The sequence below is a fragment of the Macaca nemestrina genome, chromosome 9 (assembly GCF_043159975.1).
Source record: "Macaca nemestrina isolate mMacNem1 chromosome 9, mMacNem.hap1, whole genome shotgun sequence".
NCBI lineage: Eukaryota > Metazoa > Chordata > Mammalia > Primates > Cercopithecidae > Macaca > Macaca nemestrina.
In genome coordinates, this window is record NC_092133.1 from 61,681,790 (window position 1) to 61,970,147 (window position 288,358).

Here is a 288,358-nt window from a genome sequence, read left to right on the forward strand (position 1 = left end):
AATAGCTCTAGTATTATTTGAAGTCAGTTAATGTAATTCCTTCAGTTTTGTTCTTTTTACTCAGTTTAGCTTTGGCTATTGTGGGTCTTTTGTGAATCTATATAAATTTTAGCATTGTTTTCTATTTCTGTGGAGAATATCATTGGTATTTTAAAATAGATTACATTGGATATGTAGATTGCTCTAGGTAGTATAGACATTTTAACAATGTTGATACTTACAATCCATGACCACGAAATATCTTGTGTGTGTGTGTGTGTGTGTGTGTGTGTCCTCTTCAATTTCTTTCAATGGTATACGGCTTTCATTGTAGAGATCTTTCCTTCTTTGGTAAGTTAATTTCTAGTTATTTAATTATATTCATAGCTATAATTTTAAAGTTTGTGAATGGTGTTACTTTCTTAATTTGTCTTTTACACTGTTTGGCATTGGTGTATAGAAATGTTACTCATTTTTTTATGCTGATTTTTCTTATCTTGCAACATTACTGAATTTATTCATGAATTCTAATAGTTTTTTGGTGATATCATTAGGTTTTTCCAAATTTAAGATTGTATAATCTGCAAACAAGGATAATTTGACTTCATCCTTTCTAATTTAGATGCCTTTATTTCTTTCTCTTGTCTGATTGCTCTAGCAAAGACTTTCAGTTCTTTGTTCAAAAACAGTGGTGAAAGTGGGCATCATTGTTGGGTTCCAGAGCTTAAAGGAAAGGCTTTCAGTTTTTGCCCATTCACTATGGTACTACTCGTCATATACAGCTTTTACTGTGTTGAGGTATCTTCCTTCCATACACAGTGTTTGGAGGGTTTTTATTATGAAAAGATGTTGAACTTTATCAAATGGGGTTTCAGCACCAATTGAAATGATCATATGGTTTTTGTCCATTATTTTGTTGATATGATGTATCACAGTGATTGATCTGTACATGTTGAACATCCTCGCATCCCTGTGATAAATCCCACGTGGTCATGATGAACAATCTTTTTAATGTGCTGTTGCGCTCAGTTTGCCAGTATTTTCTTGAGGATTTTTGCATCAGTGTTCATCAGGAATACTGTCTTGTTATTTTCTCTTTTGATGTGTCTTTGTCTAGTATTGGTAACAGGGAAATATTAGCCTTGTGGAAATAGTTTGGAACTATTCCCTCCTCATCTATTTTTGGAATAGTTTAAATAGGATTGGTACTAGTTCTTTAAATGTTTGGTAATTTAGGTCCTGAGCTTTTCTTTGCTATGAGTTTTTTTTTGTTTGTTTTGTTTTTTTAATTACAACTTCAATTTTGTTACTTGTTATTGGTATATTTGGGCATTGGATTTTTTTATGGTTCAATCTTGGTAGGTTGTATGTTTCTAGGAATTTATTCATTTCTTCTTGGTTATCCAATATATTGGCATATACTTGCTCATAGTAGCCTCTAATGAGCCTTTGAATTTCTGCAGTATTGATTGCAGTGTTTCCTGTTACATCTCCTACTTTATTTTTGGAGTCTTTTCTCCTGTTTTCTTAGTCTAGTTTACTTTAAAATTTTTACTTTAAAAAAACCCAACTTTTCATTTCATTGATTTTTATATTGTTTTATTTCTTTTCATTTCATTTATTTATTCACTAATCTTTAGTATTTCTTTATTCCTACTAATGCTGGGTTTGAATTGCTCTTGCTTTTCTAGTTATTTATGATGCATTCTTAAGTTATTTGAACTTTTTCTACTTTGTTGACATAGGCACTTATAGCTACAAACTTCTCTTTTAGCACTATTTTGTTGTATCCCATGGGTTTTTGTATGTTGTGTTTCCATTACCATTTGTTTCAAAGAAACTTTATTGTCTAATTTCTTCATTGACCCACTGATCATTCAGGAAATTAAAGTTGTTTAATTTACATGTCTGTACACTTTCCAAATTCCTCTTGTTACTGATTTCTAGTTTTATTCCATTGTGGTCAGAGGAGATACTTAATATAATTTCAATTTTTTGAATGTTGTAAGACTTGTTTTGTGGCCTAACATATGATCTATCCTTGAGACTGATCCATGTGCTTAGGAAAAGAATGTGTATTCTGCAGCAATTGGATGAAATGTTCTATAAATATCTACTAGGTCCTTTTGGTCTATAGTGCATATTAAGTACAACGTTTCTTTTTTAAGTTTCTGTCTGGATGATCTGTCCAATGCTGAAAGTGTGATGTTGAACTCTCCAGCTATTATTGTATTAAGGTCTGCATCCCTCTTTGGCTGTAATAATATTTGCTTTATATATGGCTGCCCCAATGTCAGGCGCATATATATTTACTATTGTTTTATCATGTTGCTGAATTGACCCCTTTGTCATTACCTAATGACCTTCTTTGTTTCTTTTTATACTGTATGTCTTGAAATCTATTTTATCTGACATAAGGATAGCTACTTCTGCTCTTTTTTGGTTTCCATTGGCATGGAATATCTTTTTCCATCCTTTTATTTTCAATCTATGTGTGTCTTTATACTCATCACATTAGTAGTGAACATACCACAATTACAATATTATAATTTTCTGTGTTTCTCTGTGCATTTATTATTACCAATTAGTTTTGTACCTTCAGATGATTTCTTATTGCTCATTAATGTTGTTTTGTTTCAGATTGATGAACTCCCTTTAGCATTTCTTGTAGGACAGGTCTGGTGTTGATGAAATCCCTCAGCTTTTGTTTGTTTGAGAAAGTCTTTATTTCTCCTTCTTGTTTGAAAGATATTTTTGCCAGATACATTATTCCAGGGTGAAAGCTTTTTTTTTCCCTTTAGCACTTTAAATATGTCATGCCACTCTCTCCTGTCCTGTAATGTTTCCACTGAGAAATCTGTTGTCAGATGTATTGAAACTCCACTATACATTACTTGTTTCTTTTTTTTGTTGTTTTTAGTATCCTTTCTTTATCCTTGACTTTTGGAATTTTTATTATTAAATGTCTTGAGGTTGTCTTATTTGAGTTCAATCTGCTTGGTGTTCTATAACCTTATATTTGAATATTCATATATTTCTCTAGGTTTGGGAGGTTCTCTTTTATTATCCCTTTGAATTAAACTTTTTAACTTATCTCTCTCTGTCTCCTCTTTAAAGCTAATAACTCTAGGATTTTCCCTTTTGAGGCTTTTTCCTAGATATCGTAAGTGTGCTTCATTCTTTTTCAGTCTTTTGAATTTTATCTCCACTGACTGTGTATTTTCAAGTAGTCCGTCTTCAAGCTCACTCATTCTTTCTTAGGCCCAGTCAATTCTGCTATAAAGAGACTGATGAATTCTTTGGTATGTCAATTGCATTTGTCAATTCTAGAAATTCTGTTCGATTCTTTCTAATCGAATTTCAATTTCTTTGTTAAATTTATCTGATAGGATACTGAATTTCTTCTCTGTGTTATCTTAAATTTCTTTGAGTTTCCCTAAACCAGCTACTTTACATTCTCTGCCTGAAAGGTCACATATCTCTGTCTCTCTGTGATTGGTCACTGGTGCCTTATTTATTTTATTTTGTGATGTCTTGTTTTCCTAAATGATCTTGGTGGTTGTGGATGTTAGTCAGTGTCTGGGCATTGAGGAATTAGGTATTTATTGAAGTCTTTGAAGTCTGGGCTTATTTGTATTCATCCTTTTTGAGAAAATTTTCCAGGTAGTATTCAAAGGGACTTAGGTTTTACGATCTAAGTATCTATTCACTGCAGTCATATCTGCCTTAGGGGGTCACCCAAAGTCCAGTAATGCCATGGTTCTTATAGACTTGTAGAGGCACAACCTTGGTGGTCTTGTATAAAATCTGGAAGATTTCTCTAGATCATTAGACATACTCTTGTTTTCTTCCTCACTTTCTCCCAAATAAATGGATTCTCTCTATGCTGAGGTAACTGGAGCTGGGGAAGGGGTGACACAAGCACCCCTGTGGCCAATACAACTCAAACTGCACTGGGTCAGTCCTGAAGCCAGCACAGCACTGGATCTCACTCAGAGCTTGTGGTAACCACTGCGTATGTTTGCTCAAGGCCCTAGGGCTCTACAACCAATAGCTGGCAAAGCCAGCTTGGCTTGTGCCTTTTCCTTCAGGGCAGTGATTTCTCCCTGGTCCTAAATGAGTCCATAGCTGCCATCTGTGAGCCAGGGCCTGGAGTCAGGTACCTTAGGAGAGTCTACCTGGTGCTCTATTCCACTGCAGCTGAGCTGACACCCAAATCACAAGGCAAAGTCCTCCCACTCTTCCTTCCCATTTACACAAGCAGAAGAGTCACTTCCCACGGACACCACCACCCCAGGCCTGCAGTGAGTACTGTCTGGCTACTACTGATGCTCATTCAAGGCTCAAGAGCTCTTCAATCAGCTTGTGGTGAATGTTACCAGGCCTGAAACTCTCCTTGCAGGGCGTCAGGCTCTTCTTTGGCTCAGAGCAGATCCAAAAATGCTGTCCAAGAACCAAGACTTGGAATCAGGGACCCCAAGAGCACACGTGGTACTCTACCCCACTGTGGTCAAGCTGGTAACTAAGCTGCAAGACAAAGTCCCCTTTATTCTTTCGTATCTTTTTCCCAAACAGAGGAATCCTTCACTTTAGCCATCACAGCTAAGAATGTGCTGGGTCACACCCGAAAGCCAGCACAGCTCTGAGTCTCATTCAAGGCCCATGGCAAGTACTGCCTGGGTAATGCTGCTGATTATTCAGGGCCCAAGGACTCTTTAGCTAGCTCGTGATGAATCCTGTCAGGACTGGGTCCTTCCTGTCAAGGCAGCAGTTTCCCTTCCAGTTCGGGGTGTGTTTAGAAATGTAATATGGAAGCTAGGGCCTGGAATGGAAACCCCTGCCTGGTGCTCTATCTTACTCTGACTGAGCTAATGTCCAAGTTGCATGTCAAGGTCCTCTTTTCTCTTCCCTCTCCTTTTCTCAAGTGAAAGTAAGGAGTCTCTCCTGGAGCTGCAAGCTGTGCTGCCTGGGGTTGTGGGAGGGGTGGCACAAGTACCCCTGGTGTCTCACTGGTTTGTGTGTCTCTCAGGTCACTGGCTCTGACCCTAGAACAACACAAGGACTTGCCCCAAAATTGCAGTCCTTGCAGCCTAGACTGACTTCCAAGTTTGTTTAGGACTTCAGAGTACTTTGGCCCCATGGTGGCAAGACTTGTTGGAGCTCAGGTTCCAACTACTGTGAAAGATAATTCCTCTCTGGCAAGGGTTCATCTAGTTGCTCCCTCTGTGAACATTGGCTGAGTTTTGCCTGGTGTTGCTTTCTGCTATGATAGTGCACCACTGAGTCCCAATGCAGTGCCCCACAATCACTGCTTTCTCCCTCCCCCAAGTGCACAGATTCTGTCTGTATGATATGTGGCTGCTGCCAGGGAATTAAGGGAGTGATGGCATCAGCAATTCAATATTGTCTTTCTTCCTCTCCTCAGTGCCTCTTTTGTTAATATGAAGTTAAAACCAGATACTGTGAGCACTCTTCTGATTTTCTGGTTCTTATGAATATATATATATATATATATATATTCATGCCAGTTAGATATATTATATAACTGGCAACCTCCAGTTCTCATTTTTGAGAAACTAAATAGTAGAAAACTACTTCATCTGGAATCTTACAGAGGTAGTCAACCACTAGTTGGGAAATGGACTCTATGAAATTTAAAATCTATATGTCCCCTTATGTTTTGCATCTAAATGAATTACCATAAATTAATTATTTAGCACTGTATTGCATTTCACAAAATAGGTATTTATTATTAGCATCACTCTAATACAGGGGAATTTGAGGAAAATATAATACAAACTCCCTTTATTCAGTATTTAATATCAGCATTCTCTGTGTGTGGAAAACAAATGAAGAAGAGAACAATGTGTCTTCAAGACAGGAGCAACCATAGACAGAATAACAGGCTTGAATGAACTTTGATCTACAGCAGGAGCCTCCTGCAGCTACCGACTTCACAGAGGCAGGGAGGTAATGAGATTCCTGGAGAGGAACACTGCAGAGTAGGTAGATTCATTGAGCCCAACACAGTTGCTGTGCATTAATTTTCAGATAATGGAGCATAACTAAAATCAGTACAGGCTGAGGGCTGCAATCTAGACAGCTTCAAGTTTAGAAGCCGTCAGTGTAACATGAAGAAGAGTAGACGATGCTCAGTGCCAGAGAGTTAAAAAAAATCCTAGGCAGCAGTAATCAATATCAGATGTGTTGCTATAGTAAACTTATTAACTGTGTTTTAGAGTGATAAAATTGTATAATGAATTTAAAGATATTGATTCTAAATATAAACACTATTTTTGTGTAGTGTCTTACATTTTTCTAATGGAAATTTCATAGGATAGTTGTTTATTTATTCAATGAATATAAATACAACTCAGTATTTGCTATGTGTCAAGAGCTAAGCATGGAAACATAAACAAAATCACGTCCCTTCCCTCTAGGAGCTCAGTCTACTTGGTGAAATAAAACATCAGTGATTCCAGAAGAACACGAAGGGTACTGCACGAGATGTTAGGGATATGGAGAAGATGGCCTTACACGGATTAGACTGGGAAAGGGGTTTCAAGAAAATATTTTATTCATGAAACTATCCTTGGTCTCAATGTTTCTCTCAGGAGGTAAACTACTTTTTTGTTGATTGCACTGCCAAAATCTGAAGGAGACCTATATTTCTAAACAAAGCTTCTGTGTTTTTTTCAGGGCAATACAGTTGTGTTTTGTGGTAGACTCAAAATTATCATTGAGAGATTCAGATACTCCATGAAAGATTTATATAGATATACATATTTTCCTGTGGCAGTCTTAAGAATTAATAAAAATGACTCTAACTGGACTATATCAATTATTCCATATGCCAATTATGCCCAAATTGTGAACCACAGGGAGGTATTGTGTAATGCATGTTTATGTATAATAATGTACATTTTTTATGTGTGTATACACACAGGATACTGAAATGAAAGTGGATCTGAATATTTTCCAGGCCAGATGTAGGGTAGTCTTGTTGGGAATGAGTATGCAATGATGACAAGTCTTAAACCCCTTTCTTCTTGAAGATGGATTAAACAAAAGATTTATTTCCAATGAATCAAGTTTAGAAAGAAAAGTAGCATTACAATAGAGAAATAGAGAAACCTGGCAAAAACTAACACTAATCAGTAATGTCATGTGGATATCATGCCCATCCTGATATAATATAATGAGAAGAGTGCTTCAGCTGTTTGGTACTTTTTTTCTACAAACCTATAACCCCAGACTAATCGTGAGAAAACTATTAGACAAATCTAGAATGATGGACGTTCTTCAGGATACTTGGACAGCACTACTTAAGATTGTTAGTGTCCTGAAAAACAAGGAAAAACAGCAACTGTCACAGACCAGGGTAGCCTGGGAAGACATGCTTCCTAAATGCAATGTGGTAACCTCAGTTGGATCATGGAACAGAAAGAGGATATTAATGGAAAGGCCAGTGAAATATAAATAAAGTATGGAGTATAGTTAAATAATCATTACCAACATTGGTTATTAGCTTTGACAAAACTTAGTTTATATCACATTAGCGTAATTTGCAAATAATGGGGAAAACTGAATGAAGGATGTACAGGAATGCTGAACCATTTTTGAAATTTTTCTGTAAGTCTAAAATTATTTCCTTCCCTTTCAAAAATTTCCTTGTGGGGAGATACCAAATCTACCTCGTGATTTGCCTTCTCGCTAATCCCTGGAAATCAACAGAATACAGTGGACTTTAGAACTTTTACCAAGTGTGATGTGAGCTTGAAATCCTAGAATTGCGGCTCCTTTTATTCATGGCAAAATTCAGAAACATTTTTCTGGTTCTCTGAGCTCCACTTATGCATTGGGGATAAAAATTGATAAATTGATAAATCATATTTTATCCTTAACATGTTTTAGGAAGATTACACGAGAGTAAAAATATACAGTAGAGATACATGGTGGATTTTTAATAAATAGTAATTCTTTCTTTATATATTCTGTCAGTAGTACCCTCGGAATATCAAGGTAAACCATTAAAAACATTACAGGACCTAATTGGAGACCTTTTTTTTAGCAATTAATTAATGAACTCCTATGTGTCTGGCACTATGTGTGTTCTGATGATAAATGATTAATAAGCAAACTTACTATTTAATCAGAAAGCCCAGCAGAAAATGAGTCAATAAAAACATGAAATTAAAATGCAATAAATGCAAAGGCTTTGAATAAGAAAATGTGTGAAAAATAATAGAAGAATAATGATGTCGCTCACAGAGTCTACGACTCAGTAGAAGGCGGCAAAGAGGCACGCCTCTCTTCTATCTATTTCTCTTCCCTTTCTTCCTCTCTCTCTCTCTCTCTCTCTCTCTCTCACACACACACACACACCCCTCTGTCTTCCCAAACCAATATCTGATTCCATTCTGCAGCTTCTGAGTTGATTAATTTTGACAAAGAAAGTCAAAACACGTGGCCAATTACTTCAACTATAATAAATTATGGTTTAACCTTACTGGTATTTATAAACCCTAAATTTAAGGTCGCATAAGAAAGAAAGAAGTTTTCAGCAACTCAAAATATATTTTCATATTCAACCAATATGTGCTAGCAGGTTGATTTATTTCAATCACACTTCTGACTTTAGAGAGGCTGTTTTGAAGAAAGGGGTTGACAATTGCTTCTCATAGATGAAGAGAAGAAGAATGCATCAGGAAAGCAAGTAGAGGCCAGGAAACGAGATTCTGGATATGCCAGAGGGAAAGGTGTGGGCAGTGTGATCACTCATAATAACCAGCCCCTTCTTTCTGGCTTTAATTATTTTCTGCTAAGTTCTCCTTCACCCGCCTTTTGCTCATTTTACTTTAGTGTGTGCTTGGTGTTCCTAAGGAAATACTATTTTAAAAGCTTGCTTGCCCATCATTTCCAACAGCTAAATTTGTTTCTTCCCATGGGCCCTCCGTAAACTTCCTATCTTCTCTAAATTCCCATACTGATTTATCATTCTGCTTCTCATGTTCCTTAAAGCTTTTAACCTTGAACTGTCATCGCTCAGATATATGTACCATTTCCTCTATGAGACTTTACCTCTTTAAGATCAGTGATCATATTTTATATGTCCACATCTTTCGAGATGTTTATCAAATTGCCTTGTATAAGGTATACATTTTAAAAAGGCTTGAATTAATAAATTTGACATAATAAATGTTTATCCATAGATATTTTTGATTATCACTAAAGGAACTTATTTCTACAGCTATAATCGGAGTGTTTTTCACATCAAAAATCATTAAGTTTTCTCTAATAAATATGTTTTATTCAGGCTGTGCTTCCAAATTGGACTAAATAATGTTTAAGATCACAAATATGGCTACCTTAAAGTTAATAAAACTTCTAAGAAAGTTAAGATTTAAACAAAAGATTTAATCCCTAAAGGACTGTAAAAATGTACAAGATTCTTTAACTGACAATTATTTTATAGCAGAGCTCTGTCTATTGGTTTCATCAATGAATCTAGAAGCAGTAGAGATATGATTAAACATTGAAAAATTGCAAATGAAAGTTACTTTAATAAATACAATCATATTGTTATTTAATATGCAACATTGGAATGTTAGCAATATGCATTTTACTTATTAATACCTACGTGAATCTCTCAAACTAGTTGTGGTGTTTTTAAATTTTAGATTCAGGGGGTACATGTGTTTGTTTATTACATGGTCATTATACGTGTAACAGTGGGGGGTGGGCTTCTAGTGTACCCATCACCCAAATTGAACATTGTATGCAGTAGGTAATTTTTCAACCTTCATCCCCCACCACCACCCTTCCCCTTTTTGGAATCTCCATAGTCTATTCTTCCCTCTTTATGTCCATGTGTACCTGTTGTGCTCCCACTTATAAGTGAGAGCACCTGATATTGGATTTCCTGTTTCTGAGTTAGCTCATTTAGGATAATGACCTCCAGATCCATCCATGTTGCCTCAAAGAACATGATTTCAGAGGAATAAAATTAGACTCCTATCTCTCACCATATATAAAAATTAAATCAAAGTATTTAAAAACCCAAATGTAAAACCCCAAGCTATAAAAATCCTAGATGAACAACTAGGATTAACTGAGGAATTAACTTACTTCTGATAGAAGCCTAATCCTCAGAAAACTTGTCATTCAAAATAATCAATACATACCTGTCTAAACAGTGGTCCTCTGGTTGCTTACTATATAAAGAGACAGAAACAAACCACTACGTCTAGGGTACCTACCTCTCTCCTTTCCTCTTTCCTTCTTTTTTGACCTATTTTTGTTTCCTACTTTTATCCCTTTATATCTCTCAAACATGTTGTCAGTATGTACAGTGGATACATTAATATTTTGAAGTAAATTGATGATGGGATTTCATTCTGGATGTTATCATTTGAGAAGGTACTTGGCAGTATTCTGATCCACAGAGAAGAAGAATGATTGATAAGGCTCATTTATTTTCTCTGATCCCTCCTGAAAAGTGCTGAGACAACTTTTCCAACACCCTTGCTATCCTCATGGCCCATACCCAATATACTTCATCTGAACATTGCTGAAAAATAGGCATTATTTTTTCTTCTGCCATCACTTTGTTCTGAATAGTATAAAAATTTTTTGGTCCATGAGTCTAGATAAAGAATTCTTCCAGTTTATCCTAGCGGAAAAAATTGGCAGAGAATTCACACTCTACTTTTACCCTCCTAATTTGATATGAGGCTGCTAATAGAAACATTTATGTAAATGATACATATTAGCAACTGACCTTGAAAAATAACAACATTTCCCACCTACAAACAAGTCTCCACTTGGCACTTTACTAGTGATAATGATCCAGAACAGGTGTTAATTCTCAATTTGCAGGTTCATTATGAATCTGTTAAAGTTTAGAAGTTGAACATGTCTCTCATGTGATTCCAAATTTCGCCATTTTCATCTATATAGTGGGTTTATGTTCTCTTACTTACAAAGAACATATGCTCTGCAATGGTAATGTGGTCCATAACATATTCAGTATTACGTAAACATTCTTTCTCTTGAAGCATTTACCTACAAATGTGATGTATTCTCAGCTCCCCTCCTCATTTTAAAAGTTCGTTTAGATGACAAACTGTGGATTTCTTTAAAACGTTTTCACTTTTTCCCATGTACTTTTATAAAAGTTTGCACATCTTTTTTGTGGTGTACTCCGAAGAGCGTTTGTTTCTAACAGCATAGATAAATAAATTGCTGCCCACCTCAATCATTTGTTTTGTTTTCTATGGGGCAGATTAATCTGAAAACAAATTAGTATTAGTTATGAAAGCTTTCTCAAAAATCAAAGTGTTATGTATTCATAAATGCACTGTCCCTTTGAAATGGACAGCAGTAGGCACTGATAATATTTAAATACAGTGATTAAATTTTTCTTCTTAAAAAAATAGGTTTTCTTCAGGATAAGTCAGAGAAAACATAATAAAGTTACCTGGTGAATCTTCAAAATGTTGGAAACCAGAAATCTTACTGGAGCTAGTGAGAGAAGTATTTGAGCTTACACTGAAGTATAAGAATGTAAGTGTACTAGAAATATCATTTTCAACATGGAACATAAATAGAAATGGGCAGAACATATGAGAAAGCCAAGAATATTAACGTAGATACCAAGACTAGAATTCCTGTAAGTAAAAAACATAAATGAAACAATTTGAGGAAGTAAAAGTAAACAATTTAAATATGATTACTTTTACAGGAAAGTATTTGGAAACTTGAAATAGTCTCATATATTTTGTTATTTAAAATCCATTTTAAATATGTTGAAATCAAATTAGAGTTTACCAATTAGTTACAGGTATCTGAGAAACTATCGCTGGAATGCCAGAGAAAAGAAACAAGAAACAGAGCCATCATGTATTAAATGTCTATGGTGTGCCAGATACGCCTTTTAAAACTTCTGCATGATTTTTCCCAGTTAACCCTCACAAATAGCCTAACAAGTTAAAATGTTGTTATTTTTCAGATAAAATAATTGAAAATTTGAAAAATTTGATTCATGTACCTATACCAACACAAGCACTAAGTAGTGAAGCTAGAATTTAACTCATCCCTTTCATACTCTTATCATTTCATATGTTTCTCAGAGGAACCTCAGTGACATCCAGTTGTGCAGAAATATATGTGCCTGCTTGTAGGAAGGATTTGAGCCTGCAGTAAGGAGCAATCTAAAGTTATTTCAGTTGGAGTGGCCATGAGGCAGAGACATTAGATTTTTTCATGGTTATTAATTGCAATGGGAGGAAGAGCTGCTACGTTAGAGGAGATTTAGTTTAGTAAGAGCTGTTTATGGCAGAGAAAGCAAGAATGGTGTAGTAAAGAGTCTGCAGAGACACTAAGTACTTTTTCTCAAACACATTTAACTCCCAGATAAGAGTGCTAACTAAAATGATAAAGTATAGTGTCCAGGCAAAGCTTACTGCTTGAGAAGATGCAGTTTAAACATGTTCTCTCAAGTAAAACTTGGAAAGACCATATTTTGAAAATGTTTGTTTGCTTTCTTGTTCTAATTGAATATAGCAAGTGTAAAAATGCCTTGAATTTCAAGGCCCTAAGAAAGTCAAAATAGCCTGAAGACTTTTGTTAATACAAAAGCTGATGATGTTTGAAAGAAATACAAACTCATGGCCCTCATAAAATAAGTTTGAGGCCAGAACCTTGAACTTATTATATGAGAGCCATAAGGTTCTATTAGTTTTTTCCAGAGAAACAGAACCAATAAGATGTGTATATAGGCACTGAGAGCAAGAGATTTATTATGAGAATTGCTTTGTGTGATTATGGAGGCCAAGAAGTCCAACAATATGCCATCTGCAAACTGGAGAACCAGGGAAGCCAGGGGTGGAGGGTGGGGGTAGTGGGGAGCTGGTATAAATCCTGGAGGCTAGGAACCAAGATCTCTGATGTTCAAATGTCCAAGGGCAGGAGAAGATGGATGTTTCAGCTTAAGGAGAGACAGGAAATGTATCCTTCCTCCACCTTTTTGTTCTATTTAGGCAGTAAAGAACTGGGTAAGGAACTATATAGGTGAAGGTGGATTTTCTTTACTCAATCTAGTAAATCAAATGTTAGTCTCCTCCAGAAACACCTTTACAGACACACCAAAAATAATGTTGTACCAGCTATCTAGGTATACTTTAATCCAATCAAGATGACACATAAAATTAACAGTCACAGAAGTAAATAGAGAAAAGAATGTTCAATAATAAGTGTGAATATTAGAAGATTGATTATGAAATAATAAAACTCTTCCAAACGTGGCTTACAGATGTCCTGCCTCAGGAACTAGAAGGAGGGTAATGCCATTAATAGAGCTCATGTGACAAAGCCATTTTCTAACTCTTGTGCAGTTGGCATCTAATGTAATGAAAGGTAACTCTTCCATCCAACTACAAAGTTCATGGATAGGTAAGACATTATTTGGACAACAGGTTTTAAAATTTGATTATGTGTGGAATCTCCATTTTGAGAACTTTGGAATTCTCTAGTAATGTTGAAACACCCACCTTCTATGAACCAACATTTCCACTCTTAGTTATCTACACTACAGAGAAACTCATACACATATGCAAGAAAAAAATTTCTGATTGTAGAAAATTGAAAAAAACTTGTGTTCATCATATACACACACACGCACATTATATATACTATATACATAGCTATATAGTGTGTATATATAGTTTAGTGTGTATATATAGAGAGAAAGAGCGTGTGGATATGCAGTGTGTATACACATATAGTGTGTTTATAGTGTGTGTATATATAGTTCACACACTATATACACAATATATGTATATATATTACACACACACATGCTGAGAGAGACATTACCAATTTCCTCCAGGAATGAATTTACCTCTAGATGAGGCATATACAGGATTAAGGTAAAATACAAAGGGATTTTATAAATGTTCAATTATACAGATGTTCTGGGGGAGGCACAGGTTGAGTCTTTGGGAAGCAAACATTGATTCAGAATTTAGTGTGCAGGATATTTATTAAAGAGTGTCCTTGAGATAGACAGCTGTTGAAGGGAAGGGAAGGAAGCGGAGGAGTGCAAAGGGAAAAGTTAAAATGCAATGCAAGCCCAAAGGCAGTCTCAGCTGACCTTATGGGAGGATCTCTGTTGCTAACAAGGTCCATCAGGTTGGCTATTTATAGCCCAACCTGAAGTAGTCATTGGATACTGGCTATTCCAGAAGGGCCTTCCTTGCAGAGAATGGGTAACTAGAAGCTGAGGCAATTCATGAAGGGGCTGACAGCTGAAAACTCTCTCAGTGGACAACTTCTGGTAACAGCTGGCTCAATAAATTCTTCCTTTGAAAGAGAACTACGCTCAATTCAATAAACCAAGTCAAAGACAAATGAATAATAAAACTAGGAATAAATATTTGCAAAGAATATGGCTCACTAAGGGCACATTTCCTTAGTACATAAAGATCTCTTACCGCTCATGAGAAAAAAAAATAAATCAAATGATCTAATAAATACAAAAATGAGCAGAGAACATAAACAGGCTACTCACTGCCACAATAAACACACATGGACATGTGCAAAAATAGGTAAATGACCATTAACAAAATGATATAATGATAAATCTCTGAAGGAAAAAGGACAACTTAAAACTATAATTAATTAAAAATCTTTGTTTAACAATTAAAAAGATATACTCTGTTAGCAAAAATATGGGAAGTATCACAGTTGTATATTGACATATATTGTTTAAAATGTATGAAGAACAATTTAGCACTACATACCATTTTATTAAGTTTATATTCTTGACCAAGAAATTTTCCTTCTAAAAATATATCCAGCAAATATAGTCACATGTATGCATAGGAAATATTCATCTGATCAAATTTCATAGTGTAAAACAGAAAACAAATAACAAAAATATCTAATAATATGGAACCTATTAAATAAATTACCCTAGAGCCACACAGTGGAACAACATGCAATCATTTAAAAATAATATATCTCTTTTAAAAGTATAAAAAATTAGAAGAGACACTTTTAGTGAAGAAAGAATAATAGTAAACACTGTATATAATGAACCATTTTTGTAAGAAAAAGTTGTCTCTATGTAAATACTCATTCCTCTCTCTCTCTCACACACACACACACACACACACACATACATGGACACTTTATACTTGTTTCTTCACAGAATCTCAAACCTCATTGGAAGAATACATCATAGAGAGGTAATGCTGATTTGAGGATAAGGATTAAGAACTCAAGGTAAGAAATAATCAATTTACTTTCAAAATTTGATGTCTAATTATTTTCCCTCTGAAAAATTAAAATCTAATTATTTTTCCTCTGAATTTTAAAATAATTTTAAATTATTCTTAGGTTTTCCAGTGATAACAAATAAAACTGTGTGAAAGACATATACCAAAATCCAAATGCCTTCCTTAATATGTTAGTGAGATTTTTAGTTGCCTTTTTTTTTTTGCAATGAATATGTTATTTCGATAAACAAGAATACAGTTATAAAAATAAATGATCATATTTTCCAAATTTAAATTATTAGAAATTATACAGTTTGAGGTATTAAGGAAGTAATATGGAAGTTTTGCCTGTGTTTCATGTTTCTTCAAATTTTACTTCAAAGCACATTTTCTATATTTGATTTGACAATTTTCTTCATGAAAATTAATAGAAATTTTATAAACTACAGATGCCTAAAAAGAAGAAAAATTCAAAGCTTTTATAATACCCGCCAATAGGAAATGACCAAAGCAATCATATTTTTCTTGGTAGTATCTTTTGATGTGCATTTGCATGGGTGTGTTTTTTATAAACAAAACAGGGTTATATTCATTTTAAAGTTTCTTTATTGCAAGTAATCCATCATAAATATTTTAATGTTTTAATATTTTATAATCTGTTCAAAATATAACCTACATTTATGTTTCTATTTTGTTAAAATGATATTTTTGTTTAATTTGGTTTATTTTTGAAAAATCAAATATTTTGTCTTTTGTATTAAGCTGTTCATATTTAAGGGGATGTTAATTATTTTACATGCTTCAAAAGAATGTACTTCGACTATTTAATGACAATTTCTTGCAAAGAGAATCTTAAGGAATAAGATACGATAGTTACATCTCAAGTAATGGCCTAGCAAATTCAGTTCAACCTTAGCAATCACACACGAAAAAAAACACAATATGAAAGTGCAAGAAGGTAAACAACTCTTCTATGGAATCTACAATGAAAACTACTAGGTAACAAACCCTTGTAATATTTGAAGGTAGACCAACAAAAGCACTTCAAAACAGTTTGAACTCATATTCAGTAAAATGATTTCATCTCTGAAAATGAGCAGGCATACAGAAGAGTTTGGGGACTTGGTTTGCATTGCATGGGATGTGCTGATCCACTGCCATGAAAAGCTTTTGGGCATGTATTCTAGACATTAAATTATGGTAATTGAAATGGGAAAATGTCTGTAGCCTTTCTCAATGTGTTTGGGTTAGTTGCACATGAACATCTGCTTTCCCTTTATAACCCGAGACTGGAGAATAGCATCAATTTGCAGGCATTAACAACTTCTGCTCACAAAACAGCAGACAACTCTCTGTTGGAACACCACACCATATAGTCTGCTCAGGGAACAGTCTCTAAGCACTTACACCAGTATCAAGTCAATAAATGTACTTGCTAAAAAGAAAAGACATCAGTGTTCAGCCATTTTGTGTGAATAATTCTTTCTTCCTCTTTTCCCTTCTCCCATCCTTCAGTAGATGGAAAAGTTCATGTTTGTGCCATTTTAAATCACGATTGATAAGTTATTAAAACTATAATGTTTACACTATATTGATATGACTCAGAGTTCTCACAACCTATTCACTCTACTCCCTAGAGAAAACCATGGTATTGTTTCAGATCCTTTCTCTGTATAAATTATAAAGTATTATTTCTGTAACTAGCTTTTCCCATTCATATTATTGATATAGGTGTGATAAATGCAAGCATAGTAAGTATATCATGTCAAAAATCCATATGATTTCATTTAGGTATATAAAGTAATTATGTAATTGTTCTTCTGTAGAAAACTTTTTGCTAATGTAAATGATATTCCAAATATTAAGGACAAAATAATTTCAGTTTTATAAAAAATATTTGAAGAGAAGAAAGAGAGGGAACTCTTTCCACCTTATGTTAGGAAGTCAGAATAAACATGACAATGATATCAAAAGATGAAAATGTAAAGGCCAATCTTTGTCAAAAACACATAAGCAAAAATCCATAACATCATCACTTTTTTTCAACATTGTACCAAATTGGGCAATAGAATAAATAAAGAGAAAGAAATAAAAGAATAAAAATTGGTAAAGTTAACTCTTGTGCTAATGTCCAAATGAATCTGCAAGAAACTCTTAGAATCATGAGTGGATTTGGCAAATTCACTGGAAAAACAATTATTATGCAAAAATCAATTTTACTTCGATACACCAGCAACATAAAATTTGAATAACCATTTTTAGTTTTATCAAAAATACACAGGTTTTAGGAATAAATCCAGTGGATGATGTGAAAACTACAAAACACTGTTGAAGAAAATGAAGAGTCCAAATAAATGTAGAGACATATGCTGTTAATGAATGAGAACTTCATATTTTAAATGTCACTTCACTCTAAATTTATTTTTTGATTCAATATATCCCCAACAAAATTGTAGCAGTTCTTTTTTTAATTGTTAAATGGTGAGTTGATTCTAAAATATATAGAAAAAGAATGGGCAACAAATAGTAAAAAAATACATTTTCCTCCATTCCTCTTGAAGTTCACAGGGCACTATCCTGTGTCTGATCAATTCTTGCCTTGGTCTAAGCAGGAGAAGTCAGAAGTGGAGGCAGGTCCACCCCAGCCTCTTCATGCTCTCAGTACCTATGCTTGGCTTGCATCCAGAGGGGCACCTTCTTTTTCTCACTAGTTTTCCTGAAAATATTGTGTGCTCTGGTTTCTTCTTCCATCAGATCTCATAGCACAATACCTTTGAAAGAGTACTTGTAGTTATTCTTCTAATTTTAAGTATTCAAGGTTATAGATTTGTTAGACAAAAGATAATTTTCTCTTTGTTTAGAGATACAGGATCAAAAGGGCCAGCTGTAATGTGTAGCTTGAATTTTGATCCAATTCTCCTTTGTTGTAGTTTTCTTTTTAGAAACTCTTCACAATGAAAATATGATGGATGTAGTATATGTACAATCTTAACAAATAATATCCTAAAACAAGAGGGTTGTTGGGTATTCAAATTAGTGAAATCTTAAACTTTTTGTTTGTCAAAGGAAATCTAAGGACACAAACAACATGTTATTGGGTATGTTTGAAGTGATGCATATCAACAATTTCATGAGTTGTCTTCAGCTTCAATTCTACATTTATCAATGCTGTTGACTTCTTTAGAAGTCCCTCTAGACTCACCAAGAAACTGGCAGAATCTCCAGCTAATTTGGAATAGAAATGCTATGTGATGAATTAATCTAGGTATTCAGCTTCTGATATGAGGACTCACAGCTCAGTTAAAATATTTTTCCTGAGTCCCATAAATCAGAAATCCATTTGCAAAGAAGTGGCTTGCAGTTCCCATTAATAATTTTCTGAGGGTATCAAAATATACAGTTTTTCTTCATCAGTTTATCAACCACTTTATTTTGCAGGCATCATTTTTATACACGTATTACTTATGAATCCAATAGCTCTTTTTCTTTAAAATATCCTGACTAATAATAGAATTAAAATTATGAAGTGCATAGTGGCAGGGATATATTTATCTGTGAAGAGTGATGTTCTTAGAGACTTAGATACAGTGCTTAAATTGGAGAATATTACCAATATGTCTCCTATAGAAAAGATAACTCAGAATAACATATTAAAGGGTATTGGAAGTCCTAGCCAGAGCAATTAGGCAAGAGAAATAAATAATGGGTATCCAAATAGGAAGAAAAGAAGTCAAATTAGTTTTACAGATGACATCATCCTATAGCTAGAAAACTCCATAGTCTTGACCTCAAAGCTCCTTAAGCTGATAAACAACTTTAGCAAAATCTCAGAATACAAAATTAATAGCATTCCTATACACCAACAATAGTCAAGTGACAGCCAAATCAGGAACATAATCCCATTCACAATTGCCACAAAAGAAATAAAATACCTAGGAATACAACTAACCAGGGAGGTGAAAGACTTCTACATAGAGAACTACAAAACACTGCTCAAAAGAATCAGAGATGACACAAACAAATGGAAAAGCATTCTATTATCATGAATAGGAAGAATCAATATTGCTAAAATGACTATACTGCCCAAAGCAATTTGTAGATTCAATGCTATTCCTATCAAACTACCAATGGTACTTATCGCAGAACTAGAAAATAAAACTATTTTAAAATTCATGTTGAACCAAAAGAGACCTCAAATACCCAAGGCAGTCATAAGCAAAACCAACAGAGCTGGAGGTATCATGCTACCCTACATCAAACTATACTACAGGACTATAGTAACCAAAACAACATGGTACTGCTACAGAAACAGACACATAGACCAATGAAAGATAATAGGAAGCCAAGAAATAAAACCACACATCTACAACTATCTGATCTTTGACAAAACTGACAAAAAAAAAATAGCAATAAAGAAAGGAAACTCATTTCAATAAACGGTGCTGGGATAAGTGGCCAGCCATATACAGAAGATTGAAACCGAACCACTTCCTGACACCATATACAAAAATTAACTCAAGATGGATTAAAGAGTTAAATGTAAAACTCAAAACTATGAAAACCCTGGAAGACAACCTAGTAGAAATGGGAAAAGATTTCATGACAAAGACACCAAAAGCAATCACAACAAAAGCAAAAATTAACAAATTAAACAGCTTCTGCACAGCAAAAGAAACTATCAACAGAGTAAGCAGACAACCTACAGAATGGGTGATAATTTTTGCACACTATGCATCTGACAAAGGTCTAGTATCCAGAATCTATAAGAAACTTAAACAAATTTACAAGAAAAAAACAAATAATCCCATTAAAAAGTGAACAAAGGATCCTTTGCAAAAGAAGACATACATGTGGCCAACAATCATATGAAAAAAAGCTCAACATCACTGATCATTAAAGAAATACAAATCAAAACTACGAGATACCATCTCACATTAGTAAGAATGGTTGTTATTAAAAAGTCAAGGCCAGGTGCAGTGACTCACACCTGTAATCCCAGCACTTCAGGAGGCTGAGGCGGGTGGATCATGAGGTCAGGATATCGAGACTATCCTGGCTAACACGGTGAAACCCTGTCTCTACTAAAAATCTCGAAAATTTAGCCAGGTGTGGCAGGCACCTGCAGTCCCAGCTACTCGGGAGGCTGAGGCAGGAGAACGGCCTGAACCCAGGAGGCAGAGCTTGCACTGAGCCAAGATCACGCCATTGCACTCCAGCCTGGGTGACAGAGTGAGATTGTGTCTCAAAAAAAAAAAAAAAGGCAAAAATAACAGATGCTAGTGAGGTTGTTGAGAGAAAGGAATCCTTATTCACTGTTGGTGGGAGTGCAAATTAGTTTAACCATTGTGGAAGGAAGTGTGGCAATTCCTCAAAGACCTAGATACAGAACTACTATTTGACCCAGCAAGCCCATTATTGGGTATCTACCTAAAGGAATATAAATCATTCTAACATAAAGACACATGCACATGTATGATCACTGCAGCACTATTCACAATGGCAAAGACGGGGATTAAACCAAAATGCTAGTCAATGGTAGACTGGATAAAGAAAATGTGGTACACATACATGATGGAATACTCTGCATCCAAAAAAAGAATGAGATCATGTCCTTTGCAGGGACATGGGTCTAGTTGGAGGCCATTATCCTTAGTAAACTAACACAGGAACAGAAAACCAAATGCTGCATGTTCTCACTTATGAATGGAAGCTAAAGGATGAGTACACATGGCCATAGAGGGAAACAATAGATACTGGGGCCTATCGGAGGGTACAGGGTGGGAGGAGGGAGAAAATCAGGAAAAATAACTAATGAGTGCTAGGCCTAATACCTGGGTGATTAAATAATCTGTGCAACAAACCCCCATGACACAAATTTACCTATGTAACAAACCTGCACATGTACCCCTGAACTTAAAATAAAAATTGGGCTGGGCACAGTGGCTCAGGTCTGTAATCCCAGCACTTTGGGAGGTCGAGGTTTGTGGATCACTTGAGGTCAGGAGTTGGAGAGACTAGCCTGGCCAACATAACTGTCTCTACTAAAAACACAAAAATTAGCCAACCATGGTGGCAGGTGCCTGTAGTCACAGCTACTTGGGAGGCTGACTCAGGACAATCGCTTGAACCCGGAAGGCAGAGGTTGCAGTCAGTTGAGATTGTGCCACTGCACACTCCAGCCTGGGCAACAGAGCAAGGCCCTGTCCAAAAAAAAAAAAGAGAAGAAAACAAAAGAATAAAGAAACATATATATACATGAGTTTAATATATAACATATATGTGTTATATATGTTTAATATATATTAAACATATATAAATATATATTAAACATATATAATGTATGTTGTATATTATATATTATAAAATATGATAAACATATCTATATGTTTAACTGTATATGTTAAAAATAAAGAAAAATGAGGAAAAAAGACAAAAATAAGTACAACAAAAAAGAGGAGTGTTCTGACTAGACAGTAAAAATTTTGAAAGGAAAAGACAAAAGGAAAATATTTTCAAAATAACGTTTTAAATGTATGAAGGCATAAAAGAATTGAAGAAAATATCTCATTGTTCTACATGACTAAATATAATTTACTTTCACTTTCATGATCAAATTTATGATCACTTTTCTAAACAATTGTTTGTTTCACTTCATATCTGATTGACAAGTGTTTTCCCTTTTGCTAAATTAAAACAAACATGCATTTCTGCCTCATTTGATGGGTTTGGGAGAAAGAGAGACTTTTTATTAGTTTCACTTTTTATTTGTTTTTTTAAATCACAGAGGTGTTGGGATTTTAGCTTATGCTGAATAGCATGCTATTTAATGCTATCTTACAGTCATGAATGGATTTACAATGATTTTTCTGATAATGCCAATTTTGCAGACATGTTATGACCCAGAATTAAAGTTTATCTCTTTTGTTTTCAAATTTACTTTCCTTTTAAATAAAAAAAAACATGATTATCAACAGGTTTTATGTATTATTAATGGCTTAAAAATAGGGAATATTTTGGTCTTATAATGCATCCATTATTCATCCTACATTATTTCACTTACTCTTGAGCAAAGAAGGATGTGACCTTAAATTTTAAAGTAACAGCTGACTTGTTTGTCTAAAGCAAGTATCAAAGTCAACTGTCATTCCTTAGCTATAAGTTTAAAAGTTACTAACTTGTTTTTACGTTTAGAAAAGTCCCCAAAGTTTTTTATTTTCAACTTTGTATACTTAACAGATTTTGTCAGAAGAGTAAGTGCAGTTTACGATAGAAAGGTAACATGACAAATCCAAGAACTTTTGATGTACATTACTAACTGTAAATGTATATAACATGACTGACAATCTTGGTTAAGTTAATGTGAAATAGCTTTACAATTTCAATTTGCATTAGCCTAGTGATGATTTAGAATTTAACACCATTCACATAGTGTTTACTAAATACATACATGCAACATACACAGATTAAAAATATTACACAATATTTTAAGTTTTCAAATGTCCTCAAATAGTAAATATTATATAAAACTTAAGTTTCTTATAAAACTTTAAGAAGTTTGTATAGACACAAATATAGTTGATAGCATTATGAAGTTGGTATAAGACATTTACTGTTAGTAAGACATTTACTCTTTTGGACATCAGTGAACTTGTATAAAATTGTACATTTCAGGGATGCTTCAGTGACTCAGTTTGGTGACAGTCTCTCCCTCAACTTCTGTTCTCTCACTCTCAGAGTAAAGGTGTCTCTTGTTAGGTTGACACCTCTCTCTCCCCTGTGTTTGTGCTTATATATAATATTCTCTAACATCAATGGATCGTTGTTTCTTCAGATTTTCCTTTTTTTCTCTGCATTCTAACCAGTCCTCTGCAACTTGGCTCTTTCTGTAAAGATTACGACTATGCTAAAATGCAAACTTCTTTCATATTATACTTATAATTATTTTACTGCCTTGAATATGATTCCTCCAAAGCTATGCACCTGTCTCTCCTCTTTCTTTCTGTTGATAATTGCCATTTATTTCTTAATCTTAAGTTTGAAGAATCTACCCCTGAATGCTCATTATATGAATTGCAGCTATCAAATGTAATGAATACTTTAGTTCTAATGTTGCTTCACCACATCCCCCCACAAAACATACCTAATCAGGTCCCAACTCCAATCCTACCTCTATAAAACCATGTCATATCAATTTTTGTTGATGTCTTTGTATTGCGCCTACATGGCTAGGATGAACTGTGTTTCTCAGAATTCCCATTGTTGTATATTCCTTCCAATGGATCACAGGAGAGATTTTAGAGATTAGAAGGCAAAAGTGAACCACAACCTTTTATTTTTCTAATGCTAAGAAAGGTCTAATACTAGGAAACAACAGAAGGTGTTGTAGCTCATGTATATTTTCATTTACCTGCTGGCTTGGGACACTAGATAACCTACTTTCTTCCAGATCTTTCTTCAACTTCTCCAAGTCCTGGGTAAGGACTTACTTAGATTCATGAGAAAAAGCACCAGTTTCTCTTGACACCATCATTGAAGTTAGAAGCAGTAAGACACTTAAACAAGTTCCAGTCTGTCCTCGTGGGTTCAAGCCCACATTCATAAGTTCTAGTTTCTACTCATTCTCTCCTATTTCATATCCATCTTCCTTTCTGTCTGACCTCAGATGTCAAGCTCCAGGATCAGATGAGAAGACAGCAGCCTTTCACCAACTCTTTAGCCAATGTCCACAGTTGTACCAGGACAGATCCTTTTAATAAATTATGTAAGTATATCTATCTGTGTCTCATCAATTTTTATCTATCTATCATACACCTATCTTTTTACCTATCTATCTTTTATAATCGTTTTCTTTGATGATCTTGCCTGGACTGATAGAGTCCCCTAATCTTTCCTTTTTTTTCTTTTCTGACTTTGATCATTACAATCTCCTGACTGGTGTTTCTGCCTCCAGTCTTGCACCTCTCCAAGCATTTCCCCCAGCTATAAAAGTTAATTTAACGTTATCAAATTTATTTGTGTTATTTTCCAAAGTAAAACCCTGTTGTGGCTCTCAGTCACTTTCACTGCACACCACAAAACACAGATATGATCTCCAAGGCATTATGAGTTCTGGAATTTTAAAAAATCTCTCCACTGTTATTTTTCACTACAACCCCATCACCTATGAGCATTAGGTACACACTTTAGTTCAGCTATGCCTACATACTTTAAATTCTTTAGACCTCCTTTGCTTTCATTCAAGCTCCTTCCTTACTTATGTATTCACGATGAATATGTAACCATCTTCATGACTTATGTCAAGAAATATCCCTCCTGGTGATCCTTTCAGGTGAATAAAAGCTACTCCTGTATCAGTCATTTAATCCTGAATGATTATTGTTTATGTAAAGTCTTCCAATGATAAAAGTATAATTTACCAACTTTACTGATCCTTTACCTTTGTGCTGTGGCCCCTTAATGCACTAATAGTATTGGGGAGAGTGTGGTGGGGATTTAATTTTGGATCAACTTGGATGGTAACCTTAGTCAGCCAATGCAGTATGAAAAATATGTTGAACTCCACTCTGGGTCTCTTTATGCCTGATAAACTTGTCACAAGGATCTTTTGCTCTCCTGTGCATTTCAGTGCCTGTGGACAGCCTTTCTGACTCTTAATATTTAGTATATATAGACTGCTTTATCCACTTTTTAGCTTCCTCTTCCTATTCTGGCAAATATATGACAAACCCTCTTTAGTGATTTCAAAGTGTATTTTGTTTTTTGTTTGGTTTTGTTTCGTTTTCATTTACTTTCTTGACCCTTACTCTGGATTTGTGTCTCTCAGGTGTCATTCTGTATACTCGGCAGAGCTCTACTAAATTTGATTACGTCAAACATGCAAAAAGAACCAATGATAACTGATGCCTCTGTTCTACAACTCCTCAGAACATGGGACCTAATAATCTCAGATGATATTAGATTATATCACATTATAATTATAATTATAATCACAAACTAGCCCCACATAAAGCTGTGGGAGTCTAATATTGCATAACAGAGCTGATGTTTGGGATAAATGGAATTCTCTTCTCATCAGAGGCATCAACTATGACGGGAGCAGTGAAGGTGAAGAAGGATCGATTTAATGAGGACCGTTAGAATTCTAGCCCTAATTAACATTAGAATTAGCAACTTTTTCTCACACTACACCATGCACAATTTCAAATAGAAAAGTAGTGCCTAGTGAAACAGTGGAGCCTCGTGTTAAAACATGAGGGTCTGAGCCAGAGGGTCTGAGCCAGAGGGTCTGCTTTTGATTTCTGCCTTAACTACTTACCAGCTGTGTGACTTTGGGCAAGTGTCTCTCTTCCCTCAGTTTAAAATTCTGCTGCTATTTCTCATAGGGTTGTAGTGAGAAATTCAATGAGTTTAATGGCAACCTTAGAATTCTTCAGGCAATGAAATATTAGCAATGGGAAGAATGAAAAGCCCCTGACATGGAGATCCCTTGATTTGTCATTTGAAAACAGGGAGTCTAACAGATGATTTCACATCTTTCCTTTGTTTCTTTCTTTCTTTACTCCTCCCTCTCCCTCCTTTTCATTCTTAATCAGACATTGCTCTGCTTTTCATGCTCAGAAATGTTACAAAGAATAATCCATTATTGCAGACTCTTATATGGAACCCTGAAAATGGGGCAAACCAAGTATTTATTTATTGCAGTAGGTTCACTTTGACACATCCACAATGGAGAGATGTAAGAGAGCTGCTTGTTTGAGAATTGTTTTGTTTTCTCTCGTTTCTTGTGGTCCTTTATCTTTTGACATTTCCACCTTCCCCACATTGTTCTTCTTCCTCATAGCCCTGATCCATGTGCAGGCATTTCGTTCTAAACAGCTTCCCTTTAAACTTTTTTTGCAGGTATTGAGGTATGAAGAGCTTCTCAGAGAGAAAAATGAGTGTAATGAATGCAGGAAAGGTGGTCTCCGTCGACTAGGAATAACCTACTGCAAAAGGAAGCATTCCTAATGTTGAGACTTCTTAGCACAGTCTTTTAGCTCTATTTGTCATTATGCCAAAAAAGTTTCCATTTTCTGTGTGTTTCCAAAAGCCTTTATTGTGATTTTATTTGGCTCAGAGTTTCAGAGTATAAAACTTCCTTCACATTGGAGATAATAGTTATCCTGCCCCATCAGGTTTTATTTTTAATTTTTTTGATTTCAGTTTCTAGATTTTTGTTTTTTGTTTTGTTTTGGTTTTGCCTTTGTGGCAAAGGAAGAAAAGAGAAAGAAATTTTTATTCTCTCTAGGAAGGAATTTTGTTCACAGTAGACATGACAATGAGGGTTCAAAGGCAGGGAATTCCCACACTCTGTCAATATGAGGGGCACCTGTGACTCCTAGAGCTTAGAACAGGACTTTGAACAAAGTAAGTGTTAAATAAGTAATCATTTGACAGCTGAATGGAGTGTGTGTTCATGAGACACTACTGATGGTGGCAGCAAAGTCAGAACAAAGACACTGAAAGCAACAATCTAGGCAGCACTGATGGCTCCTTCCTGGGTCACTTACAGCTACAGAAGAGTCCAGAGCAACGACTGTGACTGTGGCCCGACCAAGATGGACTTAGAGTTCCTTCCAACTTGACTATGCTTTAGACAAGTTTTTTCATGACTCCAGGCCGCTGGCCTCCCTTTTCTTGAAGCATTTACTTTACAAAACTTGAGATTGTAAATCCTGCCTCTGCCCCTTTTTACAATGCAAAAATGACTTTCTTAAGGTCCTGAGAACCATTTCTTTGAAAATGTGGTGCCTATACACCATGGAATATTACACAGCCATAAAAAAGAATGAAATAATATCCTTTGCAGCAACATGGATGCAGCTGGAGGCCATTATCCTAAGCAAATTAATGCAGGAACAGACAACAAAATATTTCATGTTCTCACTTAGAAGTGAGAGCTAAATACTAAGTACACATGGTCACAAAGAAGGGAACAATAAATACTGAAGATGACTTGAGGGTGGAGAGTAGGAAGAGGGTGAAGGTTGGAAAACTACATATTGGGTACTATGCTCACTACCTGGGTGATGAAATCATTTGTATACCAAACCCCAAAGACACGTAATTCACCCACATAACAAACCTGCACATGTCCCCTCTGAACTTAAAATGAAAGTTGAAAAAGGAAAAGCAATGTAAAATATAAACAGCAAGGAAGATAGTGCCCCTATCTCCCAGTTCCAGTGGGAGCGTAGGGGTCTTTCCACTTGAACAAAAGGGGCTTGCTATGTTCCAAGTCATAAAACCAACTCCTATTATGAAAAACAAGAACGTGGCTGGGCGTGGTGGCTCACGCCTGTAATCCCAGCACTTTGGGAGGCCGAGGTGGGTAGATCACGACGTCAAAAGAGCGAGAGCATCCTGGGCAAGATGGTGAAACCGCATCTCTACTAAAAATACAAAAATTAGCTGGCCATGGTGGTGGGAGCCTGTAGTCCCAGCTACTTGGGAGGCTGAGGCAGAAGAATCCCTTAAACCTGGGAGGTGGAAGTTGCAGTGAGCCAAGATCGCACCACTGCACTCCAGTCTGGCAACAGAGTGAGACTCCATATCAAAAAAAAAAAAAGAGAGAGAGAGAGAGAGGAAAGAAAATAAAGTTTACTTTTCCTTTGGGGAAGGCCAAACTGGCAAACCCAGATGGCCTAGATTCCCCCATGTCCAGCTTTTAATAACTCCTCAGCTTTTATATCTGAGGAGCAGGGTATCTACACCTGCTCCATGCTAGCAACAGTATTAGAATAAAATTGTCTTCTGTCTGCTCATCGTGTCACCATGTCTGGTGCAATTTTGTCTTTAATAAGAGCAACCAGCAGAGTGTGGAATGTAAAACCGGTCACTTAAGGATTTGTCTTTAGGAACAAATCACCTGGAATAGCTTCAGCTACAGGTACCATAGAGCAGAGAGTTACTCAGACACTATTTATAACTGCCAGAGTAAGACATATGGGTAAAAAGAATTTGTTCAGTAACACCATATGTGGGGTAAAAAGAATCAGGTCTCCTGACAGTGCCATACACATACATTTATGAAAGCATGATTTACTTGAGGCTGGCTACTTAGGAGAGACTCTCCTCCTGGCTGTGTATGCTCTGAATGACTGAATAATTTGGAGCTTTTTATGGAAAATAGATTGGGCAGCACTTTATTAATAATTTTGGCTTTCCTTTAACTAAAGAGGAAATCTCCATCTTTATTTATTAAGACTTCATGGAGGAACAAATCAAAGTCTAGCAAGACATTCTGGCCCGCCTCCTCCGACCCACTCTTTGAGTGAGGGTCCAGCATTTTTCTCTTGTGTTCTGAGGCTTCAATGCAGAAACTTTACTTTTCCTTTTCTAACAGTCACCTCCCTCCCTCACTCACTTCTCGGTCTTTGGTTATTCCTTTTCCAATAAAAACAGCCTCTGCAGGATTTTCTTTTGTGACTGTAGTTTCTGTGACAACTATAGAATTAACTGACTTGAAGACACAAAACTGGGGAGATAAAAGAAAAGAGAGAGAGAAAGATTAGGTGTGAGGCTATAGTTATAAACTGATCAAAGTTTCAGCTTATGACAGAAGGAGGTAAGTTAGTTGGAGAGAGAGATATACACAGAGCAGTATAGCACTTAGAGTGAGAAGTTATGAATATGGGACTGAGCCTGCTTTCTGTTTACAAAGCTATTTCTGGAACTTTCATGAACTTCTCTGTAAAATCACTACCTTACCCATCAAACAATTTTGATAGGAACAAGTGAGATAACACAAAATTATGTGCTATAAACTATAAAGTACTATAAGAATTGTCAGTATTCATTTAAAAGATATTCAAAAGATGCTTACTCTAATAAACCTTAAGAGTTATTTTTATGATTTTTTTCTTCATTATAATTATAAATTTTTAATCCTGATGAGAGTTGGCAATAAAAGCAATTAAAGAGATAAGGCACTGTATTCATAAAGGGCCTGGACACATTTTTATTAACCAAAGGAAGAAATCTATCGTGGGAATTTATCAGCATGCCTCATGAAGCACAGGAAACCACTTTTAAACCTGTTTTTTTCACCCTTAGTCCCAAATCTATAATACAGCAACACAAACAGGCAAAATATGTTCCTCGGGGCTTCCTCTGTCCTAAGGGAGAAAATAAATTTATTCTGGTTTGTTTGTACTTTCCAGGAAATCAGCGTTTAGTAAATATTTAATAGTTTACTAACGGACTCCAAAAATCTGCTACCATAGCAGTGTCGGTAAATTAAATTTTGCTTGCTTCTCATTTCATGTATGTAATATAATTGGAATCTACTTTATTTTTAAAGAATGGACTTTATGTGTCATCTACAAGTCTTTAACATAAAATAAAGAATAACATTTATTCAATGTGTTGTGCGCAGTCATGTTCCTGTTATAGACAGCATAGTCTGTAAGACTACACATATTAAAATTGTTCACACATAGCTCCTATGTGGCATTTGATATCATAGCTCAGTGGTCTAAAAACTCGGTAATTCTCAGAAGACGACATGTTTCTCATATGCAGTCTTGCCATCTGCAGTATCCTGGTCAGACTCTATATATCCAATTACTGCAGTAAAAATAGGAACTACAATAACATAAACAGATGCTACACACTTGCTATGGTTGGAATGTGCCCCCTCGAACATTTATGTTGAAACTTAACCCCTATTGCAGTGGTATTAAGAGATGGGTCCTTTGGGGAAGTGATTAAATCATGAAGGTTCCCAAAACTATAAAAACCCTAAAACAAACCCAAGGCAATACATCCTAAACATAGAAATAGGCAAAGCTTTTTTTAACAAAAACATCAAAAGCAATCACATCGAAAGCAAAAATTGACAAATGAGATCTAATTAAACTGAAGAGCTTCTGCACAGCAAAAGAAACTATCTACAGGTTAAAGAGACTTGTAGACTATCCACAGGTTAAAGAATCTACAGAATGGGAGAAGTTTTTTGCAAGCTATATATCTGACAAAGTTCTAATATCCAGCATCTATAAGGAACATAAACATATTTGCAAGAAAAAAAAAAACCCCTGTTAAAAAGTGGGAAAAGAATACAAATAGACACTTTTCAAAAGAAGACATACATGTGGCCAAAAAGCATGTGAAAAAAATGCTGCACATCCTAACAATTATAGAAATGCAAATCAAAACCACAATGAGATACCACATCATGTCAGAATGACTATTAATAAAAAGTCAAAAAATAACAGATGCTGGTGAGGTTGTGGAGAAACAGCAACACTTATACACTGTTGGGGGAGTGTAAATTAGTTCAACCACTGTGGAAAGCAGTGTGGTGATCCTCAAAGAGCTGAATGCAGAACTAACATTTGACCCATCAATCTCTTTACCAGGTTTATTTACCCAGAGGAATATAAATCATTCTAACATAAAGACACATGCCCATGAATATTCATTGTGGTGCTATTCACAATAACAAAGACATGGAATCAATCTAAGGGCCCATCAATAACAAACTGGATAAAGAAAATGTGGTACATATACACCATGGAATATTATGCAACCCCAAAACGAACAAGATTATGTCTTTTGCAAGAACATGGGTGGAGCTGGAGGCTGCTAACCCTAGAAAACTAACACAGGAAGAGAAAACTAACTACTGCATGTTCTCGCTTATAAGTGGGAGCTAAGCGATGAGAACTCAGGAACACAAACAAGGGAGCAGTGGACACTGGGGTCTACTTGAGGGTGTAAGGTAGGAGAAAAGAGAGGGACAAAAAAAACTATAGGATACTAGGCTGAATACCTGGGTGATGAAATAATCTGTACTACAAGCCCCCATGCCATGAGTTCATCTATATAACAAACTTTCACATATACTCCTGAACCTAAAATAAAAGCTTTTAAAAAAAAAAATCAGGAAGGTTCCACCTTTTTGAATGGATTAATCACCTGCAAAAGGGCTGGAGCGAACCAGCTTAGGCTCTTTTTCACTCTTTCACACTTCCACAATGTGAGGACATGAAAAACAGCTCTCAGCAGACACCAGATACAGGCACCTCGATCTTGGACTTTCCAGATCTGTAAAAACTTCAAAACACACATTTTTATTATTTAAGAAGTACTCAGTCTCTTTATTTTGAGGTTTTCCTTAAAACAGCAACAGAGACTAAAAGAACATTTTCTTTTATTTATCTGATAATAGACACATTTTATGAAGATTTCTAGTTTCTTGGATATCAATAAAATATTTTGTAACGTGACATTAGCTATTATCAAATAACGTATGGCAATGATTTTAAATATCAAAGTCTTATCGACTTAATTAACAAACAGCAGTCTCCTGCTCCTTTCCCTCCCCTGCCCTCCCTGTTCCTGGATTCCTACTCCACAGCAGTAATCATCCTCAGCTACTTTAACTCTAATTTAGTGCTAATTTGTTTGTTCTATTTGTCCATGTTCTTATAGAATACATTTGTACTATATTTGGAGGATTTTGAAATTCAGACATAGATATCCACTACTACCCTTACATTATATTCAGATATCAATATTATCTACTAATCTTGCACTGTATGTTGTAGGTACAATAATCCGTTATTTAGGTTTTTATTTCAAAATATCTAAATTTTCTTTCCTATATATGTCACTGGATATGATACTTGAATATTGGAGATTGCTCTTATTCAGAACTGGCTCTGTTGGTTGTAAGTTCCTCGTTTTTGTTTGTTGAGGCCTTCGTCTTTCATACCACATCGTAATTACCCAGTAATCCTTGGTTGTCTACTCTATTACAAATAAAGCACTAAAAAGCTGATTGGAAGCCCTAAGTATATGAAAGAGATTTTTCACTAGCAGGTGGCACATTAACTTGAAAAACTTTCCATAAAATTATTGGAGGATTTCTGATTTTCAGAATCTATGGGTTATTTTCCTTCTTTGGGAAGGTAAATTCCCCTGAGAGAATTCTCCAGTCTTAGGGGAGAACATCTTGACAGCAAATGTCCTGAGAGCAAAATCAGGACAGGGGCATGAGCCCCATGGATTGCAACATAGTCCATCAATTAATCCCTCTGTTTCTGTTTTGCCTCCAGACCCTAGTAATATCTGTTGTTCCCGGATTCGGAGTTTCTCAGATTCGATCTATACAAAGAGTATGCTGCCAATCTTCTACTGGATTGGGGAAAAGTTCTTCTTTGCTGTGTGGGCGGATGAGAAGGCAGCTGGTAGGCTAAGCGCTTTCAAGTCCCCTGGCACTTGGAGGGCTATTAAGTGTTCATGCTTGTTGAGTTATTCTTGGTTTTGCAGACGAGTAACTTGTGACTGGGTGTTGCTCCACTCTCAGCTTTGGTTGCGGATTCTGCTAAGTAAGCTGTCACTTTTCTATTGTCCTATCACCTCCTAAAATACTGCTGTTGTTGCCTCTCCTTTTCTTTTTACTTGGCGTGTATTCCCTTTGAAAACTTCTTCATTGTTAATTTAAAAGGATTTAGAATGCAACAGAGATAAACGTGTGTTTAACGTATCATGTTTAAAAAGAAGTTCACCATGTCTTTCTTTTATAGGATCTAAGCATGATCCTTCAGACGTAACATAGAGGAAATAAATTTCAAAAATTTTTAAAGTTACTTGGCAGAACTTTTGACAGCTATTTTCTGTTTAAAACATCAAGTCAGTATTCATATCTTTTTTTTTTCTTTTACTCTCTGTTACGGCTTGGATACTTGATACCTCAAAACCTCATTTTGAAATTTGACCTCAGTGTTAGAGGTGGAGCCTCATGGAAAGTGTCTGGGTCATGGGGGCAGATCCCTCATGAATAGATAAATGCTTTGCCTCAAAGGGAGTAATGGTAAGTGAGTTTTTGCTCTATAAGTTCCCAAGAGAGCTGGTTTTTTAAAAGAGTCTTGTATCTCCTCGTCTCTCTTGCTTCCTCCTTGCCATATGATCTCTGTACATGCTGGCTCCCCGTCACCTTTCGCCATGAGTAAAAGTAGTTAGAAGTAGTCATCAGATGTAGATGCTGGCACCATGCTTCTTGTACACCCTGCAGAAGCATGAGCCAAATAAAACTCTTTTCTTTATGAATTACCCAACCTCAGGTATTCCTTTGTAAAACACTAAATGGACTAAGATAGTATGCAAGTCCTAATATTTTCAAGAAAATTGTAGCCATATTACCAACAACCGATGAGTCATTACTTCTCACTCTTTCTTCATTTTTAATACATGCTGCTCTTTCTAGCCACACCACTAGAATCTTTTATATAATCTAGGACATGATACTAATTATCAAATTATTTTCTATCTATTTAGGGTGTCCTTTGTTTGGCTACTTTGAGGTTTTACTTAAGGGGTTACCATTGCCCCATAGTAAATTCTTTACTTGTGTTCTGAGTGTGTTCACCTTTCCTAGACTGTAAAGCATAAAACTTGAGTTCATTCATTATTGAATGAGAAAATGCAGACTGCAAATACTTGTCTGTTAAGTTCGAAAACAGTGATTAATCTAACAGGTAGATTCAAATAAAACATTTTAAAGAGTATTTTCCTGTTCCCATGCTACATGAAAGATGCTTAAGTTAAAGAAAAAAAAAATAAGATGTAGAAAGGAAAGAAAGAGAAAGAGAGAATGTCAGGTGAAAGAAGAAAGTTTGATATCAGCAAGCCCCACAGAGTCCCAAGATGTCCAAGATGTCCAGAAGTCCTGTCATCACCTTCCTCTCTCCTTGCTGCTGCCTGGTGAGAATTGCCATGGAATGCAGCCAGAAAGTCACCAACCACCAGTGATGTTGATCTGTGCGGCATAAAGAGCCCCATGTAAGTGGCTTAGGACACTCATGAGACTCTTGGAATTGAAGTTGGGACATGAATCAAAGTTCTGGAAATGAATTATTCTAGTAAAGTCTCAATTAAGAATTAAATTATTATTTTTCCAGCTTTCTGAGGGTAAGGTAAAAAACTATATCTTGTCTACTTTCTTCAGTAACAGATTCCCAAGGTATAGTTTGTGGATTTCTACATTAGAATCACCTGGTGTAATTGTTAAAATAATATGACGCATGGCCCTACCACACTATCTTGGGAGAATTCCTGGAGTGGAGCCCAGGAATATGCTTTTTTGTTTGTTTGTTTGTTTGTTTGTTTGTTTGTTTGTTTTTTGAGATGGAGTCTCACTCTGTTGCACAGGCTGGAGTTCATTGGCGTGATCTCGGCTAAGTGCAACCTCTGTCTCCCAGGTTCAAGTAATTCTCCTGCTTCGGCCTCCCGAGTACCTGGGACCACAGGTGCCTGCCACCACGCCTGGCTAATTTTTGTATTTTTAGTATAGACGAGGTTTCACCATGTTGACCAGGCTTGTCTCGAACTCCTAACCTCAGGCAATCCACCTGCCTCAGCCTCCCAAAGTGCTGGAATTACAGGGGTGAGCCTCCACGCCCAGCCCCAGGAATGTGCATTTTAAAGAAACATCCTAGATTGGTGGTATGCACACTAAAGTTTCTCTACTATGATTATTATCTCTACTTTGAATAATCTCCAGCAGGGAGAAAATTGTTTATACTAATTAATAAAGAAATTTAAAAGTTTCTGTTTTTTGTTTGGTAGATTTTCTCCTACATTGGTATGAAGAACCTTCATTACCTGTCTAAACTTTAATCCTCTACACATGACTTCTTAAAATATTATTCTTAACTATAAATCTGCTTATTTGTTCATCCATCTATCCATCTCTTGTTCATTTGTTCATTCATGCATTTAACCAATGTTTATTGACTAGAATTATGTATTAAGCATTTTGATAGGCAGTGACCTAAAAATGTAACTTTAAGTAAAAGAATTATAGAAGAAAGGGTGAGGGCTTGAGGAATATATATCTGAGTATGGATCCTACATACGTTATTCATAAACTATATGAACTCAGGCAAGTTAGTTAATCTTTACACATTTACATCCTTAACTTTGATAGGTAAATAATGATTTCTACATTGCAGGATAACTGTGGACAGTAAGTCATATAATTGTTACCAATTATACCATGCAATTTGTGGCACATAATGCTAAGACTTCTTGCTATATTATTACAACAATCATTGTGATTATTATCCTTGTATACCTTGTACAATCTCCCACTACTGAATTACACAGGCTGAGGATTTGAGACTCTGTGTCTTGAAAGTGTAGCCTAACAGGGATTTCCTCCAGATGTGAAATGTACAGCTTGGAAATAATATCAAAAATGAACATACGGGTTGGGTGCGGTAGCTCACGCCTATAATCCCAGCACTTTGGGAGGCCCAGACAGGTGATCACTTGAGGTCAGGAGTTCGAGACCAGCCTGGCCAACATTATGAAACCTGTTTCTACTAAAAATACAAAGAAATTGTGGGGCATGGTGATGTGCACCTGTAATTCTAGCTACTTGGGAGACTGAGGCAGGGTAATCGCTTGGACCCAGGAGGCAGAGGTTGCAGTAAGCCGAGATGGCACTACTGCACTCCAGCCTGAGTGACAGAGTGAGACTCTATCTCAGGAAGAAAAAAAAGAAATGAACATATTATTATGTTTTTACATCAGTAATAAAGTGGACATTCAAGAATCAACTTAAGACTCTAATTAGAGTAAAATACAGGCAAAGTAATGTGTGAAGCTAAGAGCACTGAAAACTGAGAAAACTGTTAAATAAAGAGATTCAGGAAGGTAAAAACTGAAGAAATTCTCTGAGTCTAAGTTTTATGTTGTGTGTAATCTTTATGTGGTATAATCATTGTAGGTAGAGAAGGGACTAGCAATGAAAAGAATGCTTTCTCTCCTTTAACTGTTAGCGAGGTAAAGGAAAAACCCATGAAGATGAATAATTAATATGCCAAATGGAAATGTGATAAAAGAAGTATATATGAAGTATTCAAACCACAGAAAAGAAGAAAATAGTTAAACATAGATATAGCATATAAAATACCTATTGAAAAAATGTTAAAAAAACACAAGCCACTCAGCTCTCTTTAGAGCAGCAATCACAAACCCAAATGCTTACTAGGGACAGATATACAAATGAATGAAGCAGATTCTGGGTGAGAGCATTATGAACACAGTGAGTAATTGGTGAAAACTGGCAAAATGAAGAGTATTCACATTGTCTGGTGAGAACAGCTGCTACTCAGGTGCAGGCAATTATTGCCATTTGAAAATAAGGCCCAATGTTGTCATCTAAAGATTTATGAGGAGCTGAATATCTACAATTTCAGGTGAAGTCTCTTACTAAAAGTGTGGCCAGGAATTTACAAAGGAAAAATCATACTCTATTGGAAAGAATAAAAGTCTGGTTGCAGACTATCAGTTTGAGAAATCTATTTAGATTTTAAGAAAATCTGAGCTGGCAAATCAAACTCTAACCCTATCAGGAAATCTCTGAGCACTGGCCTAATAAAAGTTCAACAATGTTAAAAGTTATTAAACTCTTTTATGTCCCCCCTCTCCACTGGTTTCTATATAGACAGGATTTTCTTAAGCATATTTCTGGCCTCTAACTATATCATTACTTACTTTGTCCCAAAGGGTAGTGAAGGGTAGTGAAGTGATACTTGGTTAGTGAGTATGGGAGCAAGAACTTAGTATGCCTAGCCCTGCTCTTCCTTTCTTCCTCTTGAAGTAAACTGCTCCTCAAGCAAAGGGACCTGCCACTGTTCTGTCAGGTACTTTACTACTTAGAAAATTGCTGCCCCAGACTTGAGTGGCTTGGTTTCAGTGATTGAATAGTTTGCCCAATTTAGGGACTGTGTTTGAGTGAGCAGACAGGCTCAGTGTATGCAGAATAACATTCTGCAGCCTGAACGTTCTATGAGTTATAATTTAGCTTCCATATGTTACCCATTCTATTTTACAAATGAAGTCTTATGGGAAAGAGGGTTGCTGTTTATCAGTTGCCTCTGAAGAACTTTAACAAATATGTAATCATTTTATTTTACCTTCAACTAGTGTTCTGTTTTAAAGTCTGCTAAAATATCATAAAGTTTATTTTGAAAATATTGATCTTGTCTAATTTTTATTCATACAAACAAAACCTAGGAGTCAATGTCACTGATTTACATAAGGTTACCCAGAAGTTACTGTCAAGACTATGGTAAAAAGTAAGATGGATTTCTTGTTTTGGGACTTGGAAGTTCTCACTCTCATTATCACAACAAGAAAATAATGGAACAATTTGAAAAAGAACAACTCTTCTTAAATCTATCTAATAATTGCTGTCACAGGGCAAGCTGCCAACATAGAAACTGGAGAGAAGGGCAATCAACTTACGATTTTACAACTTCACAACGTTGCAAAACCATCACAATTTGACATACTTCGAATTTTGAATTCTGATCTTTGCCTGGCCTAGGACTATGTGGTACATAAGATATTTGACACTTTTTTTTCTTTTATATATATAGATATAAAATTGCTTTGTATTAGGTGATTTTACCTAACCATAGACTAGTGTGAGTGTTCTGAGTACATTTAAGGTGAACAAGGCTAAGTTCTGTAGGTCTGGTGTATTAAATACATTTTCAATTTACAAGATTTATGATGGGTTTATCAGGATGTAACCCCATTGTATGTCAAGGAAAATTTGTACTGAGAATCACAATACTTTCAGAAGTCTTACCTTCAGGAGTCTAAATAGATTATTACGGAGATGAAAAAAAAATATCCCTTCCTGTTTCCAGCAGAGGGAAGGGAAAAGTAGCCATTTTGAAATGCACTCAGAGCTTTCTGTCCTCCTTAACAAAAGCCTGTCCTCAAGGGAAGCTCTTCTGTCACACCTTAATTGACTTTATTTTTACTAGAACAAGGTCATTTAATTCATAAATGGAACTGAAACAAATACACATCCAATGAAATTTTTTAAAAAAGGAATCTAGATAGTTTTTACAAAAAATAACAAGATATAGACTTAAATGTAAAATGAAAAACCATAAAAATCTAGAAGATAGCATAGGAGAAAATCTGTGTTGGGTGTAGAGTCTTAAACTTAAGACCAAAGCAACATGGAATTTAAAAAAAAAAAAAAAAAAAAAGGCATAGCTCAAAGATAGTGCAGGTTTGGTTCCACACTGCCACAATAAAGTAAACATTACAATAAAGTGAGCCATACAAGCTTTTCGCTTTCCCAGTGCATATTAAAGTTATGTTAACACTATGCTGTAACCTATTAAGTATGTAACAGCCTTATGTTTTAAAAAGTACAAACCTTCATTAGAAAATAATTTGTTGCCAAAAATAATTGCTGATAATTACCTGAGCCTTCAGCAAATCATAATCTTTTTACTGGTGAAGGATCATGCCTCCATGTTGATGCCTGCTGACTGATCAGGGTAGAGGTTGCTGAAGGCTGGGTGGTTGTGAAAATTTCTTAACATAAGCCAGCAGTGGAGTTTGGCATATCACTTGACTCTTCCTTTAACAAAAGATTTACCTGTAGCATGCAATGCTGTTTGGTAGTGTTTTACCCGTAGTGTAGCTGCCCAACAGGTTCACCTTGCCTGCTGCCTAGACAGAGTCAATTTATCAAAGCAGGAGAATTGCAACAAAGAGAAAATAATTCATGCAGAGCCAGCTGTAAGGAAAAGTAGAGTTTTATTATTACTCAAATCAACCTCCCTGAAAATTCTGGAATTAGAGTCTTTAAAGATAATTTCGTGGGTAGGAGGCCAGTGAATCTGAAGTGCTGATTGGTTGGGTTGAAGATGAAATCACAGGGAGTCAAAACTGTCCTCTTGTGCTGAGTCAGTTTCTCTATGGGGGCCAAAACTCCAGATGAACAAGTATATCGATCTGAGTAGTGCCAGCTGATCCATCAAGTGCAGAGTCTGCAAAATATCTTAAACACTCATCTTAGGTTTTACAATAGTGATGTTATCTGTAGGAGCAATTTCAGGAGGGTCAGAATCTTGTGGTCTCCAGCTGCATGACTCCTAAACCATAATTTCTAATCTTGTGGCTAATTTGATAGTCCTGCAAAGCCAGTCCAGTCCCCAGGGCAGGAAGTGGGTTTGTTTTGGAACAGGGCTGTTACCAACTTTGTTTCAAAGCTAAACTATAAACTAAGTTCCTCTCGAAGTTAGTTTGGCCTACACCCATGAATGAATAAGGATGGCTTGACTGTTGGAAGCAAGATGGATTCAATCAGGTCAGATCCCTTTCACTGTAAATAACTTTCTCAGTTATGATTTTGCAATGGCAGTTTCAATAATAGAACTTGCTATACTAGAGTCAATCTTTTCAAGCCCTACCACTGCTTTATCAACTAGGCTTAGAAAATATTCTAAATTCTTTGTTGTCATTTCAGCAATGTTCACAGTATCTTAACCAGGTATAGATCCCATTTCAGAAACAACTTGCTTTGCTAATCCTTAAGAAGCAACTGTTCATGCATTCAACTTTGATCATGAGATTGTAGCAATTCGGTCGTATCTTCAGGCTCCATCTACAATTCTGCAGTTACTTTCTTCACTGAAGTCTTGAAGTCCTGAAAATTACCCATGAGGTTTTAAATCAACTTCTTCTAAACTGCTGTCAAAGTTAATATTTTGACCTTCTCCCATGAATCACAAGTGTTCTTAATGGTGTTTAGAGTGGTGAATCCCTTTCAAAAGATTTTCAATTTATTTTGCCCGAATCCATCAGAGGAATCACTATCTATAGCAGCTATAGTCTATAAACCAAAAATGAAATTCTAAGCACCCCCCAACCACCTCAGTGGACCCCTCCTCTTGGCTAAGGGTATTCTGAAATTTGTCTGAAAATCTAGTTCAGGCTATGATGGAGTAGGAGGTTGGACATACCTCATTATACTCCTCAAGAGTTAATATCAATGCAGAACTTAAGTCTAATCAGAAACATTTTCAATGTATTCTCTCTGAAGCCTGCTACCTGGAGGCTTCATCTGCATAATAAAACCTTGGTCTCCCTAACCTCTTATCATTTTTTTTTTTTTTTTTTTTTTTTTTTTTTTTTTTTGTGATGGAGTCTTGCTCTGTTGCCCAAGCTGGAGTGCAGTGGCATGATCTCAGCTCACTGCAACCTCCACCTCCCAGGTTCTAGCGATTCTCCTGCCTCTGTCTCCCAAGCAGCTGGGATTACAGGTGCCTGCCACCACATCTGGCTAATTTTTGTATTTTTAGTAGAGACGAGGTTTCACCATGTTGGTCAGGCTCATCTCAAACTTCTAACCTCAGGCAATCTGCCTGCCTCAGCCTCCCAAAGTGCTGAGATTACAGGCATGAGCCACCATGCCCAGCCCCAACCCCTTATCTTAACCCTTTTTACCGATAGACATTCCTTTTTACCGATAATAACTCTTTCAACCAATTACCAATCAGAAAATTTTTAAATTTACCTATGACCCAGAAACCTCACACCTTAGCCCTTCCAGGTCCAACCACTGTAGATCTTATATGTATTGATTGATGTAATATGTCTTTCTAAAATGTAGAAAAGAAAGCTGTACCCATGGGCACATGTCATCAGGATGCACTAAGGCTGTGTCACAGGTGCATCCTTAACCTTGGCAAAGTAAGCTTTCTAAATTGATTGAGACCTGTCTCGGATGTTTTGGGTTCACAAGCCCTACAAAAGGTATTTATTAAATACAAATACTTGAAAGTCTAAATGACTCCTTGATCCATGGGCTGCAGAATAGATGTTGTATTAGGAGGCATACAAACAAAAAAAACAACATTAATCCTCTTGTTTATCTCCATTAGGCCTCTTGCATGACCAGGTGTATTGTCAATGAGCAGTAATATTTTGAAAGGATTTTTTTTAGTAGTAACTCTCAAAAGTGGGCTTAAAATCTTTAGTAAACCATACTGTCAACAGATGTGTTGTGACCTAGGATTTGTTTTTCCATTTATAGAGCACAGGCAGAGTAGACTTGTCATAATTCTTGATGGTCCTAGGATTTCCAGAATGGAAAATTAGCATTGGCTTCAACTTAAGTCCCCAGCTTTTTTAGCCCTTAACAGGAGAGTCAGCCTATCTGTTGAAGCTTTGAAAACAGGCATTGACTTCTCCTCTCTAGCTATGAATGTCCTAGATGGCATCTTCTTCCAATAGAAGGCTATTTCATCTATATTGAAAATCTGTTGTTTAGTTGTTTATCTTAGCTACTCAGGTCTTCTGGATAACTTCCTATAACTTCTACATCAGTACTTGCTCCTTTACATTGTGCTTTTATGTTATGTACATGACCACTTTCCTTGAAACTTAAGAACCAACCTCTGCTAGCTTCAAACTTTTCTTCTGCAGCTTCCTCACCATTCAGCCTTCATAGAATTGGAGAGAGTTAGGGCCTTGCTCTGGGTTGGGCTTTGGCCTAATAAGGGAATGCTGTGATTGGTTTGATCTTCTATTCAGACTACTAAAATTTTCTCCATATCAGCAGTAAAGCTGTTTCTCTTTCTTATCATTCCTGTGTTCACTGAAGTAGCACTTTTAATTTCCTTCAAGGACTTTTCTTTTGCATTCATAACTTGGCTATTTGGCACACAAGGCCTATCTTTCAGCCTATCTCAGCTTTTCACATGTTTTTCTCACTAAACTTAATCACTTCTAGATTCTGATTTAAAGTGAGAGACGTGTGACTCTCCCTTTAACTTGAACATTTAGAGACCACTGTAGGGTTATTAATTGACAGAATTTTAATATTATTGTGTCTTGGTTAATAGGGAAGTCCAAGCAGGGGGTGAGACAGCCAGTCAGTAAAGCAGTCTGAAGGTACAGAACATTTATTATTCGTTTGCTGTTTTATATAAGTGCAGTTCATGGTACCCCAGAAGAATTACAATAGTAACATTAATAAACACTGATCACACATCACTATAACACATATAGTAACAATGAAAATGTTTGACATATTGTGAAAATTGCCAAAATGTCACACAGAGACACAAAGTGAGCACACGCTGTTGAGAAGATAGCACTGATAGATTTGCTCAGTGCAGGGTTGCCACAAACTTTCATTTTCTAAAAAGCTGATATGTGAAGGGCAATAAAGCAAAGCCCAACTAAATGAGGCAGGTCTGTTTTGATAAATTGAACTTCATTAAAATTAAAAACTTCTGCTCTGAAAAGACATTTTTAGGAAAATGTACAGACAAGCTATGTGTTTTGCAAAAATCAAAATATTTGCAAAAACACATATCACAATATATAAAGAACTCTTAAGACCCAACAATAAAAAACAGAACCCAATTCAAAAAGCGAGCCAAAAATCTAAAAAGACACCTCACCGAAGAAAACATACAGAGGCACAAGCAAGCTTATGAAAAAGTTTTCTACGTTATATGTCATTAGGAAACTGCAAATTCCCTAATTTCCACTATTTCATTTAATAACCTCTATGACATACCCATGAAACAGTGACAGTTGTTTGGTTTGCTTTTTTATGCTGGGGGGTAAGAGACATATAGCCATAGCTCTCAATTAATTGGGCTACTCCCTTCCTTCATGATTTAATTATTCTAGAATGCTTGAAAAGGTTACACTGCAGAACCCTGTCACAGCTCTCCACAGACTAGAATCCTGAATAATAGTATAGTTTATTAACATAGTTAGCTTACAGTGTGTATCTACCATACATGATTCAACAAATCAGTGTCAGCTCTGAGATACACTTAAAATACATTATGCGACCATATATACCTCCTCTAATGACCCAATGAAGTAAATAATGAGACATTATCACAACATAAAAGCAAAACCTTCACAAATAAATGTTTGAAAACACTCAAAAATATTTACCAATACTTATCTTAAAATACAGTTGGAATTTGCATTTCTATGTGAATATTAAATTGAGATAGATAAAATCTGAATTTCAAATTCTTAGAGTCATTCAGGCATTTCCAGTTCTTAATATCTCATTGACAGAGTGAATAGGATTATATTTTCATATATCTGTTATTGAAAGAGCCTGTTGCACAGAAATACAGATTTTTCAGTTTGGGAAAATTACTAATTTTTTTGGTATCTTCCTTTTTTTTTTTTTTTTTTTTACTATTTCTTCTTTTTCATAAATCCAATATTGAATATATAGAGATATTGGTATTTTACTTGTGGGCACAAGGAAATTGCAAAATAAAAATTCTACTTAGACAATTTTCTATAACAACATCACCTTTCAAATTATAAGAATAAATAAAGCAACATATAATAAGAATTCTTAGCATCTTTTGTTTATATGAAGAAAGCTGCCTATTTTGGACTCCTATATGAATGTGCACATTCACAAGCCTATGTTTGTATATGTGCTGGGTTAGATTAGGATCAGGGAGATTTGGAATGCAAAGGAGACTAGCATTAATATGAACATATGAAATTACTAAAATTTCAGTGATACCACCATCTATTTACACAAAGGCAAATGTATAGTTTTGGTTGGTTTAATATTAATAATACAAAATAAAAATAAATATTGAAATGTCAGTGCTTGAAGTTTAAATTACTAAGGTCTTTTGGAGAGAGTTTAGTAGTGTTTTAAAATACACACACACCACACACACAAATACACACATATACACACCTAAATTGTGTTAGAAAATATTGTATATTAAAATGTAAATAGTGGACACTCTTCTATTGTAGTATACATACTACAATATGTATGTATACTTCTACATCTAATGTATACATACATGGTATATTCATTTTATACTCAATTTACTAAACTAAGTAGAGTATACAAATTCATTATGTTTTAATTAGTGTATCTTTTATGGTACATAGTTCAGTGAAAGCCACAAAATAAAGAGAAGTTTCAAAGTTCTTTGATTCCAGAAGTAAATAGTTAAAAACCATGGGAATTTACTAAATAGCATTGAGCCATGATAGTTCCTGATGAGCAGACACATATAATCAAGAACGACCATTAAAGGTACGGATACCTTTAAAGCTAAACCCTGGGGAATCTATGCCTTCATAACTTACCAATATGCTCCATTGTTAACTGCGATATACTTAAGGACCTATGGCTGGCACTTACCGATACAGAGAAATAGAAAAATAAAACTGAAAGGTTTATGAACTATATACTTTTGCCATGTAAAGAATTAAAGTCTATTTCATAGTTTAAACAGCCATTAACTAATTCTAGTGTTACTCTGATTAAATTCAGCAAATAATACTTAAGCAGACCATGGTAATCTCTGTGAAGAGATGAAAACTAGTGACTCTTGCCTTTGAGAAGTTTTCACTGTAAAGAAGGATGAGTTATTCTTCATGCTTTCTTTGGCTATAATGGCAAAATCATACTACTTACCAGCCATGAATGAATCTAGTATGGTATATGTAGATAGTTATATACATGTTTAGAGGTATATTTTGTATGGCTTAGTATTATTTTTGAAAGAGAAAAATATGACATTATAGGTAGGTTAATAAAGCAGATAGAATGACAATAAAGCAATATTTTATGAATTTTGGAGAAATAAATAAGAAAAAGAATGAATGACATAAAGTTTCTAGTTTACTGTCTTCATGAAGAGATTAAATATCTGTAGGAAGTGTCTTGAACACAATTGATAAGTAATGTACTCCAAGAATACAATGAGAATGTACAAAAATAATCTGTAAAGCATTAAGACCGGTTGAGCAAGATTGTCATTTGAGTCCTGTGGAAAGAAACTCAGACTGATATTTTTTTTTTCTAAATGCTTTTCAGAATGACAATGGAAAAAGCAATAAAAACTCCATACCTTGCTCAATGTTGCATTATGCAGATAGAACAGGATACTCTCAATCTTCTTGAATTTATGCACAAAACAGTTTATCTTTACATAGAAAACAATGACTTGTCTGCAATTTTCCTTGCCTGATATTCTAAAACATGAATATTCTTTATTAATTAAAAAGGTGTGCATGGTTGCAAATGAGTTCTCTTTAAAATATCTCTTGCTAACCAGTAACCAAGAAAACAGAATGCTTCATATGATTTTGAACATGAACGTATCTCAGCAATCCTATTACAAAATCCACTTATGCTTGTCTCTGCCTTTCTGTTCCTTTTGAATGTTTTTAACGTCCTTTTTCATCTCCACCTCAGGCAGTCAGGGCTCCTTTTCATTTCGCCTTCCTCAAAAACTTCTATGCTTGAACCTCACAAATCCTGGCATTTCAAAAACTAAAAGGTATTTCCCAATTAATTCATTAACAGAACATGTTGAATATACAACTACTTTTGCTTACTCTGAACAGAATGGAGGAGTTAGTACATTTCTTCCATCTGAAAAGAAATTGTAAAGATCTAAACTCTTTCTTTGAATATCTACTTGCTCTCAAATAATTTGGTCAGTTGTCTTAATTTAACTTGAAAACTATATTCTTAAAAAACATACATACACAATTCCAAAAAAATGTTTTAGTCTCAGTTAGAAAAGTCATATGTAAATAGAGATAAAACTAATTATTCATGTCTTCTCTTTCTAAAAAATGTTTATGTATATATAACTTCACCTGTTCTAAAAATAATTAGGCAAAGCGATCATGTTAGAAGACACTTCGCTCTGATAAACTGTTGAGATGTTAAAATCAGGAGAAATTGGTAGAATTACAGAAACTACAGTTTGGAAGTGACCTCAGAGGGCATCTCATTTAACTGGCTGCCTCATGGATTGATGCCTTCAGAGAGGTTTAGGAGTAGTGACTGTGCGGTTTCTGCTTGAATACCTCCAGAGAAAGAACACTCACTCTTAATACAACCAGGTTTCAGTTTCTGGAGAGCACAGTTAGAAATCTCTTTCTATTCTTCAGATCAGGGTCTACTTTATAACTCAAACAATAGAACTCCCATATATTTTTGTAAATAGCTTTACATTTCATAGCTTAAAGTTGAAATAAAAATGTGCATCCGTGGCCCTAACTAGGAGAAAGTAATATTCAAAACCAAGAGTGGCATCTGACATTGTCCACTTTGAGACTGAGTTTTGTTTTTGTATTTTTAAATCAGGCAAGATGGTAATCTGTTAGCCTAAGAATATCTATACTTATATGTTCAAACTGTGGAATAATTATTTCTTACAATGACTGTCTAGCAGACTAGAACAACTAGGGGGCACTGTGGAAAGTTAAGAAAAATCGTATTAGTCGAGGAATATGTGGCTATTAGTGTGTGTGTTTGTGTGTGTGTCTATATAAGTGCTTGTAACTGTGTGGATGTGTCTATGCAGATTTTATGTTGTGTGTGTAGATGTGTCTGTGTGCATGATGAGTAAGAAAGGAGAGAAAATAAAGATTTATTGTTAGCTCTGACTTCTTCCTTGCATATCATTTAAACATAACGACAAATAACACTGGAGAGAACACATTTCACTGTTATACCTCATAGTTGAATCATCTGTGTTTTTACTTGAATATTGGACAGGTAGAAATTTATAAACAGCTTTAGATGAATTGTATATTATGTTGACTATTACATAAAATCCAAAGATTTTTCTGGTGTCATGTTGTGTGTGTGTTTGTTGGAATGTGTGGAGTTTTTGTGTGGGGGTGGATAATAATCATTTCTGTTAGGGAGCCATGCAACTTGACCACATGTAGCCAAGTTAAAGATTGGGACTCCCAGCCCAAATTAAAGATTATGTTTTTTTTTTTTTTGTATAGAAGTAAAAGATTTCACCTCCAAAATGTGAAGAGAAAATGAGTAGATTTTGCAAGCACATACTAATACCTTCTGAATATCATATTTTGAATATTTTAAAACTTTGGGATTGCATTTAAATACCATTTATACATTTGAAATCTATGTTTTCTAGATATCTAGAAAGTAACACCAAAGGATTCATAAAAATATATTGGCAATTTTACTAATTAGAAGTTCTATACACAAATAAGTGAAACCAAAGATATGAGGTTATAAGAGCATAGATTTGGTTGTCTTTGTTCTATTTTCTGTGCTAAAATTACCAGCCATCTTGAATATGGCATCTATTATATAATTTTTGAATATGCCAAATAGTAAATGATCAATTTTATTTTATAAAAATAAAGCAGTTGTTGAATTTTATATTTTCCATTGTCTGAACATATGCTATTGTTTGCCCTGTAAGTTTAAAAATGTTAAAAAGACAGTTATAAAAAGTTAAATCTTTAAATAATTACAGGCTTTGGAGAGTTTTTTTCCTTTGTGTTCTTTTCTATAGCTTTTAAAGTTACTTGGATAGAGGACCCCCTATTTACTTCTCTTGGCTCTGATATTTTTTGGACTCATTGCAGTTATAGCATACTCTCTGATATATTGTGGTTTACTTTTAAAAAATTCCAACTATCACTGTATGCTCTGCAAAGTTTTGGTTGTGAAATAAATCCTCTATTTTGTTTTACATCCTGAGGCCATAGCTTGTAACTCTGGTGGCAAGGATTTGTTTAGCAATCCTGCCTTAGGGGAGGAGCCTTCTCTGATTCAGTATTTGCATGTCCCGTGTCTCTTAAAGGGCTTCACTCCCGTCTATAATCCCAACACTTTGGGAGGCATGTCTCGTGTCTCTTAAAGGGCTTTCACTCACGCCTATAATCCCAACACTATGTGAGGCCAAGGTGGGTGCATCACCTGAGGTCAGGAGCTCGAGATCAGCCTGGCCAACATGGTGAAACCCCGTCTCCACTAAAAATACCAAAATTAGCCGGGCGTAGTGGCATACACCTATAGTCCCAGCTACTCAGGAGGCTGAGGCAGCAGAATAGTTTGAAGCTGGGAGGCGGAGTGAGCCGAGTCGGCGCCACTGCACTTCAGCCTGGGCGACAGAGCAAGACTATGTCTCAAAAAAAGAAAGAAAGAAAAGATTATTGGCAAAATGAAGGTTAGATGCAAGGTTTGCTAAGTGTTTTGAGGTTACAAACTGCTTTTTGGGTTTTGAGAACTATTTGACTTGCTGGCTTCACAGTTGATGAGGCCTGAGGACATGTGGAACTAACCACGCCCCTAACTAAGAAGGCACGCCTTGGCTGCAGTTAGCACACGATTAAAGCAACTTTCCAAGTTTTACCTTAAAGTTCAAAATTGCTAGGAGTTGGAACTACTCGAAATATATTTACATGCAAGGTGAGTAAGAACAGTAAAATGTGTTTTTTAATAAAATGTTATAAGAAGGCATGGAAATGTAAACTTCTGTTTGGGATTAAAGGATTGTTTTGAGTTAAATTAGGAAAAAGCTGAAGGTTCAAAGAAGTGCTGGGAGAATTGTGGAAATTAATCTTGCAGAAGAGGTTCTCTGTGTGAACATACTGACTAGATTCAGAAAAGGGTATTATTTGGTTTTTCTGTAAATTGAAATAAAAGCATAACAAGATTTTCCTCAGGTGCTAATCTGCTCTTTGGCACATTTGTAAAGGGTTATAACAGGCTTTTGCTTCTTTAAAATTTCTGAGTCATGATTTTGGCAAAATAAATAACTTATGGTAATCTGGAATTCTATTTCATTGTATCAAGTTATTTAAACCTCAAACATTTAGCAGCCTTCCCAAAATCAAACCTCAGTTTCAAAATTGTCTTCCCTGGCACCTGGCTTTTCAATATGTCAGAGGTCTCCTGAAAAGAGAGGTAAACAGGAATATTTGACACGCTTAGGTCCATGGGATAGCAAAAATTATGCTCAATCTTCTTTAGGTTATATCTTGGTGAATAATCCTAATATATGTTTCAAAATTGTATGAGATTTCTAGAATTCCAATGGCTGACTATATGCTATCAATCATAATTAAGGTTGTTATGTTAAGTTATTGTAATCCACGGAGATAACAAAACTTCAATCGTGTTTCTAACTGTAACTACCCTGGACATTTTGGTGTTCACAGACAATTGTTGTCTTGTTTTAATCCTTTTCAAAGATGATTTATAACAGGCTATAGAACTTTAACAGGTGCTCTCAAACACAGGCTTCTGATAACTTTGGAAATTGTAACATTAGAATAAAGGAAAATGTACAGGACTCACAAGGAGCTGAAATGCTCACGAATATCAAACAAAACTAGAGTTAACTAAATGGACTGAACTCAAGAAACTGAAATCAGGCTGGAAGCAATGGCTCACACTTGTAATCCTAGCACTTTGGGAGGCCAAGGCAGGTGGATCACCTGAGGTCAGGAGTTCAAGATCAGCCTGACCAACATGGCAAAACCTTGTTTCTACTAAATGCAAAAAAAAAGAAAAAGAAAAAATAGCCGGGCATGCTGGCGCATGCCTATAATCCCAGCTACTTGGGAGGTTGAGGCAGGAAAATCACTTGAACCCAGGCAGTAGAGATTACAGTGAGCTAAGATCAAACCATTGTACTCCAGTCTGGGTGATAAGAGTGAAACCCCGCCTCAAAAAAAAAAAAAAAAAAAAAAAAAAAAAAAAACCTGAACAAATCTTTTTAACCTTTGCTTGGAATATTGCTGATCCATGTTTTGTTTTTCAGAGTCAAAGAAACTTTGAACTATTTATGGTCTTTAATAATTAAGTAAGGTAGGCGGGGCACGGTGACTTACACCTGTAATCCCAGCACTTTGGGAGGCTGAGGTGGGTGGATCATGAGGTCAGGAGATCGAGACCATCCTGGCTAATGCAGTGAAACCCCATCTCTACTAGAAATACAAAAAAATTAGCCAGGCGTGGTGGTGGGCACCTGTAGTCCCAGCTACTCGGGAGGTTGAGGTAGGAGAATGATGTGAACCCAGGAGGTGGAGCTTGCAGTGAGCTGAGATCATGCCATTGCACTCCGGCCTGGGCAACAGAGCGAGACTCCATCTCAAAATAATAATAATAATAATAATAATAATAATAATTAAGTAAGGTATACTCCTGTGATCAAGACTTGGAGCATGTTTGTTTTTCCCTGCCTGGCTGCTCTAGAAACTGGAAACTATCAGTGAGTTTTCTTATGGCAATATAGTTGTTTGCATAAGTGCAATAAGAGTCCATTTTCAATGGCAGAATTCTTTTCTCGCTCTTTTCATTGTTTAATAATTATTATAGCAATAATAATAAATATCAATTATTACATGAACTTTCTGCATTTCTATGTTCTTACTGTGTTTTCTTATAGGAACACAAGACATATTGGATTATGACCCACCCTAATCTTATTTTACCTTTTTAAATATCCTATCTCCAAATACAGTCATATTCTGAAGTACTGGGAGTTAGGATTTCAACAAAGGATTTTGAAGGGTCACAGTTCAGTCTGTAACAGTGGTTAAAAACCCAAGCTCAAAAACCAAATTTTCTTTGCACAAATCTCAGTTATGCAGATTAGGAGATATGAGACCTTGGCAAACTTGCCAAGACCTTGGTGACACTCTATATGTCTTCTTGTTCTCATCTTTAAAATAAGAGGTAAAAGATGATTAAAAATTATTACATAAAAACAAAAGACTTAGGATGATGATGACACACTGAGAACTCAATATATGTTAGATATTAGTATTTTTTATCTCAATAAATTCAATTGCCATAACTCTAAGTCCTCATCTTGCTACTGTGAAATTGCCCTTCTCTTCCCTCAGGGTCACCCATCAAAGGGTAGATAGTCTCATTACAATACTTACTTCTATATTTCCTTTCCGATTTATCAGTTCAACCTCTTTATTGACGCTGGGATTTATATGCATTGACTTAAGAATGGAGAAACTACAACAGCATTAGAGGCGTTTTTAAATTAATGAGTCTTTCCACTTACACAATCAAACTGAAGATTAGTTGTTGATTTATGAGATACCCTCAGCTTGTATCTTGTGCCACATCCAAATCATTGCCAATTTATTTCCAGAAGGAGGATCAGTACCATTATCTGCTCAGTATCTCTCGTTTCAAGCACCTCTCAGAGAGAGAACTGAAACATCTTTATCATTACCAGAAGTAAAGCTAAAGCAAAAAGCTATTCTCTGAAGTCTGCTGGGGGGATGAAACTTCTCAAAAAAATATATCTCTGGGAGATGGGAGAGAACCTTTTTCACACCTTCCCTGAGAGAAGCAAAAGGGATGTGGGAAAGGGAGCATTCTCTTCTGCTAGGATAACATACTCCTCCTATAGTAATCCCACGCCACTGAGGGCCTAAGTTCTCAATGCTTCCGCTCTTTATTTCATCTAGACAGCCATTATTCTTTTTTTTTCTTTTGAAACAGAGTTTCGCTTTTGTTATCCAGGCTAGAGTGCAATGGCGCGAACTCTGCTTACTGCAACCTCCATCTCCCAGGTTCAAGCGATTCTCCTGCCTCAGACTCCTGAGTACCTGGGATGACAGGTGCCTGCCACCATGCCTGGATAATTTTTTGTATTTTTAGTAGAGATGGAGTTTCACCATGCTGGTCAGGCTGGTCTCGAACTCCTGACCTCAAGTCATCCACCTGCCTTGGCCTCCCAAAGTCCTGGGATTACAGGCATGAGTCACCGTGCCTCCGTGCCTGGCCAACAGCCATTATTCTTATACACACCCACAGACCTAGAGAAGTTAGGTTGAAGTTTCTGTACCATAGGCTACACTTGAGACCAGCCCCATTGCTCCACTTTCCCCATGGTAGGAATGTCGAGTTTTATCCAAGCCTTCACTCCAAACTCATTCTCTGATGCCTAATTAGTTCTTCCTTGTAGAGCCCTGTTTTCCTTTTTTTTTTTTTTTTACCAAGAAACTCCTTTCCTTTCTTGAACAAGTTAGAATCTGGTCCCATTCATCAGAGCTATTCTGATACTATTGAGTCTATATAGGGAAAGGGTTAAAGCTTGTATTCTTTAATTACCCAGGAAAGGTTGCATGCACTATCACCAGCAGCTGTCAGGTACAATACAGCTTCTGGCATGCGTTGGGAGGTGGAGGGTAGGGGGAATTATTGAAGCCTTTGTCAAAACAAAAACTTACATTTTACTGAAGATGCAAATTTAGTCAGTAAAGGAAGGGATACCAAATTCTCTCCCCATCTGCTCTTGGTTGATATGTTACTAAGCTTGGAAAAATTAGATGATTTTTTTTTTATATATATATTTTTGAGACGGAGTCTCGCTCTATCGCCCAGGCTGGAGTGCAGTGGCCGGATCTCAGCTCACTGCAAGCTCCGCCTACCGGGTTTACGCCATTCTCCTGCCTCAGCCTCCTGAATAGCTGGGACTACAGGCGCCCGCCACCTCGCCCGGCTAGTTTTTTGTATTTTTTAGTAGAGACGGGGTTTCACCGTGTTAGCCAGGATGGTCTCGATCTCCTGAGCTCGTGATCCACCCGTCTCGGCCTCCCAAAGTGCTGGGATTACAGGCTTGAGCCACCGCGCCCGGCCTTAGATGAATTTTTTAACCAGTGGTCTTCCCCCGTTTTGTAATCATCTGTCTTATAAACCAATAGTTTTATAGGGACATATTTTTAACTGCATGGAAATAAGAATATGTATATACATATATATGTATATAATTATTTCGTTTTGTATGCAAAGTTTAACAGAAATAATATTAAGAAATACAAAAGATTTGGAAAGAATCTAAATTAAGAAGAGAAAATAAATAATAAGAAGTGAAACTATAGGATAGCAAAAAGAAATAAATATGTGGTACTTGAGACTTCAGGATTAATTAATTCATTTTCAATACTTTTTAACAAAATAATTGTTTTATCTACCATTGATTTAGAATTTACTAGGATCCGGGCATTTCTCTAAATTTGTTTATATTATTATAAATCTTTATAAGTATAATATAAAAATTACTATGTTTATTTTACTATATTTTAAATAATTTATTTATAAATTCACTACATTTATTTTAAAGATAATGAAAGTGAGGAAGTCACAGAGAGATTAACTTTATCACACACAGCTAGTTAGTTGTAGAGCCATGGTATGAATCCAAATCTACAAATTCCAATTCTCTAAATTTTTTCTAAGTTGTTTTATGTTTAAGCTGTAGTTCTTAGTAATATATTTATATTTAGTGTTAATTTTTAACACAGCAATATACTATTTTTTGTGTGTTGTTGTTAATAAAATTATATGGTCTTCAAAAATGTTTAAATATTTTTCAAAGCTTTTTTAAATATACACTTATAATCATTAAATTTACTTGTGATTTATGTGGCACAAAGACAGGAAAGCATGTATATGACAACAGGTAAAATAATAACAAATCTAAAAATATAATAATGGCAAGAAATTAAACGAATTCAGAGGATATCATTTTATATTTAAAAAATCAAGAATTAAAATTTTGCAATATAGGAAAAGAAAGACATATAATACAAAGGCTAATGAAGAGGAAGATGGTTGATAGAAAAATAAAAATGATGTTGAAAAATAAAAATGATGTCAGAAATAAAAAACCATTGTAAATTAACAATTAGAGCAACACCAGTATTATCTTAACACACTGAAATTATAGAGAAAAAAATTATAGTACCCAGTTTCAACAAAGGGAGAGGAGAGCAAACTCGTTAACATTCACAAAAGTATAGGAGGAAACAATAAATACATAAAAATGGTTATATTAATGAATGATCATAGAGAGAAGATATCAGAAAGCCAACAAAGATATGATTGGTGTCCTTGATACAGGAATCAGAAAAGGAGAAAAAGAAGCAACATTCATTCTTATTTCTTTCAGCCTTAGGAACAAGTTAATTTGAAAATGTAAAGATAATTATATAAAAAGATAAAGAAATATCAAAGTCATTATAATACTAAGTAGGTCCACACTGATATATATATTGGCAATTTCAAGCAGAAAAAGAAAATGAAAAACCTATGTAAGAAAAATGAGGACAGATTCAGATGTATTCTACCACATAAAATGCCAGAACAAAATGAAATAATCTCTTATTTCATTAAGAGAATTAAGGAGGAAACGATTGTGACAAAAGATACATTAGCCAGCAAAGATTTTTCACTTGTAAAGATAAAAAGCACATCAAAACAAGTATCTTTTCATGTTTAAAGCAATAATGCATGTATGAAGCAAAAACGAGTGATCATAAAAACACATAACATTTAAATAGTCTTTTAAGAAACAACAATGTGCAATGAGATGCACATCAAGATAAAGAATTCCAAAACAAGAAAGCCAAACACAGAAGGTGTCACTGCGACTATTGAAACATAAAATAAAACTACTTTTTGCAAGAGCAGCTATAAAATGCAACATATTACTATTAATGAAGAATATGTAACGTAAAAGGTAAAACAAAATTAAGAAGTGTCTAAAATCCTAGACTATTCCCAAAAAAAAATGGTAAAGATGCTAAAGTTTCGTATTTGAGATGAACTAATTTATTCATAATATACATGTACATAAACATGTATATGGAAGTCAGTATATACTATTTCATGCCTTGAGCTGGTCAAATAGGTAAAATATATCATTGCTATTTTTGTTTTTAATAAAAATTTAACAAATAGAATAATTAGAAAGAGGATGCATAGCTTAACAAAGAGTAGTGAAACAAACCAAAATTACAAAAACTCTAAAAAATGGGGGAGGGAGACAGATTTCATCAAATAAAAGACAGGGAAAGAAAAAAACCGAAAGAAAACAAAATATAGAAAAAAAAGGATTACAGTTCTGAACTGCTAAGTTCTGCATTAAGAGAAAGTGATCCTCAAATTTAATGAAAACCAAATATATTTATTTGAATTCTGTAAGAAGTGCAATCAAAACCACATTATAAAATGGACACAAACATTGTATTATGATTTATTTGTTAAAAACAATAGTGTCAAAATATAAAATAAAATTTTTTCATCTTTTTTTACATGAAAGATGTAAAAAAAGACATCTATATCTAATTCTTGATCATTAAGTAATCAAAAATAATAAGTATTCTGAAACCAAATAGTATCATTATAATGTTGTATTGATTTAATTAAGATGTATCTAAATCCATAATAGGAAAATAAAAATCTTAATTTTTACCCTCAAAAGTTATACCATATGTAGTATTACTGGGTCATTTATTAGGACAAAACTTTCTTGTATATAAAGTTTCTTGTATATAAACTTTCTTGTATATTATTATCAGTTATTCTGTGGTATTAGAAATATACACATCTAGCTATTTAACCAAAATTTTAAACAATAAAGGAATTATTGAATAATTAACCTTTAAGCTATTTATTCTAAATAAATTGAATTTTTGAGCAAAGATATATGTAAAAAGAGTACCACTATATTATTTTTAGTATAGAAACATGACATGACCTATGCTGTGAAACTGTTTAATAATAATCTACTATAGGTAGAAGAATTGCCATGGAATATCTATACCTTATTATCTTGTACATGTTATATACACATTTAAATATAAATGTTTTCTAAAGTAAGATTATATTTAAGTTTACTAAGTATAAATATTTGTTTACTTTGGAGATACGTAAGGTTTCAATTGATTATTTTAACTGCCTTTTGGGGGCTTGTAACATTCCATCATTCTTAAAGAAAAGTTATTTCTGATGGCAATCTCTAAGGTAATATAATATAAATAAAAAATATTTGTAGAATGCAACAACAGAAACATTTCTTGAAGTGTTTTCTTAAATACTAGACCTCATTTTGGTTATATAATCTGCATAACTTCTCCAGAACTTTCAGATCTCAAGTAAATTAAATGCTGAAGTCAAATAAAACTGGCTCCATAATGATAACACTGAGATATCAGGTACAGATTGCCTGCCCCCTGAAATCTGTGTTTTACATATTTAACTATAAATTTGAAATTGTTATCATCAAAAAGGTTTATTTTAATAGCTATCTCTGCCTATTTGTATATTCTCTATATACATATCTTTATTTTTAATTGATAAAATTTATATATATTTATGGAGTACAATGTATACCTTAATAGATGTATATGTTGTGAAATGGCTAAATCAAGCTATTTAATATATACATTATCTCATATACTTATCTTTTTTTGTGGTATGAACACTTGACATCTACACTTTTCAGCAATTTCCAAGAATGCAATATATTGTTATTAACGACAGTCACCATGAAGTACAGTAGATCACTTGAACTTGTTCCTCCTGACTAACTGAAATGTGTCCTCTAAGCAACATCTCCCCAATTCTTCCAGCCCACAGCCATTGGTAACAACCATTTTACTCTCTGTTTCTATGAGTTTTATGTTTTTAGATACCACGTAAATCTCTTCCATGAAAGAGATCATATAGTATTTGGCTTTCTGTGCCTAACTTATATGTTTAAAAAATATCTTGAGTTTTTTTACTTTGATTTAAATAAGTACTAAACATACTCCCAACATTCTGGTAATTCCTTCACCTTCTTTTAAAGTTGAATTTTCATGCTGTGGAATAGTTACTTTGTGACTATTCCCACTCTTTTCTCTCTAGTTTTATACATCTTTTCCTATGTTATCTATGACCTACTTAAGAAAACAAATGATTCCATTGTACTACTAGGTTTGTAAAGTGTTTTATTCATTTAAGGAAGCTTTTAGTGAATACCTACTATATGTCACATATACTGAGGGTGCAAAAATAGGTCAAACATGGATTTGCTCTTAAGGAAATCACATATATGTCATCATTTATATCTAACATTCCTGTTTTAAATTGCAAATCTTTGCCATTAGGTCTATAAGAGAAGTCCATCATTGAGCTGTGGTAGCATAGAAATGGAGGAATTAATAACTCCTTTGGACAAAATCATCAAACAATTCAGGTAAAGCTGCACTAAGAAAACATCTAATAGCAATTTTAAAGAACATTTTAGATCTAACAAATGGGCATGTGGAAAGATAAAAGTGTACAGAAAAGAGGGAGAGAAGAGAGAACTAATATTTATTTAAGGCCTGTGATGTGTAAGACATTATGCTAAGTGCTTTACATGGGTTATTATATGACAATATGTAAGTAGTTTGACTTTTATTGTTGTAAGCAGGGGAGTGATATTACCCAATACGCATTTTATAAGGATTAGTCTTGATGTTGTAATGTAGAGGGTAAGTATGTAACCAGGAAAACCAATTACAGGTTATCATATTTCAGGGGAGAGATGATGGCAGCCTGAACAAGGTTGGCAATAATGGAGACAGAGAGAAAAGGACAGATGTGGTATGTGTGCAAATATTATATTTGCATATTTAATGTAAAGTAGAGAGAACTTGGTGATGGATTTATTGTAGTAAGAATTAGGAAAAGACATAAATCAAGGCTGCATCTTAGTATTTGTTTTTGCAACTGTGGGTATAATATTACTAATTACCAAGAGGAGAAGCACAAAGGAATTAAACAATCTGGGGGGATACCATGGACACGGGAGAATGAGAAGACAGGAAAAATTAATAGCTCTATTTGGACATGTTTAGTTTGAGATGACTATTTGGGCATTCACGTAAGACGAGAAGGAAGCTGTAGATGAGTAAAGAACTTAGAATACCTTGAGACAGAATTTAGAACTAGCAAGAGATAGCATAGAAGAAGGCAAAAGTTGGGCCAGGTGCAGTGGCTCATACTTATAATCCCAGCACTTTGGGAGGCCAAGGCAGGAGGATTGCTTGAGCCCAGGAGTTTGTGACCAGCCTGAGCAACCTAGCAAGACCCCCATTGCTACATTTTTGTTTTAAATTGGCCAGGTGGGGTGCTGCATGCCTTTGGTTCAGTTGAGTGGGAGGCTGAGGAGGTAGAATTGCTTGAGCCCAGGAGGTTGAGGCTGTGGTGAGCCATTGTTGTGACATTGCACTCCAGCCTGGGCAGCAGCTAGATCCTGCCTCAAAAAATAATAATAATAATAATAATAAAAGAAGACAAAAATCAAAAGAATGATATATCAAAAGAGGAGAGTGTTTGAAGAGAAAATGATCAAGAATTTTGTTTACTGCTGAGTGAATGAACACAACATAATAGGAGCCATAAATATTCCTGTGCAAATCTGTTCCATCTTAGGGTGGTTTCCTGATTTCAGTCTTTGATACGTGATGCAGAATCAAGGCAACAAGTACTCCAGACAGCTGTGCCTTTTCCACACTTAATCACTATACCTTTGCAGCATTTTATTCTGGGCTTTGAAAATGTTAGATTTTTCTGGACTTTGAAAATGTTGGACTTTTGGTGTTGAGATGAAATATTAAATGTGCTTGTATTATCTAAACTTATTGCCAGAAAGCAATTTGCTCAGGTGAACATTCCACATTATCACAGTATACATGAATAGGTGAATGAATAAAAGAATGAAGGAATGGATAAATAAATGAATTTTGAATAAAATTCAAAAGGCTTAAATGTTTCATATGTAAAATCAATAGCAGCAGGAAGCAGACAAATCCTAGGCAGACAGGGGCAGGTCCCCAGTGAAACCCAACCTTCAAGCTGAAGACAATTTGAAACCTGGCTACAAGTCCCAGATAAATCCACAGACTAGGTTGAGAACCTCTCTTCCCATTTGGTGCACTTTCCTCTGATTGATCTCCACCCTTCACCTATTTTACAAATTCCCACTCTTCTCTAATTGATTTTTTATACTGTCATGCCCACCTTTAGATGTGCCTTTGTTTTAACCTTTTTTGGCATACTCACAAACTATTCAGCATGCACTGCCCCATTCTGAGTCCATAAAAGCCCTGGACTCAGCCACATGTTGGGAATACCTGCATTTGGGTGGTGGGAGGACTACCTGCTTTTGGGTGATGGACCACCCCACTTCGAGTCCACTCTCTGCTGAGAGCTGTTATGTCCCTCAATAAAACTCCTCTCTCTCCTTCTCACCCTTCAGTTGTCAGCATAACCTCATTCTTCTTGGACATAGGACAAGAATTCAGGATGCACCAAATGCAGATATAAGAAAGGCTGTAACACTGTGGCCCTTAGCCCTCCACTAGTGCTGGGCAGCCACCCCACACAATGAGAAGCAACAGTGGGGCTGGGTCAGCCATGGGCCTGAGCAGGGGAGCAGGACTGAACAATCTGTAACACAGCTGTGCAAGGGCTCACCTGGCCCAGCTACAGGCTGAGCACGGGATTTGGCTGGGGTGCATGCCAAGTGCAATCCGCATGATTGAGTGGGCCAGGTACCTCCACCTAGGAGCCCAGGACCAAGCGGAGCCCAGGTGGGGGTGTTGCTAGCAGTGGAAGTCTCTGGCTGGCAAAGCAGCACTGAAAGTTCACAGCTTAAAATACTAATATAGTACCAGAAGAAAAAATCCTATGTCAAAATAATTTAATATTTAAACTGTTACTATGATATTTTTAGTTTTTGTGTAAAGAAAAATGGAATATAGAAGGCTAGAGGTTCACCTTCATAGAAATAGTAAGCTGAAGAAGCAGAATTTAAGCTCAGATATTCTAACTTGAAATGTTGTAATACACTGTAACTATCTCAACAGTAGCAAAGAAAGACACAAATGTATGAAAATTCTACTGCTATTTCAATAAGTTTAAAAATAAATGTTTCGACAATTTAAAAATAAATTAAGTTGAAGCTATTGTTAAGTAAAACATACATGGTAGACACAGTTTCACATTTAAAGAAAGAAACAACAATATTTGTAAACTGAAGCAAGGTAAAACCTACATAAAAAGATGCTTACAAAATTTCCACAAGAGGCTTACTGGCATTGTGGAGATAGATATAAATTTCTGAATAAAATTGTTTACAGTTATTTTATTAACCCTTCTACTGGTAATATTTCTAATAAATAATTTGTTAATTAATATTTAGTGAAAAAAGTTTTGTGGAAAGATATACCTGAGAAAATGCTTCAAAGGGAGGAAGTGTTTATGAACTGGTACTTCAAGGATCTAATTAAAAAATGGAGAAAAGATTGGGAACTTCAGTGAACATGTCAGCAGTATCTTTGAATATTTCACAGTACAGTTCAGCTTCATCAGAGTTTATGGAAAAAGAAAAAAAATGCAAAAGTCAAGTCATGAAAAATAATGTTTCGCTGTCTCCACAATACTCCCCTAAAAGTTGCAGACTTGTTTAGAATCAGGTGATTATAAAGGACAGATATCAACTTGGCATGCAGAATTTTAGGATATTTTACTGACCACTAAATATTTACCAGTACCATGGAATTAGTAAAGATAGTGAGATAACACAGATCCAAAGAAAGGAATAGTCCATGCCTAAAAATAACATAAATTTAGCATTATAATGTATTCATTGATTCCTTTCAAATTCTGTTTCTTCCTAGTACAATAACAACCATATCCCATAATAATCCCATAATAATTATTGCAATTATTTTATTAACCCTTCTATTGGTAACATTTCTAATAAATAAATAATAATATTATCCCATCAGAACCATTAGTCAGAGAGAAAAAAAGTATGCTTGTCTTCAGTGGCCATCAGGGGCATGTATCTTCCTCTTGAAAACTCTTTATACATCCGGAAATGTGGCCGTTGCTTCTGTAAAACAACTCTGAGTGCTTCAACTGCTTTGCTCACCTTGGAGTCAAGGATACAACTTAAGCCTACTCATAATTCCCAATGTCAAGAATCTACATGCTATGTTCAGTCAACATAGCTATATATAACCTAAGCTGCTCTATTAGTCTCTGATTTTCTTGGTTGTAGCCTATACCCAAAATGATAATGCTCTGATATTAAACTGAATCTTTCACAATTTTAAACACACACACACACACACACGTGCATGCACATCTCAATCTTGTGCTTCATTCATTGGTACTGAACTAAATATTATTTGCCATATCACAGCATTTTACTTTTATTTTGTTTCAAACACATTTTCTTTTTTGCAACTCAAAAGTAAAACAAATTTATTGACAAATTTTACACATATTTGTTTAGTGATCACCTTTTGGAGATTTGAAAACATACTGAGATTTTACCTTCTATCTTATTCTTTTAAAATAAATAGTGCTTACTCTAAGAAAATGTGAAAACTACATTTTTATTCACAAAAATATATGCTTATTCTTGTATATGTAGTCTTGGATAGTTTGAAATCAATGCTTCTATTACAAAAATAGGAAATGAAACAGAGAAGAGTTGTAGGTAACAGATTAATTATGTCTTATGGATATGCTAAAAAATAAGTATATACAAGGGATATAAAGTAAATGTTGTCTTATTGGTGGTTACAGATATAGGGCTGGAAATTGGGAGATATTTAAAGGCTCTTGGTAGACAAGTGAGTTACAAACATGTATGTAGTAGCTGAAATGAGTTTACTGAGAAAACATGAGCCATTGATAATATATTGGAGACTTTTTATTTTTGTAGAATGAAAGTATATAAACATCTAGGGAAATAAACAGGAAGGTTTTGAGATTTTGAAAACAAACTAAGACACTAAAGGACAAATAATAAGAAATAGCAAGTAGTCTACAGCTTAAAATACTAATACAGTACAAGAGGAAATTACTTATTATTCATGAGTAGAATTTATTGTGGCCTTGTATGATGCATATGCTGTTCTAGCCTCTGGGAGTATGATAATGTTTAATTTTTGGCCATTTGCCTTCATGAATTTAAAGATTAAGAGAAAAAAACAGACCCTATACCATAACTATAATGTGATTTGCTGAGAGTTAAAATAGAAGGTGCTTTAGAGGTGCCTTTAGAGAAGCACTGTGACAGAGACTGGCCTTTCTTTTTCCAGGAACAAATACAAGCTCCATTTCCCAATCCCTTTGCAATCTGCATTGAACCATGAGTCAAGTTCTTGATAAAGGAGTGAAAATGATAAGTCTAAAGCAACGAAAAGCTGCTCTATTGACTGCACATGCCTTCATTTCTTCTACCCTGCTTCCTTCATGCCTGCTCATCTGAATAACACCAGGATGACATTTAAGGCACACCTGAAGATGGGGCCAACCACAGCACAGAATGAGGCTGGGCCCTTGAATCAATAAATCGAGGAGAACTACTCAAGAGAACATAACCACCAGCAATATCCACCTGTATTTGTCTTTTCATAAGTGAGTAAAAAAGTATTCACATATCATTGGGATTCAAGATTTCAGTTGTTATGCCAGCATAGCCTATCCTAGATGAGATTTTCATGTTGGAAACAGGTTACTGGATCTGGAAAGTAGTGGATCAGAAAACATTGAGTGAATAGTTCTCATAGGTAGAAAAATTTAGATTTTAAAGAATATATTTGTTTAGATTGTTCAATATATGCATTTCTATAAATGTGTATTAGGGATGTCAATGTGGTTAAAGTAGAAAAATATTTTTACAATCCTGCTGTGAAACAAAGAAGGGAGATAACTTGGAAACTTGGTAGGGAGCAGGGAAATTCAAAAGGAAAGGCAGAAGCATGGGCATACAGGGATGTAATGTGGTCGTTGTTATAGTTGAGGGGAAAGCAGTATCATATAGCAGATGTTCTATGGCTCTTTGATGAACATATGAAAATAAGTAAAATCAATAAAAGGAAATGGATTTATATCAAGTACTATGATCCAAGTGGTGAAATCAATTTAGATGAAAGAGTAAACTATGATTGAAAACACAACAATAAACAAGATGAGGAATGGCAATGAATTGCCTAAAAAGATTGTGAGAGAACTTTTCTAGGAAAAATGACAGAAAGGAAGTTGTTAGTACATGTTTGCAGAATAAAAGTCTGGACTAGAAGCAACAGTAAAAAAGCAAAGAGCATGTTGGTCCTCTGTTTTATTCCTGCGAACAGTAAAGAAAAGTAAAAAAATAAAAATAAATATATAAACTTTTTCTGGGTTGATCCCAAGAAAAAATAATGTTATCAAGATATGATGAATGATATGGTTTGGCTGTGTCTTCACCCAAATGTCATCTTGAACTGTAAGTCTTCTAATTCCCATGTGTCACGGGAGGGACTCAGTGAGAGGTAATGGAATCATGGGGCAGGTCTTTCCTGTGGTCTTCTTGCAACAGTGAATACGTCTGGAGAGACCTGTTGGTTTTATAAAGGAGAGATCCCCTTCACGCGCTCTCTTGCCTTCCGCCATTAAGATGTGACTTTCTCCTCATTCACCTACTGCCATGATTGCGATGACTCCCCAGTCATGTGGAACTGTGAGTTAATAAATCCCCTTCCTTTATAAATTACCCAGTCTCTTGTATGTCTTTATTAAAGGCGTGAGAACAGACTAATACAGTCAATGTTGACACATGTGAAAAGATAAAAAGAGTTTTTATGTATTAAAATGAAATATCGTAGAATGATGGGTTTATGGTGGAATTTGCAAAGAGCATGGTGGCAGTTGTCAAACTGCACTGAGTTTGATGGGGATAGTGATATAAGAAAGTATGGCATATGATTTTTTTAAAAAATAATTTTTTTTCTTGCTCTTCTTTCTTCACTGGTTCCATTCCTTTCTGTCACTCTGTCCACTGCTGTTTGACAAACTATTGATTCAAATGCATGGCTAAGATACAAATCACATGCAACAGATAACAGGCAAGGCAGAATGTGGGTAACAGAAATGAAGGCAGCGAGAGGAGAGGAGCTAAGTTATATAGGAATATGTTTCGACCTCTGGGGCTTTTTTATGATGTTTCAGTTTTACTAAATTAAGCTTGGAACTTTGAAGCAGTATATGAACACCAGGCACTGTTTATAATGTTAAGACAGCTACATTTATCTGCTTTACTTTGGCACAGTGAAAAATCTAAATTACTGTGGGAAGAAGAAAAACAGGAAAAGACGTGTTAATCCTGTTTTTTTTTTTTTTTTTGGTTTTTTTTTTTAACACATTATTTGGCATTATCTTTGAGAAGATGTTTGGTCTCTTTTGCTTAGTTTCTTGATTTAGAAGCTTATTACTTTACTGATTGTCACCTAGCAATATTGTAATTTGAACTTGCTGAATTTTTTGAACTAAAGTTCCAGTGTCAAAAGAGAACATATAGTGGAAGATTTATTTTGAAAATTAGACCATTTTCTGCACCAAACATGGATTCAAGCAATCTAAATAACACAATCTATAAATCTGGTAAAGAAAAAAAAATTGTACAGCTCTTTTTAAAGTATGAAAAAAAAAGAAACAAAAACTGCTCCTATGGCAGCTTCTGCCAGTACACATGGACGTAACTATGACTGCCACACAGGTGCAGGTGCACGCCAGGAGTGAGGGGGAGAGGCCAAGTTCTCATATCTGTTGAACTTACCACCCCCCTTAGACTTTCTGAGAGAGCTTTTCTGGGGAAAATGACAAAATGGAGCTGCTAAAGGATAAAGTTGATTTTTTCACAAAGTAATCTACTAAAGGAGACTAAAGCCCGGGGTTACTGACCCCATGTGTAGGGCACAACAGGGAAAATGAAATCTAATATTGGAAATCTAAGACATAATTTACAAACCTGAAATCAATCTCTAAGGTCAAAATCAGTGCTCTTCCCTAAAAACATTCATGAATATTTGTTATTCTTCTAAGTTATTGATGTTTGATAAGGAGTAACAATGGGTAGTTTTAAACTCAATTTATCTTTCTAGAGTTAGTTTCAAAGGAAGACACAGAATCTACTAGGGAAGAGAAGCTGAGCAAGTAGTAATTTAAAAACTGTAGAATTCCTTCTCCATGGATAATTAACATTGTTTTGCTCTTGTGACCTTAGAAAATACTACATAATAAAAATATTAGGGATTAAAATGTATATACTATATTACCTTAGCCAGGTGATCAAGATTAACATCAATAGTCATAAGTCTTGTTAAAAGTGTGTGCCCTTGGTATGATGTGATGAAAATGTCACCTACCTCTGTGGTCTTCCTCCCAATAACTTATAACCTCCATCTAATCATGACAAATGCACCAAGCAAAATCTAACTGATTGTCATTCTGCAAAACGCCAGACAAGTATTACTCAAAAATGTCAAGATCATCAAAAACAAGGACAGACAGAGAAAATTTCACAGCTAGGAGAAACCTAATAATAATTACTATTGCAATGTGATATCCTAGATGGGATCTTAGAACAGAAAATGGATGTTAGGTAAAAATTAAGGATTTCTGAATAAAATATGAACTTTAGTTAATGATAATATATTAATATTAGTTCATTAATTTAAAAAAATGTACCATAGTAAACTAAGATATTTATAATGAAGAAACCAGGTATGGGGTATGTGGATTCTCTATACTGTTTCCTCAATTTTTCAGTAAATCTGAAACTGTTCTAATAAAGTATCTTTTTAAAGCATTATACTTAATTTATAGGTAGAGTTTAATGAGTAAGAATAAAATTAACACCATATGCCATTGTCTAACTTAACACAGAAATGTAACTATTAACCTTGGAGTCTCCTTTGTGTACTTCTCTACTAATTTTTCTCTAAGTATTCCATTTTTTAAAAATTTTCTTTATGATTTAAAACAAGTTATCTAAAAAAACATATACTTTATTGTTTTATTTTAAAAATGTTAAAGCCTGGTGCAGTGGCCCAAACCTGTAATCCCAGCAATTTGGGAGGTGGAGGCAGGAGAATCACTTGAGTCCAGAAGTTGGAGACCAGCCTGGGCATCACAGCGAAACCCCGCTCTACTAAAAATACAAAAATTAGCTGGGCATGGCAGCATACCTATAGTCCCAGCTACCTGGGAGGCTAAGGTGGGAGGATTACTTGAGCCCAGCAAGTCAAGGCTGTGGTGAGCTGTGATCGCACAACTGCACTCCAGCCTGGGTGAGGGGAGTGAAATACTGTCTCAAAAACAACACAAAAAAATTCCATCAAATTATATATTTGCTCTTTTTTTTTGTTCGATATTGTACTTTTAAGGTATTTGTGTTGATTTAACTAGCTATAGCTTAACATTTTTACAAATAAAATTGTTAATTTTAACCCTATTTCTTTCTGGTTTGTACGTTTCTGTCATTTTTTTTTTAAAGTATGTTTCTTTCCATGGAAGAGAAAATACTTTATATTTTTCACTATAAGTGTGTGTGTATACATATATATATAGTGTGTGTATATACATAGGTATATATGTGTATATGTATATATACAAACATATATGCATACCTATATATACACCTATATATATGTATAGGTATGCATATATGTGTATATGTATAGGTATGCACATTGGTATGCATATATGTGTATATACCTATATATGTATATATGTTTGTATATATGTATGTATATATAGATATGTATATATGTGTGTATATATTTACACACACACACATATATACTTAACTTTTTTATCTAAAATCTTTTATTTTCGTTTTCTTGTTTGTTTATTTGTTTATTTAATTGTTTTTTGAGATGGAATCTCACTCTGCCACCCAGGCTGGAGTGCAATGGCATGTCTCAGCTCACTGCAACCTCCACCTCCCGGGTTCAAGAGATTCTCCTGCCTCGGCCTGCAGAGTAACTGAGATTGCAAGTGTGTACCACCAGGCCTGGCTAATTCTTGTATTTTTAGTAGAGATGGAGTTTCACCATATTGGCCAGGTTGGTGTCGAACTCCTGACCTCAAGTGATCTGCCCACCTGGGACTCCAAAGTGCTAGGATTACAGAGATGAGCCACTGCTCCCAGTCTCTTTTGATTTTTAATTAAAAAATTTTTTTCTGTATAACATGTGGACCCAATTTTATTAAGAGTTATAGAAATTTAAAAAATCAACTTGGAGATATTCTGTAAAAAAATTATTAAAACATTAGTATGTGGATCAATAAAAATCTTCCTGTGTTGCAAGTGAGAGTATAATTGGTACAATACATTGATAAACTGTTTGAAAGTATCTATAAAATTTACATATATGTATACCGTAAATGCAGCAATCCCACTCCTAGGTATATACCTAACAAGTATACATTCTGTTCATCTAAAGATAGACACAGGAATGTTCACAGAAATCTTATTCTTACCACTCCAATGCTGTAAATAACTCAATGATCATTCACCGTGGAATGGATAAATTGTATCATATTCATAAATGAAAAACTACAAAATAATAATGAACAAACTGCAATTACATGCAATGTGGATGTATCTTGCAAAGGTATTTTTGGACTAAAGAAACCATATATAAAATAAATAATTCCATGTGATTTCACTTGCATATACATTTATATATATTTATATATTATAGAGTGAGTTCAAAATTGACAAAACTAAACTCTGGTGTTACCGATTACAGGGTTTCTGCCCAGAAGGAGCCATGAAGTATGCCCAGAAGGAGGCATGAAGTGCTAGCAATGTTCTGTTTCACGATAAAGGTTATGGATATACTTATGTGTTCAGTTTGTAAAAATTCATTGAGTTACACGACTATGATTTTTCACTTTCTACAGTCTTCTATTATTCAATTAAAAGTTTACTACAGATCTTAATAGTAGTTATATGATAAGAAATAAATTTTTGCTTAATTCATGGTATTTCACTGTATTTTTCTAATTATTTATGGTAATAAGCATTCCCTTTTTATGAGAGCTTTACTGAAATATAACTTACATAAGAAAAACTCAACTCATTTTAAGGGTACAATCCAAGATATAGAACATGTTCATTTCCCCAAAATTTCACAGTGCCCTTTTGCTAACATTTCCCTGGGCCACTGTGATCTGATCTCTGTTTGCTTTCTGTTGCTACAGTTTTGCCTTTTCTGAAAATTCCACATAAATGAAAGTTTTTTGTGTCTGGCTTCTTTTACCTAGCATATTTTCAAGATCATGTTGCTGTGTGTATGAGTAGTTCTTTCCTTTCTATTGCTGGGTTGAATTCCATTGTATAAATTATTGCATAGTTTGCTTGCCTATTCAGCAGCTAAAGAACTTTTGGGTTGTTTTCTTTTCTTTGGTCTTGTGAATAAAGCTTCCAGGAGCATTTCAATACATTTCTCTTTCTTTGGGGCAGAAAACTAGGAGTAAATTTCTTAACTTTGCAATAAGCACATATTTAATTTTATACAAAATTATCAAGCTATCTCTACAATGGCTATACCATTTGGGGTTTTGTTTTGTTTTGTTTTGCTTTTTACTTTTTTTTTTTTAATTTATTTTTTACTTTTAAGTTCATGGGCACAAGTGCGGGTTTGTTACATAGGTAAACTTCTGTCATGGGGGTTGTTGTACAGGTTATTGCCTCACCCAGGTATTAAGCCTAGTACCCACGAGTTGTTTTTTCCTGATCTTCTCCCTCCTTTCATCCTCCACACTCTGAAAGGCCCAGTGTGTGATGTTCCTCTATTTGTCCATGTGTTCTCATCATTTAGCTTTCACTTATAAGTGAGAAAATGCAGTATTTGATTTTCTGTTCCTGGATTAGTTAGCTAAGGATAATGGCCTCAAGCTCCATCCATGTCCCTGCAAAGGACATGATCTTGTTCTTTTTCATGGCTGCGTAGTATTCCAAGGTGTATATGTACAACACTTTCCTTATCCTGTCTATCACTGATGGGCATTTAGGTTAATTCCATGTCCTTGCTATTGTGAATAGTGCTGCAGTGAACATACACAGGCATGTGTCTTTATATTAAAATAATTTATATTCCTTTGGGTATATATCCAGTAATGAGACTACTGGATTAAATGGGATTTCTGTCTTTAGTACTTTGAGGAATTGCCACACTGTCTTCTACAACTAATTTATACTCCCATCAACAGTGTATAAGTTTTCCTTTTTCTCTATAACCTTGACAGCATTTGTTATTTTTTGAATTTTTAATAGTAACCATTCTGACCGGTGTTATATGGTATTTCACTGTGGTTTTGATTTGCATTTCTCTAATCATCAGTGATGTTGAGCTTTTTTTCATGTGATTGTTGGCCATGTGTATTTCTTCTTTCGATAACTGTCTGTTCATTTCCCCTGCCCACTTTTATTATTTTTGTTTTTGTTTTTGACAGAGTCTCACTCTGTCACCCAGGTTGGAATGCAGTGGCATGATCTGGGCTCACTGCAGCCTCCACCTCCCGAGCTCAAGCAATTCTCCCACCTCAGCTTCTCAAGTAGCTGGGATCACAGGCGCACACCACTATGCCGGGCTAAGTTTTTATATTGTTTTGGTAGACATGGGGTTTCGCCAGGTTGCCCAGGCTGGTCTTGGACCTGAGTTCAGGTGTCCAACAGTGCTGGGATTACAGGCATGAACCACCATGCCCAGCCTTTTTGTCCACTTTTTAATAGGGTTGTTGGGTTTTTTTTTCTTTTAAATTCATTGAAGTTCCTTATAGATGCTAGATATTGGACCTGTGTTGGATGCACAGTTTGCAAAATTTTTTTCCCCATTCTGTCAGTTGTCTGTATACTGTTGATGGTTTCTTTTGCTGTGCAGAAGCTCTTTAATTTAGTTAGATCCCATTCGTTAATTTTTGCTTTTGTTGGAATTACTTTTGTTGTCTTCCTCATAAAATCTTTGCTTGTGCTTATGTCCTGAATGGTATTGCCTAGGTTATCTTCTATGTTTTTATAGTTCGGGATTTTACATTTAAGTCTTTAATCCATCTTGAGTTAATTTTTGTATATGGTGTAAAGAAGGAATCCAGTTTCAATCTTCTGCATATAGCTACCCAGTTAGCCCAGCACCATTTATTGAATAGAAAATCTTTTTCTCATTGTTTTTAATCAGCTTTGTTGAAAATCAAATAGTTGTAGGCATATGGTCTTATTTCTGGGTTCTCTGTTATGTTCCACTGGTCTATGGGTTTGTTTTTATACCAGGACCATGCTGTCTTGGATACTGTAGCCCTGTAGTATAGTTTAAAATCAGGTAACATGATGTCTCCAGCTTTGCTCTTTTTGCTTAGGATTGCCTTCACTATTCAGACTATTTTTTTGTTCCATATGAATTTTAAAATAGCTTTTTCTAGTTTGTAAAGAATGTCAATGGTAGTTTAATAGAAATAATATTGACTCTATAAGTTTCTTTGGGCATAATGGCCATTTTAATGATATTGATTCTTCTTATCTATGAGCATGGAATGTTTTTCTATTTGTTTCTGCCGTATCTGATTTCTTTGGGAAGTGATTCTCCTTGTACACATCTGTCACCTCCCTAGTTGGCTGTATTCCTAGGCATGTTATTCTTTTCATGGCAACTGTGAATGTGATTGTATTCCTGATTTGGCTCTCAGTTTGAATATTATTGGTATATAGTTAATGCTAACGATTTTTGCACATGGATTTTGTATCCTGAGACTTTGATGAAGTTGCTTATCAGCTTAAGGAGCTTTTGGGCTAAGACACTGGATTTTTCTAGACATAGGATCACGTAATCTGCAAACAGGGAGAGTTTGACTTCCTTTCTTCCTATTTGGATGCCATTTATTTTTTTCTCTTGTCTGATTGCTCTTGCCAGACCTTCCAATTCTATGTTGGATAGGAGTGGTGAGAGAGGGCATCCTTTTCTTGTGCCACTTTTCAAGGGAAATGCGTCAAGCTTTTGACCAGTCAGCATGATGCTGGTTATGGGTTTGTCATATATAACTCTTATTATTTTGAAGTATGTTCCTTCAATACCTAATTTATTGAAAGTTTTTAACATGAAATGACATTGAATTTTATCAAAAAGCCTTGTCTGCATCTATTGAGATAATCCTGTGTGATATTTCCCTATTTGACAAATCATTTTATCATTATACAGTGTCCCTCTTTGCCTTTTTTTACTGTTGTTGTTTAAAGTCTGTTTTGTCTAATATAAGAATAGCTACTCCTGCTCACTTTTGGTTTCCATTTGCGTGTAATATCTTTTACCACCTCTTTACTTTAAGTTTATGTGAGTCCTTATGTATTAGGTGAGTCTCTTGAAGACAGCAGATACATGGTTGGTGGATTTTTATTCATTCTGCCACTCTGTATCTTGTAAGTGGAGCATTTAGGCCATTTACATTCAATGTTAGTATTGAGATGTGAGGTACTGTTCTCTTCATCATGTTAGTTGTTGCCTAAAAACTTTGTTCCCCCCCCCCCCCTTGTGCTATTGTTTTACAGACCCTGTTAGATTTATGCTTTAAGGAGGTTCTGTTTTGGTATATTTCAAAGTTTTCTTTCAAGATTTAGAACTCCTTTTAGCATGTGTTGTAGTGCCGGTTTGGTAGTGCCAAATTCTCTCAGCATTTGTTTGTCTGAAAAATACTTTATCTCTTCTTCATTTATGAAGCTTAGTTTTGCTGGATTAAAAATTATTGGCTGACAATTATTTGTTTAAGAAGGCTAAAGATAGGACCCCAATGTCTTCTGGCTTATAAGGTTTCTGCTGATAAATCAGATGTTAATCTGATAGGTTTTTCCTTACAGGTTACCTGATGCTTTGTCTCACAGTTGTTAAGATTCTTTTCTTTGACTTTAGATAACCCAATGACTATGTGTCTAGTAATGATCTTTTTGCAATGAATTTTACAGGAATTTTTTGAGCTTATTGTATTTGGATGTCTAGATCTCTAGCAAGGCCAGGAAATTTTCCTCAGTTATTCTCGCAAACAAGTTTTCCAAACTTTTAGATTTCTCTTCTCCCTCAGGAACACCAATTATTCTTTAACATAATCCCAGATTTCTTGTAGGCTTTATGCATTCTTTAAAATTCTTTTTTATTTACCTGGCAATTCAGATATTTCTTCTTAGTTTGCATCCATTGCTGGGGAACTAGTATGATCTTTTGGAGGTGTTATAGAGCCCTGTTTTGTCACATTATCAGAATGATTTTTCTGGTTCTTTTACATTTGGGTAGACTATTTCTTAAAATTAGAACTACATTTTAATACTAAGTCTGTTGCTACTGATTGGCAAGCTATCTTGATGATATTTAAACTCTACCTTGGCATAGGTTTATGTCTTAGTTCTCTATTTAGTTGCATTGGTTTCTTTCTATATTCCTGTTTCACTATCACACTGCATTAATTAGTGTACCACTATAATTAACATTATATTGCGTAATGTAATCTTCTCTAATTATTATTCAACTACAGAATGTGCACCCTTGAAAATTTAAGTTGAAACTTAGGTCCTTTTGGAAGTGATTAAAGCATGAGAATTCCAAAAACTATGAAAACCCTGGAAGACAACTGAGGCAATACCACACTGGACAGAAGCAGGGGCAAAGTGGTTTTTTGAGATGGAATCTACTCCTGGTAAAGATATTGGAAACATGGATGACACAACCAAAAGCAATTCAGAATGTTATGGAAACTTAGTTGATAGAGTAATTGCATTGTTTAAGAGTATTGACTGCAGTTTTAAATGTTTTCCTCTGGGTAAAATACTATCAGACAACATCACATGCTACAGAGAAATATTTTATGAAAGGAATAGTCAAGATGCAACAAACGTTACTTTCGTCTTATTTTAAGAAACTGCCACAGCCACCCGCCCTTCAGGAACCACTACCCTGATTAGTCAGCAGTCACCAGCATGGAGGCAAGACCTCCCACCAGCAAAAAGATTATGACTCCCTGAAGGTTCAGATGATTGTTAGCATTTTTAGTAATTAAGTATTTTTAAATTATGATACGTACGTTGTTCTTTTTAGACATTATGTTTTTACTACTTAATAAACTACAGTGTAGTGTGAAGATAACTTCAATTCACTGAGAAACAAAATTTCTGTGTGTCTCACTTTATTGCAATATTTGCTTTATCGTGATGGCCTGGAATGGAACGTGCAATTTCTCCAAAGTGTGCCTGTATACTCAGAAATAGGATTGCTGGACCCTATAATAGTTCTATTTTTAACAATTTGGGAAATGTTTATATGATTTTCTATAATGGCTGCACCATTTTACACTCTAATCAACAGTGTACAAGTGTTCCTTTTTCTTCATATCATCATCAACTTTTTTTATCTTTAGACTTTCTTAAGTCTAAAGGTGTAAGGTGATATTTCCTTGTGGCTTTGATTTGCATTTCCCTGGTGAGTTGTCTGTCAAGCATGTTTTCATATACCTGTTGGTCACGGGTATGTCTTCTTTGGAAAACTATCTATCCAGGTCCTTTGCTCATGTTTTAAACTGGCTAAAATATTTATCCATTCTTAAGCATCCATCTCAAGTACACTTCCTCTTTAAAGGTCATCTCACTACCTAATATTACTCTATCACTCATTTGTGTTTCCATAATGTATTTACCTCCATAACTTGTGTTTTCTATTTTGTCTTGTATATAAGTCTGTGTCCATGCTAGATAGACTCTTGAAGGTAAGACTCATGGTCATACCCCTCAAAACTCATTCTGAAAAAAGATGAGTAATAAGTCTTGTTATTTATCTTTGTATCTCACTTCCTTACACCTAGCATAACGAAGGGCCTCAGAAAATGTTGATTGATTTAAATGATTTAATTTTAGATATTTGGAAGAAATTTCTATACCCTTGCAAAGAGAGCAAGAGAGTGCATATAACCTTAAGCTATAAATGACAACCAAGTGACTGGAGATTTTCAGAGTAAATGACCATTAATCTTGATTTCTGTTGAGCATATTTCATTTTCATTCTTTCTCTTTCCTCTTTCCTTGGTGTTTACTTTTCAAACCATATCAAATACCACATACTTAGGATGGAGTTGAGTTTTCTGTATTTGAATATTTTATTAGACATCTTAGAGAATAAATTCAGTACAATATCATGTCTTACATTGGAACTGAGGTCTTTTGAGGAGGCAAATGGCTAATGGAATTTCTAAATAACCATGGGTTTGTTGTGGCCTTTTTCTTTTCTAGAATCGAGATAGCTGTCTATCTCAGTTTTAACTCACACAATTTGCAACTTGTAGGTAATTTATTAGTGACAGATTTAGTTATAGATCAACTAAAAATATTGAGTGTTTGGTTTGGGGACATTCTAATGGAGCTGGTCTATTATGTTTCATTTTGATGAAGATATTAGACTCAATAAAGTTTCCTCCAGCTACATCTGTTAAGTTCCTTTTAACAGGAAAATCTTTCATTGGTATTTTAAAGTTTTTATAGTTTTCTTTGTGTGTTTGGAAAGTGTTCAAAACATTCTAACACTAACAAAAAATTACGCAGTTACGCAATAATTCCAGGAATATTAGTTTGTCTTGTTCCAAATGTACTATTTTCATCCTCCTTTTAACTAATCTTAAATGTATTCAGCCCTTTTCCTTAATAAATTTTGAATTTTTAAATCAGTCATATATGAATTGTTATCATATCAAGACTTCCAGCTAGCCAAAAACAATGACGTCTAGGTCTCTATCTTCAATTATTTTCCCCAGAAATATAGAACAATGAGGAGAAAAAAAAATAAAACTAAAGGAAAACCTCAGCATAAATTCAAGACAAGAAATGCCAAAATGTCAAATTACCTGAAAGTACAAAAGGAGAAAAAAATGCCAAGTTATGGCACGTGATCTCTAGTGCTCCTACTCTATGAGGCAAAGGCAGGTAAGAAAAATGCATGGAATGGAGAAAAATGCAACAAACAAGAGGGTCTAATTTTAATGTAAAATCACAGTCAGAAAGAATAATTTGTCCTAAGTCTAAAAATACTATAGAAGTTTCAAGGAAGACCAGAGAATAGATAAAGGGAATGGACTTACTAGTGTATTTTATTTGAATAAAACTTTGTAGCCTCTGGAAGAGGAAAAAAATGAAAAAGGAGAATTAGAAACAACTTTTGACAACTAGGTGGTTAAGGGAAAAGTTTATGGTGCTAAAGACAAAATGTAACTAAAAATTCAAGAGACATAACTTCTCTATCCACCATAAAAACTAACAAACAAACAAACAATTTAGTGTATGTCTTGATTTTGCTTTGTTTACAGAGTAATGACTTTCCAAAAGAGACTACACTAAAATAAAAATGTATTAAGTGACACTGAGGAAAGACAAGAATCAATCAAGCTAAAAAAATAAGATAAAGACATAAAAAAGTTCAAAAAGAAAGTAATAAACATGAAAGACAATAATCACATTTTTATTGAAAAAAATAGAAAGTATACTTAAAACTTTAATACAATAAACTGTCAGAGTTAAAATATTTTTATCTACATATTTGAAAGGTTCATCAGGTACTTGGAAAAATAAAACCAAAATGAAAACAGAAATATGTGCTAGTAAAAATATTAGTTTAATAAAATATTTGATATTATTTACAGGCCAAAAAAAAATCAAATAATGTCAAAAACAACAGGAAAAAACTTGAAATATCAAAGGACTAATGAAAAACAATATGCACAATAAGATAACAAGTGGAGAGTATTTTTAACTCAATAATAGTAGATCTGAATAAAGTAATTTATATGCAGTTATACTTTCAGTCAAATATCAAGGTTATTATGAGGGAAAAAAGCAGTTTTCAGAATACTTAGAGAATTCCCCTTCATCCATGTACCTATCTTAAGGTAGGTACTAAAGAATGAGATTCATCACCCATAAGATGACTGAAAAAAATCTGGAAATAGGATGGTGGTAAGTGGGTGTATATGACTAATCAAAATTGGGACAAAGATGGAATTTGTTGGTTCTGACCAATCTTACATAATTATAGCAACAAAATAATGACAAAAAGGAATTACAACACATAAAATAAAATAAATATCAATTAGTCCATACTTATATAAATAATCGAATGAATATATAAATAAATAGATACAAGAATAAATAAATGAATCATAGCAAGAAATAGTTATTCCTCAAAGTAGACTTCTAATTCATAAATGTAGAAGAATTGATGGAAAGAGAAAATCACCATCAAACAGATACCACAGTAATAATATTCCAGGCAGAAATAATGAATGGAATCTAACATTAATGAGTACAGAAATGTTGAAAAACAGGATATTTGCATCACCTTAAAATATCTCCACATAAAATATTTATTAAATACAAAAGAAAAAATAGTAGCATTATAATGAAGAATCATGTAACTCCCAAAGCAATATACTTCAAAAGAAACCATGTGACTTCTTTGGTTATGTTTTTCTAAAAATGCATAACGTTGGTTTAGCCATCAAACATCAAAATATCAAACTGAAATTGAAAGACATTCTACAAAATAATTTGCCAGTTATTTTTTAAAAGTATCAAGGCCATGAAAGATAAAACAAGACTGAGAAACTACAAAGGACTGAAGAAGACTAAGAAGTCATGATGATACAATACATTATATGAGCCTGGATAGGATCTAAGTCCAACAGTATAACAGTAGTGGAACAACTGGCAAAATTCAGATAATGTCCATAGGTTAGTTAATAGTATTCTGTCTGTGTTAATTTACAAGTTTTGATAATTATCTATGTTATGATATGTGGTGTTTTAAAAGTAATGAACTGGCTGAAGAATACATGGGGATTCTATACTATTTCAAAAATTTTCAGTAGGTATAAATTATTTCAAAACAAAAAGTTCTAGATTTGCTATTTCCTAATGACTAATAATGTTGAGCATCTTTACATATATTTATTGGACATTTGTATATCTTCTCCAGAGAATGTCTATTTAAATCCTTTGCCCCATTTTAAAATAGGATTGTTTACTTTTTTATCTATATCCTAATAAGAAAGTTTTTTTGTTTGTTTGTTTTAGTGTGGCACTACCATTGAAGAGCATTTCACTATTAGGTAATTTTCACTTTAAAATTTTTCATTATAATATTTTCACTATGCAAATGTCATTGAATTTTGCACTGCAGATAGATAAAATGTAGTTTTACCAACAAAATTCCTTGAAGCGGTTATGAAAATCCCTCTAAATTAACATTCTACCCATCTGAAAAACAGGCACATGATTCAAAAGGTTGAAATAGCAACAGTAGTAGGAAATCTATGTAGGAGAACGCTGCTCGGATATATCATTCCTGTGAAGATATCTAGAACTTGGGACCTTGTTTAAGGTTCTTCTGCAAAGCTAAAATTCTCCTAAATGTTTGTAAAGGGGATGGAAGGACTTAACCTGACCTATTCTCTCTTCTGCTCCTGAAAGACAAAAACTGGACTACATCTATATGACTGTAATGGAGAAGAATGTTTCTGTGTCCCAGCAAAGTATCTAGAAAAGTCGATCAGAAGATAGCATGGTTACTTGTTTACCATTTCTTACTAATTGAAGTCATCCTTCCTTCCTTGTGAAGTTATTAAGGATGGTTAGGAGTTAGAACAAGCACATTCAAGAAAACATACAATATATTTTATTCATTAGCACCAACCTGAGAAAGAAAAGGGAATTTCTTACCTGTAACTAAATTAGTCATATATCCTGGTTTATAACTGTATGCCCAATATTATGTCAGATGATCTCTTCTTTCTCTCAAAATTATCTAAATTTGGACAATAAATAATATAGTTACACTACCCATATATTAATATAATAATAAATAAAATGTTATTATATGTTCTTCTGGATTATTTTTTTCTTCAGGTAGATCAGCCACTTTTCACTTTATCTGGAGCTTAGTGAGTTTGGATTAAAGTTAATCAGCGTGAATTGTTAACCAATATGACAGAAAAGCTTTTTGCCGGGAATAACTATTTACCTGAAAATAGGTGTTTTTCTTCTTTTCTCTCCACGATGTAACATCTAGCCCGTAGTTTGTTCCCACATATCAGAAAGCATTGTTGGTTCCATCAACAGAATAGGACACTGAAAAATTTAGGTGGTCAATGTATACATGAGAAACACTGGAGTACAAAAAGGCTGAAGTAGGCTTGGAATATTGGCCATAGCTAAGGTGACCCTAAAGTGCCAAGAAAGAGGAAACTCAACAACCATATTAGGAAAAGCAGTCTATCTGGGATGCTTCCCCTGCTGGTGGATGGTATTTGGTATAGGACATTCTTACTGACTTGGGGAATGTGTCCTTTACATTTGCCCACCTACAAAGATTCATAGTCATTATGGAGTCTTTCTTTTCTTTCTTTCTTTCTTTCTTTCTTTCTTTCTTTCTTTCTTTCTTTCTTTCTTTCTTTCTTTCTTTCTTTCTTCCTTCCTTCCTTCCTTCCTTCCTTCCTTCTTTCTTTCTTCTTTCTTTCTTTTCTTTCTCTCTTTCCTTTCTTTTTCTTTCTTTGTCTCTTTCTATCCTTCCTTCTTTCCTTTCTCTTTCTTTCTCTTCCTTCCTTCCTTCTTCCTTCCTTCCTTCTTTCTCTCTCTCCCCCACCTCCCTCTCTCTCTCTTTCTCTCTTTCTTTTATTCTTTCTTTCCTCTCTCCTTCCTTCCTTCCTTCCTTCCTTCCTTCCTTCCTTCCTTCCTTCCTCCCTCCCTCCCTCTCTCCTTCTCTTCCTTTCCTTTCCTTTCCTTTCTTTTCCTTTCCTTTCCTTTTTCACTCTGCCTGGATGAGCAGACTTTTGAAAGACTTTTCCAAAAAAAATCAGTCAGCAGAACTGGAATAACTACCTATAACTACCTAATTCTTCAAATGCGCAGGCATCAATGTATAGCTACAAGGATCAAGAACAATCAAGGAAACATGCCATGACCAAAGGGATAAAATAACATGCCAGTGACCAGCATGAAAGAAATTAAGATATATGAACTGTTTGACAATCCATTATAACTATTTCAAGAAGGCTTAATGGACTTCAATAAAAGTCAGAGAAAAGATTTAACAAAATAAGGAAACAACAAGTGACCTGAATGAGAAATATGGAAACATCCCAAACCTGGAGGAAGATGTAAATATCTAGGTACAGGAAAGTTAAAGTTATTAAAACAGATTCAATCCAAATAAAACTAAACTGAGTCAAACTGACAAAAACCAAAGAGAGAATACTGAAAGCAACAAGATAAAAGAAGCAAATAATATATATCAGATAAAAGAAGCAAATAATATATATCAGAGTTCCAGCAATGCAGATGCAGCTAGAGGACATTATCTTAAGTGAACTAATGCAGAAACAGAAAACCAATTATCTTATGTTCTCACTTATAAGTAGGAGTTAAGTTTTGAGTACGTTTTGGCATAAAGACAGGAATAATAGACACTAGGGATTCCAAAAGGAGGAAGGGGAAAGGGTTGAAAAACCTCCTGTTGGGAGGTTCAGTATCTGGGTGATAGGCTCAATAGAAGCCCAAACCTCAGCATCACACCATATACTCTTGTAACAATCCTGCACATGTACCTAGGCTGTACAGCACAAAAAGAGATACGATTCATTTGTGGAAGAAAGAGAAGGAAGTGAACACAGAACTTTGCTTTAGACTCCAATAAAAGTTGAATTAAAAAAAAATAAGAAAAGGACCTGAATAGAACTTTCTCAAAAGAAGACATACAATGAACAGTGGGTATATGGAAAAGTAGTCAACATTACTAATCATTTAAAAAATGCAAATTAGAACCACAACGAAGTAGTACCTCATACTTGTTAAAAAGGCTATTATCAAAAAGAGAAAAGGTGACAGTGGCTCATGAAGATGTGGAGAAAAGGGAACCCATGTACACTATTGGTGGGAATGTAAATTAGTAAAACTATTATGAAAAATAGTTTGGAGTTTCCTCAAAAAATAAAAAAAGTTAACAAAACATTTGATCCTGAAATCTCACTATTCAATATATATCCAAAGGAAATAAAATCAGGACATCAAAGAGATATCTGCATTTCTGTGTTTATTGCAACACTGTTGAAAATAGTCAAGATATGGAATTAACTTGCTTTCATCAACAGATGAATGGATAAATAATATATGGCTTATCTAAAAAGTTGAATACTATTCAGTCATAAAATGCTACTACATGGGTAAAAATGGAGGACATTATTTAAGTGAAAGAAGCCAGGTACAGAAAGACAAATATTGCCTAATCTCACTTCTACGTGGAATATTCAAAGGTTGGTCTCACAGAAGTAGAGAGCAGGGCTAGGCACAGTGGCTCATGCCTGTAATCCCAGCACTTTGGGAAGCTGAAGCAGGAAGATCACTTGAGCCCAGGAGTTCAAGACCAGCCTGGGCAATATAGCAAGAACCCTTCTCTAGAAGAGAAGTAGAAAAGAGCAGGAGAAGGAGAAGAAAATAGTGAATTGAATAATAGTGGTTACCATGGGGCCGTGGAAGTTGTGAAGGGGTTGGGAAGATGTTAGTTGGTCAGCAGATGGGAGGAATATATTCAAGAGATTCATTGTATAGCATGACCACTAGAATTAATGATGATAAATTATACTCCTAAAAATGCTAAGAGAGTGGATATTAAATTTGCTCACCGTAACAATGATAACTATGTGAGGTAATTTATATATTAATTAGCTAGATTTAACCATTCCACAATCTATATGTACTTCCAAACATTGTGTTTGCATGATAAATATATACAATTTTATCTATCAATTGAAAATATAATTTTAAAAAGAAAATGTTCTTCCAAAGGCCCCAAATCTTATAGAAACTAAAGCAGATTTGTGGCAGCTTGAGAGTATGTGTCTGGGTTGGGACATAGAGAGTCACTGGTAATGGGTGTAAGATTTTTATCTGCTGTGTTCTAAAATAGATTGCAGTGATTATTGTAAATCTCTGTGAATACACTAGAAGTCCTTGAACTATACTTTTTAAATGAGAAAATGTTATGAGATATAAATTATACCTCAATAAAGCTATTAAGAATATATCATGGCCAGGTGTGGTGGCTCACGCCTGTAATCCCAGCACTTTGGGAGGATGAGGTGGGTGGATCATGAGATCAGGAGATAGAGACCATCCTGGCCAACATGGTGAAACCCCGTTTCAACTAAAAATACAAAAATTAGCTGGGCATGGCAATGTGTGCCTGTAATCCCAGCTACTCAGGAGGCTGAGGCAGGAGAATCACTTCAACTCGGGAGGCAGTGGTTGCAGTGAGCCGAGATCATGCTACTGCACTCCAGCCTAGCAACAGAGCTAGACTCCATCTCAAAAGAGAAATATATATATATATATATATACACACACACACATACATACTGAGATGTTGCTATTGAACATACTTTGCACCACTACCATTGCACTGAATCATAACCATGCCTAAACTGTACAACAATGTACTATATATAATTTACAAGCATTCGTGTGATTAAAAAGCATAAAAATTTGTAAACTTAATGTAGGTTTTAAAAGTCACGGTAGCATACAATGGATGTGTAACAATTCTTTGCTACCATTTAGGTGAATATTTCAGTTGATTACACCTTTGTGCTTGGTGATTTTGTAATTTTTCTCAATAAAATAGAACCCATTCAACACTGAATATACATAGCTAGCCTCTAATACATAGATTAGCCATTCATTTTGTATCTTTGGTTTCATTGTAGGTAATTTCCTGTCTATAAGAGTGTAGAAAATTAACACTCAATTTTAATCCTGTTGCAAACTTCAAATAATGGTGGAAGATAGAATATTTAAGAAAACATATCAATATTAAAATGTAAAATAGTCTGAGTTGAATTGTGGCTCAGCAGGATTACCAAACTTAAAATTTGTCGATTTATATCTGCTCTGCTAAAAATGTCAATGTTAAGTTTGTAAAATTTGAGAGTAGAACAATAAGAGGTAATGTTACATGTCCTAAGCACCTTCTGAAAAAAATACATACTCTTCACTTTTACCCTGTAGTCTGTGATTAGCATATCTGTCTGTAATAATCAGAGCCATTTGTTTCAAAGGCAACAATGCTGACTGTGGTGTACATGTGCCAGTCTGCAGAGATTTTAGTCATACTCCATCCATATAGTGTGTAAGATAATACATAGTTATTATTCAGGAGCCATTTGGATGAAGAAATAAGTTGCTTGAAGAAAATAAAGTCATAAAGTTCACTTCTAAATTGTAAAATAATAATTGAAGGCTTGCCCTTGCATTTGAAAATATTAACATATTATTTAAGTCATCTACATGCCAGATAAAAATATACCACAAGCCTCCAGAAAAACTGAGCAAGTATTTAGAAAATGGAAGCAACAGCTTACAAGATATCATTTTAATGGGTTTATAAAAGCTCACGTCTCTGAGAGACTTTTTTTGCTCAAGAAAATGTCATGGAGATGTATGTCTCAAACAGTGTTTATGAACAGTATAGTTATTCATAGTTTTCTTTACACAATTCCTATGGTCTGTGTGTCAAACCGCCTGCATGCATTTATGATGGCTTCCTGCCATATAAAATCTGGCTGACTTAATCTATATGAACTTGTGTTATGCATAGAGCTTTCATACACCAACTCACTCAGAAGTACCCTTGATGTAAAATAATTTTTATGTAGTTATTCAATTAAAGTTTGTAAAAAGAAAATGTAGATGCTTTTAAATCAGGCATAGGTTGAAAGTAAGCTCATATCTGTGATTATCTCATTAAGCTGCTTGTCCTATTGATAGAATTGAGAAATTGAATTATGAAAATTTTTTAAAAATATAAAATATGTTAATTTGAGTGGAAATGTATTGATAATCCATCCTAAGTAAAACAGAAAATAAGAGACAGAAACAGCTTGAACCCAGGAGGTGGAGGTTGCAGTGAGCCGAGATCGGGCCACTGTACTCCACCCTGGGAGACAGAGCAAGACTCTCTCTCAAAAAAAAAAAAAAAAAAAAAAACAGAAACAATGCAGCAGAGAAAACAGTCTAGCATTTTTATGGCTAGGATGTACTTCCAGAGACTATTATTTGAGTAACTTTTCTCTCTGACATTAAGTTGTATAGCTTAATACAGATATGTAAAGTCTGTATGTATTTATTTACAGATATGTAAAGTCATTGTCACAAGCCTAACACACAGTGAGCTCTGTCTAAATGTTTTTATGTTAATTACTAATGAAGTTCACACCTAAGAAAGGCATTTTTTCAAAAAAAGAGTTTTGCCTTTGAGTCCTTTCATTTCTTTTATCAGTTTTCTCTCTTCTCTTCCTTGTCCCTCAATCAATTTCTCTTGACAATTTCACACTGATTTCAAGATCTTGTTGTCAGTCCCCTTTCATCCAGTAAGATTCTTTCCTAAGAAGCTTCCTCATATTGAATATGTCTTATAAATGTATATTACATAAAGTACAATGCCTGATGGTGCCTCACCATTCTTATATTATTTTAACAACTGTCAAGATTTTTGAAGTAGAAGACATATCCTTACATTCACATTTACAACTTTCATGTAATTATGCTTGTCAGAGATTTAACACAGTTGACTACCTGTTTCTTCCTATTACACACCTTTTTTTTTTTTTTTTTTTTTTTTATCTTCACTGGTCACTCCTCTTTAGTTCCCATAGTTTGTTCTTCCTGCTTGAGTAAATGTTTAAATGATGGACTTCTTCAGGTCCTGGTGCTGAATTTTTCTCTATTCTCTTTCTTTAGTCTCTTCTAGGAACTTTCATTTCCAAACCTAAATTTCTAACCTATCCTAGATAACCCTGAACTCAAGCCTTCCACTGCAAATTTAGCATAACTAAAATAAAAAAAATTTATTCCTGCAAACTTCCCCTTGCTCAGTTGTCACATCTTTGCCCATAGAACATTTTAAAAAAATGTTACCTTAAAATTAAAATTTTAAAAAGTTAGAATTTTTAAAATGATAACTTTCACCCAAATTCTTGCTAATGAAGTATCTTGACATAATTCCTGCTTCCCTCTTTTTCAATGACTCTTATAAATGTACCTAGACAATCCATTACTGCTTTTCTAACTTAATATGTTGAATTATGATAACTGATTTAATCCACTTCAAATTTCTTTGACTTCATTTTTTTCCTTTCTTATATTCCTTATAGCTAGAGATAACCATATAATTCATATGTGAACAAAGAGACTTAAGCACAAGTCAACTGACTCATACTGACCATACTGCTCATTTAAATTAAGTAATGCGGATGTACTAAACAAAAATTGTTATTATGTAATGGTTTGGTTAGTTATTATACTGAAATCAAACAATTTCATGATCTTATAAGATATCTATTATTATTCTTATGATTCTCAGTACTATTTCTTCTTTAGTAGTACTTCTGTTTAATATCTTCTTAATAGTGTAAAAATGTCAGTTAAACTGTTGCTAACAATTTACTTTCTTTGGGAAAATGAAGTGATACCAGATAAATACATTTAAAAGATGTAGTTGAAAGGAAAGAAAATCATTTTAAAGGAATAGTCTTCAGTGCAATAAAGGTAAATTCAGTTGAAAGGAAAGAAAATCGTTTTAAAGGAATAGTCTTCAGTGCAATAAAGGTAAATTCAGTTACAGCTAGCATTATTTCTAATATTGTACCATATGGAATCTATCATTCTGAAATACACATATATTCAAAAAGTTATTGATTATCTGTTATGTTCCAAGCACTATTCCTGGCACTTGGGATGTAGCCATAACAAAATACAAAAAAAGTCACTGCCTTTATGGAACTTACATTCTAGAGAATGAGAGAGACAACACTTCAGTATGTAATATGAAAAGTGGTGATAAGTGAGATGAAGAAGAGCACAAAATCAGGAGATGGAGAGTGATAGTCCAGTTTGAGTGAGTAGTATTTTGTATTCCACACAGAACAAATGAGTAAAAAGTCCTTTAAAGTTGGAGCATGTTCTGTGTATTTAAAGACGAAAACAAGGAGGTTGATATAGGTAATGAAAAGTATTTTGTAGGCAGAGTAAAAGGACATGAGTTTAGAGAGATAAGAGAGGATCTAGCTCATGTAGTGCCTTGAAGGACATGGTAACAACTTTGTAATTTAGCCTTAATAAGACGGAAATGCACTGGAGGGTTTTGAGTCTAGAAGTGAAGTGACGTAATTCAGGGAATTACTCTGAAAGGGAAAACTATAGAAATAATTTCTCTATGGAAGATAGAGACCCTTTAAATACTGGTAGGAAAAAGGAAAGAGATTTCTCAGTCAACACAGGGAATATTGAGTGTTTGTAATACAGTGGTCTTCTATTTAATCTCAGGAAAACTCAAGAATATACAAATAAGAGGAAAAGGAATATATTTTACTATAAATAAAGGTGGCAGTTATTATCAATATTGTTAGTAATCTGTCTTCTTTCCCTTTTGTAATTTCAGTGATCATACAATTGCAACATTTTACCTATATAATGAGTGATGAATCAGTGAGTCTTTTTGCGTGTGTGTGTTATATTACAGTAACAATTAGCCTCACATTTTCATTGGCTTGTAAAATAGCAAAGTTTATTTCTTACATATATGGCAGATTCTGTAGATTGGTTACAGGTCTGATTTGCTCAAATCAAGCCACCTAGACATGATCCATGCTGATCATGTAGCATAAGTAAAGTGAAAGGCAAATAACAGAAACATCATGGCTCTTAATACTGCCACTTGGATATTGTGTGTGTTAAAAATAATCAGTGCTGTGAAGAAAAGTCATCGTGGAGACAAAGGATCTTTCATCAAGACAATCTTTACTTTCTGCAGAAAGGGTGCTCCTCACAGATGGAACAATGGCGAGAGCACACTTGAACAAAGGAAAAGCAGACATATTTATCCCTTACGCATTTGGGTTGTCCTTACTGCTGTGTCCTGCCTCCATTGGCTGGAGCTGGACCTCACGGTCTTAAACTGATACCTGATTTGCTAACAACCTAAAACATTTCTAAATAAGTAAGTGCAACGGAGAACAAAGAAGGAGAGGAAGTTGCTTATGAAAGTTTTAAGGAAGCAATAACAATTCCAAATAAGGAAGGGGCATAAGCTGTGAGCTAAAACTTGCCTGGGCCTGTCCAGACATGCCTGAGTAAGCCAAAGCAACTAACTGGGCTAAAGTGTAAGAACTAATAGTTGATAGGAGGCTTTAGAGTAAGAAGTTATTATTTCTAGTGTCTATTACTTTATTTTTAAACCAAGACGAGATTTGAAGAGAAACTTTTATAATTTCTACAGCGTGTGACACATGTGCTCAGGGATTATTGTCCGAAGCAAGTCATGTGATCAAGGCTAACATCAACTGGGTGAAGAGTTATATATTCCTTTCTGAAGAGGCACTACAAGTTACATGCCAACAGGCAGGTAAGATCCTCTCAAATGAATGGGACCATAAATATTTGACTAATAATTCAAATATTTACTGGCTATTTTACAGTGATAATTACAAATATCACTTGCTAACTTTTCCCAGCTTGATATCCTGAAAGACGCATAGTTTCAATAGTAAATGGTAAATTTACCTTGATTGCACTGAAGGCTATTTCCTTAAACCTATTGTCTTTCCTTTCAGCTATTCCATGTATTCTTTCAAAACATTGTTTTTACCCCTTTAAAAAGTCTTTACTTATAACATCTATTTAAGTTGGAATTTATCTAACATTGCCAGTTTGATATAGGTACAGAAATTTAATGAGAAAATGCGGTTCTATATTTAGAATATGGATTCTTCAAGATGTTTCTGACATGCATTTGTTTTAATTGAAACCTTAAAAAATTTATTTAGCTAACATTTTGTACCGTTCAACTTTTTAAAATGAAAGAACTAGTGTTTCTTGTAGAAGGGAAGAATGGAGATTAGCACCGAAGGAAAATTTGACTCCTTCTGTGTCACATTTGGTCTTGAAGGTTAAAGTCTGAATAAGAGAAACTATGTCCAACAAGTGTATCTTATGAATAAGAAACTAATGCATCACATTTTCATGGAAATTATTTTTAAATAATCAGAGTTACTAAATTCAATTTTTGTCTGTTTTTTTTTTTTTTTTTTTTACCCTAAGGCAAGCTCACAGCCCATACTTAAAGTTGTAAATATAAACCTGAAAGTGTAAATTTCTAGGCAGGGCATGGCAAGGTAGATGAATGGATTCCATTAATGTCAGCGGAAGCAATGGAGTTAAATCCTTTTTTCGTTAGTCTCAAAAATGAAGCCCTAAGCGAGTTTCGCAAATGGCAAGAGTAATAACAGTTAAGGCATGAACCTTAGGCTCTTAGTGTTAATGCTCTAATTCATTAAACCAACGACTTTCCTGATGGAACTCAATTTCTAAATGGTTTCTAAGCCAAAATGCCTGGCATAATTAAAACTTAAATTTTGGTTATTTTCTTCACTCTTCCCCATTTTTTTAATTCTTAAAAAATACTTTGTATCAAATACAACTCTTCAAAATGTATGACAATTTTCTTATTTGATAATTTTAATTTCATGATTTACAAAATTAAGCTTACTAAATATGAAGAAAATTCACAACTGAATGTATTCTAAATCCTAGTAAAATATTCACTAAGGATCAGCAAACTGTGGACTGCAGCCTATTTTTTAAAATAACGTTTATTTGTTTACATATTATCTATAGCTGCTATTTTTGTGCTACCATGGCAGAGTTGAAGGAAAGGAAAAGAAAGGAAAGTAAAGGCTTCTTTCTCCATAGTACTCAGATGCCTGCCAAGATGCTGGAGCTATGTGGCATAGAAAGAATTAGGTAGTCATTTGTTTTTCTCCTCAGATTCTCTCCCTTTAGCACACACTGTTTAGCCCATAAAGTAGAACCATTTTCTTTGTGGAAGCATAGGGAAAACATCTGCCTTCTCTCTAGATCTAGCCCAAGGCTTGGTCCCTTCAGACCCTCTTGGCCTTGAGGGCACCCTGTGATTGACAAGTGGGAAGAAAGTCAGAATTCTGTTTGTGGCTGCAATAGAAAGATCTTCTTCTGAACAATGAATTCCACTATTTATATGTGAATATAGAGAAATTCAGGGCTAGCTTCATGGATATATGACCTGTGTACTTATACAGAGTCCCATGCTTAGAAGAGTCCAATGTTTGGTTTAATATTCTGCTATCACTGTCTCGAAATAAGCCCAATAAATTAGGTAGGTATCCTAGGTAGGGTATGAGAAGTCAAACTCTCCTGTTACATTCAACCAGAAATAATGTCATATTTAGATGTTTATGTGTTTCCGTGTACACTTCTTAATTGTTGCATTTATCAGTTGGGGAAAAAAAAAAAAAAAAACTGGTGTAATATTGCCCACAAAGAATCTTTGTTTAAAGTTAGTCAAATTATCATTTATGTTTTCCCCACCCAGGATGGGTTACCCAGAAATCTCACATTTAGTACTTTGCTTAAGCAGATTATTAAATGTCTGTCCATGAATAACTTCTCATAGACTTGCACAACCACAACGCATCTTTAGAAGCAAAACCCCAGTTTATGTGTGAACAATGATTTAGTCACAAATCCAAGTGTAACAATATTTGGACTATGAATATTGGTGGCACATAATAGTAAATACATCAATTTATTTACATTAAATAAATTAGTTTCAGAAAAGACACAATCTAAAAATCTATTTTCATGTAGGAGGGAGTTTGTATAAAAATATATTATTCGGCTCCTATTAAGAATAACTAATATTATTCTGTAATTATAATTTTACCATGCACCTTTGTTAATAAAACAGCTACCTGAAATGGATATTTTAACCACCGTATCTGCTTATTCTGGCCTTAAATACTATTTTGGATTAACTAATTCATACACTTTTACATTCCTAAACAAGATTGCTAATCAAAGTCCAATCAAATTTTTAAATTCCTAATCACAAAATGCATCTATTTTCAGTAAATTCACAAATTAAGCAGAAAAAAATGTATAAACCTAATAAATTGGACTTTTAAATAGTAGTGATTTTTTTCGATCTTCCATTTTTCTTTCATTTTGTTTACAATGACTGAAATTATTTGCTATTTAAATACCTATATTAGTTAAAGTTAAGATGTTGTAGTAAGATGTTGTATATTTTGGATGTATATTACTCCAAAATATAATGGCTTAAATAAATCATAAATACAGTTCTCTCTCATGAGACAGAGCTGAGTGGTACAAAACAGAACAGCTCTGCTCTATAAGGCCATTCAAAGACTTGTATTTCTTTGATTTTCTTACTATGCCATTTCAGAGTTGTCCTTGTCTCAATGGTTGAAGCTAGCCACTGCTATATCCAGTCTGCCAGTGGGAAGAAGAAAAGAGGAAGCCTAAGGCAAAAGGCTTCATTTTATTTATTTATTTATTTACTTACTTACTTATTTATTGAGACAGGGTCTTGCTCTGTCACCCAGGCCAGAATGCAGCGGCATAATCGTAGTTTACTGCATCTCCAAACTCCTGGGTACAAGCAATTTTTCTGTGTCAGCCCCCTGAGTAGCTGGGACTACAAGTGCACACCTCTATGCCTGGCTAAGAGGCTTCATTTTTAAAGAGGTGACCTACAAATCACATGCCTGACTTTACTCAAATATCATTTTTCCAGACTTAGTCATGAGGCCAAGGTTATGAGTAAAGTTGGCAGCCATGGTCCATGCACCTAACTAAAAGTCAGCAACCAAGTGCGAGAGAGAGAGAGAGAAGGAAGGAAAACCATTCTGGGCTTACAATTAATGCTATAATACTCAAGTGTTTAAGCTGTTGTATCTGACACATAATTCTAATAAAGTCCAAAAGACATGAAGGATTTAATGTGTACAGCCTCTTAATCCTTGGCTAAATAGAACTAAATTAAACTAAAAGGTTAGAATTACTCTGTTCCTTATTTCACTTGTAAATAGAAACATAAAGTGCTATTAATAAATACTAGAAATATTTCAAATATGGAATATTATAATTAAGAATTTTATGAGAATTTAGAAATACCTCTATTTGGAGAAGCAATACTTCTTAAAGTTCCATCCCTTGGCCTCACATTGGTCTTTTTGAAGTTGGGTTGTTTGCAACGTAATAATACAATTACAGTGAATATATTTATTTTATATAATTTGTGTTCCTTATTCTTAAGTTTACTCTTTTTCAAAAAATTTGATGTTGATATATTTTCATTAATAAACTGACAGTGATATAATAGGTTTTGGATATTGTTGTGAATTCCATATTCCTAAAATATAAGTTGACTGTCCATGGTGGTCCCCCTATTAAAATAAGTAAATTAATAAGTAGTACTGGTGCATAAGATCCATAAACATTGTGGCCGATAACGTGAAGTGTAAATGGGACTTTTCTCCATTATCAAATTACATTGCACAATGCAACTCTGAACAAAAGGTATTCCTAAATTAAATCCTATATCTAAGGTAATGTGTGATGAAGAAACAACACAGAAGCCTTCAAGGATTTGCCCAAGTTTGCACGATTTGGCAAATGCATTGCTAGCCCTAAAACACTGGCTTCAGCTTATTTCTTATATTTTTTCTACTGCATAATAAAAGTAATGCTTTCCAAAGTTGTAAACGGTGAAACATAGTTCCTCTAGATATTATTATTTACAAAAAAATTGTAAAACATGCCAAATAAGTTCATGAAAAGACTACAGTAAAAATTAAAAAGGAAAGCTAGTGTCTTCGTTGCAGCCTTTTCTAACTAAGGTGCTTTGTGAGTTACAAGAGATGGATAGAGGACAGAGCATTTTACGCAGCTTCCTGCCTTTGAATGAGCATCCCTTTATTTCTACTTACTTAGAGTATTTTTTGAGAAACGTTTCTCTCTTGGAAATGATTTTAAGCAGGCTGTCAACAAACTTTCAAAAGCTCTCTTGTATCGGTGTATTTCAAACACACACACCTTAAGTTATGTCATACGACTTGCACATAACACGCAGCATACTGAGATACCATTAACTGAACTTCCCTGTATTCAAGTGCAGGGTTCAAGAGGTGCAAATCAATGTTTACTTTTCTGTTCTTAAAAAATTCTGGTGCTTCAGAAGACCAAGAAAATACATGAATTCAGGAACTTTCACCTTTAAGTCTTCAAATGGCATTTGGTTTATAATGGGTACTAAAGAAATATGTAACACAATTCACTTACAATAGCATCCAACTGCAGTCTTTAAAATTAGTCCTCAAGTGATTGAAAACATTAGAGGCACATCTTTTGTCGTTTTTATATGTGAAACAGCAACAACAACCTGCACCCTCCACACACGCACACACACACACTCGCAAAATTAAGACAATTGGAACTAAAAATACAATATCATTAGCAGGTTATCCATTTTTGTACTTGTGCATATTTTTATCTACTTGCCCTGATTTAGTATTTATTTTTTTGCTGGGTTCCCATTTTCAACTTTCTTCATCTGCCATTTCTTTTGTTTTTTATATGCACTACTATTCTCACTCATTCTTTTACCCATAAACATAACTTATTCTCACTGAGTCACAAATGGCTCCAAGGCATAGAAATATCTTTAAAAGACCATTTCCGAAGTCCACAGATTTTTTTTTTTTATGTTGGTCAATAAATGCTACATGTTTGGGCTTGATTCACACTTTACAAGAAGGGTAATGGAGATGTGATTGGAGTCAACTAACAGGTATTTTTTTTGGAAAGACGTTTGGTAGAAGTTTTGCATTTTATCTTAGTTGACTTGTTTGACGTTTATTAAGTTTCTCTATTGAGGTTTATCTAATGTTTCTCTTGATCAGACTGGGGTTATGTGATCTTGTGAAGAAGGCCACAGAGCTAAAGTGCCATTCTCATCAAATTATATAAAAAGTATGTATTTTCAACATGACATTACTGTTGATGTTGACCTGAGGTAGTGCTTGTCAGGTTTCACCTTTTTTCCGCTTCCCATACTGTATTCCATGAAAGAAAGTCACCATTTAAAAATCCAAACTAAAAGAAGGGGGAGTCATTTTCCACCTCCTTGAGGGCAAATATCTACATAAATTATTTGAAACTGTTCTGCAAGGGAGTATTGTCTCTTCTCTCCCATTTATTAATGTATTCATTTATTTATATCTGTATGGACTCCCTGATATTTATTTTATTCTTTGGGTTATAATCCAATAGCACTTTATTGTATTGCTCAAATTGTCTCAGTTTTGACAGTTGGGAACTCTTTCAATGGCTCCTGTGTCTCTTTGACATATCCCCATCATTGTGGTGTTATGTTTTATTTTATTTGTTTTATTGTTTATGTTTGTTTTATTTGCTCTTGCTAAGTCCTGGAATGTGCCCTTTCTGCAAGGAGCCTTCGTTCATTTTATTGGAGAATTACATTAGAAACAAAAATCTGGGTGATAGGTATCTGTGCATTCTTTAATAAATCCACCCTTTCTCCAATTGAAAGTAATATTCTATATAAGTTCTTGTAATGATAGATAGTATGCATTGAGTAGTTGCTGAGTTCTCGGCACGGTTTTCAGTACTTTATCTCTACCCCCTCATTTAATCTCTAAAATAAGTCTTTGATATCAGTACTATTGTTTTCCCTACTCTGTCCAGAACGGGGCTAATTGCTGAAGGTCACACAGAATAGTAAGTGATGTAATACACATTCACACCCGTGCAGTCTTACTTCTCTAGTGTCACTCATTCAAAAACTGAGTATTTTCTCCATCGTTTTAAAATGACAATCCTTTCTTTGTTTTGTTTTGTTTTGTTTTGTTTTGTTTTGTTTTGTTTTGAGAGAAAGTTTCACTCTGTTGCCCCGGCTAGAGTTCAGTGACGCGATCTCGGCTCACTGCAAACTCCACATCCAGGGTTCAAGCAATTCTTGTGCCTCAACCTCCTGAGTTGCTGCAACGACAGGCGTGTGCCACTGTGCTCTGCTAATTCTTGTGTTTTTTAGTAGAGACAGGGTTTCATCATGTTGGCTAGGCTGATCTTGAACTCCTGACCTCAAGCGATGCACTCACCTCGGGCTCCCAAAGTATTGCAATTACAGGCGTGAACAGCCGGCCGTGCCCAGCCAGAACTTAATCCTTTCTTTCATTCATTGTACTTTTTTGAATGTACAGCTATTTGCTTCTTATATTAAAAAAGAAAAAAAAAAAACAAACTCATTTCTGACATTATGGAAGCTTTCCTAAAAACCTAAAAACTATATGAAATTTAAGCACTGTTCTATTTGCAATACTTTATCACACTATATTAAATTGTACATATTTAAATCTCTCTCACAACTAGCTAATAAACTTAAGATCTGGAATTTCATCTCTTATATCCCTGATCTTGTCATTATTTATACTTGCAATACATTTGAATAAATGAGTGTCTACTTTTCGTTATGAGGCTGCAAGAAACTAATACATCTGATTCATATTAAAGTTTCATTTTTAATAATTTATACTCTCTTGACCACATTGTAGATGTTTAATAATGAATGAATGAGTATGGATCTGTGAAACATGTCTTATCACTCCTACGTGGATGAAATTTGCATGATATTTTTTAAAACAGAAAAAAAATATAGGAAGACTAGGTCTAAATTTCCTCAAGATATTTTTGCTAGGAATTTGTTTCTCTAAATAGTGTGTGGTCCTTCAATCATTTCAAATTGTTTTAAAGATTTATGGACTTTTATTTTGCTTTGTTTTGTCTTAGTCTACAATTAGTAATTTTTAATTTACCTAATAAATACAAAACCCAAGGTAAATAAGATAATAGGTTTTTTTAAAAAGGAAGATTGGGTAAAAGGGTAAATTTAAAAGAATTGTGGTGGAGCAGGCATGATGGCTCATACCTGTAATCCTAGCACTTTGTGGGGTGAAAGCCAGAGGGTCACTTGAGATCAGGAGTTCAAAACCAGACTGGCAAGATCCTGTCTCAGAAAAAAAAAAAAAAAAGAAATTTAAAAATTATCGAGATGTAGTGGCATACATCTGTAATTCCAGTTAATGGGCAGGCTGAGGTGGAAGGATCCCTTGAGCCCAGGAGTATGAGGCTGCAGTGAGCTATGATCATGCCACTGCAACAAAGCAAGATCCTGTCTCTAAAATAAAATAAAGTAAAATTAAAAATAAAAAAAGAAGTTGTAAATACTGAAACAGAAAATAATTATTTTAGGTACTTCAATATTTATTTCTGATTTCTCGTCTCTGGCCGAAAGTAAGAGAGGGGGAGTTAAAATTGAAGTGAATTTAATCCTTTATCATTATTCAACAAATTCAGTGAACAGAAAAATATAATGGATTTTCCAGGAATAGTTTCTGTTATTTTAGAAATGCTGAAAGTAGATTAAAAGCTGCATAGTTATTGACCTAAAAATATCCACTGTTAGAATTTTTCTTTCATTATTCAGAAGTAAATGCTTTGCTAAAAATCTATAAATAAAATTACTGATTTTTTAAAGTATGTTTGAAGAACTAACTTTTGGAGCAACTGCATCAATCCAAGATAATGTTAATCTGTTGGAAAAAATTAGAGAACATGTTTATTAGACATTTAACTCTGTGTGGAAAGTAATTTCTTATTCATCTCTCTGCTCCTTCTTACACCTAGTGTTTAGCCCATAAGAGTCAATGATAAATATTGTATGTATGCATAAAATACTGTTTAGAATTAATTTTAAGTTAGTTTTCTGATAGAAAAACTCTGGTTTAACAATATTGCTAACTTAATTATAAGTAGGTATTGACATAATAGTTATTGAACTTGAACTGTATTCTACTATTTATTGAATGAAAAACATTTTGTATAAATTCACCTATACAACTGTTATTTCACCTTCTGACTTTTTTTTGGAAGAAGTCAAAATCATATTATGCAAGGAAATTTTTGACGGAATATAAGGGACAGATAAATTCAAGTGATTTTCATTTTCTCAATTGCATTTGGAATTTTATTTTCCATTTTAATAATACATTTTCATAAGCAAGGACAAATGAATCATAAAAAGTAAGCAAATTGCAGCCTACTAGTGGCACTAGTGCTTTCCCACAGATTCTTAGGTTAAGTCTTTAAGAAAAAAAATCAGTAATTTGAAATGTTTCTAGGTTATTTGTGCCCCAAACTTAATAATAAAAAAAAGTATACTCAGATTTTCCTTTACATTTGCATTATGGACACTGTTTTTTTAAAATGTTAACTTCACAGTAATTCTTAGCCTGTAGTCCACTAACTGTGATATACATAATAAATATTTGTTGGATTAAATTTCACTGTTAATTAACATGACTTTGAGTAAGAAGACTGACCTAGTAAATTTCCACAATAAATGTTAATATTCCCAGTAAATTCTAGTTAAGTTCCATGCAAAAGCTGTTTTATTATTTTAAGCAACTTGAGTTATCAAAATATCTAACCTTCATGTATTTTAAGTATTGTTCTGGAGACTCATCAATTTAATCAAAGCTATTGCTTCAGTCCTGATAAGTATTCTTATTGTAAAAGACTCCAAAGTACTGTACAGATTTATACTCAGCAAAAACCAACAAACACATGCAATATACAAAATTGTTTTCTGACAATGTGCCCAAAATATTTTATTACTCTATTTCTTATATTTTCCAATGAGTTGCAGAATATAGTTTACAAATCATTACATTGACTATTAGCACATTATGAGCCTTCAACATATTCCATTATATATGAAGAAAAAACTGAAGTCTTAAGATGAATGCAAAAATATACATGTAACAATAGCTCTAGAGGAAGATATACCATTTATAATTCTTCATATAATCTACCTGAGGGCAAAAAAAATTATCTTATATCAATAAAGAATTTGCTGGTCTTATACTTTCTTTGTGCCCAGTGTATATAATCTCTCATTCTCTTAATATATATGTGAACTCACAACTGATTCTACATTCATTATGTTGTGATATTTTGTTTTGGTTTAGTATGTGAAGAAAATCTGGACTCATATAGATGTGTAATTGAAAAAGGGAGGAGTATTTTAATAGCCTTATGATTGCTGCAGTTAGTCCAATTTGATGTTACCCCCAGCTTTACAAATAGTAGTTTCTTAAAGATTAGTTGCAATTTGGAATGGAACTTGTATCAATGAACTTCTTATAATCTGTTTAATTTCACTGATACATCTTAGATATAAAGTGAAATTTGTGTAAGGTCACTGATCATTTGAAAAATTATCAGTTTACTGGGTTGTGTAGACTTCACAAAAGTTGATACACTTAACTAGGGTTAATGTGAATAATCACATGTTAATATCACCATTGAGCTCCCCAGAAACATTTTCTTGTACTGAGAAACTGTCAAGCTCATAATGGTGGATAAAAATTTTGCAAAATTCTGTTTCTCTTGAAATTAAAATTTCATTATTTGCAACACACACTGTTAGCTGTTTTCCTTTAAGTAAACAGTTCTGTTCCTTAACTCTGTAACACTAAATTCTGAATAAAAATACTTTGATAGTCATTCTTTCAAGTGAAGATGGTGTTTAATTACAACAGATAGCCACATCAGCCCAGAATTCAAACAATTGCACAATTATTTTTCTTGATACAATCTTCGTACTTCAATGGGCAGCAGAAATGCACTTTATATATATTTCTCATTTTCATCACATAGAGTATAAAAAGATATGTTTTCAAAATAAAAGATTTAATAAAATTAATAATTTTCTAAGACATTCTTAGGTGAAACAGGTATTTTTTTCCACCTATGTGGTGGGAAAAATTATTTGGTATCACTGCCTCAATTCTTGTTAACACATCAATGATTTTACATATCACTGCTCTTGTATCATGAATTCAAATGCATACACAGTGAGAAAGGCAAATACTTTCTTAGCATTATTGAGAAAAAAAGTTTTTAATTGGACCGGCTGAGAGGATTACAGTGAAATTTGGAGCCAAAAATCACACCTTAATAATTATTGTTCTAAATATATCTACCAAAAACCGATAACATTCTATGGAATAGAAAACAAAGTAACTGTAATTGCAAAATCTTCCATATGTGCAACAAGAAAAGATTTTGTATGACAGAATTTTTTTTTTTTTTTTTTTTTTCCTGGGAGAATCCTGCTTGTTGAAGGTATGTTGGAGGATACATTCTTATTTATGAATTAAATACAGGCCATTTGTTTCTTATTTTGTCTTGACTCTTACAGGTTTTTTACTTTTCTGTTCACCCCCACTGCCTTTTAAAAGCCCATCAGAATGATAAATATTCAGAGTTCATATTGTAGCTTACACAAAACAGAAGAAATTATATTTGGAGTAAAAATAAAGAACCTTTACTTTCATCTTTATATTCAAAGCCCCTCAACTCAGGAGATACAGTGTGGAAGATCCTATTGAAACAGCCTTCGCAAAAATTATAACTGAGAAAATTATGACAATGTAAGAGATCTACCTGACTCCATCTTGCTTCTAACATCTACGCTGTCCTAATTCATACCTGGGTTTAGGCAGAACTATTTTTGGGAGGAATTTAGTTTATAGTTCAACTTTGGAACAAAAATGGTAACAGTCCCATCCCAAAATAAACTCACTTCCTGCCTGGAGGCTAGATTGCCTTTGCGGGGGCTAACAAATTAGCTACAAGATTAGAGATTATGGTTAAGGAGTCATGCATCTGGAGGCTGCAAGAGTCTGAACCTCCCCACATTGCTTCTGGGGATAACATTACTTTTGTAAAACCTGAGATCAGTGCTTGAGATATTTTACAGACACTGTACTTGATGGCTTTTTTGGTCTTGTGGCCTCCCACCCAGGAACTGACTCAGTGCAAGAGGACAGCTGGGACTCCCAGTGATTTCATCTCTCACCACACCAGTCAGAAGTCCCCACTTTCCAACCCCCTAGCCACCAAATGATCCTTAAAAAACTATGTCCCCAAGTTTTTAGGGAGACTGATTTGCATAATAATAAAACTCTGGTCTCCTGCACAGCTGGCTTGTATGAGTTAAACTCTTTATTACAATTCCCCTGTCTTGATAAATCGGCTCTGTCTAGGCAGAGGGCAAGGAAAACCCCTTGGGCAGTTACATTATCTCGTTCCTTCTTAGAACATAAGTCTTTCTCCATTGTATTGAAAGGACATTATCTGTTCAAATAACTCATATGTGAAATATGACGAGGATTCTGTCCTAATATAATGTTATCCAATTATATTTACAGCGAAGTTACTATTTATGCAGTGTTTTGCTGGAGCCAATTTATAATGGCACACAAGAGTCTACTGTGCACCTCTCTTCCCAATGCTACATTCAATGATGTTATCGAAGCAAAGCAGAGATTTGCCAAACTCATTGTCAGAGTTTGCCTAAGGAGGTGTTTCTAAGTATAAAACATAATTGAGTCCTGAAAAGATACGTAAAATATTCATTTTTAATGATACTGCTGCTGTTACTGACAATTGTAATTATATTTATTTTTTGGCCAAAAAATTTAATTATAAACTTTTGCCAAATTGTCTTTGTCAATTAATAAAGTTTAAAATTTATCAGGTATTTCTTCTACTGTGTTTGGAAAAATTCTCTGGATATCTATTGAGCTTACTTTGAATAATAAAAAATCTCTTATTTTAATATGAGGAAATATTCCAGTGCTGACTTTGCCCTGTATCAGACATAAATTCTAAAAATAAAAACTAAATATTTTATGTAAGCATTTTAGCAAATGTTTCCAGTACTTTGGATGGTATCATGTATATGTATTAGATAATATGTACTTAAGGATACCAATATAAAAAAATAGAATTTTAGCAAAAACCCAACTCAATATAGAGTTATCCTTGTGTTTGTTTGAAATAAATTGTTGACTTTTTGCAAAAATAATTTCCATATCTTCAATAATTTTGCTAAGAAGTGTTAAAAAACCATGAGAGATTGGTTTAAAGTTAATATGATGAAAAAATAGATAAACCTCATAAAATAGAACTACATGAGAAAATAGCACCTAGCACGGTCCCAGTGGTCAATCTTTCAATGTTAATTAAGAGAAGTTCTGCCTGGGTCTAAAGAAAAGGACAGAAAATGAGAAATGTGGTCATTAAAGCAACAGTGAGAAAAGAAAGAGGGCTTGGTTAGATATCAAGATACCCTTCTGGTTTTCAGCCCAGTTCTGCCACTAACTAGCTGTGTCCCTTACTCTTATGGAATGTGTTTCTTTGGGCCTTTGTTGGCTTAAATGTACATTGAGAGAAATTAATTGGTCTGCTTTAGATTTCTTACATTTCTAAATCTTACAGTATGATTAAGGACATAGGATAATCAAGGATATACACACACACACACACACACACACACGCATATTATCCAACACCTACTGCATGACATATATAGAGTGTGAACCATGACTTTTGATCAAATTCGTTCAGCTGTGATGAGTTTATAGAACAGCCTAAACAAAACAATCTCCTCTCTCATTTCTGCTCAGAACATGACATCTGCAGAAAACCCATGGTCAGTTTCACAGTAAATTATATTATGACACTTCTGCCAAAAACGATAACACAGATTCCAAAACCTCTGGAAATTTTTAAGGTATTTCCACAGGTTTCAGAAAAACAAAACAAAGCAAGAATATTTATTACAATATATGATTTTGGTAAATGTGTTTTTCTCTTTCATATATGATATTGAAAAAGTATTATGTGGCTGAGCGTGGTGGCTCATGCTTGTAATCCCAGCACTTTGGGAGGCCAAGGAGGGTGGATCACCTGAACTCAGGAGTTCAAGACCAGCCTGGCCAACATGGTGAAACCTTGTCACTACTAAAATACAAAAATTAGCCGGGCATGATGATGGGCACCTGTAATCCCAGCTACAAGGGAGGCTGAGGCAAGAGAATTGCTTGAACCTGAGAGGCAGAGGTTGTGGCGAGCCAAGATTGTGCCACTGCACTGCAGCCTGGGTGACAGAGTGAGACTCCATCTCAAAAAAAAAAAAAAAAAAAAAAAAGATATCATGCGTAGCACTAAATACAGTATAAACTAAGACATATTCTTGGCCTGGTGGTTAATATTTATAGTGGATGATTATAATGAACTGGTTCAGAAAGTTTTTAAATTTTTAGAGTATAAGACTTCTTGGCTATAAGAAGAAAATAGTAATTTAAAGGTATAAAAGTTCTTTTATTAAGACATAAAATAAAAGCTACACAAGTAATTGAAAATAATGGGCTATAAAACCAAAGGCGACGATTGACATCAATGTTACTGATAGCTATATTATAGCGTGATGTACAAATAAAAATCACAACTTGGAAATATATGACAAAATTTCCTCAGAAATCATAAGTTGAGAATAAATGTTCTTTAAAGAGGAACTCCAGGCTCAGATGTTAGCTGACCTGGATTTTAAACTTGACAACCTTCTTTCTCGTCATGTAATCTTTCAGATCTATCTCTATTAGTAATAAGGTTAATATAAAGTAAATGATAATTGTTCTGCTGTGATATAAATTGTTTTTAATTTATTATTATATATTTTCTCTCTTATTTGAACTTTGTATAATAATCGTATATCACTTTTAGTAAATACATAATGATAAAATCCAAAGGAAATATAGCAAGATTTTAAGAATTTATTCTGAACAATAAGAGTTTGAAGAATTATTGTTCTTTTCTGCATTTTTTGCATTTTAATAATTAAAATTAAGTTTATTAAGATAATTAATCATACCATCCTTAAAAGTAAAAATCTATTTAATGCATTTTATACCTTAAGCTCTCTCTATATTTTACATTTATTTCAACAAATATTTATAACAACTTTAGGCAACTGAAAATATTATTACTTTCCTTGTATCAGTTAAAAAATGCAGGTTGAGAAAGATTACTATCTTCTCCAAAGTTGTAAGTGTTACAGATAGGATTAGAACATAGATATGCCTTATTTTGCTCATGACATTGGTAGCCCACATTTCCCACTGAGTAAAGGGACCAATTTGTTCAGCCAAAACGGCAAATTCAGTTCTCTTCTCTACAAATAGCCTTAGGGTTGTGAAAACCATTTTTATTCATCATCCATGTCCAATAAACAGAATGCCCTTTTTCTTTCATTCATGCCTAACATAAATGTAAAATCAAAGGTGTTTTGGGGAGAACATTGAAAATACGGATTTCAATATTAACATTGACTGAAATAGATGACAAGATCATAGGAACCATCTAAGCGTGTTTTTCTTTATAATGTCTAGAAAAATCAGCACTGGTGGTTTCTGTGTAGAAGTTCAATAATATTTTATCTCATCTGTAATATATAAATAATTATGGTAGAACAAGAAATAGTTTCAGACCAAACCCTATTTTCTAAGATTGCTACACTATGGGATCAATTTATTTGTAAAAGTTTCTTCTTTTATTTTTTTTCCCTCAGGATTCTCCTTTCTACTCTTCTACTTTCTGAGCTACTTTTCTTCCTCTGTAAGTCTTAAAGTTCAATGAGCTATAAGTGAACTCAGGTAGACAACTAAACAAAATCAAGAAAACAATATATGAACAAAATGATACTTTTAATAAATAAATATAAACCATAAAAAACCTTGAGTTATTCAGTTCAGTCATAATACAATGACTTTAGACTTCAAAACAGTTTGTTATAGTACAACCCAAATCATTAAAATTAGTCAACTAAGAAGTATATATTTTTTCAAGTTCTCTAACATTATATTCACCACTTACAAAATCTGTCCAGCAAGGTAACAGAAGACACTTAACCTTCCCCAACAAAGGTATAAGTAGCAACTATTCAAAGACAATATAACTACCCTGAAGTTACTAAAACTTGAGAGAGAAGCAGGGAAACTGATGGAGGCTGCAGAAATGAGAGAAGCTGTGACTGATAAAAGAAATGATGATTTTAGAATCTACTACCCACTACCCTAAGCCACATAACACAGCTCACAGAAAATTTCTGTACATTTAGGATGTCTGAGTTGGAAGGAATTGGGAGTTGAAAATAAACATTCAATTTCCCTATCAGTTGAGGAGTCTTCATGGGAAGCCTATATGGGTCTCATCCTGTGGAAGACACTGAGAGCTCCAGGAGGGCTGAATGACTTGGGTGAATTGAAGATAAAATCAGGAGAGCTGATTGCAGCAACTGTCCTGTGGATCTTGGTAGCTGCTCTGCATTTTGCTCAGCAGGAATGCCATGCTGAGGAGACTGTCAAGTCTCATAGCGCTGCAGAGGTTATGAGCCCTGGAAATGCCTGAGTCCTTTTTTGTGTTTGTGTAGCACCTTCCCCTGCCCTAGAAGCAGCTGAAATGTTTAGTAAGTTCTGGTGCTCACAATAAGTCTTTTCCAAATAACAAACAATGGCAGAGCAGTGATTTCACTCCAGTGCAGCATTTAAATTTTGATACACACTAAGTCCTCCCCAGTGGAATCAAAAGCTGGACAGCAATTAAGTAATGATATTAAGTTGTAATGATCTAAGACCACAAAAAACACCTGCAAAAACAGAAAGAGGTGACCATCTCCTCAAATTCTCAGGCATCAATATGAAGATAAAAGGATTATGAAAAATCAGGAAAATATGACACCACCAGAAAAAATAAACAAAGCTCTATAATGGACACAGAAGAATTGATCTGTAAAATGTTTGAATTCCAAATTGAGAATAATCTACTTTAAAAATTTCGGGGAATCACATAAAATATAAATAGAAAATTAACTAAAATTTGGAAAACAATCCATAAATACAATGAGATATTTGATAAATAAACATATTTAAAGGCAAAATATAAATCCTAGAAATAAAGAATACAATAACTGAACTGAAAATGCTCAATAGAAAACTTTTACAATAGACATAATCAGAGGAAACAACTTGAAGACAGATATATGAAATTAATCAGAGGAGCAAAAAGAAAAAAAAATATATGATGATGAAGATCTACAGGAATTGTGTGACACTATTAAGTAAACTAACCTTCACATAATAGGAGTTTCCAAATGAGAAAAGAGAGAACAGACCTAGAACACATATTTAAGGAAATCATAGCTAAAAATCTCCTAAATCTAGATATAGAAAACAACATCCACTTACAAGAAACACAGAAGTTACCAATCAAATTAACCCAAAGGGAATTCCCCAACACCCATCAAATTATGATTTAAAAAAATCAAAGATAAAGAAAGAACACTGAAAACAAGAAGAGAAAAGAAACATATCATATTAACCAGGGCCCTAATACAGCTTTCTGCAGATTCTCAGCAAAAACCCTGCAGGAAAGGAGAAAATGATACGGCATATTCAAAGTAGTGAAGGAAAAAGAAACCTGCCAACCAAGAACAGTGTACCAAGCAAAGGTATTCTTCAAACATAAAGAAAAGATAAAGGCTCTGCAGATAAACCAAAGCTGAGGGAATTCATCAACACCAGACCTACTAAAATGCTAAAGGAAGTTTTTTAATCTGAAAGAAAAGGATGGTAACATGTAAAAAGAAAACATCTTAAGGTATAAAACTCATTAGTCATAGTAAGTAAAAAATTCAGGACACTCAAAAACTGTAATTGGGCCAGATGTGCCTGTAATCCCAACAGTTTGGGAGGTTGAGGTGGGCATATCACCTGAGGTACGGAGTTCAAGACCAGCCTGGCCAACATGGTGAAACCCCATCTCTACTAACAATACAAAAATTAGCCGGGCATGGTGGCATACACCTATAGTACCAGCTACTTGGGAGGCTGAGGCAGGAGAATTGCTTGAACCCAAGAGGCGGAGGTTACAGTGAGCTGAGATCATGCCACTGCACTCTACCCTAGGTGAATGAGTGAGACTCTGTCCCCCACATCCCCCCAAAAAGAAACTGTAATTGTATATAAATCACTTACTTTTTTTTTTTTTTTTTTTTTTTTTTTTTTTTTTTTTTTTTTTGAGACAGCATCTCACTCTATCACCCAGGTCAGAGTGCAGTGGCATGATCTCAGCTCACTGGAACCTTTGCTTCCCAGGCTCAAATGAATCACCCACCTTAGCCTCCCAAGTAGCTGGAACCATAGATGTCACTTTATATCTTTATATAATGTCACTTTCATCTTTTAGTATCTAAAAGAAAAAAAAAACAATTAATGATAATAACAGCAACTGTTTAAGAGAAAGGACATGTAAAAAGAAGTAAATTTACATACCAAAATTCAAAATTTGGAAAAAGAATGGTTTAAAATGTAAACGCTTATAATGAATACACTAAAAATAAAAAGTGCTGAACCAAAGCATACTAGAGAAAATCACTTAACCACAAAAAAGACAGAAAAATGAAAGAAAGAAACTCCAAAATGGTTTTAAAAAGTGACAAAATGACAGTAAAGTCTTTACCTAGAAATAATAACCTTGAATATAAATGAATTCACTGATTAAAATACATAGGGTTGTTTAATGGATTAAACACACACACAGCACACACACACACACACACACACAACCCCCCCCCACACACACACCCAACTATATGCTGCCTACAGAAACTCATTCCATTTATGAAGATACAAATGGACTGAAAGTGAAGAAAAGCAAAAACACATTCTACACAATGTGCACCCCTTAAAAAGCAGAAATAGCTATACTTACATAAATAACCTTCAAGTCAAGTACTGTAAAATAAATACAAAGAAGTTTATTATGTAATGACAAAGCTGTTATAACATTTGTACGTATACATGCACTCAACACTGAAGCACCTAAATATATAAAACAAATACTAACCTAGAGGAAGAGATTGACAGCAGGACAATAATGGTGAAAACTTTATCACTCCCCTTTTCAGCAATGGATGGATGATCCAGAGAGAAAAATCAACAAAGGAACATCAGAGTTCAACTGCAGTCTAGATCAAATGAACCTAACAGATATTTACAAAACATTCTATCCCACAACTACAAAATACATGTTCTTTTCAAGTGCACATGGAACAGTTTTTAGAATAGACTATGCTGAGTCATTAAACAAGTGTTTGAAATTTTTCAAAAATAAAAATCACATCAAGTACTTTTTCTAAACACAATGGAATAATACTAGAAATCAATAAAACTAGAAATCAATAACAGAAGGAATGGTGGAAACTTTACAGATAAATGGAAATAAAACAGCATGCTCTTGTATCCCCATGAAGAAAAGAAATTTCTGAAAATTTCAGAGATAATGAAAATAAAAGCCTATGGGATATAGCAGAAGCATGTCAAAGAGGAAATGCTAGAGTAATAAATTCCTACATCAAAAAAGTAAAAAGATATTCAATTAAAAACCAACTGGTGCCCTTCAAGGAACTAGAAAATTTCTAAAAAACCAAATGCAAAATTAGTAGAAGAAAAGAAAGAACAAAGATCACAGCAGAAACAAGAGAAAAAAAAAAAGAGAGAGAGAGATTTTAAAACAATACAAAAAAATCCATCAAAGAAAAACAATTTTGTTTGAAAATAAAAAAAAATAATTAACTACAATAAGAACAAAAGAGAGAAGATTCAAATAAATAAAATCAGAGAAGAAAAAAGATATATTACACAGAATTTGTCAACAGAAATACATAAGAGACTTTTATGAACAACTATAAATCAACAAATTGGAAAGCTAGAAAAAAATGAATCAAGACTGAATTATGAAGAAATAGAAAATCTGAACAAATAATGAGTAACAAGATTGAATCAGTAATAAAAAAAAAATTATCCCATCAAAGAGAAGCCTAGGATCTGACAAATTCACTACTGAATTCTACCAAACTTGCGAAGAACTAATACTAATTCTTCTAAAACTACTATGTTAAATTGAAGAAGAAGGAATATGTCTAACTCATCTACCAGGCAAGCACTACCTTGACACCAAAACCAGATAATGACACAACAGTAAAAGAAAACTACAGGTTAGTATCTCTGAAACACAGAGGCAAAAATCCTGAGCAAAATGCTAACAAACTGAATTCATCAACACATTAAAAAATCACTTACTATGATCAAGTGTGATTCATCACAGGAATTTGAGGATGATGTGTTAGGCTCTTCTTGCATTGCTACCTACCAACACCTGAGACTGGGTAATTTATTTTTTAAAAAGGAGATTTGATTGGCCCTACAGGGTGCCAACATCTGCTCAGCTTCTGGGGAAGCCTCAGGGAATATTTACTCATGGTGGTAGATGAAGTGGTAACAGGCACATGGTGAGAGCAAGAACAAGAGAGTGAGTGGGAGGTGCCACACACTTGAAAACAACCAAATCTCATGAGAACTCATTCACAATTACAAGGATAGCACAGCACCAGTCAATGAGGAATCCACATCTATGATCTAATCACCTTTCACCAGGCCCCACCTCCAACACTAGGAATTACATTTTAATATGAGATTGGGGGGACAAATATACAACCTATTTCAGATGGTTTATAATATGCAAATCAATAAATGTAGTACATTAACACAATCAGATACAAAAAACATATGACTATTACAATAGATGAAGAAACAGCATTTCATAAATTCAACCTCCCATCATGATGAAAACTTTCAATGAATTAGGTATAGCAGGAATGTAACTGAACATAATAAAGACATGCAAAAGGCCAGTAGATGTTTGACAAAAAATGATTAGCATCACTAATCATCATGGAAATACAAATCAAGACCACAGTGAGATATTACCTCATACCTGTTAGAATTGCTATTATCAAAAAGATAAAAAATAACAAATGCTGGTGAGGATGAAGAAAAAGAGGAACACTCATACACCATTAGTAGGAATGTAAATTAGTACAGACATTATGGAAAACAACATGAAGGTTTCTCAAAAAATTAAAAATAAAATTATTATATGATTCAGCAGTCTCACTGTGAGGTATATATTCACATAAATAAAATGAGAAGTCAATGAGATATATGCCTTTCTATGTTTATTGCAGCACTGTTCACATTATGTAAGTGATAGAATTGACCTAAATATTCATCAGTGGACAAATACATCAAGAAAACATGCTAAACATACACAATGGAATATATACAGCTACAAAAAGAATGACCTTCTGTCATTTGTGACAACATGGATGAACCTGTAGGACATTGTTAAGTGAAATCAATCAGGTACAGAAAAACAAATATTGCATGAGCTCACTCATATGTGGAATCTAAAGTAATTGTACTCATTGACCAACCTCTCCCCATCCTCCATCCCCTTTTCTCTCCTCGACCTCTGGTAACTACTATTCTACTCTTTATTTCTATAAGATCAAAATTACAGTTGTATAGTAAGAATAAATTCTGGTGTTCTATAACATAGCAGAGTGACTACAGCTAAAAATAGTGTATTATATGTTTCAATATAGCTAGAAAAGAAGATCTTGAATGTTATCACCACAAAGAAATGATAATGCAGTGGTAATGGGTATGTTAATTACCCTGATTTGATCATTATACAATGCATATATGTATTAAAACATCACAGTATACCCCACAAACATGTACAATTATTATGTGTCAATTATAAACAAAAATAAGAAAGAAAATTCAGAAGAAGGGAGTTTTTTGAATCTTGTCCTTTTTTGTTCACACTCCAGGAAGATCCTTACGTTTCACCATTTACTTCTATTGCAACAGTTGAGTTTGATATAGTTAATTAGACTAGAAAGTAGGGCAGGTTATACACATCAAGCACATTGGAAGTAATGTACCATGATTATCTCTTTAATGTTTTCATGTAAAATCAAATTTGACTGTTAAATTCAAGATCTATGTGAATCATACACACCTTCTAGTCTATAGTTTTGAACTTCTTTTATTTGGTTGTGGCTTACTAACATTAATTTCAATATATGTGTTACTGCCTCACATATGTACTTTTTATATCTAGAAAATATAAGGGCTCCTGAAATTTAAAAATAGTATGAAATTAGGCCGGGCGTGGTGGCTCACGCCTGTAATCCCAGCACTTTGGGAGGCCGAGACGGGTGGATCACGAGGTCAGGAGATCGAGACCATCCTGGCTAACACGGTGAAACCCCATCTCTACTAAAAAATACAAAAAACTAGCCGGGCGAGGTGGCGGGCGCCTGTAGTCCCAGCTACTCCGGAGGCTGAGGCAGGAGAATGGCGTGAACCTGGGAGGCGGAGCTTGCAGTGAGCCGAGATCCGGCCACTGCACTCCAGCCTGGGCGACAGAGCGAGACTCCGTCTCAAAAAAAAAAAAAAAAAAATAGTATGAAATTAGTAGCCTTATAGTAAGAATCTCTAGCTTGACCAACTATGAGGATTTAAAAGGTGGCATGAGGATATGTGGTTTTATTCTAACATGTTTTAAAATATATGTAGCCTGATAAACTTTTAAATAAATAAAATTGCCAGTAATAGCTATTTTGAACATCACATAAACAAATGTGTAAAAGTCCAGTGGTGAAATGATGAAGCGTACCTGTGGTTGGCAGTAGGCATAATGCAAAATATAGGCTACAGTGTTCAACCAGTAACTCAGTTCCAGCATGGTTTTGCCATTCAGGCTAAAGGAAATACAAGAATTCCTGTCCTATCCCCCACCTAGTTTTTCTAAAGAAATGCAAAATTCAGATTCTTATTTGAAATCTTCTGATTTCTATATGTCTCTCAAAGAACAGTTGATATTTAATGACTAGTGTTTCCAGGTAGATAAGCTTTATATTCTACTATCTTGTTGGATTCTCATACCACTTTAATAAGTCAAGCAAAGGAAGCAACTGAAGACCCAATAAAGGACAGTAGATCAGCAGTAATGATTGATACCTAAATTCTGATAACAATTCTTCCACTTGATTCGTGAATTTATTATCACTGAATAAAGAGCCCTTCTGATTTTCTCTACTTTGTCTGAAAAATTCAGCAGGGATTTTTGCTGTTGTTTATTTCCCTTCTCAACAGGTGTTTCGCCTTCATGCTCAATAGCTATTTCAATTAAACTGTCAGAATATGTTTCACACTTCCCAAAACCTGGCATCTTACAGCAAAGTGTGTGCAACCTTTTATTAGGAAGTTTGGAAAGCTTGCAATGGATATACAAATTATTTTTCCATAAAGACTTTCTGACTTCAGAATGAACAGCACTAGGTAAGTCCCTAAATAGTTTATTGTTATAAGAAAAAATCAAAGATTTGGTTTAGTTATACATAGATTTGAAATTCAGTGGCAATGGGGACTGAAAGGAAAGGATATTAAGTTTTGCTTTGTAAGCTCTTCCGGGAATGAATTGCATTGGCCTCTGGAAGTGGCTCCTAGTCATCAGTTTCAAAGGCATTTAATGGTTGTAGTAGATCTAAATCATAACTTACACGTGCATTGATACTTGCTAGCTTTGTTAAGGCCTGAGTCAGCAGTGGCCATGGCTGAGCAAGATCAGTAATTTGGTGGCTTTCACCCAACTGGAAAAGGGTTGCAGTTTTCACAGTGACTATGATAAACCACTCTCTCTTTTGGACTGATACAGGAGATTTTTGAACTCGATCCATTGTGGTGTTTTTTGATGTCATTTTAGGTGAACTCCTGAGAAATTTGTTTTAAAATAGAAATTTAAACCTGGATTTTATCACTAAAAATAATTGTAGGATTTTGATATTGAAAGTAATCAAGAGATAATAAAGTCCAATCCCTCATTTTAAAGATAGGACAAATAGGAACGTGCAAGGTGACTGCTCCAGGTCATATAGCTTTTTAGTAGCCAAGCTGAAACAGCAACATAGGGATCCAGTTTATAAGGCCAATGTTTGAGCACCTGTACTATGCTATTAAGTAGTAGCATTTGGTATTTAGCCATGCCAATGTAAAAAGGAAGAACAGGAGAGGTGGAAAGTCAAACATGGAGAAACAACACTGGTAGTCTTCGTTAGTTTAAATTTTTCTTTAAAGGTGTCTCAGTAAGGTGATTTTATTTCTCTCTTTTGCTAAAAAGCATCTGAAAGAAATCAACAATTTCACAAAAGGGACAAAATCATACAGTTGAGAAGCAATTACAATATCTTTCCATAAGCAAGGATTCCTTTCTAAAAGATACTTGCTTTACTTAATCTCTGACCATCTTCTGCATTCACACTACTTTCCTAAGTGCAGTGGGTATAAATGGCTCCCAGAGTATGGAATTTAGAGTTAATGAGGAAATAATATGGGTTCAATATCATTATCCTATCAAATGTTGTTTAGGCTTAGTAAACAACAGGTGATATTTCTTCTGATTAATACATTCAGAACAGGTTCATGGAGAGGGTGACATTGTATTTGTCCTTAAATGGTAATAAATTTTTCAACAAGTGGAAGTGAGACAAAAACTGTAAGTGTATATTTCAGGTAGAAGGAGTGACAAAGGCATCAAGGTACAGTGGTAGAGGAACAAAAGGAACACAGCAGAGGTAGAATCTGGTTCAAGGGCAGTGTGTTTCTAAGGCCAACAATTGAAGATAATTTTGGTAAATAAAAGATCTTTAGTAACATACTATGGTACCAAGGCATTATAATATAGGAAAATGTTTAAACAGAGAAGTGATACATTCAAAACTGTTTTAGAAAGATAATGCTAGCAATAGGTTTAAGATGGATTGCACAGTGATGATACTTAAAGGAAAGAAGGATTCTGAGACTTGGATTTGGTTGGAGCAGTAGAAATGGCTGATAAAGAAGCCTGTGACTTTCTTCAGAGAAAACCAGCATATCTTTGTAACTGATTCAACAGGGAAGGTGAACAATATAAAGAAAAGAGTACCATAAAATATGAATTTGAAATTTCGGGCCTTTGGAGAATATGGATATAATGAATGAAGATTAGGAAATAAGTAAGTGGAAAAAATTTGGAAAGAAAGATGAATCTTCTAAGAAGATGCTAATCTTATTAGGTGAATTTTATTGATAGCATTAGATATGTAAGTATGGGGGGCATCCTAAAAAATGTGATATCAGAAACATTGAGGGATATGAGAATTAGAAAAATGAACGAGCATTTCAAGAATGACCCTATTGCCGCAGAAGGTAGAAAAGATGATCCAGTGAAGCAACAAGAGAAGATGTAGCCAGGAAACGTCTGAAGCAAACTGGTGGATGCTGAATGATTAAAACTAATAATAATAACCAAAGAGAAAAGAAGTACTGGATGAGGTTGGCAGAGATGAGGAACTGCCATCTCTTCAAAACTCTGAACCAAAAGTAAAGAGTCATTTGAATATTTTACCAAGCTTGAGCACTTTACAAAACTTAAAAGTGTGCAAGAGCAAAGATGTAGCATTAAGCACACTATAAATAGCATCTAGTTTAAAAACGTTGTACTCATTTCTCATAGTTGAAAGTAAATAACCTGAGATTTAAAACATCTGTCAAACAATCTGTGAATGTTATGTGCCATTTTAATACATTATGACATTATTTCATATTGAAAAATACTTTCTGTGATTGTATTGACTGGATTATATAGAACCTCTTTGACTGACTTAGTCTATAACTGGCCCAGATAAAATGTACATTGCAAGTAAATAAAATGTGGGTGATATGGAAATGAAATTTCAAGGCAAATTTCGTGTGTAATCTGTAGCTCCTCTCAAACTATATTATCACTCACAAAGAATCCTTTATGTGATATGAATGCCTAATAATAAGCAACATTCCTTTTTATGCTATAATTACACTGTATTAATTCTTTTTCTAAAATGGAAATGCATGTCATCAAAGAATAAAACAAAATGTTAAGAATTTCACACATTTATATTTGATAAAATGACACATTTGTATTCAAATGACACATTCATTTTTTCCCTATGACTTGAATGAGTGAAAATATTCTTTATTGTTCATTAGCATTATATAACATAATTTTCCAAAATAATAATTATGAGTGATACTTTCTAGTAAGTACAAAATCTCTTTAAAACAAACTTTATTTGGGGAAGAGATAATTGAACATATCAATTTCTTCAGTTTATAGAAGTGATAATTTTACTCCAATATTTGAAGAATAAACATATATTTGAAGAAGTACATTTGTAGAATAAAAAGCAACTCTGATCTGATGTGCAATAATAAGATTATCCTATCATCTTTAACGGCTATCCATCAAAAACGAGAAAATTACAGAATATAAAATCTGTGTCCCAAGTCAAAAGTAATTAAATTTACTTGAATTTTAGAGTAAAAGATTATTAAAGAAAAAAGCTATTGCCTATTATATACACACCACACAGACACACACACACACACACACACACACACACAAATACATATATACCCCTCTACCTTTGTATCATATGCATTAGAGAAATTTTTAGATTTCCTTAAAAGGAAAGGTATGGACTGCCATTTCTCACAACATAGTGAAATGAAAATTTTGTGAAACTTCTAGATCATATTCATAACTGTTGGCATATATGTATTTAAAGTTGATATGCAAAATTAATATAATTTTATGGAGACAATTTTTTAAATTGTGAATTTATAAGGATAAAGTAGTTCTAAAAAAAAATTTGTATTGTGTAGGTCTACTGGTCCCTGGCTGTCTAGAAGCTGGGATTTACCAAAGGGTCAACATAAAAGACTCAAATGACAAAGCCAAATTTGTAAGCAGAGTTAAAGTTGGGATTGGGACATCTAAATGGAGCTGAGACTTCAAAATTACAAAATCCTCAGTGAGTGGAGCCAGGTAGTAACTGAGGGATACATGCATGCTCCAAGTTTGACTTTGGGAGAATTAAAATAAAATTATGAAACTTTTCAACCACAAATTGATATTTTAGATTCGGGGTTAACATCCACCTGGATTTATGACCTGAAACTTCAAGGAGAAACATAATTTAGAATAAATTTTTGGTTATAGTACCTTTGAGTCCATTGCAGACAAAGGCGGATACACTGCAGAAGAAAAGTTTAATCCAAAACTCAGTTTTCTTTCTTTCTCTCTTTCTTTCTTTCTTTCTCTTTTTCTTTCTTTCTTTCTTTCTTTCTTTCTTTCTTTCTTTCTTTCTTTCTTTCTTTCTCTTTCTTTCTCTCTTTCTTTCTCTTTCTTTCTTTCTTTTTCTTTCTATCTTTCTTTTTCTTTCCTTTCTTTCCTTTCTTTTCTTTCCCTTCCTTCCTTCCTTCCTTCCTTCCTTCCTTCCTTCCTCTCTTCCTCTCTTCCTCTCTGTCTCTCTGTCTCTCTCTCTCTTTCTCTCTCTCTCTCTTTCTTTCTTTCTTTTGATGGAGTTTTACTCTTGTTGCCCAGGCTGGAGTGCAATGCCATGATCTTCGCTCACTGCAACCTCTGCCTCCCAGGTTCAAGCGATTCTCCTGCCTCAGCTTCCCAAGTAACTGGGATTACAGGCATGTGCCACCATGTCTGGCTAATATTTTTGTATTTTGTTTAGTAGAGATGGGGTTTCTCCATGTGGCTCAGGCTGGTCTTGATCTCCCGACCTCAGGTGATCCACCTGCCTCAGCCTCCCTAAGTGCTGGGATTACAGGCATGAGCCACCACGCCCAGCCAATATTTTCTTTATTAGTATAGCTTTAGGGTAAGTCTTTTAAAAGTTTACTATGAGTCAAAAGCCTACTGAGAATTTTTTACTAGCATTACATTGAATGTAACAATATAAAATCTTAGAATCTATTAAAATGCTATACTTCTCCATACATTATTTAGGCATTTTTTAATCAGTGTTTTCTAGTTTTCAGTGTATATATCATGAGAACTTTTTTTTTTTTTTTTTTTTTTTTTTTTGTATTTTTAGTAGAGATGGGGTTTCACCACGGTCTTGATCTCCTGACTTCGTGATCTGCCTGCCTTGGCCTCCCAAAGTGCTGGGATTACAGGCATGAGCCACTGCGCCTGGCCAAAAACTTTGATTTATATCTAAGTATTTTAGTTTTGGGAGATTTTATATATGGTATTAATTTTTTAATTTGAAATAATTTGCTTCATTGCTAGTGTATAAAAATATAATTTTTTTTTGGTATATTACCTTGCACTCTGCAGCCTTAGAACCCTCAGGTATAACTTCTTAGAAGTTTTTATGAGTTATTCTGGTTTTCTACACATAGAATAATATCACCTGTGAGTTGAAACAGTTATTTCTTCCTTTCTATCATGGATTCATTTTCTTTTTCTTGCCTTATTACACTGGTTAAAACTTAAAATACAATGCTGAATATGAACTTTGTTCCCAGTCTTAGAGAGTAAGCAAGCATTCAGTCTTTTACTATTAAGTGACATTACAGCTAAAGGCATTTTATTGATACCCTCTGTTATATAAAAAGAAGTTCCGGCCGGGCGCGGTGGCTCAAGCCTGTAATCCCAGCACTCTGGGAGGCCGAGGCGGGCGGATCACGAGGTCAGGAGATCGAGACCATCCTGGCTAACATGGTGAAACCCCGTCTCTACTAAAAAAAATACAAAAAACTAGCCAGGCGAGGTGGCGGGCGCCTGTAGTCCCAGCTATTCGGGAGGCTGAGGCAGGAGAATGGCGTAAACCCGGGAGGCAGAGCTTGCAGTGAGCTGAGATTCGGCCACTGCACTCCAGCCCAGGCGACAGAGCGAGACTCCGTCTCAAAAAAAAAAAAAAAAAAAAGAAGTTCCACTGTATTCCTATTTTGCTGAGAATTTTTACAATGAATGAATGTTAAAGTTTGTCAAATGCTTCTGCATCTTTTGAGATTGCCATATCATTTTTGATTGATAAGTTGAATTACATTGATGGGGAAAACTGTTCTTCAGAATTATTTTTATATGTTGATAGAATAAATGTATTAGCATTTTACTAAAGATTTTTGAATTTATGTTCATAAATATTATTGCTCTATCATTTTCTAGTATGTAATTTGTGTTGATTTTGATATTTATGTAATGCTAGTCTTATAAAGTTTATTCGGAAGTATTGTTTTATTTTTTCTGAAAGTTCCTGTTTGTAAATGTGCTGTAATTCTCCCTAAAGTGTTTGAAAATTTTCACCATTGAAGATTTCTTTGATTGAAAGATTTTTACCACAAGTCCAATATTTTAGTAGACATAGGACTATTCAGCTTATCTGTCATCTAAGTGAGTTTTCACAATTTGTGCTTTTTTGGAATTAGTTCACTTCAACCATTTGTGGAATTTATAAGCATAGAGCTTTTTGCAGAGTTCTGTATATGACAGGCAGAAGAAAGTCTACCCCCTGAAGATATCCACATCTTAATTTCCAGAACTGAGGAATATGCAACCTTATATGGCAAAATTGACCTTACCAATGTAATTTAATGAAGAATTTTGAGATAAGGTGGTCATCCTGAATTATCCAGGGGAACCCAACTTAATCATAAGGGTTGTCATAAGAGAAAGAAGAAAGTAGTAGAGTCAGAATCAGGGAACATGATGTGATAACAGAAATAAAAGATAAGGCAATATGAAAATGGAAGCAGGGGTCAAAAGAATGCAGGCAGTCACTAGAAACTAGAAAAGGCAAGAATACAGATTCTCTAATAGAGTCTTCAGAAGGAATTCAATCTGGCTGATATCTTGGTTTGAGGGCTTCTGATCTCCAGAACCGTAAGAATCAATATCTACTGCTTTAAGCTAGTAAGTTTGTGGTAATTTATTACAATAGAAAATTAGCATACCTTAGTATACTTTAAATGGCTGTGTGGCCCATATTGGTGGCCCCTCTTTATTTCTGATATCGGTTATTGTCTTAACTCCTTGTCTACTTGCTCAATTTAGTTAGAGTTTCTTCAGTTTTATAGATTTTTTAACAAAAAAACTCTTTCCATTTCACTGGTTTTCTCAATTATTTCTTTGTTCCAATTTATTTTCATCTCGAGTTTTAATTTCTTTGTTGTTTTTATTTATTTACTTATTTTTTGAGGTGGAGTCTCACTCTTGTCACCCAGGCTGGAGTGCAATGGCACAGTCTTGTCTCATTGCAACCTACACCTCCCAGGTTCAAGTGATTCTCCTGCTTCAGTCACCCAAGTAGCTGGAATTACAGGTGACCACCACCATGAATAGTTAATTTTTGTATTTTTAGTAGAGATAGGATTTCACCATGTTGGCCAACCCGGTCTTGAACTCCTGACTGCCAGTCTCAACCTACCAAAGTACTGGGATTACAGGCATCAGCCACTGCACTTGGTCTATTTCTTCTTTCTAGTAATTTTGAATTTAAACCTCTATCCTTTCTCTAGTTTCTTAAGGTGAAAATTTTATTTATTGATTTGACACAGTTTTTTTCTACTATAGGCATTTGAGACAAAAAGAAATTTCTAAACAATGCTTTAGAATAATTCTACACATTTGGATATGTTGCATTTTCATTTTCATTCACTCCAAAATATTTGCAAATTTATCTTGAGAATTTCTCTTGACTCATGAGTTACTTAGAATACTTTTGCTAATTTTCAGAAAACTGGAAATTTTTCAGTTATCTTTCTATTACTGATTTTTTTTTTTTTTTTTTTTTAAGACACAGTCTCACTCTGTTGCCAGGCTGGAGTACAATGGTGCAATCTCAGCTCACTGCAACCTCTGTCCTCCCAGGTTCAAGCAATTCTCCTGCCTCAGCCTCCCAATTACCTGGGACTACAGATGCATGCCACTATGCCCGGGTAATTTTTAAATTTTATTTTATTTTTAGTAGAGACAGGGTTTCACTGTGTTAGCCGGGATGGTCTTAATCTCCTAACCTTGTGATCCGCTCGCCTTGGCCTCCCGAAGTGCTGAGATTACAAGTGTGAGCCACCGCATCCAGCCTCCGTTACCATTTTTTAACTTAAATATATTATCATAACAACATATACATTACATGATTTCTAGTCTTTTAAATTGTTTAAAGTTTCTCCCAGAATAGCATCTGTCTTGGTTAATGTTAAATGTATACTTGAGAAGAATGTGCATTTTATTGCACAGTGGTGTGTACTATAAACATCAGTAAGCAACAAACAATAAATTTTTAAAAATCACTTTTAGACATATCTTAATAAAAATATTAGAAATATAAAATAAAGAAAATCATCTGAAGGCAGCTAGAGTAAAATGACACAATGCATGACACGTGGTAGAACTTATCCATTAGTATAAATGACTATAGGTGTCACATAAGAAACACTAAATGGTAGAAAACAGTGAAAAAAGATTTTAAAGGAAAAAATGTGAAAATAAAATTCTATAACTAATGAAAATATTCGTTATATATAAATGCAAAATAAAGTTTTTTTATATGAAGTCAATTGCCAGCAGACTTGCTATATACAAAAATGCTAAAGGAATTCTTCAGGCTGAAGAGAATTAATACTAGAGGGCCAATTAGATATTCAGGAACGAGAGGGGATCAATAGAAATAGTTGGAAACACATGAAACACTACATTTTTTTCTCTTAAGTTTTCAAAATTAATATGTATTTTAAATGGAGTTAATATTTGCTGGTAAAGTTTTAAAAATACAGATACATTGAATGCACATGAGCACTATAACATAATAGTTCATGGGGAAAAATGTGTTCCTAATAAACAGTCTCAAGATAAAAGAAAATAAAATGGAGATCAAAGTAAGCCAAAAGTAAGTAATATGAGGAAATAATTTTAAAAAACACAAATTGATGAAATAATAAAATGGACATGTTTCAGAAGATTAAAAATGCAAAACTGGTTCTTTGAAAAGATCAACTAATTACCAAACTGTTACTTACATTGATCAAGAAAAATAAGGAAGAAACACAAATAACTCAATATCAGGGATAAAATAAGGTATTTGATATATAGTTCTGATAGACATTAAAATGATAGTAATAGAGTATTTAAACACTGTTACATCAGTAATTTTTATAAATTCAATCAAATATGTATATTTCCTGAAAAACATAACTTACTGAAATTGACATAAGAAATGAAAACAGATTCTGAAAAGCATTATATCTGTGAAGTAAATGGAATTTATCATGAAAAAAAATCTCAGATATGAAAATCCTTCTGGCTTAAAGAAGTTTACTGATTAATTCTATCAAGTATTGAAGAAACAAAAAATACCAAACTTACACAAACCATTTTAGCAAACTGTGGAGGAATGGTCACTGTATATTTCATTTAAGTTGTCCAATTTCTTAACATGCTTTTTGAGGGCAACATAGCCCTAATACGAAAACCTTACAGACATGATGCAAAAGTGAAAAGCACAGATCAATTGCACTCATGAATATGAATGAATATATTTATAAAATATTAGCAAATCTAAACTTAATGTATATAAAAAGAATAGTATATCACAACCAACCAGCATTTATTTAAAGGACATAAGGTTTTAAACATTTGAAAACCACACAATGAAGTTTATAATATCACATAACAAATAATAAAAGTTACGTGATCATTGCAATAGATTTAGAAAAAGTATTTAGCAAATTTAACACCCATCTATATAAATAAAAACAACAACAAAAAGAAACTCTGAGAAAACTGAAAATAGAAACTTTCTCAAACTGATAAAGAGCATACATATAGAAACCTTTAATCAGCGTAGTACTTAATGTTGGAAATATAAATTATGTTTCCCCTTGTTATCTGGAAAAAGACAAGAATATCCATTTTAACCACCTCTATTTATATTGTTCTAAAGTCCATAATTATTGCAATAAGCCAGATAAAAGTAATAAAAACATCAAGATACAAAGGGAAAAAATATATTATCTCTATGTTCAGATTATGTAAATTGTTTACCTATAAAATTCTAGAAAATCTTTGTAAAAACTATAAGAACTGATAAATGAATTTAGCAAGATTAGATAATACAAGATTGCTACACAAAAATTAGTTATATTATTTTACATTAGATTAAAAAAATTGGGAAATAAAGAGAGGAAAACACCTTAATTTACAGTAAAGCCTAGAAACAACAACAACAATAACACTTAGAACTAAGTTTAAGAAAAAACATTAATGAACTTTACACAAACGTTATTAAAGAAATTTTTTAAAAGACCTAAGCAAGTGTAAAGATACACCATGTTCATGATTGAAAAACTCAATATTCCCTTAGGGTGTCAATTCTTGGCCAGGTGCGGTGGCTCATGCCTTTATTCCCAGCACTTTGGGAGGCCGAGTCAGGCAGATCACGAGGTCAAGAGATTGAGACCACCCTGGCCAACATGGTAAAACCCTGTCTCTACTAAAAATACAAAAATTAACCAGGTGTGGTAGTGTGCACCTGTAATCCCAGCTACTCAGGAGGCTGAGGCAGGAGAATCACTTGAATCCGGGAGGTGGAGGTTGCAGTGAGTCAAGACAGCACCACTGCACTCCAGCCTGACGACAGAGCGAGACTTCATCAAAAAATAAAAAATAAAAATAAGGATGTCAATTTTTTCTTAATTGAGCTGTAGTTCTAAATGTCAGTAAATATTACAGCAGTTTATTATTTTTTTGGCAGAAATTACCAAATATAATCTAAAATACATGTGAAAATGCAAAGGACCTAGAAAATATCCAAAGCAGTTTTCAAAATAAAGGAAAAGTTAAGAGAATTTATCCTACCTCACTTGGAGACTTAGTATAAAGATACGGAAATTAAGACACTCAGTTATTGGAGAAAATAGATGATTGATAGATAGATAGAGAGAGAGATGTACTAGAATAGAAAATCTACAAATAGGTGCCAAAGCAATGCAATGGGATAAGAAAATCTTTGAAAAATGGTATTGAGTTACCTGACTATCCTTACAGAAATAAGTGAGAACTTACTGTAACTTCATTCAATACTCACTCATATGAAAACAAATTAAGTTTAACTTCATCAGAATTGATAATTTGATTTATAGCTGGAAATAAAACCTAAAACTATAAAACTATTTTTTGTTACAATTAGTTATTTCTGGAACAAATGGCTGTTATTGTTCTGATACATTGATCATATATTCTGCAACCTTGCTCTCTTATTAGTACAAATACTATATCTGTTTATTTTCCTTCATTATGAGCTACAAATATATATCAGCTACAAATGATAACAATTATATATTTCCTTTCAAAACTTACACCAAATATCTCTTTTTAGGCTATTATCTTATTATTGACAAAGCATTCCAATATGTTGTTACATAAGAGAGGAACTTTGGTTATAAGTACGTTTTCCTTATTCTTAAAGAAATGTGTCTCAAGTTTTAGCATAAACTGTAATTTTTATTGTAGGTTGTAGTAAAAAACAAAAATAAAAATATCACTTTATGGAAGTTCATTTTTATTCCACTATTTTCCAATATGTTTAATATAAATATTTATTGAACAATAAGAAATGCCTTTTACATTTATTGATAATAATTAGCTTTTTTAGATTTTTAATCTAATTAATTATACTAATAGATTGTATTAAATCATATCTGTGTTCTTTATCTAATACTCATCCAGAATTTTTATTACCTAATACTTATCTAGAATTCACTTATTATCTAATACTTATCTGGATTTTTTTTTACATCAATGTTTCTGTATGACATAGGCTTATTTTCTTTTCTAGTACCATACTTATTCATGACTGGTAATAAAATTAACTATACATTTTATATTTGTATAATTTTAGTTGATAACTTCTCCCTGCACTCTGATTTTTTTTCTTAATGGAGCTGAAGCAAGGGAATGTCATTAATTATCTAAGTACCTAAGTATCTGAGGCTAGAAAATGGCATTATTAGATTTGCATTTTTAAAGGTCATTTGGATGTAAGAGTGGAGAACTAATTTGAGGGTAATAATATTGTTAGAGTCAGGGAAGGCAGTTGAGAGAGTGAATTTTTTGTAGTTTTGATTTGTATTTTCCTGAAGATTAGTGATGATATTGAACATATTTTTATATATTTACTGACCATTTGTAGGTCTTGTTTTGAGAAACGTCAGTTCAGATAATTTGTCCATTTTTAAATTCGATTTTTTTGCTATATAAATGTTTGATTCCTTGTGTATTCTGAATATTAATCCCCTGTCTGACGAATAGTTGACAAATATTTTCTCCCATTCTGTAGGCTGTCTTTTCTCTCTGTTGATTGTTTACTTTGTTGTACAGGAGCTTTTTAGTCTAATATAATTCCATTTGTTTATTTTGCTATTATTGCCTGTGCTTTTAAACTGTTAAATATTTTCAAAGACCAATGAAGTATCATCTCATCTTAGTTAGGGTGGATATTATCAAAGAGACAAAAAAAAAAAAAAATGCTGGTGAGGATGCAGATAAAGCAAAACATTTATACACTCTTGGTGAGAATGTAAACTTGTTCAGCCACTCTGGTGAAGAGTATAAAGTTTCTTCGAAAAACTACAAGTGGAACTGCCATATGATCCAGCAGTCCTAATACTGGGCATTTATTCAAAGTCAAGGATATTGAAGAGACATCTGCACCCTGATGTCTATTGTAGCACTATTCACAATAGGAAGATATGGAACCAACCTAGGTTCCCAACAACAGATAAATGAATTTTTAAAATATGTAATATACACCTTGGAATACAATTCAACCATAAAAACAATACAATCCTGTCATTGGTGGCAACGTAGATGGAAATGAAGGACACTGTTAAGTGAAATAAGTCAGGAACAGAAAATTAAACACTGTATGTTCTCACTCACATGTGTGAGAAATAAAAATAAAATCCTAAGCCCCCAACCAGCTGAGCATACCTTCTCCTGACCAACAAGACACCAGAGAAACCTTGAAAACAGAGTTCTCAGGCACGGCAGGATAGGAGATTGGACATGCCTCATTATTCTCCTCTCTCACTAACTCCCGTTAGGCTTTCTTCCCTAAAGGCTAAACAGAAATCAGCCATTTCAGAGGACTCCACTACCACTGATGTCAACCAAACACCTGATGTTGCCCCTCCTTTTATTTGCAGAATGACCACAGAGTGGGGTTCTGGCCAGTCTATGTGAATGTGCAGTGAGGGTTTTTATGTCCTCTGCTTTACCTTTTTACACTGAAGGGCCAAAAATTTCACACAAATCATACTAACACACCATTTCTTTTGTCCAGGGACCCATGAAGGGGCATAACACTCAATTCCTCATGCACATGTTTCTCCTTTCATAAATATTCATGAGTCCTCCTATAGCTTATTAAATATGTATATTTGGTCACCCCATTTAGTATAAATTCCTATTTTCTTTGCCTCTCTCTTGAAGTGTCTGTTTCTAGACTTCACCTCCCCTACTCCTCAGTACACATGTGTGTATGCATCCTGCCATCTCACCACCATCAGTGGGAGCACAGCTCTCAGTCCCACCCCTACTGACATGCAGGCACCCCACAATGCCACCAGCGCTGGCATGAATGCTGGCAACGAGGCCTCTGCCAGCAAATTACCCCTGCCATGCCACCACTGCAAGCATGTGCAAGAATGCTGCCACCCCACTCCTGTTGGTGCCCCACTAAACCCAATGCGCATGCGCACCAACATGCCACTGTTGAGAACCAACCAAAATATTCAGGACCTGAACTGGACACTTGACCAAATGGAACTAACAGATATCTACACAACTCACCACCGAAAAACAACAGGGTATACATTCTGTGCCATTGGGACTGCTGAGACACACAAGTGAGCATGTATTCTGTTGTCACTGCCAAGATGAAGTGCTTTGGCCAACACCATCACCTGGAGTGTTGTGGTCAGCAGACTGAGAATTCTTCATGCCCTTCATTACAACAAGTTCCCAACCACCAGGGGCCAGAAAACAAAGCTGGGGACCTGTTACCAGACCCAGAGTTAGAGCACACAGCCCAGGAATGCGGAGGTGCACTTTGGTCCCCTAACATGTTTCAGAAACAAAACCAGTTAACTTAACTCACCTTGTATTACAATCAAACCTCCAAGGACATCAAAGAAGAAAAAGGCAAAAAAAAAAAAAAAGGCCATCCAAAGGATAGCACCTTCGAAAATAAAAGGTACATCAGCACACAGAGATGAGAAAGAACCAGCACAAGAACTCTGGCAACTCAAAAAACCAGGCAGGGCATGGTGGCTCACGCCTGTAATCCCAGCACTTTGGGAGGCCGAGGCGGGTGGATCACCAGGTCAGGAGGTCGATACCATCCTGGACAACATGGTGAAACCCTGTCTCTACTAAAATACAAAAAATTAGCCAGACGTGGTGGTGCATGCCTGTAGTCCCAGCTACTCAGGAGGCTGAGGCAGGGGAATTGCTTGAACCAGGGAGGCAGAGCTTCCAGTTAGCTGAGATTATGCCACTGCACTCCAGCCTGGTTACAGAGCAAGACTCCGTCTTAAAGAAAAAAAAAAAAAATTAAAAAAAAAAAAAAAGCCAGAGTGTCTTCCTGCCTCCAAATGACTGCATTAGCGTCTTACCAATGGTTCCTAACCAGGCTAAAATGGCTGGAATGACAGACATGCAATTCACAATATGTGTAAGAATGAAGAACATTGAGATTCAGGGAAAAGTCATAACTTAATCCAAAGAATCTGAGGAATGCAATAAAATGATACGAGAACTGAAAGAAATGGCCATTTTAATGAGGAAACAAACTGATATGATAATGCTGAAAAACTTACTGCAATAATTTCACAATACAATTGTAAGTATTAACAGGCAAATTGACCAAGTTTAGGAACAAATATCAGAGTTGGAAGACTAGTTCTCCGAATGAACTCAATCAAATAAAAACAAAGAAAAAAATGAAGGAAATAACCCCGGAGAAATATGGGATCAAGTGATGAGAACAAATTTATGACCCATTGACATCCCTGAAAGAGAGGGAGAGAAAGCAAGCAACTTGGAAAACATACATGAGGATGTTGTCCATGAAAATGTCCCAGACCTCACTAGAGAGGCCAACATTAAAATTCAGGTAAGACAGAGAGCCCTTGCGAGATACTATACAAGATGACACCCCCAAGACACATAATCTTCAGATTTCCCAAGGTCAAAATGCAAGAAAAAAATGTTAATGGCAGCCAGAGAGAAGGGATAGGTCACCTACAAAGGTAATCCTATTAGGCTAATTGCAGATCTTTCAGCAGAAACTCTCCGAGCCAGAAGAGAGAAATAATAGCAGTAGGCTTCGCCATTCCACTGACCTTATTAAACAGAACACTGATGTAGAAAATTAATCAAAATATTCCAAACCTGAACGAGACACTTGACCAAATGGAGCTAACAGATATCTATAGAACTAGAACTCTCCACCAAAAACAACAGAATATACGTTCTTCTCATCTGTACATGGCATATACTCTAAAATCAACCACACAATCAGCCATAAAACAATTCTCAGTAAATACAAAAAAATACTGACATCATACCAAGTGCACTATCAGATCACACAGCAAAATAAAAATTGAAATCAACACTAAGATCGCTGAAAACCATACAATTACATGGAAATTTAAAAATGTGCTCCTGAACAACTTCTGGATAAATAATAAAATTAAGCCAGAAAACAAGAAATTCTTAAAAACTAAAAACTAATGAAAACAAAGATACAATGTAGCAGAATGTCTGTGACACAGCTAAAACAATGTTGAAGGGAACATTTATAGCACAATATGCCCACTTCAAAAAGTTAGAAAGAATTCAAATTAACAACCTAACATCAAACCTAGAGGAACTAGAAAAACAAGAGAAAATGAACCCCAAAGCTAGCAAAAGGCAAGAAGTAACCAAAATCAGAACTGAACTGACTATAGTTGAGATGTGAAAAACAATACAAAAAATCAGTGAGTCTAGAAATTGGTTTTTTGAAAGTATAAATAAGATTGATAGACTGCTATCTAGATTAATTAAAAAGAGAAGATCCAAATAAACACAATCAGAAATGACAAAAGCCTCTAGACTTGATAAACAACTTTGGCAAAGTTTCAGGATACAAAATCAATATACAAAAATCACCAGCATCCCTATATACAAAGAACATACAAGCTGAGAGCCTAATAAGGAACAAAATCCCATTCACAATATGTACAAAAAAAATTAAAATACAATACCTAGAAATACAGCTAAGCAGGGAGGTGAAAGATCTCTACAATGAGGATTACAAAACACTGCTGAAAGAAATCAGAGATTATATAAACAAATGGAAAAATATTTCATGCTCATGGATAGGAAGAGTCAATATCATTAAAATCGCCATAGTGCCCACAGGAATTTACAGATTCAATGCAATTCCTATCAGATACCAATGAGATTCTTCACAGAATTTGAAAAAAAAAAAAAAACAAAAAAAAACCTGTTTTAAAATTCCTATGAAACCTAAAAAGAGTCTGAGTATCCAAAGCAATTCTCAACAAAAAGGACAAAGCTGGAGGCATCATATTACCGAACTTCAAACTCTGTTTACCAGGCTACAGTAATGAAAACAGCATGGTACTGGTACAAAAGCAAACACACAGACCAATGGAAGAAAAAGGGAGCCAAGAAATAAAGTCCCACACCTATAAACATCTAGTCTTCAAAAAAGTTCACAAAACCAAGCAATGGGGAAATGAGTCCATATTCAATAAATGTTGCTGAGGTAACTGGTTAACCATATTCAGAAAACTGAAACTGGACCCTTTCCTTAGGCAATATGCAAAAATCAATTCAAGATAGATTAAATACTTGTATGTAAAAACTATAAAAACCCTGGAAGATAGCCTAGAAAATACCATTCTGAACATAGACCCTGGTAAAGATTCATAACGAAGATGCTAAAAGTCATTGCAACAAAAACAAAAATTGACAAATGTGACCTAATTAAACTAAAGAGATTCAGCAGAGCAAATGAAATTATCAAGAGCAAACTGACAACCTACAGAATAGAAGAAAATATTTGTAAACTATGCATCCAACAAAGGTCAAATATACAGAATCTGTAAGGAACTTAAATTAACAAGCAAAACAAAATAACCTCATTACAAAGAGCAAAGGAAATGAAATCGACGCTTCTTAAAAGAAGACATACACACAGCCAACAAGCATATGAAAAATCACTCCACATCCCTAACAGTTATAGAAATCGCATCTAAACCACAATGGGATATACCCTCTCACACTAGTCATAATAGCTATTATTAAAAAGTCAAAAGATAACAGATGCTGGTAATGTTGCAGAAAAAAAAGAACACTTTTATACACTGCTGGTGGGAATGAAAATTCATTTAGCCATTGTGTCAAGCAGTTTGGTGATTTCTCAAAGAACTAAAAACATAACTATCATTTGACCCAGCAATCCCATTACTGGGCATATATGCAAAGGAATATAAATCATTCTACCATAAAGATACATGCAAGCATATGTTCATCACAGCACTATTCAACAATAACGAAGACATGGAATAGACCTAAATGCCCATCAGCAGTAGACTGTTAAAGAAAATGTGGTACATACACACCATGAAATACTACACAGCCATAAAAAGAATGAGATCATGGTGTTTGTAGCAACACGAATGAAATTGACGGCCATTATCCTAAGCAAATTAATACAGGAAGAGAAAACCAAATACCACATGTTCTCATTTACAAGTGAGAGCTAAGCATTGAGTACATATGGACACAGAAAAGGGAACAGACAGCAGGGCCTGCGTAATGGGGGAGTGTGGAAGGAGGTTATGGATCGAAAAATTACCTATCAGGTATTATGCTGATTACTTGAGTGAGAACAGTATCTGTATACCAAACCCCCACAACACACAATTTGCCTATATAACAAACCTGCACTTGTTATATATTTCCCTATATAACAAACCTGTACTAAACCTAAAACAAAAAGTTAAAAAATAAATAAATCATTCTTTTAAAGATTTTTTTTTCTTCTTTTTATATATTATGAGTGGAAATGACGAGGCAGCGGGAAGAGATAAGAATTTTAAGAGCTGTAACTAAGATGAGATCCACATAATTTTGTGGCCATTACATAAGTAGGGCAAAGCATGATGAAGTTACATTTTTCCAGTTGGGAACCTGATAAAACCATTACTAAGATATGGAATATGGAATAAAAATAGTGGCTACAAACAAAAATGGTTATGATAATTTTTATGTATGTATAGTAATTGGTAGTCATTTAGAATTTATAGGTATAGGCCTTTAAGGTGAAATTCATTCTGGAGAGTTCTATTTGAGAGAGGGTAGAGATTATGATTCTACCACAGGAATAGATGAAAATATTTCACATTCAATAAGTAATTTAGCAGAAAGCAAGAGTTCCATGAATTTAGAGGCAAATTACAGGAGAGTCATGAAAACTATGATTTAGCCTAGGTTTTTCTCTGTTTTTTGGTTAGCAATACTTCTTGCTGAGTTGTATTTCACAGTCAATGTAATGATGGCCCCAAATTTGAGGCCTCAAAATTATGGTATTTAAGGAATCCCCTGAATAGTTATTTATACAGTACCTGGACTGCAGTCAGTCCTCCATATTCATACTTCTGGATCTCAGGCTACAAAATGCGTATTTAATAGAGAAATTAGCACACATGGGACAGGTTTTTCTTTTGCAGCCCTGATGTGTAATTCAGGGCAGAAATGACAATATAAATGCAAAATCTTGAGTAGGATTCTCTGTACCTTTGTGAACTAATAGAGATCAATCCACCTAAGATTGTAATGTTGGCAGGGAATAGATTTGAGTCTGAGCACACCTCTTGTAAGAAGAGCCTTTGTTAAATGGCTTAACACCTTGTTATATAAAGAGAACACAGGTCCTATCTTTACAGAAAATGTATCCAAGCAATCCTTGTTCTTGTGCAAATGAATGCTAATGCTTCATTCTTAAAATTTCACCTACAGAAAAAAGTATCATGTAAGCTCTTTGCATTCCCCAAAGTGGCTGCTATGGAAACGAGTCCTGATGCATGACAGAGGAGGAAAGCCATCAGTCCTGTGGCTAAACAAAGAGGGGACATGTCCACTAGATTTCCAATTGCATATAGAATCAAGAAAGAAGCAACTGGGAATTACTCCACACAGCAAATCTAAGGCAGAGATTTGCCTTAGATTTGTTCATTTGGCTTTGCCAGTTACTCCTTCTCAATGCCCATAATTAAATGTGAGTTTCTGGGCACTAATGCAGAAGCCAGATTTGCTCTGAGCCTGCGGGGCTTATAAATTGGTTGCTTTTGCAAACTGTTATTGTTCCTTTAGGTCAAGAGGGGAAGAATGATTGTCTTTGTTCTGTTGAATAAATGCTCCCCTTGTGGTTCGAAAGAAGAAATTTGCCTTTCTCACCCTCTAAGATTACATACAAAGGGAGAATTGGCTTTGGGCAAGTTAGACTTGATGAAAAAATACACAGTTCTACTGGATTATAGCATTGTGTGCTGCCTTAGAGTCACATGACTCCAGTTTTGCCTTCTATATGCCCAAGGCTTTAATCTTTTTCTGATATAGTGGGATCTCCAGCCTAAGCACTGACTTTCGTGTGATAGTATACAATGCCTGTACACTCCCACAAAAAGTTCAAGATGTCCTTACAGGTATTCGCTGTAGGTATCTTTCAGCTGACTTTGGTGCCTAGAATCTAGATGCTTTGCAACTAGTTTCACCTTTGCTCACAGATACTGTAGCAGGACGAGTCCTGACAAAACCCCTCAGACACAGAATTGTAGAAGGAAGCGCTTTATTCAGCTGGGAGCATCGGCAAGCTACCGTCTTAAAATCTGAGCTCCCCAAATGTACAATTTCTGTCCCTTTTAAGGGCTCACAACACTAAAGATTTCACATGAAAGGGTCGTGATTGATTAAGCAATCTCGGGGGTACTTGACAGGGGCTTCATGCACCCGTAGTCAGAGTGAAACTGAACAAAGCAGGGAGTTTCACAATGTTTTTCCATACAACGTCTGGAATCTATGGATAACATCAGTTGCTAAGCCATGAGTTTATTTTTAACTATTAGGTTTAGGCCCAGCAGGCCCAGGCCTGGTTTCGGGTCTAGTTTTGGGTCTGGTGCCTGGTGCCGGGCTGCCTGCCTTTGGTTTCACTTCCTAGTTTTTTTCTTAAAACAGGTACTGAGTATAAAACAATATAAAACAGTGTGGGAGGGTCTCTCTCTCTTCCCTCAATACTAGTGCCTTTTAGAATCCCAAGAGGCCAAACTAAAACTAAAAAGCCTAGGAGGACCTGGTGTGGCAAAATCTAATCATGATCCACGCAACAGTGGAGGCAATGTTACTGTCTGCCCTAGGTTATACTTATATGTAAATTAAAAATAAAATGCATAGGAAGCAATTATATTAGAGTTGGTATTTAATCCAACATTCTTCTGATTTATCTCACATATAAACTTACTTCATCTTAATGAGAATTAAATCAAATAATAAATTTGAAAAAATCTAACAGATTTGTTCAAAATATGATTGCTGAATAAATAATAGTATATGCTAGCACAGTGTATGCATGTGTGTTGTATGTGCATATATGTGTGTATAATGTCTAATTTTTAATATTACCTATACTAATGACTCTAAAAGTTAAATCTTGATATACACTAGAGCAAGATTGTCCAACCCACAGCCCATTGGCCACATGCAGCCCAGGATAACTTTGAATGCAGCCCAAAACAAATTCATAAGTTTCCTTAAAACATTATGAGATTTTGTTGTGATTTTTTTGTTTTTAGCTCATCAGCTATTGGTAGTGTTAGTGTATTTTATTTGTGGTCCAAGATGATTCTTCTTCCAATGTTGCCCAGGGAAGCCAAAAGGTTGGATACCCCTGCGTCAGAGTAAATACTTTGCATTCATAAATGAAATATAAAAGAGAGTAGTATAATAATCCAACAAAATATTTCTGCCCTTAATACTTACGAGGCATATTTAACCTAAATTTAAACATTGTATTGGGCAAGTCATCATTTCCCTTTAAAAATTTGTATATTCCAAAAATATTAGCCCAGGGTGGTGGTGCACACCTGTAATCTCAACTACTCAGGAGGCTAAGGCAAGAGAATCACCTGAACCCAGGAGGCATAGGTTGCAGTGAGCCGAGATGGTGCCACTGCACTCCAGCTGGGTGACAGAGTGAGACTCCGTCTCAAAAAAAAAAGTGCATATTCATGATTACAAAATCTCATTCTCCTTTAAAACCATTTTGACTACCCTGAGAAACCTGAGATAGTTTTTGCAACACTAATTGGTCATATCCTCTGGTTGTTGACTACCGAATAAATCTGCATTTCCTCTCAGCAACACTTCTCTTTTGAGTTTGGCTTTTGAGCAGCAGGCAGCTGAACCTGGGTTACACTACAATTTTCCGTGCCCATCATGGGATTGTAACCTACAAGTGGTCTAGCTTGCCTGGTATCCAACAGATGGAGCAATTGGGCACAGCAGTGTTCACACTACCAAGCAAAGCAACAATCACTTTGAATGCAAGCTACTTGTAGCTAGCTGATCCCATGGCTGGGATTCTAGGGACACCCCAGCAGCTGCCAAAATTGCTCTGGCTTGAGGGATCTCCCTTTTTTCCTCTTTCCAGCATCAGCTGCCTGCAACACTTCACTGGTGTTAGGAAAAGCAGTGTGTCTGGGGAAGTCAACAGGCTCCAAGACTGAGTAGGTCACTCTGGTGTGTATAGCTGGCAACTCCTTTTCCCTTCTATTTGGGTTTTTCCTGGGAATAAGCCACTTTGTGTACTGACTGGAGTACCCTATTGGAGAGGGGAATAGCTACTGGATTTTTTTCTTTTTAGATGAAGTCTTGCTCTGTTGCCCAGGCTGGACTGCAGTGGCACAATCTTGGCTCACTGCAAGCTCCACCTCCCAGGTTCAAGCCATTCTCCTGCCTCAGTCTCCCAAGTACCTGGGACTACAGGTGCCTGCCACCATGACCGGCTAATTTTTTTTTTTTTTTTTTTTTGTATTTTTAGTAGAGACAGGGTTTCACTGTGTTAGGTAGGACGGTCTCAATGTCCTGGCCTTGTGATCCACCCATCTCAGCCTCCCAAAGTGCTAAGATTACAGGCGTGAACCACTACGCCTGGCCAGCTATTGGATTTTTACCCAATTTGAAAACAGTTCATTTGCATTTGTCTTCCAGTTGTCTTTGTGGGCTCTGGGGTTACATCTTTAAAAAAATGAGAAAAGACATGCCAGGTTTTCTGGGACTCTAGATGGTTACATATTATGGCCCACTTGTGCACATTTTAAACTGATGAGCACATTACAATAAGAAAAATTCAGAGCTCAAGTGGTTAACTTGCAACTATAGAGTTAAGTAAAGTCTTCTAAAGCTCTCTATTTTTCTCTTTATTTTCTGCCTACTTTGAATCTACTGTGAGAGGAAATAGCTTTGTAAGCTATTGGTGTTGGGATAAAACTCACTGTTTATGCTGACACTAATTCAAGGTTACTTGGAGATTTTGTTTTTCTTATACAGTTAAGTCAGTTCTAGCTAAAACAAAAAGACTGAAAATTCATTTGAAACTGAAGGGGAAATGGGGTGGTAGTAAAAGAGGCTTTTCTAAATTATCAAAAGTCCCTGAAATATGCTTGACCCAAAATTTTGGTCCACGGCCTTCACTGGATTACCAGTCAGGCAACGTTTAGCCATATGAACAGGTCTCAATTTTGTCAGAAATAATTTGGATCCAGCTATATCTTTTATAGGCTGGTGACTTTGTGATGCTGTCTTATGATTAGAGTTCCAAGATAAAAGATATAGGATCTTCGATTTTGTGTGTATATGTGTTTATATGTGTATTTACATGTATTATGTTAAAATCATGTCCTGCATGTTTCCAAATTGGCTTATAAGTAAATGATTACTCATAAATTAAGTAAACCCAAATGCTTTTCAAGTTCACATGACTTTAGTAATCTTTGGTAAATAAAAATAATTTTAAAATTATTAGTAAAACAAAACTAGAAATGGAATTGTAGGCATACATTTTTTAGGTGGGCTTACTGATTATTTTATATTTTGCCTCTGCTAGAAATTTTAAGGTGTCAGGGGTTGGCATAACCACAAAAGTTATGACTATAAACCCAACCAAAAAAAGAATTATCTTTGTGTGAATTTTTTGACAAGTAAGACTAATTTAAGATTGTTAATTCAATAAAAACACCTGAATTTTTTGAGTTATCAGCAAAATACTCATGTGTTTCACTTTAAGGTTCTTTCTTAGGTGAATACTTGGTATTCCAAGGGTACACTCAATGGTTAACAAGAAAATAATTTGAAATGATGACTAGCTTTGTCTAATATCTCAGTTTTCACAAATAATTTGTATAAAATGTTAGTAAGTAAAGAATTTCTGGGTACAGGGCCTCACACCTGTAATGCCAACACTTTGGGAGGCTGTGGTGGGAGTATTGCTGGAGCCCAGGCGTTCAAAAGCAGGTCTGGCAACATTGTGAGACCCCCATCTCTAAACAAATTTTCTTAAAATTTAAAAAAAATAGTTTTAGCTGGGCATGTTGGCTCACAACTGTGTTCCCAGATAGGAAATTTAGTTGGAAGAATCACTTGAGCCTGGGAGGTTGAAGCTATAGTGAGCCATGAGCCTGCCACTTCACTTCAGCCTTGGCAGTAGAACAAAACCCTGTCTCAAAAATAAATAAATAAATAAGTACATGTAAATGGGATATATGCTTACATATAAACTTAGTAATTTAAAATCTTCAAATTATTTTGAATTGAATAGTAGATGCTTGTTGGATATCTGGGTAATTTACAATTAAAAAAGGGTTATCTTATGGAAAACATTACTAAAAATTGTGGAGTGGTTTCATCTATAAAATGTTAACATCTATAAGATGTTAACATAGGATTTGGTGTTTCCTAAAATTTAAGGTTACTAAGAATAAGAATTCTAGTTAATATATAATTCCATAAGTTGTTTTCTTATTAAGAAAAGGCATAATTTTATGTAATTTGTAGATTATTTAAAAGTTATGAAAGAAGGTAGGAAGAAACAAGTAGGAGAGGATGATGCAAAGAAGCTTAACGATGTGAAGATGCATTTTTATAGGGAAAATTATAAAGAAAAAATAATAATTTTTTATGAAAAAGGATCTTGTATGTTAAATTTTTATCCTAAAGTACAATGACTGGTTATATAAAAGAGAGGAAAGTATGGGAAAAATACAAAGTCCAAGAATGTCATACATGGTCTCTGTACATCATGATAAGGTTTGTGAAATGGAATTTATGAAAGAAATTGTGTATGTAATTAAGTTGGTTATAATTAAAAAGGAAAGTATTGATTTACTCTGAATAAAATTATAAGAGGTTTTTATTTTTAATTCTGTGACCTGTCTCCTTTTGAAAATTTTTAGATTTATATCTTGGAAGTTCAACTTTTGGTCAGGTGCTCATACCTATAATCCCAGAACTTTGTGGCTCATACCTATAATTCCAGCACTTTGGGAGGCTGAGATAAGTGATTTGGTTGAAACCAGGAGCTAAGGAATAGCCTGGGCAACATAGTGAGATTACAACTTCATAAAAACTTTAAAAAATTAAAGTTATCAGGACATGATGGCATGTGCCTTTAGGCCCAGGTACTTAGGAGACTGAGGTGGGAAGGTTGCTGGAGTCCAGCTGGTCAAGGCTGCATTGAAAGCCACAGTTGCTGCACTACACTCCAGCCTGAACAACAGAGCAATACCTTATCTCTAAAGAAACAAACAAACAAACAAAAAACACAAAAGAATTTTCAGCTTTTGCTGTGTCTCACTATTTTCAGTGTTTCTCTCCCTTTGAAAAGGCCTGAGATGATCATTGTCTCTCAACATGTTTGTTAGCTCCCGTAACTCTTTTTCTCTGTTTCCAATTGTTGTTGTGGCCTGCTGCTAAAATGCTTCATCTTGAATGTCTAAAAAAGTAATGTTTTCCTACAGTCTAACTTGCTTTTCTTCATATTTCTTAATTGTTTCATGTAACTGGGAAACTTCTCATGCAGTTACAAAGAGTCATATATTCTCCTGCTATACTCATACCTTGAACACACTCCCTATGTCTGGTGAATGTCAAGTAACCTTTATTGTCAAGTCTGACTTCTAGATTATATAAATGGGCTTTCCATAAGGAGAAGCAGTCACAATGCAGGTTTTTCTTTGCCTTTATCATAATCGAGTTAAGAAACAAGAGTTTGCATTTTATCAAGATAATTACTATGCTGTCTTTATTAGGTTTCTGATTACTCAGGAAAGGCTTAAAAAAGTTTAAGGCTTTTATATTCATGTAATTTTCTATATTGCTTTTAAAGTCTTTTGATATCACTCTTGCCTAAATGAATAACTATTATTCTATGTTGATAAAATGTTGTGAGCCTTTAATACCTTTGATAAATGTCCTCAAAATCAAAACTCTAAACTAAGTCTCTGAACTAGACTTATTACTGGGGACTTATCAAAGCTATACAAATTAAATTACTATAAGATTGAACAATCCTTTTTACAACTTCCAGTTAGATCATAAACTCCAGTATCACCACCTCCACTCCCCTTGAAAAGGTCCTTTATCAGGTGCTATTAATTAATCCTGTGCTATTAAGTTACAGGGCTTTGATTCAGAGTACAAAGATCTTATCTAAAGATGGCACCAACTACTGCCAGTATCTGACACCAAACTTTAGTTAACCACAGCCTTACCTTCAGACTTAAGAAAACATAACAATCAAAGTAACTACCTTCATGCGATATATGAACAGTCCTCCATTAAAAAACACTGAGACTCATTTAATAATTTTCCTCCAATCTGAGTCCTAGATACCAGATAATTTGAATGGTTAGCTATCTGTAAGCTTCCTTTTCCTGTCATTGTCAAAATCAGACAGAATTATGATCTTTTTATTTGAAATGTTGTTAATTCTTTATGTTTGGTTTTACAGAGTTAAGAAAACCTTTTTTTTTTTTTCTTTTTGAGCTATTTAGGACTTACAGAAATTGGGTAAAACAATAAAGATTACATTTCTCTCTCATCTAATATCTCCAGAATTTGAAAGCTGTTCAATCCCACTGGGCCCATCTGCATTGCCCACACACTGCTGCTAAAGCTATACAGTGTCAAGCACCTTCCCTTTAAGTCCAGGGACTGTCGTAAAAGAGGTGGGCATATGAGTTTTTAAGTGCCAGTTTTTAGGGATGAAATTAGCTCCGACCTTCCAAATCAAAGATGAGTACACAGGTGCCCATACAGCTGATGAGTCAACACATAGAACTTACAGATAAGTCAATCCTATAACCTTTCCTTTTGGCTTTTGGTTTTTGACTCTTATGTTACTCAAAAGGGTTCTAATGGTTAATGACCCTCTGCCCACTTCCATTCCCATATGGCCTAGAATGTTTAATTGGCTGTAAGTCTTTTGACTCTAAGCCACTTGGCCATAGGGGTCAAGTGACATAATAGATCTGAGGCAGGTAGCCACCCCATCCTGGCAATGACATTAAACTAAATAAAACTTTGGTGATTGATGTTACCTGTGGTATGTCTTGACCAAAAAGGAAGAATGCAAACTATAAAAATAAAATCCTAACATGCTACCAACTGAATGGACACCTTCTTTGGCCAAGCGAGGCCAATACAAGTGTCTTCTGTGGCCTCTCCAAAAGTGTCTTAACAATTTAATTCCCAACACTTATGGGACAGGAGGTCAAATAAGCCTCATTACACCTTTCATTTTATGGTTTAGGCACATCAATTGATCAGAGTTAATGTTAAAATAGAGATTATAAGACTGACAGAACAGATTCTTTTAGAAATAAGACACAGATTATAAACAAAACCTAAGGCCATGCCTGGCAAGGATTAAGTCTCCACCACAAGGTAATCAGGGTCATATGTTGCATGAATGTTTGTTCAATATGCATGTGTCAGGATCACCTTCATGAATATAGATCCTTGTGTAACTAGTTAAATATGTATTTTTAGCCAATCCATCCTTATATCTCCACAGGAGCCCCAGGTGCAACTGACAGTGGAATACAAACTTTTGTTTTTTTAACTTTTTAAATTTTATTTTATTTCTTATTTATTTATTTATTTAGAGTTAGAATCATCCAGGCTGGAGTACAGTGGCACAATCTTGCTTCACTGCAACCTCTGCCTCCTGCTTTCAAGTGATTCTCAAGCCTCAGCCTCCCAAATAGCTGGGATTACAGACACCCGTTACCATGCTAGGCTATTTCTGTTGTTGTTGTTGTTGTATTTTCAGTAGAGACAGGGTTTCACTATGTTGGCCAGACAGGATTTCACCATGTTGACCAGACTGGTGTCGAACTCCTGACCTCAAGTGATCTGCCTGCCTCAGCCTCCCAAGGGGTTGGGATTACAGGCGTGGGTACCATGCCCAGCTGGTACAAACATCTGACATTCTTATACGGGGCCACAGATTGTGTAGTTAACACACATCTATTCCCTGATTCAAAAACTATGATGATTACAATAATGTCAGGGGAAACTGTGACTCACTCTTTCCTATAACCTTTAGATTGACATCTTGGTGACGATAGTTGATGGGAAAAACTGAAAAGATTAACCACAATCTTTTTAAAAAGAACAAATATGTTAAGGAACTAATTTAACTTAAGATAATTCATTGCTGGTTGCTCTGTTGTGGATTAGAGTGGCTCCCCAATGTAGTCCACAATTGAGTCCCCCTGAAATATGATATGGTAGTCCACTTCCAGGTTTCTGCCCCAGTGGAAAAACCAACTGATGCTTTAAGAGATATAGCATTTGCCACATATGTTAACACTCTAGGCACTATGCTTACTACCTGTCATGAGTTTGCTTCTACCAGGACCATTCATCCCACAGACATGGCCCTACATCCTTTTCAATTGGGAGATAGGGTCCTTCTAATGATTTGGAAAGTACAAGGACCTGAACACCAACTTGCTACCAGGTCAAATAGTTTCATTTCCACAGTTGCCCCACATTGACCACGTTCAGCAGGAAGTGCCCAGATGAGAGACAATGTCGCATTGTCCCTAACTCCACAAGATTGTGGAATGAGCCTTTGACAGTGGGGAATTGTAACAATGAAACAGCAAAAGAGCTAACGTAACTAACTCAATTTTTGTTTAAGGAGCATTTACCCATGCCTGCACATAGACTAGGATAATTTTAGAGCACTAAGAGAAATCACAAAAACAACAATCATGCAATTTTTGAAACTGTGGGATTAAAAGGGTAATATATAAATAACTAACTACACTTTGTTAAAGATTTATAGGAACATTGTGACCTGACCAAGGGTGAAGAAGTTCCCAACCTCTTCTGATCCTCACTGGTACTCAAATGCTTGTGGTCGTTGGTCACCTCTTGATTGAAATCCCTTTCTCTTCCCTCTGCCCTCAACCTAGAAAGAGCCTGAAATTTTTACTGACCTAAGATAGTTCTTTAGAACATCACTTCACCATTTTCAGGGTTTGCTGGCTCTTTCCTTGCCATGAGCAAGGAAAGCAACTTTATTTCGAAGAGCCAGCAAACCCTGAAAATGGTTGTTGTGTGGTAAGCCGGACAAGTTTGGACTTGGTTACAATATTATCACATAGTGAGAGAACACCTTAATTGTGATGCCCTGATTATATAAAAGGCTTAAACAGAAATATAAAAACCTAAAGTTTATCCTAAAAATAACATTAGCCAGTATCACAAATGCAAGGAAAAATATAAGGAAAAATATGTATAGTCAACAAGAAGGTAAACTTTTCAAAAATGAGAAAGGTGGTAGGAAAAAGACTTGCTAAAATATTTCAGCTTTTTCCTTTGGATTTTATTTAATTATTATGTTTATAGCAGCTCTGTTAAAAAATATGGGTAGAACTTTAATGAATATTACCATGAAGTGTTGGCATTTGCGATCTTTATGCATTACCAGCAAATTTTCTCTTCTAACACAAAGCAGATTTTCAATCCCATAAACTAGGAGGAGGAGCATCATCATATCTCATTCAACCTGCTGATTACACAAACCTTCCACTAAGTCAAATAAGTTCCTCCTGTGCTGAAGAATCTCTAATGATTTCTTGTTTAGCTTATAAGGAAAGGCAATCCTCATGGTGCCTGCAGATCTCCATATATTCAGGCTTGGATATCTCCATAGACATTTTCCCTTTGGGCATAAAGAAATTTTGAGGCATAAAAGTAATATTATCTATCTTGATTGGATACTGGTTACTTGAGTGATTACATGCATTACAATTTAGAAAAAAATTCAAAATGTATTAATCTGTTTACCTTAAATAGGTGCATTTTATTATATGAGTTATAGCTTGATAAAGTTGAATATAGAAAAGAGAGAAGAGGGAGGAGAAGGAAGAACAAGTGGAATCCATCAAGCACAATAAAATTTATTTGGCCTTTCTAATGAAAAGTGAAACTTGCATTTTTATTCAGAAATTCTTGAATAAAGATGAAGGAGGTATATATCAACTAATAAATGGTATCATGGTAATTTGGAAGGTTAAATATAAAGAGTAATATAAAAACAATACAGTTATAAAGTATTCAAATATGGTGTATATTTACTATGACTTCTTTCAGAGCTTTTATGTTATGTGATAGTAATGAAACTAATTCTATAAGTCTATGTTCTGCTCCTGTCCCCTAAATTTTAGGATTTTTATGTCATTTGCAATGAATGAAGAAGCACAGCTCTGAAAGACTCTGAATTCCCAGCACTGGGTGTCAGCTCTACCAAATGCAGTACAGATTGCAATCTGACCACAGAATCTCACCACAGAGAATGCCTGGGTCTCCTCTGATTACAGTTACTGGTTGTAAGTTCTGATTGGCGTTTAATGTAAATTTTTCCTGTAGACTACTTGGGGAGTTGGCCTCATTCTTGAATTTTTCTTAAAAAATTATCCACAAAAATGTGAGTTGTCACCTCAGTGAAAGAGGAAATCCAGCTATGAGCATATATTATACAGGAGAAACAATACAAAGAAAACACATTCTTTTCTTCATACTCAGTTGCCAGAGCAGTACATCTATAATATTTTCAGTTGTGATACTATGTCCCATTGAATTCAACCACACATTGGAAAAATCAGTTTACTCTAGAATCGATTTATTATTGTGGTACAGTTTAATTTTTGTCAAATAATTCTTTCTAAAATTTCTAATGTAAGTCTTCAATTTTCAAGATATTTTGCTTAGAAGATGATATGGTTTAGCTGTGTCCCCACCCAAATCTCACCTTCAATTCCCACATGTTGTAGGGGGCAGGTCTTTCCTATGCTGTTCTTGTGAAAGTGAATAAGTTTCATGAAACCTGAAAATTTTGAAAAAACAGGAATCTCCCTGTACAAGCTCTCTCTTTGACTGCTGCCATCCATGTAAGACATGACTTGCTCCTTCTTACCTTCTGCCATAATTATGAGTCTTCCCCAGCCATGTGGAACTGTAAGTCCAATTAAACCTCTTTCTTTTGTAAATTGCCCAGTCTTGGATATGTCTTTATCAGCAGTGTGAAAACAGACTAATACAGAAGTAGTTTCTGTGACATTATATAAGAGCATAACTAAAGATTTATTTTTCCAAAAATGTTGAGTGTTGATGCTATATTCTGGTGATGTTTGTTTTACCAGAAAAATACATCATATTCAGGATGTGAACTAAATTAGTTGCTACTGCTCAACTAACTTAAATATGAGATCTTGTCTAATTATCTCTGATTGCTTCCTTTGGTTTCTAGTCATTAATTATGCCTAATTATTTCTTGATTATTTGGAAAATCACATTTAAGTTTCCTCTGCAAAGAAAAGAATAGGTAAATCAAGTCCTCTAGAATAAAAGCATAAAAAACATAGTTGTGAAATTCTAAAACTCATAAAGGTAAAATAAAAATACCATTTGTTTTTATTTAAATATTTTGCTAGAAAGTACAATGGAAGGAAAGCAGTCTTTTTTCTAAGACAGCAGTATTGTAGTCAATTGTGTATCAACAGACTCTATATAATTGGGAGCCACATCTTGGAATTGCTCTTTCCAACAGCAGTAATGTCTGAGGAGAGTCCACTGTGATATGGACACTATACTAGAAGGAGATAAGAGTACAGTAGGAAAAAATTAGTCTGTGCCATGAAGGAGTCTTCTACTGTCCCTCGGTAGATTTCTATAACATTTCACTTAATTAGTAGCAAGTAACAGAGTTGGAATGAGGACCTAGATCTTTCCATATTAATCTAATACTCTTTCTTCCACTATTTTAGTTAGAGTGGTATGGGCAAGCCCACAATTAGTACATGAGGACATTTTTAATGGGTAAGATTACAGAGAACCATTAATTCCAGCTATTAAATCTAGCAATTCAGCAAACCTTTGATTCCCCCTTCCCTCGTTAAATCAGTTGTTCTCCATTCAGTTACTGAAGGATTATTTCTTGATAACAAAGAAATAATAAACTTCTTAAGTCAACCTGGTATGCATAGCTGAAATTGATTGATAGTAATTTTAGTAAATCGTTTCATTCTAATTTTTGGTATATCTATACTGCTTTGAATAACTCTTCTACCTACGGCCTATTAATAAATATTTGCCTAGTCAAATTTTAGTTTATGCAATACTCCTAGAAGGACATGGGGTGTATGGAAGTGAAACTAACTGGACATTTAGGGCATTCAATAATGTCTTTTTGCTTCTGATTCTAGCTGTATAACATAGGTAAATCTCTTAAATTCTCAGAACCTCAATTTATTTATGCATAAAGTGAGGAGCTGTATCATATTGGTAGTTATCAATATGTACTATACTTGTGAATCAATCTGAAAATCTTGCTAAACTGCATATTCTGAGGTTTTCTTAATTTTTTTTTTTGTTTTGTTTTCTTGTAAACGCTGATTCTCTAGGTCCTGGTTGGAGCCCGTGTATCTGCAAATTAAATAAGCACTTGAAGTGATAGTATCTGAGTGTCTGTAGGCAAATGTTAGGAGAACTGAATCAGATGTTCTTTGAAAGGTTTTCATGGTTCTAAAATGTTCTGATTTAAAATCCACAAAGAAAAAAAGCCTTGAAAATGAATCAGCAAACTAGATGTAATTAAAGCTTCTTGCAGTTCCATTAGTAAACTTTTTAGAATGAATTACACTTTAAGTATGTCTTCGTTTTTTTCTTTTACATTGGCATGAAAGCAGTGAACCCTGAAATGTTTCAGTCCTTGAGTTCCAAAAGTTACGTAAAAGCTTGATAATCTTAATTGACCCACATTATCTCTGATATAATAATAGTGCTTTCCAGAAGTTGACTATCAGATGGTGAAGTCAGTTCACTAGATTTATATCAGCTGGTCATTACTTCAAGTTTTTAAGCTATAGACGTCTGAACTACACCAAAAACAGCAACTGTCATTTTTCGCTCAAACAAAGAAGTAAAAATCCTCAACATTTTCTCAAGTGTTCTATAAATATTTCTCTCATTTTCTAAGAAACCACATAAAGTATATTCCAACTGATAAACTAAAATCTCTTGGAGTTTGCTAATTTTGAAGATCACAGAGGAACAGGAGTTTTTACACAGCTCCTCAGCAGTTTCAATGTGGTCTGACTAGTGGCTGGACTGTGCCACAACAACTTATTTTAAAGATCTTTGTGATAATATTGGTAAATAAATGATTGGAAAACATAGATACCTATCTGCATGTAAAATAATAGTCTCCCACCACTTTCTCTTTTTCACTTTTCACATTTCAATCTTACCCCATTTTACTACTTATTACCATGTTGTAAAATAAGTTTATATTAGATTTTACCTAAAGATACTAAAGATAGTAAGGACATTAAAGATTTTCTTAGGATATTAGAAAATACAGTACTTCTGCCATCTCTCTAATTATAATAAGATTATTGACTAATAATCTGGAAGTATGGCCTCAGTACACTCACCTGAGCAATGAGAGACTGGTTGGGCCTGATATTCTTTATCATAGAAACATACTGTTTAGAATAAACAGTTATATAATCAGACTGCTGTGTTAATGTCTTGGTTTCATCACTTGATTGCTTTGTATACTGGGCAAGTTATTTCAATCATCTTTGATTCAATTTCTTCATCAACATAAAAACCATGATGACTATTGTACATACTTCATGAACTTCTGCAGATATTAAATTACTTAGGGTACATAATTATACCAGTTATGTCATTTTTTAAATTGTTGCTAATATTGTTAATCCATTCAAATATTAAATTAAAGCATAGTTTGTAGTTCTGCAAGTTTCAATACTCACTATATAATTTGCGTACAATGCATTATTCGTAAGCTGAATATAGGGTTTTGGATATCTTCTGAAGGGTAGGTTACAATTAAATTGCTAATTAGAGAGGGTTGCTAAAGGTATTTGTACTGCGCAAAGTATCCTATTATCAGCTCTATCCTGGTTATTCAATGTCAGCCACAATGCCTCTAAAAAATTTGAAGTCAGCCTTTATTTTAAAAGTGTCTTAAACATTTCACTGAAATAATTTAATGTATTGGTTTAATGGAACTCTCATGATACAGTAGAATAAATGGGCTGTTAAGAATATTGAAAGAATTAAGAAGCAGTGAATTTAAAGCGCCCTCTTCAACTTTTCTTAGATGTTATAAATGTAACCATTAATATACAGTTTCCTACTAAAGTACAGCATACTCAAAAGATCTTTTCTCTTTCTTTATGATTTAGAAATGGTAGTTACAATATGTTAAAAGTATAAGCCTTAGTTTTTTATATATGAAAGCACTATCAAATCATAATGAAGGCAATTTTTCCTATAGTCTTAATTTAGCTATTTAATATAAAATTAAAAAATGGCATACATGATTTTCTAGAAGTGTCAGTAAATAATTAGAGTGGACATTCAGTCTTTCCAGTATATAATTATTAACTATAGATTAGGTTGCTTTGGGACAATGTAACACCTTAGAACTTTACTTCATGATAATAATCACCACTTATTAAATATATACTGTATGTGACACTACATACTAAACCCCTTTCATTTAATCTTTATATCTCAATAACCAGTGCTGAATTGTCTTACAAAGTTGGTATCAGCACCACCCCCTCTGAATTCTCCCTGATTCAAGGGAAAATAGGAACTGAGCTCTATTGAATTCACTTCCACTTATGGTTTTGACAGAGAGAAATGAGAAATTCTGTCTGATATATAAAATGTAGGAGACAAAGACAGAGCATTATGCTCCAGAGACAGTTGCTCCTGGACAGCTACAAGGTTCAAAGTAACTCAGATGAGCTATTTAAGAAGCTGCATCATTGCTGCAAGCTGAGATTATCTGGATGAGTTTCCCAGAGATCTTGAATTTGCTACAGCTGTGGACTGAGCTGTTCCTAGCCATATACTTCTGTTGTGTTGACATTGGTTTCAAATCTTCCATTTGTTTCCTAAGCACAACATGTAAATCCTTTCTATTGATAACAAATAAGGTGGTGTCTATTTTCCTAACTGAACTTTGATTGACTCAATCCTGATAAAGTAGGTATTATTCTTCCCTTTTAAAAATCAGGAACATTATGTTCAAAGGGATTAGGTAATATATTTGAAAATCACATGGCTAATACATGGATCCACTGAGATATGTTCCAAATTCAAAGATGATTTTGCTCAATGAAGAACATATCAGTCACTAAGTTCTGAGGCTGGTTCTGAAAGTGGTACGTCTTATACTAAATTAATCTATGTTGTATCTACTCAAAGGAAAGAAATGGGTATGTATCATCACAAAATGTAGGATATCGGTCAGGGTGGTGGGAGAAGTTATAAGAAAAGTTATAGGGAAAGATGCAAACCTTCTTGGAAGGCTGGGAGGTTTTGCAAAGCTTTGGGAGAGAATAAAAGCTGAAGGCAGCTAATTCTTTTACCTTCAGGCTGAGGGCAACAAGTAGATAACAAGGGAGTGTAAAGGAGTTTATCTAGATAAGTTTGTTTACTTATGTTGTCTGGAAACTGACCTTTGATCATCTGCATGCAAGACTGCTCCCTGCAAGGGGGGACAACAATGTTAATTATCCACAGGTTGCGTTGGCTCCAAGTCTTTGTCATTAATCTGCACTGAATAAATACAAGTGGCTACAGCTTATCAAGACTGCTCACTCTCTTCAGCCCCTAGTGCCAGCAGTCCCCTAGCCCGTTCTTTTACTGGATACCTGTGTCTGAGTACTGGCCAGGATCTGTGGCCAGTGTCTGTGGTATGGACCCAGCAACTAAATATAGTAATAGAAATTTAATTTAATGTGCATTTATTTTCTATCTAATATAGGGGCAGCTTAATAATGAGAGAACTTCATTATGCAAGTTTATAAGATTTTTTTTTTTTTGTCCAAGTTTCCATAGGCATACACAACCTTAAATGCCTGATGTGCCCTTAGAGTCTGTTGGTATTAATACATGAAGATCATTTCCTCATGCAGCAAGCCACCCTGGGACCTGAGACATGACAACTGAAAACTTTACACAGAAGATAAAGACCAATAGCTCAGTTTTTTGAGGAAGGTAACACAGAAGGAATAAGAAAATTAAGAGCCAAAAAGAAAAATAATTTAATGAAAGTGGGCAAATGAAACTAAACAGACTACTCTCCATTTACATGTTTTGAGACAACTTACTCTTCTAAGACTGAAGTCAATTGTCTTGTCTCCTTGGAAATATCTCTGGATAAAGCCCTCTCCTTTCCCAGGCTAAGTTCAATAACCCTTGCTCTAGCTCCATTATCACCATATGTATGTATTTATCAGAAAGATTTCAAACTTTCTTGCCCTTTAAAATGGTGGACAGAGGCAATATCTTTAGCTTTGGCCTGTCGAGAATCTTCAGAGTCATGGAGAATTGCAGATGCTTAGTAAGCAGTTTAATAATAATGACATGGGTCATTTGTGTATCTCTTTGGTGAAATATATTCTCAACTATTTTGCCCATTTTAAAATTTTTTCTTCTCATTTATTGAATGGTGAAAATTTGCGTATATTTTGGATACAATTTCTTTACCAGATACATGATTTGAAAGTATTTTCTCCTAGTTTTTCACTCATATTTTCATTTTCATAATGATGTCATTCGAGATGCAGAAGTTTCAAATTTTGTTATAGTCCAGTCTATCAATTTTTTCCTATAAGAATTATTATTTTGGTATTATATCTAAAAATTATTTGCCTTATCCAAGGTCAAAAAAATTTGTTTCTCTCTTTTTTCCAGATGCTTTTGTTTGTTTTATGGTTATAGCTCTTATATTTAGGTCTTTGATCCATTTTTAATAAATTTTCTATGCAATGTTAGGTAGAGGTGCAAGGTTCCCCCCTTTTTTCTAATTAAAAAATATTTTAATGGAGATATATAATTTTCCCAGCAGCATTTGTGAACTGACTATTCTTTTCCTATTGAATTATCTTTGCACGTTTGTCAAAAGTCAGTTGGCCATAAATATAAAGTTGATTTCTAGACTTTTAATTCTGTTCATAATCTATACTCTTCTCTTAGTGTCAATGCCAAATGGCATTGATTACTGTGGACTTACTATTCTTCCTCTTATTTTATATATCATGAGTATCATTTCAGGTCAATGTTCATGCTTTTGAATAATTTAAGGAATCTTTCTCATACTTTGTATTAATAAACATAATTAATGAATAATGCTTTTCAACTGGTCCCTTATGGATTCATAAAGATTGCCTCCTATGTTGTATTATAAAAACTTTGTTTGGCTAGTCACATGTAGTCGATAAATTATTTGGGAAGAATTTTTGTAGTATAAATTAGAGGTACAATAATTTTCATAACAGTACTTAAATGCCTCTGCATAATTACTTGAAAAGACTATAGGTTACTCTCTGTTCTGTAGTGCAATCTATGCCATAAATCTATTTTTTAGACCTTCTTAAAGATTTTCATTAAATTTTTATACTTTTATTTTTTGTACTCAAGTACATGTTTTGTCAAAATTTTTACTATGTACTTGATATTTTTCATATACTGTAAATTATATTTTTTTCTTTGTAGTGTGTTTCTGAATGTTATACTAGAAACCAGGAAGTTTGCTCAACTTTCCAATTAATTCTGAAAAATTAATGTTTCCAGTCTATTGAATTTTTAGCACACACACAAAATCCTATTGTCTATAAACATTTAGAGATTTTCTATTTGCAATATTTATAGTTTTAATTTATTTTAGTTCTTTACAGCATTTTCCAATATTGAACAGAAGTAGTAATTTTGAGTATTTCTTTTGTCCTTGTTTGTATAGAGAAAATATTTTAATGTTTCACGTTCAGTATGATGATTCTAAAATTTTTTGTTTTGTTTTGTTATGTTTTTGCTTCTCTGTTTATTGTTGAAAAAAATCTTTGTTTAATTAAGTAAGCTCCACTCTATTTGTATGGTAGCACAAATTTTATAAGACAATTTTTTGCTAAAACTACTGAGATACTCAAATGATTTTTCTTCTTTAGCTTGTTAATGGGATGCAACATGTTGACTGGCTCTTTTAGGATTGACAGTGGTAATGTTGAATTCTCTTTCTGTATTGGTTCATTATGCTTACTAATATTTTATTTAGAATTTTGTATCTAGTATCTTTTAGTTTATCTGTAATTTTCTCTGCTGGTACTGATGTTCCCAGTTTTAATATCAAAGTTATAATTACCATTTAAATTAATTTAAGGGGTGTTTCCTCATTCCAATCTCTGGAATAATTTATTTAAGATTTGAAATATGGTTTCTTCAAATGTTTGGTAAGTTTTCCCAATGAAAACATTAAGTCACAAAATTTTCACAATGGTAAAATATAGAATTACTAATTTCTTTTCTGTATTAAATATACAATTACATAAGTTTTCTATATTGTTTGTTTTATATGTATTGTTAAAAGCTTTGTCAATTTTATTTAGTTTTTCATTTTAGCTGAAATAAATTTGTTCACAGTATTTTATTGTCTTATTTTCTGCTGGGCCTAAAGTGAAGCAATAAAATTTTCTTACTCATATCTGATATCAGTGATAAGATTTCTCTCTCTTTTTCTTTTTCTCTCTCTCCTTTTCTTTTTCTCTCTCTCATTAGTCTTGCCAGAGTTTTATCAATTTTATTGGTCTTTTCAAAAAGTTACTATTTTACTTTGTTGATCCTCTCTTTTGTATTTTTATTTTCCTTTTTATTTATTTGTACTTTATTCTTTATTATTTGTACATTTTTACTTACTTTGGATCCTTTTATTTTTATTTTCTTTTTACTGAACTTTGCCTAACTTCTTGGGGTGGATATTTGATTCATTAATCTTCAGTGTTTCTTCTTTTGTAATATATTCACTTAACAAAGTTCTTCAGCAAATTGTTTTTCTGTATCTTACAAACAATGTATGTATTGTTTTCATTCTCATTTACTTCAAATATTTATAAATTTTTTTTTCGGCTTCTTTGTCGTGTGTGTTATTTAGAATTGTATTTTTAGATTTTAATTATTTGGAGATTTCTTAGTTTTATTTTTTATTCATTTTTAATTCAATTGTACTGCAATTAGAGAGTATATTCTGTATGATTTCAGTGCTTAACATATGTTGAGGTTTGGTTTATAGACCTGCAATTAGTCACTTTTTATCAGTGGCCCGTATGTACTTGAAGAAAACATATTCTGCAATTTTTGGTTTTACTCAAACCTTCCTTGCCCTTTCTTAATTTTTTCAACTCTTTCTTCAATAACTGGAACTCACACTTACATAAGTTTCATTTCTCCTTCAATCATTGTTAATATGGCTACTTCTTTGTAGTTTCTGTTTATCTTTGTTTTGTATAATTTGAAGCCATATATTTGAATGCATATATATTTTGATTTGATGTATTTTCTTGGTACTTTATAAATTAAACCTTTTATTCTTGTGAAAAAGCCCCTGTTATCTCTTAAAATGCTTTTTAATCTTTCTTTCTGAAAGGAAAACAAAATGTGAAATTGATCTCCATGTACAAAACTAAGTCACACCATCATCTATTTAGGTAACTTTTCTCTACTTTATATGCTATTTTATTAACAATGACAGCATTCCACATTCATTATTATTATTGTTATTATTATTTTAGAGACAGGGTCTCACTCTGTCACCCAGGCTGTAATGCAGTGGCACAGTCGTAGATCACTGTAACCTAGAATTCTTGGCCACAAATAATCTTCTGCCTTAGCCTCCAAAAGCACTAGAATGACAGGCATGAGCCACTATGTCTGGCCACAATTTTTTTGTTGCTGTTGTTCCTTCTCACTTGTGGCACTGAGTGGTAAGCTTTCTATGTTCTCTAACAAAACTGTTACAAAACAGCAAGCATACATGGCAAAAGGACCATGGAATCTCAACATTTTACTCATTCCTATGATTAGAACTTATATAAGCTAATGGAAAGCTAAGAAGTAATTTGTAATAGTAAGTAATTTGTCTCTTGTGGATTAACAGTCTAAATTATATTTTGTACTGTGATCTCCTGGTGATAGTTTTAAAAATCCGTATGTTGGCCAAGGAATATGTTATTTGGAATGTATTCTATCTTTCTCCTAGCTCATCAGAAATAAAGGGCATTGTCTAAAATTCCTGTGATGGTTCTTGGCATTAATGAAACTTGTCTATGTGTATCCATAATAATGTTTGTGTTGATTAAATTATCTGGTCTGTTTTTTTAACCTAATGAGAAAGCTGCTTTTTAAAATGTGACTAGACTTCATATTTTAAAAGAGTCCCAGCCAGTAAAAGTTTCCCTTACTGGAAAATAAATATGTATCATTTTCATTGGAAAAAGTAAATTAAAAAATATGAAATGAGGAGACACTGCCCAAATATTGTCAAGGCTTCACGGGACAGAAATGATCTCTAGCTTCACCCACAACTTAATTATTCTATGCCCAATTGACTTTTTATTTTTCGTCTCCCCAACTCTATCAACATTTTTTAAGATATGAAATGCACAGAGTTAGTGGGACTAATACTGAATTTCTGTGACTCGGTATTTAGCAATCATGACTGTGTTTGCTTCACTGATTTTAAGTAATCTAAATGTATATAAATCAGAATGTACACCTGACATGAATCTAAAGATTTGTTAGGAAACCTGCAGAGAGGTCCTCATTGAATCTAAGCATTCATGGCAAATGGAAAACATACATTCTGAAAGCAGAAAATGGCCTACGCAGGTTGAATTAGTCATGTCACTAACTATTAGATCAGTTTCCTAAAAGTAATCTGAAATATGAAATAGGAAATCTTGGTGATTTTTTAAAAAAATTTTTGTTGTAGTAGTGAGTCATGTTTGTTGAAAAATACATGGACAAAAATCATGGTAAAAGATGAGAGGCAGGTACTGCTGTTCACTTTTTTATATTTTCTATTTTAATCTTAGTTTTATTACTGTATATATATGCATTATTTTAACCATCTCTAAAACTTTAAATCTTTTATAACAACATTTCATTTATTACATGTATCATTGATATATATATATATTTCATGTATCATTGATATATATATATATATATTTTTTTTTTTTTTTTTTGAGACAGAGTCTTGCTCTGTCACTCAGGCTAGAGTGCAGTGGTGCGATCTCGGCTCACTGCAACCTCCGACTCCCGGGTTCATGTCATTCTCCTGCCTCAGCCTCCTGAGTAGCTGGGACTACAGGCACCCACCACCACGCCTGGCTAATTTTATATATATATATATATATGTGTGTGTATATATATATATATATATATTTTTTTTTTTTGAGGTGGAGTCTCGCTCTGTTGCCCAGGGTGGAGTGCAGTGGCCGGATCTCAGCTCACTGCAAGCTCCGCCTCCCAGGTTTACGCCATTCTCCTGCCTCAACCTCCCGAGTAGCTGGGACTACAGGCACCTGCCTCCTTGCCCGGCTAATTTTTTGTATTTTTAGTAGAGGCGGGGTTTCACTATGTTTGCCAGGATGGTCTCGATCTCCTGACCTCGTGATCCGCCCCCCTTGGCCTCCCAAAGTGCTGGGATTACAGGCGTGAGCCACCGCACCCGGCCTAATTTTTTATATTTTTAGTAGAGACAGGATTTCGCCGTATTAGCCAGGATGGTCTCGATCTCCTGACCTTGTGATCCGCCCACCTCAGCCTCCCAAAGTGCTGGGATTACAGGCGTGAGCCACCGTGACTGGCCTAAAATATTTTTAAAACCTGTAGAGTGTTTGTATTACTTTTGTCATAGTACGTAACATTGAAATGGATTTCTTATTTGTGTGTGTGTGTGTATATTCATTCACAGCCCTGTTAGTTTTTCTGAATATTTACTTTGGATTTTATTCTTTTTTCATTCAACTAAATAAGAACTTGCAACATCTTTTTCTAGTTTAAAAATTACAATATCTGAAGTGAAATTACTAGAATAAATAAACTATTCTTAAGGATTATCTTTTAGTCAGTATGGTTTTCAAAAAAGATTGTACTGAGTTTACTCCCAGTGGAAATATTTAAAGGCAATACTTCCATTTCAGTTTTACAGAATAGAATCCAATTATTCTTTTTCATCCCATTGTTGTATACAGACTTTATTTCATTTACTTGTAGATCAAAGGTTTTGTGGTTTCCTATCTTTTGGACACTGGTTTGGATACTAGAGAGATGATGAGTAGGTAAGTTTATAAACTTTACAATGAATGGAAAAAGGTAGGCATAAATGAAACAATCACAAAAATAAATGTAATAGCTACAGTTTCAGTTGTAAAACTGTGGTCGGTGCTATGGAGGAGAGTACAAGGTGATATGAGAGATCATAATAGGGAAGTTAAATCTCTGGTTCATGTAAAATTGCCATGGATGCATTCTCAGTGAACTTAGAGCTAAAAGAGGAGTAATAGCCATTAGACACAAAAAAGCAGAGAAAAAATGTTCTGGGAAGACTAATGTGTATAAAGGATCTGGAGTAGGAGACAGCGTTGTTCTTTGGTGATATTAGTCTGGGGAGATAGGTGAATATAAAATATAAGCCTAAAAACTAGATAGCATTTAAATCTTTTCCTTGGATCTTAATGAGAAGCACTAAAGAGATTTAAATAGAGAATGACAACACGTTCACTTGGCTTTTAAACAAAGTTATGTTTTTTAATGCAGAAAATAAATTGGAATGAAGCCCACGTGAATGCACGGAGACAAGATGAGAAGGTAGATGAGAAAAGAATTGGAAATATTTGCAGGTACATTTGACAGGACCAGGAGATGTCTTGGGCATTCATGATGACGGAAGAGTGGTCAATGATCACTCTATTTTCTAGCTTGTATCATGAGATGGATGGAGACCCGTAGAAGAATAAGTTTTGTGAGTGACTGGGTCATGTAATATATTTTGAATTTGTTAAATGTGAGCTACTTTTAAGAAACTGTGGAGAAAACCTTTGTTTTGTTTATATCCATGAATCACTTGAAGCACAAAAAATAATTCTCAGCTGAAGATACAAATGTGAGGGTCCTGGGAGTATAACTGAAGGCACAGGCATAAATGGGATTATTTAGGGAGGGCTTAAGAGCAGATAGAGAGTAAATTCACAGACCACAGGTACAAAATAATCACCAATGACAATACATTATGCAGCTTAAGGCCAATTGTGTATATTTTCCTGGCAATGTCTTTTAGAGCCCGTGACTATTTTTCTGCTGAAGGTGTGGTGATCTTCTTATCAATTTTTAAGAGTACTTAAATGTTTTAACAATTATATTTAACTCAAATTAGTTTCTAACTTGTTTTCCTTTAATTATAATTTAAAGTGTATATTTTATGTGCACGAATATTCAAAATTTATGAAGTCATATCTATTGCCTTTGTCTCTTATTACTTTGTCAATGCTTAAAAAAACTTTCCTCATTAGTGCTTACATAAATCTTCTTTTTTATTGCAAATTCTTCCATTCTTCTGGTTTTTAAAATGCCTAAAGTAAAATGTATATCTGAATTAATTAATCATTAAATGTCGTTCAATTTTCTCAACTCGATATATTGGACAATTCACCTCTTACTCCCAGAGTTTTATCTCTACATATTATTCCTATGAAGCTTTTACACATACTGAGACTAAATGGTCTGTTCTATGTCACTGATTCTATTTGCCTAGTTGTATATTTACCTTGTAGTTTTGAGGTAATAAATGGTCCTTTAAACTGTGTGTGTTTGTGTGTGTGTGTATTTAAATTTTCTCAATGTTATTTTTAGTAGGTGGATTAAATGTGATAAATAGCCACACAAATGGAAACAGTTGAAGTAACTTGATGAATTGACTATAGTTATAGTCTTTTAACCTACCTATTAATTATTTATAGAAAGCAAAATTAAAATAAGCAAGAAAGAGAAGATTAAATAAAGAGAGCAATGTACTGGAAAATACTTACCAGGTATTTAAAATTATCATAAATAATTTAAGTATTCTAAAAACCAAGCAGAGGGGGCTTTCATTTATCTGAAATTTTTGGAGAATATTTTGTCCTGTATTTATAAATAGATTTGCTAACTGGTACTTTGTAACTTCTAAAAAGCAGAATAGTTTATTTTCCAATATAAGTGAATTCTTCAAATGACTCACCACCAACTTAGACTTATATTGAAGAAACATCTAGAAAGAAATACTTTCCAATTTTTTAAAACTTGACTTTGGTGTCATGAAGTTAATATTTATTAATTAATATTCAGAATATTCTAACATTTTAAAGATGACAATACAATTTACTTTATATACAGCAGTTTGGTAAAGAAAACAACAAATAATCAATTTAAGTGAAATAACCCATTTTGAATATATATCTTAATTAATTTATCAGAGATGTTAAATGGCTTCCCCTTTTTTTGGACAGTTGTGTATAATTATTTACTTTCATCTCTAAAATCTTAGAAATCACTTCCCAACATTATATATAAAAGAAACACTATTAGAAATGAGTATTTTTAAAACTTATTTCTATAGAGTGAAGTTTTGCTTCACTCTTTCATGATGGCCAAGAATGCCTTCCCTAAATCTTGCAATGTGGCTGCCGCTACTTATAGAAGCCTGGTGATAATTGCTCTATGGGCCTTTTATGTAAGATGAATCAAAACTTGCAAATATATAATTGCTGAACAGAACACTTATCTTAAAGGAACTGGTCCAGAATATAACAGGTAATCAGCCAATGTCTTTATACAGGTTCCTTGATTTTAGCAATTTTCAAACATAGATATGATTAGGTTGGTGAAAAAGTAGTTGCGATTTTTGCCAATGAAAGTAATGGTCAAAATCTCAGTCACTTTTGCACCAACCTAATAGGAGTTTTAATTGCTGTGCAGTCACTTGTAGAATGCCTTGAATAATATAATAAGCATCCACACTCTAGCCTGAATCTCTTAAATTGGAACCTGTGAAAATGAGTCCCAGGTGTCTATAATTTCTTTAAAACGCTGTGGAAAGATGGTCTTAATGCAGGGCAGTGATTAACACAAGAAAATGAGTAGTAGAATGCAGCTAAGAATTCATTACTTACTACTATTTTATAACTCTCATGGAAAAGGACCTCGATTTTATTAGACAGGTTTAGAAGAAACTAAGTAGAGGGATTGTGAAGAAATCGGTATGATAGAAAGAGCTCTGGACTGAAGGTCAGAGGACACGAGGCATTTTTTCCTTTGAATGTCTGAGCCTCACTCTGACTCTGTATCCCAGTCAATAAACACAAGAGCGTACCGGGTAATTGTAACAAACATGTGGTTGCTTTCTAACAACCACATTTTTCTTTCATTTTCCCATTATTTCTATACCTCTTTTTAATAATCCATATGATCCTGGATTAGGTGACCCCATTAACTCGGACTTTCAAAGTCCATCAGTATATCCCATCTCTCCTGGCTACAGGTATGAGTGCAATGCTCAAACCAAACGAATTCGAGTAAATATTAAAATATTGCTTATTTGAAAAGGACGTGTAGGTACCATTCATACCTGCTAGGCCCCCACACCAATACTAAAAACCAAAATATTAACTCTGACTTTTGGTGGGAATTATTCAACACTTAAAATCTAACACTTTGAGGCTGTAAATAATTCTCCCTACATCCTATATGTCTCTGATTTTATTCAAAACTGTCTTTTGTTTTGCCTGGGATGTCACGCCAACCCTAATTATGCCCCAGGATATCCCTAAACGAATGATGGCCTGACATTGGGGTAGCAAAGGATAGTCTCCTTGCCTCAAGCTCTGACCAATTCATTGGGGCAATTGGTACTCCTGAGTTGCCATTGGATCAGGCTGAGGCTAGTCTTCAACTGAGATCACACTTTTGCTTATGTCTTTTCTTTGGCTTGTCCTATTATCTCACTTCCCCCTTCCAGAAAACTCCCCCTCCATAAATCATGTGAGTAAGAATGCACCTCTCAGCTTCTAGGTAACCCTTGTTCCCTGCCTTTTCCCCTGGTGCTAGAGTCTCTGCCTCAGGAACATGCCAACTTCTCCAATCTCTTGAGAACGGGAACCACCCTTTTCACTTAACATTTTCTCTTTAAAGTCCTGGAGTTCAGATGCTTGCAACTTTTCTTTCTTTCTTTTTTTTTTTTTTTTTTTGAGACAGAGTCTTGCTCTGTCGGCCAGGCTGGAGTGCAGTAGCACAATCTCAGCTCACTGCAACCTCCGTCTCCCGGACTCAAGTGAATCTCCTGCCTCAACCTTCCGAGTAGCTTGGATTATAGGCGTGTGCCACCATGCTGGCTAATTTTTGTATTTTAAGTAGAGATGGGTTTTCACCATGTTAGCCAGGCTTGTCTCGAACTCCTGACCTCAGGTAATCTGCCTGCCTTGGCCTCCCAAAGTGCTGGGATTAGAGGCGTGAGCCACCGTGCCCAGCCTGATGCAGCTTCCTCTCCACTACCGTGCTTTTCCTTGTGTCTCTAAAAAGCTTTGTTTCTGGGTTCTATCATTAGTTGATATTTGTTTTGCAACATGATTTTGGAAGATGGGGGAATCGACTAAGATAGCCTTACTTAAATGGAACAGATTTTTTAAAACATTTCAAATACCAGCATGTTCTCATGAAAAATTTCTGTGTCTGTAATATAAAAATAATTGCAGATATAGAGATAAAGTCATAGAATTTTACATATGCATAAATTGCTAAGTCTGTATCTATATTAATTTATCAATTTTCCAACTATATATTATATGTGGAGGGGTGGTGTTTTCCTTCTACTTGTCTTTCTAAGGACTATATGTTAGGATCATGCCAAATGCATGCCTGTCTCCTGGATAACACCTTTGTTTAAATGACAATGCCTCTTCTTATAGTTAGAAAGTACTAAGAACAATTACCCTTCTAAGTGTCTTCCTTTTTTATTTTCTCATTTTGTTTGTGTTCTTTTCTCTGCAAAACATAAGGGCACAGATCTATCAAATAACATCATACTGTGTAGCTGCAGCTGCTCTTTATTCTGATTTTACTTTATTTGAATATAGGATCTAAGTCATCTCTAAGTAAATTTAAGATCAATATAAGCAATAGATAACCAGGTTGTTCCAAATTGAAACAATTTGTGTGAGGGAGTAGATAGGAAAATAAGCCAACATTCAAGTGAAATACAATAAAAGAGGTTAAGTCATTGACCCTGTTGGAATAGATAACCCTAATATTTCTTCCTACTCTGAGATTTGTTATTCCCTAAAATAATAGAGAGTAAAATAGTGAAGATTCCAAGTATTAAAGCATTGCTCTTTTTAAGTTAAATAAAGTCTAAACATTTTAATCTTTTATGTCTCTGACAAATGAGAGGATTTGTTGACATTTAAGTTTGACCCAAATTTCTTACATCTTTTTTTATTTCTCTTGCGTTAATTTTTTATTTTTTTAGATTACATCACTTTCAAGATGAACCCAGAATGTTTCCGATTACTTTTTACTCAACAAATGATGTTTTGAAAGAGGTAGTCAGGGTCTTGAAAGATCTTATAGGCCTTTTTACTAATCCTGTTGGAGTGTTTTTTTAAGACCAAAATTTACATTGCATTGGTCTTCCTTGAAATAAAATTATTATTGTTGCTAAAGCAACATTTTAATATCTGTAAAAAATCTACATTCCATATGGTGAGATCCTCCTTTTCTGTTTAAGCCATAGTTATTTCAACAATTATTTTTCTTTTTTACAATTAGCAAAAGAGAAACAAACAGATTAAGTAACTTTGCTAAAAGCCACAGTAAGGTGATAATAAACTAAAAAATCAAATTGACCACTTCCAGTTACCCATCATGTTACTTTCTAGGTTTAAGAGAAAACTAAAATTCATGTACGTTTTAAATTAGGCAAAAGACACATACAGTGTATTTCTATGTATAAACAGATAACATTTAATTACTTTGTGGTGTGAAATTTCTGAACTTTAATCTCCACTTTTCACTTATATTGGCCCAGTTTTTTTTTTTTTCTATAAAGGAATATATAGAATACCTAAGAAAAATGTACCCTCAAGATATATCAAACCAAAGAACTTTTAAAAGAAAAATCCTATAGGCATAACATTACTTACAGCCAAAGTATTATAGTAATAGAAATAGCATGAAATATTTTTCATTATTTTATAGCTTAAAAAGTTATTTTACTTGTCCCATAAAACCATTCATGATATAGGTATTATTTTTCTTCTCACTTTTTATAGATTTGAAATTTAAAAATACTTAGACTAGTTAAGAGACTGGCATGAAATCACTCTCAAATTCAAGTTGTCTCATTTATCCATGCATTCACCCATCATCAGGATTCATATACTGCAAGACTGTAATATGTATCTGACTAAGTAAGATGGCCAAAGATCTTAGTGTGACTTAGGTAAGAACAGTAATTAGTAGGCAAAATTTGTAATACTAGTATTTTCACAATAGAATGAAGAGGGTATTTCATGCATGGTCAGTATCAGAGGGCTCTAGATCAATAAAGAGGTATTGTGTGAAGGGTCTCTTTGAATAAGAACTAATAAAATAGTATGATTAAAAATAAAAAATAGATCTTTTTAATAGCAGCAACTACTAACTGGGGAAAATTAAAAATTTGATAATTACAAAATAATTTTTAAAACGCCTATAAGTTAATCTTAGAAGACATGTCCAGAAACCATTTAAAGAAAAATATGAAAGGTTGATGAGAAATGCAAGATGTTAATAAATGATAAGACATGCCTTCTTTTTGGTGGCAGTGTCTCAATATAAAAAATATGCCAACTCTCCCTAAATGTATTACTTACGTTTAAACAATCAAAATCTCAACAAGATTTTTATAAGAATTTGCCAAATTAAATTTTATCATATAAGTAAGATATATACGTATATCTGAACATTTGGGGGGAAATGAAGCCATGGACACAGGGTCTTATAAGAAAACTAAACACATTATAAGCAGTGCAAAATATAACAGAAATGTATAAATGAAATAGAACTCTTCCTTATATTTTCACAAAGTTCACCTTCAATTGATTGAAGAACTAAGTATACAAAAGTAGAAACTTATACATAGGAGAAATTAATAACATTGCAGTACTGGAAGTTTCCGTAACATAAAAATATAGTCAACCTTCCTCGTCCACGGGTTCTGCATTCATACATTTAACCAACAATGGATTGTAAATTGTTTTAAAAAAAGGATGGTTGCATCTGTACTGAACATGTACAGACTTTTTTTGGTCATTATTCCCTAAATAATACAATATAACAACAGTTTACATTGCATTTACCTTGTCTTGGATATTATATGTCATCTAGAAATGATTTAAAGAGAGGAGAAGGAGTGCAAGACCAGCCTGAGCAACATAGCAAGATCCCAACTGTTAAAACAATTTTAAATTAAATAAAAAATAAATTAGCTGGGTGTGGTAGCATGCATCTGCAGTCCTGGCCACTCAATAGGCTGAGGTGCCGGGATCGTCTAAGCTCCCGCGTTGGAGGCTGCTTGAGGCATTATTGTGCCACTGCACTCCAATCTAGGTGACAGAGCAAGAACCTTTCCATAAAGGAAAAATGGAAAGAAAAATATATTATTATCTTTTAACTGTGGCTAACTCGTATGTTCATTTAGTTTAGCAAAAGCTGGAAGTGCCTTGACATTTGCAGTACACAGAAACAGTGACTGGCTTGAAAAATCCCAAAACGATTTTCTGCGGGAGAGCCCTTTTGACTAATATGAGGTAAGTTTCCACAAAATAATAATGTGTAAAATCGTCACCTTCTATTCTAAAATTTCTGGGATGATTTGTTGTCAGTTTGTTTATTTTAAGGAAGATAAAGATATTTACAATGAGCTGGAATACTATGAGTTTCTATTCTGAATCTTTTAATATATGAAAAAAATGTTGAGCAGGTTCATTTTAAAAAATCGTTTTATACTTAGGCATTTAGCATCTGTTTTATTTCTTAGAGTGTCTTATAAGACTGACACAACATCTTCTGGTCCATTCAACATACAAGCATTCTATAGAGTCTAATAATACAAGCTCCTGATTCAACTCCAACCATGTCTATGGTAGCTGCACATTCCATTCACACTGATTAGAGTCCAAAACTAAGTATAATCCCTAATAATTGCTTACCAATTCAATTTGCTTTCTGACTCAGTGTTCTAGTGAGACTCTTATTAAAAGGTCAGCAACTTGTCTCTAACTCATTTTGTGAAATATGAAGAAAAAAGCAGCTTTATATTACTCAGCAATGACAAGGCACATTATCACAAAGTGAAAAGTGTTAATATCTATTCTTACTTCAAATGAGTTGCAGAATTTCTTCAACTTTTGTCAGAGCTTTAATTAGCATTTTAAAAGGGTATCATATACGACAGAAACATGGTAAAGAAGACAATGGCTAGCAAGAATTTTCATTATTAAAGAACACTTTTAGTCATTTGAAAGGGAAAAAAGGCTTAAAACAGTTTGTTAAATACTAATTTCATGCATTCGAAATCAGTGGTAACAGCTTTTCAGTCACAGCAGACCAAGATGTCATTGATGATGTGGATTCTTATTAACAAGCTAAATTTGAATGAGAGATGAATAGGGTTTTATTTATGTGCCAATTTAATTCTTTCCTGCAGAATCTTATTTCTATTTTCATCACAAAATCAACTAACCACTCCAGCTAGCACTGGCTAGGCAGAGTTTAATGGTTAAGGTTTACATCTGGCCTTGTCCACTTATGAGTTATTAATATATCATCAGTATCAACTTACTATCATTACTGAACATCAGTTTTATATATGTAAAATAGGATAATTAAATACACTATAGTACCTGTCTTATAGGGGAACAGTGAACACTAAACAATCTATATAATACAGTTTGCACAGGACTGATTGTGTAGTCAGTGATGATAAAAATGGAAGTTATTAGCATTGCTATCCTGTAAGTGGGCTCTTTTTCAAAACTTTTCTTCAGGCTTTTAATTAAATAGAAATAGTTTCCTTGAATGCTCCTCTACTCTCCACACAGGTAAACACTAGTCATCATTTTATATCCAGCTCACATATTTATAGTGTCTCTAATGAATACTCTTTTGATCACTTCTGTAAGTTTTTATTATCAACATCATATTCTTTGCACTTGAAAAAGCCTTTCCTATTTATTAAAATGATTTTTCTATTACATATATATTTTGGATTTTCATTTCTTCTTTTGAGTCTTGGTTCTTCTTGAGAATCTGATGAAAGCAATAAAACTTCTCCTAAAAAAGTCATCTATTTTTTTCTCTCTCTCTATATATATATACATATACATATTTTCTCTCTATATATATACACATACATACACATACATATGAGGTATATGTGTGTGTACATATTTACACACACAGAAACACACAGGATTTTTGCCACCCAATTTCATAAGAGTTCATAACCTACATCAAATCACCACATCCCTGGTTCAACAAGGAGTTATTTAGGGGTGTTATTTAGGGGTTTATGAAACCAGCTTTAAATATACTGGTGGAATATTTGGATTTCTAAAAACCTCGAGCTGGCACAAACCCAATTCTGCATGAAAAGACCCTGATTTCCTTAAGTTCCACATTACAAGATAATGTAGATTTGATATAAAATACTTGGTAATTCAATGTGAAATCAGTTTGAGACAGGAAATGTGAGGTCAATATAAGCTTGAAAAGACAGGGGCTGAAGTCTTAAAAGGGCACTTATGGAATATATCAGAAGATGAATACAGAGCAAATGCAGATCTCATTGAGAAAAAAATGTAAGGTAAGTGAAAAACGATATATCAATACTTTGCTTGTGTTAGAGGTACAAAGAAAAAGAAGTCTACCACAGATGTGCTGAAGCTCAGAAAATGACACTACAAAGTATGGCACTTTGACATGCTAAGTACTTTGAACTAAAGTAGCAGCCTCAGAACCAAGATCTTTCTGAACTTGTCTTCCCACCCCGTCTCTCTACCCTGTTTCTCCCCTAAAACTCTCAGAGAAGCTTTCTCTGAACTTTGCCTTATCTGACTAAGGGAAGTTCCTCCAGAGGGAACGCAATTATTATGAACCCCTTTCCTGGAATCTACATTAAACAGAGAAGATTATTGCACGTAGCAAGAGAGGAGACTAAAGGTCTTCCTGTCCAGGATATCATATCTAGAGAGGCTTTACATCCATTTTTCTGAGAGTTCATCAGACCATGTCTGTGCAAAAACCTGGACAATTCCATTGTACACTAGGAAAAAGTTATTCAGCTGATTTCAGGTTTACCAGAACTTTCTCATCAAAGAAACACACAGGCTTCTTGGAAATCAGTGTGGGAAAGACAGTGAAGAGCCAAAGAGAGTGATGGAGAAAAGTGGTCCTATCTCTAATGCACTCATGTGGAAAATTAACTGTTCACCCATCTAGGTCATTAGGACAACTTAAGAGGACTCAGGTAGGCTTAGTGATTAGGCTGCTCAAGTACAAATTCAGAAATCTCAATTTTGTTACTAGCTTTCTGCCTTTTGACCTTTTGAAAAAGTAATTTCAGATCTCATTTTCTCTGGCTCTTAAATAGAGTCATACTTGTCCATAAGGCAATTTTAAGATACTCAGATGAATGATGTTACACATGTTTAAATGCAATTCTCTACTGATTTACTGGAAGACATATATTTCTTTATTTGGAAAGTGTCATATATTTTATTAGCTCTTACTATGTAAAAAAAAAATGTCTGAAATAAGCTACTAATAGAATCCCCAGTTTGCCAGTATGTAAACTGAATAATAGAAGTGCAAATAAAAGGATCAGAAATCAGAGTTTCAGAAATCAAATACAGTTACTCCAAAAAAAAGGACAGCAAATAATGACTTTGACACATTCCAACAATCTTAGAGCAAATAGAATAATGTCCACTGTATCTAACTTTAATTAATAGTAATAGGTAACACGATGTACTAATTATGTGCAGGTACTGTTCTAGGCATTTTGCATGTATTCATTCAAGTATTCTCACAACAATCCTTTGAGGTATATAGTATTGCTTCACTTTACATTGAGGAATCTGAGACACAAATGACTAGTACACTTGAGATCAATAAGTGCCAGAGCCAGGATTTGAACCTGAAAAAAACAGATTCAGAATCTAGGCTTGTACCAATTCTCTATGCTACATATCAAAAATCCACGAAGTTACCTACCAGCTAACTTCAACTGTTTTAAAAATTGGTTAAAAATCTTTGCTTTTAAAAACGAGATAACATTTATTTAATTTATATAATGTATAAGGGGCTGAGCTTTACATTGGTTGGATGAAAAGGACTAAAAGGCAGTGTCGTATTCTTGCTGTTTTCTATATTCTAGCCATAAGAATACAACTTTAATTTCCTGGCAACATTACAGGGCATAAAAGAACACATTAGTATAGTCAGATATTTACCATTAAAATAGCTAAATTACCCAATTGCCCAAAATTTATTGACTAGTTGGCAATATAGACTGAGCCTTAACTTTTTGAAACAAAAACAGTTCCATAACGATTGTTTGTTTGTTTGTTTGTTTATGATTACTCCTTTAAACTCTACTTATTTAAAACTCACATGCATCTCAAGAAAATACTGGGAATAACACTTTGTAGTTTAGAAATATTCAATAACAGCTGATATATTTTAATTGGTGGTGTATTAATGAATGATTCAAAACATATTTGACCCCAAATATTTGTAACAAATCAGTATATATTTAAACTAATTTAGAGAAAGAGTATAGATTCAGATTCACAGCTCTTAACCAATATCTAATCCACAGCCACAGGCCATTCCTCCTAATTAAAACTTGGCTTCATACTATCCTAGGATATGCTAACAGATTTAAAGAAGTGTTTATGCGAATACATCTCAACAACTTCGTATAAATTTGTTTCCTAAATGAGTACATAAATATTATTTATTGAAATGCTTATAGGTTTTCTTCTTTAGTATTCTAATCAAAATGGGTTGCCCAAATTGCTTCCATAAGCAATACTTTCCAAATCACTTTACCAGCTGAAAGATCTGGCTTCTAGGTAAAACAACGCATTACCTTGTATCTAGTTACTCTTATGTAGAATGAAAAATATTTTGAGAAAATCACTTCACCAAAGTTTTTAGAAGACCACAAATACCACATACATTATTTTACATTTCAAATTATGCTGAAGTATGTTGTCTGATTTCCACTTTAATATCTTATAAGCAGAGGAAAAATGTATTATATTCATTCCCCAATGCCAACAATCTGCATATAGATAGATACTTGAGATTCTGTTCAACTTGCTAGAAATGAGGCTTGATCAATATAATTAACCAAAATTATATGTATATTTGGCTGCCAATGGCTACAATTTGTGTTTAGGATAGTATTTATGTAGTTTGGATATATTTGAAAGACTTAACATCACAATTTTTAAACAACTTTAATTGCAATGTGAGACAAGCATTGGTCTTCTTAGGATAGTATGCCATATGGTAGATTGCCACTTAAGTATCTTTCTTAAATTACAGATTATCCCATAAAGAATAATGCACCAGAAATGACAGACTTTGATTCCAAAAGGTAATTCATCCATGATGTGAGACTACAGATTATAGGGATTGAGCTCAGTAACATAAAGGTGAAAATCAAACAGAAAACACATCATATCTGTTTTTCTTTGATAATTTCACGTTTAAAGGAATACAAGGTTTCGTATAATAAAGACTCAGTAACTATAGATAGGCCAACCTAATAAGACATTTAGAAGTAACACACATAAGAATGTGATTTAAATCGAGAAGAGCTACTTCATTATGTACCATGGAATACAGGTTTTATTTTAAAAAGAATAGATAGAGTAAAACTTGTGTTGTGTCACAAAACAAAATAGCCACAGGATCTATATTCCCCAAAGAGATTCCCATGGTTGAAATGTTTATTTCTGCTCTGTGAACAAGGACATGTCAGAGTTTTCTATGGAGTATCTGGGGAAACTAACATATCTTTTCACTTCTATTAGATGTTACAACTTCCTGCCAGTGGAACAGACAGAGGTGCCATTTGTGGGTTTCTTCTGACAGAATGAACACCATAAAAATATTAACAAAGAAGTTTGTGCTCATTTTCTATGATCCTTAGCATAATAAATCTTGATTTTTTTTTAGATTGGATATTGGACATTGGTAGCACTTCAAAGATAATACACCAATAGTCTCAATTTGCTCTTTGAATGGACATATTAAAAATCGCTCCACTATCCTTAGTTATAAGGATAAAAGCTACCAATTTATATAGTAAGCAAGGTTTACTTTCAACAGGAGCTGATGTATAGGGCTGCAGATTGACCTCATGCTTCTTTGCTACATGTGTTAGTTATGTTTATTTTTTTACAAGGTATTTCTACAGCTATCTCAAGAGCAACTTCTTTGTTGCACTACCAATACAGAGTGGGATGCTGAACACAGAATTGGCATGCACAATACATCTTTGTTAAATTCAGTCTATTAGCAGTTCAAAATATTTGCATGGAATTAAAACATCTGTGTCTAAGTCCAGTTATGCCACTTCAAGCTCTACAGCATGGGATCAGTTTTCTCATTATCATAAAAAGGATAATGGCAATGAAATAGGTTGTTATGATGGTCAAATGTGGTAATATATGAGAAAGTGCCTTGTTAACTCTAAAGTGATGTAGAAGTGGATATCATTCGGGATATGCATTTAGCTATATAACTATTCATTTTTAATTTTACATCTAATTATATTTTATAAAATGTTTTGCATTTGTATAAATTATATTTGCTATAAGCTTTCCTTCATGCAAAAGAAGTCTCAAAAGTTCTAAGGTTTAATTATTTCACATTTAAGCATCACTCAACTCTACCACAATTTCACTAAGTCAGGAGCTAATTATATGGATTCATTTTTGTCACCAATTATGTATGTGCAAAAAAAAAAAAACACAAAAAAACCCTTTGATATTTATCAAGGTTATTTGTGATTGTAAAGTGCCCAATATTAAATGAACTGGTTTTGGAACTATAAATTTGTTCCAAAATAGTGTCAGTAAGTTCCTCACCATAAAATAAAACAAGCATGAATTGAGAGGCACAATCTCTGAAAACATTCTCTATCACAAAGAAATGTTTTTGAGCGCCTAAAAATTATTAGTACTGTAAGAATAAAGTCCATGATTATTCCATACCGCATAATAGGGCATTCTAAAAATTGGGCAAAAAACTTTACTGTACTTCTTTCTATGTTTCAGGTAAATACGATATTGCTATCCGGGTTTCTTTCTTTTCTTTTTTTTTCTTCTTGAAACTACACAAGAAAATAGCAGGCATCTCTTATTCTGTTCAATGGAGGTATTAACTTTAGAGCTACCTGTCTTGAAGAACAGGACTTGAATTGAATTCTTCAATTAGTTGGGATTTAATTTTTGGGTTCAATATAGTACTGAAGAAATGCATTCAGGCACAAAGCCAATTTAGTTCTTACAGATTTCCTGTTCTTGGGACTACTAGACTTCTATCCAGAGGCAAAGTTCTATTTTTTTATTGTTTTATAAAATGTAAAATAAATAAAAAGAGGTGCTGCTACACTTCCCTACGTATTTATCTGACATTCTATACACACATAAGATTAAATTCTCAAGCAAATTATTATTTTGAGAGCAATTTTTCTTACACCCTTCATGCTACTTGTGACAGCCTAGGACTCTTCCCTACTCTATCTCCCCACAGGTATAACACTTGAGTAAGGTCCTTTCTGCCTTGTCAGTGTTTGCCTATCTAATATGTCTCATCTTCTGCGTAAAAAGAAACACATTATATATATATGGTATTAAATTTTAAGAAAATTTCAGTGACTTATTATAAATATTACAGATGTCAGAACAAAAGCAACAAAATAAAAAGACTATAGGGAAACATGGCAGGCATATGTTCAAAGTCAATTTTGAAATCATAGTCTGTGTCTTTGGTCATGATTGACAGTAAAGGAATTCAGGCAGAAAACGTGGGAATAAAGTTTTATTTCTAAAGCTAAAATGAAAACCTGATATTTTCGGTGAAAGTGAAAGACAAATATTTGCCATAAGAGGTAGATCAGTGGCCATCTGAATAACTGTATCTATACACAGGTATTTCTAATTAATAATTCAGTGTAGAGAAATCTCAAATGGAGAGCTGAAGAAGCCTGTTTTTATCTATACTGTACATATTTTAATTAGTTTCATAGATTAAAGTCTTCAAAAGATACTAACAAAATTTTCACATGTGAAGCTTAGTTTGTGATAGACTTTTATGGGAGGAAAGAGGTAAACAGTGGACTAGGTAAACAAAGAGACAAACCAACAAACAAAAAAAAAATAGAAAATAAAAAAAAAGTAAAAAAGACTTACCTAACTGAAATGCCAATTTTACTTTTTACTGTACTTTTTCTGGGAGATATCTGAGAGAGTTTAAGAAAATATAAACAAGAGATAGTCATGCTAACTTTTAGAAAAGATGACATCTGTTGAATTCTTATTTGTAGATGAAATTGCTTTGGAAACATCTGCTTCTCTCTGTTACTCCCTGGAAGTGACAGTATGATGCAAAGAACACTGTACCTGATTCCTCGTAAATTCTAGATGAATATACATTAAGAAAGAGTACAAATAAAGACATATCCCTCCCTGTTTAACCCTGCCTATCTTTCACTCATTATAAGTCATGGCAAAGTGTATATAGAATAGGTATTGGAAGAAAGTGGCTATAAATTCCATTTATAAATACCAGCTATGATTGCGTCAGTAGTTTCAGAAGTATGAACTAAAATAATTATGAAAATGTGTGCCAGATGTGGTGGCTCACACCTGTAATCTCAGCTACTCAAGAGGCCAAGGTGGCAGAATCCCTTGAGATGAGGGATTTGAGGCTGCAGTGAGCTACAATCATGCCCATGTGCTCCTGCCTGAATGACAGAATGGGACCCTGTCTCTAAAAAAAAAAAAAAAAAAAAAAAAAAAAAAAGGAAAGAAAAAAAAGAACATGTATTCATTACTTTGATTTAAATATGTTTGTATATATGTTAACCAAATATTTTTCTACTCTCACATTTTCCTCATACATAACATAGGATTTATTGATGGTATTTAACTTTACTCTTAGTATTTTTGTTGCAGAATGTTTACATGTGAATCAACTAGCGGAATGAACATCACCTAAAGACAAAACGGGATATTTGTATATGTCTTCTGGGAAGAAGTTGTTATTATTTCCACAAGGCCAATTGCATCATTCGGATAAAAACATTATATTGTTGTCGTTATTTGGAAGTAAAATATATTTTAAAGAGATGTGCATGAATATAAAGTTTATAATAGGTATACTGTGATGACTTTGTGGAACATTAGCTTGACTAAGCTGAATGATATTTCCTAGAATTCCCTTTCCTTTGTTGTCTATTAAGGATGGAATGTTTTCTGGTAGACTATGTAATAGAGATAGAAGTTCTTCTTTTTCATGCATTCATTCATTATTATAGTTTAATGAATCTTAAATGAAAAAAAAAACAAAAAACAAAAAAACAAAGAAAAAACACCTCTCTTCCAGAAGCATTTACTAACACTTTCAAGTATATGAGAATGGAATAATTTTCAGAATCTGGGCTTTCTGTATTTTCCCTGTTTGCTATTTCAGACCAATTCTCCACCCTTCTCCATCCTTCTCCATGCCCTGGGAAACCAACTTTTATAGACTGCAAAAGTATGCTCTCTTACACTTCGGTTTCCTATTGAGGTCAAGTAATAAAAATCACTGCCAAAAATTGGAAGGCAGAAGAACAGTGAGATGGTGCATTTATTCCACTCTGATGAACAATATATTCATCTATATTGATGGTTGTCTCTTATAACATTTTTAATAACCACGTTCTTTGACCTTTGCAATCTAGAGAGGTGTAAGCTATTTTCTGTTGCTAGTCTTAATATACTTTGCAATCCCTTTTTGGTTTTATGTAACCCTACCCATAGCTTTATAAATATTCTCTTTGTTGACCTCTTCCAAATTGCCATATTAAATGTACTTAACTTGCTGGGATCTGGACTTACACTGAAATGGCACTGGGAAATTGAATTATAAAATTGGTGTATAGGATTGGCTTCCTTACTTGTCTGAAGAGCGTGCAGAAAACTGACCTGGCAGGGAGAAACAGGACACAGGTAATCTGTGGCATGGGATGACTTCATATTTCTCAAATTATTACCAGTGGTTGCAGGATACAAGATTCAGGAAGAGACAAAACATTGGGAGATCAAGACACTATCACATTTAGTTGCCAAGATTATAATTGTAACTGTAAGGAGTGCAGCATGAAACATCTGCCTTGAATTACCTGAGAGCACATACTCAGGAAAAATTAAAATGTGAAGGCTTTCAATAACAAACATAACACAATGGGTGGGATAAAAGAAACCACTATGACACATTTTAAGAAGGAGTCCATATCTTTTAATGTCCTTGAGACTATTGAAGTTATAGTAGCAGACACTATGTAGCTGTGCTTCAACGTCAGAAAAAGTGGGCACAGTGGCCACTATGAGTCACAGAGACTGAGTACTAATTAGAGTGCTTTGACATACAGTCATCTTTAATGATGGCTAATTAATCATGGGATACTAAGTAATGGAACAGATTGATGCCCTACTAAGGTACCACACAGGATGTGGTAAGTGTCTTAAAATATAGGCGCTATAGAGTTGCATTTCTCACAAAACCCACCAGGACAGCTGTGCAAACCAATACATGGTGTTTAGAGTGACTGCCTTATGATTATACCTAATAAATGACTTAAATAATTTGTGACCTTGGGCTCAGTGAATTAGAAGTTCATAAAACTCAGGACAGGAAGATTTTCACAAAGAAATGCAATCACTATTTTTGTTCTCTCATTTTTCTAAACCAGTAGCTAGAGAAAGAGATATTGGCTAAGGATATTTATTTCAATCTCCAAGAGGAATTTGGGCCTTGATAGTTAATGAGGGCAAGGAAGACTACACCTGGAAACCAAGAGATTCATTGAGGCACTTCTTAGTATTCCCTTAGCCAAGAGTTTTTGTCAAAAAAAAATTATGTTAACTCAGTAAAAACAGGTCCTTAAGAATTTGTATCATGTAGGAGTGGATCTGTGGTTCACATCACTGTTTAAAGAACCCTGTCTAGCTAAGATCCTTATAGAAGGGAAGAGGCCAATGGAACACATATAAAATATCCTGGCAGTCATTATCAATTTTTGCCTTACAACCAGCAGAGAAGCAGGCTTTATAACAACAATGACTTATGTAAATTTATCATTTAATTTCCCCTTCTATAATACTTTATATAAAATGCACAGATGATAGTCACCATGATACATTTCAAGCAAGAATATGATGAATGAAACTAATAATTATGTAGTATTTAACAAGTGCAAATCTGTGTGTGTTTGTGTGTGTGTTGTGTGCGTGTGTGTTCCATTGTTGTGGAAACTTTTTTGAGAGGATCTGGTAAAATATCAGCAGTACATGTGAAGGGCAGAAGGAATGGTTTTCTACATATTCTCCTGTCTGCCCTTCCAAATCCATTTTTCACCTTGATTATGCCTCTCCAAGCTAATCTTTATGTATTGCATCAGTATTTCCTTTGATGCCTGCCTTCTGGTTAGATTTGTTAAATGAAAGGCAACTGTAGGAGACTAGACTTAAAAACAGAGTAAGATCAGAATATTTATTATCTCTGTTTACTTTCTGCGGGACTACAGTTATATTCTTCAACCAAAGCCCACAACTCCTATTGAACAGCACGAGGATAGTTCTTCTGAATTCTAGTAACCTTGTATAGGTGGGTAGTAGCAGTTCTTTACTTTCGATAGTCCTAGGATTTTTCATTGTTGATTTCCAGTTACCTTTCACACAACTCTTGTGGGTTTCCACTAATCCTTCACCTTTCTGTGAATAGTTCTTCATTGAAATCTACTACCTTGAGCGATGACACTGATATAACACAGTGTTGAAAAAGTAAAAATTTGCATATCACCTATTGAAATAATGAGAAAAATAAGTTTTTATCTGCCTAGATTTGGTTTCCTTAGATCATCACCTGCACTTTACTTTTCTAAGTATTTTATTTACTTTTAAATTAAAAACTAAGAAATATTATGTATGGAAGAAGTATAGTATGTATAAAGTAAAAAATGCAAGTTCCATTTAATCACCTACACTCTCACTAATGATACCCCACTTCACCCTGACACTTCTTGTACACAGAAAAAGCTATTGTTATTGTAGCCTTTCAGATTTTTTTCTATACATGATTTCTGTTGCTGGGTAACAATTTACCAAAAACTTAGTGGCTTGAAACACCTCGTTTCTCTAGGTCAGCAGTCTGGGTCTGAGTTTCCATTCAAGGTTTCAAGATAAATAATGAAACCAAGGTGTCAGCCAGACTGCATTCTCCCCTGGAGGCTTAAATAGGGAAGAATCTGACTCCAGGATTCCTCTGGTTGCTGGCAGACAGAATTTATCACCTTATAGGTAGGGAATTCATGGAGTCTTGCTTCTTCAAAGTCAGTAAGAAGACAGAAAGAGAAAGAGGGAGTTGAAGAGAAACGGGGGCGGGGAGGGGAGAAGGAGTGAGAGAGAGAGAGAGAGAGAGAGAGAGAGAGAGAGAGAGAATATGAATCACTGAACTCTAGAACCTGTTCAAAAGATTTCACCTGATTATGTCAGGATCATGAAGGAAAATCGAGTTTTGATTATCTTAAAGTCACAGTTGGACATTTCTTTAGGTTTTTTTAGGTTGCATAAAATTGTTTGTTACTCAAGTAATTCATTGAATTACTGAGTAATTTCAATTTTAGGAAATTTTAGAAAATTTTCTTTAATGAGACCAGCATGTTTTTAAGCTGTCCTTAAAAGGTCAATATCATTAAAATGGTCATACTGCCCAAAGCAATTTACAAATTCAGTGCTACTCCTATCAAAATACCAATGCCATTTTTTTACTGAATTAGAAAAAACTATTCTAAAACTTACATAGAAAGACAAAAGAACTTGAATAGACAAAGCAATCCTAAGCCAGAAGAACAAAGTCCAAGGCATCACATTACCCAACTTCAAACTATACTGTAAGTCTACAGTAACCCAAACAGCCTGGCACTGGTACAAAAATAGACAGGTCAATGAAACAGAATTAAAAAACCCAGAAATAAAGCCACACAGCTACAATGATCCAATCTTTGACAAACTCAACAAAAATAAACAGTGGGGTAAAGGACTTATTCAGTAAATGATGCTAGCCATTTGCAGAAGAATAAAGCTGGACCCCTACCTTTCACCATGTATAAAAATTAACTTAAGGTGTACTAAAGATACAAATGTAAGACCTCAAACTATAAAAATCCTGGACAAAAACCTAGGAAACATCCTTCTTGACATCAACTTTGGCAAAGAATTTATGGCTAAGTCCCCGAAAGCAATGGAAACAAAACAGAAGTTGACAAGTGGGACCTAATTAAACTAAAGAGCTTCTGCACAGCAAAAGAAACTGTCAATTGAATAAAAAGACAACCTGCAGAATGGGAAAAAATTCACAAACTATGCATCCAGCAAAAGCTTAATATGCAGAATTCAAGGAACTTAAATCGACCAGCAAAACACAAATAATCCAGTTTAAAAATGGGCAAAGGACATGATCAGACACTTCTCAAAAGAAGACATACAAACTGCGAACATATAAACAAAATACTCATCATCACTGTATCATCAGAGAAACACAAATCAAAACCACATTGAGATACTGTCTTATACTAGTCAGAATGGTGATTTTTTTAAAAGTCAAAAACTAACAGATGCTGGCAAGGCTGAGGATAAAAGGAAATATTTATACACTGTTGGTGGGAATGCAAGTTAGTTCAGCCACTGTAGAAAGCAGTTTGGATATCTCTCAGAGAACCACCATTTGACTCAGCAATCCCATTACCCTGTATATACCAAAAGGAAAATGAATAGTTCTACAAAAAAGACACATGCACTCATATGTTCATCGCAGTGCTATTCACAATAGCAAAGACGTGGAATCAACCTAGGTGCCCATCAATGATAAAAGAAAAAGAAAATGTGGTACATATACAACATAGAATAGTATGCAACCACTAAAAAAAAAAAAAAATCATGTCCTTTAAAGCAAAATGGATGCAGCTGGAGGCTATTATCCTAAGCAGATATACATAAGAACAGAAAACCAAATGTTGCCACTTATAAGTGGGAACTAAATGTTTGGTACATATACACATAAAAATGTGAATAGACACCGAGGACTATGAGAAGCAGGAGGGAGGAAAAGTGGCCTGGGGTGAAAGACTACCTGTTGGGTACTATGCTCATCATCTGGGTGACAGGATTATCCATTTCTAAACCTCAGCATCATGCAACATACCCGTGTAACAAACCCTTTGAATTTAAAGTAAAAGATGAAAAAACAAAAATTAAATAAAATGTCTTAATATTTTTACTGAAGATAAACATGATTAATGTTATCTGTCTATCATCTGTCAGTTATTTTACTAAGTGTACATAGTGTCTTTTCAGTTTTTAAAATATAAATGGTATAAAACACACACCAAAAGTTTATACTTCTATGCCAAGTATGGATATATATACCCACTTTTGATAGCTATACAGTATCATATTAAATGCATGGGCCATAATTTTTATATCCACTCTCCTAATGTGTGGAAATACTGAGTTTTAATACTTTCTTTTATAGCCAATGCTAATGTGTGTTTTTTATACTAATTTTCTTAGGATAAATTTTTTAACATTATTCACACACTTAATACCATTGAGTTATTATCTAAATTGCCAAATTTCTACTTAGAAAGATTATGCCAGTTTGAACCCATAAACAATATGCAGTAAGTTCATTATTCACAATTCTCTAATTTTTTGCCAATCTAACAATAAAAATCGTATCTTATTTGTTTATATCTTTTTAATACTGTTTGACTATTTTTCCTAAATTAGGAGATTTGCTTATCTTCTTTATTTAATATTTTTTATTATTCTAATTAACTTTTGTATAGGAAAACTAAATATTTATTGACTTGGAAAGCATGTAAATATTAATAATTAAATTTTGATCATAATTTTGCAAATATGTTTTCCTGTTTGGGTATGTCATTTTACTGTTTTAAGACAGTTTCTGTTTTTTCATTATTATTTGTGGCTTTTATTGTGTGGATGATTTTAGTCAGAGTTAATTTGCATGTAGTTAAGTAAAGAGGTTATGTTTTATATTTTTTCCTTTGATTTTATGGTTAAAATTTATCTGCAAAAATTATGTAGTCACATATATTTTCCTAGTTAGTAATTGTGAGTTTTTTTCTTTTTCTTGTGTTAAAATAATGCTTAGAAACATACTTTAAAAACACAAAATAGCTCATTATTTTGTTCTTCCATAATAGAAATACATGAATATATACATACATACACCCATACATTCATGTTTCTGTATGTGTGTATATATTCAGCTTTCACTCATAATGACAAACCCTAATTTGTTTCTAAAGTTTTATGTCATATAGAAATTTGTCTTAGCTTTATATATATATATATATATAAAATTTATCTACCAATAAATATACACTCATTTTATTATGTTCTAAATATTTATCTTAGAATACCTGTTGTGCATTTTTCTATGTGAATGCATAGGACACAAACTATTTTTAGTGACTGTACAGTTATGCATCATCTAGCAATGGGAATAGGTTCTGAGAAATGCATAGTTAGGCAATCTCATCATTGTGTGAACATCCTAGAGTGTGCTTACACAAACCTAGATTGTGTAGCCTACTGCACACTTAGGCTATATGGTAGAGTCTGTTGCTCCTAGGCTACAAAAGTGTACAGTATGTTATTATGCGAAGGACTGTAGGCAGTTGTCACACAGTGGTATCTGTATATCTAAACATATAAAAGGTACAGTTAAAATATAGTAAGAAAGATAAAAAATAGTGCAGCAGAGTAGGGCGACTCCATTAGAATCTTATGGAACCACCATCATACATACAATCTGTTGTTCACCAAAATGTCATTATGCAGTGTGTGACTATATTCCATTTCTGATCATGCATATATCACAATTTATTTATCCATTCACCTCCTGATTAATATTCAAATAGCTTCCAATTTTTTGCTACTGTATATTTATGTGTACTAGTGGCTTCATTTTGACAAAATCAATTTCTAGAATGTTTATTTTGGAAAACATCTACAAATATGTATTACAAACTACTAAAAGTTGCTATTTTGTAGTGGGATTATGACAGCATTTTTCTTCATGCATTATATATTTTATTATTCATATTCTTTATATTTTACTATTTACAAGTGGATTTTTCTGCAATGAAAAAGAATATTTGTTTAAAATGATGGAGGGTCTCCAAGTACATACAGTGATTCAACATGTATATTGAATGAACCTCTTCCTAATGTTCTCTTAAAGAAAAGACACTTTTCTTAAATTCAGGAACACACAATGATGAAGAGAACAGACAAGACAAGAGCAAGACAATAATAATTGGGGAAGATGGAAGGCATACCAAAGCCTAACTGATTTAGAAAATCTGATATAGCCAAATTATATATCAGAAATGGGAAAAGCTAAGGAACAACAAAATTTAGTTGAGGGATCCCTCAGAAGACTCAGAGGTGGGTAGCATCTCCTACAAGGAGGGCATTATGATTGTATGTGTGTGTGCATGTGTGTGTGAGTGTGTGCATGTGTGCCCATACATGAGTAAAAGTGGAGACTCTCTTTAGCAAGTCCAATATCTACCATACCCACCCAGAGTCTGATACCCCTCCCCCTGCTGTCCTATAGAGATTTAATTCACTGTTACAGTAAAAGTAGTGTCTGGAGTGATGGATATCATGAATAATTTAGAGTGGTGATACTGTACTGAAATCAGGTTGTTATATGAATATTTGCATAATGTGTGTTGAGGTTTCCTAGTTTCTCAGAATTTAGTTAACTAAGCCTAAACTGTTAGGGAAAAGTTAAAAAAAAAAAAAAAAAAAAAAAAACTTTCTCCTGGAAATTTGAACAGACCAAAATAAAAGGGATAAAGATACTAATAATGGGGGAATCCAATGAAGCTTGCTTAGGTCTTTCTCCCAAGCCTCCAGATAAGACGTCATTGTCTTGAGAAATTTATATTGGCCTTGTGACATCCTGAGTATAAAGCCTAGTTGAGCAGCCTGACCTCATGGAACTACTGTTTAAGCCACTATGTGACAATCTGTTATGCGGCAATACAAAAGTCATTCATGAAAAGTCATAAAATGCTTTCCTCCAGTACCCTTCCTTAGAAAGTTTCTGAAAACTGTGCCCTTCCTAAACCAGGCTGAACCAGATCCAGGTTTCAACCTTAGGTTGAAGTTAAGTGAGTAATGTACAAAAGATGCATAAAATAAGAGATTCAAGACAAAAGGCAACAGAAGGAAATAGCCAAGATATAAGTGAAGACAGATGACAGGTAACAACTGTGTACCAGACTGGAGCAGAAGAGAAGGCCCCAGGAAAGTTTTCCTCAGTTAGATTGATTTGATAGAATAATTCATGAATGAAGACACTGGGGAAAGATTTAGACAATTGTTAGAATGTTTAGCATTAAATAAGTGAAAAATACATCAAAAACTAAGCAACCTTCCTTCTCGGCATCCCTAAAAATAAGATAACTATTAACTCCAGAGGAAAAAAAAAATTGAAGCAGGAAATTTTTTCAGTGGCCATTGTAAAATAGATGGTTCAGCTTGAGTCATGTTTTCATACTTACAACATGAATACTGAAATCAACAAAAATCAAAATTACAATTTAACTAGATTAGATGTATGGGAAAAAGGGAGACTACATATGTTGGGGTGGTTTAGGGCCTTGAAAAGGGTTGAAAAAGACCTACCTTCTAATATTGTCTAGTAGGGGCAGTATATAATGCCTAAAACTTAGAAAATAATCAAGGAACAGGTAAATAGCACATTATTTGGAAATATACAGCTAAATTCTAGAATAAATGTTAAACAGAATTGAAAGTGGTAGCCTCGGGTTAGAAGGAAATTTAGGATGTGTGAATTGCTACAAGGACCCTTGTAGAACTATTTTACCCCCTATTTATATTGTGTGCAAGTATAACTTTTAATAACAGTGAAAACCATAAATAAATATAAAAATGAGAAAATGTTTCATATAAAACAACAGATTTTATATGAATTTCATCAGTTTCCACTTCTCTCTGTTTCAGTATCTAACCCAGAATCTTATTTTCACACTGTACATACATCTTCTTGGTTTCCTCCAGTATGTGACAGTTCCTCCTTCTCTCTTTGTACCAATTACCTTGACATTTTTGAAGAGTATTGGTCTACATTTTTTTTCCTTTATAATTAAAAACATCCCACTAAAATCCTTGTAAAAATTATGTTTCTTTTCGAGTTTCAATCCACTAAATTTAGAATCCATTAGTGTGTTTTGTTTGCAACAATCGTTACTGTGATGTTTGCTTAATGGTGATTTTTATATTTTTCCTTTACCCCTAAATTTATTAATTGAAATTATTTTGCTAGGAAGATCTTTCTTCTCTCATAATTTACCTATTTATTCAATCATGTATTGCTATCAATGTGGATCCATATATGCTTTTATTATTCTGTGGATTATAATAATTACTATCAGCATTTATCTTGTTATTCAAAATTTTCCAATTCTAGCCATGAGTAGCTCCTTCAGGTTGACTCATGTGTCCTTTCAACACATTACCCCTCTTTTTTGAACATGTGCTTACTTTCTGACACAAGATGCTCTAGGCTCAAATTGTATTTTCCCTAAATAAGCCTTGGGTTCAACCATTCCTCCAAAGAAGTTTTATCAGTAAGGGCTCTCCCAAGAAACTAAACTACTAGGATGTGTGTATATATGCATATAGAAGGATTTATTTTAAGAATTGGCTCACACAATTATGGGAGCTGGCAAGTCCAAAAATCTGCATGGCAGGCCCATAGGCTAGAGACCCAGAGAACAGTTCATGGTGCAGCTCAAGCCTGAAGGCAGTCTGCTTGTGGAACTAGCCTTTTCCTCTGAGAACTTCAGTCTTTTTCTGTTAGGTCTTCAGCTGATTATATGAGGTCCCCTCACATTAGGGAAGATAACCTTTTTACACAAAGTGTACTGCTTAAATGCTAATCTCATCTTAATAACACATTCATGACAACATCTAGACTGGTGCTTGACCGATTATCTGGGAACTATGACCTAGACAAGTTGACACACAAAATTAACCACCACAGAGCCCTAGTTCCTCTTATTGGATAACACTTACAAACCAACACATGGGTGCCATGTATGCTCACTGCTGCTGGGAAATCAATGCCTCTCAGTGTACAGAGCTAAAAACATGTGTATAAATACTGTAAAGTATATGTATAAATACTCATCCACACAATTCTTTCTCTCCCTCAATCTATCTCTTTCTTTATGTGTGTGTGTGTTTATGAGTTCTTACTTATACTTTTAATTCTAATTCAATGTAACAAGACCCTCCTCTTTATTTGTAACTTTTTTCTACAACGCTGATAAAACAATATATGTGTGTAAAGTCATTTCAGAATGACTCACTTACACCCTTAGGAGAAACAAATTTACTAATTATATGACAGTATATATGTGTACAGTTTATTGTGTCTTTAACTTTACAGTATCTAGTCAAAATATTTTTTCCAGTGTTATTTGGGTTAGCTCTTTTCTTCCCTTCTACCTTCACTGTGTTTATGTTATTCATCTGTAATGCATTTAGATTCTTTTGTTCCTGTTTTTATTACCTTTCTGGTGGTAGGTCAATTTTTAATTTAACATTAAAGGACAATACTTACATAATAAAGAGTGAATTTTTTGATTTAAATTCCTATTAATTTTTTTAAAACTCTGTATTAATCTTTAAGTATTACTTAATGACTTTCATTTTAGATTTTGGGTAAGCTCAGTCCCTCATGGGAATATGGAGGGGAAGAAGCCATTGACCTTGCTCAGCATATAGATTTATTCTCTCCTCTTCTAGAATTTGCCAGTTCTTTTGATGCTCACCCAGTATCTATAAAACTATTAATGTTCAAGATCAGAATAGGGTGATAATAGTGAGCACCAATGTAGTGTATATTTCAAAATAGCTTGACAAGGGGATTTGAAATGCTCCCAACACATAGAAATGAAAAATGCTTAAAGTAGTGGATATCCTAAATACTCTGACTTAATCAGCTTTAAAGCTCTGACTAATAAAGCTATTAAAAAACAAGCCAAAGTGCTAGCATGTTGCCTTGAAACTGCCAGGATAACTCTCAAGAATTCTCTAAGACATCTGGTTTGTTAAACTAATTTTGCATTAGCTTTTCTATCTGGTGAGAGTTTTCCACAGAATATTGAAACTATAAATGTACTTCCCAGAGATTACTCTAATTCAACAGTAATACTTGATCTGTTTTAAATGATTTGATTGCTATATAATATTTGTATACATTTTTACAGTATATGTAACATTTGGTTACATGCATAGAATGCATAATGATTAATTCGGAGTATTTAGGATATCCACTACTTTGAGCAATTTTCATTTCTATGTGTTGGGAGCATTTCAAATCCTCTTGTCAAGCTATTTTGAAATATACACTATATTGGTGCTCACTGTTGTCACCCTATTCTGATCTTGAACATTAAAACTTATTCTAACTGTATGTTCACTTGATCACATTAATTAAAATAGGTTTGTCTTCAGACAAATTGAAAACATCATTTTTCTACAGAAATCACATGAATCTACTGTGTGATTCCATGTTTATGACATTCTAGAAAAGTCAAAAACTATAGAGACAGAAAATGAGTCAGTATTTATTTACTAGGGTGAAGATTGACTTTAAGTGGGCATGAGAAATTTTTGTCCAAATGGAGATGACCTATATCTTGATATTGAAGACGGCTACATGAAAGTATACAATTGTCAAACCACATTAAACTGTATGCTTTTAAATGGTGTATTTTATTGTATTATATATTGTATTTCAATTATAAAAACATGTTTAATCACAAAGTACAAGAGCAAAAATATAATATATTGAAAGTAAGATTTAATGACAGCATTTATAAACATGTTGGAATATTAGATAATTCAATGATATGCAGTGAATGACTAAAAAGACTATTTTATCTTAGGCTAATTTTCTTCTGCAGCTTCCTCACCTCTCTCAGCCTTCATAGAATTAGAGAGAGTTAGAACATTGCTCTGGATTAGGCTTTGTCTTAAGGGAATGTTGTGGCTGGTTTGATCTTCTATCCAGACCACTAAAACTTTCTCCACATCAGCAGTTAGGCTGATCTGCTTTCTTATCATTTGTGTGTTCACTGGAGTAGCACTTTTAGCTTCCTTTAAGAACTTTTCCTTTGCATTCACAACTTAACTGGTACAAGAGGCTTTGCTTTCAGCCTCTCTTGGCTTTTGACATGTCTTCCTTTCTGGCTAAGCATAATCCTTTCTAGTTTTTGACTTAAAGTGAGAGATATAGTGACTCCTCTTTCCACTTGAAAACTTAGAGGCCATTGTAGGATTATGAATTGGCTTAATTTTAATATTGTTGTGTCACAGGAAATAAGGGGGCCCAAGGAGAGGGAGAGTAATGGGGGAAGAGCTGGTGAGTGAAGCAGTCAGAACACACACAACCACAGGATTTATCCATTAAGTTTGCTTTCTTTATAATGGCATGATTCATGTCATCTCAAAACAACTACAATAATAAAAAAAATCGCTGATCACATATCACTATAGCAAATATAATGATAATGAAAATGTTTGAAATATTGCAAGAATTACAAAAATGTGACAATCAGAAATGAAGTGAGCATGTGCTGTTGGAAAAATGGCTTCCTGTGGATTGGCTTATTTGAATAATTTTCCAGGTTCCAAAGCGTAGGACTATTCCTAGTTGTCTGAAACCTGGCCCCAGGGTGATTTGGGCTGGAGCATAGTGGCCACGAAGGTGATGGCCACTTTAATGGAAATGGTAGGGGTATGAACTTCATTAGCTACTAAAAAGAATGGAATCACCTGTAGCTAGAGATTCAACATTGGGTTAAATTACCATATAGCTAAAACACAAACCAAAAAGCTCTATTACAGTCCTTACCCAGGTCTGCTGAATCAGAACCTGTGTTTTGAAAATACCTCCAGAAGATGCCAATGCATGTTCAGATTTGGGAAGCGCTGCTTTAAACAATGCCTTTTCAAGAACAGTTGAAACATTAGAAATGTTTAATTTGGAAAAGAAGAAATTTTAGATGGATATGGAAAGTGAGTCAAAATATATTTTGGGGACTTTGTGTGGGTCTAAATATATGAGGGCTCTCATGAGACATTTGACCCCATAGGAAAGAAGAAGAAATATCAATTACAAGTTCAAGAAGACAGATTTTGTTAAAATAAGATCCTGGTAAAGTGACTACATTATTTGAGGATCATCTTTATGGAAGTATTATATATCCGCATTCTGTTTGACTTAGCCATGAACACTCTACCTGTTCCGGCCAATGAAATGTGTGAGAAAAAGACATTTGTTATCTCCAGACAGAAACTATAAGAAGCAATGAATATTTCACCATTTTCCCTTTCTTTGATTCTGGAATCACAGAAGTATATGTCAAGATAGAGCTTCCAACAGTCTATTATCAGAGACTAAAATAAATAGAGTGTGTTGGCATACTGCAATAAATATATAGTGTAAACCATAAACATTTTATTTTAAAAAACTCTTTGGGTTGATTTGTTTGTTTTATGCCTCTGAAATTTGGAAGCTACTTGTTATTGGTGTAACATAACCCAAGGTGACCTGACAGATATCTGAAAATGATGATAGAACTTTCTAAGATATGAAGTTTACAAAAATGCAATGAATTTTCCTCTGAGAAATAAGAATGAGAGTCTGCAATTAATGAAACATAGATTTAAATAGCAATTCTATTTCCATGCCATTTGTATTGGCAGGTATTTCATAGGTGTTTGATAAATGTCATTTTTATTCCATTAGTGCAGTGCTTTGTAAATAGTCTTCTGGAGCTCCATATTTTTATGCTGGTGCCTATGGGATCATGGTATACCTCAAAGAGGATGGTGTGGGTATAGGTTTCAGGTCTACAGTCTCCTATTCAATTAGTGCAACCCTACTTGAATATTTTTACATATTATGGTAGCATTTAAATTTAGCTAACTAAAAATGTTCAAAAGGGCATGGAATGTGAAAAACAGTGCTTTACAGAATTGCTTGTGAATGAAAATGTTCTAAACATTTCAGTTAAGTATCATTGAGCACCATTGGTGGCAACGTGTCTCAGTTTTCTCAGGATAGTCCTAATTATTAATTAGCTCTTTTTCCCTCTTTCACTCTCAAAAATTACCTACTTGGTTAATAAATTATATGGTCACCCAAATAAAAAGTTGAGAACAATGACTATGAATAAATGATGATAATAATAAATAGTTAAAATGTATATGTCACAATATACTACAGATTCCTTTGTTAAAAGTGATTCTTTGTCATCTGATGAGTCAATCAACTACATGCACTTTAAAATTACATTTAAATTTTGCAATTCTATTACAGCGTAAACAGAAATAACCTAGAGTAATACTCTAAAGAATGAGGAGACTGTCATTGCTAAGAAGAATACATTTTGATAACACCAAATACACAGAAGCCATGAGAAACAGACAATGCTAATGGAACATGATTTTAATATTTGCAAACCTTATGTTCTAAGAGATGAGACATATATTTTAAGAGTGCAGAATTCTACCAAGTTCAAAAGTCTTTAGAGTTGTAGGGAAAAGTTAATTAACTTAGAGAACTTAAAAGCAACAAAATTAATATTACAACCAAGAACTATAGCCATCAGGTACCAGTTACATATAGTTTTACTCAAAACATAGGTTGTAAATCTAAAGGGCATGTTCAGCATCATCATTTCATCTTTCTGTAATAGAGCCTGACGACTACAAATAGTGTTCACCTATATCATCAGTGTTATAGTAAGTTGTTCAACTGCATCCCAGCCAATCGTCCTGTTTCTTAAGTACTTAGAAACTCAAAGAGGCAGCTCCAAAAACATTGCTTCAGGAAAGCAACCCTTCACAGTATTTGGGCTTATATAATTGTGATTGCAGTGGTGAGCATTTGAAAACTTATGAAAATTTAGAATCACTCAAAATACAAAATGACTCCAGGTTATTAATAATTTACATTAGGAAACGTAAGTATAAATATTTATATTTTAACTATTTTATTTAAGACAATTTGACCTTTTAAGAAGATAATTTTAAAAAGTAACTCCAATCTCAAATGTATAATTGTAAATTGAGATTTAATTTGAAGACTTCATTAATTTAAAAACAATATTGAATTTTTTAAGGTAACTTAAAATTACTCTATTAAAAGGTCTAATGTATTATGATTTTAAGAGTTACAAAAATGCTTGCCAAGGCTTGTCACCTAGATAATGGGGAAAGTTAAAAAGGATATCAAGTATTGCAAAGTATCTGATGAGCAGAGAGACTAAATTCAGATGCCAGCATAAAGTGTAAGTATCTCACACTGTTATTTAACTTGTGTTGGCTAATAAAAATCAAATTTGGAAAATTCATCCTTCATGCCTAATATGTGAATGAAGAAAAACAAAAAAAATTAAATAAAATTCATCCTTTTATAAGCATAACTGTTTGTGGGAAAAACACAATTACCAAAGCAGTCCTAAAAGTATCAATGTGCATTTTCCTAAGTAGTGATATACCAATTCTGTTTCCTCATAATTTCCAGCCATACTTTTCAGATGTATAAATGGCAGCATATGACCACATAACAAAGTTTAAGAAACTAAGTATCATCATAAATTTCACAGAACGCTAGCCTCTTATGAGCAATGGGAACTTGGGAATAAATGTAATCTTTGTGATAGAATGGTATCTCTACATTTCATTAATTGAAATAGATAATTTTCAAGACTTTTCAAACCATAAATGCAACCCAGTATGAAAAGTCTAAAGCACGGTTCTTATCTGATGGAATGTTTAATCATGAAATCAGTATTTCGAGAACAAAAATTCTAGTGAGCTGTGTGTGCCTGGGGAGAATATTTTCATGGCTCGTGATGCTACTTAATAAGTGAACATCACTGAGACACAACCTGAGAAGGAAGTTTGTGAAATAAAACATTTAGCTGTTTTTACAAGATATTGGGCAATGCAAATGATGTTGTCTAACCATTGTGATTTTTTCAATCTTGCTGATGCCTATGCAATGACTTGTCAGGGTGATAAAACTTGTGGTGCTTTTTATCCTGAGTTCATTGATACCTGATTTCATTTTTTAAAATCACTCTGCATCAGCATTGAAAAAAGGTAAACAAAGCTTTTACAAGACAAAATTTGAGGTGGAGAAAATAATGGCACATCATTTCCATTCCTGTCTTCTTTTATTTTTTTTATTTTTTATTTTTTTTAATTTATTTATTATTATTATACTTTAAGTTGTAGGGTACATGTGCATAACGTGCAGGTTTGTGGTGTTTTTTTTTTTTTTTTTTTTGAGACGGAGTCTCGCTCTGTCGCCCAGGCTGGAGTGCAGTGGCCGGATCTCAGCTCACTGCAAGCTCCGCCTCCCGGGTTCACGCCATTCTCCTGCCTCAGCCTCCCGAGTAGCTGGGACTACAGGCGCCCGCCACCTCGCCCGGCTAGTTTTTTGTATTTTTTAGTAGAGACGGGTTTTCACCGTGTTAGCCAGGATAGTCTCGATCTCCTGACCTCGTGATCCACCCGTCTCTGCCTCCCAAAGTGCTGGGATTACAGGCTTGAGCCACCGCGCCTGGCCATGTGGTTTGTTACATATGTATACTTGTGCCATGTTGGTGTGCTGCACCCATCAACTCGTCATTTACATCAGGTATAACTCCCAATGCAATCTCTCCCCCCTCCCCCCTCCCCCCTCCCCCCTCCCCATGATAGGCCCCGGTGTGTGATGTTCCCCTTCCTGAGTCCAAGTGATCTCATTGTTCAGTTCCCACCTATGAGTGAGAACATGCGGTGTTTGGTTTTCTGTTCTTGTCATAGTTTGCTGAGAATGATGGTTTCCAGCTGCATCCATGTCCCTACAAAGGACACAAACTCATCCTTTTTTATGGCTGCATAGTATTCCATGGTATATATGTGCCACATTTTCTTAATCCAATCTGTCACTGATGGACATTTGGGTTGATTCCAAGTCTTTGCTATTGTGAATAGTGCTGCAATAAACATACGTGTGTATGTGTCTTTATAGCAGCATAATTTATAATCCTTTGGGTATATACCCAGTAATGGGATGGCTGGGTCATATGGTACATCTAGTTCTAGATCCTTGAGGAATCGCCATACTGTTTTCCATAATGGTTGAACTAGTTTACAATCCCACCAACAGTGTAAAAGTGTTCCTATTTCTCCACATCCTCTCCAGCACCTGTTGTTTCCTGACTTTTTAATGATCGCCATTCTAACTGGTGTGAGATGGTATCTCATTGTGGTTTTGATTTGCATTTCTCTGATGGCCAGTGATGATGAGCATTTTTTCATGTGTCTATGGATTAGAGACTTAAATGTTAGACCTAATACCATAAAAATCCTAGAGGAAAACCTAGGTAGTACCATTCAGGACATAGGCATGGGCAAAGACTTCATGTCTAAAACACCAAAAGCAACAGCAGCAAAAGCCAAAATTGACAAATGGGATCTAATTAAACTAAAGAGCTTCTGCACAGCAAAAGAAACTACCATCAGAGTGAACAGGCAACCTACAGAATGGGAGAAAATTTTTGCAATCTACTCATCTGACAAAGGGCTAATATCCAGAACCTACAAAGAACTCAAACAAATTTACAAGAAAAAAACAAACAACCCCATCAAAAAGTGGGCAAAGGATATGAACAGACACTTCTCAAAAGAAGACATTCATACAGTCTTCTTTTATTTTATTTTGTTTTTTTAAGGAGAGCATACAGACTGGAAGAACAAGTCCTGTATGAGTCCATATAAACATCTATAGTGCACTGGGCAAGAGTATTGACACTTTCCCATGTCTTGCACACAAGGTTTCTGTAATTCATTGTAATCACAGTTCCCCACACCCCTACTTGCTACAAAGGTCTACAGCGATAAAGCATTTTGGTTATGTCTAATGCTCTTAGATAATGATTCTCTAATTCAAGAAAACACAGGAAAGCCACCAACAAAAAGACTTTTTTTTTTTTCTTGAAACAGTAAAAATAACATGGTTAAAAAAATGAAAGAATAAATATGAGGAAACTCTGGTCAAACAAGATGTCACTTACTAAACAGAAAGATAGAAGTAAAGAATTGATGCCTATAAGTATGTGTGACTGTGTTGACCTTGAGCAAGGGAAATGTACCACTGATTCTCTCTCATCCTTCCCTTTTGGGGCTTCTCTCTTTTCTTTTACTATCCTTACTTTCTCTGATCTATGAATCTAGGTACCTATGCTTCCCTAGTGGGTAAGATGCACACAATGTGAACAAATGTGAAGCAACTCACCAAAACCAGTTGTTCTGAGCCTCTCAACAAAATATATGTCTGTCGGCATCTCATTGAATCTAGGCCCAGTTCACTTCTCTGAAAAGATAGCTAATTAATCTAAGTATGATAGATATAGATACATGCCACCTGTCAGGAAAGAACTGCCATGCTGCAGGAGTGTAATCAGCAGAGAGCCATCAATATTCAACGCCTTTATAATCAGCCTCTGCTTCAGAAAGTAGCCTTGCCAGCAGTCATGATTTTCCCTGGGCAACCCACACTGGATAAATAAAAGGCTGGGGCATAAAGGTACAGTCATTTCAGCTGAAAATAGGACAACTAGACAGGTAGTACTTGCTCCTGATCTCTTCCCCCACATTGGCTGAATGTTTGACAGACCTACATCAGAGTTGGACTTCTTCCTCTACCCAATCTTTTTTTCTTTACCTTTCACAGGTATTAATCCCTAATAAATACTTTGCACCCAAAACTTCATCTTAGTGTATGCTGCTGGAACTTTCCAACCTGTGACATCAACTAATTTCTACTAAAGTGTTATTAGCAAATAGCAACTTAATGTGCTACACCTCTGGGTACACTGTAGTTTAAGAAGAGACCCCTGAAAACACAATGCCTTTATCCAAAAATAGTCATTCTAAAATGCTAGAATTCTTATAACTTGGTAGGCTAGAAATTTATACAATACTTAGAGAGCAGAAAAAAAAAAAAAAGTTTTCCTAAAGTAATTTTAATGGATCTCATTAAGAGGCTACTTATTGTTCATTAACCTTTTATCAACACAGCTAGAAAAAAAAAATCAATTCTATTAAAAATGGATAATTTCACTTTTGATAGTATACATAATTATTTTAAAACTAAAAATGTTTCAGGCACTGTATTAAATTCTGTAAATTCATTTTCACAAATTTATACTTGGAGCAATCCCTTATCTAACTTTATAGGTAAGAAAATGGAGGCTCGGAAAAGATAGATAGATAGATAGATAGATAGATAGATAGATAGATAGATAGGTAGATAGATAGACAGACAGATAGATAGATATGCAAAGCAGAAGTACAAGTCAAAATATCAAAAGCCTATGATCCTAACTTTCTGAGTAAAAGCAAAGGTGAAATTTGGGAAGGGGAAATAGTACAGGTTCTATGATTAGTGCTCATCCTCTCGCTGGCAGACCCAGAATTTTGGAGTAGGGACTCAGCAGAAAGAAAGAAGAGGAAATGTTAGAGGCCTGAGATTATTTCAGGACTGATTCTTTTTGGGGGGAATTGCCTTAACCAATGTCAAATGCTGCAGAAAAATTTTGTGTGAAGTTTGACTTAAAATGCTATAAATACAATATTTTAACTGGAGTTCCCTGTTTAGAAAGTAGAACTTTAAGAATATAGTAAAAATCAATATATTCCTACCAAGGGTTTAGATAGCAACTGACTAAAAACACAAATAAAACTCAGCATTATCACATATTTATTGAGTCTCAACACTAGACAATACCATTTGAAGCACAAAGACACGTTATCTTGATAGCTGTTATTATTTACATGCAGTCAAGGTTTTCAGGTGTCTAATGATAAACTCCTAAAAGCAACCAACACACATCAGAATGGTTACCTTGGCAACTATGACTAATCAGCCACATGTACATTTTAGGATGACAGCCGACTGTCAGTGATAACAGTTTTAGGTTGACACAGGAGGAAAAATTGGCATTCTGACCACTAATAGAGTGGGAACACACTTAAGGTAGGCAGAAATAAATGCTATAGTAGAATGTGTTCTAAAATTCTACTTACTAAAATAATCATTATGGCTCAAATAACTCAATTAGTTTCCAGAGGATGTTTAATATTCTATCATGGACTGAGCTTTCACAAGGTTGAAGCTTTAGTTGCCTACCATGATCTTTATCATAATATTGTATGGTCACGCTCAATTGAATCTAGGTACACAGATATTTCCAATGGAGGCTTCCGGGGCACTAGAAAACTCTTGGCGAACTGTTCCATGAATGCCTTTTAAATAAATAGATATAGAAGATACTATTCGAAAGTTGAAGCTTAATTCATTGATCTCGTTTATTAGGTAGATGTGGAGAACTGAGAAAATGTATGGTCTTGCTCATTCCCCTTCAACTGTATCACATTGGGCATATCCAACACGCTTGATTTTTAAGGCTGAGTTTCAGTTGGTGGACTTCTGAGAAAGTTAATTGAAACGTCACTTTTTTTATAGACCAGACCAGTATCTTACATACTGACTTTGGTTCTGCTGGATAATTTAGTATGTAAATAATATGCTGAGCAGCAAACTGGGATCCTTTCCTATTGTTTCAGTATGGATAGGCAGTTGGATTACAAACACCACACTATAATTAGCATGTTTGCTCCAAAATAGTTCATTTATTTAGGATGAATACATGCAGACATAATATGACTCCAAAATGATGTACTGTGTATTTTTTGCATTAAATTATTGGACCCTACCAGAGATAGTGATCCATTTAATGTAGCTTCTTTTGGCCTGACTTTAAAGATTGAGTCAAATACTCCATTTCTGTCTGCTTAAAGAACACTATAATACTATTTAAGACATTATTTTGTAATTTTTGTATCCTGGCTTTTCTCTTCTTTTGACTGAAAGCTCTTTGAGAACAGCAATTCTATATGTATGCATTTATATCTCCGTGTCTAGCTCAAAATAAACGTAAAAAACGTTTGCTGAATGTAAGAATAAAATGATATAAAACACATGTTAATTAGAATTACTCCCACTTAGTAGAGTGACCTGTTCCATGGCTTCTGATAGTCCTGATGTTCTGATATTCCTGTTGGCTTCTGACAGTCCCTCTGATGTGTGTCAAGGTGTGCCCGACCCAGCCTTTCGGTAAGCTGGGCTAGCTTATAAGTAACTAAACTGCAAGTGAAGAGGCAGTAACTATTCCCCCTCTCTTCCTTTCTCTGTTTCTCTCCCTCCCTTTCTGTTTTGCTGGTAGACTCACACTCACTGTAAATTATACATTTTCCAATGCTGCTTTGAAACAATCTTACCTTTTGTAATTTTCTCTGCCCAGACTCCTAAGCTATAAGCCTCAGATCTAAGATACTGAATTTTCCATTCATCACAGTGGACTGGTGATTCCCTGTGTTCCTTGTCTTGATTGACTAATTCCTGAGAACTGGCTGATTGAGCCCCACCCAGACTGTCTAATCCTAGCCAGATCTGCTTAAATTCTCTTATTAACGTGATAAACAAGAATTGTTTTCTTTTTAAATTTTGTGCATTGTCTTTATGCCAAGAAATATCTAGAAACTGGGCCAACTACATATATTGTCTTCAAGAAAAGCTTACCAATCACTTCTTGGGAAACAAAATGTATAGGTACACTGCTCCATTGTGACCTTTTTTCCCATTGTTTTTTTCAGAGAGAAATATTTACTTTGCAGGTGTCATTTAATTTTTATGTTAAAAGTTCCATTGTTCTCAAGGCAAATATTCTACCCCTCCTTTGGGTGAGCAAACTATGGCTTTGAAGTTTTGTTTGAACCAGCAAAATGTAGAGCCTGGATAAAAATTCATGTTTACTTTATCCTTGAGACTCCTCAAAGACTCTCCAAATAACAACTTATCTCAGAAAAAGAACTTAACAATTTCATGAATTCCACTTGGGTCACAAGAAGACACTATGTTATTCATGCTATTCTCAAATAAAAGGATGTTATGGTGATTTGAGAGGATTTATATGTAGTAGCAACAATATAGTAGATTATTGATAAGAATAAAAGGCTTTTGTCTATAATTTTTCAAGTGACTGTGATGTGAAAAAAAATGCAAAAGGCTTTTAGAAATGTTTATTTTAAAAAATGGTGTATATCTTTGTCCCTGTCATTTTTATTAACACGATTTGTGTATATAAAGGGACTCTGACATGAGTAGATATCTCATAGTTGATTTTAGGTACCTCTTGTATTGGAAGCTTATCTTTATGTTTTTATTCATTATTTCATTTCTCCCAGAAATCTAAGCAGTTTCTTTTCTATGAAAAGTATCTTTTAATTTGATGAGCTAGGAAGCTCTATCTTAATAGATCTCATGATAGACAGACATAATAAACATTTATTTAAATTGATGTCGTAAAGGCAAAACAAATGTCATTTTTAAAAAATTACGAGATGACCTTTTAAAACAAGGCTAATGCTCTCATACCAAAATGTATAAGTGATATAGAAAACATTACTTTTCATTTGTCATGATCTACAACCACACACATGACATTTCTATTTGAAAAGGTCAGGATGGATGATGTGATTGTTTACCAAGAGTAACACTACAATTTAAATTAGGTATTTTATGAGTGTATTATTGAAATTTTTAATGATCACTGGGGAAAATTGATTAATACATCAGAAAATTTCCCATTCTAAAATTATCATGGCCATGTGCAATCATCTAAACTAGAAGGTGGTAAAATGTTTGGTCTCAGAATTTTTATTCTGGGTACTATCTTGAGCTTGCATAAAAATATTTCTGGCCTCACTTCCACAGAACATATATGGCCCATGCTTTCGTTGTGCACCATAACTTTTAAAATATGACAAATTCATCTTCTGATCAGTTGATTGTTAAAAATATATGGAGCTGAGATGGGCAAACTTTATTCTTAAGGCACCAATTAGTTTATGTTTTAGATTTTATAGGTTACTCAACTCTGCAGTTATGGCATGAAAGCAGCTGTAGAAAATATACAAACAAGTGTGTGTAGCCATGTTCCAATAGAACTTTATTTAGCAAACAGATGGGGGCTGGATAGGATGCAGTTTGACTCCTAAAAGAATACCAGCATTTTACAGTTTTGAAAGATAAAGTTCCTTTGAAATCATAATGTGCAATTACCAAATTATCTATTGTGAACAGTATTACTCATGCAGCTTTCCTTGAAGGAGAAGCAGTTCTTCATTTCTTTCATCAATTACCCCAGGCTTTTGTGGAAAATAGTATTTCTATACAATATTCTTAGATTGGTTTGTAGTTAAAATAAGTTTGGCAAATACAGTAGCCCTCCCTTATCCACAGGATATGTGTTCAACCTTCCCAGTGGACGCCTGAAACTGTGTATAATGTCGAACCCTACATACACTGTTTTCTCATATACCTAAAAACCTATGATAAAGTTTAATTTATTAATTAGTCGCAGTGAGAGATGAACAACAATACATAATAAAATAGAACAGTTACAAAAATATACTATAATAAAAGTTATGTGAACTTGGGCTCTCTGTCACTTGCTCTCTCTCTCTTTCAAAATATTTTATTGTACTGTATTCACCTGTTTTCTTTTTAAAAATTTTAATTTATTTCTTAATTGATAAGTCAAAAATGCATGTATTTATGGTTTACAATATGTTGCTTTGATACACGTATACATCATGGAATGGCTAAATCAAACTATTTAAATATGCTTTACCTTACAGACGTAACTTTTGTGGCCAGAACACAAAATTTACTCTCTTAGCAATTTTCAAGTATGCAATATATTGTTATTAACCACAGTTACCATGATATACAATAGATCTCTTTAACTTATTCCTTCTCTGTTACTGAAATGTAACAAACCTGCCTGTTCTGCACATGTATCCCATTACTTACAGTAAAATTTAAAAAAATAAAAATAAAATGCAGGTTCCTCCTGCCAAAAAATAAAAAATAAAAAAAGACAAATACTTCACGATCTAACTTATTATGTGGAATTTTTTTAAAAAATTAAACCCAGAAACAGAAAAATGATGGTTACCAGAGGCGGGGGTTTGGGGGATTGAGAGATTTTCAAACTGTGATTGACTGTGGGTAACTGCAAGTGCAGAAAGTGAAACCACAGATCAGTGAGGATTACTGTACTGGAATTAAAAAACATAATAAGTCTTTTCTGGAGCAGGATTTGTCCTAACTTTTAATAAGATAAAATGTACCATGTATCTTCAGAGGGGGAAAGGAGAAATTTTCTACACTTATTTTGTGTTTTAGAAGCTTGCTTTTTTTAAAAACAATTTTTTTATGGATTGCTATCTGTGGGACACAGTTTGCAAGAAAATTACTTTTAGTTTAGCTTGTAAGGTAGTGATTTGTTTTTTTAATGATTTAAAACATTATTTTAGTCTTTTTTGTTTGTTTCTTTTTACAATTGGGAAGTGTTCACATTAGTTCTTAAAAAAATTGTGTTACCTCTCAATATATATCATTGAAATCTTTGCCTTTATGAAAGGTTTGAGATTAAGATAAAATGGAGAAAGGTGAGATGACATTATTGTCATCACATTCTTTATAAAAACTTCACTCGTAGAAGGGAAACTGTATTCACCTGTCAAAGATCTCACAATTAACACTTCCACACTACAATGTTGTTGGAAATTTAATGCAACTTTCAGAAACCTTTTCCACTGCTGCCTCCAAGTGAAAACAATTGTATTAATACTAAAAGTAATGTAAATGAAAGTACCCTCAGTAATATTTATATAAATTTTCTTTTCTTAATTCAATTCTCAAACTTTTAATTGCTATAATACATAATTTCAAACAGGCATACTTCATATAATAACTCTTTTGTTAACAATTTTTAGCAAAATAATTCCTGTAAAGATATATCACTTTTGGAGAGAAACTCTTCTTAAAATTTTATAATGGCATTTTTTGCAAAAGATACTAAAGAGTATGGTGTAAAATACGACGTTTCAATTAAAAGTTCAGGTTATAATACGTTCACACTTTTTAGGAACACAATCCACTTTATTCAGAGAATATTATATGGAACTAATGTAAAGTACATGTCATATTTGGATGAATCCACAACAATATGCTTTGCATACTTAATCAAGGATGTGGGATAAACAAGGAGTATCTTCCTCAACTTCAGTTTCTTGCACAAGTGTGTCGTTTCCAAATATTTTGAAGCTCTCCTACTTTTATTTTTCTCTTACTGGTTTTCTGTCTTAAAAGTTATTTTCAGTGTATTTTAAATTCAGTATAACCAAAAGCTCCTAATTGATTGAGAAAAATGGTAAATAAAAGAGCAGAAATAAGACTGCATTTGCTGATAAAACTCTCATATCCCTATTCACCAACTACTACCCGCTGTCAGCCTATCCCTTCCTCTTTGGAGATTACAACAGAGGCATCCTAATTATTCAAAGACTACATGTTTATGTTTAAATTATTCTTTGCTACTTAGACAAACTCTTTCTCTTTTGCTCAAACGATATATATTTTTCTTTTCCTTAAAATTTCTTGAATTTCTTTGGCTATGATATAATGTATTATATTTTCTGAAAAAATAATAATAAAAATATTTTCTGTAAATGGCTTTTATTCAGTAGCAGAAGGAATAATTAAAATTATTCAGTTGAAGGAGAGGCCAGGTGCAGTGGCTCACATCTGTAATTGCAGCACTTTGGGAGGCCAAAGTGGGCAGATCACTTGAGGTCAGGAGTTCAAGACCAGCCTGGCCAACACGGTGAAACCCTGTCTCTACTAAAAATACAAAAATTAGTCAGGTATGGTGGCACATGACTATAATCCCAGCTACTTGGTAGACTGACAGGGGAAGCACCTGAACCTGGGAGTCAGAGTTTGCAGTGAGCAGGGGAGATTGGGCCGCTGCACTCCAGCCTGGGTGACACAGCAAGACTCTGTATCAAATAAAATAAAATATAAATAAATAAATTGAAGGAGAGATATCATATATTTCATTTTTATTAAAGTCAGTCAAATATTCCAGTTAATTTTAAGTTCTTAGAATGTAGAAATTATGTCTCATATGCCTTCTGTATGACATAGTATTATGCTGGATACATGGTATACTAATGGAATGGGTTAAACTTTCTCAGGGAACAGCTGATTGTGCTTTCCTATAGCCCCTATTCCTTGAAGATTTTTATTTAGAAAAAACAATTTCTCCAGGAATGCTCCTTTATAATAAAGAGTTTTGGGGAATTACAATAATAGATATAAGGTGGAGAAGGCACACGATGTGTGCTCAGAGGACTTGAGTGTAAGTTCTGCCACTGTGGTTACTAGTAGTTTCACCATTAGCAATTTAGATCACTTTTCTAAGACTCATTTGTCTCATCTTAAATGTTATAATAATGGACGCAATTTTTCAATATCATTGTGGAGATTCAGTGAAATCATGAATGTGCACATGTGGTGGGGACATCTAGTGAGGCTTCATGTTCTAAATGGGCAAAATGAACACAAATTAACAATAAACAGACAGAAAATAAAATGTCTAAGCATATAGCAAAGAGAAAATTATCTTTAGCTAAGCGCGTCCAAGACAAAGGAGGTGATATATGAACTGGAGTTTGTTTTGTTCTATCAGATCATTTCACACCTCTGTAAAGAACTACCTGAGACTGGGTAATTTCTAAAGAAAAGAGGTTTAATTGACTCACAGTTCTGCAAGGCGGAGGAGGCCTCAGGAAACTTACAGTCATAGCAGAAGGCAAAGGGGAAGTAAAGCATATCTTACACAGTGGCAGTATGGGAGGGAAGTACTACGCTTTTAAACCATCAGTTCTCATGAGAACTCACTCACTATCATGAGAACAGCATGGGGGAAACCGCCTTGATAATCCAATCACCTCCCACCTCGTCCCTCCCCTGATACATGGGAATTACAATTTGAGATAAGATTTGGGTGGGACCACAGAGCCAAACCAGATCCTTTGTAGAATGTTGAAAGTAGAACACAGTGGAACGCATTTCAGGTGAAAGGGGATATGTTAATAAAGGTCAAAGTGTAGTGAATAGAAGGAAAGTTACATCAGGGAAGACAAAGTAGGCATCTTTGGCAAATGATGGGAAACTTGCTTTGAAGAAAACTATAAAGGCGAATTGACATAGATCTGAGTGGACACTAGTACTACACTAAGAGTTTTAGATTTATTTTTGGAAATTGGTACAAACTTTGGGTGGTGGACTCTCTAGGACATATGAATTACTGGATAAACATTCATGGAAGATGAAGGTGGAATACAGATAATTTCAAGATTGCCTGAAATGTGATGCCAATACCAGGAAAGAGAGAGAACAGGAATAGGGCAGACAGATTTCAATTCCAGAACTGGAAAAACAAAGATTCATATAGAACATTATAAATATGTCCAGGAAATCAAATAAATTTAAAGACATATAAATTTGGCTAAGTCATACATTGACACTTGACTGTGTTTGAATTGACTGGGATTCTTTAATCATGAACCCATTTTGTGATTTCAAGTTTATTTTCCAATGAGATAGGAATTTAAAAAAAGCAAAATTAAGCATTTGGTTGGATGTTGATTTTAGGAGCTATGGTAAATAACTATCTGTGTTCACATCATTCCATTTTGGTAATTGCAATAGGATGAGAGCAGTTTTAAATTTCTACCTCTGAAATAAGTTCAGAAACCATAAGATTGCACAGATGAATTCTCATATCATCTAGTTCAAGCACTTTGTTTTATAGAAGCCCAGATGACTGAAGTATATTGAGCAAGCTCTTCAAAAGCTAGTTTGCTAATCTTTTTAAAACATGGTTTAAAACCTTCTTATTTTATTGTAGAAAACATCACAGTATGTGACAATAAATAACAGAAAATAATTAACATTAAAAGAATTCAGGAATTCTACCTACCCTATCCCTTAGACAGGTTTTTAATACTTTACCCAGGGCCTAAAATGTTTACAAATTTCGTAAAAGGCCTTGGTTAAAAATGGATTAATTTCTAGAGACTGACATTCCAAAGAAAGAAAACTGGGAAAAAACTAAATCTAAATCACAACAACAACAAAAAGAAAAATCAGCACATGACCTTTCTTCTTGAAATAATTTTTAAGATTGTGTTTGCTAAATGCACTGTTAAACCAACTAAAAAAAATCAATCTAAAAAATCTGGAAGTAAAACAGAAGCCTTGTGAATCACATCACTACATCAGGAATATTTCTTTTTCAGCATTGTATCTTTTGCACATACATATGGAAAAGAGAAAAACAAATATGAAAATGTAAAGCTAAGAGTTAACAAATAAATATCTCGGTTTCACCATAAGTGATATATAAGATGTATATCTTTTTAAAGTGGTTTGACTTTTCAACTTTTTTAATGTATTTAAAAAATTAAAAAAATGTAAAAGACTGGATCCAGATATGCAATGACACTAACAGTGATAAAAATATATATTGAACAATGTCAAATATTTTCATTTAGTTCCATGTGTATCAATTTTAAAAAATCATATCTATCTTTGAAAAATGTAGAAATATTACTAACCTTCCTTTTATATTTTGGAAAATTTGTTTATTTCTAATTCCCTAAGTACTTTTCTTTTTATTCAGATCAAACACTCTTCTCTGGATCTTTTTCCTCCTTGAAGGATTTGGATATGTCTGTAGAAGGTAGTTTTTTCAGGGATGATTTACTTGGTGAAACACCAAAGAGGACCTGAAACAGGTCAAGCATTTTATGTAGATTGTGACTTGGAGCACCCATTCAATAACAACAACAAAACAAAATAACACTACCATGATTTCAAAGCAAGCTTGAGAGGTTGGCAGCAAGATGGTAGCATCAGCAACATAGTACGTGAAGCAAACCACACTTCCCCAGAAACTCTTTAAAATTAAAATTATAAAAGCACGACTTAAAATAATTCTCATTATTTCTGAAGCAGTTAGCTAGAGACAATGCATTGCATCAAATGCCTATATCAATAAAATTTAACATAATTTTATTATAAAACATAATTTAAAAATCTAAAAAAATTCAATAGAATAGGTTGAAAGAAAGCAGAGGGAAGTAATGATGAAAATACAAGCAAAATTTAATAAGGTAGAAATCAGCAAAGTAATAATTCCAGAAGTTGTTTCTTAAAAAACAAAACACTTAGCTTACCTAATTAAAAAAGTGAAAGAGAAGAAAGTGCTAATACACAATATTTGAAATTATAAGGTATAAATATAATGTAAAAAAAGATTTTATAAAAACATAGAAAACAACTTTTCTAACAATTTGTAAATGTGCTTGAAAATCCAAGAAATTGATAATTTTGTGGGAAAATAGAATTTACCAAATTGTCTTCAGTAGAAACAGAGAGTCTAAAAAACATTGTCAAAAAGAGAAGAAATAATGAATACAGTCAAAAAGCCTCCTCCATATTAAAACACCAGGTCTTTATATTTTTCTACAACAAATCAACAAAACTATGCAAGAATAGGCAATCTCAAACTATTCACAACACAGAAAAGGAAAGAACTATCTAATTATTTCCATGAAATGAGCATGACTTTGATTTGAAAATTTGACAAATATTTCACAAAATATCTTAAATTCTGATTTATAATATGAAATCTGATTTTTGATTATAATATTGTAAAAATATTGAAATTTTAGCATTAAAATATTAAATAGTTTTAAATAGCAAGAATAAAATAATTATGTTTAATAATCAAGAATGAAAGAGTGTTTTAATATTATGAACTACATCAACATAATGAATTATATTAAAGAAATACAGGGATAAGCATATTGCTATTTCCGTGGTGTCTATCTACCATTATGTAACAAACTACTTCAAAACTTACAATACAACCAATCTATTATCTCATGATTGTGTGGGTCAGAAATAGAGTGCAAGACTTTGTTGGAGAATGTATCAATTTTTCATATCATTGACTAGGATCACTCAGGATATTCATCTCATGTATGGGCTGGTCTAGAAGATTTTATAACAATTTCATTCACATAACTGGTATATTGCCATAGAGAAGGCTGACAGCAAATCACCTGGGTGCCATTCATTTCCTGTACCTCTCTAGGCATTCTCTGCAGGAAAGTAACTATACTTTCTTCATTGTGGCTTAGACCTGCCATCCTCTAAAATACTAAGCCTAGAAACTGATAGAACATTATTTCTATTGTAATCAATTGGCGAAAGCAGTCGTATAATAGTCTAGGTTCAGAGGAAGGGAACATAGACCCCACATCAATTAAAGAAAACCAAAATATTGGTCATCATTTTTATTTCCTGCAGAGGTAAGCTATGCATTTAAAAATAATAACAGCAATTTAACAAAAGTTTTAAAAAATAACTGTGTTAAAGTTAGGAATTAGATATAGATGCTGCCATCTTCACTATTATTGTATTATTATATTAGCCAATACAATAGGCAAAAGAAAGCAAGTAGAGTCCTAATAATTAAACACATATATTTATCTGAAAATTATTTTGTTATAGGTGGAAAATTTAAAAGAATATGTGGAAAAACTAAAATCAGCAAGAGAATTTAATGAATTCATTTATAAGATCAACATACAAATATTAATAGCCCTCATATATATATATATATATAAAAAACCCAGTTAGAATACATAATGAAGACCAGACCCCATTTGCAATGGCAAAAATTTTTAGAGGTAAGATAAAATGTCACATGTATACACTGAAAAAATCTAAAACTTACAAAAAGAAACCCTAAAACATCGAAAAAGCATACACAAGATAATACATTTTGTAAAATGAAAAAATTACCATGTTTTTTGACAAAAGGCTTAAAATTATAAAGATGTTAAACATTTCCCACATTAATTTATAACCAATATATGTAATTATAGTTTATGATTTATAAATTATGTTCTCTAAATTAAAAACATCACTAAGTTTCTTTTTACTACAGCAAGACAAAGTGATTATTAGGTTCACATGGAAGAACAACCAAGGCAAGAATAGCCAGAAAAATACTGCAAAAAAAGAAGAACAATGAGAAGGGAGAAGGTCTACCAATACTCAAACACTGCAATATGGTGTATAAAGGAACAGAATAGAAATCCAGATATTGATTCAGTTTTGTATGGAAATATATCATAAAAAGGCAACATGTTAAATAGTAAAAAAGAATTAATTTTAAGTTGTTCTGTGATAAACAACTATTTTTAAAAAACTAATAATATACAAATGTCTGAAAGCTTAAAATTATACCAAAACAAAAAGTTAACACAAAAATTATTCTTTTTTACATACAAGAATTTTTCACACAAGAATATTACACACCAGAATATATTCTCAATGGATTGAGAATATGAATGTAAAAATTAAAGCAGAGATTTTCTTTTTAGTACCTAGTTGAAATCTCCTAGTATAAAACATACCAGGAAACACAACTGAGAAAAATTGTTTAGGAAACTATCATAGGCAGTGAACAGTAGACAGTATAACACTCAGATCACTGAAAGAAGACAATATTACAAGTGGGCATCATAACTGCCCTCAGCTTTGCCTAGGAAAAGTTACCCTGCTGCAGCATAGTGAGCTGGATTCCAGGCTCAGAGCCTGTTGTTCCTGTTGAGCTGTGGAAGCAGTCATAGGGTTTGGAGCAGATAAGGTAGCTCTAATCTATCGGGAAGAAAGTGGAGAGGAGGACACTGGATGTGTAAGGGTCTGAGAACTGTGTGTGAAGAGTCTCCATGAATCCTTGAGCAAGGGTTGTGCTGAGCACATGTAAGGTACAACTACATAAGGCTTGCTAGGAAGTATCTGCTATTGGGATGGGATTGGAAATATCAGAGATCTAATTCAACTGAGACTTTGTTAATATGTTAACATCACAGGCATCTATATGAAATACCAAAAGGCTGTACCTTAGAAGTAAGAACCACAACTTATAACAGGGCCTATTCTAGATCCTCCTTAAACACATGCACAGCCATACACACATACACACTTATGGAAGAAAACAAAACTTCTGGTAAAATGTTATGGGGAGAAAATGGTTGGGAATTCTTTAAAGTTAAAGGATCTTAGAGAAAATGCTATTTCTACACTTCTACCCTTTAAAAAGCTCAAAAAGAAGGCTATACAAGTTTAAGGTGACATGCCAAAAATTGAAATACCTATTCCTGGTGAAAAATCTGGTAAACAAGTCAAAAATAGTATAGAAAAATAAACATACTTCAGAGAAAGTTAGCAGAATCTAGAATCTTGAGAAATCATCAAGAATGCCCAATATACAAAAAATATGGCAAGACATGCAAATAAATAGGAAAATGTGACACTCATCAAGAACAAAACCAGTCAACAGAAATGAACCCTACGATATCTGAAATATATTTAGCTGATAAAGATCTAAAAACAGGTATTATAAAAACGTTTAAAGAGGTAAAAAATTAAAGAAAAAAATAAAATATAATCTTAATGAGTGAATTAATAAGGGAACTAGGCAGAGAAATAGTACCTATAAAATGAACCAAATAAAATAAATTCAGAATGAAAAACTACAATACATCATAAAAAATTCACTGGATAAGATTAACAGTACATTGGAGATGACAGAAGAGTAAGTAAACTTTGAGATCAACAAAATGATCAAATGTATCAAAAAAGAATTCAATCCTATACTCACTGAAAGTTTTCTTTAAAAATGTGGGTGATGGGTTTTTTTCAGACAAATTAAAGTTGTATACTTGCACTACAAGAAATGCTAAAGTATGTTCTTCAGATTGAAGGGAGGTGATACCAGGTAGAATCTCAGATCTACAGGGAAATAAAAGAAGAGCATAGAAAATAGTAAATAAGAAGGTAAATGTTGATGATATTGCTTTTATCTTCCCATAATTTTCCTAAAAGGCAATAAAATAGCTCTGTATATCTGAGTTTACAATATATGAAGAAATAGAAAATACAACAAAAAGCAAAAAGACAGAGATATTTGGGTAAATGGAAAGAGAGTTGACACTGTTGAATATAGGAGTAAGAAATAGAAAATACTAAATTGAAGTGCTAGGTAGAAAGTGTGAATGGTCAAGTGTGAAATGAAGAAAAGACATAATGTACCTAGGAATAAACTTAAGAAGAAAAGCAGAAAGAGACAAAAAGCATCATTCTCTTGACTGCCTGATGTATGTGACTATTGCATTAGTCAAGTCTCTCCAGAGAAACAGAACCCATTGGATGTGTGTCTCTGTGTATTTCTCTATCTTTCTCTTTTTCCTTCTCTCCTTTCTCTCTTTCTTCTTCTACACACACACACACACACACACACACACACACACACAAATATTTATTATAAGGTATTGGAATGGCATCCTATAATTACGGAAGCTTGCAATTCCAAAATACGCAGTGTGGGAGACCATGGAGAGCTGATGGCGCAGATCAAGTCTGAATGAAGGTGGTAGGCTAGAGAATTTCTTCTCGGTCTGGAGGCCACGGTTTTTGTGCTAGTCAAACCTTCAATTAATTGGATGAGGCTCACTCACATTAGGGAGGGAATCTGCTTTATCCAGAGTTCACCAATTTAAATGTTAATCCCATCTAAAGACATCCTCCAAGTTGACATGTAAAATTAACCATCACAACTATTTTCTTTAAGTTAATGCACTAAATTTATTACAATTCCAGTTAAAACACTGCTAGAATAATAGGAATTATATAAGCCAATATTAAAGTTCATATGGAAAATAAATAAGAATTTCCAGGGAAATTCTAAAAATAGAGAGTAATTAGAGGTAACAATTTCTCCCAGATATAAAATATGTTTTGAAGACACCAGTGAGTTCCTGGTGAAAAATCTGGTAAACAAGTCAAACGTAGTATAGAAAAATCTAAAAATTCATAGAAAATGAATAAAAATGTATCTTAATAAGATACCTTAATAATAAGGTCCAATCCTATCTACAATAAAATGCATACATATAAAACTACGTTGAGATATAATTTTTATCTATTGCATTGAGAAAAAAACAAAAAATGAAATATTTACTGCACTTTGAAAACCTTTTTCTACCCTTCCCTCATCATATTCCTCACAATTTCTTTGCAAAAGCAGCCATTCTAATTAATTTTACATTAATCTTTCTTTTGAGTTGTACCTAAATTGCTTTTTTTTTCTTTTGTGATGTCTATTGTTTCCTTTATCTGTTCTCCTGTTTTTTCTTAATTATAATTAATCTAAACCAACATAGCCTAGTTATTTTTAGTTAGAGATGAATTTGCTTTGATGAGATTTTTTTTCTTTATCTGCAATGAAGCCATGTCCAAAGAATGTACTTTTCTGTTCCCTGGGTTTGAGCAATTCTTGTGCCTCAGCCTCCCAAGTAGCTGGGACTTGTCACCATGCCCAGTTGATTTTTGTATATTTAGTAGAGATGGGGTTTCACCATGTTAGCCAGGCTGGTCTTCAACTCCTGGCCTCAAGTAATCGGCCTGCCTCAGCCTCCCAACAGGCTGAAATTACAGGTGTGAACCACCACGCCTGGCCAGAAAGTACATTAGAGAAGTTTCATATAGATTCTTTTCTTGTTGCTTAGAAATAGAGGGCAGTCATTCAGAGAACCAGAGAAACTAAAGTGTGCGCATTTCCCAGTCAAAAATAAATAAATAAATAACAATTAAAAGTATTGACTATGAGCAGATATATTGTCTGTTGCCTGTTAATTATCCGTGTTCAAATGCAGTTAGTAATATTTGGCACACTTTTTTCTACATTCCTTATTTTCATCCAGAGTATAATTAATGTCTTAATATACCAGAGAGAAAAAACGCTGTCCTCTATATTTTTGAAGGAATGAAAGCTGAAAACAGGGTGTGAAAATGATTTGTTTATCTTGGTCCACGGTAAAATTGCTTTAATTTTTCTAGCTGCATTGCTGCAGTAATTTGAAAGCCAGAGCACGTCTCCTAGTATCATTGAAACAAAACTGGAATTAAGACACAACCCACTCAATTCATATCATAAAGCAGTCAAGGAACTGCTGATGGTGGTTGAACTACTGAGAGTTGGTTGAATTTTATGAATTAAGGGCATATATATCATCAACAATTATGTGGATAAAAACTGATTCTGTTATGCTTGAACAAAAAAAGGGTGTGCTTGCCCTAAAGATATGCCATTTGAGATATTACCTTTCTTTTACTTCATGCCTAAAACATGGATATAGGCGGGAAAAAGAAGACTGTCACACTGATACGGAAGGGGGCAGGGACGTGTTGGGTAGAGAAAGGTGGGTCCTCTGGCTAGGGTTCCACCCCTGGGCCTGTGCCCACAGACCTAGGTGAGGACGGGCACTCCTGCCTTCAGGCCCAAATGTTGTATTTTCCAAGACCACCCTGCTGACCATGCCCCCATCCTGTGCCTATGGAAACCCCTAGACCCTAGTGGGCAGAGACATGAGCAGCTGGACATTCAGAGGAACACATCAACTAAAGAAGAAAGGGGCTGGACGTCAGAGCACGCCAGCAGAAGAGCATACCACCAGGCCGGAAGGCCATCGACTGGTGGAATGATGCCTACTTTGACCAGGGTGGTCACAGGCGAGTCTGTGCTGCTGAGCGGCTGAACTCCCTTCTGGTGCCCCTATCTGCTGAGAGCTACTGTCACTCAATGAAACCTTGAACTCATTCTCCAAGCCCATGTGTTATCTGATTCTTCTGGTACACCAAGGCAAGAAACCCCGGGATACAGAAAGCCTCATCCTTGTGATAAGGCAGGAGTTCCAATCGAGCTGACTAACACAAGCCACCTATGGGGTGCTAAACTAAAAGAGCACCCTGTAACACATGCTCACTGGGGCTTCAGAAGCTATAAACATTCATCCCTGCATGTTGCCATGGGGTCAGAGCCCCACAGCCTTACCCCTCTGCATGCTCCCCTCAGAGGCTTGAGTCTCAGGGCACCGAAGAAGTAAGCCACACCCCCATTGTATGCCCTATGAGGGGGATAAGAGAATTTTTCCCGTTTCAACACAAATAACCTAAAATGTGAAATGTGTGAGCCAGATGGAACACTTGGGTTCTACAAAAGTGTACTTTGAATACACCATTTTCTGGTAGACGTATGTTAATTTTGAAACACTTGGCACTGCAATGAGATCTTCACTTCCTGCAAGTGCCTCTGTTTTGAATATTCTAAGTAGCCTAGTATTGTCTTTGTGTCTTTCAGGAGAGTGTCTTGGTGTCTTTGTGTGTGAATTTGAGAGTGGAAGTGTGTGTTTGAGATGGGAAGAAGGCAAGGCCATCTAGTGATGGTTCTCTGAGATACCAACAAAGTTAATACTGAAAGAAAGGAAATCAGTGGAGCCAAAGGCCAAGGAGAACCTGAGGTCAGTGACGTGAACATGTGTCTTACCTACAACCTAGCAATTCCAATTCTAGGGAGGTAAGTAGGGACATTTTGACATAGGTACACAGGAGACCAGCACTAGAAATGTTCATGGCAGCATTTTTTTGTAATATCTCAAAACATGCAAACAACCTAAATGTCATCACTGTTAGAATAAACAATTTAGCATATATTCATTCAGTGAATACTATGCACAGTGAAAATGGATCAACAAGCTATATTTATCAACTGTGATGAATCCCAAAAATGTAATATTAAGAATGAAGCACGGGGCTCGGTGCGGTGTCTCATGCCTATTATCTCAGCTCTTTGGAAGACTGAGGCAGGAGTATCAGCTGAGGTCAGGAGTTTGAGACCAGCCTGACCAACATGGAGAAACCCCCGTCTCTACTAAAAATACAAAGTTAGCCAGGCGTGGTGGCATATGCCTGTAATCCCAGCTACTCAAGAGGCTGAGGTAGAAGAATCACTTGAACCTGGGAGGCAGAGGCTGCAGTGAGCTGAGATCGTGCCATTGCACTCCAGCCTGGGCAACAAGAGTGAAACTCGGTCTCAAAAAAAAAAAAAAAAAAAAAAAAAGAACCACTGCCAGGCACAGTAGCTTACAGTAGCTTAACCCTGTAATCATAACACTTTGAGAGGTCAAGGTGGAAGGATTGCTTGCGGTCAGGAGTTTGAGACCAGACTGAGCAACATAGCCAGACCTTGTCTCTACAAAAATATTTTAAAAATTAGTCAGCTGTGGTGGTGCCTGCCTATAGTCCTACCTACTTTGAAGATTGCTTGAGCCCAGAAGTTTGAGATTACAATAAGCCATGATTATACCACTGCACTGCCTGGGTGTCAGAGCAAGATCCTGTCTCAAAAGAAAAAAAAAAAAAAAAAAAAAAAAAAAAAGCAATTTAGGTATAACTCAAAAGAAAGATTAATGTAAATTAATTAGAATGGCTACTTTTGGAAAGAAATTGTAAGGAATATGATGCAGGAAGGGTAGAAAAAGGTTTTCAAAGTGCAGTAAATATTTGATTTTTTGACTTGATGGGTAGAGAAATGTTTGCTCTATACAAAATGTAAATTGTGTACAAAATATAAAACACTATTATTGACTCTCTTTTCTTGAATATTGTCACATAAATTTTCCAATTTATTTTCCCAAAGCATCTGGTACTATTATTATTCCTTTTTATGTAGAAGCAAACTTAGGCACATATTAACCCAGCCCAGGTCACACAGAATAAATTATCCAAGATAGCATGACTAGCAAGTTTCAGATCTGGGATTTAAACCGTGATAATCTGAGTGCAGTGCAAATGTTACTCTCTATATAGTGCTATGTACACTTTTCCTTATCTAAGCACATGCATGATTTTAATGTGGCTGAAATAATATTAAATTTTGCGTTTTATCTGTAACATTGCATTCAGGGATTGTCTGTCACCCATGCATTTTCTGTGTCAATGGGTATGGTTAAACACCCATTGAAAACCATATATTTTAATGGTTAATATTTTATCCTACAGTTGTGTCATACTTTATTTAAAGCCACCTAAGTGTTTATTTCCAATGTTTCAATATAATAGTTTCAAAAAAATTCTTGGATATATTCTTTCTTTTCAATAAAAAATACAAACATAATTTTATACATTATCATTGGTCTCTAAAGAGGCCATATCAACTGACGTTTCCATTAAGTATTTATGAGAGAACTTGTATTTTGAAAATTTGACACGTCATGATCATATAACATGGCTGCTCCCATCTGCACACATTTAATAAGCAAGAGGTTTGGATTTTTATATACATTTTGATAAATAATTTTCCTTTATTTTTATAGTATTTTAGTTTTTTTCTTTATTTTTTTTTTCTTTTTCTTTTCTTTTCTGAGAGAGAGGATCTCACTCCTGTCACCCAGCTGGAGTGCAGAGACACCATCAGGGCTCACTGCGGATTTGAACTCCTGGGCTTAAGCAATCCTCCCACCTCTGCTTTCCAAGTAGCTAGAAACACAGGCTTGCCCCGCCATGCCCAGCTTTATTTTTTGCAGCAGCTAAGTTAGCATTTGTTTCAGTGCCAGGTAGGATAATTTAGTATAAAAAAGATTATGGTTATTTGTCATGTTGGTCTAAATGTTTTGTTATTCTATCTTTTAATTTTATTTTTGACAAAATATTTTTTAATTTTTCATGAATGTGTGGCCTTAAAATTACTAATATGTTTAGGAAACTATTAATTTGTGTGGGAAATATATTTTGTGCTTTCCACCACAAAAATCATATACAGACACCATTTTTTCTTCTTTATATGTTTTTAAATTATTAATTATTATACGTGCATCTTATTTTTGTCAGATATAATGCTATAGTCTGAAAGTTTTCATTCCCCTCTCCCAAAGCCATATGAAATTCTAATCCCCGAGATGATGGTGGCATTAGGAGATTGGGCCTTTTGAGAGTAGAGGCCTTAGAATGAAATTAGTGACCCTATAAAAGAGACACCCGAGAACTGACGTACCCCTTCCACCTTTTTGAGGGCAATGAAAATACTTCATTTATGAACCAGGATATGGGCCCTCATCAGACACTGAATCTGCCGGCACATTGATCTTGGACTTCTGTCTTCAGAACCATGAGAGGTAAATTTCTGTTGTTTCTAAGCTGGCCAGTCCATGGTACTTTGTGGTAGACACCCAAACAATCTAAGAAAGATGAGTATATAACATTTTTTTTCCAAAATCATGTATTAATTTTCAGAAAGTTTTCAATATTCCTTGCATTTAATTTGGAATATATATATGTAATATATATATATGTAGCCCATCCTTTTATTCTATCAATTCTTACACCATTGATTTCTAAATCATTTACTTATCTATCAATGTTTGTACTAATACAACATTGTTTTTCAATATATACAAAAAGCAAATATCTTTATAATTCTATTTGAAAAAGACTTCTAGATTTCAATACTATTCTCCTCTCTACAAATTTAGTAGCAGTATCAATTACTTGGACCATTGCAATGAAGTCCTAATTGGCTTATTTACTTCAGCAATATCCTCCTTGTCAATAGTCCACCTAGCAGCCAGGGTGACTCTTAAACATGTCAATCATATCATTTCCCAGTTTAAATAATCTAGTAGCGTCTTTTTCATTTTACATTTAAAGTGTTCATGGATTATACGTTTCTACAGAATCTGGACACTCCATTTGGTCACCAGTTTTGGCCTAATTTTCCCTATTTCTCATTTTGTTTTAGCTACTTCAGCCTTCTTGATATTCTAGGGACAAAGCAAATATAATTCTCTCTATACAAATATTGTTGGAATTTTTGCATCATTTTCAATCTTAAAATGATGTTGGTATTAACTAAAAATGATATTGCCGTTGCTTTTCAGTTTCTAAGTAACAAAAATTATAAAACAACTTTGTGTTTTTCAACAGCCTTATACAGGGACTTAGATAAAAATTGAGCCTTTTGAACACGAAGAGTGGTGTCATATTGCTTTGCTGATGAAAACATCTACATTGTAGCCTCTGGGTCAGTGACTGCAAGCTCATTTGATAAGCAGGGACAGGATAAGCCCAGACGCATGCCTCAGTTCAAGAGTCTTGGGGAAATTAGCTATATCCCATCCCTAACACTCAATTTTATTGTAGCAAAAACTGCAATGGAAAAACAACCAATTGTCACAACCTATCTGGGAAGGGCATTGTGTGGAATAAACATAAGTCATCAGCTAGTCCAAGCACTTAGATTTTTTGTTTCTCTTTTTTAATCTTCAAGACAACCTAAGGACACAAAGAAGAAGTTATTATCAGGCTTTTTTTTATAATTGAAAAATGTAACAGATAAATTTTCTATGCATGAAATCCCTTTATATTGAACATAAATTTTCTTGGACAAAAATCTTGGCTTTTAAGAAACATTAATAGCTATCTTTTTCCTTTTGTTAACTAGAATCCATTTATAATTCAAGCTTTTATTCCACCAGAAGAAAGTAACTTAGTCTGAGTTAATTGAGTTATGTTTATTGTATGCAAGTATCCACTCTTAGGACATCACCTCTTCTAGGGATCAAATCTAATTTCCTGGAGAGAATGGCTTACAAGGAGGGCATTTTGTTTATCAGCATTAGCCATGCTGATACTAGCTGGGCATCCAAGTTACCATAAGTTTCCAAGTTTTCAGTTCAAAAGGCCCAAGCAATGCCGGGCACGGTGGGTCACGCCTGTAATCCTAGCACTTTGGGAGGCCCAAGAGGGCTGATCACAAGGTCAAGAGTTTGAGACCAGCCTGACCAACATGGTAAAACCCCGCCTCTACTAAAAATACAAAAATTAGCCAGGCGTGGTGGCGTATGCCTATAATCCCAGCTACTCAAGAGGCTGAGGCAGAAGAATCTTTTGAACCTGGGAGGCGGAGATTGCAGTGAGCCAAGATTGCGCCACTGTACTCCAGCCTGGGTGACAGAGCGATACTCCATCTCAGAAAAAAACGAAACAAAACAAAACAACAACAACAAAAGGCCCATGTGGATCACAGCTGTGTTCTTTTGACCTTAGCTACACAGTCACTTTAGACCTTATGCACTCTCAGTTAATTCGATGCACCCTACCTCTCAGATTTTATTCTTTAACTCATCTGTCTCTACCCCAGGAATTAACCCTGGTACAGCAGGTTGGAAACCTTTTTCTCAGGCATACATACAAATGATTAACTTTTTTGGGGGCATGAGACTTCACATTTTCTACCCTTTCTCTGTTTGTTTAAGAAAAGTGGCTATTACTGAAGTATTCCTGCTTAGTATTAATTTATAAAATACATTTATGTCCATAGCTATTCTAGGCTGTAGCTTTTGTAACACAAAGTATGTTTTCTTGAGAAATAATGCTTTTTAGAAAAAATGATTTTCAAAATCCATTGTGAAACTCAAAAACCAATACTTGATATGTTTTGTTCTACGTATTTTTATATGGAATCTTTCATTGAAAAAGCCAATTAATCATTCTTATCTGATAGAAAGAAACAAAAGGCAAGAAAAATGATTGTGAATGAAAAAGATGTCAATAAATAAACTAATTTCATTTAAAAATGAAACTATTAAAGAAAATAAAATCAAATGATGAAAGCTCTATTTTTCAGTTTCTGGTAGACTGCTGTAGTTGTCCAGAGAAACAGAACCCAAAAGAGACATTATATATATAAAAATCCTTATATATAAAAATATATCTTAAATATATATGAAGTTTATATATAATATATATTTTATACATAGAGTAAATATTCATAATTTCTATATTATTTATAATTAATATATACTTTAGATATAATTTATATATTATATATCATTAATTTATATTAATATAATATTTAATTATTGATATATATAATTAACATAGGCTTATATATATTAGATATTATACATATAAACTTTATATATAAATTTATTAGGAGAGAGAGTTATTATAAGAAATAGGTCCACAGAATTCTGAAGGCTGAGAAGTCCCAAGATGTTCTGTCTAGAAGCTACAAACCCAGGAGAGGTGATGGTGTAGTTCCATCTGAGTATGAATCCATGAGAACCACGAGAACCAATGGTATAAATTCTAGCCCAAATCCAGAGCAAAGTCCTAGGAACTGGAAGGCTGCTATTTTAAGTTTCAGCCCAAGTACAGAAGAACAATATTCCAGCCCAACAGTCAAGCAAAGAGAGTGAATTCTCCCTTCCTTCATATTTTTGTTCTATTTGGGTCCTCAAGGAAATGGATGCTGTTCACTTACATTGAGGGCAATATATTTTAGTCAGCCTACTGATTCAAATGCTAATCTCATCCATAAACACCCTTGCAGACAGAAATAATGATTAACCAAATATCTGGGCATCCTATGACTCAGTCAAGATGATACATAAACCTAATTATTAAAAGTCTACCCTTTTTCAACATGGCACTCATCTGTGTCTCCTTAAACCACAAGTAATCTCCAAGTGAAGAGAGTAACCGGGTCATGATTCTGCCTAACATGACACAGTGATCCTGTGCACAACCAAAACCACACCAACTCCTTCCTAGAAAAGGAGATAAAGTACGTAATATTTAATTTTCTCTTTGATATACTGTGATATAAATACTATGAGGTAAAATAGACTATACTTAAATACTATGATATAAAGTTAATACATCTTAGTTAGATGATAACGGAATAAGACAAGAAAGAAAACAAAGATATTTATTATACACACAAACGAAAATAACAAAATAGGAGCAATACTCATGACAGTTACAATGCTCACGTTTTCAGTGGTCACATGGTCGTAGCTAGTATTAATAATTACCTTTTTCAATATTCATTCTGTATTTCCTTTGTCTTCTTTCAGTAAGCACCTCAGCTGGTCATGGTTCTCAATTTAATGCAGGAACCCAAACCTTTATTCCTGAAGTACACAGCCCATTAGTAGTCCTGCCTGGATTGGGTTGTCGTAGCTTTCCATCAACATGAATCAGAGGACGTGCTAATTCTCACAGACATGCTTTCTTATTCTCCATTGTGGAGTAGAAGTCCAACTTTCTATTGGTAGTGAGGATAAACCACTCAAGTCAGCTCAGTAACTCTATTCTTTGCCAATTTATTCAGAGGCACAAGGAGCCCAAAGTTGGCAGGCAGCAGTCTTAACTTCCAGTTCAGTGGAATCATTGCTGTGCTTCTTGTGGGAGCATTCTTCCCTCTGGCCTTTATGCCAGCAGAGCATAAGGTTGTGGGAACAGGAAGCAAACTTTGCCAGTGGGTCACTGGGAATGATAGTGAGAGGTACCACTTCCATTTCTATCCCTTGATTCTTGGATCTGTGAATCCTTATGGGGAAAACATCATATGTTAACTGATTCAGAGTGCAAACAGTCTTCTGAAAAACACTGCCAAGATTTGCAAGGTCTTGCTGCCTAGATGGCACTATGAGTCTTCAAAGGGCTATTCCACCTTTCTGTCAAGCCAAATGCTTCAGGATGGTGGAGAACATGATAATACCAGTGAATTCCATGAGCATAGGCCCATTGTAATATTTTTTTTGTGGTTAGTTCCTTGATTAGAAGCAATGCTGTGTAGAAGACCATGATGGTGGGTAAGGAATTCTGTAAGTCCACAGATGGTAGTTTTGGCAGAAGTATTGTATGCAGAGAAGGTAAATCCATATCAAGAGTAAGTGTCTATTCAAGTAAGAACAAAATGCTACCCCTTCCATGATGGAAGTAATCCAATGTAATCAATGTACCACCAGGTAGCTGGTTGATTACCCCAGGAAATGTTGCCATATCAGAGTCTCAGTGTTGGTCTCTGCTGTTGGCAGATAGAGCACTCAGATGCATCCATAGCCAGGATGGGCTTGGTAAATGAAAGTCATGTTGCTGAGCCCATGCATCACCTCCATCCCTGCCACCTTGGGCACTTTGTTCATGAACCCACTGGGCAATGACAGGAGTAACTGGAGGATAAGGCTGACTGGTATCCTTAGAATGAATCATCCTATCCACTTGATTATTAAAAATCCTCCTCCACTGAGGTGACCCTTTAGTGAGCATTTACAAAGCACACAAATGTCTTCACTCTTTGTTTTTTTGCACCTTTAGATAATTCTATCTACATACTTCTTCCCCAAGTTTCCTTGCCTCCAATTTTTCAATCTTGTTTCCTCCAGATTGCTGACTATCCAGCCAAGCTGTTGTTCACAGCTTATGAATTAACATATAATCATATATCTGGACATTTCTTTTTCCAAGATAAGTGAACACCAAGTGTGCTGCCTGAAATTCTGCCCATTGGGATAATTTTTCTTCACCATTATTCTTTAGAGATGTACTAGAAACTGGCTATAGTGCTGCAGCTGTCCACTTTTGGATATTGTCTGCATATCATGCAGAATCATCTGTAATCTAGGCCTAAGTTTTTGCTTTTTCTATTAACAGATCATAGGGTACTCCCCATAAGGCCATGGGTGCAGATGAGAGAGCAGAAGCAGTATAGCAGGAGTAAGGACCATGAGCATCTGGGCTATATTTTTATATAAATTACTTGTGCCTTTAGAGCCTGTTTGTGCCCAGTCATAATATAATACTTCCTTGATGATGCATCGCTACTGTGAAAGTCCAACTTCACGGCTTGGTGGGCCAGGTAACACCCAGCTCATGATGGACAGCTTAGGTTGCCCATGATTAAACATTCAGTTCTCTATGAAGGTTCAGTAAAGAGTTGTTCCTTAAAAGGAGTAGTTATTTGCAGAGGATGACAGAACTTTATTCCAAAATCCAAACGGCCTGCACTACCATTCGTCTATGGGGGCCTGCCAAAGGCGTCAAACAGAATCTCTATCTGCCACTGACACTTCAAGCACCATTGGATCTGCTGAATCATATGGCCCAAGAGGCAGAGCAGCTTGCACAGCAGCCTGGACCTGTTGCAGAGCCTTCTGCTGCTCTGGGCTCCACTCAAAACTAGCAGCTTTTCAGGTCACTTGGCACTGTCACACTCGGAAATAATGCATAATAGGCAAAACAAAAAAAAATGTTTAGCCAAATATCTTGGCACCAGTGACACAGGCCACTTCACACATAAAATTAGCTGACACAGTTGCACTGAATTAAAATGGCTTGGTTGGAATAGGAATGGTAAGAGTGTTAACTAACTCATAGCTCTATGTGTCTTTTGAATATAGCTGTCTATCTTTATATCCATCTACCAACCTATCTATCTAAGAGATACATACGTGTAAAGCTAACATTGTGAGTCACGACTCAGTTGAATAAGAACACTACAAATAACTTTAAAAACTCAAATGCCTTTGAAACCTTCTGTCTTCCCTCCAATAACAAATAAACTTCTAAATTTTGTTTTTATCACTCTCCTGTTTTCAAAATAGTTTTACTGAAAATGAATGAGTTTTGAATAGGATGCTGTTATACTTTGTATGTTTTTAATTTTATACTAATGATAACACTACATGAATTATTGTCATGTGCCTTTTCACTCAAAATTGTTTCTTGTCATTTATCCATGTTATTTTACACAGATATACCTTATTTTCAGTGCTATAAGTATTCCAGTGGATAGATATTCTGCAACTTTTAAATTCATTTTACTATGTTCTGCATTATACCATTTTGGAAGCATTTTGGGATAAGTTTTACATCTTAATAAAAAATAAATTTTCATAAGCATTCTATATGTGCTTAAAAAACCACCTTCTCAAATGTTTGAAAAAGAATCTTATATATGTGCATTTAATTTACTTAACCATGTTCTTTTAGTGTTAGATAGTCTTAATTTGTCTATCAATGACCAACATAATGCAAATGTTGAAATATTTTGAATATGATCATTAATTTGCCAATTCATTTTCTATTTCTATCTAATATCATTTTGTATGTTCTACTTTTGATATATTTCTTGTCAACACTAATTGGAGACTATATTTTAAATATAATCTAGAAATAATTGTCTTTTAAATAGTTAATTGGTCTACATGAATATCTAGATTATTGCTATTATTGATATATTTGGAATGAAGTGAATATATCATATATTGATATCTCATCTATTGCTTTACTGTAGACTGAGTTTTCCCCAGGTTATGTCCTCCTTTCTTACCTTCTTGGAATTATTTTACTTCTCATACACATTGTTCAAACACTACTTTGGAAACCACATAATTCATGAGTTTTCTTTCAGTGCACACTCATTAGAAAGTATTGTGTTTATTTAACATGACCATCTATCTTAACCACCCTCCCTCAACAGAGAAAGAATTTGGAACTCTATCTCTGATTAAATCTATCTTGAATGTTATCATTTTCCAGTATTTTAGTTCAATTTTTTATTTCCTAATCACAGACATATAAAATATTATCAACAGTGTTAGGACCATCACAATTCCATGGGCAAGGATATATCCAGGCAAAGATGATTGCATTTGACTATCACAGATCAATGATTCTAATATGAAATACAATCTACTCATCTCTCCTGTCTCTGATTTCTTGATCTGAAAGCCCCTCTATGCTTTTTCCTCAAAGGATGCTTCCTCGGTGATGTTCATGACAGCATATTGCTGTCATGAACATTCCACACTGTTTGGCAGTATTGTGTTTCTCATTTTAACCAACAAATTGAATCTGTACTTTATATGCCGGTCTCTTGGGAATATTTTAAATTATGGGAGGCATAAACTTACTCCAGAGAGATCAAATCCATTTCCTGGAAAGACAAACCCAACAATAAAATCCTGAGACATAAGCAATTTTGTTTCCTTAGAAGTCCTTTCATCTGTCTTGTTACTGCAGCACACAATTGGTCAGAGAAGCCCTCTGAAAATCACAATAACAGTAATGCTAGCTCTACACACAGAAACTCAATTGCATATTTTCAGGAAAAATGTAAAAATCAACAATATGATACATATAACCCCCCAAAAAATAAAAACATCACATAGTGTTTATTCTCATAAGACATTAACTACAATAATGAATTAACATATAGTGAAAAAAATTATTTTTTAAATTTTTTCTCCTGTTTTCACTTACGTTGTTTCCACTTTTTTAAACTTCTTTTTTACTTTTCTTCTTTTTTGTTTTTTTCATTCATTTATTATTGCTTTAATTGTCTTTCTATGTTGATAACTGGGAAAAGTGTATAAGATTAGATCTTGGGTTACTAAGGAAAAGCTATAGAAAATAATCATATGCGGCCAGGCGCAGAGGCTCATTTCTGTAATCCCAGAACTTTGGGAGACAAAGGCAGGAGGATCCCTTTGGCCCAAGAGTTTCAGAACAGCCTAGGCAACATAGGGAGACACTATCTCTATAAAAAAATATGAAAAAATAAACTAAGTGTGGTGGTGCACACCTGTAGTCCAACTTACTTTGGAAAATGAGGTGGGAGGATCACAGGAGCCCAGGAGTTCAAGGATGTAGTGAGCTGGGATCATGCCACTGCACTCCTGCATAGTTGACATAGCACGACCCTGTCTCAAAAAATAAAATAAAGTAAGTCATGCTATTAAAAAATATAAAATGTATTAAGCTAATTCACCAGATAAAGAATGGAAGAAATCTGTTGAAACCTAAGAAATAATTAATGCCATTCAAAGATAACTGGTGAGAGCCAAGATAATTTCTAATTAATAATTGGCATTTTAATAGAAGCAGATACAGTAAAAAATACAAATTTGGAAATAAGATTTTATTCAAAGGAAGCATATTTTGACTTTCAAAGGCTAAATTCTGTCAGAATGTATTATTGTTGAGTGAACGAATGATTAAATTTCATTGTAGATTTAAGGAAAATTATTACATAAATATCATGCTAGTTCTGATGAATCCACTTTTCAGATGCTTTGCTTTACACTAATTGGCTTATGTTTGCCTAAGGATTATGTTTGAATGCCATCACGATAATCTTGCTTATTCTAGTATTTAGACACACAATATATTCATTCATACATATTAATGCTATGAAGGAAATAAACTGTGTCATTGCTATTGGCAAAATTGTGTGAGAAACAGAAATCTCAAAGGAGCATTTTTCAGACCACATTAATATTTTCCTGTGTCTGTCTCATTCTCCATTTGTATACAAATATAAAAATGTAGCTTTGAAGGTAATTTCTCTACTCAGGCAATGATTTTCCCAAATATCCTGAAATCACACGTTACCAAAATTCATATTCGCTAATTGTTCTTTTTCTACTCTCCATATTTGCATATTTCTCTTTTGTGAAGTATTACAAATGACATATGACATATGATTATTATTATTTAGAATGTTCAGGCAAAATTTTTAATGATCATTTACAAACACTCCATAATCATCAAATACCAGTTACACGATCTTGCAGATTTAAAAAATCCAATATTGTTTAATTGTTAACAGTAACTAGTTATTCTTTTTAATATTTTCTTACATTCATTATTATAAATTCATCTAACACAGGTATTACGGAGGTGATAATTAAGTTTGGAAGATTAATTTTACTTGTCATGACATCTAAGCATGTAGTCAACAATGTTGTTAATTGAGATAAAGTAAGCATAATGATTAGAAACTCAAGTATTTCAACAGGTAATCATTCTCAGCTACCAATATTGTCAGACATACTGTTGATGTTACAGTGCATATGTCAGACTCATATCACCTACAAGGTAATTTTAAATTAAAACTGGTGAGGATTTAGAAAATTCTACATTGATGAACATTTTCATAAAGTCTGATACAAAAAGCAAAACAAATTGAGGATATAGTTTGTTTCTGTTATTCTTGAAATGGCAAGACAGAGAAACGATACTCTTCATAGACTACATATATGTAATTTATTTATTTATTTATTTATTTATTTATTTATTTTTTATTTTTTATTTTTTTTTTGAGACGGAGTCTCGCTCTGCCGCCTGTGCTGGAGTGCAGTGGCCGGGATCTCAGCTCACTGCAAGCTCCGCCTCCCGGGTTCCCGCCATTCTCCTGCCTCAGCCTCCCGAGTAGCTGGGACTACAGGCGCCGCCACCTCGCCCGGCTAGTTTTTTTGTATTTTTTTAATAGAGACGGGGTTTCACCGTGTTAGCCAGGATGGTCTCGATCTCCTGACCTCGTGATCTGCCCGTCTCGGCCTCCCAAAGTGCTGGGATTACAGGCTTGAGCCACCGCGCCCGGCCATGTAATTTATTTTTAAGACAGAATCTCTCTCTGTTGCCCAGGCTGGAATACAGTGAAGTAATTTTGGCTCATTGCAACCTTTGCCTCCTGGGCTCAAGTGATTCTCCCACCTCAGCCTCCTATGTAGCTGGAACTACAGGTGCATGCCACCACACCTGGCTAATTTTTGTATTTTTAATGGAGATGGGGTTTCACCATGTTGGCTTGGGTGGTCTCGAACACCTAACCTCAGATAATTTGCCTGCCTCAGCCTCCCAAAATTCTAGGATTACAGACATGAGCCACCACACCTGGCCCATAGACAATATTTTTTGACTAGCATGAAACCAGAAACACATATAAGACAGAGCACAGCAAAAATTAGAATGTACTAACTCAAAACTTGGATGAACTTGATTCTTTGATAATCAATCTCTAACATATTTGCTAAAAATATCTCATTTACTGGGACAAAAAACTTGCCTGATTGCTCTCTCAAAGACATCTTATCTTTATCCATGTATGACCTCTGACAAGCTCATGCATAAACCTAAACCATGGTCAAATTCAAATCAATATAATTTAATACCACTTTTTAGGAAAGAGAAAAGTATAACTGTTTCTTGTATGAATATTGTGTATCAAATATACAAAATCATCAACTGACCAGTAAAAATATCAACTTATGCCTGGTGGGGTTGAGTAGAGAGATTCAGAAATAGCCATAGACAAACGTTTTATAAGATATTCAACTTAAAAAAAATCACTGCAGTTACTAATTACTCCAGAACAAATGTGATTATTTCTATAAAATTGGAAACTAATAGGATTACAGAAATTTTAATCTACTACAGAGGGTTTACTACACATATATTCTGAGCCTATCAAATCAGCTATATACTAAGAACACATATGTGTGAGTGTGTATATTTTTATACATCCCTTTAACAAATACAAAAGTATTTTTATAGCCAAATTATTATTCTATTTTGAAGGAAGTCACTTTTTTGAACTACATTATCCAATTATATTGCAATTGTTTAAACTTTGCTAATGGAAAATGTCTTTCAAGTTTCAGTAGGGCACAATAATTAGATTGAGTTCAATATGGATTATGATTATTATTGAATGAATATTTCATTTGAAAATAGCCAAGACATTTAAAACAGAAACAAGTCTTGTAGAATATCAGATATTACAGAATTCTCTATATCATACTATAAATATTAAGTTTGTCCTAAGAGCAATGTGAACTGACCAAAATGTTTCAAGTGAGGAAACTGTAGAATAATTAAATTGTATTGTTCAATAATGATTCTTTCTTGAATGAGGGGAAATAATTAAAGAATATAATGATTTTCATGACGAATTATATTGAATGAAACTAGTGTGAGATCACTGATGGTTGAAGAAGTTGATTTGAGAATTATTTTTTTTTTTCTTTTTTTCTTTTTTTTTTTTTTTGAGACGGAGTCTCGCTCTGTCGCCCAGGCTGGAGTGCAGTGGCCCGATCTCGGCTCACTGCAAGCTCCGCCTCCCGGGTTCACGCCATTCTCCTGCCTCAGCCTCCCGAGTAGCTGGGACTACAGGCGCCCACAACCGCGCCCGGCTAATTTTTTGTATTTTTAGTAGAGACGGGGTTTCACCGTGGTCTCGATCTCCTGACCTTGTGATCCACCCGCCTCGGCCTCCCAAAGCGCTGGGATTACAGGCGTGAGCCACCGCGCCCGGCCATCGAGAATTATTAAAATTTAAAAAATTTTTTTTTTTTTGAGACAGTGTCTCACTCTGTGACCCTGGAGTGCTGGAGTGCAGTGGCATGATCTCAGCTCACTGCAACCTCCGCCTCCCGGGTTCAGGTGATTCTCCTTCCTCAGCCTCCCGAGTAGCCGGGATTATAGGCACACGCCACCATGCCAGGCTAATTTTGTATTTTTAGTAGCTACGGGGTTTCACCATATTGACCAGGCTGGCCTTGAACTCTTGACCTCAAGTGATTCACCTGCCTTGGCCTCCCAAAGTGCTGGGATTACTGGCATGAGCCACTGCACCTGGCCTAAAAATTGTATTTTTATTTGACAATAATTGTATATCTGAGAATTTAAATTGACACAACTCAGTGACCCACTGTAAGTAGTTGGTGAAAGAAATGGACTTATGTGTTTCTGGATGGAGCAACTATGTAAATGATGGCACCTCTCATGAGATAGAGAATATTGGAATAGAAAAACATTTGAGTAATATAACATGTAATTTATTTCAAATATATTAAGTTTAAAGTGTCTAGTATGCAATTTAATAGTGAATTTGAAACTCAAAAATTTTTTACAGTTGGTGTTAAAAATTCAAAAGTTGTCAGAATATAGTTGATGGTGGAAATTGCTGGAGTCGGTTCATTGGGGGATATACAGAGTGAGAAAAGATAATTAGAGTGTATAGAATCTCAAACATCTGATGATTACTCGAAGAAAGAACAAGCAAAACAGACTGATAAGAAGTTGTTAGAGAGGTGAAGAAAGATATTGAGATTACGCCAGCATTGAAGCCAGAGAAAGGTGGCTCAAGACTTTTTTTTAATCAAGTGGTGCTGATATCTAGTAAAAGTTGTCTTACAATTATTTTTCAATAGAAGCTTTTAGGAGAATAATTAGATTTGGAGCCAAAGAGGTGTGTTGAGAATACAGTGGAGGTGAGAAACTGAAGACAATGAATAAATGAACCATTAAATATTTCAGAGTTTCTAAAGAATAGGAAACAGATAAGGCAGTAAAAGATATATTAAAAATATGTGAGATAGAAATTTTTTTAAAACATGGATTTTACTTGAGTCTGCACAAATGCTGCGTAAATTAATGTGTAGAGGGAAGAAGATGGGGGAATAGAAAGAAGAAAGAGAAAACTGAAATTAGGGAAACATTCCAGAACATAGGAAGAACTGGTATTGAGAAGACAGGTGGGGGAGGGTCTTTATTTAGGAACAAAATGCAAATCAGTGACTTATCTCATAACATATATGAAATTATTCCAGATAGATAAAATAATTAAATGTAAATAGAAAATATATTTACATACCAAAAGAAAATATTGATAAATACTTAAATGATTTTTTAATAAAAAAACTAGACATAATGGTTTTTAAAAGAATCAATAGATTTGACTGTATAAACTGTAATCTATAATATGTCACAAATGCCATAAACATAATACAAAATAAGTAGTAAAATGAGAAAAAATGCTAGGTATATGAATGCTACTAATGTAATATCAGAGTAGATATTAGAATGTATCTTGTAAACAAGGGCCACACATGATGATAAAACCAGAAACAAATGAAAAAACAAGGTTTGTGGGAAGAAAATGAATGCCTAGAATGTAGAAAGCAATAAGAGAAAGATGTTTAGACTTAATGAGAAAAAAAAATGGGTAATCTACAAAAATAGATATTTTCTAAAACTCATCAGAGATGAGGTCACAGTAAAACCAGATATGTTGTTTGCAAATTTCCAAGTTCATACATTTCCTAGTTCATGTATATACATATATATGTCTGTCTGTCTCATATATATATATGTGTGTGTGAATACATATAACATATATATTTCTGTCTCTCTCACTTTCTGTCTATCTATATCCCCATTATTTGCCAAGCCCATTTTTGAAAATTTTCCTACTCATTAAAATTTTTTTGTGATAACAAAAGTAATACTTGCTGCACTTTCACAGTCATTAAAGAACGTGTGCAGGTTGGCAAAAATGTATCACCCAAAGCACAGGTTGCCCACTGAGGTCAAACCAGGAGATGCTCTGCCTTCTTGCTTTAGTTCTTACACTATTAAACAAGTGTCCTTTGGAATTCTACTTAGTGCCATACCTATGACATTTTTATACTTTGGTGATGTGGTTGTTTAGAATGACCCACAAACATAGTGTTGAAGTGGAAGGCTGAGATTTGCCTAGAAGAGAATATTTGTTTGTTAGATAGATAAGATTCATTCAGGTGTGACACATAGTGCTGTTGGCCATCAGTGCATTGTCTTCTCTGCCTCCCGGGTTCAAGCGATTCTCCTGCCTCAGCCTCCTGAGTACCTGGAACTGCAGGCACCTGCCACCATACCCGGCTAATTTTTGTATTTTTAGTAGAGATGGGGTTTCACCATGTTGGCCAGGCTGGTCTCGACCTCTTGACCTTGTGATCTACCCATCTCAGCCTCCCAAAGTGCTGGGATTACAGGTGTGAGTCACCGTGACCAGCCAACATTATGTATTTTAAAAGATGTCTCCAAACAGAAACACACACAAAATAAGGCCATGTATGAATCAGTTGCAAATATATATAAAATCTGGTTATATGAAAATATAACCAGAGCTCTCTGGTTATATGAAAATATAACCAGAGCTCTCTGTGTTTCCCTTAGGAACAATGGTTTAGTATTTGCTAATTCAGTGTTTGCAGTAACTGTATATTGCCTAACTACCATGAATAATAAAAAATGACTCTAAATACAATCATGTGTCACTTAACAATTAGGTTACTTTCTGAGAAATATGTCCTTATGCGATTTCATCACTGGGCAAATATCACAGAGTGCACTTACACAAGCCTAGATGGTATGGCCTCCTACACACCTAGGCTATGTGGTATAACCTATTACTTCTAGGCTGCAAACCTGTACAGCATGTTACTATACTTCATACTGTAGGCAACTGTAACCAAATGATATTTGTAGTATCCAAACATATCTAAACATGGAAAACACAGAGTAGAAATAAAGTATTATAATCCTATGGGACCACTGTCATATACACTGTCCACTGTTAACTGAAACACCTTCATGTGTTGCATGACTGTAGGTGATTGGCAGCTAGCTAGCTAGATTAGTAGCTAGATAGATATGTTCATACATAAAATAGTGAAGATACAGGTGTTTTATTATTTTTATATCTTTTAACTTTCTATAAGGAGCTATAATATATTGACTAACACTCAACAGTTTACCTAATTTAAAAAATGTGTTTGGGATTGTGTATGTTATGCAACTACATGAATGTGTTTGGATATATGTTTTTGACTGTTATCCTTACAAAAATATTGCAATTTTTCTTTGTTCTTGAATTTCTGTTTTAGCACAAGATTATTGATAATTTCTGTTTCAGAACTGATCTGTGGTTTTCAAGGTATGTTCCCTGAACCAGGCATCAGGATCATCTAGAAAGTTGTTAGAACATTCTCAAGCCTCACCCCAGACTTAGTAATTCAGAATTTCTGGGAGTGGGTCCCAGCAATGTATGTTTCCACAAAACTCCAGGTTATTTTGACACATGCAAAAGTTTGAGAACCACTGGTAGGAATCACTGAATTGGCCACACAGATATCTGGCAACATTCTGTTACCACAATTTAAAAGGAGAATTGTAATTTTAGGGGAATAGTAGACTTTTGTCTATTGAATATTTAAGTCTTTTATTTGACAACATTATAAATAAAAATATGATGACATCCTCAGAAAATGCTAGTCATATTATCTCAACTATATGTTTCTGAAAATCAGTTTTTTTTCTTTCTTTTATTGCAGCTAGAATTATCAGGAGATAGTTCTTTTAAAAAAATATGTAGACTCCTTTAGTCAATAATACATAATGACATACCATCTATACAATAATGCAACATGTCACATACACAGTACAAACCCACACCTGTGTACAAGCATGAAACTTCTTATTTAGGCTATTTGATGGGAGACATTGCCTCTGGCTAGTAATTTCTGAAATATTTATTTGTAGCAAACTTTATTTTGCTACAATAAAAATTTTAAAAGTATTGTATAAGCTACTTTTCAAGGACAAACTTATATAAACTCATTCATATAGCATGAGTTATTTTCTGAGGATCCTTGCATGTGATATGAATTCTAGTTCATTTCTATTCTACAAACATTGCTAATAAGGGATTTAGAACAAGGAGATCAGAATAACTGTAAATGTTGAGAAAAGTGGTTCAGACACTCAAGAATACTAACAACTACAAAATATCTTCAGATTTAAAAACAAACCTACATTTAAGAGCTTCTAATAAGAATATAATTTTAAAGTCTTGGCATTTTCCTGAAAGAACACTGATTAAAATAAAACACATCAAAATCTGCTTAAGTACAGTGGAACTACTTTAGATAACCAACAGTGACTTATTTTTAACCAATTTTAAAACTATTTTATATGTTTTTTGCAATTTTCATCATGCCACTGGCAAGTTATATGATGAAGCCAAACCTCAGCAGCTTCTTGGGCTAAAATCAATAAGCCAGGTATCTTTTATGACTTTCTCCAGGTTTTAAAAATGTCTTATGCAGGATCATCAGCCTCAAGTCTAGACACCTCTAAAGGACTTATTTCCTTAAAATGTCTGCACACAGACCTAAAGGTAGAAAAAGACCTGGTGTAAATAAGAGCTGTTGGAGTTAAACCAATAAAGTCTAAGGTTGCAGTAAGCATGATGATAACCTTGTCCATGTTTTGCAAGATTATTTACCTTTCTCTCATGGAATTATTTCATAGGCAAGGAAATAAAGGTTCAGTTTGCTGGTGATAAGTAGGTCACCAAGAATTTAATGAAACCAAAAGCTGAGAACTGAGGAAAGGGGAAGCTGTGTGCTGAGTTCACAGTGCAAGAAGCTGTGATTTTGCCCGTTCTAATATTTCCAATTTGAAACCAAATAATAGAAAATTTGATATTTACAAACGTTACCCGTGTTTCACTGTGTTATTGAGATGGCTCAGTTATTTTACTGAGTGGACCACTTCAATCCAGTTAAAGAACACTCTTCTACAGTTTTACTGCTTTAGATTATTTATCATCAGGATTTCTCAGAGCTTCCGCTCTACCTAGAATGTGTCTGGGCTTGCATTTCTATGAATCATAATTCACACATATTTATAATTCATCAAACCTGCCAGGAAGTGTTCTGTCAAGTAAACATTTTCTGAATTTTGTTATGCATATAAAGGATAGACTCATAATATGAGTAGAAAACAAAATTGTTATCTCCGGAAGATACCTACAGACACATTTTAATTCATTTGAAGGAAACTTGCTGTTACAGTAGAGCTAGAACAAATGGCTCAGACAAAATTACCTACTTGCTTAGGTACAGTGCAGTAACTATTTCAGGTGACTAGGAGAACTTCAAGCAAGTTTTTGTTCTGGGAAACTCAAATGGCCAGAGAATACAGTCATATATCCCACGTTGACATTACAATTGAAAATGGACAGCATGTATGACAGTGGTCCCATAAGATTCAAATACCATATTTATATGTCCCTTTTCTATGTTTAGATATGTTTACATACATAAATACTTGCAATTGTGTTACAATAGCCTGCCATATTTAGTACAGTAACATGTTCTACAGATTTGAAGCCTAGGGGCAATAGGCTCTATTATATAGCCTAGATGTGTAGTAGGTTATGCCATCTAGGTTTGCATAAGTACACTCTGATATTTGCACAGTGATGAAATCGCCGAAGGATGCATTTCTCAGAAAGTATCCCCATCATTAAGCAATGCATGATTGTGCAGCTTTGCTAATTAGAATGGTCCAATAAGTCAAATTGACCTAAAAACCATTAGTAAGAATATGAAGTGATGCTGCTTTCCAGAGTATTTCTTACTAACATTATAAGATTTTTAACATATTTCAGGATGATGCATAGCTAGAGCAAGTAAGAATTGTGAGAGGGGGAGGAACAAGATATGGTAACATCTTCAAAAATGAAAATATTTTATGTAATTTCTTTCCAGAATCCCTAATATAATAAGGAATAACCTAAGTGAGCTGATTAAGCTCATTAAAAATGTTACTAGCAATGAATGACAGATTTAAAGGGTTTACATTAATTCCTAGTTTTTTGATGTTACAAGTTGTCCTCATATTTGCGTACCATATTTTCTTTTTCTTGTCTTAGAACACTATCAAGTTCAAGAACATTTTCATCAACACAAAAGGAAACTCCATATCCTCTAACCAGTCATTCTCCATTTCTCCCTTTCACTAGCTCCTGGAAATCACTGATTTGTTTTTGGTCTCTGTCCGGAGCTGCGCGCCCCAGCCATAGCAAATAATAATTAATGATTAAACGCCCGAGCTCTATTCCTTTCCACCTTCTACCTCCTCCCTAGATTTGTTGTTTCTCTTTTGTATCAATACCTCATAATAGATGGCTCTCTTCCTGCTGCTTCTTCACTTGTTTTTCCCCCGCGGCCGCGAAAATTGTTACTTTGTAGCACAGGCACCATCCCGTGCCCGGGAAAATTACCAACTGACAGCGCAGGTGCAACATGATGTTTGACCAGAGAAACCAATACCTACTTGGTCACGCCCTCTGCGATGAGATCATCTCCGCCTCTGGCCCAACCCCTTCCCCTCCAAGTGTATATAAGGCACTGCATTACCGCCATTAAACGAGACTTGATCAGAGCACTGTCTTGTCTCCATTTCTCGTGTCTCTTGTTCCCCAAATTCCCACCCCCTCCTCCAGGGCCTGCTCTGACTATCCCGCGGGACGGGATAGGTCTCTATGGATCAACCTATTCCAGTTATTTCATATAAATGGAGCAATATAATATGTGATCTTTTTTGTCTGGCTACTTTCACGTAGCATGTTTTCAAGCTTCATTCATGTGTAGTATGTATGAGTACTTTATCCCTCTTTATTGCCCAATTCCATTTTATTTTTCAATTTATCTGTTGATTCACACTTGGGATGCTTTCCACTTTCAGCTATCGGGAATAGCGCAGGCATGAACACAGGTGAAAATTTTTTTTTGAGTACTTATTTACAATTCTTTTGCTTATATACCCAGGAGTTGTATAGTACGGTTATATAGTAATTCTATGTTTGGCATTTGAAACTGTCAAACTATTTTCTACAGTGGCTGTCCCATTTTACATTCCCACAAGCAATGTACAAGTCTTCCAATATCTCCATAATTTTGGTTAACATTTTAAAATTTTGGTTTAGTTTGTTATTTGGTTATATCGTCATTTACTCACTTATGTATTTCAGAGACAGGGTCTCTCTCTCTTATCCAGGCTGGGGTGCAGTGACACAATCATAGCTAACTGCTGCCTTGAACTTCTGGGCTCAAGCAATCCTCCAGCTTCAGTCTCCCCGATAGCTAAGACTACGGGCATGCACCCCACCATGCCCAGCTAACTGTTTAATTTTTTGTAGAGCTAGGTTTTCTCTATGTTGTCCAGGCTGGTTTCAATATCCCAACCTCAAGTGATCCTCTCACCTTGGTCTCCCAAAGTTTTGAGATTACAAGCATGAGGCACTGCACCTGGCCTATTTTCTTTTATTATAGTCATCTGTACCAGTGTGAACTGATATTCCATTGTGGTGTTGACTTATAGTTCCCTGACTAATAATATTGAGCATCTTTTCAAGTACTTGTTTTCAACTTTTAAATATCCTTTGGAGAAAGCTTTATTCAGATTCTTTGTTCATTTTAAATTCTGATTGCTTTTGTTGTTCTTGAGTTTAAGAGTTCTGCTTATATTGTGAGTTCTAATCCCTTATCAGATATATAATTTGCAAATACATTCTTCCATTCTGTAGGTTGTTGTTTCACTTTGTTTATAGTTTTCTTTGATGCACTAAAAAGTGTAATTTTCATAAAGCTCAACATATCTCTTTTTTTCTCACTTGTGTTTTTTATGTCATTTATAGAAATCATCGTCAAGTCCTGTTTATGAAGATTCACCCATGTCTGCTTCTAAAAATTGGAGGATTTTAGCTCTTATATTTGCCCCTTATATTAATTGTGGTTGCTTTTTGTATGTGAATTGAAGTAAGTCTAACTTCATTCTTTTGCATGTTGATACCTATTTGTTCCAACACCATTTGTTGAAAAGACAATTACCTCCCCATTGAATTATCTTGGCAACCTTGACAGAAATTATTGTAGATATATGGGTTTATTTCTGCATACTAAATTATATATATCAATATATGCAATTTTTATGCTAATATCAAACATGATTATTGTAGCTTTTTTATTTTTATTTTTCAAAAATATTTAGAGGTGGGGTCTTGCTATGTTGCCCAGGCTGGTTTCAGATGCCGGGGATCAAGCAACCCTCTTGCCTCAGCATTCCAAAGTACTGGAATTACAGGTGCGAGCCACCACATCTGGTGATTATTGTAACTTTACAGGAAGTTTTGAAATTAGGAAGTGTGAGTCTTCCAACATCATTCTTTTTCAAGTTTGTTTTGGCTATTTGGAGAAAGAAGCTGTTGGAATTTTGATGAAGGGTGAATTGAATGTGTAGCTAGCTTTTAGTAGTATTGACTTCTTTACAATATTCACCTTACGATCCGTGAACACATAATAGCTTTCCATTTATTTGGGTCTTATTTCACTTCTTCTAAAATATTTTGTAGTTTTGAACATACATATCTTGTACCACCACAGTTATATTTATTCCCAAGTATTTTACTCTGGTGTTATTCTAAATGAACTGTTTTCTTTCTTTATAAATGTGTGGAAATATAACTAGATTTTGCATGTTAATCTAGTATTCTAAATCTTTGCTTAATTATTCACTTAGCTATAATAGTTTTTTTTTTTTTATGGCTCCTTTAGGATTTTCTATAGATAAGAGCATGTCTTCTTCAAATAGAGGAATTTTATTTCTTCTTTTCCAGTATGAATCCTTTTTGTTTATTTACTTATTTATTTATTTATTGTTTGCCTAATTTCTCTGGCTAGAACCTTCAGTACAACATTGAGCAACAGTAAAGAAAGTGAGATGCTTCTCTTATTCCTGATGACAGTGAGACTTTCACCATTGAATATAATGTTAGCTTTGACTTATTCATAAATACTCATCATTTTGCAGAAAAGTCTCTTTTTCCACATTTTTCAGTGTTTTTTAATCATAAAAGGAAGTTTATCAAATACTTTTTCTATGTCAATTGGGACAATTATGTGAGGTTTTTTTTTTTTTTTTCATTCTGTTAATACGATGTATAACATTGATTGATTTTCATATGTTTAACCACTCTTGCGTTCCTGGACAAACCTCATTTTTTCATGGTGAAAAATTCTCTAAATATGCTATGGATTCAGTTTGCTAGTGTTATGTTGAAGATTTTTGCATCTATCTTCGTAAAGGATATTGGTCTATTGTTTTCTTTCTTTTGTGGTATCTTTGTCTGACTTTGTTATCAGTAATACTGATCTTATAGAATGAGTCAGGAAATGCTTTTACTTTTTTTTTTATTTGTTGGAAGAATTTGAAAAGCATTGATGTTAAATCTTTTAAATATCTCCAGTATAATTCACTAGTGAAACAATCTGGCTGATTTCTTTGTAGGGAGGTTTTTTATTAATAAATTTTTCTCTTTACTCTTTGTAAGTCTACTTAGATTTCCAATTTACTTGTGAAGTAGTTTTGAAAATTTGTATGTCATCAGGAATTTGTCCATTTTGTCTAGTTTTTCTAATTTGTTGCCATACAATTATTCATTGTATTCTCTCAGGAAGGGGAACATCACACACTGGGGCCTATCACAGGGAGGGGGGAGGGGGGAGGGATTGCATTGAGAGTTATACCTGATGTATATGATGAGTTGATGGGTGCAGCACGCCAACATGGCACAGGTATACATATGTAACAAACCTGCACGTTATCCACATGTACCCTAGAACTTAAAGTATAATAAAAAAAAAATTCTTTTTGTTTTTGTAAATTTAGCAATAATGTTTTCTTTTTCATTTTTGTTTTACTTATTAGTGTCTTATTTGTAGCCAGTCTAGCTAAATGTTTGTCAAATTTATTGATCTTTCCAAAGTAATAGCTTTCATTTTTTTTATCTCTGTTGTTTTCTGATGCTTTAGTTTACTTATCTCCATTCTAATCTTTATTGTATCTTTTGTTCTGCTAGCTTTGGGTTGAGTTTGTTTGTTTGTTTGTTTTTTAGTTCTTTAAAGTATAGAGTTAGGGTATTTATCTGCCATTTTTTTTAAAAAATGAATACATTTACAGCTATGTACTATACTCTGAGCACTTCTCAGAGGAATTAAGTAATGGTGTAGGGAAAATCTTCAATAATTTTATCATTAAATTTCAAACTTTTATTGAACCTCTTTTCAAGGACTGGGGACTTCACATGCATTTCTTTGCTTTTTCATTTTTTGACTCTTCTCCTAACCTTAGGCGAGATAGGAAGGTTAGAGCTGGGTAATTTTAATGCCAGTTATCTCTGTGGTCCTGACTCCATATTATGTAACTTCAAAGGAGTCTTATGATTTGCACATGTCTGTCATTAAACTGACTCCCAGTTTACTTCTTGCTCTAGTCTGAGTTCCCTGAATCTCAGCTGATAGATGTAAGGCAGACAGAAGATCATCCAGAGAAGTGTCAAAAAAAATTGGGAAAGAGAACTTCAGAAAATAAGAAACATTAATAGTGCCAAATATAATGGAAACATAAAGAAAATCATATTCTAATGGCTTGGTCACTGGCATGCACATATATAAAAAGAATGTTTTTGAGGCCTTTCAAGAGAGTGTAGTGTTGGATACACAGAAAGTGTTCTTACTGCTATTTAGTTTGATGAAATAAATGTGTCTTTTTTTAAAAAAAAAAAAAAGTTAGATTTGAAGAAATTAGTAGTCTCCACTTTTAGGCGTGAACATTTCCACAATATTCACTAATTTATCTCTCGTTTCCTCTAAAGTAAAAGAATGAAAAGAAAAACAATGTTTTAAAAAAGCAAATCAAATAGAGAGTAGACAAATAATCCATCATAATTCAAACTAAATGATTGTTATTTCTTCCATTTAAAAAAAGTTACCAGAAAGTCTTTTGAAAGATAGTATCCTTACGTTGAAAAATGATTGTGTTCATTTTCTTTCAAATGTAGCGTCAGTTCAATTGAAAATATGCTATGAAATGCTGTGTAAACACAGTCAGAATGTATTTAAATTTTTGTCAATACCAATGTTTAAGAATATTAAATTACACTTCCTACTAGGATTGGCACATTTCAAAATCTTTACAGGTGCCTATAAATGTGATCTCATGCATATACTTTTCGTTGTCATTAATTGAAAAGTTAGTGGTACAGGTAATTTTAGAAAACACCATGATCTATTATAAGTTTTAATTTGTACAGCCCTCATTTAACCTTTGTGTTCATATACTGACTGGATTCAAACTCAAATAACAATGAAATTCCTTAATTCTAGGATGTAAAAAGAAGCAAATTCTGCAGCTATTTCCCTAAGGATGCCAGGGTGACAGAGAAGACACATTATAATTGACATTAATTGGCGCTCCTGATTTCTGTGTTATATATTTATACTGATGTGTGCAGGATAGCTGGAGAGTCTGTTTTCACGCTGCTGATAAGACATACCCGAGACTGGGAAGAAAAAGACATTCAATTGGACTTATAGTTCCACATGGCTGGGGAGGCCTCAGAATCATGGTGGGAGCCTAAAGGCACTTCTTACATGGCAGCAGCAAGAGAAAAATGAGGAAGATGCAAAAGCGGAAACCCCTGATAAAACCATGAGATTTCATAAGATTTATTCACTGACACGAGAACAGCGTGGGGGAAACCGCCCCCATGATTCAAATTATCTCCCACTGAGTCCCTCTCACAATGCATGGGAATTATAGAAGCACAATTCAAGATGAGATATTGGTGGGACACAGAGCCAAACCATATCATTCCACCCCTGGCCCTTCCAAAATCTCATGTCCTCACATATCAAAATCAATCATGCCTTTCCAACAGTCCCCCAAAGTCTTAACTCCTTTCATCTTTAACCCAAAAGTCAACAGTTTAAAGTTTCATCTGAGACAAAGCAAATCCCTTTCACCTATGAGCCTGTAAAATCAAAAGCAAGCTAGTTACTTCCCAGATACAATGGGGGTACAGGTACTGGGTAAATACCGCTGTTCTAAATGAGAGAAATTGGCCAAAACCAAGGGGTTACAGGGCCCATGCAAGCCTGAAATCCAGCAAGACATTCAAATTTCAGAGCTCCAAAATGATCTCTTTGACTCCAGGTCTCACATCCAGGTCACACTGGATGTGTGCAAGAGGTGGGTTCCCATGCTCTTGGGTAGCTCTGCACCTGTGGCTTTGCAGGATACAGCCTTCCTCCCGGCTGCTTTCACAGGCTGGCATTGAGTGTCTGCAGCTTTTCCAGGCGCATGGTGCAAGTTGTCTGTGGATCTGCCATTCTGGGGTCTGGAGGATGGTGGCCCTCTTCTCACAGCTCCACTAGGCAGTGCCCCAGTACAGACTCTGTGTGGAGGTTCCAACCCTACGTTTCCCTTCCACATTGCCCTAGCAGAGGTTCTCCATGAGGGCCCCGCCCCTGTAGCAAACTTCCCTGGGCATCCAGATGTTTCCATACATCTTCTGAAATCTCGGCGGAGGTTCCCAAACCTCAATTCTTGACCTGTGCAACCACAGGCTCAACACAACGTGGAAGCTGCCAAGACCTGGGGCTTCCACCATCTGAAGCCACAGCCCAGGCTCTATGTTGGCCCCTTTCAGCCACAGCTGGAGTGGCCAGGACACAGGGCACAAAGTCCCCAGGCCGCACATAGCTTGGGACCCTGGGCCTGGCCCACAAAACCACCTTTTCCTCCTGAGTCTGTGGGCCTATGATGGGAGGGGCTGCCATGAAGGTCTCTGACATGGCCTGGAGACATTTTCCCCATGGTCTTGGGTATTAATATTAGACTCCTTGCTACTTATGCAAATTTCTGCAGCTGGCTGGAATTTCTCCTCAAAAAATTGGTTTTCCTTTTCTACTGCATCATCAGGCTGCAAATTTTCTGAACTTTTATGATCTGTTTCCCTTTTAAAATGAAACGCTTTTAACAGTACCCAAGTTACCTTTTGAATGTTTTTTGCTGCTTAGAAATTTCTTCCACCAGATACCCTAAATCATCTCTCTCAGGTTCAAACTTCCACAAATCTCTAGGATGGGGCAAAATGTCACCAGTCTCTTTGCTAAAACATAACAAGAGTCACTATTGCTCCAGTTCCCAACAAGTTCCTTATCTCCATCTGAGACCATCTCAGCCTGGACCTTATTGTTCATGTCACTATCGGCATTTTTGTCAAAGCCATTCAACAAGTCTCTCGGAGGTTCCAAAGTTACTTGCATATTTTCAGATATCCTTTCAGCAACGCCCCACTCTAGCGGTATCAATTTACTGTATTAGTCTGTTTTCATGCTGCTGATAAAGACATATCTGAGACTGGGAAGAAAAAGAGGTTTAATTAGACTTACAGTTCTGCATGGCTGGGGAGGCCTCAGAATCACGGCAGGAGGTGAAAGGCACTTCTTACATGGTGGCAGCAAGAGAAAAATGAGGAAGATGCAAAAGTGGAAAACCCTGATAGAACCATCAGATCTTGTGAGATGTATTCACTACCATGAGAACACTATGGGGGAAACTGCCCCCATGATTCAAATTATCTTCTATCTCCCACAATGTGTGGGAATTATGTGAGTATAATTCAAGATGAGATTTGGATGGGGACACAGAGCCAAACCATATCAATAGCTTACTACTTTTCAAAGGATTAAATACATTTCTGGTGTAAAATAAGCCTACTCATATCTATACCTGAGTAACAAACATTTTAGGAGCAACTAGAAGTGACATTCTGAAAAACAGATTATTGCTTTAGAAAAATACTCAGAAGCGGTGTAAAAAGGTGTAGACTACATATAATGTATTATTTTTAAAATTTCATTATTGTATTCATTAAAATCTAAAGATAAATATAAAAAAACTAATTATAGTATAATCAGTCAAGAACTGTAAATTATGTGTGTAGTTCCTTCAAGTTCTTCCCTTTATAGCAATGTTTAAATATAGTCATGTATGCTTAATGATGGGGATACTTTCTGAAATATGTGTGGTTAGGTGATTTTGTCATTGTGCAATTATAGAGTGTATTTAACACAAACCCAGATGGTAGAGCCTATTGCTCCTAGGCTACAAACCTGTACAGAATATTGCTGTACTGAATACTGTAGGCAACAGTAACACCATAGAATATACTGGTGTATGTAAGTGTATCTAAACAAAATAGCACAGTAAAAATATGGTATGAAGGTTGAAAAGTCATACACCTGTATAGGAAACTTACGACGAATTGAGCTCGCAGGACTGGAAGTTGCTCTGGGTGGGTCAGTGAGTGAGGAATGAGTGATTATGAAGGTCTAGGACATTACTGTAGACTAATGTAGACTTTATAAACATTATCCATGTTGGCTATATTAAAACTAAAGAATCAACCAAAGAACTGTTAGGACTGATGAACAAATTCAGTAAAGTTGCAGAATACAAAATCAACATACAAAAATGAATAGCATTTATTTGTCTCGATGGTGAACAATCTGAAAAAGAAACCAAAAATATGATCTCATTTAAATAACTACAAATAAAATAAAATACCTGGGGAAAAAAACTTAGCCAAAGAAACAAAAGATCTCTACAATGAAAACTATCAAACATTGATGAAAGAAATTGAAGAGGGCACAAAAAATGAAAAAATAGCGCCTAGTTATGGATTAGAAGAATCAGTACTGTTAAAATGACCATACTACCCAAAGCAATCTACAGATTCCATACAATCCCTATAAAAATACCATTTATATTCTTCACAGAAGTATAAAATAATCTAAATTTTTTATGGAAGCAAAACAAAAAATTAAATACCCCAGAATACCCAAAACAAGCCTGAGAAAAAAGAACAAAATTGGAGGTATTGCATTATCTGACTTCAAATTATATTGCATACCTACAGCAACTAAAACAACATGATACTGGCATAAAACCAACACACAAACAAATGGAACAGAATACAGAACCTAGTAATAAATTTACACATTTTCAGCCTGCTTATTTTCAACAAAAGGGCCAAGAATGTACACTGGGGAAAGGACAGTTCCTTCAATAAATGGTGCTGGGGAAACTGAGTATCCACATACAGAAGAATGAAACTAGACTCCTATTTCTTGTCATATGTGAAATCAAATCAAAATGAATTAAAGACTTAAATCAGAGATCTGAAACTATGACACTACTACAAAAAGACACTGGGGAAACACCCCAGGACTTTGGTCTAAGCAGAGATTTCTTGAGTAAGGCCTCAAAAGCACAGACAATAAAAGCAAAAGTAGATGAAAGAGATTACATCAAGCTAGAAAGCTTCTGCACAGAAAAGATAACAAACAACAAAGTGAAGAGACGACCCATAGAATGGGAGGAAATATTTGCAAACTACCCATCTGACAAGGAATTAATAACCATAACTTATAAGAAGCTCAAACAACTCAGTAAGAAAAAAACAAGTAATCTTATTTAAAGATGGGCAAAAGATCTAAATAGACATTTCTCAAAAGAAGACAAAGAAATGGTCAACAAGCATATAAAAAATGTTCAATATCACTTATCTTCAGATAAATGCAAATCAAAATGCTGAGATATTATCTCACCCGAGTTAAAATGGTATTAACCAAAAGACACATAGTAGTGAGTGCTGATGAATATGTCAAGAAAGGGGAACCCTCATAAACTGTTGGAAATGTAAATTAATATTTCAACTATGGAGAAATGTATGGAGGTTCCTCATAAAACTGAAAATAGAATTACCATATAATCCAGAAATGCCATTGTTGGATATATATCTAAGAGAAAGGAAATCAGCATCAAAAATATATCTATACTCTCATGTTTATTGTAGCTCTAGTCATGATAGCTAAAATATGGAATCAATCTAAGTGTCCATCAATGAATGAATGAAGGAAGTGACGTACATGTGCATAATGGACTTTCAGCCATAAAAATGAATGAAAACCTGCCATTTGCAGCAACATGGATGGAACTGGAAAACATTATGTTATGTGAAATAAGCCATACACAGAAAAACAAATATTGCATGCTCTCACTTATATGTGGGAGTTTAAAAAAAAAAAAAACTCATGGAAATAAATGGTAGAAGGATGGAGGCTGGGAAGGGTAATAGGGAGGATAAAGAAGCGATGGTTAATGTCTACAAAAAAAAAAAACTGTCAGATAGAATGAATAAGACCTAGTATTCAGAAGCACAATTCTTTTTAACTATAATAAAAAATAATTTTTTGTGTATTTTTAAATAACTAAAAGAGTAGAATTTGAACATTCCTAATATAAAGAAATGATAAATGCTTTAGGTGATGGATAATCCAGTTACCCTGATTTGATCATTACACTCTAGATGCTTGTATCAAAATATCACATGTACCCTATAAGTATGTACAACTAACATGTATCCATAATAATTAAATATTTAAAAATATTTTTAATAATAAATTAACCCTAGTTTACTGTAACTTTTAAATTTTATGAACATTTTAGTTTTTTAACTTTTTGACTCTTTCATAGTAGCATGTATGTTAAAACACAAAGACATTGTACAGCTATACAAAATATTTTCTTTATATCCTTATTCTATAAGTTTTTATTTTTAATTTTTTTTAATGTTTTAAACTATTTTGTTAAAAACTAAGTCACAAACAAATGTTAGTCTGTATTAAGGTTTTTTAAGAGTGAACTTTATGTATATGTGTATATGAGAATTTACTTATATAAACATATAAACTCCCCTTTATATATTATATATATGACTATATATTACAGTCACAACTTGCAACAAAAAAGTATACTAAATAAATAAAATATACACATATGAATAAAAATATATATATGGGAGTTTTTTAAGTACTAACTTACATGATCACAAGGTCCCACAATAGGCTGTCTACAAGCTGAGGAGCAAGGAGAGCCAGTCAGAGTCTCAAAACTGAAGAACTTGGAGTCCGATGTTCGAGGGCAAGAAGTATCCAGCATGGGAGAAAGATGTAGGCTGGGAGGCTAGTCTCGTCTCGTCTCTTTGCATTTTTCTGCCTGCTTTATATTCACTGGTGGCTGATTAGATGGTGCCCACTTGATTAAGGGTGGGTCTGCATTCCTCAAACCACCAACTCAAATGTTAACTGCCTTTGACAACACCCTCACAGACACACTCAGGATCAATATTGCATACTTCAATCCCATCAAGTTGACACTCAGTATTAACCATCACATAGCCTAAGAGTTCACGGGCTCAGGATCACTGTCTTCCACCTCCTCATCTTGTCCCACTGGAAGGTCTTCACGGGCAGTAACGCACACTCAGCTATCCACTATGATGACAATGCCTTCTTCTCGACCTGCCTGAGGCTCTGAGGCCGTTTTATAGTTAGCTATTTTAAATAAGTAGAATATGTTCTAAAATAATGATAAAAAGCATAGTATAGTAAATATGTAGGTGAGCAGCATAGTCATGTATTATCAAGTATTATGTACAGTACATTACCATATGTGCTATACTTTAATAGGACTGGAAGCACACTAAGTTTGTGTACACTGGCATCACCACAAACAGTAATGTAAGGACATTACAACAGCTACCTTGGCTACAATGTCACTAGGCGACAGGAATTTTTCAGCTCCATCATAATCTTATGGACCCACCATCGTGTATGCAGTTCATCCTTAAACAAAATAGTATGTGGTACGTGACTGTGTTTGAAATCATATTAGATATTATTTTAGTCCTTCTTTTCTTAATATCTTCAACTAATAAGTGTTTTCCCAGTACACTTCAATAACATTGCCTAACCACAGTTAATATTTTCAGAGTCTATATGCAATAGTTTTGTTAAATTGATTCATCACAATGTACTTAGCCTTTTTCCCGTCCTTGGAAAGGTAAGCTGTTTCCAAAAGCTGCTGTTACAAAGACAACTATATTTAAAATAATTTGTGTTTATTAATGTTTCCAGTTAATGATTATTTCTCAGTATCATTAAGCAGTTATAAAAATTCTAGAATAGACAAAGAAACATTTTAAAGAGGATACATGTTATCAGACTGCTTTATAAAATAATATTCCACTTACCACTCTCAAAATGAGGTCTTATGAACACTTCCAAGCCTATGCCATTTTTTTTTTTCTGACTGTTTTAGACTGTCTTTCTCTGAGTAGGGAGGCAGGTAATTTTTATGTGTTTGTTTGCTACTTGTATGACTAAAGAAATCTGAAGTTCATTATCTTTGCTCACTTTTTAATTAAAGTCAAATGTTTGCATCTTCCTGCTGTGTACATATTTTTTATTTAGTAAATACTGTATGTTATAACAACAATAAATGTATTCCCATCTTTTTGATCTGTGGATTTTGACACTATTTTACATATGCAAGTTTTAAATTTTTGTAAAGTGTATCCATCTTTTGCTTTTTAATGTCTTCTGTTATTAAATAAAAATGAATCTACCCAAAATAATTTAATTTTTATTCATTTAGAATAATTTTTTTGTTGAAAGATATGACGATAACTTTATTATCATAAATTAATAATCTTCCAAGTAGTTAATCAATTGCCTCAATACTTCCTTTCCTCCTTGATTTGTGCTTTCTCTTTTATCATGTAATAAACTGATACATAATAGGTCTTATTCCTGGCTGTCAGTTCTGTTTTATTGCTCTGTCCCTCTAATTTTATATCAGCTTCATACTACTAAAATTAGTTCTGAGATGGCTAATGCCCCCCTTCCATATTAAAATTCTTTTTGCAAGTCTTATTCGCTTACTGTACCTGATAAGCTTTAGAGTCATTTGGCCGAAGCTCAAAATTAAATTCTGTTGGGTTATATAGTAGAATTGAATTAAATCTATTAATGAACAGGAGTTAAAAATGGTCTAAGAGTAGCCTCAATCCAAATTGTAGGAGATAATCTGGACTCGTCATATAAGCAGCAGATATTTGTAGTTAAAATCTCCCTGATCAGTATTTCTTCACCATTGTGCTCCAAAATTTATAAATATTACTGCTTATCCACGTAATTCAGGATTTCTTACTTATTAAATGTTGACATTCAGTATCTGAGAATAGTTTGTGTGCAGAAATTGTGGAATTTCAGTGGACATTCATTGGCTAATGTGGGACATAAGGAGCAATTAGACATCCAGATTAACTAAAGGTTAATACACACTGAAAGCCTTGCAAACATATTAATTAATGAATTGCAAGGTTCACAGTTCAAGACTTCCTCTTCTGGTCACAAGATTTTTTACATGTTTCCCCATAGTACAGTTATAGGAGATTTGACTGAAAATTTGCAAGGAGAGAAAAGACTGTTCCTTCTTCCTGTGTAAATATTGTTAAAAATGTAAATTTCTGAGCTATCTGGAAGTTCCTTTCCTATTTATGTTAGTACACTATATTTGAAGACCCTGCTCTGCAAAGTAATATCTGAATTCTATGCCATATTCCTGGTACCTCAAAAGTAGACTTGGCACTAGAAGCATTGTTTTCATAAAATTTATTTGAATTGTTTTCATAAGAGATTTTACTCATACGTTCTTTTTTATGACAGAAAGAATAAAAGTGGCCGTTGCAAGAGTTTTCTGCTTTGTTTATGTTATTACAATCCACTGGATCTCACATGAGATATGAGGAGTCTTGAATGAATTAAGGCAATTTTAGAGAAAAAAATTGATGAGAAAATGAGGATCAAAAAATACAAAAAGAAGAAACAAACATAAGGAAAAATGCATAATTTAGATATGTTAACCAATGTTCTACAAAACTAATATTGAACTGCAAATCTAGTTTAAGCAAAATAGTTACATTTGCAGCGATGTGACTCACTTTATCCATCAGGCTCACACTGCACTGATTTCTCCGAAGAAAAAAAAATCATTTCCAAGGCCTTTATTAAGAAGAACTTTTAGACATGGGTCTCATAGTGAAGCCAAATTAGTGATGTGAAAAATGTTGCTAGCTACATCTTTTTAATAAGAGGTGGTAAGGATCGTCGCTTGTTAGATTTGATTTTTGCAACGGTCTTGAATGTCAGTCAGCGTGACGGTGCTAACGTGTAGATTTATTGTCACAGTTTGAAGTGGGGAGAAAAACCAAGTGGCCAATGTAGTCAGCCTTTTGTTCATTTGGCCTGCATCAAAGAAACAGAAAGAAAATAAGAAGTAGTCCAATTAAAAACTGCAAGTGTCTTTTAAATAGATCAGTTCTTTCAACCTGATCTTTAACAAAAGTTGGACATCAAACATTTTGATATTACTGTGTTCCTTCTGGTTTTATGTAGTTAACGAAAGGGAATGTATATATTTCACAAATTGTCTGAGTGAATAGTATGGTCTTTGTCCTCTCCGTGAGAGTCAAGGAGCCAATGCCAACTGTGGCTTGTAGGACTAGTTATTCTGCCTCTGAAGAAGCAGGCTGAGATTTTTAAAAGAGTGAGCTTGTTTCTCTGTTACAATTTTAGTTGACCTCATGTATTGAAATTCTACTTTCACAACATTTTCTTAATTTGTTTCTAATATTGATAACATTTTTGTTTTACATATTGTTTCATTGGGCAGAGATTTTATCTCAATATTAAAATACAAGTGAGCTTTTTGTTTTTCTTTTATTTATTTATTATCTGGAAATGTTACCTGAATTGTCCTTGAACTATGCTGAAATCTCATCTATAATCACACTTCAGTATCTTCTTGTTATCTAGGTCTTTGCTTAAATATCACTTCCTGAGACAGAGGTTGATGGATACCTTTGACTCATGTGTCTGTTCACTTACTTTCCATCCTACTGCCAGGTTTTATATTCTTCATAGCGCTTTAGTATTTCTCCCCCAGCTAGAATGCAAACGACATAAAAGCAGGAACTATTAGAACCTAAAACAGATTCTACCACATGGTAGTGTATCAAGGCAGTTTTGTAATGTCAATGAATTAGACCAAGATGAATGGATAAATGAAGAAAAATATTAATGTAATTAACCTGTTGACTGCTTAATCATGATATTGAATAGCAGTTTCTAGTAAACATATTTTAGCACGCTAAAATGTTTGCCTGTCTTGTGTAATAATTGTAAGTTATGAGTACTGGAGTTTATTAAAATTTCAAGAATCAGATTAGTGCATTATTTATCTTATTTCTCAGAGTTATATGTAATATATGCCCTAACATTCCTTGCATATTTGGGTTAAATTTTACTTAATTATAAGAGGGTCATCTTTACATATACTCTTCATTTCTATGTACTATTAGTTCATCAAGGATTTTCAAACTTACACTTCACAATTTTTAGTTTATATTAAACATATTTATCTTTAATCATTTGCCTTACAAAAACATAAAAGTTTTTCTTTGTTGACTACCTTTACCTTTTTATCTTTTTTTAAGTCTTAAGTGTAAAATGGTCCATGCAAACCATATGGCTCTGATATGCTTAAGTAATAAAAAATGTACTCCTAATTTCCAGGGTGAGGCAATGAAAAGCCAATCTGTAATTGTCCCCTCTGTCTTACCCTGCTGCTAACTACTGAGGAAGCTGCGACAGCTGGCAGAGCCTCCATCAAGCCAGGTTGACTGAGTAACGCAAACTCTCTCTTTGCCTGTGTTGGACAGGTAATGTGAGCAAAAGTAAACTTCTGTTGTTTTAAGCCACTGAGATTTGAGGGTGGTTTGTTATTGTAGCATATTTTAGTCTGACTTGATTAATAGATGAGGGTTTGTGTTTGCCTCTAGGGAATTTTCTTTGGAAAAATCCAAAGAAAATATTTGCCCTTCTAACCCTCTTTTAAAATTAAAATAAATTATGAACCAAAAAACTTCTTTATGATATCTGTCAATCTGGCTGACATCACAGCTAATATTAAATGATTTATACATGTGAAATATTTTCCTAAAGATCTGTTTTATGTGGATATTTGAATACATAGAAAGCAATTTAAAATCAAATGAAATTATTTTTTAGGCAAAGAAACATGGTATGTATGTGTTTGTAGAGATCTATGTATTTGTGTGTGTGTGTTTGTGCATGTGTCTATTATTTATCCACCAATTTGTTTAGGTACAATTTGGATTATCTGTAACTAAAAGTGCTATGGTCTAAATAATTGCATACCCCACCCCAAATTCATGTGTTGATACCTAACTCCAAACCCAATAGTCTTAGTAGCTATAGCCTTTGAAAGGTGATTAGATAAAGAGGGTAGAATCTCCTGACAGATTTGTACCCTTGAAAAGAGAGCTAGCTAGCTTCTTCCGCTATGTGAGGGCACAGTCGGAAGTTGACATCTCTGAGGAAAAGAGCCCTGGCCAAACACAGAGCATGCTGACACCTTGATTGTGAACTCCCCAGAATCCCAGAATTTAGCCTGAATAGAATAAATGGAAAATTTAAATAATGGATATTGAGACACAACTAGCACAATTATATAATCCCTAAATGATTATACATAGATCTGTCAACCTTAGATACATTTCTCTTTTTACTAAATCTAATGTTGTTTCTTCACATATTTGTGATAATGCTAAGAGGGCCTTAAGGAAAAATGACATTTGAGTTATCAACTGGAACAAACCAGCACTCTGCTTTGGTGCTGGAGGATTAGGGCCTTATGGCCTTAATGTAAATTATTCATTGGGGCATATTCTACAGGGTTATTTTATTTTTTTATCGTGCACTCTGGTAACACACATTTGTAGTGTGTTAATGCCAATAAATTATATATAATACTATGACAAAATGCCTAGTATACTCAGCTGGGGTAATAAAATTCGTGCATTTTCCTGCCTGAAATAATGTTTGTGAAAAAATGAAACTTCTCTGTGATTCTATAGAGAATCAAAAATTTCTAAAGCCCTAATAAGTCATAGCATTGTAATGCATATATATATATATAAAACATTATATATAATGCATATACATGCAAATATATATACATATATATTTACCTATTCTTATTGATAGGATATACTATAAAACAAAATTAAATTAAAATTTTTCTTTGAACACTGGAATTTAGAAACATTTTTTATTGACCATTGACTTAACGTTCAGTGAAAATTACAGCTGAGAAAGTTTTAAACAGCAATGATATAGTTTGACCTTGTGTCCCCACCCAACTCTCATCTCAAATTGTAATCTCCACATTCTGAGGGAGGGACTTGTAATCCCTACATGTCAAGAAAGGGAAGTGATTCTGAGGGAGGGAAGTGATTGGATTATGTGGGAAGTCTCCCCGATATTGTTCTCATGATAGTGAGTGGATTCTCATGAGATCTGATGCTTTTATAATTGGTAGTTTTTCCTGCACCCACACATGCTCTCTCTCAACTGCCACCAGGTCAGATGTGCCTGCTTCCCCTTCTGCCATGACTGTAAGTTTCCTGCAGCTTCCCCAGTCATGTGGAACTTTGAGTCAATTAAACCCTTTTTCTTCATAAATTTCTCAGTCTCAGATATTTCTTTACAGTGGTGTGAAAACAGACTAATACAAGCAGTTATTTTGCTACCATCTACTGAACCTTATAACGTAGTATATGAAAACACAGGGAATTAAGGTGATGCAGGGAATACTGGAAATCTGCCTGCCTGCTGCTACTTTTCTCTGTAGCATTGGAAAAACAAGTTAAACTCTTTCCTTCCATTTCATCCTCCACTTATGTGACATGAAGAAGACTACCTGCTATTTCTAAAGAACTTTGAAGCTAAAAGCTAGTGTGTAACCAGAAAAAGTGCTTCAATTAAATTTCAAATGATTCAAACATAGTCCAGTGTAAAACATCTCCCAAACACCTGCTCTCTTCAAATGAGTGTTTTTCTGCAGGACATAAGTGTATTTGAATTCCTTTGGAAAGTATATGCTTCATGAACCTATTTTAAGAGTTTTAGTCTATTAAATACATTCATTCAAATCTTATACATCTATGTTTTAAACTGATTGGACTTCCCTTTCTTTCATTGTCTCACCACTGAAAAAATAAATTCATAAAAGCATAGACTAAATAAAATAGCTGACAAAACTGAGAAAGAGCTGAACAATTAAAATGCATAATTTAGTTAGCCGTAAGTTGCTTCCTACCTGTGAGGAGAACTACAAGTAAAAATAAGATTAAACGATAAAATCTTTGAACTGTGAAATGGCTCACTAAATGTGAACAGAAACACGCTATAACATTTACAGATTAAATTTCTCAGAAATCATTATTTCATGTTCTTCTGTATGCAGTACATTAGCTCCTCAGAGTTTTCAAGTTTCCAGTTTTAAAGGTTCTAAAGTGAATTAAAGTTTGTGGGATGTTTGTGTTATTCTAAGGCAATTTTATATTGGCTACTGTGAGACTTGTGAGCAATTGGGAAATGGTTTCTTCTTCATGTTTTGAAAATAATATATATTTACGATTGTCTTATAGGATCCATAATAACTTTTGCTTTTAATGGAAAAATTAGTTCAATTCAGATTTATTTATATACTAAAATGTATGCTAATACTTCTAACCATTATACTAGCAAAAACAGAGTTCTTATGCATTACGTAAAAATATAGCTTCATCCTTTTGTTTACTACTGAACCAAGACTGGCCACAGTGGCTCATGCCTGTAATCCTAGCGCTTTGGGAAATTGAGGTGGGAGGATTGCTTGAGCTGAGGAGTTTGAAACCAGTCTGGACAACATAGTCAGAGCCAGTCTTTAAAAACTTTTTTTTTTATTACCTGAAATATTATATCATAATTGTCTACCAGCAAAATTGCTAGGATTTAGCCTGAGCAATTTTGGGTTTTTTTAAGCTATATCTGAATTTCTTAGAAGAAAAGCTTCTGATTCTAGCCTTCTTGCCTTTACAACATTACAACACAGGATCCCTGAGGCATTGCCACCTTGCTGCTCAAAACTGCCTTTCATTAATGATTACTGCTATCCCTCACACTGTTCTTGATTGTTTCCAGGAGTAACCATGGTATGTTTCTGTGGTGGGATGATGCAATGCTCTCCTAGGCAGTTAAAAAGTTGTTTTCGATCATCTTACATCCCATAAAATAACTTAGAGCAGGATGCACAACTAACAAGAACTTACTGAGCATTTAAGATAACAGAAACACACGTGCACATCAAATAAAGTAAAGCTACTGCATAACTCCACACCACCTTAGGGAGTCATAATCTTATTTTCCATGTGACTCCCACATCCTAGACAGGAAAACTACTCCAGGTCTTCAAAACCCAAATAAACTGACCTAAAGGTCCCAGGTAAAGGAAAGGTCCCAGATAAAGGAAAGATTTTTATTTCAAACACAATTATAAGGTCTACTTTCAGAAGTTTTATTCCCTGTCCTAAATGTTTTTCCCAAAGTATTTGACAGTAGGGACAAGCATTCCATTAAGGCAAATGTCCACCGTCATTTTGTATGTGCTTGCTTTATGGACCTAAAAAATCAAAATCAATCCTAACATAGTCTAGAGTTGATTCATTTCCTAAAGTCTGGACTATTTACTAGTTTGTAGCTACCATCGTGTAGCAGTCTGAAGATTTAGATATGTTGTATTATGCCTGAAAAATTAAAATTACAATTTATGGCTGGGCTCAGTGGCTCTCGCCTATAGTCCCAGCACTCTGGGAGGCCAAGGTGGGTGGACTGCTTGAGGTCAAGAGTTCAAGAGCAGCCTGACCAACATGGTGAAACCCTGTTTCCACTAATAACACAAAAATTAGCTGGGTGTGGTGGCAGGTGCCTGTAATCCCAGCTACCAAGGAGGCTGAGTCAGGAGAATCACTTGAAGCCGGGAGGTGGAGGTTGCAGTGAGCCAAGATCGCGCCACTGTACTCCAGCCTGGGCAACAGAGTGAGACTCTGTCTCACACACACACACAAAAATACAATTTATAACATTTCATCAGTAAAATAGCATAAAATTGTAAAATTATATAATTTTATATAATGTATAAAAATATACATTTAATATTTTATTATATAAAATTATATAATTTCATCAAATTTTATATAATTTATAGATACATTATATAAAATTAGCTAATGAATTCTCAATCAGGTAATTGCTTCTATTTTTCATTTTGGAACAATAACTATTTTCACTATCTACAAGCATCAGATAATAGATAACTTGCTAATATGGGGGCTTTTTGAAAACTTCATAGAAAATCCATACTATGAAAAAACTATGCATGGATTTCAATTATTTTTTGCACTAAACAGAACTTGTACTAACTTGTTATAACATGTTTAAACAGGATCTAGTTTGAGGCACTAACAAGGTTAAGGTATCATTTGGAAAACAGCCTCTATCAGAGCAACATGAATTCTGCTAAAATTGAAGTAAGAACAAACATCAAATTTATAGTGAAGTTTAGATGGAAGAATGGTGAAATCACCGATGTTTTATTAAAAGTTTATGGGGACAATGTCAGCGGTTTACAAATGGGTAGCTTGCTTTAAGAAGGGACAAGACAATGTTGAGGATGAAGCCTGCAGGGGCAGACCATCCAATTCAATTTGTGAGGAAAAAATTAATCTTTTTTATGCCCTAATTGATGAGATACAATAACCAACACCATAGACATCTTGTAATCAAACCCAGGTTTCACTGCTTGCCACTGGAAACCCAAAGCTGAGAGAGATCAGAGTTGGTGGCAGGAAAAGCAGGTTTACTCAGATAGCCAGCAAACCAAGAAGATGGTGTCCTAAAGATATGTCCTAAAGAACCATCTTCAGTCACTACAAATTTCAGGTTCTTTTTATGTTAAGAGAAGGGGGGAAAAGAGGGAATCTGGATCAACAACCACAGACATATAGGCACTAGTGAGGTTCCAAGGAGATTGAGAATTTCTTCATCCTTAGGTCACAATGTTCTTATAAGTGTTTAACAAAGCATTGTTAGAGGTTTACATACTTCTCCTTTCCAGAGTTAGTTTTAAAAACTACAGGATTGCTGTTTTTGCATATTATCTCAGTGCTCTTAAATTATCCTAGCCTATGTACAGAAATGGGTAAAAGTCCTTTAAACAAAAATGGAGTTAGTTATGTTTGTTCTTTTGCTGTTTCACTGTTACTATCTCAACTGACTCCACTTAACCAATTCTGAATGAAAAATTAAAGTTGAACAAACTTTTCATTCAATGTGTGCCAAAGCTGCTGTACCCAAATCAACTGTAGACAAGAGCACAGCTTTCAGTAAAAATCTTAAATAAGTGGGATCACAGTCCTGAAGGATTTATTCAAAGCATTATAGCAGGAGATGAAACATGGCTTTACCAGTACAATCTTGAAGACAAAGCACAATCAAAGTAATGGCCACTAAGAGGTGGAAGTGGCCCAGTCAAAGCAAGAGTGCACAAGTCAATAGAGAACAGCAAAATGTTTTGGCATGAACAAGACATTTTGTTTGTTGACTTTCTGGAGGGCCAAAGAATAACATTTGCTTATTATGAGAGTGTCTTGGGAAAGTTAGCCAAAGTTTTAGCAGAAAAAACACATGGGAAAGCTTCAACAGAGAGTTTTTCTCCACCACAACAGTGCTCCTGCTCATTCCTCTCATAAAACAAGGCAATTTTGAAGAGATTCAATGGGAAATCATTAGGCAGTCACCTTGTAGTCCTGATTTGGTTCCTTCTGACTTCTTGTTTCCTAATCTTAAAAAATCTGTAAAGGGCACCAATATTTTTTCAGTTAATAATGCAAAAAAAAAAAAAAAAAAAAAAAGACTGTGTGTGTTCATGCAGTTAAATTCCCAGGATCATCAGTTCTTTAGGGATGAACTAAATGGTTGGTATCATCATGTATTGGTCCATTCTCATGCTGCTATAAGGACATACCCGAGACTGAGTAATTTATAAAGGAAAGAAGTTTAATTGGCACACAGTTCTGCAGGGCTAGGGAGACCTCAGGAAACTCACCATAATGACGAAAGGGGAAGCAAACATGTCCTTCTTTACATGGTGACAGCAAGAAGTGCCAGTCAAAAGAGGGAAAACTCCCTTATAAAACCATGAGATGTCATGAAAACTCTCTCATTATCACAAGAACAGCAGCATGGTATAACCACCCCCCGTGATTCAGTTACCTCCCACCAGGTCTCTCCCACTATACATGGAAATTATGGGAACTACAATTCCAGATGAAATTTGGGTGGGAACACAGCCAAACCATATCACATTGCTTACAAAAATATTCTGAACTTGATGGTGCTTATGTTGAGAAACAAAGTTTATACTTTTATTTTTAACTTTTTTTTCTTTTTTTGAGACGACTCCCACTCTGTCATCAGGCTGGAGTGCCGTGGTGCGATCTCGGCTCACTGCAACCTCCACCTCCCGGATTCAAATGGTTCTCCTGCCTCAGCCTCCCAAGTAGCTGGGATTACAGGCGCACACCACCATGCCCAGCTAATTTTCATATTTTTAGTAGAGACGGGATTTCACCATGTTTGCCAGGATGGTCTTGATCTCTTGACCTCACACCTGCCTCGGCCTCCCAAAATGCTGGGATTATAGGCATGTGCCACTACACCCAGCCTATTTTTAACTTTTAATTCCATTTTTCCATGAACTTTTTGAAGTCCCCTCTTATTTACTAGAAAGATACAATGCTGTTTTAACACATTTAGGAGTCTCAATAACATAACCTACAAGGATAGTTTACATAAATAAAGCAGTATGGGTATTTTTCCAGAACCTAATAGAATTTTCAAGGTATTACTGTTAATGATTTCAAGAAGCTTAGAAGAATATGTGTATGTGTGGAGGGTGGGCATGTGGACTCATGCATATGTGTGTTTTGGAAAGTTGAATAACATACCACAACAAGAAGACTTTATACACTGCAACTTTTAAAAAAATGTATTTTTATTGTATATATTTCAGATGCACAATATGATGTGTGTCTGTGTGTATGATTACTACAGTCAAGCAAAGTAACATACCTATTATCTTACCTAGTTACTTGTTTTGTCTTTTCTTTTCCTGTGGTGAGAACACCTAAAATCTATTCTCTTAGCAAATTTCCATGATACAATAAAATGTTATTTACTATAGTCCTTCATTTTGTATATTAGGTCTCTAGACTTTCTCATCCTACATAATTACAACTCTGTACCCTTTGACCTACATGTTTTCATCCCACCCTGGTAACCACTACCTTACACTGATTCTATGTATTCAACTTTATTTAGATTCCAGGTACAAGTGAGATAATGCTGTATTTTTGTTTCTATATCTGGATAATTTCACTTAGCTTAATCTCCTCTAGGTTCATGTATATCATCCAAAGTCTGGATCTCCTTTTATTTTAAAGGCAAAATAGTATTCTATTGTGATTGTGTACACACACCCACATACATTTCTGTATTGACTCATCTGTCAACTGACACGTTGTTTCCACATCTTGACTATTGTGAAGAATGCTGCAATGAACATGAGAGAACAGGTATCTCTACAAGGTGCTGACTTCATTTCCTTTGCGTATAAACCCAAAAGAGAGAGATGATAGTTTTGTTTTCAGTTTTTTCAGGAAATTCCATACCGTTTTCTGTAACGGCTCCGCCATATACATTCTCACCAACTGTGCACAAGAGTCCCCCTTTCTCCAACCTTCACTAACACTTGTTATTGCTTGTCTCTTTAATAATAGCTGTTCTAATAGGTGTGATGTGATATCTCGTTGTATAAAAATAAGCTGTTAATTGAAAAATCACTTTTTTCTCTTAATTCTTAAGGTGCTTTTGCCAAAGTATTGTGCAAGACAGTAACTCAGTTTTAAATAGACTCTTAAAAGATCCATAACTTCAGCCTCTTCTTTGAAAGGATTTCAGTACAGTAGAAAGTTGAGTGGGTGAGTGAGAACTCTAAATTTCTTTATCAACAGATGTAATATGATCAGAATAATTTGGAGATCACCAGTGAAGAAAGCTAGCATTACACAGGTTGACATCTAAAAAGTAAAATAAAAATATGACCACAATAATTTATGTTTAAAACTTCCACCCCTTTTCTGTCATTGTATTTTAATATTTGGTTTTACTTCTATCCCCATGAGTAGATTCATGTTTAGATAGACTATATGATAATTTTTTTCTAAATATCACCCATATTAGTATTTTGCAGTGGCCTATTCCAAGAATGACTTCTTAAATATAGATTTTCAGTAATTTAACTTTCTTCTCAAAGAAAGATTAAAGACAGATACATTTCTATCAACTCAAGTAAGACCTTTCTGCTCTCCTCATTTACATTTTCCCCCTTATCCTTCACACCGATTTTTGGGTTCCAGCTATGTAGACCACAGTATTATTTAAAATGTTGACTTTTAAATGTGACACAAAATAAATGTTCAAAATGATACGAAATTAAAATTAATGTAAATTCACATCACTGTCAGCTGATTATAGAAACAGCAACTGTGTATGTCATGTGCTTAAAAAATAAGGAATAATGTTATTAACCAAGAGAAAACATAACATTTATAGTTTACAAGTCATTTTAAGTATAGATTTGTTTTGTAAACACTGAAAAATCTAAGCTGTACTAATTTTCTAGGTCTGAAATGCCCTTATTTACTTATTTAGACTTCAAAATACAAAAACAAGTGCCTCCAAAGAAGGGATAAAATTATACTGCCTTTAAATTCCAAAATATACCTTATTGAATTTAAAATATATTACATATAACTAGATCTGGAGGTAAAAGACAGTCTAAATTACAAGTTAAAGTTATGTTCATTTAGTGATATTTTCAATAGCATGATAAAAGTTACTTTAATTATCTAATTATTTTTCATTAAATCCATACCATTAATAATCTATGCTTATTAATAATACCAGAAAAATAAAGAAAGGAAAATAAAAGGAAATTTTTGTTTATTTCATTTTATTTACTTATTTATTTACTTGAGATAGGGTCTCATTCTGTCATCCAAGCTGGAGTTCAGTGGTGTGATCATGACTCACTGCAGCCTCCATCTCCTGAGCTCAAGCTATCCTCCCACCTCAGCCTCTTAAGTAGCTAGGACTACAGGCATGCACCACTGTGCGGGGCTAATTTTTTAAATTTTGTATAGAGATAAGGTCTCTATGTCTATGTTACCTAGGATGGTCTCGAACTCCTGGCTTCTAGCGATGCTACCACCTTGGCCTTATAAAGTCCTGGGATTCAAGGCGTGAGCCAGCATGCTCAGCCAGTTTTGTTTTATTTTTAGCAGCTTTATTGAGATATAATTCATATCCCATACCATTCACTTATTCAAAATTTGTAAGCCAATGGTTTTCATCATATTCATAGAATTGTGCAATAATTACCATGATCAATTTTAGAACGTTCTTATCACTCTCCAGGAAAAAAAAAAAAAATTCACCCAACTCTGTCTCCCCAGTCCTAAACACACCTTAATCTACTTCCTGTCTTTACAGATTTGCCTACTCTGAAAATTTAGTGTAAATGAAATCAAAATAGGCAGTCTTCTGTGACTGACTCCTTTCACTTACAATGTTTAAAAAGTTCATTGATGTTTTTGCATATAACAATACTTCATTCCATTTTATGGTTGTATAATATTCAATTTCAAAGATACAAAATTATATATGTGTATACAATTTAAAAAATTTTATTCATCAGTTAATAGGCATTTGGTTATTTCCACTTTGATTATTTTCAACAATGCTGCCATGAGTATTGTGTACAAATTAATGTGTAGACATACATTTTTGTTCCTATTAGGTAAATGCTTAGGAATGGATTGCTGGCTGAGTCATATGGTAACTTCATGCTGAACATTTTGGAAAATTGCCAAACTCTTTTCCAAGGTGTCTGAGCAATCTTGCATTCTCACCAATAGTGTATGAGATTTCACATTTCTCCACATTCTCTTCACCACTTGTTAGTTCCTGTCTTTTTGGCTATAACCATCCTAGTAGGTGTGAAGTGGTATTGCATTGTGGCTTTGATTTACATTTCCCTAATGACTAAGGATATCAAGCATCTTTTCATGTACTGTTGCCCATTTGTAAATTTTCTTTGAGAAAAAGTCTATTCATTTACTTTGCCAATTTTCTAATTGAGTTCTTGTCTTAATTATTGAGTTTTAAGGTTTCTTTATAGCTTCTACTTATGAGTTATTTATCAGATATATAATTTGCAGATGTTTTCTTTATTTTGTGTTTTTAAACTTTTTTAACGTTCTTCAAAGCAAATGTTTTTAGTTTTGATGAAGCCCAATTTGTTTTTGTCTTTTGTTCCATGTGCTTTTGTCATATCTAAGAATTCATTTCCTTACCCATGGTCATGAAGATTTAATCCCATATGTTCCTTTAATACTTTTATAGTTTTACAACTGATTTTATGTATTTGACCAATTTTAAATTGACTTTTGTTTATGGTGAGAGAGAGACATTCATATTTATTCTTTTGCATTTGGACATCCCATTGCACAAGTATTATTTATTGAAAAGACTATTCTTTCTACCATTGGATGGTCTTGACATTCTTGTTAAAAATCAAATAACTGGCATCTATAAACTATACATATTTAATGTACACAACTTGATGAGTTTGGGGATAAGTATATAGTACAAAACCATCACCATTACGACCATAAACATGTCCATCATCTTTCTAACTTTTCTTCTAACTCTGGGTGTGGTAAGAAAACTTAACATGAGATCTACTTTTCCCTTCTACTTTTCTCCTTTTCTGTTTGTGTCCTAAAGTTTACTGTCGTAGTGACAGCAGCTTAAAATAAATCAGTATTTGGTAGGATGAGTTCCCTACCTTAACAATATTGTCTTATTGTCTTAGACATTTTATTTTTCTCTCTTTTTCTTTCAAACACATACACATACACAACACACACGCACATAGTCACAAAGTTTCCATCTGATAGCTTTTATAATAAAGATGCATAATAATCTGGATGAAATGTTCACTTTACAAAATAGAAATAATCCATTCATAAACATGGTGTACACCACCAATTATTTAGGTCTTATTTTATGGTTCTCAATGATTTTTCTATATCAAGAGTTTTTGTGATTTTTTTTATTTTTAATAGAGACAGGGTCTTACTATATTGCCTAGGCTGGCCTTGGTCTTCTGGCCTCAGTTGGCCCTCCCACCTCAGTCTCCCAAGTAGCTGTAATCATAAGTATAAGCCACTGCATCTACCTATACCCAATTTTTTCATGTTTTATTAGAACCATTCTCAGGTATCTTTAGTTATTATTGTTATTATAAACAGTGACTTTTCTATAATTACATTTTTAGCAATTCACTGAAATTTTATTCCATTTCTCTGTTCTGCCACCCTGAGAAATAATTAGACTTCCCTTAGGATATCAAGACTTCTAGAATTCCAGATATTATAGCCAAGTATGTCAACATCTGGTTATTGAGAAGGACCTTTTCTCCTAGCAGTCACTTTTAATTACGGATGGTCCTTTATTCTAGAGTATCACAACTGGCTTGCTGTTGGGTTTCTTGACTAAGATCAGGTCACACGCTAGTCATGCCCAGCCATAAAGGAGAATGAAACGTAATTATCTGAGTTTTCAGATGCTACACTAAAAAGTGGTTCTTTTCAATTGAGATGGGATTGTGGTTGTACATGTTGGAAAACAGTAAACAAATGGGAGTGAATGTTACAGCTTTTCTATTTGAGAAAGCTCACTGAGATGGATGTTGGTGGCGGCACCAGCCTGTCGGGAGCAGCCCCTGTGGGGATGCCAGCTGCTGTGGAGGAGGCATAGCTGAGGCTGTGTGCTCTGTGGAGCCAGTGGGGTCTGGGAACAGGCAGGAGCTCCACCCCCTACTGAGTTGATGAGGCGAGAGCCCCACACTCCTGGACACAGCTGCAGCCGCCCAGCTGCAGCTCTGGACCGGGGCATTCTTTCACTTTTGGGGGTCCGGAAAGCTCCCTGCCCTCACAGGCTCAGAAGTGCCTTCTCCTGCTCCCTGGCCTCTCCCCACTCCTGTGCCCACTTCAGCTTTGAAGCAAAGTTGAAGCTGAGCCCACGCATTATCATGACCTGGCGTGTGTGCATTCCCTCGGGGAGGTGCTGACACTCCAGGTCTCCTGCTGTCTCGGCTTCCTCTGAAGCTTTGGGCACTGATGAGCTCAGGGAGGGAGGCCGGAGGTAGGATGGAGGTGCTGAGGGCGGCTCAGCACAGGCCTATAGGTGCCCTTTGGTGTGAAGAGCCTGGGATCCAGGAACAGCATGTTGATGGCAGCAGGAGGCAGACAAGTTCCTAAATGTAAAGGGCCGGGTCCCTGGTGAAGACCCACCTTCAAGCCAGGGGTGGCCCAAAGCTTGGGAGCCAGGCTGCCAGTTCTGGGTAGAGTCTGTGATGGGGAGTAAGAACTTATGGTGCTTTTTCCAGGCCCATCCATGGCTACCCATGGACCAATCAGCATGCACTTTCTCTCTTCTGAGCTCATAAAAACCCTGGACTCAGCCAGGCTTGCATGCTCATCAGGATAACATCCCTGCAGAAAGGAGCTACTCACTATGTTTCTCCTCTCCTCTGTAAGCTGGAACCCCATCAGGACAACTTGCCTATGGAAAGGAGCTACCCACTTTGGGTCTCCTGAGAACTGTTCTGTCACTCAATGAAGCTCCTCTCTGCCGTCCTCACCCTCAAGTTGTCCATGTACCTCATTCTACATGCAGGAAAAGAACTGGGACCTGCTGAATGGTGAGACTGAAAGAGCTGTAACACAAACAGGGCTGAAATATGCCCCCTGCTCACCACATTGTGAGTTATGAGGAGAAAAGAGCTGCAGCCCTTCTGGGATCCCAGACCTCAGGTCTCCCCAAACCAGGGCTGCGACACTGTCTTTGGAGCTCTGCTTTTGAGCACCATCTCATTCCCCTTGTCTAGATGCTGGTGCCCACAGCCAAAGCTACTTTTAATATGCCTAGTCTAGCTTCATTCTTGCACGGAGCTGGCGCCTGTGCCAGTGCCTGGAGCTGCCCACCCCTCTGCCACAGCCAGAGCACCTGGTTGTGTGCAGTCGCTGGACCCTGCACTCACTTGTTCACACGTCCCTCACTGCTCCACACCTGGCTCACCCATGGCAGGCATTGGATCGGGCTGGTAGCACAAGCTCAACACACTCTGCTGGGCTGAGTGGTTGGAATGAGCCCAGTGAGCACAAGCAAAACCTAAGCAGAGGCACTGCCAGCCACAGAGGTTTCTGGTTGGCAAAGCGACACCCTAAGGATCCCACAACAACCTGGGCTCCTTGGTTGCCCACTGCATTCTGGGAGAGCTTAAGGATCCACTATCTTTAACGTCAAGTTTTCCAACCTGTGTCTGTTGAGACTTTTTAAGATATGTCATTTCAGAAACATTAACCACTTTTCTGTTAGAATCAAAGCCTGAATTCCAAATCTTTTGGTACCAGTAGCATATTTTTACAATAATTTTGATTTTTCAACCCTGGCCATTCTGATTTTGTAGTGTACCAGCCCCTATTCTGGCAGGAGATGGAAGGGCTAGGGAAACTAGGGGTTCAAACGTTGCATTTTCAGCTGTTTGAGATCATATAACCTTTGTAATACAACCTGTGTGATTCTGCAGGAAAACAAATAAGTAGATAAATAAATAGCACCAAACAATAACCATTAAATGTCTCTGAGGGGCAGTTAGACTGGTGATAAGCCATAAATTAGGGCATAAATACATTGGTCAGCTGACTACTAGCAAACCACCAGGACTCTGCCACTATCTGGAATGATAACCTCCGGGATAGTCAGCTTTGTGCCAGAGCTCCATTTGAGCTTGAGTCTGTCATACTCAACTGATACCCAAATGACCCCTTCTCTCATCTTTCATTCATTTTTCATGCTTGCATTTTCATACGTACCCTGCTTTATTCCCTTGCCATCTCTTACTTCCTTCTAGAGCTTTAGAGCCATAAGTCAATGGCAAAAATAAATAAAATAAAATGCCTTACAATACAGTGCCTCACTGTAAGATCTAGAAGAAGCTAGAAAGATGACAAGTTGAAAAGATGTTCTTCTCCCCCTTGTGATGGGCTGACTCCTGAATCTGTGTTACCTTCCTGTACAATTCACTGACCTATTTTTCATTTGTTTCTTAACTTGGTTTTAACTTTGGCCTGTTATTCTGAAGTTGGTTTCTGGGATCCAATCTCTATTCTAGTTATTCATTCTTTACTCAAATACAGTTTTAAGGCCCAGTCTTTGCCTAGCACACAATTTAAATGTTGACCATAATACCCCCTTGATATCTTTCTCATGTTTTATTCTCTGTGAAGAATAGCAGCATGCACCTTTGTTTATTCCTCATGAATAAAAATATCAATAAGAATACATGAGTGAGAGCATAATATGTATTTTATAACGCATGATTTGTCCTGTGACCATAGACAATATATATTTTATTAAAGTTATACAACTGTGAATTCATCTTGTTCTTCAATAATTTATCTGAGTAAATTCTTTACAATGGGATTTTTAACACTATATATCACAAATAAAGTCTGGGTCTTCTCATCAGAAATTTTTTACAAATTATTAAATGAATTAGACATTACTTGGACTCACAGTTTCTAACCTTCAGTCTCACTTGGACTTCTGAGAATACAACTAACTCCTTCAAACTAGTGAGATACAGGAAAATGTAGCTACAATACTATATACAACATTAACACTCCCATACAAAAACCTGAAAGAGATCATATAATACTGGTGTGTCTACATTAAGATAACATATTGCACACTAACAAACATTGCAGAATCCAGCACATGAAGAAAATGAAAAATTGTTGAATAGCAGGTGATTGGAATGTTAGGTGCCAATGAGATCCACGTATTTTGCTAACTGTTCTAAACACATTTCTTCTATGAAGAGGAAGCAATACAATGGTGATTGCTTCTCTTCTGTGCCTGCCTTGTATCACACTTTCAAAAGAAAACAGTCTTTTAAACTACAATTTATAATGCATTATATAATTTGCTGCTATAGTGAATAGGCAGAAAGTATTTGTTTAATTTAGAATTTAAGAACTGCTGAGCTTGGTCCAATTAGTGTGGCAAAACAGAACTTCTATACTTCTGTTGAAAGTCAACATTCCACACTCAATACTTAAGCAAGTCCTTTCAATATGTCAGTTTCACCATACATCACTTTCTTTATAAGTTGAGTTCTATTCATGCAGTTTTGATTGCCATTTATGAAGACGAGCTCTTATTAAGGCCTTATATATATCTAAACTTGTGCTGTGGTTATACCATTATGTAAGTCATTTCCTTTTGTTTTTAATAGAAGATGAGCAGTTCAATGCTATTGATCAATGGTTGTTGGCTTTTTATATTCTTCTCTAATAAATAATGTGAGGTTCTAGTGGTGCTATGTGTTTGCATATGCATATTCATATATATATACATATGAATACAGAGGTAGTTAAAATATTAAGACAAGTATTCCCATATACATGTATGAAATTTGTTTTCATATTTTCATACAATTTTTGAGTCATCATTAGTGCTATTTAAAGATGACCTACCCTTTAAGATATTTGGCCAAATACCTAAAATTTTTCTTAGGTCTTATCTTAATTATTTCCATCAAATTAATTTGTATGTCACAGAATTTATGTTATCGGCAATCAGAAAAGAATAAAAAATATTATTTGAGCACCTACTAATAACTCAACCTAGGCATCAATACTTAGCCAAGCAGTTAACTACAAACCTCAAGATCCCAAATCATTAGCAGCAAATCAAGATTGACAATAAGGACAGTCTCCTAATCATTCCTCAGGAAAAGTTGAGGCTCCTGCATACATTTCCAGGGATCTTTTAATATCCAATATTGTAGCGACCTATTAACATTATAATTTCTGAACATCAACCACTCTCAGTTTAACCTCATTTATGACTCTTTGCCCTTAAGAGAACCAGTGACCAACTTTAGGCAAGGGTAATTCCATTTCTCTGAGGAAATCTGTTGTACATCCAATAGACATATTCAGTCTTTTCCAACTTTTCTGCTTCCATTTCCTCGTCTGATGTTTTCCCTCTTTACTTCCATATTCCTTATTTGCCAATCACCAGATACCTCACCTGAGTTAGGGTATCATTTCATTGTACCTCATTACCATCAGGAAACTGGCAGGAATATCATGAATTTTTTTATCATTAAGAAAAGGATCCCTTATTTCTTCAGAACTCTCTTATCTTTTTTCACCTATATTTTAACCATTTTCCTTTGAGATATTTAGCTAATTTGGCATTGGCTCCCCTTCCCACCTGGTTAGTGGAGATAAGTCTCTCTCACCCCTGGTATATTTTACACTTTTTAAATCAATGTTATTTGCTTTACTCTCTGTTCTCTGAATCACTTTTCAGTTTTTACACAGATAGAGCAAAACACGGAGGTACATAATTTAAATAAACCTCCAACAACCCTACAGAGAGATATTGTTATACAAATTTTATAAACATAAAAACCAAGTTTAATAACCCACCCAAAGTCAGGCAATTACTAGATAAATGGTAGAATTTTGTATCTACTTTATCTCATTTTAGTATCTAAACCTTTCCTACCAGTAAACAGTTTCTCAAGATTTGAATTAATATCCTTAACTGTTCCTTTTCTATCTTCCCAACTCGTACACTTTGACCTTGCTTGGCAAATTTTCATAATAATATCTGGATGTAGCATCTTTTTCTCTGAGGAATATATATTTGTTTATCATTTGTCTTCTGCATTTTCTATAAATACCATAATTTTTTGTTAAGAGAAGTGGATAATAAACACTATGGAATCAGAAATATCTAAAACTTTTTTAAAAAAATTAATACAATTTAATACAGTGAGCACAAAATAAAAGTAATTCTGTGACACTGACTTTCTTCAGGAGACGTGAGTCCAGTAAGCAAATCTGACTGATTTGTTGAAGTATTCTGCCGGCAGGTGAGTGTTGCCTTGCTTGGTGAAAAGTCCACTTTAACCCCCGAGTCCCTGAAGGGTACATTACAGCCTGCTTCATGAAATGTACAGTTTTCAGGTATGGATGTTTGCCTTTTTCACAAATGAGAAATTTGAAATGTTTACAAATAAAATATGCTCTAAATGACAAATTCACTTACAGGAGGGTTAGAAAGCATCCCTATTTTGACAGCTAATTTTACTCTGCTAACTACAAAGAAATTATCCTGGAAAATCAGAATCTTTGGAGCAATATCTAAGTTCAAATCTTATATGCTGTGTGCATTATCAATATAAGCTTGGAAAATTAACACCTCTAATCAAGTTTCCTCATTTGTAAACTAAAGACTGTTTACTTAGTTGTTACGATAAGTGAAAGACATCAAACACCTCAGTGCTCAGTTAGTAATAAATTACTTTCTCACATTCCTTTTAATGGGAGCAGGATACTATCCCATGGGCCTTATGGGTAAACAATTATCTTACATATGTAACCAACTGTTAGTATAATGGAGCCAGGAGAGAATCCTCCTACTGTATGTACTTCACAATTTTTTCCTCTGGCTACTTGTTTAAATGAGAATAAAATTAAGTAAAGTAGCTTAACAATTCAAAACTAGACCAGCAATAATGTATTTTTAAACCCTGGAAAATTTACTTATTCATCTTGGACTCTAAATTTCTTACTGAGATAATACATTGGTTAAACAAACATGTATCTAATATTCTTTTTAGTCAATAGTCCATAAAGTGACAGAATGAGTGAATGTGCAAAGAAACTATTCCAAGTTCCGGGCAACCAAATAACAACGAAGATACCAGAAGAGTTAATAATAACCCAAGCAATTAAAGTGATGCATATCAGGTACTGGGAATGCTTTAGTGTGCTTGGACTGCCATAACAAAGTACCACAGATTGGGTGGCTTAGATAGCACAACTTGTTTTTCACAATTCTGGAGGCTTGAATTTCAAGAGCAAGATACCAGCAAATTTGGTTTCTGGTGAAGACTCTCCTCCTAGCTTGCAGATCACCCACCTTCTCGCTGTGTTCTTACATGGCCTTTCCTCTGTGCTTACAGAGAGACAGAGAGAGAGAGAGAGAGAGAGAGAATGAGAGAGAGAGAGAGAGAGAGAGATCTGGTGTCACTCTACTTAGAAAGATAGAATTCCTATTTCATAAGGGTCCCACCCTCATTACTGCCTTTAACCTTACTTAGCTCCTTGAAGATTCTCTAAGATGGTGGGGTGGGGTGGCATTCAGTTCAGAACAGGAGATATGACTAAAGTACTGGAAAGAAAAATGTACAGTTTAAAAGAGGTACCTGCCCATCCATTCATCTACTCCTCCCTCCAACCACTCCTCCCACTATCCATTCAGTATACATACATAAAGACAAATTTTAAAACTTAAAAAGATACAGACTTAATAGAAGTAAAAGAAGTTAATAAAATATTTTGAAATGGAGACATCTCAAGTAACTCCAAATTTCATTTCTTAGAACTAAAATCTATTAAAACACACACACACACACACAACATAACAGAACCAGAGAAAATAAACATTCTGCAAGTATGATTGAGAATCAGTGAAAATATTCCACATGGTTATATCAATAAATTTGAATATCCATGTGAAATAAATTAATTTCTGGGAAAATAAATATTACTCTTATTAACATGAAAATATAGAAAAAACATTAAATTAATTGCAAAGTCAATTAATGATCTATTTGTAATATTTGAGGACCATGTAGTTAATATATTCCCTAAACTGTTCCAAAGTACAGAAAAAATTTGGAAAACTTCAGATTCATTTTACCTTGCTATATTATGTTATTCACAAATTAATACTAGTGATTAATGTTAGCCCTGAAAAGAAAAGTTTGTGTCAATTTCATTTGTTAAATTGAATTTTTTTAAAACCATAAATAATTATTAACAAACAATATTCACCAGTTATTTAATTAATACCTTACCCTATTCTAGGAAGCATAATCATCCCCCACCAAAAGACAAGTATGGTACAAATTATGACGTATTATTATAATAAACCACATTGTCAAATGTAGTTATTCAGTCAGGGACCATAGCAAAGTCTGAGAGAAGTGAGCTATAATAGGTATTCATGAATAACACCAAATGTCCCAGATCTTAGCAAGAAATGTTTGTTAAGGCCATTTTACCAATAAATGCCTTGTGGATAGGGGTAGGTTTTCCCCTTGTTGCTGCCGTCTATCACCACATAAGAAACTTCTACAAAATATATTATTTCTATGATTCTGCTGTCTGTGTGTTTGGCTCAGCCGGGCAGTTTGTCTGCTCTGTGTGGTGTCTATCGGGCTGAAACTTCCGAGGTGGCAGTATTAGGCTGCAAGGACAGACTGGGTGGCTGAAACAATAGAAATGTATTTTCTCACCGTTCTGGGGGCTAGGAGTCTAAGACGAAGTTGCTGGCAGGTGTGGCTTCTCCTGAGGCCTCTCTTCCTGACTTGCAGACAGCTGCCTTCTCACTGCGTTCTCATGTAAATTTTTCTTGTGCTTGTGCGTTCCTAGTGTCTTATCCTCTTCTTATAAGGGCACAATTTTCTTGAATTATGGCTCCTCTCTCATAACCTTATTCAACCTTATTTACATCTCTAAAGGCCGTTATCTCCGAATACAGTTACATTGAGGGATTAGAGCTTCAACATATGAATTTGGGAAGAGACATAACTCACTTAATAGCAGTGGCCTTATCACTCACCCGTCTGATACCTCAGTTGGAAAGGCTGGAACAGCTGGGAGGTGGACTAGACATTCTCTCTCCAAAAGGCTTTCCACTGTGGCTAGCTGGGGATTCAGCAGAGCTCGTGCTCTCACGGTAATCAGACATCCTATACGGTGCTGGTTTTAAAGAAAACAGAAGTTTCAAGGTCTCTTTCTTGGAAACTAATCCAGGAACTGACAGAGCGTTTCTTCTGCCACATTGTATTAATCAAGGCAAGTCACAGGCCCACTCAGATTTGTGATGAAAGTGGTGGAGAAATAGGCTCCCCTTCACCATAGGTGCAAAGGCATACACACGTAGGAGAAAGAGAATTGTTGATTCCTGACATTGGAGGCCACCACACCCCTGAGAAGAATTAATGTTCTCAATGTCAGTCAACTTAGAAAGATTAATACTGGAATAAGGAATAAATCTCATCAAAGGGATATTATATGAAGAAGAAAAGCTTCTTTTTCTGGGCAATAGAATAAGTGTATTCAAATTCTAAGAGCACAAGAGCCCCGAAACAGTTGTTAGGTAAAGATTGGTTAAAATTGATTAGCAGCCCCAAGCTTGGCCAAAAGTTTTACTTTCCTCTCTGTTTTGTAACTCTCATTCATGATCCTTACCCTTTCATTAACCTCTGATTAAAATTATGGCCTTAGCATTAGTTCTGCTGTGGCGATAGAGAAAAAGAGTCTGTGTTCCTACTTAAGATGAAATAATGTAAAGGAGAACAGAGTGTCCCCAGCCCAAAGCCCAAAGAGTGATTGACAGAAGCCAGCCCAACCAAGAAACTGCAATTAGGCCTAGGTGAGCTATAATAGAGGCAATAACAAGGCAACACGAAGTCATAATGTATTATCTAACAAGACGCAGTAACCTGGGAAATAATATTGGTGAATGCTGGTGTCACTGTCATTTGGATGCATGATGACATCATATAAACTTCTATCTTGACCCATTTTAAAATCACTTATGTTTCCTAGTGCATATAAAGTAGAATGGAAGTATCACAGCATAACCAGCTATATATAATTTTGAGTCAATGTATGGACATAATATGCCCATAAACCCTTAATAAAATGTAGTATGCATCTTTTCTAGTTGATTCAGCTTTCCTAAGATTATTAGTGGAACCCAATATCCAACGAAAATTGAAAAAATTGCCTTGCCGTCTTATTTCTCACTGCTGGTCACATTAGACTGTACACTCAGTCACATCACTTGCAACTCTCTGAAAATGTTTTTTGGCCTTTTGCATTTACATGAAGTTGCCTATTGTCTTTATCTGAGCCCAGACTCTCTTACCTCTTATGTATTTGATCCCTCAGAAATCACATACGTAGAGTCTGTACAAGCCTACCTCTTCAAGGAAACATTTCCTGACACAGAGCCTTAGCTCCTGACAACTCTGCTACTATATTGAGAGTTCCTTGATGGTATGAACTCTGTCTTGCATTCCTCTCCAAAGAAAAATAACAGTAAATATTTTTAAATGGTTAAAAGAATGATATAACTTCACACTTATATTTTAAATATAGAACTTCTCACTGGCTCTTGATACTGTAAAATTTTGAATTTGAAGGAACTTGGCAAAACCACAAATTAATCTCCATATGTTCTCCTTTGAGATGCATATGAATATTGTATTCCACGGAAAACCTCAGTATTACATAGCTCCTTAAAATAAATGTGCAAAGTAATCTTAATAATAATCTTCTGTGGTATATGTTTTGGTTAAATAAAAGAAACCATAGCAATATGCTGTAAAATTGCTTTGGTTCAAAATGTCATTTTAGATCATCTTTTCCTGGGCAAAGGTAAAGAGGTTTCTAATAATATTTGGCTTGTAAACTGTATTTTTATTAATGTAGGTTGTCTTTCTTATAAACTAAAAATTAATTTGAAGAATTCCTAGTCATGCAAATGACAGTATCTAAGAAAAGAGACATGTATAATATCATCTAAAAGAGCTGTTGCTTTATATGTTTTCTTCTTGATATGCAGCCATACAAGTGCTTTTTAATGTTCATAGTATGGTAAGTTAGTTTTTCCTTTTTGATATAAAAACATGACAGATTTGGTTCTCTTTTGGAGTGCTATTTCTGATATAAGAAATCAAGTAGGTATCAATATATCTCTCTTTTCTTTGGGCAGAGCCTCACTCTGTCACCCAGGCTGTAGTGCAGTGGCATGAGCATGGCTCATTGAAGTCTTGACCTCCCGTGTTCAAGTGATCCTCCTGTCTTAGCCTTCCAAGTAGCTAGAAGTATAGGCACACACCACCTGGCCTAGATAATTTTTTAAAAAATTTTTGTGGCAACAAGGTCTCACTATATTGCACAGGTTGGTCTTAAACTCCTAGGTCAAGCAACCTTCCTGCCTCAGTCTCCCAACCTGTTGGGATTACAGGCATAAGTCCCCACACCTGGCCTCCATGTGTCTCTCTGTATGACTAAATTGCTTTTTTGCGATAATCAGAAATTGACTTAAGTTAACTTAAGCATAAGAATAATTTTTTGAAGCAATGTCAGATCTTACAGAATCAGATGGAAGGCTAGATAATCAAGTCTAGGCAATGAACACACTCTATCGTCACTTTGTTTGCCATTGCCATTGTCATTCTTTATACACCAATGGGAATCATTTCAAGTCCCAAGACTTCAAGACTCCAGTTTACCCCGCCTGGTGGAGGAGAGGCATTAGCAATACCTAGCCTCATTTTACCTGTGAGAGGCAGGACCTAGGTAAAGAAGATTTCCCAAAATATAGAAAAAGCATTCAGAAATAGATAGCCTTCACATGTAACAAACATCCACTATATATTTTTAATACATTGGGAAATGAAACTCTATGGACATTTTGGCTTTTTTAAAATACATAATATATGGCAATCTCTCTATGTTAATCTGATATAAAAAGTGATAGTTGTGGCTGGGCACAGTGGCTCATGCTTGTAATCCCAGCACTTTTGGGGGCCCAGGCCAGTGGATCACGAAATCAGGAGATCAACACCATCCTGGCCAACATGGTGAAACCCCATCTCTACTAAGATATGAAAATTAACTGGGCATGGTGATGTGCACCTGTAGTCCCAGCTACTCAGGAGGCTGGGGCAGGGGAATTGCTTGAACCCAGGAGGCGGAGGTTGCAGTGATCTGAGATCACACGACTGCACTCCTGCCTGGTGACAGAGCAAGACTCTATCTCAAAAACAAAAAAAAAGTGATAGTCATAAGGGGACTTATTCTTTCATTTGTACTTAATTTGTACAATATACATCAACATAACATGAGAGTAAAAGAAGAAAAATAATATGCTTGTATAGTGTATGGAATCTTGATACATATGAATCAGGCTGTTAGTATAGGACACGGCTTAAAAATTATTAATTATCATTTTAAAAATCACTAGAAGTCAATAATTTATTTTAGTGTTCCCTGAGTTAATTGCAGAGTAAGAAGAAACTTCACAGAAGAGTTTGTCATTTGTTTGATAAGAAAGTGAAACCACACACAATCAATCATATGGGCTGACTCTTCCTCTTAATGTAATATCAACAAAACAAACTGGAATGGGTTATAATTCAGGATATAAAGACATTTCTCATGGAACTGCTAAAGTCAAATAAAATCACCAAGAAGAGTGTCAAGAGGTACCAATAGAATGGAGACTATTAAAAAGCATGAAAATACTAGTAGGGGTTCCCCACTGAAGTTCAAGTGGCATGATAATTATTAAAATGGTGGGAAAAAAATCAGAAAATTACAGATAATGTATGTCACCATTTGATATGGTTTGGCTGTATCCTCACCCAAATCTCATCTTGAATTGTAACTCCCACAATTCCCACATATGGTGGAAGGAACCCAGTGGAAGATGGTGGAATTATGGGGATTGGTCTTTGCACTGTTCTTGTGATAGTGAATGAGTCTCATGAGATCTGATGACTTTAAAATTGGGAATTTCCTTGCACAAGCTCTCTCTTTCCCTGCTGCCATCCATGCAACATGTGACTTACTCCTCCTTGCCTTCCGCCATGACTGTGAGGCCTCCCCAGCCATGTGGAACTGTAAGTCCATTAAACCTCTTTTTCTTTCCAGTCTCTGGTATGTCTTTATCAGCGCGTGAAATTGGACTAATACATCATTTATTTATTTATTTGAAAAGGCGTCTCACTCTTGTTGTGCTGGTGAGAGTGCAGTGGCATGATCTTGGCTCACTACAACCTCTGCCTCTGGGTTCAAGTGACTCTCCTGCCTCAGCCTCCAAAGTAGCTGAGATTACAGGTGCCTGCCACCACGCCAGGCTAATTTTTCTATTTTTAGTAGAGTCGGGGTTTTACCATGTTGGCCAGGCTGATCTCGAACTTGCAACCTCAAGTGATCTGCCCACCTTGGCCTCCCAAAGTGCTGGGATCACAGGCCTGAGCCACCATGCCCAGCCCACCATTGTTATTAAAAGGTCATTAGTCTAGACTGGGAAGGACTAGCTAAACTTAGAAGTAATAGGAGAAGTTACAAAGGGAGGCACTGGCATACCGAATACACACAACTTGAAACTGATATATTTCAAGGTCAACATTTTGTCAAAATTAAAGGCAACAATATGCTACTTAAAATATCTTCAATAAATATGACAAAGGATTAATATTTCAATGCATAGAAAATGTTTAAATATTGATAGTCTTTTAAGATACCAATATGCAAATGGGTACAGGACATATAGGTTGGTGCAAAAGCAATTGCAGTTTTTGCCATTGAAAGTAAAGACAGGCCGGGCACGGTGGCTCCCACTTGTAATCCCAGCATTTTGGAAGGCTGAGGCAGGTGGATCACGAGGTCAGGAGATTGAGACTATCCTAGCCAACATGGTGAAACCCTGTCTCTACTAAAAATACAAAAATTAGTTCATTGTGGTGGCACACACCTGTAATCCCAGCTACTCAGGGAGCTAAGGCGGGAAAATCACTTGAACCCAGGAGGCGGAGATTGCAGTGAGCCAAGATTGCGCCACTGCACTCCAACTGGTGACAGAGCAAGACTTCATCTCAAAAAAAAAAAAAAAAAAAAAAAAAACGAAAGAAAGAGAGAAAGTAATGACAAAAACTGTAATTACGTTTGCACCCAGCTAATAGTCAAAAAAGAGAAAATAGTTAATACAAGTATCATATGTATGCATTCTCCAATGTTTTAGTAATGAGTTATTTTAGTAATCAAATAACATTTTACTTAATAAATGTCAAATTGTAAATGAAAATGTACGTTGTTCAAAAGGTTCAATAATAACAGGGCACTTTTATTAACTTTTATAGAACCCCAGAGTAATATAAGTTTTAAGGCCAATATGGATGTGGGTTTTGAAACAATAATACACATGTTAGAAATGCGTGTTCCCCAGTGCCATAAAGAAATAGCACTTCAATATAAATGTAATTTTCTAAGCAAGGCCATTTTTTTTTTTTTTTACTTTCTGCAGAAAGGGTACTCTTGCCAGCAGTCTTGCCACAACAGTACACCAAACAAAGGAGACAGGGTTGTTTATTACCTGACACATTTACCCTACTGATGTGTCCAGTTTCCACTGGCTGGAAAGGGATCTCATATTCTGTATTTGTCCCAATTGGCTAGCAACTTAGAACTTTCTAAAAGATGTAAAGGCAGAGGAGAGCAAAGGAAGGAGGAAGTAACTTGTAGAATGCTGAGAAAGGTAAAAACACCTCCAAATAAGGAAGAGGAACAGGCTATGACCTAATGCTTGCTTGGACCAGTATAAGCCTGGCAGGGCAAATATTTAGGCTAAATTGTGGGAGCTAAGAACACAAAGTACATTGATGTCTTTATTACAGCTAGCAGATATCTAAGATTGTTAGCACAGGTCCCTGAATAAATTTTGCTTCTAAGAGAAGTTACTGTTTATTCCCAATTAGATGGGGAGGAAAATCTCTTTGAAGAGGAACCTCTACTTTACTTTTTACATACATAACTTGAACACAATTATTTAAATTATAGATGTTTAGTTTAAATTAATTCATAATATAAAAAAAGTTGTTGCTCCCTGCATTATTTATATTGGTTTAAAAAAAAATCCTAAAACTAAACATTGAACAAAATATAAGTGAGCCAAATTAACTATAATTAATTTTAAAATGTTGGCCATTAAAATTATTTTTGAGATGGTTTTAGCGCCAACTTAAAAAGATCTTAGAAATAGTCAATCCCATCATTTCGATAAAAAAAAAAACAAACAAACTAAAAATCAATGACTTCTTGGATCCATCAGAGAATTGAGTTTGCAGGGCACATTACCTCCCTGAAATCTGAATAGACAAGTGGATTCAAAAAGTCACAGGTGAAATCTGTTCACCCAGCAAAAACCGCTGAACCCATAAAATGGTAAGAATACTGCAATGGTAACTTTGGAGAATTGCTTTAGACTGAGTGTAGACTAGCACGTCAGAAAGAAATTCCCAGGAGCCCCATTCTTGGTGGGGGACAGTGGCAAAATTTTCATGAGCTTTATCTCCAGGAAACCCATCAGGTTTTCAAGGTTGAAGGTCTAAGAAAAAGATCCTGATGGCCAGCGATGATGAGCATTTTTTCATGTGTCTGTTGGCTGTATGCAGCACACCAACATGGCACAAGTATACATATGTAACAAACCTGCACGTTATGCACATGTACCCTAGAACTTAAAGTATAATAATAATTTAAAAAAAAAAGTTGAAGAAAAAGAAAAAGAGAGAGAAGAAAAAGAAAAAAAAAGAAAAAGAAAAAGATCCTTTTGTCTCTAGCAGGAAGAAAGGAAGAGAAATCATTCTGAAATTCCTCCAGAGACTTCTCCATACCAAAGGCTTATTATCCAGGGAAAAGACTTTAAAAAGCCTTTTCCCAGAGCAGTGGGAGATGGATATTCTTCCCATTCCATCTCCATCTAACCTTCCTATCTCATCTAAGTGCAGGAGTGGGGTGAAAAACTATAGAAGAAGAAACACTCTTAGTGGTCACAGATTAGAGACATAGAACCACTAAAAGACTGAGACTGAACAGAAAGATAACAGAAGCTTCCAACTCCCACACTTTATTATCACACCCACCAGGCTCCAATAAAATAATAGTGGATTATAACTGAAACAAGTGAAAGACACAGACTATCTCTTAGGAGTAATATTTGTGGGAGACCAAGGTCAAGACAAAATCAAGTACAACAGAAAAATGTGAAGCTTCTGGGAGACACAGCTGCTGCAAACATGAAACATGGCACAACTCTTAGCCACATTAGAGGAAAAAATAATAACACAGTGGGAAAAGACAAAGCAAGCACTGAAACAGATCCAGGTATGACATAGATGTTGCAATTATCACACAGGAATTTTAAACAACCATGAGTAATAGACTAAGGGCTGTAATGGAAGAGTAGGCAACATATAGGAACAGATGTGTAGTGTTATTAGAGAGATTAAAACTCTAAGAAAGAATCAAAAGGAAATGCTAGAAATAAAAATGGAAAAGTTCTGTGTTAAATTAAGTTTAGCCTAAAGCTGCTTCTTCCCATATTTTAAGTTTGACCTAAAAGTTTCTCTGTACATAGGGAACTAAAACCTAACTGGATATGTAAACAGACTGTAACCTACTCTTGTGCCAGTCACCGAGTCTTGGCCAATCAAAAGCGGCCAACTGTTCAAACCATATTCAAAAAGGGCAAATGCCAAGCTGTAACTATTCCAGCTGGTTTTGTACCTCACTTGTTTTCTGTGTCACTTTCTTTTCTCTGTCCATAAATCTTTCTCTACCACAGCGCTGAGCTCGAACCTCTCTGAGCCTACTCTAGAAAGGGAGGCTGCCTGACTTGCAAATCATTCTTTGTTCAATTAAACTCTGTTACATTTATTTGTCTAAGGTTTTCCTTTTAACATCTGTGATAAGCTCATCAATAGACTGGACATGACTGATGAAAGAATCAGTAAGCTTGAGGTAGGTCAATTGAAGCCTAGAAACTTCACAGACTTAAATGCTACTCTACAAAATTAGAAGAGGCTCTTGTTTGGACAGTTTGCGTGTGTTTTATTGGGTTTTTAGTCTTATTATTAAGTTGTTGGTATTTTTTACACCTTCTGTATATGGGTTTTTATCAAGTATATATAATTACATTTATTTATTAGAATTATATACAAATATGCACATCCACATATCATCAATATTTCCTTTCTGACTATGGCATGCTTTTTTACTTTCTCATTGGTGTCTTTCAAAGTAGAAAATTTTACTTTTAATTTTCTCTGCAATGTCTTAGAGTTTTCATTGAACACGTTTTGAAATATGTTGACATAATTTAGCCCTAATTACTTTAGGTATTTTATATCATCAACCTGAAATAATCAAAAGAGTCGAAATCCAGTTTTTTGTTTTGTTTTGTTTTTTGAGACGGAGTCTCGCTGTCTCCCAGGCTGGAGTGCAGTGGCGCGATCTCAGCTCACTGCAAGCTCCGCCTCCCGGGTTCGCGCCATTCTCCTGCCTCAGCCTCCCGAGTAGCTAGGACTACAGGCGCCGGTCACCATACCTGGCTAACTTTCTGTGTTTTTAGTAGAGACGGGGTTTCACCGTGTTAGCCAGGATGGTCTCAATCTCCTGACCTCGTGATCCGTCCACCTCAGCTTCCCAAAGTGCTGGGATTACAGGCGTGAGCCACCGCGCCCGGCCAAAATTCAGTTTTAAAGAGTTTATTTAAGCATAAAGCTAGGAATAGCCATCTGGGAGAAAACGATTCCAGAGAAATGGGGTCAGTGCTTGAAAGTTAAAAGTTAAGTTCTTGCTTATACAGGGGAACAAACCAACAAAAACATTAACGGGATTACAACATGTTTGATACAAGGTTGGCTTGGGTTACAACAAATTAGTCACAGTCTTTCTTTTCTCTATGGCTTGTTTTCTTTTCTCTATAGCTTGTTTTCATTTCCTTTCCAACTTAGAAGTGTTTATTTAACAATTCATCTTAAGATAATGTGATAACCATGAAGTTTTTGTGTGAGAAAGGTAAGAAGGAGGTTAATCTATAACGAAAGTCAACAATACTAAGTAGGATGTCTTCCCTGGTGTCCTTCAGCCATTCAGAACATTTTACAAAATAATGCATGTACGGAAGGCTTAATCTATAATCCGAGAAAACAAAGATTACACAGTTGCTTAGGTTATAGCTACCTGTCAAGTTGACTCAGTCCCCGTAAGGATTCCTTTAAGACTCAAAATCATTTAGGAGTTCCAACAGCTTAGATTTTTGAATTACTTATGTTCACAATATTTTATAAATTATAATTTGCTTTGAGTTTCCAGTTGGTTATTGCTAACATAAAGGAAACCAATTGTCATTCATATATTGATTTTTGCATCCTGAAAATTTACTAACCTATTATTGTTTGCTGTTTCTATTGTATTGACTAGGACAAATAAAATGTTGAATAGAAGTGGGTATAATTGCCTCCATTTTATTTTCCAAATATTACCAAGGAAGCTTTCATTCTTTTACCATTAGGTATGATGTAGCTGTAGTATTTTTATTGATATCTATTATCAGGGAGAGGATATTTTATTTATTCCAAGTTTGCTGAGAGTTTTCATATGAATACTGTTCATATTGTTGAATTTTTCAAGTGCTTTTTAAATGCATCTATTAAGTTAATCATTGTCAAGCAAACAGGTGTTGAAGTGGTCAATTAAGACAATGAGACAGACTGATAGTAGGAACCAAGGCTGTATTCACTTACGGTGGCAGAGTTAAGAAAGAGGTTAAAAAAGCTCTGAGTCCCAAATGTTCCATATTTTTTTCCCCTGTGGAATGGCACTAGGTGAGGGCCAGATAGGTGCAATGTATATGATGATAACTGCCTCTCGGCTGAGGAGAACTGAACAAAACCTTCTTGCCTCTTTAAGCCCCCATGGGTAGGTGGTGAGGAAGAAGAGGAAGGGCTAGGAGTGGAAACATACTGAGTTAAAGTGGAGAAATGTGCTGCAGACATGATCCCTGATAAAGAGGCCTTCATATAGTCCAAGGTTAAGAACACAGATATTCCTAGGAGTATGGCTTGGAGAGGAGAGGAAGGAGCGGAGTGGCTGAGTTTGTGACTGCAATTTCCTTCATAAAACTGCAATGCTGTGGTGTTTTATGAAGGAAAGCTTACATTCATTTTGTGGAGGAGGGCTTACATGCATTGTTTTGGTGCACAGCGTGGCATACATCCTTATAATGCATTTAAGGAGGGCAGCTTCCCGCAGCTATGCACCAAGTTTGGGATGGGGAGGGCTGACTCAAGAAGCCTGGCAGGCAAAGCCTTGTAATTGTCTATGGTTGAACATAAAAGATTACACATAGGATTTTGGCCTGGAACTAGACCCCTCAATCACAGGTTTTTCTTCTTCATTCTTTTACTTAAAACAATGATTTGGACTGGATGCAGTGGCTCACGCCTGTAATCCCAGCACTTTGGGAGGCTGACACGGGCAGATCACGAGGTCAGGAGTTCGAGACCAGCCTGACCAACATGGTGAAACCTAGTCTTTACTAAAAATGCAATTAACTGGGTGTGGTGGTGTGCACCAGTAATCCCAGCTACTCAAGAGGCTGGAGCAGGAGAATCGCTTGAACCCAGGAGGTGAAGGTTGCAGTGAGCCAAGATCATGCCACTGTACTCCAGCCTGGGTGACAGAGTGAGATTCTGTCTCAAAACAACAACAACAATGACATAAGATCATTCTTTTTTTTTCTAAAATACACATTTGAAACTTTAAGTCTCCCTCTGATTATCCCTCTAAGGACCACTTTGGCTGCATATCCCAATATTTCTATAATTTTGGGGATAATTACTCATGGTTTATATAACATACATGTATTATGTATTTTTAAATTTTATAATCTGCCTTTAAATAATATTTTAACACTTCACATAGTCTAAGGAAAGGCAGGAATGAAAACACAAATCTGTGACTTTTTTTTCAAAGTACCAATTTTCTTCTGAGAGCAGGACACCTTTTAGCTGACTTGGTGGTCCATGACATTAGGATAAATTAAATGTCAGGGTTTAAACATTGATTTATAATTCTGATCTGAATATGTGAAGGGGATATTCAGGAAGGCATCACATGCCTGAGTTTGGAGAACACAAATTTGTATTGGTACCAATGTGTAAAGTTGTGTGGTCTTCTCCAGCAGCACTCAGCAGCCTGAAAAGTAAGTGGAGAAATATATGGGGTGGGGTTGAGGAGGATGGACTGATATGGCAAAAGAAAAAGCTCAAAGATAGATGATAAAAGAGTTTGTTGAAATAACACAATTTTTTCTTTCCCTAAACTAAATGAGAAAGAAAATGAACTGATAAGACAGGTGAAGGGTTAGAACATGGGAAATTTCGTTCCACATTCAGTCTAACATTTCACACTTATTCTAGGGTAAGTGTGAAATGAGAAGAAAATTTACAAAAGAGACAGAGAGAAAGGGATAGAGAGGAAAAAGGAGAGGGAGAAAATTTAACAATGATATAAATTTTCTATTATTCTGTTTCCTTGTATAGATAAGTACTGGGTTGGAAATTTTCCATTTGCCCCATCAGATCCAATTTGCACCATTTTTTCACTGTACTCTCTGCCTTAAAATGCTAACCTATATGGAATTGCATCATCAATTGACTTCCTTGACCTTCAACTCCCTTCAAGGTTGAGACATTGAGGGTCACTAGCATGAGATCAGAAGACAGGCAGAGAGTAAGTTCAAGGTAATTACTCTTCTCAGTTCCTCCTTGCCAAGTTACAGCTCCTGCCAGGATGCCGTTTATATAGTTTTTGTCTACAGTTTCTACTACCTGCTTCCTTTCTTTGCCCCTTCATAGTAACGTTTAACAGCTTCAGGTTTGCATTATCCCCTGTTAGTTTCCCCAAAGCCTACCCATACCTTTGTAAATCATCTCCTTTTTAAATTTATACTGAACTTCCGAATTTCGGTGTGCCATCTGTCTCCGGTGCAATCTAGACTAACACACACGCACACACATGCAAGTGTGCACATACACACACAGTAATAGCATAGTGTGATGTCAAATTTCTTTCTGATATTGACTTTCCTCACTTCAAACCAGCATCTCTCTTGGATTTGTTATACAAGTTCACGGACCCATAGTGGGAAATATGGCCATCAAAGTGCTATGCTTGAATGAACAAATTGTAGGACCCTTATACCCAGCTATTATTGGTGTCTAAAATTATATCAATTACTCTAAAATCAAGTAATGAATTCAGAAAAAAATACTATTCAACAAATATTTATTTAGATGCTCAGTAGGTACCTGACACAAATTAAGAAATAAGAGCCAACATGTGTTGAATGTGGATGGTGGAGGGTAGAGGCTGTCTAGGTTCTTGGGGTCCTGAACAAAGAATTGGACAACACGCACAAACAAAGCAAGGAAAAAATGAAACAACAAAAGAAGAGATGTATTGAGAATGAAAGTACATGCCACAGGTTGGGAGCGGGCCCGAGCATAGGGACTCAAAAGCCCCATTATAGAATTTTCTGGGGCTTAAATACCCTCTAGAGGTTTCCATTGGCTAATTGGTGTACACCCTATGTAAATGGCCTAAATCAGCCTTATGTTCCTTGCCTCCAGACTCTATTCTCCTGCCTCAACTGTACTAGTGCAAGTGATTTATATGAATTACCTCTCTTGCTTCTCTCAACAACCCTGTGAAGCACATCCTGTTTCAGGTGAGTAAACTTAGAAATTTTGAAGGGAATAATTTTCCCAAAGTTGCCCAGTGCTGCTATGTGAGAAATCTGGATTTTCACTCAGTGAGTCTGATTACAGTCTTCACTATTAAGATCTTCACTAGCTTGCATCTCTACCTTCTTAAACTAATAGTTTAGAAGGATGAGATATTATACCAATAATTATACCGATTATTTAATTGACCTGATCATAAAGATATAAATGAATTGTATAGAGATTCAACAATTGTTTAGTAGAAATGACTAGCATTTAAGGAATAATGAGAGTCAAGCTGAAAACTGAAGAAGATTATGTAGGAGTTAAGCAGGTGAAGAGAGGGTGGAAGAGTATTTCTAACAGAGAAAGCCACATGGATGAATGTCTCAGGGTGGGAAGGAACTTGGCATATTGCAAGAAAAAATAAGTTGACACTGCCCAAATTATAGTTTATATATACACTGAGAAATGGAGTTGGTGTAAAACAGGCCACAAAATGTACTCATTTAGATAGAGATAGTTGTATGACAGGTTACAACCTTAAAAATAACGAAAATCTTTAGCAATTAATGATGGCATGAGACAGCAGGATGGGTTTAGCATTAAGACTCCACAAATGAGAAGTTTCGCCAACAACATTTTAAGTGAATATATTCTTAGATTACTTTGCTAAGGCTGCTGTGGCATACTAGCATAAACTGATTGGCTTAAACAACAAAATTTGTGGTCTCACAATTCTGGAGTCTAAAAGTTTGAGATCAAGGTATCTGGGGGTTGGTTGCTTCTGAAGTCTGGGAGGAAGAACTGTTCCCTGCCTCTCCCCTAGATTCTGGTGCTTTGTTGGCAATCTTTGGTGTGTAGATGCATCACCCTGATGTTCTTCCTGTGTGCATGTCTGTGTCCAAATTTTTCTGTTTTAAATAAGGGTATCAGTCATACTGACTTGAGACCCCGCCCTTATCTTAACTAACTGAATCTCCAATGATGCTATCCCCAAATAGGGCCCCATTCTGAGCTACTGGGGATTAGGATTTCGGCATATGAATTTGGAGTGGACACAATTCAACTCATAACAATATTCATTTAACGAACTGTTAGATAATCTTTCATGGGCCTCAAATGGGCTCAAACTGTGAGGCTTACTACGTTTATCTCAGTATAAAATACTGAAAAGAAATTGGATAGGTATATTCCATCAGTTATAGAGTTAGCCAATAGACAGCAATGATAGTTTATTGTCACATTTTGCCAAGCATATTGACGAATCTTGCTTTTTGTACTCTTGATGGGAATATATGAAGATTGACCAGAAGTTATCTGAAAAAAATGTCCCTCAGTGCTCATGAGTGAATCCAGAAGATTTCCTTTAAAGCTTAGGAGCTGGAGGATGGAGCACTAAATCCCAAGTGAAAGCACGTGTCTGATAGATGAGCCCTTTGATCCTTTTCTCCCTTTCTGCTGAGAGGAGTTATAGTGAAGTACTGAGGATGTATGAGCGCAATCTGTCTCTCACCCTCCTCCTCTCCATTTCTTCCATTTTAGTTCATTTTTCTTTGTGAAAAAAGACTTTGGAGAGCCTAAGCACATAGCAGGCCTTTGTGTGTGGATGTGTGCGTGTGTTTTAAATCAGAGACTTCTAGTGAGCAAGAAGTCAGAGATCACAGGTAGCAAAGCTCCCAGGTCTAAGGTATTACCTTCTCTCTGTCTTTTTTTTTTTCCCCAAAAAAAAGGCTATTGACCCTCTCTATCATAAGTCACTGCTTATTTCCTACACAGAGCTATCACAACTTTTGACAGCACAGCATGTTCAATACAAAAATGCCTGTTCTGCTATCTATAATAACTAATAGAGTATTAGTGGGATTCAGTGAAAATTAGTCTAATCTCTATGCTAAAAAAAATACATCCTAAAGTACATAAATTGCTTTTCCCTTAGTAGGTGGAAGGAAATACAGAGATATATGGAAAAATATATGATATCAAATGTGACATTTCTCACCATTTATAAGTCCTATTGTTTCTGAGAATTTTTTGCATTCATTATGTAAGGGAAAAATGAATGATAGGAAGAAAGCATATCTCAGAGTCGAAGAAATAGCAGAACATAGAAATAACTCTGAGGGGAGAATTATAAAATCAAATTTAGAGCAGGAATTAGAACAAATGTGATTAAAGTATACTGAGAAAAAGAATGCAATAATAAAAGTAATTTTAATTTGTGATCCTATTTGAGGCTTGTAGCCACATTAAATCTCCTCCTACTAGAAAAGGGAAGTAGTATGAAATTACAAAGGAAAGGGAGAATATCAGGCTAAATAACTAATGCATGCAGGGCCTAATACCTAGGTGGTGGGTTGGTAGGTACAGCAAACCACCATGGCACACTTTTACCTATGTAACAAACCTGCACGTCCTGCACATGTATCCCGGAACATAAGATTAAATTAAATTTTCAAAAAATTTGAGAGACAGATTTTTGTTTTAAAAAAAGAAATACAAGGAAAAGATCATTTAAAACTGCAGGCTTAGCTGATAAGAACACAAGGACCAATAAAATGGAGTTTTCTAATGCTTCAAACAGGTATTGTGTATGTGTATGTGTGAGCATATGTTTGTATAACATGTATTTTGTTAAGTTTGAGTCTAAGTGTGTCTTGTAGGATTGCTGAGGGATTGAGAGGGAGAAAATGTGACAACATCTAACATCATACTTGACATATAGTAAAGGATTAATAATAGAAGTCAATGTCTGGTGTTGGTCATTAGGAGCAAAAGTTTCCATTTTGACTACTCTTCCTCTTTATACTCTAAAGTTGGATGAACAAAACCTAGAAAATAACATTAGAGGAGAGAAAAAAATAAGATGCTAGATTTCTTGCTGCTTGCTTCCAAGAAATCTTAAATCTCAGAAGAAAGGGTGGTGATAGTGGTGGCTATTGTTGTTGTGTGTGCTATAAGAAACCACTTGTATGTGTTATTAGGGGAGAAAGGATAGCCTGGGCAGTGGCCTGAGAGGACAAGTAATATGAGAACACTTTATTGTCTGGAACTTTTGTTTTTTTGACTATGGATAGAACTTCAAAAATGGAATTGTGTCTTTTTTTCTTATGCATATTTTGAAGAAAACCTTTATTTTAAGAATAGTTTTCTCATGATAGATTAAAGAAACTGTGCCAGATTAAGGAAAAGGTGCCAGATAGCTGACAGGGAATGGAGCTTGCTTGGTCAACTGAAGCTATATTTGAGGAATTTTTTTTTTTTTAATTTCACTATTGATACAACCTGCCTAAATAGAACACCTCTACGTAACCCAGTCTCAGATCAGCCCTGATTACAAAGGGACAGTGACCGTTGCTAGCCGGTAATGCAAAGTAAGTTTTTAAAAGAATTCCAAACCTACATCTCTACAAAAACATTAAGGTATTTTAATTAACAATTTGCTTACACATTTGTATAACTTTCTTTCTTTGTTTTAAACTACACAGTTATGCTAAAGCATCTAACCCTCCAAGTCCTCGATATTTTCTTCCTTCTCACCCCACTCTTCGTAGCATTTCTCCGCACTTTCATCTCCCTATACCCTCTTTTTTTGACTCTCTTAGCTCTTTCTTTAATTCTTCTTGGTGAAACTCACCCTCCCGCCCCATCTTCTCGAGAAGCAGTAAGTATCCTTTCTTATAAGCCTCCCGCTTCTCATCTGAGGGTCTATCATTAGTGGAATCTGCTGTCTTCTGAGGTTAATTTTATCTCTGTTTTCTCCAATATCAAAAAATTTTTTTACCATGAATGGAAGTATTGGGAAAATTCTCTACACCAGCCTTTCTAGTCTACATCTCTCGACTAATCCTTCTTCTACATTACCAAAAAATAAAACTTAAAAATAAAAACAAAGAGACGAAAAATCAACTTCCAAATTTTTGCCAGTATAAGTAGATGAGGCTCATAACATTTTAAGAGTTACTTTTTTGTGTGGATAAAAATTCTATCTGTTAGTCTTTGGTTAAGAGAAGAAGCACTCCAGAGATTTCAAAAAAGGAAGGTTTTCATTTGTTTGGGATGTATGGTGTTATCTATCTATCATCTATCTATTATCTATCTACCTATCTAATCTATTATCTATTTATTTGGTAACATGGAAATAAGGACTTGCAAAACAATTGGAAGGGCTAGAGGAAAAATGGTTACAAAGGCTGCCATTCAACCACAATTCTTGCCTTTAGCTCTGCGATGACTGAAGAAGCCCACGTTTCTGTAAATCCCTTGTTGTCTCCCACACAGAAACAGGTTGTTTCTAAAGAAAAAGACTGATGAGGAATCTTTAATTTGCTGAAGCCCACTCTTCTGCCCCCTCTTCCTGAGAAGCAATAAGTATCCTTTCTTATAAGCCTCCCACTTCTCATGCAAGGGTCTATCATTAGAGGAATCTAACTCAGATCCCTACAAGGAGGGGCCTTAAGAAATGTACTTTTGGGCTCCCAGTGTCTGTATTACAGGGCAGAGTATAGAAGGACTTAAGTGTCATGAAGTATTGCTAACAATCTGGCAGAACCCATAATGCCACTTCCCACTTTGCCTTTTCTTCTTTGAACATCATTTTGCTATTTAAATCCCCAAAGAGATAAAATAATCCAAAATCATTGCTTAAGTCTGAGGATAAAAGGCAGATATTTTTGTATTTGTATGGTCTCAAATAATGTTCCATGGATACTTTCTCAAGACACTACAGAGGGAAAAGATCAACAAAAACGAACTAAGTAGGGAAGAAGATATAAAATCCAGGCAAGAGGATATTCACTCCAGGAATGAATAGGGAATTCTTGGATGATGATGCTGGCAAGTCCCAAGTGATACCCATGTACCATTCTCAGAAAATCACCTGTCCAGACTGAGGCAAGAGGATCATATTGTCTAGAACACCCTGTGTCTGGCCAGGCACGGTGTCTCACACATGTAATCCCAGCACTTTGGGAGGCCGAGGCAGGTGGATCATTTGAGGTCTGTAGTTTGAGACCAGTCTGTCCAACATGGTGAAACCCCGTCACTACTAAAAAAATACAAAAACTAGCCAGATGTGGTGGCGGGCGCCTGTAATCCCAGCTACTCAGGAGCCAAGGCAAGAGAATCACTTGAACCCAGGAGGCGGAGGTTGCAGTGAGCCAAGATTGTGCCACTGTACTCCAGCCTGGGTGACAGAGTGAGACACTGTCTCAAAAAAAGAAAAAAAAGAAAACCCTGTCCCTGATAAATCACATGAGGTACTTGACAAGGCCTTTTAGAGTCCTTACAGTCCTTTTGGTCATGGTTCATTTAGGGGGAAAGGTTGATACATAAGCATCTAATAAGAAAATAATTAAACTGGAGGGCAGGGTGGGGAGATACATAAGAAAGAAAATGTAATCATAGTATGGTATATATATATTAGCTGTGAATAACACCATAAGTTATTATGTATTTCATAATAATGGAAATATATAACACCAATTTGCAAATTGTGATATAAATAACATTGGGAAAATATTTAATGTGTGACTTTAATGTTGAGGGACTGATTAAGAATGCTAAGCCCTTATTTTACTTATAAGGAAGTCAACAGATAACATGTGTAATTGAAAAATCAATACATTGTATTACCATAAGTGTGTAATTTAGAAATATAATGGCAAATATCTCCTAAAATAGAAATGTATTTCTTTCTGTGAGTGAGAATGGGGCATTGGAGGGTGGTAGGTGGGGAGTGCTGCCTTTTATTATAAGACAGCACAAAGAATCTCAAAAAAAAATAATTTTAAATGAAAGAAGAAAAAACACATATGATTTTTAAAATTGTCTAGTATTTTATGATAAACTTAGAAGAATGTTTGGACAACGTGTGACTAAATTTAAAAAATAAGTTATATCAAAGATCGACTTGCTACTTGTCTGCATCTTAAAAAAGACAGTGAGAAGACAAAGTATCTGAAAGAATAAGAACCAGGTTGCATTTGTGCATATGAATGTGATACCTCCAGCACTTACTTTTGACAGCACATATGTAGCTAAAAATACAGGCATATATCTAAAGATGCTAAGCATTTCTACTGCCATATGCATATGTAACATATTCACATCAAAGTTAATTGATGTGTTAGCATTCTAAAAATAAGGACCAGATTCTACAAAATTCATCTACCTTATGTGTTTCCCACTTCTAGGCTTTAAGGCCTCACTCAACCATTTATTCATTTAAGTAATTCCTTCTCAGAGGAATACATTGTTTGGTTTGGCAATTAACACAGCAAGTAGCTTAAATAGCATTTACTCAGAACATTTTAACCTTGTACACAAGCCTCATAGAATAAAGCATTTCTGCTTCAAAAAATTAATACCACAAAGTGCTCCTTAAAAAGAGTAGTTCTATGACAAATAATGTTGAGAAACAACACATCTATGCCCTAATCTTGAATGGTAACCACAGTAGTCTTAATGCTGCCTTCAGTTTGACTTTAGACAGGTTTCTTTCTTACTACTGTTCTTTGACTTCCCTTTTATTAGAGCATTTACTTTAGATAACTTGGAATTATAAGTTCTTTCCTTGGCCCTCTGAGATGTAAATCTTCTCCCAGTCTCTTGCCAGTTTTATGAGCCAGGAATGTCTTCCTTGCCTATGAAATGTAATCATGAAGAAAGATAGAGCCTCTTTTCCTTCCAACAGATTCCAGTAAAACATACAAACAAACAAAAAAAAACAGACAAACAAAACAACAAAAATGATAGGACCTCAATCTCTTAGTCTCTGTGGAAGAGTAGAAGCCTAACTACAATAAACACCAACTAGCAAACACAGATTGTCCAAACACATTTACTGACTTCCCCCCGAAGTTTCCACCAGCATACTCCAGTGTTTAAAGACTTCTGCCTTTTCTTTTAACAGAGTTAAGTTCAATCTGTCTCCCCTATTTACATAGTCTTGAATAGAGATTCCCTTGTCTGGTTAACTGCATCTGGTGCAATATTTCTTTGAAAACATTCACAAAGAATATTGTATATTAAATGTATTGGTAAATACTGCAGAGAATAAATCCAATTGATGTTCTTTAAGTCATTGTTCCCAAACATATCACAATGAACACCTTTACTTATTTATTAATAGAAATTCCACTGCACCAGTCGTTCTCAAAGTGTGATCCAAAGACCAGCAGCATCAGTGTCATCTAGGAACATGGTATAAATACAATTTGGGGGCCTCATCCAGATCCCTTGAATCAGAAATTTGAATAGTTTGCTTGTTGTTGTTTCTCAGGATAATACTAAAGATGCTCATGTTGTAGGTCAACTTTCATGTTTCTAATGGTAATTCCCAATTCCCATTCTCTAAGGATGGGGCCCAGCAACCTGTGGTTTACCAGGTCTACCAGGTGATTCTGATACACACACACTAAACCAATACTCTTCATCATATATAGGGAAATTCAATCCTAGGTAACAGCAATAATGATATAGGAAACCAGCTAAAAAAGACCATTACTCAGTTTATTTATTTATATATTTGTTTAAATAGTTTAAATGGACACTCTTTTTTTTGTTCTAAATTTAAATTTCAGTGTAAACTTATTTACACCATACTTATGACTAAAGGCTTAATCTGAGTTTTCTCTCTAGCCTTCGTTTTTGCCATGCACCCTTCTATCCTGCTCCATATAATACACAAATAAGTTTTTATACCCTGGTTGTTCTAAAACTAATATGATAGCTGTATGATCAAGTCTCTGGAGGTGAATTGTACCCATTATTGTCAGTGCTGGAAAGTCTCAAGTCATCTTTGAGATCTTATGAAATATACAAAGCATTAGCCTATCACCTACTGCTTTCTCTCCTCTTTAAATCTCCATGGAAACTGTTTAAAGCTATTTGAAAACACATATTTAAATTTCTTGGTGGACTTACATTGTTGCTTATCTTTGCATATGAAAGTATATATATTTTTCCTTTGTGATTAAATTTAATTAATTTTTATGAATTCGGAATTACCAGTGTTTTGAAACTCCTTTCATTGGTTGCCTATCATGGGAAACTCATAAAATTTGACCAGTTTTGTTGTTCTTTCTCAGGATAATACCAAAGATACTCAGGTTGTAGGTCAACTTTCATGTTTCTAACTGTCCAACAGTTTCTAATATATAATACAACATGTTTCTAATATATAACCATATATTATATATAATAAGGTTATATATAGATACATAGTGTTCTATACCTCATTGTAAATACATATATAATATAGTATATATCATATGTAAATAAATGTAAGCTTAGCATTAAGTAATTTTGGTCTTTTTTTTTGCATTATGCCATCATGTGTCTGCTGGAATTCACAAATCTGCCAACTGGTTTTATTAGAACATATTCTTTTGTTACCAGTTTGTTAAAACAGCTGTATCAGTATCAGTAACTCTCACTGAATGGAATGTGAAATCTTTATCCCATGGGAAAGCACTTTTGGCTGAAATAGGCTAATCATTCCTATTTTCTTAGGAAAATAATGAGAAGAAATATATGTCAACCACTTACGGGTGTTCTGGATTCTTCTCTTGGAAAATACTTAGTGAGCAAATGAGCCACTCGTCAGAGATGGCTGAGGGTAAATTTTACAAGGCAGGGGATTGTCCACATGAGAGTGGCTAGAATTCCTGCTGGCCATGGACTGTGTTTGAAGAAATGTCTTTGAAGTTAGAAGCTGAAGATGCTGTTTGCAAACATTAATATAGCTCAGATTTTGGGAAATAAATGATCTCAGGTTCTCTTTTTTTCCCCTTTGTATTTTGAAGATGTTTTATGTACTGTGTTTAAAACTATGGGGACTTCACTTACATTAATGAATAGGTGAAACCAAATAATACTGATATCACTCTGACACTGATTGTCAGTGACTGTGCTGGCAAACACTTTTCTGACTTCTCAAAATTATCTATAATATCATTTGCTGTTCTATTAGTCACATAACTGCATGGAAGAAAAATCTTCTCAATGTCTAATTGCACTAGTTTACTGTAAATTACTCTTACAAAAATATTCCTATGTATTTGCCTGTGCAACTGTGCGTGTAATTGCATTTTGGCAAGGGTGCAAAACTACATCCTTTTTGAAAACGCAACCTAAGGGGTGCTTCAACGAAATACGACATTTTCAGCTTGACTCTTAGTTGAAATTTCCTTTGTACTCATAAAACTGACAAGTTGACAGCCTTGTCATCTGAGCTTTTCCAGACACAAGACAGGTACAAAACAGAAGCTTCTGGTTTTTTTCTGACACTGAACCTTTGCGGACATGCCACATTTAACAATAAAGAGAAATCTCTTGTAAGCCCCTTAAGCAAGCCCTGCTGTGGGCATGCTCATGTACCTCTCAAAGCCCATTAACCGAGTCATATGCAAATATATTCCAAAAAACACTGTTTCTATTATAACATGGAGGTGAATTTGAGGTTTGGGGGAATAATGGAAGAAAACTGAGCTGAAAGATTGCTGTCTGCATCTACTTATCAATAACTTATCAAAATGTGACAACCTGAGCAATCACCTCGTTCATGAGTGAATGGCAGCTATCTAGAGTTTTAAGTCATAACTACTAAAAAGGAAATATTCTGAAAGAGATTTGGTAAATATACAGTGCCCTTGAGAGTGCTGAAAAATTGCTTTTATTACACTATGGTATTCCAAATATGCCCTACAAGTTATTTCTCAGAATGTGAAGTGGTTTTTATGTGGATGGTTGGTTGGGGCTTTCTATGGTCTTTGTTTTCCCAGGTAGCCATTATTGAGCATTTTACAACTTTAGGCAAAGTGATTTGGCAATCATATATAGAAATAATAGTGAAAGGAGAAAAACTGTAAATTCATGATGTTTCTTTTTTCTGCCTTAATTTTGATTCTACTTTTTCATTCTTGACTTCTTCAACAACCCCATACTAAATTGCCTTTTTAATATTTTCTGCTACAACATTCTAATCCAGTCAAACATTATGAACCTAGCTTTATTCTAAATGTACCTCTCTATTTCTATCTTCTGCTTTATTTGCTCTTTTATTTATTTTGTACATTTTATTTTGACTTTACTTATTTTGTACTTTTATTTTAGAAACCCTATTTACTGCATGAAATTTAATCATTGTTGTCCAGAGAGAGCTTCCTCAGTAATCCTCACTGTATTCTCAGATTCTACTTGTATTGGATTGAATGCATGTCTTTCATTCTTACCTCATGCATAAACTTCTCAGGCCTTTTGGAAGGTGATTCCGTGACTGAAGCTTCTTTACATTCTATAATATGCATAGTACAAAGAGCAGGCATCCATATTTCTTAGTGGAGTGTTTTAAAATAGGTTTACAAGCAGTGCGATTTAATAGCTAACTATTAGGAGGGATTCTTCTGTCTAATTTAAAACTCATGAACACTAATTACTACTATTAAAGAGGGATTAAAACAAGGGCTATATGTGCTGATGCTTAAGAAGCAAAGGAATTAGGGGAAAAAGATATAGAACACCTGGTTTAGCATGTAGGCATCATGGGTGAGTTTAAAGAGTTCTGGCAACACGGGCAATGGTTATAAAATAAGATCAGTTTTAGAACCACAATAAGAACATTTTTGTTGTACAGTTATTTTCCCCAAACGTATATTTGAATATTGGAAAGAAGAGCACTGGAGGTGGGAAGAGTAGACAGGTGTATTGTAACAAATATCCCCCAGTTGATTTAGAAATATCTATTATGTATTTTCTCCCACACATTGAGAAACAATAAAATAAGAGTAGAGAGGCATAAAAAGAACAGATAAAAGACTCATTTACCCTCGAGACTATAAACATGATATTGGCAAAGTTTGTGCATATGTTCACCTTTATAATCCCTGGGCCTATCACAGCACATGTCGCACAGCTCTTGTGTAATAAATTTGTGTTGTCGAAAAGAAAGAAAAACAACACTAGTTCCACAACATATTAATAGGTGTTACATAGCTGCAAAGGGTTCTGTAGTCAGATGTATTTGGAAAGTGCTGGATTAAAGGGAACTTAACAAAATATTTCCTGAAGTCTTCTTAGAGATTTTAATATGCCTTGTGAGTTTTCAAGTGTAAGTATATGTTTTCCAAATTTACTTGACCAAAGGATTCTTTCCCTGTGTTTCTCCAGAGCCTCTAATGGAACTCTCATTCCATGAAATAAACTGTTGTCAATACCAAATTAATTAAGTAGAATTAAATTGGATTTATGTTTTTAAAAAGTCAAGCCCATAAGTAATCTATATTATACTTTAACATTAGTTATCTATCTTTGTTATTTACCAGTTTTTTAAAAAATATAATGCATCTTTTGAGAAATATAACTAAATGCAAGATTTTCTGGTTATTCCATTGTTAGTGAGGTGTGACACCTACTTCTTACCCAACCATCACCTGCAGAAATAGAGATCTTCTCTACAAAATTCTATTTTATGAGCTGAGAGAATAAGGCTTTTAAATAACTTTGCTCTTGTAGCAGAGCTTGGACTAGAATCTGGGTCTCAACCACCAGTGGGTCTTCATATATACACTTTGGTCTTATATTTCAGAATCCTCTTCCTAATAGGGCCATTGATATGGGATTAGTAACTTTGAAGCTTTATTCCATGTAAGCAAAACTTAAATATGTTAATAATTAGGAGACATTCCTATCACTAATTACAAAAGAAACAATCAATTCATATTGCCAAGTGTTGGATTAGCCTAAGTAGAATTATTACTTCTGGGTCTGCTTTCAGCTTGAATAATTTACTCCATTAAATTACTGAAACAGAAATCCTTTCGTTTACATCTATCAAAGAGAGGAGAAAAATAGTGATAGAAATGTTAATGGCTTGAAAGAAATTTTAATGTTTTCTTATAGAAAAAAACCACATCATTTTGAAGTTCTAAAAGCATATTAAATATTTAAGTATCAGAGTCTGTCAAAAGTCAAATTAATGATAGCTACCTCCAAACGTGATATATTCACTTTGTACAACTTTTCAGTTTTTTAAAAAAAAAATCATTATGAATCCATAGATTATTAATTAAAAAATTTAAATCCACAAAGGTAAAGAAAATGGTGTTAAAACAATGCCATATACTATGCACTTTACCAATACCAATATAGGTATAATCGTGTTTCACCTAACACATACATTCTCTTATCACTGAAGTATTTTGTAGAAAATCCCAAGCATTATTTTATTTCAACCATAAATACTTTAGTAAGTTACAGTTTTATGTAATGTATGAGTTACAATAAATGCAATCGTTATTTTCACTACCATATTATTTTTGTGTTGAGTTCAGTTTTAATGGAGCCCTTCTCAAGCTGCCTCCAGTGTTTTAAAATGGCTCATCTCTACTTTCTTCTGGGGCATACTATTTCCTCGCAGAATGACAATTATGTGTTGCCCTTGTCTTTTTAAATTAAATTATTTTATTTGGCCGGGCGCGGTGGCTCAAGCCTGTAATCCCAGCACTTTGGGAGGCCGAGACGGGCGGATAACGAGGTCAGGAGATCGAGACCATCCTGGCTAACACGGTGAAACCCCGTCTCTACTAAAAAATACAAAAAACTAGCCGGGCGAGGTGGTGGGAGCCTGTAGTCCTAGCTACTCAGGAGGCTGAGGCAGGAGAATGGCGTAAACCGGGGAGATGGAGCTTGCAGTGAGCTGAGATCCGGCCACTGCACTCCAGCCTGGGCGACAGAGCGAGACTCCGTCTCAAAAAAAAAAAAAAAATTTATTTTATTCTTACATTTAGCAGAAATTACGCTAAGTTTCTGGTAACTGAAAAGAAATTTACCACATTTTTGAGAGGTTTGGGCTAAGGAATGGGTAAGAGCCTCTGCTTACATCTTATTCAAAATTTAGGTCCTGGTGGCTTAAAAATCGCTCAATTACCATTGTTGATTGTATTTTTTAAGATTATTTGAAATAAGCCAAGAAGTAGGCCAAAGAATTCTAAATTCTTTCTGGAAGTAACAATTGTACAAAATCTTTAACCCAAAAGTTGGTGATTTAATTATTTATTTTGTCTTCCAGAAGGACCTATATCTCAAGGTAACCAAATAACTGTAACTAATAAGAAATAGTTTTTGTTTTTTACAAAAGAATCACATATAGTATAAATACAATAAAATATTTTTTAAATCACTACTGCCCTTTATTATTAAATAATCTATTCAAGCTAATACCATTATACGAAAAATTAACTCAGAACTGAGTATTCACAGTCCACTAAAGAGTAAGCTGGTGTGATATAAAGCTTTGTAATGGAGGAATTAGACTGTAACTATCTGAACCTCAAAATTAATTTTATCTGAATCAATAGAAAATAAATGACACATGTATACTGATGTGATACAATATGAAATACTTAGCTTCATCTCTAAGTTATTCTTGCCTAATATTTTAATCTGAATTTAGTCAAGTCCATAGATCTAAATTTCCTTTTATAAGAAATGCAGGGAATAGAGGGGCGTGTAAATACCACCAGGATACATTTGCTAAACCTAAAAGAGAATTGGTATTTTCCTCCCAACAAGTTCATGACTAAAATGTAAAAGAATGGGAATGGATTTTCTACATTAAAGATTTAAGAAACAATATCTAGCCCTCTTTCCAACAGCTCACTTTGTAATTTTATTTATTTATTTATTTTTTTTTTGAGACGGAGTCTTGCTCTATCTCCAGGTCGGAGTGCAGTGGGGTGATCTCGGCTCACTGCAGCCTCCAACTCCTGGGTTCAAGCAATTCTCCTGCCTCAGCCTTCCAAGTAGCTGGGATTACAGGTGCGCACCAACACGTCTGGCATTTTTTTAATTATTATTATTTTTAGTAGAGATGGGGTTTCACTGTGTTGGCCAGGCTGATCTCAAACTCCTGACCCCAGGAGATCCACTTGCCTTGGCCTCCCAAAGTGCTGGGATTACAGGTGTGAGCCATCATGCCCAGCCCAGCAACTCACTTCAGAAGCACACTTCAGAGACAATTAGGAGATTTAGAAAATTCAGGAAGATGAACTGAGCATTAGATGATATTAAGGAACTATTGTAATTTGTGGGTATGATAATTCATACTGTGATTTGGGGGAAGACGTACTGATGAGTTGGTGATGCATACTAAAGTGGAATGACACTTCAAGACACGACACTTCAAGAAAAGTCATGAAGCAAAACTGACAAAAATTATAATTAGTGCTCGTATATGAGAGTTTATTTTAATTTCTTTTCTAACTATAAGTAAAATTTAAGTTTGCATTAAAAAGAGGCTTCTAAAAAGATGTTAGTTAAGATACCCTCTTACTTTTAGTGGTTCTCATTCATGTCTGTTTATTAGCTCACTTGGGAAAGTTTAGAACTAACTGCACAAATTAATCATGGTAGCTGAGCATGGGCCTTGAACATTAAAAATAAATCCTCAGATGATTCTAATGTATATCAAGAGTAGAGGATGATATCTTTCAGATGTGAAAACTGACTTTCTTGATAGAGCATAGTCAAGAGTAGGCTGAGAGATCATTTAGATAGTAGTCTACTTTTTGAGCCTTCTCCCCCTACGTGCGGCAGATAGCATTCAAGCACACAAGTTTATTCCAGGTGCCATGTGACACATCAACCTCCAATTGTGTGTGCTGCTGGGGAAGGAGCCTGATGAGGAGTGGAGGGTGGTATCTTCTATACTGCCTGATGTATCAGAAAAGCAAGGAGAGTCCTCAACCCTAACTACAAATTCACTTTCAGATCACAAACCATGCCTCATGCAGTTGGGTATTCAAAGTAATAAACTCTGACCAATTTGCTTTGTTTCTTCAAGGATGCAGATTTAACATGTAATTCAATGAGATTTCAATCTCTGTACTTAAGTTTTTGTGGAATTGCAATAGCCAAGTAACACAAGTTAGTAGAGGAGTAGAGCACATAAAGAAATAATTTTCATAAAATGTATTAAGTCTTTAAATTATTCATGGGGTCTTTCAGAAGAAAGTGTTCTGTATGAATTCCATTATAAGGGATTGTATAACAGAGGCTTCACAACCACTGGAAGGCAAAAGGAGTGAGGGTCAAATAACTTGCTATTAACTATTTGAGTTCACAATGTGAAAGACACTTCAGTGTGTCAGAAAAATTCAACTGTTGCTATATTTGTGGTTTGCACCTGGGCTGCAGAGTAGAATCATCTTGGAGACTCAAGTGAGTGACTCTCAAGGGAAATCACTGGAAGGCACCCCATAACTCTCAGGTTGCAGTACCAGGGTGTGTACTTCTCAAGAAGCACACCTAAAATCTACAGATCCCATACCTGTTCACCAATGTCTCTGCAACTGCTCCAGGAAATAATGTGCTGTCTTTCCATTCCACTTTCCAAGTCTCAAGTGAATTTCTCTATTGACAAACTTAACCTGGAAACATGGGAAGGAGGTTCTGTGAACTGTTGTCCTTGGTTTCTTCTTGATCATAATAAAGGAATTGGGAACTTAAAAAGGGAGGATGAGGTGGTCACCAAATTAGCAACAGATAATTAGGTGCAAAGTGCTAAAATGTTGATAATTATTTGTGGTTGTGGTAGAAACACAAAAAATAAGTGGGAAAGTACATTAAGATTTTCTGAAACCACATTTTAAATAAATCTAGAAAGAAGAGCAGATGAAAAAAGGAGGAGGTTACAAAGGTAGAAATTTGACATCTGCAAAATAAAAGAAGCACTGCACTGGTTTGTAAGAATCAGCAATTTATTTTTGTTTTGTTATTTGTAATATGTTATCTAGATGTTATTTTTATTTTAAGTATTTTATTGAGATGTTATTTTTATTTTAAGTATTTATTCTGTATTATATTAAAATTTTATAATTTTCATATACTAAAATTTCCTATAACTAAAATGTAATTTTTATAAATTTATATAAACATTATCCAGTTCAACATAAAGAATATTTTTATTACCATGGGAAGTTGACTTGTGCCCTAAAAAGTCAATCCACTCTTCCACAGAAGCAGCTGCCATTCTAATTGTTGTCATAGATAAGATTTGTCTGGTCTTTGAAAGCTTCTATGTGATATTAAGTAGGATGTAATCTTTGTATGTGGGTTCACTCAACATAGTGTTTTCACATTCTTGTTATAGCTGTCTTGTTTTTTATTTCTGTGCCATATTCTATTGTACAACTTGCCAAAAACACAGATGGTTATTTAGGTTGTTTCAAATTTAGAGCCATTACAATAAACCTTCTGTGAATGTGGCTATATATATATTCATTCATATTGGTATATCTAAGAATGGAAGTGTTGAATCATGAGACAGACAATGTTTACTTATTTTTAGAAACCAACAAAGAGATTTCCAGTGTGGTTGCACTATTTTATACTCTCACTAATATACGTTTCCAACTGGACACAATTTTTGCTCATATTTTGTGGTGTCACAATTTTGTCATATAATTTTAGCCATTCAGGTGGATGTAGAGTAGTATTTCATTGTGCTTTCAATTTTAATTCCTTGATAACTTTTGAAGTTATATGATTATT

At 34.7% G+C, this 288,358-nt stretch overlaps 1 protein-coding gene and 2 long non-coding RNA genes across 15 annotated transcripts in view; 2 read left to right on the top strand and 1 right to left on the bottom strand.

The window, feature by feature from the left end:
* Window positions 1-17,668: 17,668 nt before the first annotated feature.
* Window positions 17,669-223,947, bottom strand: LOC139356062 (transmembrane protein 78-like). Of its 13 annotated transcripts, XR_011607441.1 has the most exons (6): window positions 223,619-223,738; window positions 213,652-213,753; window positions 199,029-199,159; window positions 77,598-77,704; window positions 31,218-31,355; window positions 28,420-28,773 (listed from the first exon to the last, which is right to left on the bottom strand). XR_011607441.1 is itself a non-coding variant. In XM_071068858.1 (5 exons), exons 1-5 carry the CDS (start codon window positions 223,705-223,707, stop codon window positions 18,008-18,010), a joined length of 465 nt encoding a protein of 154 aa, XP_070924959.1. In that variant the 5' UTR covers window positions 223,708-223,731; the 3' UTR covers window positions 17,669-18,007. The 13 variants fall into 13 exon arrangements, 7 of the variants coding, with proteins under 7 accessions (XP_070924959.1, XP_070924961.1, XP_070924962.1 ...); XM_071068858.1 differs by lacking the exons at window positions 77,598-77,704; window positions 199,029-199,159 and adding an exon at window positions 17,669-18,028 and having other exon boundaries at window positions 28,663-28,773; window positions 213,652-213,757; window positions 223,619-223,731; XR_011607442.1 differs by lacking the exon at window positions 199,029-199,159.
* On the top strand, window positions 48,197-238,894 carry LOC139356064 (uncharacterized). Its single transcript, XR_011607445.1, has 7 exons — window positions 48,197-48,339; window positions 49,697-49,743; window positions 50,072-50,146; window positions 85,902-86,027; window positions 157,527-157,635; window positions 205,275-205,377; window positions 238,831-238,894. It is a non-coding gene; the product is annotated as an uncharacterized lncRNA (long non-coding RNA).
* Window positions 238,895-266,871: 27,977 nt separating this feature from the next.
* Window positions 266,872-288,358, top strand: part of LOC139356065 (uncharacterized) — a 23,654-nt gene continuing 2,167 nt past the window's right edge. The window contains exons 1-2 of the long non-coding RNA XR_011607446.1: window positions 266,872-267,038; window positions 271,715-271,812. This is a non-coding gene — a long non-coding RNA (uncharacterized lncRNA). The remainder of the gene's footprint in view (window positions 267,039-271,714; window positions 271,813-288,358) is intronic.

What these genes read in the sequence shown, in the direction of transcription:
- LOC139356062 (XM_071068858.1), bottom strand. Translation starts at nt 223,707, where the DNA reads ATGGTGCCTGTGCTACAAAGTAACAATTTTCGCGGCCGCGGGGGAAAA. An exon ending in CTCCCACCTCATTTTCCAAA is followed by an intron (nt 31,356 to 213,651) that starts GTAAGTTGGACT and finishes TGTGTTTTGAAG; the next exon opens with TTTTTACAGATCTGGAAAGT. An exon ending in TCGCTCCAGCCCTTTTGCAG is followed by an intron (nt 28,774 to 31,217) that starts GTGATTAATCCA and finishes TTATCTCCCCAG; the next exon opens with TTTTGTGTCTTCAAGTCAGT.